Source organism: Vulpes vulpes, chromosome 14 (assembly GCF_048418805.1).
Source record: "Vulpes vulpes isolate BD-2025 chromosome 14, VulVul3, whole genome shotgun sequence".
In the NCBI taxonomy this organism is placed as follows: domain Eukaryota; kingdom Metazoa; phylum Chordata; class Mammalia; order Carnivora; family Canidae; genus Vulpes; species Vulpes vulpes.
In genome coordinates, this window is record NC_132793.1 from 58,022,201 (window position 1) to 58,310,558 (window position 288,358).

The 288,358-nt window shown below is 34.4% G+C and overlaps 1 pseudogene; it reads left to right on the forward strand.

Moving 5' to 3' along the window:
- The first annotated feature begins 21,065 nt into the window (after positions 1-21,065).
- On the forward strand, positions 21,066-138,769 carry LOC112915568 (myotilin-like; annotated as a pseudogene).
- The last annotated feature ends 149,589 nt before the right edge of the window (positions 138,770-288,358 follow it).

A 288,358-nucleotide genomic window follows, 5' to 3' on the forward strand; every position in this document is an offset into this window, starting at 1 on the left:
ATCCACTATTGAAATTCATGTTCCTCTTAAATTCTTATTTGGTTATAGGGAATATTATTCTCTTCAGGTAGGTTCTAGTCATTTTAAATCTAGCAATGAATCTCTTCTAGTTTTTATTGATCATTTAAAAATATTAATATTGGGGATGCCTGGGTGGCTCAGTGGTTGAGCATCTGCCTTCGGCTCAGGTGGTATTCCTGGGGTCCTGGGATCAAGTCCCACATCAGGCTCCCTGCCAGGAACCTCCTTCTCCCTCCCTCTGTCTGTGTCTCTGCCTCTGTCTCTGTGTCTCTGATGAAATAAATAAAATCTTCAAAAATAAATTCTTAAAAAATAAATAAAAATATTCCTATTGTTTCACATAATTCTGTTTTATTTCACTTATTACTTATATCATTATGTTATTGGATAAAAAGAAGCACCAATTTACAAACACTGTTATAAGCATATTGATTAGTTCAAACCCATGAAGTCTAGTCAACAAAGCTAAATCACATATTAATCAAATGGTCAAGAAGTTCAGTGGGAAGATATATCTGTTAGGAACCTTCTAATGTAATAATAGTTAAATGTTAGCATAATAAATTTTTCTAAGTGTTTCTCCCACAGATGCACAATGAATTATATTTATATCTTGCTTTAAATGGTTGTTGTGTCAAAGGAGATGATTTAGATCATATTGCTATGTAAATTGCTAAATGCTATCCATCCATTCATTCATTCTAGTGAGGGAGGTAGGGAAAGGGAGGGGCAGAGGGAGAACAAGGAGAGTCTTAAGCAGGTTCCATGCCTAGGATGGGGCTGACACAGGGTTACATCTCACAGCCCTAAGATCATGACCTGAATCAGATTCAAGAGCTGTATGCTTAACTGACTAAGCCACCTAGGTGCCCTGCTAAGGGCTCTCTAAATATTACCAATCATATTATCCTTGTTATATTAGGCTACCTTTTGAAAATATTTGAATAAATGAACTGGCATGCCATTTTAGATGATTATCCTTTTCTTTGGAAATAAACCGATTCCCTTCTACTGAGGAAGAAAAGCCATGTTGACCAGACCTTGATAAAAGAAATGGATATCTCAGTTTTTTCAATGTGATGGAGACAAATTTTATACTACAGCACAACTAGAGTCTGGAGCCCCAGTAATTCTAGGTGCTTCTTATCTAATACAAATTTCTATTATTTTCCTCCTTTTATCTTTTTAATAATATTTTAGCTGCAATATTAAAATTTTCTTAATTTTAAATTATGGTTAAGAAACATAACATAAAATTTATCATCTTTTTAAAAAATAGATATATAACATTATATTAGTTTCAGGTATTCAACATGATTTAGGATTTGTATATATTGCAAAATGATCACCATATCTATTTATCATCCATCCACCCTACATTGTTAGAAAATTTTATATTCCCTTTTAACAGATACATTATTTTTTATCATGTTAGGGTATCATACTTTAATTTACCAGCCTCTTGTTGATAGACATTCAGGCTGTTTCCTGTCCTTTACCACAATAAACAGTGATGCAACAAGTAACATTCCACATATATCATTTTGCACACATGCAAGTATATCTATGGGCCAATTTCCTAAACTGAAATTGCTCAAAGGCATGCGCCCTTGAATAGTTATAAAAAGTATCTCACTACCCTTCATCAGTATTCTATTTGGGGATTTTATCTTTTACAATGTGAGAAATGCTATTTCAGGGTAAACTTAATTGACATTTCAGATATGACTGAAGTCAGCCTTACTTTTATGTTAAGATTCATATATGCTTCATTTTATGTGACTTCTCTTAATATTCTTGGCCTCTTTTCTATTGGCTTTTGATCTTTGTCTTGCCATTTTGTGGAAGCATTATATTTATTGTAGATTTTAAACTTTTGCTTTCAAAAAGTTACTTTTTTTTGCCTTATTTTGTTACTTGCTTCTAATTTCTGGTTATAGTGGTTTATTGTCAGGTAGACTTTCTATTTATTTATAATTTTGATGTAGTTATTGCTAGGAATTAAATGAATGTAATTATTCTGTGTGTTCCTTTAGTACATATTACAGTCCTCTTAAAAATTTTCAGAATTCAGTGAAAAGAAAGACAAACCCAACAAAATGATAAAAACAAAGTGATGTATAATAAGGTGGAGATAAGTAAAAGGTATTATATAAATATAGCTGTACTCTACCTATGAAATCTGACGTAATCAATAATGCTATACACTTTGCACCTATAAAATTATATTATTATACACTTTACACCCAAAATTTTCACTTAGCTAATAAAAATTCTCTCCAGTTGATTTTTTCTTCCTTATATAATCTAATCTTCTCAAGCATACACAGAGACTGTTTTACTTGATGTCTTCAGAGAGAAGATATATTTTTAACATTCAATAAATGTGTTAATTAATGTAATACTTGGGAATCTGTTTCCCTTTTAGTCCCTGGAATTTTTTTTTTATTAAATTAATGGTATAACTTGGATCAGTACCTAGATTTTCTAAATCAGAGTTCTGTGTGGTGCAAGAATTTATGGTAGCATTAGTTCAATTGCTCTGAAAAAGAAACATGTGCCAAAGGAAGAAGGTAGGCCTGTAGAAGATATATCTGTTGATGTGAACTCAGTGTAAGCTACTGAATTTACAAGGTGGAATGGTAGCCCTGAAACCTATATTTTTGCCGTATATAGCATCGAGTTCTTCAACCACCAACGTAGCCTATATACATTTCTGATTTGTCTATTCAGGTATCTTAAAATGCGACCTGTATTTCCAACTGAGACATATAATTAGGGTAAACTCATGCATAAACAATAATTATTATTTAAAAAGTAACAGATTTAAAGTGGTTACCACTTACTAAGCAAATATTTTGTGCCGAGTTCTTTATCTCTAATTTCACAAAAATCTTAAAAGTTCTTCAAATAATAAAATTGAGCTGGAAATAGCAAATTGCTTGTTTAATTTAATATTAACCTATAATATAACTAGGGTTAAAATCTATGCTGTTATGATCCTAAAACCATTTTTCATATTACCACAAGCTCCTCAGAATTGTTTCACTAAGCAAGACTTAATAGATACAGTCAGGTTTTATGATAGTAAAGTAAGAAAATGTGTGATTGTATGTAATTTCTACATTTTAAGCAATAGTAATGAAAAACATTAATTATATTTTTGCTGCTACTTGTAGAATAATAAAATAGATTATTACTTTCATGAGTTATTTGCTACAAAATTTTTTTTAAGTTTTTGTATCAAGTAGGATTTGGCATAAAATAGAACCTATTCAGATAATTTAAATAATCGTACTTTAAAGATGGGTTAAAGATGTAGCAGCATTAAGAAAATAAAATGTCTTATTTGCTGCAGTAACAAAATACCATAGACTGGGTTTTGGGGGTTTGGGGTTTTTTACAGGTTTTTTTTTCTATTCACCACTTTTATTTAACATTGTGTTAGAGGTCTTAGCTAGTGCAGTAAGATTTAAAAAAAAGGCACAAGGATAGAAAGAATTAAAACACATAAACAAAACATATTTCCTGATGACATGATCATGCATGTAGAAAACCCTGAAGAATCCACAAAAAAGCTACCAAAAGTAATAAATATAGCCAAATTACAGGACAAAATAGCAATATACATAAATCAACTGCATTTCTATATATCAGCAACAATTGGGATAAAAATTGTAAAAACAGCTCCATTTAAAATAGAATCAAAACCCACAAATGCTGAGGAATACATTTAATAAAAGAAATGCAAGGCCTATACACTGAAAATTTAAAAACTGTAAAGGGGGAATTAAAGACTTGCTAAATAAATGTGGAAATATACCATGTTTGTGGCTTGGAAGACCCAATTATTATTATTATTATTATTATTATTATTATTATTAATTTCTCACATTTTGAAAGCAGAGAAGTTGAAGATCAAATTACTGGCAGATTTGGTGTCTGGTGAAAGCTGACTTTGTGGTTCTAGACAGCAGTCTTCTCTTTGACTTTTCAGATGGTGGAAGAGACAGGGATCTTTCTGGGGTTTCTTTTTTTTAAGATTTTATTTACTTATTAATGAGAGACAGAGACAGAGAGAGAGAAAGAGAAAGAGAGGCAGAGACACAGGCAGAGGAAGAAGCAGGCTCCATGCAGGGAGCTCGATGTGGGACTCGATCCTGGGACTCCATCCTGGAACTCGATCCCGGGATCACGCCTTGGGCCAAAGGCAGGCGCCAAGCCACTGAGCCACCCAGGGATCCCCTCTCTAGGGTTTCTTTTGTAATGATACTAATTTCATTAATGAGGGCCTCACCCTCACCTAATCACCTACCAAAGGTTCCATGTCCAGATAACATCACATTGGACGTTGGGTTTCAATATTTGAATTTTGGGGATATACATTCAGTCTATGGCAAAAAGAATATTGAGACATCCAGAGATATGTGACTAAGAAAGATATAACCCTGCCTTTTCAGAATCAAAAAGTAAAGAAGAAGTGGTATGAGCTAGAGCAACATGAGGGTCTATGTAATGGGAAGTAAACTCATGGCATGAGGTAGCTTCAGCCAGAGAGATAGTTCTAATAAAGCAGAGAAGAAACTGGAAATCACAAATTCTCCCCTTTTTTCCTAACTGACCCTCATTGGTGACCCTACCTATAACCTGTCTGATTGGGGAGCCCATTTGAACTAATCCCTAGATGTTGGCCTCCTATGCATACAGCAGGGCAAAGATGGGTAAAGAACAGAGTGGGACAATGTATGGGTCATGAAGGGAGTTAAATGAAGAATAACCAGCCCAAGCTTTAACACTAATGACAAGACATGTCTAAATATATTTCCCTGTTTGCATTAGCTAGTAAGAAATGTACAGATTAAATTATTTATCTAACTATAATAAATTACTCAGTTGTTAAAAAAAAAAAAAAAGTTATTTCAGATGTTTCCTAACATAGATTCTTCTTATTTTGCTTGTGGGTGGGTATTTTTTCCTTTCTAGATAAAACTTTTCATGTTACATTAATTTTAAAAGTGTTATAAGTGTCTGAGTATTTTTAGTAAATCTTGTTGAAATAAAACCACTAGATGACAACATGTTAAGTTGTCCATATTTGATGGGCTCTGAAAAAAAGAGATGGAAAAGGAAGCTATAGACCACTAAAGATGAAGGAGTAACGCTACTTGTTTTTTACTACTGAGTAAATTGAGGCCAAGAGATCCCAGATCTCTTGATGATTATCCTGCTCCTTTGCCTTAAGCCCAAGAAATTTCTCCTATGTGAAGAGCATTTCCTAACTGGCTCCACATAAAGAATTCAAACAAGGGCCCAACAAGGTTAGGGGACATCTGAAATTTGAGTACTGTGGCAGGAGCTCGTATTACTTGTAGATAATTTTCAAGAGTCAAGGCTACAGCAGGTATTTAAATCATAATAAAGTGTTTGGTCTTATCCTAAAGGCAATGGGTAGCCTTTAGTTGGTTCTAAATCATGTAATCATGATCAGTTTTGTATTTTAGAATATCCCTTTTAGCTACTATATGAAGAATCGGTTTGAAGAAGCAAGTCTGTGGAGGTGAGGAGTTCAGATGGAGAAAATAGTGTTTATTATGTTGATAAAAGGATAAAAGAACAGGTCATATGTGAGAATAATTACATAGAATCAATATGACTTGTTAACTGATTGGGGGATTCAACTAAAAGAAAATGGGTAAAGTATAATTCTCATGCTTCTGGATTATAAAACTAGGTGGATGGTAGTGGTCATCCACTGAGATTGGACCTGAACTGGTATATGTAGATGTGAACCAAAGATAAATCCATTCACAGCCTGCCAAAATGAAGTGTCTGTGTGTTATCTATTTAGGCATTGATTTTAAGATAAAATAAATAATTTCTAGCCATTCACATATGACTCTGAAGTCTTTGAGCCCATGAATGGGTTTAGATAATCCTTGAGCAACTTGAAATGGTAAGCAGTACATAATGTATATGTACATTCACAGAATGGCAGAAATTAAGTACACATTTACTGAGATTATTTTGGGTGTTAGACAATGTGTTCATCACTAGCAATGGTGAACATGATGCCATTCATAGAATTTGTGATCTAATAGGAGATACATAGAGGTAAACAAGTAATTTTAATGTTGTTTCCAGTGTTATATCATTAAGTCATGAAGGGTTCTAGGAGTATTTATACAAAACATATTTCATATACTCTTTGGGGTTTCTGAGAGAAACAAATATCTAAGTATATAGACTTTAATATATTTGTGCAACCATTGAATAGTTTTAAGGAAAGGAGAGAGATAATCACATGTGTACTTTGGAAAGATTAGTAGCATGTCAACAATTCTTGTAACATTAGTACTACGGTTCATAGCCATGTTCAGTCCTGAAGTGCCAATGTTGAAACCTGCCCAGCAAAGAGGGTGTTGTGAGGGGAAGGCAGTCATTCTTAGCCTCTAGGTGTGTGAGGTCAATACTAGGAAGAATTCAGATTCTGTTAACATTGCTACCCAGAATTTCATTTAGGATTACATTTACTGACATATCTAGTGTGACTGTATGTTCTGGTTTTTCTGGAACAGCTGTCTGCACTCAAGGTGTTGTTTACACTCAAAATATGTGGTCACCTTTAGAAAAATCCCTAAATTAGATTAAACTAATCTAAGCTCCATTCTGAATCTGGTCGGAAAACAGAAACCATACATTTTAACATGAGAGAATTTAATATAAAAACCGTTTTAATCAACATATCACAGAGATAGCAATTGCAGGTGGCAACTACCATCCTTAGAGTTGGGTAATCAAAAGGAGGCGATTGGAATTACTGCAATTTAGTAGCTTGGGGAAGGGATCCCAGGAACTTGAAAATCAGATACATGAGGAGGAGCACTGGTCAGTCGGTGCTCTTGTCTCTGAGAGCCTGTGATGGGGCTAATTTAGGAAGTGGTAAGAAAAATGCAAAGTAGATTTAATTACCAGAGCCACTAGAACAAATTGTCTGTCAAATGTCAAAAAGCTAGGCTGAGGTGAAGCTGACAGGAACAGGAAGTAGGCAGAAAGCTCAAAGGAAGCAAACAGCTTCCAGCCCTGCAGACTCCCTGTTGCCAGAGCCTCACGGTCAATGCAGATTGGCAAAGCATACATGGGTTTGCAGGCCCAGCCACAAAAGTGCATGCTCATTTTACTGTTCATTTACTGGCACACTGAAAAATAGGGATTATGTTTGATGTGGTGTTAAGATTTGTGCCTGTGTAGTTGATGTTATCGGCGTATCACAACCATTAACTGTTGTTAACATCAAAATCCTTCTTAAATTACATTACTTTAAAAGGAATATATATATTGAGTTTTGGTTTAGATGTTATAGTGCAAGTAAATACTATCTATATGAGCCTCTGAAGGCATTTCTTTCACTAATTTATTTAATATATTTTTCTGTATGTGAAATAATTTGGCTTAAGTGTAGTCAGCATGTCTAAGTAAGCATTCTGTTGTTGCAAAATAACATTTGCTTTGCTCTGTTTCTATTGAAGATAAACATATACACACACATAGCCATGCCTTGAGGTATAAGTAACACATTAGTAAAGCTGATTGAATTTCACCTTCTTTGCAAGCATGGCCATGTTTCTTACTTTGCATGTCCTTCAGGCCTCATCAGAGCACAAAGTTCCAAGTGACTTCAAAGGGTTTTCTGTACTCAGATCAGCTCTATGGGGCATGTAGGAAGATGCGAAATGAACCGACACCGGAGGTGCAATGAAAGGTAAAAATCCTAGCATCACCACAGCTCTTGAGCTAAGCTGCAGGCTAAATTACTGCACCTGGATATAGGAATCTCATGGGTTCACAAAGGGAGAGATGGTAAACATTTAAGGCAGGAAATAAATCTGAGTTTTTTCACTGGATTCGGGAAAAGCTTTCCTCACCAAGTGACATAGGTAGCATCTCATTATTATAGCAACCTGTCAACTTTCTTGCTTAGAAAAGAAAAATAACAGATAAATGTAAATGATCAAAAATAAAAACAAAATAGTGCCTACCTATAGTACAATGGGCATTCCACGTATGCTATTTGGATTAAAATAGGTCTTTCGAAGTCCGGTATATATTTTTCAGTCTTTATACTTATGGTGGTATGAGTTCTAGGGATATTGAGGAGTTAAAGACAGATTCAGAAACATATAGAAGAAATCCAGTGTAACCATTTATACCAGCTTCTGTCCTCTCTGAAAGACTGACCTGGGAAAAGGGAAGAGTAGGTACAAAATGAAGATTAAATTCAGATTCTATGTCCTCTGACACAAACACTTGAAATAACTCCTTTTAAATGAGCAATTATTAAATTTAACAGTGCTTATATACGTGTAGATGTTTATTTATTTTTATGCATGTAGATATTTAAACAAAATGCAATATCACAAAGTGAAGTGGTTTGTATTTTTAGGTACATTGTACATATACTTGATAAAAATTGTGAGGTCTTGAATTTTTGAGAATTTAATTTTTTGAATAATTCTGATATGATATTGATCAATCTGAAATTCCTTTTCTGGAATTAGGATTTTTATTCCTCTAACACTATCAACATTTGAGCCTGTGGATTTTTAAACATTTTATCTCTTCGCTTGAGGGTTCTTCTCACAAATATTACTTTGAGGGTTCATATGGCTTATATTGATACTACTTAACAGTTAATTGATAATGTCATGAGATTAGGAATCATCAAAGACTTTTGGAAAGCTACTACAAGCAGGAACAAGATTCTCTTCTTTTTAGCTGAATACAAAGAATAGCTGTTGAAAATAAATATTTAAGCATAGCCATACCTCATTTTTTTGCCTATCATTGATCAAGATTCCTACTGGAAAATCATTACTTTTGGAATGTGCCTTAGACTATTGACAATAAATATTGAATAAGATATATATAAGGCTCAACAAAATACATTAAAGTTATGAATTCTTCAGCCATGTCTAAACTTATTGCTTATTTAAAAAAATACATGGACATATCGTCTCAGAACCAACCATGTTCCATCAAGCTTTTTCTCATTATTAAAATATTTTTCTATAATTTTGTGACAATTACTCTGTCCAGTTTGTGTATCCTCTACCCTCCTTCCCTTTCTGTTATCAAGATTCACTTGTACTGGAGATTTAGGGGTATTGCTAGTCACTGGAGATGAAGTTATGTGATTAGAAGAAGGGAATTACGAAAATTAGCAATAGATTTCCTTCTCTACAATGTTAAGGTTTTTTTCTTTATTTCTGGGATTTGGCCTCTGGGCACCACCTGAAATTTACAGTGTTGTCTACCTCTGGCAATTTTCCAGATGCCTGGCAGCTCAACAGGGGCTTTTTTTTTTTTTTTAATAATAAATTTATTTTTATTGGTGTTGCTATTGCCACTCTCCTCTTTTTTTCAGAACTATCCACTCCTTACACGGGTATTTCAAGTAAGTTTCTGTTCCACATGAGCAATATGAATAATAGAAGCAAACTGAAGAACATATTACTAAAGGATTCTTTGTTTAACCAAATAATTCACAATAGGGGGTTCTTTGAAAGAAAAAAAATACATTCCTGCTATGTTTAAATTTACCTTAAAATTTTACTTAACAGGTCCAGGAACAATTTCTTAAAATGAGATCTACTCACTTAGTAAATCTTTTTCTCAAAACATGTATTCTTTAAATTGCCTACCAAATTTTTGAAAAATAAAAAAATGCACCCCTTCTCTCCTTTACTAAGATATACTACTCTACTGCTATTACAAGCTAGACATCAACAACTCTAGGCTGAAGATAATTGTAGGCTAAGTATATGTGACTCTTACTTAAACACATACTGATTTTTCTCACTGATTAAATTAGAGAAAGGTGAAATGACTATTTCCAACATAAACAGGATGGTTAATCAGCTTTCCCAGTTACTGTTGAGCAAGTATACTTTATTTCTAATTTACAAAATCTTTCTAAAAATACCCATAGTTGAAACTAATTGTGAAGAGACTTCTAAGTAATTATTATTGAATTTAAGAATTTAATCCAGTTTTTATATTTTAGTACTATTGTGATCCTTTTTTTTAATAAATTTATTTTTTATTGGTGTTCAATTTGTCAACATACAGAATAACACCCAGTGCTCATCCCGTAAAGTGCCCCCCTCAGTGCCCGTCACCCATTCACCCCCACCCCCCACCCTCCTCCCCTTCCACCACCCCTAGTTCGTTTCCCAGAGTTAGGAGTTTTTATGTTCTGTCTCCCTTCCTGATATTTCCCACACATTTCTTCTCCCTTCCCTTATATTCCCTTTCACTATTATTTATATTCCCCAAATGAATGAGAACATACACTGTTTGTCCTTCTCCGATTGACTTACTTCACTCAGCATAATACCCTCCAGTTCCATCCACGTTGAAGCAAATGGTGGGTATTTGTCGTTTCTAATTGCTGAGTAATATTCCATTGTATACATAGACCACATCTTCTTTATCCATTCATCTTTCGATGGACACCGAGGCTCCCTCCACAGTTTGGCTATTGTGAACATTGCTGCTATAAACATCAAGGTGCAGGTGTCCCGGCGTTTCATTGCATCTGAATCTTTGGGGTAAATCCCCAACAGTGCAATTGCTGGGTCGTAGGGCGGGTCTATTTTTAACTCTTTGAGGAACCTCCACACAGTTTTCCAGAGTGGCTGCACCAGTTCACATTCCCACCAACAGTGTAAGAGGGTTCCCTTTTCTCCGCATCCTCTCCAACATTTGTTGTTTCCTACCTTGTTAATTTCCCATTCTCACTGGTGTGAGGTGGTATCTCATTGTGGTTTGGATTTGTATTTCCCTGATGGCAAGTGATGCGGAGCATTTTCTCATGTGCTTCTCGGCCATGTCTATGTCTTCCTCTGTGAGATTTCTGTTCATATCTTTTGCCCATTTCATGATTGGATTGTTTGTTTCTTTGGTGTTGAGTTTAATAAGTTCTTTATAGATCTTGGAAACTAGCCCTTTATCTGATACGTCATTTGCAAATATCTTCTCCCATTCTGTAGGTTGTCTTTTAGTTTTGTTGACTGTATCCTTTGCTGTGCAAAAGCTTCTTATCTTGATGAAGTCCCAATAGTTCATTTTTGCTTTTGTTTCTTTTGCCTTCGTGGATGTATCTTGCAAGAAGTTACCCAGGGCAATTTACACGTTTAATGCAATCCCTATCAAAATATCATGGACTTTCTTCAGAGAGCTATAACAAATTATTTTAAGATTTGTGTGGAATCAGAAAAGATCCCGAATAGCCAGGTGAATTTTAAAAAAGAAAACCATAGCTGGGGGCATCACAATGCCAGATTTCAGGTTGTACTACAAAGCTGTGGTCATCAAGACAGTGTGTGGTACTGGCACAAAAACAGACGCATAGATCAATGGAACAGAATAGAGAATCCAGAAGTGGACCCTCAACTTTATGGTCAACTAATATTCGATAAAGGAGGAAAGACTATCCACTGGAAGAAAGACAGTCTCTTTAATAAATGGTGCTAGGAAAATTGGACATCCACATGCAGAAGAATGAAACTAGACCACTCTCTTTTACCGTACACAAAGATAAACTCAAAATGGATGAAAGATCTAAATGTGAGACAAGATTCCATCAAAGTCCTAGAGGAGAACACAGGTAACACCCTTTTTGAACTCGGCCACAGTAACTTCTAACAGGGGCTTTTTGTAGCCACGGATCCACCAAGTTCTCCAGCCTTTATTTCTTGAAAAATTCTCCTTCCTAGTTTCATATGGTTTGGAAAAGAATATCTGCTTTTTGCCACTCACCATTCAACTCTAAAACCCATGTCTTCAGTTCTGATCTCTCCAATTTATGCTCCATTATTTCTGCTTGAGTAATCTCTCACCATAAATTTAGTTTATGAAACTTTGAAGGAGCGGTGCTAAAGCTGACCTATGAGGTCCAAGGACAGTATTTAAAGAGTTACTTAAATTCTAAATAACATGAAAGAGTTATTTAAAGTCAAAAACACTAAGATCATTTCCCAGTTTAGTTTCTATGGATTTATTACTTATATACTAGTAGACCTAAGAAAGTCCAAATAAGAAAGGAGGATCTTCTAACTAGAGGGGACATAGAAAAGACAGGGCATCAACTGTGTTGGTGCCAACAACCTCAGAAACAACAGGGCACAGGCCCATCTCTGCTGGCCTCCAGTTTCAGACATCACTTAGTAGCACAGTCATTGACAGCATTAACAGTGCTCGCAATTCCTTCAGAACCTATTAGTAAAAACAGCCCCTTCAACAGATAGTGACAAGAATTTCAAGGATTCACTTCAGAGGGCTTGGTCATTCTTTAAAGTTGGCAGGAACTAGAGGAAATGATAGCTGTCATGCAGTTTACACCTAAGAGGACTAGATTTGAGCACAAGTAAAAGAGCCTCTAGGAACTTGCAAAACTGGGAGGAAATTGATAGGCATGATTGAAGTTCCTGTAAAATGTGTAGAAATGGAAAGAAAATACCACCATAGCATAACATTTATTGTGGCCCCATATTTACTTCTCCACTGTGCCTTGTGAGATGCAAGCCCCACACAATTCTTTTCCTTATAGTTTGTTATTCTTGATTTTCTTGCTGTGATGGTAAATGGATGCCCAGCAGGGTTTCATTTCTCTGGGAAAATGCAAACAAGTGTCTCAAGTTGCTAATTTATTCATCCAAACGCCTCACAGTAGGTAATCTTTGCTTCATGCTGTAATGGTTAATATTAGACACTCCCTCATAGTCTTAATCTAAAATTGCTTTTATTATCAGACATTTCTCCTTAATTTCCCCAAATGTATTTGGCATGAGCAATCATCCTCTCAATATTATAGGCAAAACTTTTAGAGTAACCGTTGACTATACATTATTGTGACCCTAGATTTCACATATATTAAACTTGAGTACATTATAATATCACAAATCACTGTCACACATCTCGTAACTCTCACTAGAACATTAATTAAGGGATTAGTTGTTTTCATTCTTGGATCATAATAATAGCTTTTACTGGTCTCTTTACCTGTATTTTCCCTTTCTTTAATTCTTTACTCCTATTACTCCTAGCTTAATCTTCCTCAAACTAATTTTATCTTGACATGCAATAGAAGAAAAAGATTGTTGTCTGCTCAAAATCCTTTAATACCTTTATGTTGTCTATCATAGTAATTTTTTTTAGATTTTATTTATTCATTCATGTGAGACAGAGAGAGAGAGAGAGAGAGAGAGAGGCAGAGACATAGGCAGAGGGAGAAGCAGGCCCCCTGAGGGGAGCCCTAGGCAGGACTCCATGCTAGGATCCGGGGATCATACCCTGAGCTGAAGTCACATGCTCAACCATTAGGCCACCTGGTGCCTCATAGTAAATTTAAATACTTGTCTGATTTATGTAATTTTTACATAATCTGGTCTTAGATTTTTTTTTTTCAGTTTAGCACATTACTGAGTCAGGAAATCTTTTAGTGATTAATAGATATAGTAAATATATACTACTGGTAAATCCTGCTTTCCGAATAAGAATGTAACCTTCATGAGCACAAGGATAATGACAATTACTTCTCTTTATATTTCACAGAAAATACCATAGTTATATTAAAAAAAAAAAAGCATCCACAGCTTTAAAATGATGACAGATTTATAAATTGACTTTGGAAAAAAAAGTCAATTTGTAAATGTCACTGAAATCTATTTCAAATCAATTAAAATCATATGAAGTGAAGGAAATAAACATTTAAGGCAAGGACTTTGTATGGCTCGAGAATTAAGTTATGTAATCTATATCTTAACATTCTTTTTCTATAAATGAAGAAATTAGTTCACTATGTTTTCAAAAAGAGAAATACTTTAAATAATAAATTTAGAGATTTCTTTTCAAAGCTCTATCTGCTGTCATTAAATAGGAAAATTGCTTTCTGTTTCACAATAGTTGTGGAAATTTTAATGCACAGTTTATAAAGTCTTTGATAATTGCATACTGCATTGTCACTGCATTTGTCAAGCAGTCTTACAAAGTTGAATCCATTTAGAATTTATGGCAGTTCAAATGCTGGTAGTATTGATTATTTATAAACAAATTTTCAATCTACTTTTTAAAATATATTTTTCTTAATGAAAAGCAGCTTAAGCTTACCTGAGAATCATCTAACACTTCATTTCTTAATGTTGTAATATTGTTAACTACTTTTGAAATTAATCAGCTTTCCAGTTTTTGTTTTTTATTGTATAATAAGTTAATTCATCCCAAAGACCGTGTCAAATAGTAAATCCATTGCTTTTAACACATTGAGATGCATTTGTTTTCTTCCCTTCATTGCCTTCAAACAAATGCTATTCTGTTGACACCTAATACTTAATATGTCAAAGACCAAATTCATTATTTTCACCCAACAAATTTTTTTGTTTCTCAATACCCCAAATTTCTCAATGGTGATCTCCCTCTTTCTCCTTCAGATAATTTGATAATTGTCTTCTCTGAGTATCTTAAAAGGGATATATATATATCATATCTAATACATATTTACATATTATGAAGCATTACATATATGTGTATCCAACTGTTCTGTGTTTTTATTGAATTAACTAGTTGAGAGGTATCAACTAAATGGTTAGTAAATGGGCATAGAATCTGTGTCAGTAGAAATCGGGAAACCTGGGGTATCCTCCAACCCTACTAAGTGGTAACGGAAGTAAGTACTTTAATCTCTTTGGTCCTCTATCCTTCATTTGTATAATTAGGTTATTGAAGTATCTCTCAGTGGTCCTTTTAATATAATTTTTTAAAGATTTTATTTATTTATTCATGAGAGACAGAGAGAGAGAGAGACAGAGGGAGAGAGAGAGAGAGGCAGAGACACAGGCAGAGGGAGAAGCAGGCTCCATGCAGGGAGCCCGGTGCCGGACTCAATCCCAGGTCTCCAGGATCACGCCCTGTGCTGAAGGCAGGCCCCAAACCTCTGAGACACCCAGGGATCCCTCAGGGGTCCTTTTAACATTGAAACCGGTCATAATTAATTCAGTGAGTGATGGAAAGCCTATGAGGTGCCTCCTCATGGCTGAATAATTGTGGTTAAGCCATGTTGGAATTCCCACTAACAATACTGCCCACAATTTTGGGTTTGTCTCAGATAATCACCTGCCACCTTGCATATAAATTTTGTCTTGCTGGACAGTACTAGAAAACTATATAGCAAACGAATATTAATATAGCAGAAACTATTCAAAAATTGTCTTTTGGTTTTAGAGAACTGGACTTGTAGCAATGGGAAAATTAACCCCTTCAAATGATGTGTCTTAGGCCATAGTCTCTTAGGTCTTGCTTCTTCTATAAGCATGATTTCTGTTTTCACGGAGTTAAACCAACCAGCTTGTATTTGAATTTAGAATATTACTAGAAATGTGTGGTGCTGATAATATACCTCAAAGTACTTTAAATTTTGTCTGGAATGACTTCATATACAAATTCAAGTATGGTAAGGTGATAAGAATAAGGAAGCCCCATTAAAAGATTTCATGAATATTTAAAGTAACCAAAACCATCTATTTTGTTTTGTTTTGTTTTTATTTCATGTAAGTGCATACTAAATATTTTTTACTATTTAAAAAAGCATTTCCCAAACTGATATTTTTGAAAACTCTTGTTTGATTTGTATAGGATTTTCACCCAGTGGCTCCTTTGATTTTCTCCTGGTTATAAATAACCCAACTATAGTTGGTAGATCTCTGTTCTTTTCCATTTGCCTTCCTAGGCTAAAACACTCTAATGTGTATGCCTAAACATTTTATGAGAATAGGAGAGTCCAAATGTTAGCTCTTCAATTAGAATTTCAGCTGTTAAACTGCTACAAATAATTAAAAACTTCCTAGCCCTTGACAATGATAAATACACTATCCTTTCATGCTGTGGCATATGCACATATAAGGAGAGCAAACTACTCTGTTCCAAGGATTTTATTTCATTTCCATTAAAAGAATACATTTTTCGTCCTAAAAAAAAAATTTGTCTTGCTAAATTAAAAGAATAACTGCTTTTAATCATAGTTCTCTGAGGCCTATTTATGATACTTATCATATAAATATGGGTGATTATAATTAGCATTTCTCCTCATAAGCATTTGAATTTCTTGAATTCAGTCTCCTTTATATTAGTATGGAATAGGAGAGATCCATTTCATCTGCTGAAAATGGAATGAGTCTAGAAATGGGGAAAGAAACTATGTTCCTTTGGTAAGATCCCCTGGGCTAAGATGCCACCTTCATTTTTCTTCATTGTTCAGTGTTGATTTGGTTCAGCTCTGTTTGCAGCCAGTGCAGTGTCCTTTGAAATTCAGAAAACAAGAAAAAATTACCATCCTAGTAATTCAGTATGTTTAACCCTTGAAAAATTCTAGACTTCTGAAGGTTTATTTATTTTTATTTATTATATATTCATTAGGTAAAAAATTAGATAATATCGAACATATTTCTATAACATCTTCCACATATTAAATATTATACCTATTTGACAAAGTCAGTTGCCTCAGAAATTCACAGCCATCATATTTTATCTTATATGGAATTTTGAAAAATATGGAAAATCTACCAATTTGCCTAAACAGAAGAAATGACTCTATTTTTATAATGCTCTATTGAAATTAAAATGTATAAATACATAATTATTGTAAAATGGATTTATAATTGATTTTATGGAGTGCATAGAAAAGGAGATACTGTTAGTAAAATTATGTTCTGCATGAAACTGTTTGATGTGAAAAGAAAAGTTATTATAGTGGTGTTTCCACTAATGATCTGTTTGGTTTACTGCCATACAAGAATACAAGTCTATTTTGGGCTTTTATTTCAGTTGCATTAAATTTCCATCAGAGTTAGATTTGTTTAAAATAAGTTTCTGGAATAATAAGTCTTTTTGAGGAAACAGTATTATTTAAATACATTTGGAAATAGGAAAGATCAGGAAAATAGGAAAAGAAGGCAAATTGAACACTTTGCCTTGCTGTCTTTATCCTGATTGCCACCAAACAACTTTATCTCTCTCATGTGGTACATGTTAAACTGAAGCATAGAGGCTGGGAGCAAGGCCTCAGGCTTAACTGGAATCCTAAAGCACAGGGTCAGTACTACTAGTCTCTCACTAGTCTTGGTATCACTTTAGGTAAGTAGAGGGAAATTGAGGGTGAGGAAGTGTAGATGGATTCCAGAGAGAACGTGGCCTGAAGATGAATCCCATTCCCCAGAAGGGGAAAGACTGCATATTGACTCATGGCAGACCAGCTCTTGCTCTGCAAGGGAGCTGTGGGATTGTGACCTTGGCATGTTATGTTTTCTGTCCTTGGGGAAAATTAGAGTGGCATGGAGCTGACAATTTGTTGCCTCTTCTAAGACCAGGAATATAGTGTTCTCTTCCTCTCTTCAGATTGCTGCCCCCTCGCTTCAGTATTTGTACTGAGCCTTAATGAGCAAGCAAGAGAATATTGTGTTAAGGGACTCCAGCAGATAGAAAGAAGAGAGAGAGAGAGAGAGAGAGAGAGAGAGAGAGAGAGAAAGGCCGTTTAATGAATTAATACTGCTCTTAGGAGGAAAGTATTTTTTTTTAATTTTTTATTTATTTATGATAGTCACAGATTGAGAGAGAGAGAGAGAGAGAGAGAGGCAGAAACACAGGCAGAGGGAGAAGCAGGCTCCATGCACCGGGAGCCCGACGTGGGATTCGATCCCGGGTTTCCAGGATCACACCCTGGGCCAAAAAGGCAGGCGCCAAACCGCTGCACCACCCAGGGATCCCAGGAGGAAAGTGTTTTAAACAAAAGCAATGGCTTTAATTTAACTTAAACACCATTTTAATTACACAAGCATTTAAAATTTGTGGCTTGATTATTTTGATATGATTTGACAATTCCATGGCCATCATTTTTTCAGAATTTTCCAAGATTTTCTACTTTTATAGATCCCATCTCAGTTTTCTGATAAGATTTCTGTTTCCCCCTCTTCTCTTAACGTATTAATCACAGTAATTTATTTTTTATAATACTTTATTTTTAAGTAATCTCTACACCCAATGTGGAGTTCGAACTCACAACCCAGAGATCAAGCATTGCATGATCCACCAACTCAGCCAGCCAAGAACCCCTTAATTGCAGTAATTTAAAAATGCTACCTGAAACTCTAATCTCTGTCATTTCTGGGTCTGTTTCATTTTCTTAATTTTTTTTCTCTTGAATTTGTGTTATTTCTATGTAATCTTCTGACAATCCTGGAAATTATTTATTTAATGCCAGCATTTTATTTGAAAAAAAAACTGTAGAGGTTGAGCAAGAGGCTATATTCCTCTATAGTCTATTTATCTTAATTCTAGAATGCAGCTAGGAATAGGAACAGATTGGAGTGGGATAATTCATTCTTTATGAGGGTTAATCAATTTTGTCTTGGCCTTTATTTAGGGCAATCCTAATTTATGCCTGTTTTTTGACCTGAAGTATCAAGCAACTCCCTTTTACAATCAAAAGTGAATAAAGAGCAAGGGTCAACAAACTTTTTCTGTGAGCAGTCAAATAGCAAATATTTCAGGCTTTTCAGCTTCTAGGGTCTCTGACTTAACTACTAAATTTGACATTGAGACACAAAAACATCCATAGAGGACACATAATCAAATGAGTATGTCTTTTTTCCAACAAAACATTATTATTTTTTAAAAATTTTGTTTAAAGATTTATTTATTCATGAGAGGCACAAGAAGAGAGAGGTGGAGACATAGGCAGAAGGAGAAGCCAGGCTCCCTGCAGGGAACCTGATGCAGGACTGATCCCAGGACCCTGGGGTCATGACGTGAGCTGAAGGCAGACGCTCAACCGCTCTACTGCTGAACCAACCAGGCGTCTCTCAACAAAACATTATCCACAAAACAGATGTTGAGCTGAGTAGCTTGTGGCTTGTCGATTGCTGGTATCTATTTTAGACTATAAATATATTTTCCCTCAATTTTTTAGCCTGAGTTTTGTCAGTATTTTTGTCTTCTCTCTAGGATCTTTGTCTTGAAAAATTCTGGCTTTTCTAAGTGTATTCTATTAGGCTCTTGAAAGAGCTGTTTTTGGTATTTCTTTCAGCTTTTATATTTGTAGGGACAAGTTGGTCTAATATAAGCTAGTCTATCATAGTGGGAAGTAGAAGTCCCCAAAGGGAAAATAAAAGAAAGCAATTTGTAGCCTTTGAACGAACCAGCAAAATATAGAAGAGGAAAACCGTGATAACAATGAAATGATAAAAAAGCAAACATTGAATAAGGAAGAAGAATGAAGGTCAAGTATATCAAGTATTACACTACATACAGAAAACTTCTCAATCTTACTCAGCGGTATAGTGAATCTGAATAATCGAATGCCATGCTTTTGACACAAAGATTAATACAATTAAATTATCAATTCTTTCTGAATTATATTGTAAATTTAATGTAACTTCCAAATAAACCACAACAGAGTTTTTTTTTTTTATAAGTTGGGTAAAATGATCTCAGATTATTTTTGAAAAATAAATGTCTAAAAGCAGCCAGATAATTATAACAAAGAAGAATGGTTATAGATTAACCTCATAAGATACTGAAACAATATAAAATCACCAGACTAAAAAAAAAAATTGTTATTTGTATAAGAATAGAAAATGAAAGAATGGAATAAAATGAAGAACAAGTAAATTTCAATGTATACATAATTGAAATTTTATGTTTGACACTGGTGTATTTTAATTTCGTGGACTAAAGTCAGTACCCATAGTCTATTTTTTAATTAAGTATATATAAGTATGCATAGAAGTGTCTACAAGTATACCTAGAAATATATATCAAGTTCTGATTTTTAAAAATCTATATAATAGTACATTTTAGAGAAAACAATCACATTAAATAAATATAAAAATAACTGACAGATTTTGGTGGGATGCACAGTAGTTAATTATTGTATAGAAACACAGCACTTACCTATCAGACTCTCAATTCTCTCAACTACAAAATGGAATTTTAATAAATAGAACCAGTTTCATTGGACTGTCACCATAACCAAAAATGTGTACAAAAATAATTTAAGTAATGAAAACTTTATATAAATATATAGACAGTGGTATTTTCATTGGGGCTTTTATTAAATGCATAAAATGTATATATATCTTTTAGTTTGTTTTTTTTTTAATACTTGGCTGTTTTTCAAATCAAAATTTCCTGAGAATCATGGAGGCATTTTAGTCAATCAAGAAAACCAAAGACATACAATATTACATACTGGTGCATTGGCACATAGTTACAGAATCATTAACTTGGAGACTCTGTCTCCCACATTTTATAACTTACATTGATACTGCTTTTTAAAAACATTTTGTAATTTTAATTATTTATAAGTGTATGAATATTAAATAAATTATATGCAATTATAAGCTGGATTATTTCAACAGAAATAACGTATCTGGAAGACAAAGTAATATAATATGTGACTTTTATGGGCATCAACAAAAATAGAAGAAATCATATTTCAAAATCTAAAATCCTTTTAGTAACAAATGAAATAATTTATAATTTTTAAACAGCTAACAATAATGATATTCTCATTGTAAAAATCTTTTTCCTGTGTGAAGGTTCTTTTCTCCTTTGTCTTTCTTATATGAGTCTTCTCATTTCATTGTAGTTGACATCAAACGTTTTACATCTTAAGTTAAAAAATCTTCAAAAATTGATCGCAATAATTTAATAGACCCCAAAAGGGTGCAAGAAAGCTCTCAGCAATTTACAAAGTTTGAGTTTATCACATAAATAGCAATCCTAGAAGCTGCTGTGAGACTGATCAAGGAAGGAGCAAAAAGAATAAACAATAATAACCAAATAATGAACAGAATTGGAATACATATTAATTTTAAAAAGTATGTCAAGAAATGAGGAAAACTGGACTTGCAGCAGAGATTTACCTAGAAATGTCTAGAAAGGAGAAGGAACAGAATCTATTCAATATTTCTGGACCAGTAAAATAAGACGGCAACATGAAGGAACAGAGTGGTAAAATTTTTGAGAATACTAGACTTCTGAAAACACTAGAAGATAGGGTGCAGGTGCAGAACGAACATGAGGGCAGAACTGGTATCTACAATAAGTAGGCGATATAACAGGAAATATAAGGAATTGTGAAGCACAAACCTAAAAACCTTTTATTCAGTCTGAGTTAAAAATAAATATCTTATCCCTTAATAAACTTAATAAACATTGCAAAATTAGAATCCTACTTACATAAAGTACTAGAGTTACTTTTTGCAATACAAAGCCTTTTTTCACACATGGTCTACATATTTTACAAGAATTATCCAGTACCAGATATCAGTTCTACCTACAAACCAGTAGGGCAGAGCCAGTAGAGAAAAGGGGAGAACTTTTTTTCCACTTAAAGATATTGTCCAGAACTTAGTTATACATACCACTGTCAAAAACATTTCCTTGGCTGGAACTTAATCACATGCAAGATGATGCTCTAAGACAGACTGCTACATACAGTCTTTATTTTGGGTACTCATGCCCCTAGCTAATATCAGGGGTTTTATTGTCATAAAAAAGGGAGAACAGATACTGGGCTGAATCTAGCAAAGTAATTATTAGGGAAGAGAATCTAAATCTCAACAAGCGAAGAAAGTAATGTCTAAATAAGTCTGTTGTCTTATAGCCCTATTAAAGAAAAGTAGAATCAACACTAAACCCAAAATTAGTTGCCCTGTTGCTAGTTCTATTCCCCATACATTAAACTCAGTGCTAAATAGTTTTAAGGACCAGATTTAGAATTGCAATATCAAAAAAAAATTTTTTTCTATTCTGATGATTGGTGTAACATTTGAGGTTTGTGAGATAGCCAGTTTATATGTTTTGCTCTACAAACACTGAGAAGAGACTGCTGGATACAGCAGTCTTTCATTCGTTGAAATTAGTGGTTAAAAGGACAGACCAAAAAAAAAATTAAAATAAAAAAATAAAAAATAAAATAAATAAATAAAAGGACAGACCAAGCTGCCCCATCCCATGCTCACGGTGATATGGTGAGGGCAGTACACGAAAGCAAGGGCTGTGAATGAAAATGAACCTTACCCTGGCACTTGAGGTTTGAGCCAGACACGATAATTCACAGTGAGTTTTGGTAGACAGCCAATGTAGGTCTTCTCACTACCCTCTTCAACCACTAGGTTCTATCCAGAAATCAAGAAAAATATTTAGGAGGCTGCCGAAGACTCAGGTATTTTATATTGTTAATTTGGACTTGAAGGACATACAAAGTTTTATAGGAAGTGTGTAAAAACACTTCGAAAAATGAAATGTATTCTATAAAACAAACTACTTCCAGTACCATATTTGAAACACATCTATTCTATTAAATGCAAACACCGTGAAAGCAGGTTTTCTTAGTTTTGTTTATTGCCACAGTCTAATCCTAGATTATTGCCTGACATTAAGCAGATACTTAATAATAACTGTAAATATTTTTTCAGCATTAAATTGTTCACTTTACATGTCAGAAAGCACGGATGTACCTCTTTTCTTAAGCTGTGTGTGATTAAAATCACCTTAAAAATGAAAAAAAATGGAGGGAGTTTAGTTTTTACAGAATATGTGCAAATAGTTTTTAAGTAAAGAGTATTTTGTGAAGAAAATAATTCAATTTATTTCTGCATTTTTTGCCTAACATTGGATTTTAACATAGCCTTTTAAGTGAACCTTTGCACTTTTCTTTTTTCTCTCTGAAGACTTATGTTTCTGCCATAGTTAACTGGGCAGAAATTTAAGAACTTTATCAGAAAATAACTACAAAAATGAATGCTTTTCAGGGAAACTGGGCTGTGTTTCTTCTTTGGAGCCAAGCCAAGATTTGTTAACACCAAGAAAATGAGACAATATTTCTGTTGTTCACACATAACCACATTTGCCACAAGCGGTAAAGCTCCACGTTGGCAATGACGGAATTTGGCCTGACATTTTCAGCCCCAGTGCTCTCAGCTGCATGGTACAGCCCCAAAAGAAATGAGCAGCTATTGTTGTCTCTTGCCAAGACCAGAATTTTGAACTGTAACCAGGAAGAAGTATTTTCCCCATTTATATGCACACTGATAATTAGGCTCAAGGAAATGAAGTGCATAGAATGGAAATTGAGATTATGTTTTTTAATGTGAACTTGTGTGATACCAGCTTCCACTCTTCTGACAGATGGATTCTTTTTGGCAGATGATTATGCAAACTGCTCCTTTCGTGCCTGTCTACATGAAGTGTATTCTATAAACACATTGAGGCGTCGTGTTCCTCCGAGTCCTCAGTGCTTGGGAATGTATTAGCACCATGATGATTTGGATGACAGGATTCAAAAGTGTCTGAGAGTAGAAGCTGGAGGAAACTAGTGTGATTGCTTTGGTTCTATCAAGGGCCCTGGAAGATAATAACGTGGTTCCCTTGAAATTTTTCATCGAGCATTTTTATGTCAAAAGAAAAGAAATGAACTCACAGATAATAGAGGAAAATCCAAACAAGCAAATTGTAAATTGTTTTTAATAAGTGTTGTAACAGATACCAGAAAGCTAACACTTTGGAAGGCAGTGCTCAGATAAATTTGAAATGCATATCAGGTACTCATAAGGATTATTCTGCCTCTCGTGATCTAATTATCAGGGTCATATTTCCTCATGATTTAACAGTTTTGTAATGATTGCTCTAATATTTCAGTGACAAAGAGACCTTCCTCTTTGTGTTTCTGCAATCAAGGAGGTAAGACCTGAATCAGTAATATTTTTGCAACTCAAATTTTAGTGGGAATTTTCTTGAGTAGCTAACAGTACACACACACACACACACACACACACACACACACACACACACACACAGACATACACACATGCACATATACACGTGCATAAATCCACATTTTAGGAAAGAAAGCCAGATACCCAGAATACCAATGGATAACATGGGCAGTATAGGAATGTTATATCATGTATTCAGTGGGTCAATGGGATACTAACTCAAGGTCTGGTCTGCCACTGTAACTAAGATCCTGAATGTTAGTCCCCTTGAGGGCATTATAATAACTTTAATATTTCTTTGTTATTAACTGTTTTTTTTTTAAATCAGATTTTGTAGAGGACAAGGGAGAAGGGTATGAAGACAAAAGAGTTCCTGATGTCCATTCAGTAAGGGTTTGGTAAAGACACATAGGGCAAGTAGAGTGAGTAAAGGGGAAGTAAAGTGAGCACAGAACTATGTCCTCTGGATTCCACATGCATGATTTACTGTCTGAAAGCTAGAGTTTTTCTCCTTGAAATAGAATATTACCTTTTATCTTCCACTAATGAAAACCATACATCACAAAAGGATGACACATGGTTATAGATGCTTCTGAGCAAGTGTGATGGTGACAGCAACAATGCTTTAAATTACGTGGAAAAGAGAGGAAGTGTGTGTGTGTGTTTGTGTGTGTGTGTGTGTGTGTGTGTGTGTGTGTGTAGCTCAAAATGTGTGAAACCACCTTTCATGCAAAGCAGAGAGGCAGCCAATCCGTGAGAGATGCTTGAAACTCGACTCTAGACACTCGTGGACACCTTCTTATGATTGAATTGGAGAGTTTGATGTTGTTGTTTGCAATTAATCACTACACATTGAAGCAGGCCAATTCAAATTACATTGGTCTGTAACAAACTCAGCTGACATTACAGCTGTCTGGACATTTGGACTGTAAATATAAAATGTCACTGTGATTGACCATTTATTGAAATATGATTCATTTAGGATCTAGTTTCTTAATTTGGTGGCTCAATATTTGAGAAACAGTGAGAATAGCATTTGAGGATACAGAGCATGAACGTACAAGCTTCTAATATTCTCTACCTCCACCACCATGTAATCAGATCCTCTTCAATCGTAATAAGCTAATGGAACAGAATTATTAATTTATGCAATAAGTGTTGAATGTTAGGAATGTATATTGAGGGATTGCTGTAGGTAAAAGAGATATAGCGAAGAACAAGGCAAACATTTCCTTATTTTATGTAGCTTACATTCTAATTTAGGTGAGAGTAGATATAAATGGATAATAAACAACACAATGAAGGAACAATGTGTTGGGTTTGAGAGTGTAAAGATACCTAAGACCAGGAATGCATTTAAGTGCGTACTTAATGCTGAACAGAAACTAATCCTACAAAGATTTGTGTGAAGAGAATTCCACCTGGAGGGAACAGAAACATGTTTCTCAGAATACTCTGGGGTTTCAATTGTCTATGCTGTGTCACAAGTAATACCAAAACTCAGTGGTTTGGAACGTGAACTTCATTTGCTCATGACTTTGTGGATGAAGAATATATGATGGGTTCTGTAGGGTGTACATCTCTGCTCTATGTACTATCAGCTATGGTGACTCAATTGAGCTGGGAGATCTACTCGGATCTCAGATAAATTTGTGCTGGCTGATAGCTAGGAACATAACAGGGTTATTGGCTTGGGGCCTCACTCTTCCTCATGTGAATCTCTCCAAGGGTTTGCTTTAGCTTCCTCCCCGCACGGTAGCTGTCATCTGAGAGTTAGAGTTCCAAGAGACAGGAAGTGAAGTTTCCAGTCTTATAATGTGTCACTTCTTCCATACTTTAAGGGAGTCACAGAGAATCACAGATGCGAGGAAAGTGGGTATGGATTACAATTGGTAATAGGCAGCGTGTGAAGAACTTATGGCCATCTTTAACCTGTCACAGTTAGTCTTCTGTCCAAAAATTACTTTTGTTATTCTCACATGCAAACTACATTCACCCGTTCCCCTAAGTCCAAATTTTCATCCCAAAGCAACATCAGGTTCAAGATCAGGATCCAAGATTTAATAATCTAAATCAGGTTTAGGTATTGAGGAAGCTCCTCACATGGAATAGCAAGTTGGTGCTGACTGCTGGCTCGGAGCTCAGCCAGGCTAGTCCTCTCCATGAGGCAGCTTTGGCTTTCTCACAGCATGGTGGCTGACTTCCAAGAGTAAGTGTTCCAAGAAACATGAAGTGGAAGCTGCCAGTCTCTACAGGCCTGGAGCCAGAGCAGGCATAGCAAAACTTCTAATATATTCTATTAGTCAAAACAGTCACAAAGCCCACCTACTTGATGGGAGGAGCACGAAGGAATGTGTGGCTTTCTTTAATTTGTGCAGCTGGTGTTTTCAAAGGGCAGAAAGATGAATACTTAGGCAATATCCCATACTGCTTTTTGTGTGCTTCTAATTTAAAATCAAATCCTTTTAAGAACTCAGAAAATATGGATAGTGCTCTAAATGGTATCTTTGAATACATACTAAATAGGTACCTCTGCAAGCTACAAAATCACTTTAAGACTATGATAAATCAATCTGAGTGTCAGCCAGACTAATGGGCACAGGGGTCTTACTTCTAGAGTACAAAAAGGAAAGGCAAGTGCATTAACCCCAAGTAGTCAGGAGCAGAAGAGGTAGTGAACAGAGAGGTGCAATTAGAAGGAGTCAGCTTAAAAGTCCATTGGATGGACAATGAGGAATAGGTCACAAATTGAACTAAAAATTGCATGTTGCAGGTTAGGTTCAACTGGGACATAGCAGGAGGTGAGAACAAGGGGAGAAGAAAAGTAAGAGAACTATTGTTCATTGTTATATGCAGATACCAGCTTCCTAATATTGCTTCTTAGTTCCACTATGAATGCTTAGTTAGACCTATTTTTAAAGTTTTAGTTATGGAAGATATAACAAGGAATGATTTTCTAACTCTGGGCTCAAAGCTGGATAATTATATATTGCTTGCAATAAAATATCATATGGAAAAGGTAGACTACCAAACTCCAGAATATGTACCTGTACTTTCTGGTATCCAGTGGGGAAACAATTTGTTAGTTTGGTGGATACTCCTTATTTTTTTATTTTAGGATTTTATTTATTTATTCATGAGAGATACAGAGAGGAAGGCAAAGACACAGGCAGAGGGTGAATCAGGCTCCTCACAGGGAGCCCAATGCGGGACCCCATCCTGGACCCCAGGATCATGCCCTGAGCCAAAGGCAGATGCTCAACTGCTGAGCCACCCAGGCGTCCCAGTGGATACTCTCTAAACTTCGCTTGTGGGATCTCCTGATGATTGTTTTCTTGCACGTGGGAGTATAAGACAGAAGGAAGAAACAAACACCAATCACAATGAACAGAACAATTTATTTTTGTAAATGGGTATGGCCTACAATCATTATAATTTATTTCCTTTTCAAGCTCAGGAAAGGATCTACTTGCTTCTAATGCCTATCCATCCTTAAAGACAACTGCTTTTTTCTTTTGTTTTAAAACTTTCCTCAATTTTTCCCCATTTCTTCTAATATGAGTTTCTGTGTTCTTTTAGTCACCCTATGTCTAATATTATACCTTTCTTTTTTTTTTTTAAAGATTTTATTATATTTACTCATGAGAGGCACAGAGAGAGAGAGAGAGAGAGAGAGAGAGAGGGAGGCAGAGGGAGAAGCAGGCTCCATGCAGGGAGCCCGACGTGGGACTCGATCCCGGGTCTCCAGGATCGCGCCCTGGGCTGCAGGCGGCGCTAAACCGCTGAGCCACCCGGGCTGCCCATATTATACCTTTCATACTAAAGTGTTATACTCGTTTTCTCCTAACACTGTGAAAATGTCAATACAGTGTAATTGTTTCTTACTGTCATAGAAATACTTTGTTCAATATGATAGCTTTAAGACACAACTGGCTATTATTTAGATTTAAATATAAAGTGTTTAAAATTATATTAAATTAAAATTCGATCACTCAGGTGTACCAGCTGCATCTCTGATGCACAATAGGCACATGTCGCCAGTGGCTACCACATTGGAAGGCACAGATATAGAAATGCCCATTTTTCTCAACAATTATATTGGACAGTGTTGCTCAAGATTTTTAATAATTTTTATGACCTAAAAGAAAAATATCTATGACTCAACATTATTATAGCCATTTGACTTCGTGTAGGAAATTGTGTAAATAAACGTATTTTATATATATTAAACTTCATTTTTCTTGGCATGGTTTTAGTAGCTATTCATGAAATATAAATTAAAACTTGGTCATGCTAAAAAGAAGCATTTTACTTCACAGAAATAGGTAATGACCATATATAGCTATAAATTCTACTAATTCTGAAAAATAGTTTGCCTTGGTTAGCCTCTGAGATAAAATCTTGAACTGTGTAACGGCCCATATTGAGGATCTATACTAAGGAAATTGGATTAAGAAGGTGGATCTGTAGGGACACCTGGGTGGCTCAATGGTTTAAGCGTCTGCCTTTGCTCAGGGTGTGATTCCAGGGTCCTGGGATCAAGTTCCGTATCAGGCTCCATGAGGGGGCCTTCCTCTCCCTCTGCCTGTGTCTCTGCCTCTTTCTCTGTGTCTCTCATGAAGAAATCAATAAAGTCTTAAAAGAAAAGAAGGCAGATCTGTATAAATCATCATGCCAAAACTGAATTTAAGTCAAACTGAAAGGTGTCTGACTGTTAATTTAAATCTATTATAACAATTAGCTTGAGATACAAAATGTTTTACAGAAACAATTAGAGACAATGATACACTGAAAACTGCTTAGAGTTAAAAAAGTTCTTTTCAGACACAAAAAATTCTAAGTCATTTTAAACAGATATGACTCAAAAAATAAGGTAAAGGAATTTTCTAATGGTCTCATTTTTAGCTATTTGGAAAATTACAGAAATGATCTCATAAGTTGTTGTTCTCTTCATTGACCCTCCTAAAAAAGACAGTAATGATAAAACAGTTGAAGGAATGTGCTCATTAGTCCTCACTGGGACCTGTGCTCCTGCTTAGTGACTGTCCAGATTTATACATTTTGCTTATTCAATTGGAAAAAACACACCAGAACCTCAATTCTATATGAAGGGTAGAGAGAAAATCCCAGTGCTTTGGAAAATATGAGAGAAAGAAAATTAAATATTGACTAAAAAGGAACATTTCTAATTAGATGGGAAAAGTTAATTCATGTGGAATGAAAAATGAGACCATATCTCCAAATGGTCACAGATACATGAGCACTTACTAGTCGTATTTTTCCATTGTGGATTGCCATGGATGGCATGGTACAGTTTCTTAGCTGTTCTGATGTTGAATGCTTTCTAATCTCCACTATTTTTCTATAAATAGATTAAAGAGAGCATATTCCTGGTTAAATATATACAAATCAACTGTCTGTAATTGTAATAATTATGCAAGCAGAATTTATTGCTTTTACTTTCACTTAACTGAAATTCATATATTCAAATCTTTATTTTACATTATATATGCTTAATCCTTGTTGTCTTTTAATTCCATGTGTCATAATCTGCCTTCTTACCCCAAAATCTTTCATATATATCCTTCTTGACTATATATCCATCTTGATCTACAAATTAGTCGTTAGTCATATTGAAGTTTTTACTCCTTCCTTAACTGATTTGATTTGGGTGCTGGAATAAAAATCTGAAGATCTACCTATAACTATCTAAGTATCTATCTCCATGCATATAGATTATCCTAACATAAAATCCAAGTGCTGTCCTTTGGGAAAAACAATATGTATAATGGGAATAAAGACAGGAACTTTTTTTCCCCGTTCTTTGTAGAAAGATTATTATATATTAAAACTTCATATGTTAAAATTTTTGATCTAAGCATTATTAAGATATTTAATTTGTGATTACTTTTACTCAATTTGCATGATTACTTGTATAATATACTGTATTATTAGGTACAGAATTCTGAAATGCAACCTGATTTGGTTCTTTCCTACTTACTGCTCTAGACAGAATCAGATTTTGCATTTATCATAGATGTCATAAAATTTTTAATTGGTTTTAGCCATCAAATCTGATTTTGAAAATAGATGGAATGAGTCTACCATAAACACTCTTGGCTGTAACAGTAGATTTCCTCTACATGCTGGCCTCATCAAAAATTTTTCAAGGTCACTTTCTATTACAGCAAATTTGGAAGCCCAGGTAATTGAACATTTGGATGGTGAACAGTTCCTTTTTAAATACGGGATACCTTTTTACTGGAGGAGGATCCTATGAAGTTTTCAATATTGAGGAGAGAAAAGTAGCTCTTTCAATCTGTTTTCAAATTACAATTTCAGTGATCTTCTGAAACACAAAATATGAGTATATCCCTACTCCAATTAACCATGTTCTTGGATTCCTTGCACTCCTAGCATAAAGTTCAAGTTCTACAGCATGGCTTGCAAGTTTAAAAGGTGTTTTATTATTTCTCTAGTCATATCTCCCACTATTCTCTGCTGCTCATTCCATAATAAACAACTGATAGTTCTCTAAGACACTATACTCTTTAATTTTTAGGCCTCTGCATGTGTGCATTTCCCACTGCCTTAACAAGGTCAATCACTAACTCATTCTTCCATTGTCAGGTATATACCTAGCTTCTAATCTTTTGTTTGGATTTTCAAATATCTCCTCAGTCTTTTTTCCCCTCTCAGGGAGCAACTTTTTGTCTACCCTCTCCTACATATACAACTAAGTAACTACAATTGCCCCATCATGAACTTGGAATGGTAGAGAGGGAGGAAAAAGGTAATTTTCATCAAAATATAAAATTAAAGTCTGTTATTATTGTATCCTCATAATTTATGATTCCTGCCAAATGGTTGATCATGGGATATCTAGGAGGTACTTCAAAAAATCTCTTCAAATATTTCATGTTTTCTGCTAGAGAAGCTGCTGTCACATTATATTTGAGGTAGATGCAGAGTTGTATTGCTCATATCCTTGAAAGAAGAGCTTGTTTTCAGTCCTCAGGGAGTATGGTCAGCATGTGGCTACCATTTACGAGCTTCTTCAAGATATGCCTACCCTGGAGAAAGTCATCTTGCCTGAGGTCACATCTTTTCCTGGGGCAGCTTGTCTGATGACTGATTGAAGTATGCTATATAGTCCAGCCATTTATTCAGATAACTGAGCCAAGGAAAGGAAGCTATCCAACTTAGGAGACTGAGGACAAGAAGCTATGCAATAGAGCCTTGTGAATGGATCTATGAGAATGGACACAATGTGAGATTTTTGTATTACATGTTCGTGACCACCAGAAAGCATCTACCACAGAAGAGACTCTGAACATTCAAGTGGACAAAATGGATCAGTTAGATGACATCAGTTTGTGTCTATCACCTGATATCCCAGCATAATGAACATTTGAACAATTGCTACAGTGGTGTGAAACAAATGGCAACCACTCCACTAAGCTTGATCTATCAGGCATCAGCATCACATAATACCCTTGCTGATTTCTTGAGAAGGACCATTTCTAGAGGAGATAAACCAGGCACTAGGTGTCAACAACATTGTTCCCCTAACATCCTGGAAGGGCCAGTGGCTCATCAGAAGAATAGACAATATTCTAAGCATGGGTTTTCCTTTCTTAACCACAAGAAATAAGGGAGCACTATTATTTAGGGGCTTACAGAGTGTTTTAATGACTGGCACTGGAACACCTATAATGTTATGTCAGAATAGGTAACCCATGTTATACAAAGGAAAGCAGACACAGGTCTGTCATTTCCGTATCACCGAAGCTTCCAGCATGATAGAGTATTAAAAAGATTTACTAAAAACACAGCTGCAAGGGCAGCCTGGGGGCAACGTACTTCAGTGACAGGATTTCATATGTCAGGATGCAGTAAATGCATTGAATTAAAGAATTTTATCTGGCTCTGCACTGCAATAAGAATTGGGGATGAAAATAAGAATGGCCCCTTACCTTTACTCCCAGTAATTCACCGAATGCATTTATGATGGAGTATGGTGCATGTGGAGGCACGCAGTACACATCCCCCTTTAATCAAAGACTTGTGGTCCAGACACTGGGAGTACCTTCAGAGACCTCAGATCCTCAAGGGTTGCCTGGTCGCAGACTGCACCCTTGTCCAAGGTTACATGCTTTCTTATTGAGCCTGCATCTGGTGACTGAATGATGCTGAAGTACACAGGTCTGGTTTTATCATTTCTAGGCAGGACACTTTGATGTCAGTACTTGCTTCAAAGCTCTTCACTGATTTGGCTACGATTTTTGTTTTGTTTTAAAAAGATTTTACTCATTTATTCATGAGAGACACAGAGAAAGAGGCAGAGACACAGAGGGAGAAGCAAGCTCCTTGCAGGGAGCCTGATGTGGGACTCGATCCCAAGACTAAGATCACGCCCTGAGCCAACCGCAGACATTCAACTGCTGAGCCACCCAGGTGTGGCTTTGATTGTCCTTATTATACAGTTCGACTTTCTCCACTGCCCAAACCTGTTACCCACCTACCCTTCATTTCACAGATGTTGACCCCTGATAAACATCTTGTACCCCAAATCTGTCTTACCATCTGCATCTGGAGAACCCAACTTATGACAATAACTATATCAGTTTTTTACCTTTTGTAGAAGAGGGGCCGTTGTGAAGCTGGTGTTGTGTCTTTACCGTTTTATCTACAGAAACTATCAGAATGTTGGGCACATCATATGTTCTTAGCAAATATTGAAAAAATGAAAGAAAAATAAACATTAAAGTTAGGAAACATGCATTATACAGAATAATGCTTAAATTAAGATTCCAAGAAAATGACATTATATTGATTCAAATAGAAAATAGCTTTTTAAAAAAGATTTATTTATTTATTCATGATAGAGAGAGAGAGAAAGAGAGAGAGAGAGAGAGAGAGAGAGAGAGAGAGGTAGAGACACAGGCAGAGGGAGAAGCAGGCTCCATGCCAGGAACCCGATGTAGGTAGGACTCGATCCCAGGATCACACCCCGGGCTGAAGGCAGGCGCTAAACCTCTGAGACACCCAGGGATCCCCGCAAATAACTTTTAAAATGACAACATAACATATCACATAATTTATTTTGTATGTAGATGCGGCTTACCCCATAATTTTCTTGAATCCAAAATATAATTGGATAAACAAGATATAGCTTAATATAGCAAAATTTCCCCATAGTAAGGAAAGGCAGGTTCTGTGATACTTTGATAATTTATGATAAATTTCCGATAAGACTAGTGATTCATACACATATTTCCCCAACACAATTTCTTGAAAATAATTTTATGAACAAGTGCAAGCAATATTCATTATTGAAATATCCTACTGTGTTTAAAAAATAGAAGATGTGGGATGTCTGGGTTACTCCATTAGTTAAGCATCTGACTCTTGGTTTTGGTTCAGCTCATGATCTCAGGGTCCTGAGATGAAGTTCCAATTCAGGCTCCCTGTTCAGCGGGGTGTCTGTTTCCCTTCTCACTCTCCCTCTACCCTTCCGCCTGCTAGTGCACTCTCTCTCTCTCTCTCTCAAATAAATTAATTAATTTAAAAAAATAGAAGAAGCCCTCATTTGATTTCATGAGTGGACAGTTATATTATTCATATATTATAATTTTTAATAAAAGTTTTTGTTTTGGAATAACTCATCAATTAATATTATAATAAATAATATTCTGGCATTATATAATGTATACAATATATTATGGTTAATATAATAAATGTAATTAAATTTATATTTGATCATTTGATTACAATTGCTTGTATAAGACATAGATTTTTAAACTGTAATATCAATAGCAAAATGCTAATGTGAAAAAAATGACCAAAAATGTGACATAATAATGAATACATCAGGTTAAAGTTATAGGATAAGATAATATCTTAATTCATTATAGATTTTATAGTACAAAATAAAATGTTTCTTTAAAGCTTATATTATGTGTTTACGTTATGGGAATATTTTAGAAGTAGAAGACATAATTTCTAACATATGAACACTATAGTTTGGCATGGTTTCATAATGTAGTAGAAGGAATATTTTTGGAGTCAGAAATACTAGAGATGGAATCTTGGCTCAGACAAGACAAGATTTTGTGCAAGTTGTGTTTTTCTGAGGCTCAGAGTCTTCACCTAAAAAAAATTCAGGATAATATTACTTTTTTCAGGATTGTTGTATTTCTTCTTAGACTCTTTTATAGGTTTTTCTGTGTTGACCTATAATCCAAACAAAAGAGTTTATTTCTTAAATGTCTATTTGTGGTCAATCTTTTTATTTATCTTTACATTTGTGCTGGATGAGACCCTCCACTTGATGTTTAACTGGGCCCTTGGGCCCTTCAAGTGATAGAAATTGAAAAGAGGCCGAACAAGAATGTCAGACAAGGCTTTAGTAGGACTTAACACTAGAGCACAAGGTAAGCTACAAAAAGGAAACAATCTTAGGACGACTTCCCGAGGAAAGGTCAAGGAGAAGGAGAAATTTTTAAAAGAAGTGAGATGGGAAAAAGATGACCTCTAAGCATGTAGAGGAGGGATTTATTAGCAACTACACACTTAAAGATCATCCTTCTCCATGTGTCATATATCTAATTAGAATGTTAAGTCTCCACACCTAAGCATGAATTTTACTGTTATAATGAGAGAAAAAGTCATGAAAGTTCAGCACTGGGGTTCACCTTGGTGCAGACTGGTTCTATCTGGTCTTTGCCAGTATTTGTAGTAAGCACCCTTCTTCATTCCTGCATTATATGCTACTCAAGAAACAGAGTTTTAGCATTTTTCTTTCTTTATTTTTAGGAAGGCAGCTAAAAAGCACTGGGTTCTGCATTCAGGGTAGAGAGGACCCGAATTTAGTCCCTGCCCAGTCTCATACTTAAAGTGCTTACTTTTCTTCATAATAACCAATAAATTCTAAGGTTAAGTTACCAGGCTAGAGGTCTCCTCTGATTTGGAAACTTCTTTCCCACTGGACATATTCACTTGGTTGATCTCATACCCATCTAACAGTGAATCTGCAGAGTTCAGTTCCTCATTTCTGTTATAATTCATTTCTCAATTTTTTCTCTATATTATCAACACCTTCATTATCACTTTACTAGGAAAATCTCTCCAAATCATATTTTAACCCTGACGGTTTTAGTACCCTGAATTCCTCCTTTACTCTTTCCATCCAGCTTGCTTCCATGGAACGTACAAATGCCATCCACCAGTATAGTCGTCCATGTGAGCTAGAACTCAGACTGTCACACTCCAGGTTGAGACTTCCACAATGTCTTGGTTCCCTGAGTATTCTTATAATCATTTACTCTGGCATGTAAGACCTTGTATGAGCTGGCCCCTACTTATATCAACAGTTCTAGACACTTCTTCTTCTCCCTTCTATAATCTGGATACATCAAGTTTATAGAATTACTTTGCTTCTTATCACAAGCCAGAGCTTTTTGTACCTATACATGTGCCTGTGCTTTTTCTTTTACTTGGGATGTCTTTTTGAGGATTCTTTAACTAAGCCTTTGGGATTCAATTAAAGCATACACTCATTCAGAAGCCTTTCTCTGAATCACCATGTTAAACTTAACTCTCCTCTTTTTAGCACCTATTACATTTTAATGAAATTATTCACCTACATACCTACTCTCACCAACACCTCCATACATGGTTAAGATGTTTGAAGGGCAATGGTCTGTCGCTTTTGTTTTATGTTCACTCAGCATCTAGTAAGCTGCCCAACAGTAATTGGTAGCACTAGGATGCTCAGTAATTGGGACCTCTGGGACTCTAAGAAATAAGAGAATGAGAAGTGACTGGATTTTGGGGATTTATTTTACACTATCTCCATGCTTTTCTCTCAAAAATCACCCCAATCTATATATAAACTGAGTATAAAGAGTTGTTTACTAGACAATATAGATTATAGAGAAATCCCTTAGTCTTCAACTTTCAGCCAGAATGTTATCCACTCTCTTTGGATATAGAAATTGTGGAGATACCATTGGATATTGATAATGTTAATTAAAATAAAATGAAAATGCTTTAGTAATATTTTTTTAGAAAAAGATTAACTACCTTTACTGTAATTATATAAGGATCATAATAAGATTTATCATTATTTCCAAATTATTTCTACTTAACAAACTTTTGAAGGCAGAGGAACAGACACTATAAAAACAGTGAGAATTTTTCCACTCACAACACTTATCTATTACAGAACAACTATTTCTGAAGATATTTTCTCTTTGTTATTTAAATAATGCTCCACTACCATCAAAATGCTATATTTACTTATAAGTTAATAAGATCAAAATGGAAGAAAAATGAATAGATTGCCAGCCTTACAACTCTGAACTTAAATTATTTTCTGCTAATTTTGCTATTTAATTAATTAATTAATTCATTCATTCATATTTTATGCAATTAAACTTCATTCTAGGAAAAATAATAAACATCTGCTCTTACTTAAATAAAATGTTTATATTCATAATATTTGAATTGAAATGTAGTTTGGTTCAAAATAGCAGGCTATAAATAAGAATAAAAATAGTCTCTAGTTTTTTTTTTTAGTTTGTTTTTCATGTGTCATCAAAGAAAACTTTTCAAAGCCCCAATACTTTCTAATAGAGGTTATTTACTCTGCTAAGTAACGGTATCTTTACAATTTGTTCTGCAATTTTTAAAATAGTCCAAAATGGACTCAAAACTTCCACTAAGCCCATCTTCACTATTGTTAGGGAGATATCTATTTGCAGGACGACAGGGCTCCACCAAGAATGCAATTCATGCACCTCAAGACTCCAGTTATAAGGAGATGTCAAATAGAATTGCCAAACCAATTACTCAGAAAAAAGGAACAGAATAATTTTGACAGCAGGAAAGAAAAAAGGAGGAAGTAATTATTATGGTTCCATAGTACTTATCTTGATTGTAAAGAACAATTTGTTACTTAGCTGATATGAAACCATATGCCTTGTTTACCTCACTCTTAATGGGAACATGGTAGTATACCTGAATTGTTTGCCAAAGAACCTGATCCTCGTAATACTGAAACAAATTATTATTTATTGACATTAATGATTATATTGGAGGCATAATTATTTTATTTCAACAAAAAATCATTAGGGTTGGTCAGAAAAAATCATAATCAGAGTGCTTATTTATATAGGTAGCTAATTTTGATAATTTCTTATTGAAAATATTAGTTACTAAAAACTTTTGATATAACATTCAGTAGTTAGGCTTTTGAAAATGTAGGATTATTTGTTTTAAGATTCTTTTATTTATTTGAGAGAGAGAGATCGGGGGAGAGGCAGAGGGAGAGAATCTTCAAACAGACTCCTTGCTGAGTGTTCAGCTTAGTACTTGATGCCATGACCCATGAGTTAATGAGACCCATGACATCATTTCCTGAGCAGAAACCAAGAGTCAGGTGCTTAACTGACTGAGCCACCCAGGCACCCTGAAAATGTAGACTTATATAAAAAATGAGAATGAGACCATTTGTTAAAAAAACAACAAAAAAACAAGACAGTCTATTATATACCATAGAGAGATTTCAAATTTACTTCATTTCTGAAAGATGAAAACGGGTGATTTAATATGTCAGTCTTCAGATATATGAACAAGCTTTCCATAATCCATCATCCAGAATAAATATATTATTTAGGAACTTTGTAAAGACAGACAAGCTAAAAATGTGTTTCATAAATGAAAGGGTTTACACTAAAGTGTTAATCTATCATGAACTCAAAATGATTTTTAAAGATGTATATGTGGGCTGTTGCTTCTTTTTTAGTGCTACCAAAGTGGCTTCATATTTTCAAACTCTCCTCCTGCGGCTTACTTTGGTTTCCATTATAATCAGCTGGCCAGGTAAGTAAAATTGATGTGAATCTGTATAAACTATATTGAAATAGGAGAAAAAAAGTTACTAAGCAGTATACACAGGGTTATCCTATGTGGAGGATTGTGGCAAGCATATTTATATATGTTTTTAATATATGTATATATATATATATATATATATATATATATATATATATATATAACTAGAGTAAAGGAGACTTTCAGTTTTATGTTACACATGTCCATAGTGTTTGATTTTTTTTTTTTTGGGGGGGGGGGGGAATCAACCTAAATTACTTTTAAAATTGGGAGGAAAATATTTTTTAAAAACAAACTGTATATATGTAAATACTAAAATTCACTATTTCTCAGGGATCTTTTCTTGATACTTTTTCTAAAATTCAGTTTCCACATATCCCTACTTCCTTGCTTCATGTTTTTCTCCTTAGCCCTATGCATTACCTGAAATGCCTTTTTATTGTGTTTTCTAGCTTCTCATTAAGAATAACTCCAAAAAGGTAGAGATTTTTACCTGCTTATTCAGTACTGAATCTCTAGTGCCAAAACACTGACATATAATAGTGGGTGCTTAGGGAATGAGCGTGTATAGTTTTATTCATTAATTTATTCAAAATATGTATATATGGGGACACCTGGGTTGCTCAGTGGTGAGCGCCTGCCTTTGGCTCGGGTTGTGATTCTGGGGTCCTGGGATCAAGTCCTGCATCATGCTCCCCACAGGAAGCCTGCTTCTCCCTCTGCCAGATCTCTCCCTCTCCTTGTGTCTCTCATGAATAAGTAAATAAAATCTTAAAAAACAAAATATGTTTATATGTATACTGAATGTATATATTATATATAATCTCTATATAATAATATATAGTTATACAGTAATATATAGTTCTACATATATGTGCATGTGTGTGTATATATTACACAGAAAGAGTCATGGCCTCATATTTTTGTCTAAGCCCCTGCCTTTTAAAGAAATGGAAAAAGACATATAAAACCAAGAAACTTCCAAACCTCATGAAGAACGCTGTTTGTGTAAATAACTGCTATTTTTAGGACATAAGACCAAGTTGAAAGAATGCTTTTATGAGAACATTTGAAAAGTAATCTTTTCACACCACAAGAACAAATGAAGCATTTGATATATTTATGATTGTAGACATAATTGTTACTGCCAAGTATGCATATATCTGAGTTTTCAAAATTCATTTTATTCCTATTACAGTCTTTGAAAATAAAGCAATTTTCCATGATGCACTGTTTGCATCCTGCTGAGAATGAATGTGCATTGAGAATGAAAAACATGCCAAACATCAGGAAAGTTGCCCTTTGTCAGAATCTTGAGCCTTTGAAATTAAACTATGGAATTAGTTGATTCACAAATACTCCTTATGTGCCAACAGAATTAAAAGGTTGTGATGAATTTCTTGAAGTCAGAATCACATACTCACTTTATATATGTCTATGAAGAAGATGCTACCTGCTTATCCTTCCTTGCTAGAGCATATAATTTGAATAGTTAATGAAAACTTATTAAAATAGAACCAACTATATGCACTCCTATGTTTACTGCAGTATTATTTGAAGCAGCCAAGATGTAGAAGCACCCCGTGTCCATCAGTAGACTAATGGATAAGAAGAATGTAGTGTAGACACACACACACACACACACATACACACACACACACAGGAATATTATACAGCCTTTAAAAGGGATGAGATTTTGCCATTTGCAACAATATGGATGGACCTAGAGGATATTATGCTACAGTACAGTAGCATAATAAGTACAGTAATTCAGACTGAGAAAGACAAGCACCATATGATTTCACTCATATGTGGAATCTAAAAAACAAAACATATAAGCAAATGAACAAAAAGCAGAATCAGAGCTATAAATATAGAGAATTAAACTGAAAGTTGACAAAGGGGAAGGGGATGGGAAAAGTAGATGAAGTGGAATAGGAGATACAAGATTCCAGTTATGGAATAAATAAGTCACAGGAATAAAGGGCACAGCGTATGGATATGGTCAGTGATACTGTAATAGCATTGTATGGTGACTGATGAAAGCTACAGTTGTGATAGACACAAATGTATAGAGAAGTTGAGCCATTATGTTTTAGACTTGAGACTAGCGTGTATCATTAGTTGTGTGTCAATTATACTAAAAAAAAATTAAGACCTAAATGAAATATTCTGTTAGGTGATTGTTAAATAATGCCAATAAAACCGCTAAATAATACATGGGGGGAAAAAGAAGAATCAAATACATTTAGAGACACCATGATAAATCCTAGAGAGGAATAAATCCTAGAGAGGCATACACAGATGAGTGCCATATAATCTTTTCCCAATTATACCATCACCCCTATCCAAGCAGCTGCCATTTATTGAGTACCTCCCATATACCAGACACTATATGAAGCATGTTTTCTACACGTGATGACTGTTTTTGAAATATTCCTTTTGTACAGTGTATTGTAACCGTCATTTCACATAAGGAATTGAGATTCAAAGAGGTTAAGTAATTTGTTTCAGAATTTACCTGATATTAGTCACCTCAAGGATAATGTGCCTATTTTTATGAGAACTACTTCATCACCCATAACAGATATGAGTTATGCTTGCCAAGTTCGTAATTACGCAGTCCTTTCTCAAGTACAGTTTGTTAGATCAGGAATAGGCACTGGAATCCATCTAGACTATTAATATTCTCTTAGGAATTTGAAATTGGGATTGAGGGATTGCAGTTCATTTGCCCAGAATAATTAAAATCACCTGAAATAAAGTCAGGATCTGTTGGATGACACTGCATCGGTAAGCAGAGCAGAAAGAACTAATCTATAAGAGGAATGAAGTAAGCATGTAAAGCAAGGGAGATGTGAGCTTCCTTATGAGAGTATTTTAATTTCCTTTTACAGGGTAAGGTACATTTGATTACTTGGGTACTTTTGTATTTTGAGAAAGATCCAAGGAAACTATTGTGCAGTTCAAAAACCATCAACGATGTGGTAGTAATTTACTAGAATATAAACCAAACTTCCAGTCTAGTGTGCTATTGCTGTTATATCTAATTACTGATAATTTTAATAAGGAATTAAATCATTTAGCAAGATCACTAATTTTTCTCTATGTTGATACATATTCATCATGACTGCTAGTTTTTGTTTATTTTTAAGTAGGCTCCACCTCCAGTGTGGAGCCCAATGTGAGACCTGAACTCATCAGCCTGAGATCAAGACTCGAGCTGAAATTAAGAGTTGGATACTCAACTGACTGAGCCACCTAGGTGCCCCACTAGTTTTCTGTTTTTAAATTTACCACGTGAAGGAATTCATGGACACTAGATCAGATCATTGTATATCAAATTTGGATCCTTCTTCTAACATAAGATTTTAATATTATGTTATCTTTAATTCAACAGTGTCATATGTCTAACCTACTTGTTCTCTTCTGAAATAAATCATTTCTTTTTATAATGCTGAACCTAAGCATCTATTAGAAATTAGTGGCTAATATACTGAGAATGGTAGGTTTGGAAAGGAGTAGGTAGCCAAGTATTTCTGTTAACTGGAAAATTTAACATGTAACAAATATGTTTTTAAATTACCCTTCTATTGGGGATATATTCTCACAACAGATATGGAGGAAAGTGATACAGTTGAAGTATAACCACCAGGACATAGTGCTTACTGCTGCTACTACTACTGATACAGCTACTGCTGCTGAAACTATTACCACCACCACCACTGCTACTGCTACTACCACAACCAATATAACCACCACCAAAAGCACTACTCCTGCTGTGGCTAACATTTATTTACCAAAAAATATTCGCCGTGTGTCAGCACTGTTAAAAAAAAAAATAAACTCAGAGCTCTGGATATAAAACCAGATATCATTAGTTCATGTAGCTCATATTTGGAGTTTATGCTGTATTATCTTTGATTTGGGAAAGCCACTGAAATTATTTGAGAACAATCTTCCTAATCAGTATAATTTCAGAAGTTTTATAACAATTACATGAAGCGCGTGAAAATGCTTTCTGAACTATACAACATTATACACATTTAGTTATTTATACTATGTTGTTAATAAATGCCTGCCATTGGGGATATTAATTTTAATTAATAGTATAGAAAGTTACACTCATGATAATTGTGAAGTAGCACTGTAATCATATAAGTTATCCTCTAGTAATCAATTATGAATATCTCCACTGTCTCTATCTTCTGATATATTTATTTTTTATTCACAAAAGACATCAGGCAATCATGCTGGCCATATTTTGAATAATTACTATTATTTTACTATCTATTTGAATCCCTATTCTACCAATATACTCAACATTGACATTTGGTGGAATGGATCCCTGAGTTCCTTCAATATGTTTCACATCTATCTGCATGAAATGAGAAGCTCTGTTCCATAATGAATGATGCAATATACTCCTTTTAAATAAGGATTTTATCAGCCTATATAACTAATGACAGAGTCACCTAAATGACCAGTTGGCATCATTAAATTTACCAACTACTGTGCTATCATCAATTCCAATTAAATCCTAAGCATGTCTTTCACCAACATGTAAACACATTTTCTAATTGGGAAGTACTATCATGAGTAAATTTAATGGTGCCAAATTGGCCATTTAAGCGATTTAATAGTTTAGTGGGAAATCATTTGGCTTTGAAGGTATTCCTTTTTTTATCCCTCATATTTGTTGCAGCTGGGAATATCCATGTGACAAAGATTGCTAGAAAAATTGATACTAGTCTCATATAAAGTAAGTTTATTACATTTAGCAGTGATCATAGGTATTTTCTGGGAGGTCACATTAGCCCAGCAGCTGAATTGAAGTTATGAAACCCTGAAGAGAGATACTAGATAGCCAATAGGAATATTTGGGACAAGTAAAATTATCAGGAGTTTGACTTGCAGATAATGCTGAGGAAATTGTTTTTACCCATGAAGTATCAAAAAAAAAAAGAAAGGAAATGAAAGAAAGTTTGGACAGGTATCTGGCTTCTGTTACTTGCTTGTTTATCCTCAGCACCTAGAATACTGTCAAATAGATGAACTGCAGAAATAGCTCAGTGATGGTATGATTTTCTGTGTTTGAGCATCTAAGTAAAGGACTGTCAATAAAAATAATAGTATCTAATATTTATTGAGCTAATTACATTCTGAGGACTGGGAGATGAAGGTTTTACATGTTCTATATACTTCGATGTTCACAATAACCAAGAATAGCGTCAGCCAGGATTTTGGACAGAAAGCAGAACCATTCTAGATATTTGTAGTAAAACGGAGTTAGGAATTATGTTTTCAAAGCATTATGGGTGTTGAGATGTGGACTCCAGGAATGATACCAAGCCTGTAGCAGAACAGGACTACTAGTTGCCATCCTGCCATTGCTGCCTTCAACAGACTTAACACAGACATCTCCACATCTTTACTTGCCAACAGAAAACAGCCAAAGCAGCTGGAAGCTAGCCTCTGCTACATTTATGCTTTCCAAATCTCAGAGAAGTGTAGTTCATTTACAGTGAGTCATGTTTTTTTTCATTCAGAGCTTCAGCTGGATGGAAGAAAAATTGTTTTTAGCCTTTTAGCCTTTTCTATATAGGAAAGAATGAGGGTAGGTAAAACAAGATTAATAGAGCCACCAAATGTATTTATTGCAGACTTTCCTATTCTCCTATCTGGATATGGAAATTATAAGTCAAGTAGTTTAGGTAATTTGCTCATGATCCCAGAACTAGCTATGCAGTGAAGCAGGGATTCAAAATCAGATGTATTGGTTAGCATGCGCTAAGCTGGAGAAAGAGCAACAGGAACCTTTCACAATTTCAGAGGCTTATATTAACAATGTCCATTGTTTTCCTCACTCTGAAATGGCCACGGCTGTAGGATTTAGGTCATAGAAACAGAAGAAAAGAAAATGTGATGAACATAATAGTGTCTCTTAAGCTTCTGCCCAGAAGTGACACACATTATTTTCTCATATTTCATTGACCAAACCAAATCTCAAGGCCACATCTCAGTTCACTAGCGTAGGGTTGAGGGTATATAACTCAAACCAAATGTTTATGGACAAAATAGTCTATCATGCAGATCTGTCTGATTATAAATTCTGTGCTCTTATCTATTGGAAGTCTTTTCTTATTCCCTAAGACATTATGAAAAAGACTCAGACAAGTGGAAGTATGGGCTTCATGGAGAGAGACCCAGGTTGCTATTTGCTACTCCATTTTTGGCTTAGATTCTACAGTGAGGTGCTGTGAGCAGCTAAATTCTTTCCTCCTGGGGCCAGATTTTTTTTTTTTTCTCATAAGTCTCTCTTGGGACAATCAGGGCAATCTTTTGATGGTTTTAGTTAAGACTGCTGGATTCAGAGAAATGAAGGGTCTCATCTTCTGATGACTTACATTTCCTATCCTTTTGGATAATTACCTGTGATGAACTGAGGGGTCACTAGCACAGCCATTCTAAAACTCTTTCACATATTTAATTGTCATAACTTACAAGGTAGGTACTATTGTCAATCTTGTTGAGAGATAAGAAAACTGAGGAACAGGAAATTAGACATCTTGCCTAAAGTCACCCAAGGCAGAGACAGCATGTGTGTTTTATGTGTTATTGCTTTTTGTTTTGCCAGACCTTGCTGCACGTGAGGGTTCTGGGACCCAATGATGGTCAAACAAACATGGCCTATGGCCTCATAGAACTAGTCTAGAAAGGAAGATATGTGTGTTTATACATGTAAGCTGCATACATATGTATGTATATAGGTATATATGTTGCAGAATCACAAGATCATGTAATTACCAACTTGTGCTTTGAAGGAAAAATATTGAGTATCTGAGAATATAAAACATAAGAGATAGGACTTAAAACTTTGTATGAGTCACAAAAGTCTTCTCTGTGAAGGTAAAATTTGAATTGACAAGTTTACTAAGTAAAGAATGTCTGAAAAAGAATATTTCACCAGTAGAAACAGCAGTTGCAAAGGCCCAGAAACTGGGGAAAATGATAAATTTTAGATAGTAAACAAAGACTAACATCAATGGGACGGATAGGAGAGGAAGCTAGAAATAGGACACGGTCCATATTATCTTGAGGGGGCCTATAGGGAAAATCAATGATTTTGATCTCTATGTTAGGAGTAACAGAAATCTGTTGAAGGACTTTGAACTGGGAATGCCATTTTAGATTGCATTTCAGGTTTTTATGATTTTTTAAAACACTGATTTATTGACCTGCCTCATTTTCATGTGTGTCCGAACTGACAAAAACATCTTTACCCAGAATTTTAAGCTATATCAGGAGAAATTACTGTGTGGGTATGAGTGGTGAGGAAGAGTATGGCATATTGAAAGTATAACATCACAACATAGAAGGCTGCTGAAAAATTATGCAGACACTTGCAGATCAAGAAGCAGTGAACATGTATAAGGGCCACTGTGTCACAGAGACAATTACAAGAAAGGATTTCACATTAAACCTGACGTAGCTATCCTGGAATTGTAAATAGAGCAGTGAGGGAAATAGAAAAGTGAAACTGTGGTTTGACTTAACCAATAGGAACTTTACCAAAGCAGGAATTATTTTTTCTAGAGTAACACAAATAAGAAAGAAACTATTTGGTGGGGAGGAATCAAGGTCAAAATTTTTGGCTAAAAATGGAGACATATGTCTTCTTCACGGAAAGAAATATCAGGTGACTGTCAGAATCAGGCCTCGAATGTTACGTTAGGATTAGAGATTATCCTACTTTGACATTTGTGAACTCATCCAGCACATTTTTTGCCTTAGTTCTCAGCGGAAACTCTGAATTTTGGTTGCCAATAAAATAGAATAACTTTTGTTTTATGTTTTTAGATGAAGAAAAAATGTAAAGTTATTAGAAAAGAGAATTTAAGGAATAATTATGAAGTTAAGACTCTCAAAAGGCATGAAAAGACTTAAGTCTTGGGAACACCTGGAAGCTAGGAATCAACCGCCACCAGGATTTAGCGGCCTCTTCTTTTTATTTATTTTTTTAAATCCCCCTCTCTCTGCTCTCCTGACTGGTTTTCTTAATCTGGCAGAAAATATGGTCAACAATTATTATGTTTATTATAGTATAGTATATTACATTATATTACGTGTTTCCATATAGTTCCAACCACTGGAAAGATACTTTCTTTCACTGCTTTTTTATGGCAAATCTCAAAATTTGGGGGAAGAGATTCATAAAAGTTTGGGTCAGGCACTATCCAGAGTGATGACAGGATCACACTCACAGAGATCATGATATGAGCCACAAATGCCCATATAATGGTACTTTTGGTGAGGGATACCTCACCAAAGGAAAAGGAGGTGCTCCTGGTAGAAAAATATGTGATTTTCCATTTGACAAGGTTAACTATTTTTCATCCTTCATAAATTTGCTAAGACATGTTATTTCTTGACCATCAAGATGAGAATGACATGTTTTTTCTATTGTTCCTGTAGTTATCCCTATCATGATCAACCCCAAAATATATTTGACTTGTTTGTTTCTTCATCTGTTCCCCTTACAAAATGTTAAGTTCTTTGAGGACAGAGACATCACTTTGATAATATAATATCACAAAGACTGGCACATAATGTAGTGATAATAGAAATTGATCCTTATTTTAATTGGGTACATTTTTGGAGGCACCATGCTGATAAATTTTATGTGGATTATCACATCTATTCCTGATGATAACCCTATAAATCAGTTACCATTATTATCTCCATTTTACATAGAAGAATATTTAGACTTTGAGAGGCATGAAGCTTAAGGTCATGACTAAAGTGTGTTAGAGCTGGCATTTAAATCCAAGCAGTACGGCATTAGAGTGCTTATTTTTAATCATGATGCTAAAACCATTCTTTCAGTTATAAGAAACAGGAAAATTATGTTACATAAACCTGAAACATTTCATTTTGTTTTATGAAGCTTTAATCATGAACATTTATTACTTATTTAAAGAAGAAAACTTGATTAGCTCTAAAAATGATGAATATAGCATCTGTGTAGACAAAGTGAAGAAAGAAAACAATTGTTTGCATAATATAGGAAAAAAAACAAAATAATATAGAAGGCAGGTTGCTGTTGTTTTTTCAAAGTTTAACTGTCAGTAACTATGCTAGGAATTTAAGCATATTATTTTTCCTGATTTTCCCAATAAAACTGTTGAACAAATGATTGCTAAATTGATGTTGAGATAGACATTATAATGAGTCTAAAAGAACAGAGCTTTTAAAAGATAGCATTGGGATTATATCCACATTTGCTGTATGACAATGATAATTCATAATTACTTGAGTATAACATACTAACTATGGAAGTATAAGATACATTTACATGAAGAGTTCAGATGGACTAGCTAATTTTACTTGGTAAACAGAATGTCACATAAAAAATGTATGCATAAGTCTTACTTCATTTTGGCCAAAAGGTTTTATAGATAATATCTATATCTCCAGAATCATGTATTTAAAAGCTATATTAATTATAGAATTAGAGAGATACATTTGCAGCACCAATCATCATTCATCTTAATGAACAGGCACAACAAGTCTTAACATTTTTAAATCACTTAAATAAATCGCAAATATATAAGATAGTTATCTTAGTATAGTATTGATACAAGTAACCCTTATGTTATAACAATGCAAACCAAAAGCTATATTTTTAAGCATAAAGATATTAAGTTACCCAAATATAATAATCTAGGTAGCAGGAGGACACAATAATTTGGATTAATAACCTGCACATCATGAAATACACCAACACTCATTTTGGTTCATAAATAAATTTCTCTCTTGAATGTTCTGTAGCATTGCTATAAATTTATAACTTCTTCTGAATTCACAATTATCAGGTAATGAACTCTAACTAAGTGGATATTTGGATTATACTGATAGCATTTTACCACAGCGATGTCAAATATTTGTAGAAGCTTTTTAATTTGATTTAGTTGGAGATACTAAAATTAGAATTGTGGTTTTGTTAAGATATATGGAAAAAGAAATATAGAAATATTTGTGTTGTTTTAAAAAACATGCATCTAGCACACAATTCTAGAATTAAAAAGGGAGATAAATTGTGTTTCTACTAAAAATACTATGAACAGATATATTGGTCATATTTAGATCCAGGGTATACATTGATCATTCACATGCAATATGTTTATTCAGATGTCTTGTGGCTAATTTGAAAATTAAAAAAGGGGATCCCTGGGTTGCTCAGTTGTTTAGCACCTGCTTTCAGCCCAGGGCATGATCCTGGGGTCCCGGGATCGAGTCCTGCCTTGGGTTCCCTGCATAGAGCCTGCTTCTCCCTCTGCCTGTGTCTCTGCCTCTCTCTCTCTGTGTCTCTCATGAATAAATTTTTTTAAAAATCTTTAAAAAAAAGAAAAGAAAATTGAACAGGTATTTATTCTCTTAGTCTAAAAAAATTCAGAATATTTTGAAGCTTATCTGGTAGGATCATCAGAAGCTTTCTATAGCTTTTGACTTTAAAATGTCATGAATTTTATACTTTAATACATGTCCTATTTATATCTACAAACTGTCTGATTATTGGCATAACACAAAATATATTACTAGCTACTTCTTGGCAAGTGCTAAGCCTGAGAAATATTTTTCTACCCATTGAATCACAAGGCAATATACACTCAAAGTTCCATTCAGACCAAATATTGTCCCTGTTCTATTTTATAAAAATAATAGATAGTGCCAAGTACTAACAACTATTTTTAGGATTAAGCTCTTTTCATAATAATGTAACACTACAATGTTTAGTCTTAAAAGTGGCTGTCATAGATATAGAAAACTCTGTGCCTTCCTTTCTAAATAGATTCTGGGTGACTAATGGGCTAACTTGGTTTATATAGATTATTATATTTAGTTAGGCTTTCGAAATTTGCTTTTTCTTAATTCATGGTATATTGAGTCAAACAAAAAACAACATAGAGAAAGAAAGAGGGGAAAAGAGACAAATAAGGAAAGAATACAAGAGACTGAAGTAAAGCATAGATATAAGGAATGAGAATTGAGAATACCTCACATCATTTTATTGAGCTAATACTTATTGAGAACCTATTCTTTATAAGCAATTTGTTAAAAAAAAATAAAGCAATTTGTTAGGCATGATTAAATCTTGTCCTGTAGGATTCCCAGGTGTGGAATGACTATAGTCGAAGTTACAGAATAAACATTTAAGCAATAATAAATACCTTAGCATGGTAATGTGTTTTAAAGAAAAGGTTCTTTAGTGTGGGTCGAGCTCTTAGATTATGTATTACAGCTATGTATTTCTATGGAAAGGAAAACATAGATAATCCTGCATTAACAGGAGTAAAAATGTATTATACTACCACAAAGAAAAACGTACTAGTGGACACTACTAAATAAAACTATTAGCAACTATTCCATGGACCCAAAATGTTCTTTCCATAAATGCCTTATCATGGAAGTTGATTCTATACTCATTTTTCCAGACCTATAAAAAGAGCATAAAATCCCTAAAATTATATATATATATATACTGAATTTTTTTCTTCATGAATTTATATTTGATAAATATACATGGCATTAAAAATAATGTGCAGTATCAATATTTAATACCAGAGTCTCCTTTATTGATAATGTGTCAAAGATATGTGAACAGTGTATACCTTGTGACTACTATAAGGTAATCTGGTTTTGGCCTAATATTTCACTGCCATGTGAGGTATTAAAACAGTTTGGGGATATAGAAACAAACAGTCTTGAAATTTTAAAAACACAGTTGAAATTTTGTATTTATAAAACTCCCGTTTTATAGGTTTAGCAGTAATTGGATGTTGTTAGGACTAGAATGTTAATACAGCATTTATTAGAATTAGATTTGAGTACATTACCCTTCCATGTTATTAAAAGATGAAGCATAATTCAGAAATGGATTTTTTTTTTAGTTTCTTGCCAGTTTTTTTCCTCAGTTTCTTTTTTTTTTCAGTTTCTTTCCAAGTCTTGACATATGATCAATTGCTTTATGTGGCTATTTGAAAAATAGTATAACGTTATCAACTTCTCAACACGTATTACCTCTGGGATCATAAAGCAAGCACACATACATATTTCAAAGTGCATTGGCTATTAAGTTGAACATATTTTTTTACTAGTCAGATATAAACCAATATCAAGCATCCTTGCTAGAGTATATATGTTTATCAGGCTATATATATTGCTGTTTCAATACATGTGCTGTGAAGCTTGGGACAGAGTTAGCAGTTGTAGAACCCACAAGAGTGTGGTCTACAAAGTTTTTACTCACGTATTTCTATCATTAAATTGTTTGAGTATACCCACGAGCATGCATATTGATTATATACATCTACCACTATATCATTATGTAAATTACATGTACCTACCACTATATAAAATGGGCATTGTTAAACATATATAAAGTTAGAAATTAATTATTAAGCCATACATGAAATAAAAATTTCTTGAATTAATTTAATTATTGTAAAAAATTATTTCTTTATCTGATTTTAGTGGCTGTCATAACTAAAAAGAACACTACAAAAATTAAAAATCCAAATGAAAGAAACGTATAGTAGCTTGTGCATACTCAATCACAGCACTCATTTTTTAATTTTGTACTTAGGTTTTGCAAAATTTTTTGTCAAAATTCAGTTAGGACTTCTTCTTGAAACTAAATTATAATCTAAATTAATCTACTTTGAAGGTAATGAATTTAACATTTAAAGTTTAAAACTGGGCATCCCGGCGGGGGGGGTGGGTGGGGTGGGGCTCAGCGGTTTAATTCCACCCTCAGCCCAGGGTGTGATCCTGGAGACTCAGGATCGAGTCCCACATCAGGCTCCCTGCATGGAGCCTACTTCTCCCTCTGCCTGTGTCTCTGTTTCTCTCTCTGTGTGTCTCTCTCATGAATAAATAAATAAAATCTTAAAAAGAAATAAAGTTTAAAACTTACTGACCCTCATCCTTTTAAAACTTGTATAATTTGAGAATTGTAGAGTTGAGACCTTTTGGAGAGTGGTAGAGCTTTTGGAATTAATACAAATTATTTTCAAGAATTAAATAATTGTGTAATAACTGAAATACATTTAAGTAATTTTTTCTCGATATTTTCCTATTATCTCTTGCTTAGTACAATTGAAACCCATGGGTATTACATGTAAAATAAATTTAAGTTTTGTTTGGTCTGGCTGGGGGCCTCAATACTGAGAAACAATACAATAGAGCAGAAGTAGCTGTATAGTTAGCAGACAAAGTAGACTTCAGAGCGAAGAAAATAATGGGAGCCAGAGTGAGACATGATAACCCAGATAACCCACCAAGAAGACACAGCAATCTAAATGTGTGAGTTCCAAACAACAGAGATGAAAAATATGTGATGCGGAAATGATGGAAATGAAAAATAAAATAGACAAACCACAAGTACAGCTGGAGGCTTCAACACCCCTTTCACAACAAATCATAGAATAATTAGAAAACCATCTATATAAAACTCATTAACGCCATCAAATGAATAAGATCCAATGGATGTTTGTAGAACACTCCAACCAACAACACAAGAATAAGTTATTTTTGCTGTTGTTGTTTCTAGTTTTCATTTAAATTCCAGTTAGCTAAGATATATTGTAGAATTTAGAGATTCATCACTTACATATAACACCCAGCGCTCATCACAGCAAATGCCCTCCTTAACCCCATTACCTATTTAAGCCTTCTCCTCACCCACCTACCTCCAGCAACCCTGTTTGTTCTCTGTGGTTAAGAGCCTGTTTTATGGTTTGCCTCTCTCTTTTACTCCCCTATGTGTATCTGTTTCATTTCTTAAATTCCACATATGAGTGAAATCATATGGTATTTTTCTTTCTTTGATTTGACTTAGCATAATACACTCTAGCTCCACTCAGGTCATTGCAAATGACACGATCTCATTCCTTTTGAGGTTTTCATTTATTTTTTTAAAAAAAGATTTTATTTATTCATGAGAGAAAGAGAGAGAGAGAGAGAGGTAGGGACACAGGCAGAGGGAGAAGCAGGCTCCCTGCAAGGAGCCCAACACGAGACTTGATCCAGCATTCTGGGATCAGGCCCTGGGCCAGAGGCAAAGATGTTCAACTGCTGAGCCACCCAGGCATCCCTGATGTTTTCTTTTTTAATCCATTCATCCATTGATGAACATTTGGGCTCTTTCCATAATTTGGCTATTGAAGATGATGCTCCTATAAACATCAGCATGCATGTGCCCCCTCAAAGCTGTATTTTTGTCTCCTTTGGGTAAATACCTGGTAGTGCAACTGCTGGGTCATAGGGGAGTTCTATTTTTAACTTTTTGAGGAATCTCCATACAATTTTTCCAAAGTGTCTGCACCAGTTTGCAATCCCACTGACAGTACAAGAGGGCTCTCTTTTCTGTGCCTCCCGACAATACCTGTTGTTTCCTGGTTTGTTAATTTTAGCCATTCTGACAAGTGTGAGATAGTATCTCATCATGGTTTTGATTTGCAGTTCCCTGATAATGAGTGATGTTTAGCATCTTTTCATGTATCTGTTGGCCATCTGATGTCCTCTTTGGAAAAATGTCTTCTGTGGATTTCTTAACTGGATTATTTGATTATTTGAGTGTTGATTTTGATAAATTCTTTATAGTGGATACTAACCCTTTATCAGATATGTCATTTGCAAATACCTTCTCGCATTCCAAAGGTTACCTTTTAGACTTCTTGATTGCCTCCTTCATTTTGCAGAAGCTTTTCATCTTGATGAAGTCTGAATAGTTCATTTTTGCTTTTGTTTTCCTTGCCTCTGGTGACATGTCTAATAAGCTGCTACAGCAGAGGTCAGATAGGTTGCTGCCTGTGTTTTCCTCCAGAATTTTTATTGTTTCCTGTCTCACATTTAGATCTTTCATCTATTTTGAGTTTATTTTTGTATATGATGTAAGAAAATGGTTCAGTTTCATTCTTCTGCACATTGCTGCCTAGTTTCCCCAACACTATTTATTGAAGAAACTTTTTCCCATTGGATATTCTTTCCTGCTTTGTTGAAGATTAGTTGACTATATAGTCATGGGTCCATTCCTGGGTTTTCTGTTCTGTTTCATTGATCTATCCTATCCTTTCCATGAATTTTCATGTATCTGAAGACTACTTTCTTACCATTTTCAATTAGTTTATTTTGTGTCATGTCTCTGTATCTATATTTAAGTGTACTTTTTAAATGCAAAACTTCCTCAGAGGGGCTGGTCAATTATATATTTTTTAAAGGAAACCACTTAAAACCATCTGTTTTTAAAATTTTTATTATTTGCTTATTTATAAGATAATTCTATGTGTAGCCTGAATTATTTTTATCATTAAATCAAAATATTCAATTAAAGTATCAGTTAAATATTCATGGTGAAGAATTCAGTTACACACATTACCCTTACTATTATTACAAATTGTCTTTATTAATAAATCCAATTAAGATAGCCCAATGAAACCCAGATAAAGAGCAATTTATTTTAACTCAATTATATGCAGTATTTAATGGTCTGTTTATTATGCTGAGCAATAAGCTAAATCATGTCTAGTGTAAAAGGAATCATTACAAAACCTCAGAGTCATCATTATTTAGGCTAGTATCTTTAATTTGAGCAAAGATATTCATACTATAAATAAATTGTATGTTAATATAATCATTTGTGGAAGACATGGGTTACTTATATGATTGTGATCATATCTGTTGATATGGAACACATTATCAAAGGAAGAATGGTGGGCTGTTTGTCCAGAAAGTTCATTTCAGTCACGACCCTAGAAGTAAATCAATGTTTGATCTTGGACGAGGGTGACTCTTGACTCAGTTTCTTCATATATAAAGTAGATGTCTCCTCTATCTACTTGCAGATTGATTGTTGTAAAATAACAATTCATAGTTTCAGTCAGGATCCTTGACTTCAATATGAAGTATTTACTTCTTATAAGATCTTTCTAAAGTATTAAGGGCTAGGCAGTTCTCTTCTGAATCAATATGCACTTGGTTTTCTCAGAACTTGGGAATAAGTATTTACACTTTGTATTAAATACTTTTTCAGGTTAGATACTCGCTTAACTTGTACTCTGGCTACCAGCTCTCACTTAGCTCAATATCTAGTATCAACAGAGTGATAAATCCAATCACATGGGGTGACAAAACAAATAATCAATCTAATTATTGGACTTAACTTTATCCTCATATTTAAACATGAGCATTTATTTTTTTTTAATCTTATAGAAGTAGGGGAAAATCGTAGAATCTAGAATATCTTTTCCCACCAGCTCCAGATTAGATACTAAGACCATCTCTAAAAACTTAAAATGTAATAGAATAAGTTTAAAAAATTAGTTTTGTTTTATATTTATGGCATTGAAAAAAAACCTTTATGGTTAAGCAGAGTAATTATATAAAAATATCTTTTGGGTTTATTAAATCCTTTCTGAAATACGTGTGGTTTTTTTAGAATTATCTTGATATATTGTTTGTGTATGTTTGGTTATTCTCATTTTGGTATTTTATTTGCTTTCTATCATTCCCCTTTCAATATAAATATCTAATATTACAAATTTATTTTGACAAATTGTTTTTCATATGATAAAATAGAATATATTAAAAAATTAAGTATTAATTTAAGAAATGTTTTTGTTTATCCTCTTTATACTTTTTTATTTATAAATTTTTTATGTAAAAATATTTCTACTTAAGAAATGTCCCTCCTCAATTACCTTTTTTTTATGTAAAAATATTTCTACTTAAGAAATGTCCCTCCTCAATTACCTTTTCCCAACTATTAGAAGAAACCATTAAGATTTATATAATCTTGGGATACCTGGGTGGCTCAGCAGTTAAGCGCCTGCCTTTGGCTCAGGGCATGATCCTGGAGTCCCAGGATCAAATCCCAGGATTGAGTCCCACGTCAGCCTCCCTGCGTGGAGCCTGCTTCTCCCTCTGCCTATGTCTCTGCCTCTTTCTCTGTGTGTCTCTCATGAATAAATAAAATCTTAAAAAAAAAAGATTTATACAATCTTATGGTTCAGTATGTCATCATTTTGTTAACTACTATTTATTGATCCTATTCAGTTAGATGATTATTTTCCTCAAATTTTGTTGGCAATTTTTTAAAATTTATTTTATTGTGACAGATACATTAGAAAGGTAAAAAATAATTTGGCATATAACATTATTGAAAGATAGATTGATCATTTGAATGAGTTAATCATTTTGAAGCCTTGATGTAATGTGGCTAATACAATAAAATCAAAGATGAAAGAATATGATACAGTGAAAAATGATAATATGTTGGGAATTTTAAAAGACACTAGGAAGTAACAAGATTTCTCCAAAGTTTGAGCTCTAGCAGTGTATAAGCTTTATTTGGTATATTTAAAATGTATCACTACTATTCTGATATAAAGGCCTGCTATTTACTTTAAGACGGCTTTTTAAGAGTCAGAAGCATAAGGTTGACATCTAATAACCATCCATCAAATTCTAATGTGACTATCATTAAAATAGACTTACTTTTTGGTATATGTAGGTTAATGATTCAATTAGTTTCAATTACCAAAGCCTGTCAGGCAACTAATCAAACATGTGGAAAGGACATTTTTATTTTATCTCTAACAATTTTGCCTGGGAGTCAGAGTTGAAAGGGAGAGATTTTCTTTTTCAGATCCTAAGTAAGCAAAACTGCCACAATACATTTATAAACACTAAAGAGAGCATAACTTCTTATCATTATTTGGTATATTTGATAAGGTACTAGTAGATTACTTACCATAATGCAAGACTGATGCTTTCAAAATACTGGCAAGAGTTGAAAGACCATTGATATAATGGAAATGAGAGTAGAGCCAGAAAACAGAAGAATGCAATTTCAGTCTCAGCTCTGCTTAACTGTGTAGCAAGGACAAGTCCATTTAGGACAAGTCCACTTACCTCTCTGGAGATTTTGTTTAACTCAAAGAGAGATACAGATTGAAAGAGAGAGGGAGGGAAGGAGAGGGATAGAGAATGTGTGGGTAGTATATAATGTACTGGCTTTGTTATTGTTTGGATGAAGATCCTGAAGAGTCTGATGAAAATCTATAGGTTATCTGGTTAATGCATCTATATTGACATGCATCTTTTGCCTAAAACTTTAGAAGTTCAAGGATACCCAGGAGGTAACTGTCATGGTTTCCAAATTAAAAAAAAAAAAAAATCCCTGAGCCAATCATTTCCAATTGGAGACTCATAGTTCTTCTTAGTCAAGTTTTGATGTAGATTAATTAATGACAACTCACAGACAATTTCGGTCAGATATGTCAGATCCAGGAGTGACCTGAATCTATTCCATATACAGCAAACTTTAATTACTGATTTGACCTATCATTATAATTCCATCACAGAGCTAGTAATACTGAGATTCTTCTCTCAGGACCTAAGAATGACATTTGAAAGAGTAAGTTATAGAAAGTTATGTAGATTGGCTTCCTTTTTAAAAATATTTTATTTATTTATTCATAAGAGACACACACAGAGAGAGAGGCAGAGACATAGGCAGAGGGAGAAACAGGCTCCCTGCAGGAGCCCAATGCCGGACTCAATCCCGAGACTCCAGGATCACTCCCTTAGCTGAAGCAGATGCTCAACCACTGAGCTACCCAGGCATTCCTGTAGATTGGCTTCCAATGAAAAAGTATTGACATTAAAAGTATTTGGTGGAATCTGTACCTGTTGAGAATTACTAAAAGCTCAATGCATTTCAAGTGTTAGACTTTTTAAAGCGATCAATCCCATTTATAATGATAATACTCAGTTTACACAAGGTCAGCAAGTGACTTGTTGGCCTCCTCTCTAAAATTTCTGGAGCATTATTAAAACACTATAGTATTATTAAAATTTTACTAAAGCCTCCAAACTTTTTATCAATAGCTTTCAAAATATAAATGTTTAATATATTATCATTATTCTGAAAATGTTAGTGCAGGCAATTGGTAAAATTCTTCAGTAGTTGCCAAATAGCAAAATGTTGTCTAGAGACAATGTGTCCCTGAATAATGTTGGAGAAAGGATGCAAAGACTTTATGTTTCCATATGTAAAAATAGCAGCCATCTCATTCCAAATCATCTTTATGCCACTTATCCAATAATGGATATAGAAGACCAGTTAAAGGTGTTATATGCAACTGATGAATAACTGAACTCTACATTTGAAAGTAATGATATGCTATATATTGATTAATTTGGTCTAAATTAAAAAAAAAAAAGAGGGGCCTGGGTGGCTGTCACTTAAGCAGCTGCCTTCTGCTAGGTCATGATCCTAGAGTCCTGTGTTCGAGCCCCCTGCCAGGCTCCCTCCTCAGCTCAGCTCCCTCTATCTCTCCCCTTGCTTCTCTTCTCTCACTCACACACTGTCTCTCTCAAATGAATAAATAAAATATTCAAAAAAAAAAAAAAAGAAATAGTAAACAATCACATAAAAACTTAAAATTTTTTTTAAAAAGACCAGTTAATATATATTTATATTGATCTAGGCAATTACTAAAGGAGGGATTACTAAAGCCAGAAGCAGGTAGAAATAACACAAAGGAAATATATTATATTTCAGAAAATCATTAATAATCAAATGTCTTTTTTACATGTGTATACTTCCCAAATAAGCTGGAATAGGATGAAAAGCCCTGCATCATATTAAACAGTGTTTTAAAATATACTTTTATCTATTAATTAGGAAAGGAAATGAGCTACAGGTTAGGGAGTAAAAACTTTCATCAAGCAACTACTATACTGTTGTTATTTTTGTTTTATGAAATTCGTGTAGAAAAATCCTCAGTTCATTTTCCACATTGGCCCATGCACAATTATTATTGCTGTATTTTATCTCTCCTCTCTACCACACTCAATTCAATTTTTATAACCCATTCTTCCTGACTCTGAATAAACTATTAATTAGAAATTGATAGTGCTATTTTTATGCCTATTTTACACTGATCATGTTGGCTGTAGGTCTCTTCTTGTTTTTTTTTTTGGCCTAAAATTATGCTTTTGCAAATTATTCATATTGCTTTATGTAGATAGATTCATTTCCTTTTACCACTGCAGAGTAATCTGTCATCACATATGCCATATTTCAGTTAAGAATTCTTCTAACAGTTACAATAGTTTCTTATCTCAAGCTTCCAAGAAGCAGAGTTTGGGATGGAAATTTTTGTTTAAGTCATTTATCGAGGGACTGCTCCTAGGATAAACTTGTAAGGGAGTGAGGAAAGCAGTTAAAGAAGTAGTTTCAGGACTCATCTAGCCTCAGCCTGATCCAAGGGACTCTTGAGTATGACCAACACTTCAGAGGTTGCCCCCACCCAAAGGCAAAGTCTGGGTTATTTATTTCCACATCAATCAGCCATCTGTAGGCTAACGGATGGCTTTTGAGACAGACCTAAATAGAGAAAAAGGAGTAGAAAGGTGGGTTTGGAAAACTATAGACGCCTCCTGAATTGGAAGCTTCTATCAAACAAGGTTGAGTCTCTGGAGAAAAGTGCAGGTGTGAACTATTTAGTGACCCACACTCAGGTAGTTGTGGAACAGGCACACAAAAAGCCCTATAAAGGGGAGATGGTCAAGGCCCGAATAGCATCTGCTGCAATTAGGTTGCTTATATCTCTTTATTATCAAAACAATAAAAGGATGAATATTCTTGTTCATATTCCATTTTACACTGTTGCAAGCATTTTCCTGGATCACAAAACAATCTAGAAGTGAAATTGCAGCACTGCATTTCACTGACATCTGCTAAGTAACACATTGATTATTCAATCATTTACACTACTACCAACAATGGAAGAAAATTCCTCCATTTTCCTATATATTTGCCTGCACTTCATGTTATTCTGAATATGAGAGAAATATAATGGGTGTTAAGTTTTATTTCATCATGGTTTTAATTTTTTAAATTACTCCTGAGTTTGAGTATCACTTCATATAGATGTTGGGTTGCCTTTCTATTAATTGTGTATTCATATTTTGACCATTTTAAATTTTCTTCTTCATTTGTAGGAATTCTTTGCACATATTTCAGATATTGAAGACAAGGTAGGAAGTATCTAATTATTGTGTCTTTGCTCAAATATTTACATGGCCATCGATCAACATAAACTATTTAAAAAACAATATCAGCACCATGGTTGATTTCCTTTAACTTCCTTTTTATGGGATTTATATTGCTATTTTTCAAAGTAGAAACTGTATCTTAGTATCCCAGATTGAACTTGGATTGTATCTTTTCATTTCAAAAGACTGTATCCATTTTGTTGATAGAAATTAAAAAAAGATGAATGACCCATATTCCTTTGGTGACAACAGCAGCTTGTAATAATATAGAGAAACTCAGTCTAGAAATGACAGTCTTTGGTCAAAAAATATTTGAGATCTTTATAAGAGTATGGACCAAGAATTTAAAATATATTTGTTGACAGTGCAGCAAAATTTAGTTCTTTTAAGAATTACTTGATGGATAACTAATTTTTACATCAACCACTAGGTTGAAACATGGTATTCTTGGATTTCTTAAAAAACAGCAAAAGAGCAAAATGCTTTCTCTCCAAAGCCTTCACTAATCCTTGATGTAAGGTACTATTTGCATATAAATGGAGTATAAAAGTATACTGCAAGGTATTTTTATTCTATTTTACATAGAGAGAACTAAGGCTTAGAAAGGTAAAATCAGGTATTTAAGATCAAAGCTGGCATTCAACCCTTATTGTGTCTGGTTCCAAAGACTATCTTTAACCACTACACTGTCCTGCTGTTCTTTCAGAGGACTGAGATGCATGTATCTGGGCTGGGGGAAAGCATGGTTCAAGAATGTGATTACAGGGAAAAAATATCCAGCTCATCACTATATGCCCTTTGGGTTTCATACTACTGAATCTTTATTGCTTGAGCAAAGATTCTTTGCCCAGAGAGCCTAAGAGTTGAATTTTTATTTTATACCTTTTAAGGCACCACTTTTCCTTGTCATGGATTCTCTGCCAAAACGAAAAAGTATGAATGCTTTGTTCTTTCCAGGATATTTGCATAACTCTGAGCCAAAATCTGAAAAAAAAAGTTAAATATATTGATCTATAATAATCTTAATATTTAAAAAATGATCATCCTTAATTTACAGAAATTTTGAGACTAATATACTATGGTCGAATAGAATGCAAGAATAGGCCTATATAAAGAAATGTTAATAAATTTCATGTCATCTTTATATATATCAAAAACTGTTTCCAAAATTCTAAAGTATCAGAATAGAAAAAAAAATCTCACAGTATACTAAAAATTAAAAATGTTACATGAAAAGTAGTATGTATATAGAAAAATAATAAAAATATTGCTTATTTTTGAACACTACAGGCATCTCTATTAAACTCCACAAAAAAGCAATGCCTGGGTGGGTCAGCAGTTGACCGTCTGCCTTTGGCTCAGGAAGTGATCCAGGTCCTGGACTGAGACCCACATTGGGCTTCCCGGACTCCCTGCAGGACTCCTGCTTCTCCCACTGCTTTTGTCTCTTCTTATGTCTCTGATTCTTTCTCTGTGTCTGTCATGAACAAATAAAATATTTTAAAAAATAATTTTAAGAAAACCTCCACAAGAAAGAGTCCCTTACTAACAGTATCTTAAATATTCCAAAATTTGTAAACAATAAAGTATGAAGAGATCTGGAAATGCTGACATGAGTTTAGCTAAAACGTATACAAGAGAAATTTCAGTTCAATTCATATTAATATTCTTTAAAGAAAGAGTACATCGTTCTGTTCATGGAGTAGCAATGATTGCTTTTCTAAAATGATAAAATTTGCGATTTGCAATGAAGCGGCTGGAGTAGAGAGTATTATGGTAAGTAGAATGTCAGAGAAAAACAAATACCATATGATTTCACTCATTAGTGGAGTTTAGGAAACAAAAGAAATGAGCAAAGGGAAAAAAGAGAGAATGGCAACCCAAGAAACAGACTCTTAACTACATAGAAGGAACCAATGGTGACCAGCAGGGAGGGTTTGGAGGGATGGATAAAATAGGCAATGGGGTTTAAGGATGACACTTGTGATAAGCACCAGGTGTTGTACGGAGGTGTTGAATCACTATATTATACACCTGAAACTAATATTCCACTATATGTTAACTAACTAAAATTTAAATAAAAACTTAAAAAATAAACTACAAGATCTCATAACAAAATTTTGAAAATGATAACATTCTTCTCAATTTATTTTTTAAAATTTTTAAAAGATTTTTGTCTATTTATTTATTCACGAGAGACAGAGAGAGAGAGAGAGAGAGAGAGAGAGAGAGAGGCAGAGACACAGGCAGAGGGAGAAGCAGCCTCCATGCAGGGAGCCTGATGAGGGACTGGATCCTGGGACTCCAGGATCAAACCCTGGGCCAGAGGCAGATGCTCAACCACTGAGCCACCCAGGCTGCCCACATTCTTCTCAATGTATACAAAATATATTTTAGATGTATTTATTCTTCAAACAGAAAAGAATAAAATAATTGCAATACAGTTGAATGATTCTTATCTTTGAACGGGAACATTATCTCTAAGAATAAATATAAACAAAATTACAATGCAAGTGGTAGCCTTGCCTCTAGTTCTGCAAGAGTTCCCATTGACTTGAGTACTTTGGCTAGCAAACCAGGCCTGAGAGGCATTCCACAAAGCAACACAGGCAAGGTGAAGGGCCAGATTTGTTCTGAGACAATTGCTTTTGACATTACTAATGCAGTTGCTCTCAAAATGTAATGTTCACCATTCCCATAGTGAATGAGTACCTTCTGTTACCCAAAAGCCAAAATTCTTAAAAAGAAAAAAGTCAATGACCAGATGTCTGTCCTGCTAACTGGAGAATCAGATCAACTAAGAGCTACAATTCCCCAATCCACCTTTCAAAATTCCCATTGAAATGGCTCTGCCTAGAAATGCAATGTAGAAAGTAAAATTTATTTCCTTACCAAATATACTGAATTCTACTCTCTGATTTTAATAAAAAACTAAGTCCAAAACATGTTAAAAAATCCCCAAATTGTTGAGTCTGAAAAACATCTGAAGGATCTGACAGCAGGAGCATATGTTAAATCTGTACAAAGTCAAGTGCAAAAACAAAGTGAGACAGATATCCAAAATTACGTCACCAAAATCTTTTTTTTTTTTTTTAAAGATTTTATTTGTTTATTTGAGAGAGAGAGAGAGAGAGAAAATGAGTGCAAGTGAGCACAAGCAGGTTAGGGGCAGAGGAAGAGGAAGAAGAAGCCTGACATAATATTTCATCCCAAAACCCTGAGATCATGACCTGAGTTGAAGGCAGACACTTAACCAATTGAACCACCCAAGTCTTAATACATTAAATGCAGCTTAGAACGTACGAAGACCTAAAACTGTGTCTTGGAAAGAAAAATTATAAAACGTGTCTTTTAGATTAAAAAACAGGAAAGGGATATAAAAGGAGAAATAAGTTTCCACTTTGGTTCATTAAATGTAAAAGGCCATAACTGATTAGATGATGTGAAAAATCCTATATTTCTCTACTATCTATGTATTGGAAGAAAGCTCCGGATTCTAATGTAAGTTTGTAAGAATTGTTTCAGCGTCTCTAATTTAACATTAATATACTCTAGACAAGTTTTAGTATCTTAAGGGTTCTCTGTTCTGGAACCTGAAATTCTCTAAGGTTTTGAATTTGACATTTCATTTCACTTGCAGTATAATAACTGACCTGTGCAACAACAGTGATTGATTGGAATCTTCCACAAATTCAAGTATAATTAATAAATCTGGCATAAACACTATAATGTCAAAAGGGAGACAATTTCCATCTAATGAAAACATGTTGGATTCATTGAGCTACTATGTTTAATCTAACTCTGAGAATTTAATCTGACTCAAATTAACTCCAAATGCTGCTTTTTAAAAGTCCAGCATATGTAGCATAATTGTAGTAATTTAAAGATGGTCCATTTGAAGGTATATTTGAATTTCTTAAAAGAAGGCAATAACTGGGGAAGCCAAATTAGGCAGAACTTTACAAATTAGATTGCCTACAATTGGAAGATTTACTCTATTAGTCAATCTTTTTTAGATACTTAAAACTAAAAATGTAGACTAAAATCAGGTGGATTCTAGAAAGTAAACCTCACATATACTTCTAAGCACAGGAAACTTAAAAACTACTTCTTTTATGAAGACATTGGTTCATGGAGTTTCAAGTTGATGTTCACATGTTTAAATGGTCTATGTGTTCAGACTGATTTTAAATTCCCAAAGAAAGGAGGTATTTTCCATCCATAAATCCAATCCAGGGCACCTGGGTGGCTCAGTGGTTAAGCATCTGCCTGTGGGTCAGGTCGCAATCCCAGAGCCCTGGGATGGAGTGCTGCATCAGGCTCCCTGTAAGGAGCCTGCTTCTCTCTCTGCCTGTGTCTCTGCCTTTCCCCCTGTGTCTCTCATGAATAAATAAAATCTTAAAAAAAAAAAAAATCCAATCCAGAAGTAAGTCAATCAAATAAGTTTCAAGTTCTTGTTTATAAGGAACATTGTTTTATGCTTTATAATTTGTGCACTTTATCTGTTTTGAATTATACATTATATTTATCTACTCTAAATGTTCACATTAGATAATTTATTTGCATTAATCACAATATATATATATTTTTTAATTTATTTTTTCAAGTAGGCTCCATGCCTAGCATGGAGCCCAAAGCAGTACTTGAACTCATGACCTTGAGATCAAGACCTGAACTGAGATCAAGAGTTGGACATTTAACTGACTGAGCCACACACAGACATTTTTTTTTTCATTTGTTCCTTTTAATTATATATATATAATTTTAAAAAGGAACAAATGAAAAAAAAATGACATATTGGAATAAATTTGCTATCTATTTTATAGGTAAATATTTTCAGTATTAAAAATACTTATAAAAATTGAAATAAGAACAACTGAATACCTGAATTGGGAAGCAGGCCAAAATCACAGATGGGAAATTCAAAAATAAATATTAATGTCAAAGAGATTTTTGAAAAATTATTCCATTTTACTAGACAACAAAGAAATTCAAATGAGATCAGGTTTTTATCCATCATGTTAGAAAATATTCAAACTCAATGATTGTATAGTATGTGCAAAAGTGCTATCAAATTGGCATTTTCATATATTGTTGGTGAAAGTATGAAAAGACATAACTTTTCTTGAGTAAATTTAGATATATACATCAAAAACCATAATGTTATTATCCTTTCATTAAATTATTTCACTCTTAGTAATTTTCCTAGGAAATTAAAATAAAGATATATGATACAGTTTTGAAAAATGTGTTTATTAAAAATGTCCTTTTATTAATAAAAGGAAACTTTGGAAATGTAGCAGGGAATTAAATAAGAGTACTTCTACCACTTTGTATTGAATAAAGTTAAGGTTTTGTATTTTGTCTTAAGGAGTTGTTATTCAAATTTGAATTTAAAATTTCAATTGCAGAGTACTTCATTGTGGATATAATATACTTCATTCCTCAGTTCTCTGTTGAGTGCAATTCAGTTGCTTCCAGCCTTTAATATTCAAAATAATGCTGCACTGAGTATTTTTATGCAAGAGCCAATTGGTAATTTTGCAATTTGGTGAAAATTCCTGATTTAGAGAGAGAAAATACACTGCTTATTTTTAGGTATTGTATGGTCCCCTCCTTCTGAGTTGTACCATTTTGAATTCCCACCAGAAAAATAATGATCATTCTTGTTTCCTTACAGCTTTGCCAAAAAACATGTTTTCAAACTTTTATATATTTCTGAATAAAACAAAATTTTTCGGTTTTTTTCTGTATTATTGTTTCCTTGCTTATTATGAGCAAGATTGGGCATTTTAAAATATGATTTTAAAATCCATTTGCATTTGTTGTTCTGTGATTTATTTGTTCATGTATTTCCCCCATATTTTTATGACCTCTCTATGTATTAGGGATAGCAACATTTTGTCTCTGAGAAAAGTTACAAATGTTTTTCTCATTTTGTCATTTGCTTTGCCTAGCCAAAGATTTCTCTTATTTTTTCTTTTTTCCATTACTCTGGACCTAACTACTAATTATTATTATTTTTTATTTCTTCTGAATTACGAGTCACAGGAAGATTTTTCTCTAACTCTTGGTTAAAAGGAATTTACCTACTTCTATACATCTCTAGTTTTACATTTTTACTTTTTTTTAAGATTTCATTTATTAAAAAAAAAAAGATTTCATTTATTTATTTGACAGAGAGAGGACAAGTAGGGGGAGTGGCAGGCAGGGGGAGCGGCAGGCAGAGGGAGAGGGAGAAGCAGGCTCCCCACCTAGCAGAAGCCTAATGTGAGGCTGAGTCCCAGCACCTGGAGATCATGAGCTGAGCTGAAGGCAGACACAACTGCCTGAGCCACCCAGCGCCTCATTCTTTTCAATTAAAAATCTATTTTGAATTTATGCTGATTTTTGATGTGAGGAATGGGCCAAAGTTTAATTGTATCTATCAAGATATGAAATTGTTACAATATTTATATAAAAGTCTACCTTTTCCTTCCTGGTTTGAAATGCACCTTTACCATATATATATATTTTTTCTTTTCTGGGATCTGCTTTTGTATGTTTTTATTCTGCTTCATGCTAATTATCCATGTTCCAAAACAATGTTCCTTTAGCTAGAGGTAGGACTAGTTCTGTTCTCATTGCTCTAATTTAAAAATTGCTTGACAATTTTTGTTTACTGGTTTTTCATATAAACTTTATGATCAACCTAACTAGCTCTAGGAAGAAAATTTTAAGAACCTGATATTAAATTTATAAAAAGTCATCTTTATGAGGCTGAGTCTTTGTATATAAGAAAATAGGATGATCTTTTATTTGTTCAAATCTCCTCTTGTGTCTTTTAGAAATATAGGATAGTTTTCCTTATACAGACATTTCCTAATATACACGTTTATGCCTTTTCCCTCCTTTTGCATATATATTTTTCTGACATTAATCTAATTGGTCATCTGCCTATCTGGAGGTTATTGATAACCAGTATAAGGCATTTTAAGGTATATTTCCACTATGAAATATGAAAAGTATTTGGTTGTGGTATCATTCTATAATGTTGCAAGATGCTACCATTGGATAACTGGATAGGGTACATGTTAGCTATTACTTCTTACAGTTACATGTGAATCTACAATTATCTCAAAATTAAAAAAATATAATTAAAAAATAAAGATAGTCAAGACACCAGGGTGGCTCAGTTGGTTAAGTGTCTGACTCTTGATTTTGGCTCAGGTCATGATGTCAGAGTCATGAGATCAAGCCCCGTGTTGGGCTCCATACTGAGCTTGCAGTCTGCTTGGGATTCTCTCTCCCTCTCCCTCTGCCTTCCAACCCAGCCTCTGACTCTCTCTCTCTAATAAGGAAAGAAAGAAAAGAAAAGAAAAGAAAAGAAAAGAAAAGAAAAGAAAAGAAAAGAAAAGAAAAGAAAAGAAAAGAAAAGAAAAGAAAAAAAGAAAGAAAGAAAGAAAGAAAGAAAGAAGGAAGGAAGGAAAGAAAGAAAAAAGAAGAAAGAAAGAAAGAAAAAGAAAGAAAGAAAGAAGAAAGAAAAAGAAAGAAAGAAGAAAGAAATATTATAGCAACTGGTTATATACTTGTCATCAGGAGTAATTTAGGTAATGCATGTTTAAGTAATTTCAACATACAAAATATTATAGAGAATAAAATTATTATTACATATTATGTTTTTCTAACAGTCAGAAATCTACAACTTAATGAAAGACCTTCATTTTACCCATAAATGTAGGCTGTTCCAAACTTGTTTTCTCTTAGATATTCTTTGGGCATATATGAAATTAATGGAGCAGAAATGCTTTCTGGTGCAGTTTTGATACCTAAGATGACAATATAGTGATTGAGAAAATCAAGTATACATAAATATTAAAGCTATAAGTATTTTGTTGTGGAAATAACATTTGTGAGCAAGATGAAATTCCTAGAATCTGTAAAAAAAAACAATAAAGAAGTTATTAGAAAACTGAGGTGGACACTTGACGGGATGAGCACTGGGTGTTTTTCTGTATGTTGGTAAATTGAACACCAATAAAAATTAATTAAAAAAATAAATAAATAAAAAAGAAAATTGGATGCAAAAGTTACCACAAGGCAAAACAAACAAACAAACAAACAAACAAAACCTGAAATGGTAATATAAAATACAAAATGGAAGGAAATTTTCACTTTAACTGATAGGCTTAATATAACCAGGGTTTGAGCAAATTATAAATAGAAAAAAAAAAAAAACAACTAAGAGTCAAAAAGAAACTATGGAAAGGACATGATCTGTGTTAAAAAGAAGAGGATGTATTGCTTTTCTTTTACATTTTTAAAGTCCAATGTTTGATCAGATAGCATTATAGGATATAGGAAAACAATTCCCATTGCTGTAAATGTAAATTAGTCTGACAGATTTGAGAGCAATTTGGCAATATATATCAAAAGATACAATCACAATACCCTTGGATTTAGCAATTTGAATTTTAGTTTTTATCATATAAAATAAACCTATATATGTTCTTGAAAATACATAAGAAGTTCTTTATTGCTGCCGTGTTTGTCATATCAAAAGACACAAAATATTAAATGCCCTGCCATAGGGGATTGGCTATACTCACACCAGGAATTACCATAGAGACATTAAAAATTGAGATAATCTCTAGTACTGATATCAAAAAATTGGTAAATATATCCTTGAGTGAAGAAAGCATGCTGCAAAATAATCTATGGTACATTAAACATGTTATTTATACTCATTTGTGGGTATCTATACCATGTGGTATATATATATCACAAGAAACTGTGAAGTGTGTTTATGTGGGGAAGATGTGTGGGATGGAGAGAAAACATTTTTGGTATATATTCTTAATATTGGAATTATTACCTATATTATTTCTCTAAAATATAACATTGAAATGGGAAGTTTCATGATACTTTTGGCCTGAAGTCCAAGAAAATCCCAACATGAGATGCATGATTTATAAATCATAAAACCTGCATAGAGATAACTGGGAGCTGATTTTAAAAACCCAAATATAGACAAGAGAGGAACTCCATATTAGAAAAATAATTTCTTTAAAGACTATTGTAAATGTGTAAGAGAGGTGGGAAGAATCATTCTGTCAATTTCACGTCAGTGAAGGAGGGTTTCAGTGAGTCTTCTTAGAGTTTGTCCTCTTTGTTTTGTTTTGTTTTGTTTTGTTTTCCTCTTTGGTTTGTAAGATACAGTGGGATCAGGTCTGATTTATATTGAAGAAATGGAAGACCAGAGGCTGTGGCTCTGATGACAAAACAAGAGGTAGTTCTGATTGCTCTTAGAATATGCTGGAATGACTAGTGAGACCTCAGCAAAAAAAGTCTGAATGAGGTTGTATCAAATGGCCAACAGAGGAGGGAAAAAAATGTAAGTAATTTTCTGTTGATGATGATTACCCAAGATCAAAATGACTGCTGGTGAATGTCTCCCAGTATTGAGTGTAAGGAAGTAGAGGAGTCTTCAAAATTACTAAGAAATCCCAAAACTTGATAAAGCATCAGCCTGAAAAACTTGATAAATGTTCACAAATATATATATAGTCATGTAACCACTACTATAATTAAGATACAGAAACTTTCTGTCATCCTCAAATTTTTTTCCTTGCCCTTTGCAATCAATCCTTCCCACACTTTGGCCTTGATCTGCTAAAAATCTGGCTTCTCTAACCATAGATTGTGCCTATTTTAAAATGTCAGGCACTAAAAGCCAGGTACACACTTAGCCAAATAAAATTAAATGGGTAGTAAATCATTGCCTCAAAGACTTGAGAGTTATATGTGAAAAATGAAAGAACAAAGATTGAATTAGTCCACGCTTTGTCAGAGAACGAACTATAAATGCGTGCAAATCATTTATACATAATGACTTGCCAGGAATATTGATTCACAACAGCCCCAAAATACTGAGCAGAAGATATGTTTTATTTTTATTTTTTTTAGAAGATATGTTTTAACATTGTAGTTAAATACATGGCCTTTTACCTACTTGTTAGTCACAGAAGATTAAAAATATCCATTTTCTGGACTTCTTTCTGAAGTTCACCTCCCAGTTGCACTCCTATAAAAATACTACATTTGCATTAAGCATGATCTAATTAGCTGATTAGTTTCAACAAAGGTTATTATATAGTACACTATAAAAAGATTAAAATACAAGGGTCGAAATTCATTTTTATATATTGAGATATGAGTCCTTGGTTAGATATAAGGTTGCAAGTATTTTCACCAAGTTTACCTTATCTTCTCATCTCTTCTTTTTCCTTACAGAAAATAAAAAGTTTTTAAGTTTGATGAAGTGCAATTATTGATTTTTTTTCTTTTATGGATCATTTCTTTGGTGTATTGTCTAGGAACTCTTCATCAAGCACCAGAGCTAGGAAATTTTCTCGTACTTTTACTAGTTCAATGTTACTTGAATCTATGATGTATTTTGAAGTACATTTATTTATTTATATTGTCTATGGATCTCTCATTCTTCTACCATCATTTGTTGAAAGGATTTTTTTGTTCCATTAAATTGCTTATATATCTTTATCAAAAATTAACTGACTATACTTATGTGGGACTATTTCTAGGTTCTCTGGTCTGTTCTATTGATCTATGGGTCTATTCATCTGTCCGTATAATAGCCTTGGTTATTGTGGATGTACAATAAGTCGAGATCAAGTAGGATAATATTCCTAATTTATACCTTTTTTTCCCCAAAATTGTTTTGATGTTGTAGTTCCCTTACCTTTCCATGTGAACTTTAGAATCATCTTGTCTATATCTACAAAAGAACTTGATGGAATTTTGATAAGAATTTCATTAAAACTGTATAAAGTGAGAATTTTTTCACACTCTGTTGAGTCTTTCAATGCATTTATAGTGTTTCAATTTATTTAGATCTTATTTCCTTACAATTTTATCATTTTCAAAATGCAAGTCCTGTGTGCATGTTTTGTTGAATTTACACAAAACTACTCGTATTTTTTGTTACTGTACTCTCTTGGTTGCCTGGGAAGGGAACTGAGATATTAGCATGGCCAAGATTGCTCAGCTCCACTTGGTGAAAGGTTTCCACCTGGCTGTCCAGGTGAGGCCTCCTTCAGACTCTGGCCATTGAAGTCTTGTGATCAGGTGTGGGATCTGCAGCTCCCTGGCACTGGAGCACCTCCTGGTCAGGTGCAGGCTCTCTCAGAGCATCCACCAGGCGCTGAAGGTGGGAAGCATCTCTGGGAAGCAGCCTTCTGGAACGTTTGGTGAGCAAATAATCTACCTTCTATGCTGATAATGCCTCAGTTTGCTCCTTTTTCGCCCTCCTTGCACCTAGCAACAATGGTATTTTGATTTCAGGTTCTAAGCATTCATTTTTGAGATGTAGAAGTTCAACAGGTTTTTCTATCTTAATCTTGTTTACTGTGACTTTGCTGAATCAATTTATTTGTTCTGGAAGCTTGTGTATAGGTTCTTTTTTTCAGAATTTGCTACACAGACTACATATCATCAAGAGGGATTTATTTCAGCTTCTCTAATGTGTGTCCATTTGATTCCTTTTTCTTGCCTTACTGTATGGATGAGAACGTGGAGAACATCTTGAAGAGCAGTGATGACTGTGGCACCCTTGCCTTGTTCCTGACCTGTGGTGGAAAAATTTCTTTCACAAATAGGATGATTATTTGTCTTATGCTTTTTTGTAGATAGTAGTGGTTTTTTTTTTTTTTTTGACTTGTGGAGGTCTCTCCATATTCCTATTTTTCTGTTTTTTTTTAATCACAAATAGTTGTTGATTGTCTCTAAATGTTTTGTCTGCCTCTACTGATAATATTCTTTTTTTTATCTGTTGATATAATGGATTACATTAATTTTCCTTTTTTTAAGATTTTACTTATTTATTCATGAAAGACACAGGGAGAGAGAGAGAGAGAGAGAGGCAGAGACACAGGCGGAGGGAGAAGCAGGCTTCATGCAGGGAGCCTGATGTGGGACTCGATCCCAGGTCTCCAGGATCAGGCCCTGGGCTGAAGGCAGCGCTAAACCACTGAGCCACCCAGGCTGCCCTAATTTTCCAATTTTGAGCTAGCTTTGTATTACTAGAATAAACACCACTTGGTCATAATATGTATTTTTTAAATTCATTGTGAATTATGTTTACTATATTTTAAGAACTTTTAGATCCAGAATCATGAGGGATATAGTCTGTTTTCTCTGGTTTTGATAAACGATATGGACTTCATAAAATCAGTAGGAAAATGTGCCCTCTAACTTCTGGAAGAGATTGTGCAGAATTAATGTTAATTTTTCTTTCAGTATCTGATGGACTTTGTGAGTGAAATCATCTGGGCCTGGAGATTACTTTTTAAAGCATCTTTAAATTAAAATTTCGAGACACTTGAGTGGCTCAGGTGGTGCTCCCAGACTCCTGGGATTACATTGCACATCAGGTTCCCCACAGGGAACCTGCTTCTCTCCCTATCTATCTCTTTGCCTCTCTCTGTGTGTCTCTCAGGAATAAATAAATAAAATCTCTTAAAAAATTAATTAATTAAAATTTCAAATTCCTAAATAGTATGGTGCTATTCAAATGATCTATTTCAAATTTGGTACATTGTGGCAGTTTGTACTTTTCCAGGAATTGGTCCATAACATCTGAGTTGTCAAATGTGAGTAGTTGCTTGTAATATTACCTTTTGTGCTTTGGTCATGTTGGTGTAGGGTCTGTAGTGGTATCCTTTGTTTTATTGATTTTCTTTATTGCCCTTTACAGTTCCACTGCTTTTTGTTCTTACTGTTATTATTTCCTTCTTTCTGATTGCTTTGTAGGCTTAATTTATTCTTTTTCTAGTTCATTAAGTGGCTTGAATTTTTTGAGATTGTCCTCTTTTCTAATGCAAACATTTGATGTTCTGTGTTGCCCTCTGGGAATTACTTTAGCTGCCTCCAACAGTTATTGATATATTTTCTTCTTTATTCAGTTCCATGTGTTTTTGAAAAAATTTTCTTTAGACTTCATCCTTGATCCCTGGTTTATGTAAGAGAGTGTTGTTTAGTTTTCAAGCGATTGGAGATTTTACCTGTTTGTATTACTGATTTCTAATTTGATTCTTTTGTGAACAAAGAACACACTCTATATGATTTTAATTGTTTAAAAATTTGGCCCAGCATATCTCGGTATTTGTTTATTGTAAAGAAGACTGTTGGTTTGAGCATTCTGTGATTGTGATTAGATCCTATTTGTTGCTAGTATTATTGACTTGTTCTATATCCTTGCTGATTACCTATCTGTCTAAATTTTCTATCAATTGTTGAGATAAGAGTTTTTAAGTTTCTAAATATAACTGGAATTGTTTATTTCTCCTTTATTTATGTCATATTTTGCTTCATATATTTTTCAATACTGTCATCTGGTGCATACACATTTAGGGCTGCTATGTATGGATTAGTCCTTTTACCTTTATGAGATATCCCATTCTGTCCCAATAACTTTGTCTGGAAATCTACTTTATTTGATAAAAACATACACATTCTTGCTTTATTTAGTTGTTTGTATGATATAGTTTCTTTTTCCACCCTGTATTTTTAGCCAACTCCTATCATTGTATTTGAAGAGAACTTTTTGTAGACCTCATATTGTTGGATCCTTTTAAAAAATCAGGGTTGCCAAAATCTTTTACATGGTTTATTTTTGTGTAATTTTTGACAAGTTAAGGCTTAAATCTGCCACTTTATTTTCTCTTTGTTCTTTCTGGGGGTAGGGTTTTTGTTTATATTTTACTACATACATGCTGGTTAGTGAACATTTGTTAAGAATCCATTTTGATTTTTTTCATTTTGATCCATAGGAATTTATGTATGTCTCTCTCGTTTTCTCTACATGTTTTTTTTCATGGTTTCTCTTGATATTATACTTTATATTAAAAACATATCACATTTTAATGGAGTCAACATTTTAAAAGTTCAGTTAAGTATTGAACCTTACCTTCCTTTTGTCCTTTTGTCTACCTCCGCCTATAATTGTCTTAAATATTTTCATTGAATTATATGTTAGAGACTATTGTAATCTTTACTTCAATCATCAAGCATTTCAGAAAACTCAAAAGGAAGAGAAATTTTGTAATTTCCCATATTTTGCTCTTTTCCTTACGCTTGTTTTTTATTGCTCTAAGTTTCCTACTTTTTCCTTTCTGTTCAGAGGATTTCTTTTAGGCATTCTTTTAGGATATATCTACCAGAGAACATTTCTCTTAGGTTTCCTTCACCTGAGAATGTCTTATATTTACCCTTTTTTGTTTGTCTACATGACGGTTTTTACCAACCTCTCCCTCTCTCCAATCCCCAGCCCCTGATAACCACCATTCTGTTTCCACGAGTTTGACTTTGTAGATTCCATATATTAATGATATACAGTATTTGTCCAACTTATTTCACTTGATTGACATAATGCCCTCAAGATCCATCCATGCTGTTGTGAATGATACGATTTCCTTCTTTCTCGTGACCAAATAATGTTCCAATATGTATATACACATATCACATTTTCTTCATTTGTCTGTTTATGGATTCTTACGTTTTTTCTATATCTTGGCTATTGTAAATAATGCTTCAATGAACATGGGGATTCTAGTATCTCTTTTGGATCCTGATTTCATTTCCATTGACTCTATACCCAGAATGGGACTGCTGCCTCACACCATGGCTCTATTTGTTAATCTTTTTAGGATCCTCCATTCTGTTTTCCCCCCTTTACTTCTGAAGTATATATTCAGTTAATAGAGAATTCCTGTTTGACAGTTTCTTTTCTCAAAACTTTTTTCCCCTTCAGCACTTTATTTCTGAAATATATTGCCACTTGATACAGAATTCTTGTTTGACAGGTTTTTTTTTTTCTTTTCTTTTTTCCCCTCAGCACTTGAAAAATATGCCACTTCTTTCTGGCTTCAGTGAATTCTCATGAGAAACCCTCTGTTATTCAAATATTTTATTCAAATTCCTTTCCCCCTCTAGGTAGAAAGGTTCTTTTTTTTCCTTTTTCCTTTCCTCTTTTTACTTTTCTGACTGCTTTCAAGAGATTTTCCTGATCTTTACTTTTTAGAAGTGTGCCTGATGTAAAATGGCTTGCACTTATTTTGTATAATCCTGTTCAGGGTTCTCTCAACTGTTGAATTTGAGCTTTATGTCATTTGCCAAATATGGGAAATATTTAGCCATTATTTCTTCAAATTATTTTTCAGACCCAATATCTGTCTTCTACCCTCCAAGAACCAATAACATTAACGTTAGATCTTTTGTTATATTCCCACATGTCCCTGAATCTCTCTTCATCACTCTTTTTTTTTCCTTCAGTCCATTTTCTTTCATATTCAGATTGGGTTTTTTTTTTTTTTTGTACCATCTTAAGGTCACTGTTTCTTTTGTCTTCTCCATTGTGCTGCTGAACATACTCACCGAGTTTTTAGAATTTTGACATCCGGGGTTAAACAAAACAAAGACTCCTCACAGCTGGGCAGGTGGCTGGATAGGCTGCTGTACTGCTTTACTAGTTCATGTTTCCTACTAGGCCTCTGTTGCTAGTGCATTTGTGAGAGGAGGAGATCACCATATTACTGTTAGCAGTGGCGGAAATCCTGATTTTTCCCTAGGACTCCTTTGAAACTATCCCTTTGGAGAGAGGAGGGATGCATCAGTGGCATGTGGGAAGAAAAGTATAGGCTTTCCCATGTGATCACTATGATATCACATTAGGGGCTACTGCCACTCATTTTGGATGAAAATCTTAGTTGTATACTCTGACAACACCCTGATGGGAAGAAAAGTATAGGCTTTCCCATGTGATCACTATGATATCACATTAGGGGCTACTGCCACTCATTTTGGATGAAAATCTTAGTTGTATACTCTGAAAACACCCTGATGGACATTCTGATTAATATGAACATCTAGGCTTTCCCCTGAAGAAGAATGCTGGTAGTGGGGATGCGATTTTTTCTTTGATGCTTGCCTTAAGTAGAGTGGTTATTGGTGAAAATTTTCTTTCTTGCTAAACTGAACTTCTGGTTGTTTTACTAGAAAGTTCTTTTCTTTTTTTTCTCTTTTCTTTTCTCTTTTCTTTTCTTTTCTTTTCTTTTTCTCTTCTCTTCTGTACCCATTGACATTTCTTTTTTTTTTTTTCCAGGTTGACATTGTCTTTATTTTTTTTTTTAATTAATTTTTATTGGTGTTCAATTTACCAACATACAGAAAAACACCCAGTGCTCATCCCGTCAAGTGTCCACCTCAGTGCCCGTCACCCATTCCCCTCCAACACCCGCCCTCCTCCCCCCTTCCACCACCCCTAGTTCGTTTCCCCGAGTTAGGAGTCTTTATGTTCTGTCTCCCTTCCTGATATTTCCCAACATTTCTTCTCCCTTCCTTTATATTCCCTTTCACTATTATTTATATTCCCCAAATGAATGAGAACATACACTGCTTGTCCTTCTCCGATTGACTTATTTCACTCAGCATAATACCCTCCAGTTCCATCCACGTTGAAGCAAATGGTGGGTATTTGTCGTTTCTAATCGCTGAGTAATATTCCATTGTATACATAAACCACATCTTCTTTATCCATTCATCTTTCGATGGACACCGAGGCTCCTTCCACAGTTTGGCTATTGTGGCCATTGCTGATAGAAACATCAGGGTGCAGGTGTCCCGACGTTTCGTTGCATCTGAATCTTTGGGGTAAATCCCCAACAGTGCAATTGCTGGGTCGTAGGGCAGGTCTATTTTTAACTCTTTGAGGAACCTCCACACAGTTTTCCAGAGTGGCTGCACCAGTTGACATTCCCACCAACAGTGTAAGAGGGTTCCCTTTTCTCCGCATCCTCTCCAACATTTGTTGTTTCCTGCCTTGTTAATTTTCCCCATTCTCACTGGTGTGAGGTGGTATCTCATTGTGGTTTTGATTTGTATTTCCCTGATGGCAAGTGATGCAGAGCATTTTCTCATGTGCATGTTGGCCATGTCCATGTCTTCCTCTGTGAGATTTCTCTTCATGTCTTTTGCCCATTTCATGATTGGATTGTTTGTTTCTTTGGTGTTGAGTTTAATAAGTTCTTTATAGATTTTGGAAACTAGCCCTTTATCTGATATGTCGTTTGCAAATATCCTCTCCCATTCTGTAGGTTGTCTTTTAGTTTTTTTGACTGTATCCTTTGCTGTGCAAAAGCTTCTTATCTTGATGAAGTCCCAATAGTTCATTTTTGCTTTTGTTTCTTTTGCCTTTGTGGATGTATCTTGCAAGAAGTTACTGTGGCCGAGTTCAAAAAGGGTGTTGCCTGTGTTCTCCTCTAGGATTTTGATGGACTCTTGTCTCACATTTAGATCTTTCATCCATTTTGAGTTTATCTTTGTGTATGGCGAAAGAGAGTGGTCCAGTTTCATTCTTCTGCATGTGGATGTCCAATTTTCCCAACACCATTTATTGAAGAGACTGTCTTTCTTCCAATGGATAGTCTTTCCTCCTTTATCGAATATTAGATGACCATATATTTCAGGGTCCACTTCTGGGTTCTCTATTCTGTTCCATTGATCTATGTGTCTATTTTTGTGCCAGTACCACACTGTCTTGATGACCACAGCTTTGTAGTACAACCTGAAATCTGGCATTGTGATGCCCCCAGCTATGGTTTTCTTTTTTAAAATTCCCCTGGCTATTCGGGGTCTTTTCTGATTCCACACAAATCTTAAAATAATTTGTTCTAACTCTCTGAAGAAAGTCCATGGTATTTTGATAGGGATTGCATTAAACGTGTAAATTGCCCTGGGTAACATTGACATTTTCACAATATTAATTCTGCCAATCCATGAGCATGGAATATTTTTCCATCTCTTTGTGTCTTCCTCAATTTCTTTCAGAAGTGTTCTATAGTTTTTAGGGTATAGATCCTTCACCTCTTTGGTAAGGTTTATTCCTAGCTATCTTATGCTTTTGGGTGCAATTGTAAATGGGATTGACTCCTTAATTTCTCTTTCTTCAGTCTCATTGTTAGTGTATAGAAATGCCATTGATTTCTGGGCATTGATTTTGTATCCTGCCACGCTACCAAATTGCTATATGAGTTCTAGCAATCTTGGGGTGGAGGCTTTTGGGTTTTCTATGTAGAGTATCATGTCATCGGCAAAGAGGGAGAGTTTGACTTCTTCTTTGCCAATTTGAATGCCTTTAATGTCTTTTTGTTGTCTGATTGCTGAGGCGAGGACTTCCAGAACTATGTTGAACAGCAGTGGTGAGAGTGGACATCCCTGTCTTGTTCCTGATCTTAGGGGAAAGGCTCCCAGTGCTTCCCCATTGAGAATGATATTTGCTGTGGGCTTTTCGTAAATGGCTTTTAAGATGTCGAGGAAAGTTCCCTCTATCCCAACACTCTGAAGGGTTTTGATCAGGAATGGATGCTGTATTTTGTCAAATGCTTTCTCTGCATCTAATGAGAGGATCATATGGTTCTTGGTTTTTCTCTTGCTGATATGATGAATCACGTTGATGGTTTTACGAGTGTTGAACCAGCCTTGTGTCCCAGGGATAAATCCTACTTGGTCATGGTGAATAATTTTCTTAATGTGTTGTTGGATCCTATTGGCTAGTATCTTGTTGAGAATTTTTGCATCCATGTTCATCAGGGATATTGGTCTGTAATTCTCCTTTTTGGTGGGGTCTTTGTCTGGTTTCGGAATTAAGGTGATGCTGGCCTCATAGAACGAATTTGGCAGTACTCCATCTCTTTCTATCTTTCCAAACAGCTTTAGTAGAATAGGTATGATTTCTTCTTTAAACGTTTGATAGAATTCCCCTGGGAAGCCATCTGGCCCTGGAGTCTTGTGTCTCGGGAGGTTTTTGATGACTGCTTCAATTTCCTCCCTGGTTATTGGCCTGTTCAGGTTTTCTATTTCTTCCTGCTCCAGTTTTGGTAGTTTGTGGCTTTCCAGGAATGCATCCATTTCTTCTAGATTTCCTAATTTATTGGCATACAGCTGTTCATAATATGTTTTTAGAATTGTTTGTATTTCCTTGGTGTTGGTAGTGATCTCTCCTTTCTCATTCATGATTTTATTAATTTGAGTCTTCTCTCTCTTCTTTTTAATAAGGTTCGCTAATGGTTTATCTATCTTATTAATTCTTTCAAAGAACCAACTCCTGGTTCTGTTGATCTGTTCCACAGTTCTTTTGGTCTCGATATCGTTTAGTTCTGCTCGAATTTTAATTAACTGTCTTCTTCTGCTGGGGGTGGGGTCCATTTGTTGCTTTTTCTCTAGTTCCTTTATGTGTAAGGTGAGCTTTTGAATTTGAGTTCTTTCCAGTTTTTGAATGGATGCTTGTATTGCGATGTATTTCCCCCTCAGGACTGCTTTTGCTGCGTCCCAAAGATTTTGAACGGTTGTATCTTCATTCTCATTAGTTTCCATGAATCTTCTCAATTCTTCCTTAATTTCCTGGTTGACCTTTTCATTTTTTAGCAGGATGGTCCTTAACCTCCATGTGTTTGTGGTCCTTCCAAACTTCTTGTTGTGATTAAGTTCTAATTTCAAGGCATTATGGTCTGAGAATATACAGGGGACTATCCCGATCTTTTGGTATCGGTTCAGACCCGATTTGTGACCCAGTATGTGGTCTATTCTGGAGAAAGTTCCATGTGCACTTGAGAAGAATGTGTATTCCGTTGAGTTTGGATGTAAAGTTCTGTAGATATCTGTGAAATCCATCTGGTCCAGTGTATCATTTAAAGCTCTCGTTTCTTTGGATATGTTGTGCTTAGAAGACCTATCTAGTATAGAAAGAGCTAGATTGAAATCACCAAGTATAAGTGTATTATTATCAAAGTATTTCTTCAGTTTGGTTATTAATTGGTTTAAATATTTGGCAGCTCCCACATTTGGGGCATATATATTGAGAATTGTTAAGTCTTCTTGTTGGATAGATCCTTTGAGTATGAGATAGTGTCCCTCTTCATCTCTCACTATAGTCTTCAGGGTAAATTTTAATTTATCTGATATAAGGATGGCTACCCCTGCTTTCTTTTGAGGACCATTTGAATGGTAAATGGTTCTCCAACCTTTTATTTTCAGGTTGTAGGTGTCCTTCTGTCTAAAATGAGTCTCTTGTAGACAGCAAATAGATGGGTCCTGCTTTTTAATCCAGTCTGAAACCCTGTGCCTTTTGATGGGGTCATTAAGCCCATTCACGTTCAGAGTTACTATTGATAGATATGAGTTTAGTGTCATCATATCTATTCAGTCCTTGTTTTTGTGGATTGTTCCACTGAACTTCTTCTTAAAGGGGAGTTTTAAGAGTCCCCCTTAAAATTTCTTGCAGAGCTGGTTTGGAGGTTACATATTCTTTCAGTTCCTGCCTGTCTTGGAAGCTCTTTATCTCTCCTTCCATTTTGAATGAAAGCCTTGCTGGATAGAGTATTCTTGGTTGCATGTTCTTCTCATTTAGGACCCTGAATATATCCTGCCAGCCCTTTCTGGCCTGCCAGGTCTCTGTGGAGAGGTCTGCTGTTACCCTAATATTCCTCCCCATAAAAGTCAGGGACTTTTTTTCTCTTGCTGCTTTAAGGATCTTCTCCTTATCTTTGGGATTTGCAAGCTTCACTATTAAATGTCGAGGTGTTGATCGGGTTTTGTTGATTTTAGGGGGGGATCTCTCTATTTCCTGGATCTGAATGCCTGTTTCCCTTCCCAGATTCGGAAAGTTTTCAGCTAGGATTTGTTCAAATACATATTCTGGCCCTCTGTCCCTTTCGGCGCCCTCGGGAACCCCAATTAAACGTAGGTTTTTCTTCCTCAGGCTGTCATTTATTTCCCTTAATCTATCCTCATGGTCTTTTAATTGCCTGTCTCTTTTTTCCTCAGTTTCCCTCTTTGCCATCAGCTTGTCTTCTATGTCACTCACTCGTTCTTCCACCTCGTCAAGCCTCGTCGTTAGGACTTCTAGCTTGGATTGCATCTCATTTAATTGATTTTTAATTTCTGCCTGATTGGATCTCAATTCTGCAGTCATGAAGTCTCTTGAGTCCTTTATGGTTTTTTCTAGAGCCACCAGTAGCTGTATAATAGTGCTTCTGAATTGGCTTTCTGACATTGAATTGTAATCCATATTTTGTAACTCTGTGGGAGAGTGGGCTGTTTCTGATTCTTTTTTTTGAGGTGAGGTTTTCCTTCTAGTCATTTTGCTCAGTGCAGAGTGGCCAAAAACAAGTTGTATTGGGAAAAGGAGAAAAAGAGAGAGAAGGAAAGAAAAGAGAAAAAGAAAAAAGAGAAAGCAGAAAAAAAAGGGGGGAAAAGAGAAGAAAAAGAAAGAAAGGAGAAAAAAGAAAAAAAAAGGGGGGGTGGGGGACGCAATCAGAAATCAAGAAGAAAGAGAGAAAAGAAAAAAAAAAAGCACAAAACAAAACAAAACAAAACAAAACAAAACAAAAACACAAAACAAAACAAAAAAAACACGGGGGAGTATCTTCCGATTCTGTGTTCTTTAAGTCCCTTGACTTCCCTTGGAACTTGTCCCTCTAGCTGGTCTTCTGGGGGAGGGGCCTGCTGTGCTGATTCTCAGGTGTTAGCACTTGGGGGAGCTGCTCTGCCCCTGCCTGGTGCAGGGCTCAGTGGGGGTTGTTCACCCCGTGAGGCCCCGGGAGGAAGCCACAGTGGCGGGGGCAGCTCTGGGACCCTGAAGTCAGCCCCCGCAGTAACTCCGGGGCTCTCCGTCTGCAGGGCCTGGGGGCTCCCAGGCGGGGCCGCTGATCTGCTCAGTTCCAGGCGGGAGCGTCCTCGCTGTCCTGGGCCCTCCCGGCCTCTGCCTGTCCCGGGGGGAGGCCGGATCCTGGGCTGTGTCCCGGCGCCCTGTGCCCCGGGGCCTGCGCTGTTGGGTTCGCGCTCCCGCCCGCAGCCCCCTCCGCGGAGCCGCCGCCCGAGCCCCTCCGAGCTGTTCCTGGAGTCGCGCCGCCCCCTCCGGGCTGAGCTTCTTCCTCCGCCCGAGCCGCCGCTGCCGAGCTGTTCCCGGAGCCGCGCCGCCCCGTCCGCGGAGCCGCCGCCCGAGCCCCTCCGAGCTGTTCCCGGAGCTGCGCCGCCCCCTCCGCGGAGCTTCTTCCTCCGCCCGAGCCGCTGCCGCCGAGCTGTTCCCGGAGCCGCGCAGCCCCCTCCGCGGAGCCGCCGCCCGAGCCCCTCCGAGCTGTTCCTGGAGTCGCGCCGTCCCCTCCGGGCTGAGCTTCTTCCTCCGCCCGAGCCCCTCCGAGCTGTTCCCGGAGCTGCGCCGCCCCCTCCGCGGAGCTTCTTCCTCTGCCCGAGCCGCCGCCGCTGAGCTGTTCCCGGAGCCGCGCAGCCCCCTCCGCGGAGCCGCCGCCCGAGCCCCTCCGAGCTGCTCCGGGTCCCGCCGAGCGCTGCAGCCCTTAGGGAGCTCGGCGCACTCTCCCGGGGCGCAGTTCCTCTGTCACTGTCCCAGGGAGCCCGAGGGCATCCCCGCCTTTCTGGGGATCCTGCTCCAATTCCCCGGGAGGCCTTTCCGCGGGGAAGGTCGGTGCAGCTCCTGCTCCTCCGGGACGGGGCTCTCCTGTCCTGGGGACACTCGCCCCAGCCTCAGCCCGGCTCCTCGCGGGCCCCTCCCCCTTGGAGGCCTTTTGTGTCTTTATTTCTTTTTCCCCGTCTTCCTACCTTGATAGAAGCGCGAACTCTTCTCACTGTAGCGTTCCAGCTGGTCTCTCTTTAAATCTCAGGCTGAATTCGTAGATTTTCAGGATGATTGGATGGTTTTCTAGGTAATTTGTTGAGGACAGGTGACTTGGAGACCCTGCTCTGCCGCCAGCTTGCCCCTCCCTCTCCTGCCCCTCCCTCTCCCCATTGACATTTCTAGGTGGGTGCCTTTGCCAGTACTCATCCATTCAGTCTGAGATATATGAGGCCAAAAAACAAAACAAAACAAAACAAAACAAAACAAAAAACAGAGAAATCACCCCCCTGTTTGAGTCCTCGGGACCTGATCCATGCTTTTCTCTCTACCTTTGTTCTTTGACTTTTAAGGAACAAACAAAATACACACACACACACACACACACACACACACACACACAAACATAAACCCAAGTCATTTCTATTAGATAATGGGCAAAGAGCATAAAGAGATATTACTGAAGAACATATACAGATGGAAAGTAAGCACATGGAAGGATGTTCAACCTTGCTATTATGGAATTGTAGATCACACATCTATTACATCAACAGAAAGAAATATCCATAAAATGGTATGATCACTTTGAAAAATAATCTGTCAATTTCTTTTATAAAATGAGTAAACAAACACTTATGACACAACAATCAGACTCCTGGACACTTATTTTTGAGAAATTAAAGCTCATCAAAATCTGTCTGTGAATGTTCATAGCAGCTCTATTTATAATAGCTAAACCCTGGAAGCATTCAAAATGTTCCTGGAGAGAGGAATGATTAAACAGTCTCTGCTGCAACTACCCTGTGGAATACTACTCCATGATAAAAGGGATGAACTATTGACATATGCAGCAACTTAGATGGATCTCAAGGGTGTTATTCTGCGTGAAGGAGCCATTTCAAAAGTTCACATACTGTTTGATTCCATTTATATAACATTCTCTAAACGATAAATTTATAGAGATAGAGAACATATTATTAGCAATCAGGATTTAAGAATGTTTATTTAGTTTCCTAGGGCTCCTGTAACGAAGTATAGGTTTTCCTGCTATCCATATGAAACTGTTTGTATACCCAAATGATGGAAAGTGAAGAAGCAATTACCAATAATACATACGGGGATCTTTTTGAACATTTCCAAACCCCTGCAGAAAACCTCTCTCAGGTTTTTCTAATACCTTAGGACACATGTTACTAATGTATGCACAAATCAGTCAAGATAAAGCACAAATGCTCACAAACACAGTTTACAGCTGTGGTAGCTTGATGCTGAGTGTAGTGACCAGGGAAAGAGGTTGGAGACACTCTTGCTGCTCAGGTGTATGCGGCTTCTATAAGTGCTCCATGCAAAACAAATACTGAATGCTATTCCCCCTCCCCCCCCCTTTTTTTGTTTGTAAAACAGAAAACTCTCTTTGGATTTCTTTCAGTTAGCAAACATAGGTACTAATGTAGATCCTTTAGAAAAGCATACAGAGAGGAGGTGAGTAGGGGGATGAGTGAAATAGGTGAAGGGGATTATGAGTACACTTACCATGATGAACCCTGAGTATTGTATAGAATTGTTGAATCATTATATTGTATACCTAAAACTAATAAACACTGTATATTAACTATACTGGAATTGAAAAATAGATAAAATAAAGACAGAGTCAAAAACTGAACTTTCAAAAAGCAGGGGATATCTGTACTACAAAGTAGGCAGCTTAAAACAACAGAAATGTATCCACACAGTTTGGGAGGCCAAGTGTCATCCCCATTCCCTCTGGAGTCACTGAGGAAGAAATGTTTCCATGCCTCTCCTAGGTTCTGGTGGCTGTTGACAATCCTTGGTGTTCTTGGCTTGCCATTGTGTAATTCTAATCTCAGTTTGGCTTCAGATGACTTTATTCCCTGTGTTTCTGTGTATCCTCTCCTCTTTTCATAAGGGCACAAATCATTGGATTTAGGTTCCATCCTAAATATAGCATTTTTTATTCTAAAAATCATTAACAAATTCTTTCCCTAAAAACCCTGTATCAATAAAAGGACACATTCTTTAGGTTCTGAGAGGAAATGAATTTTTGAGATATGTGATTCAACCCATTATAGATGGTGAGGGGGAATGGAGTCCAGGTGCCTATAAAAGGGTACAATGCGGAAGATCTTTGTGGTGACAAAATAGAGCTATATCTTGATGGTATTAAGGGTAACATGAGGGGATCCCTGGGTGGCTCACCTGTTTAGCACCTGCCTTCTGGCCCAGGGCATGATCTTGGAGTCCCAGGATCGAGTCCCACATCGGGCTTCCTGCATGGAAGGCTTCCTCTGCCTGTGTCTCTGCCTCTCTCTCTGTCTCTCTCTGTCTCTATCTGTCTCTCATGAATAAATAAATAAAAAATATTTCAAGAAAAGGGTTACATGAGCCTACACATATGATAACTTTTTAAACATTCATTGTGTGATTACTTAATTTTCTGGTTTTAATATTCTGTTATAACTGTGGAAGAAATAACCTTGGGGAAAAAATGGTAAAGGGTGCATAGGACCTATATGTACTGTCTTTGTAACTTCTTGTTATTTCAAAATAAAATTTACAAAAGAAGGCCTCGTAGTTTTCTTATGGATGACAACCTTCCTGTAATTATGTATGAATATTCTTTGCTTTCTTCTGTGTTTAAGGAGGAGATGATCTCTGTCTCTTGAGGTAAGGAAAAAACACATTGATAATTGCTAGAGTGTATCATGAGTTATGTGTTCAATACTATAATAGATTGCTTATATTGTCAGAGAGTTTATACATTTGCTCAGAGTGCTGTAGGGATTGAGATCCAATAATTGCCGTACTGGCTGTTCCTGAATTGAATATAAGGCCTAGAGTGTCATTGTGTATATAATGAAGCTAAATTAAAACCCAAATTAACTGTAAAGTATCATAATGCATCTTATGTAGTCAAAACTCTTTTCTACCCTCACAGTGATTTATTTAAATTTAATGGGTTTAGTTGAAAAGAGGATGATAGAACAATTACAGATTTTTAAAAGCACAGAAGTTTCTCCCTAAAGGTAAAAGGAGAACATATGCAATCTCTGTATTTGCATAAGCCTTTTACAAAATAGCTGAAATAGAATGTTGTCTGGGGAAAATTATTAGCACTGGAAATGTATTAAAAAAAAAGAAAGAAAGAAAGAAAGAAAGAAAGAAAGAAAGAAAGAAAGAAAGAAAAGAAGGAAAACCTTCAGTGGTAGGTATGTCATTTAAAGGGATTTAAATGTTATTACTGAAAGAATTATTTGAAAGCCATTTTTCTTACTAAAGTTTCTTGAATTTCTAAAATACACAGAAAGACTCTCTGTGGCTTAAAACCACAGCATATAGCTATATTTAGGTAACTGATTGCCAGGTATCTGTTCTGTTAAAATGAGATTCATCCTCTGTCCACCTCAAATTTAACACAAAATATGTTACCAAGGGGAATTTAGAACTGATTAGGATTGACAGTTCTTTTCACAGGAAACTTCCATAGGTAGAATCAAAATGTCATGTGGGAAAAAAAGCTTTAACAAAACAGAACTGCAAGGAGGGGGAAAGAGTCACAACTGAGGTTATGGATCATTTGTGAGAATGATGATGCCTTTTTCTAATTTGATTTGACTTTCAAATTTTGTATTTATAGACAGAAATGAGCCATGAATTATTATTTTGAACTATCATTCTTAATCTCCATGATAACAGGCTTACAATGAATTTTTTAATTATATTTTTCCCACTTAATATCATGGCATAAATACTAATATCAAGAAAGTACGCTACAGTTATCTAGTGTTTTCAATGACAAAACATCAAAAGGTATTTTCCAGATTAGGTGCCTCACCTTTGTGATAGAAATCACTAGAAATTTAAAAGCGGTTGCAGTACATGGCAAACTGAGATGAAGTGTATAATTTATTTTTCGAAATCAAATTGAGTTAAAATGGCCAAGATAAAATAATTAAATAAGGAAAAGCATTAAATATATTTTGTGGATAAATATTGAACCATAGATTAAAACCATGGCATTAGAAAAGCCATTTCAAATTTCTAGAATGTTATTTAGGGTCCAAATGTTTTAACACGCTTATTATACCAGTTTATTGACTGTTATTCACCTCCGATCGCTGCAATCAAATACCATATACTGGTTTGTGGCTTAGGCAACAGACATTTGTTTCTTACAGTTCTGTAAGAACAGGATGCTAACAAATTCAGTCCTTCGTAAGGACACTTTTTGTAGCTTGTAGGGAGCCACATTCTTGCTGTGTGCTCATATAAACTTTATTCGGTGCTTGCTTATAGAGAGAGATCTCTGCTTTCCTTTTCTCAAAAGGGCGCTAATCCTTGCATGACGTTCCCATTCTCATGACCTAATCTAAACCTAATCCCATCTCCAAATACCATCACATTGGGGCTTAGGTCTTCAACATATATATTTGGGGGAAACATAAACGTTTAGTCTATAATATTGCCTACTACAGAGTCTAATGTAACAGTGAATGGTGAATTAGGAACGAGATCTTGCAGTGCCTAAGCTTTTGAATGCTGTGTTTTCCTTTGTGATTTACGTTGTAATGCAATAAACTAGCAGGGCAAGTTCTTCTTCTTCTTCTTCTTTCTTTTTTTTTAAATGTGCATGTTAACTTAAATTCCAGGCTGCTCTGAGCCCTAGAGCTAATGACAGACCCAGAATATATTAAAACCAAATTCTTTCCATTGTGTCATCTTGGTCCCCTTGTTAGTTACCTCTACTTTATCCCTAACCCCCAGCCCAACGTGTTGCCTGTCTCAAGTCTTTGACTTTCCACGTCAAGATAAGTCTCTTAATTCATTGTGTTCTGCTTTACATTTATTTTATAGTAAAATTATTTAAGTGTTGGTCTCCATCACTAGTCAGCTCCTTAAAACTGAAAACTGAATTATTCATATCCATTCTCCCAACTGTCTAGTGTAATGTCTGGTGCATCTGACAGCCTTTTGTTCCAGACTGCCTCCTCAAAGATATTTTTATAGCAAACAGCTTTGGAAAATAAAGATAGTGTCTTCTTCCAGAGCAAGGGCATATTTTTTGTACTGTCCAGGATAATAAAGATAATGTCTACCTCCCAGGCAAAGGACAGATTTGCTTGCAGTCCATTATAAAAGATTTAACTCCCCTAAATGCAGGGTTCCCCAGCAATGATTCAAAGACACTGCATGCTCAGTATCTACCTGGACCACTTCGTGCCTTCCCAATGCAATTTAGGTTGAAAAAAATTGATGCAAATTTGTAGTTTATGGACTTCTCTGTGCCCATGTGTAATAAAGTCTTTTGACTCTGTCCTAGGAATCCCAAGTCACATCAGCATTCATAAAACTATGGCAGGTTAACTTATCAGCATTCAAGTAGAGTAAAATCTTAGACCCTTCACATTTATTGATGTTAGGTACTCAGTAGTTATATATTAAATGTGTTTTATTGAATTATGGATGGCAAAAAGAAAAAAAAAAAGCCTACTCAGTCATGAAGTCCACATTTCCTTTCACTCACATAACAGATGGGGAATCTGATGTTCAGAAAAGTTAAATTTTTTTTGACTCCTCTGACAGGATGACTAAAACATTTGTGAGATTATTTAATTCATGGGTAATTCTTAAATTTAGTCATTTTTGTCCTATTCAAAATACTTAATGAATTTTGTGATCATGTGGAAAATAACTAAAATGCATTTGCCATGTTGATGTCAGTTCTGATCTTTATTACTTGCATTTACAATCACATTGGCACTGTGACATACACTTTTAATTGTTCAGGATAATGAGAAATGAAAAAAGATTCAATATACACATGATGAATTCATGATGAGGCCAAGATTTTTAGTAGTTTAATGAGAAAAAAAGGTGAAATAATTTTTCAAATGGTTTATGATAGGATAAGCATATACATTTTCATGATCTGTATTAATACATTAAATTAATGTTATTGATTTAAACTTTATTAATTTTTAAATTATAGTTATATTCCACTGGTATTTTTGTTTTGTTTTCTTAAATTTGTCTGAGGTATGGACATGAGATATCTATATTTTTAAATGTAGGAAATATTATATTCCAAGAATCTAAATTAATAGGAAACATTCGTAAGAAAGTTGTCTCAAAAAATCTGTATATGAACATTAACTCACATTTCAGAAACTGCTCCAAGCCAGAAAGCTGAAGCCATAACAAAGATTTTTTAAATCAAAGACTTTCCAATATCTTTCCATTGTGTCACTTTGCTTCCTTTATTATTTACTATTTCTAGAATAATAGAAAAATATAGAAGGATAAAAAAAATCCCCATTGTCTATTAAACATTGATGTAGTGAAACTTAATTTCAGAATCTAAAGCTATATAGTTCTAAAAACTAGTAAATGGTCTGGTGATAGTGATTCAGATGTCTGAAGTTCTACCGACAAAAGGATGGGGCAATAAGAAGTCACTGCTTTATTATTATTGATTCTGTATTGCAATGTTCTCGAGTAAACATTCAACATATAAATAAATTTTATACAATCCCTTTATTTTCCCATAAGATCATAATCACATAATTAATATTCTCCCCTCTTCTCAAACATTCAAATTATTTAAAGGTGAAAGTGGTAGTTTTGGATATAATCCCACCTTCTAGTAATATTAGTACATACTTTCTTTATTTATTAAAATTATTGTTTATCACATAGAGCATTTGTTACTCCATTCTCCTCCTTTGTGATACCAGTTTTTATCCCCAGACTTCTTCCCACCTCATTGTTGTACTCTTCTTTTTATTCTTACTATAATTATGAAATGGCAGAATGAATTAAAACATCCTTAGGACTGAGTCTTACTTTACATAAAAATGGATACATGTGTATTTTCAAGTTCTGGTATTTTAAATTGATTTTACATTTTGGGACTTAATCCACAACTTCAGTTAATATGACTTACCCCACAACAGTGATGACTCTTCTCAGTGGCAAAGCCAGAAAGAATTGACTTTTTTAGTCAAATGTTATAGTTTAAGATTTATTTTCTTTAAAAAGGACATTTCATCACTAGTGATTGAAATGCTGTTACCTTTTAAATAGTATACACCTTAACAACAGAACCCTGTCGAGGAAGCCTACGTTGGCTTAAGGTTGTGTGGAAAATTTCCAACACTTCTTTTTTTTTTTAAGATTTTATTTATTTATTCATGAGACACACACACACACACACACACACACACACACACACACACACACAGAAGCAGAGACACAGGCAGGGGGACAAGCAGGCTCCATGCAAGGAGCCCAACATGGGACTTGATCCCGGGTTTCCAGGATCAGGCCCTGGGCTGAAGGCAGCGCTAAACCAATGAGCCACCTGGGCTGCCCTCCAACACTTCTTATATTGAACTCAAGCTGGTTTCTTAAGCCAGATTCTTTGTATTGAAAAGAATCAGAAGTCATTTAAGAGGAAACAAAAAGCTCAACTATATCTTTGTTTGAAAAATAATATAATATTATTATTATTATTATTATTATTATTATTATATAATAAATTAGCAGCCATGGATTCTAATATTGAGGATATTACAATCTATCAGAATCTATCGATTGGTTAGTGATTGTAGAAATCCCTACAACTTAATGTCAACAAAAATGATAGAAATAATATTTAACTATCCTTAAGTCCTGAGAGGTGGCTGGCTGAGGAAAGGTCTGAATGGCCTTGTGATTCATTTTCTTATTCATTTTTAGAGTTTAGAGAACTTGCTTAGCAGATCTGTTTAGTTCAAGAGAATAGAGATGCTGGCAGCTGTGCTCTAGAGGCTGACCCATTCTCAACAGGCCACTTCCTTGACAGGAAAACTTTCCTTGTCACAATTCACATAGGTTTCCCTCTTCCTCCTTGTTCCTATAAATATGTAAAGCAATATAGAGACAGTGTTCTTTTCCACTGGGGCATTGGCCATGATGTAAGTGGATTATTTTTTGCCTAGCATAAGGAGATAATTGGATTTCCTAGATATATACTATACACTTCTCTACTGTTTAATAAAACTCACACATGTATCAGACACACACACTACCACCACCAACAAAAACAATGACAAATAATAATTGATGTCAGAATAGGAAAAAGCTATAAATGTAATCTTAATGTATATGAATAAAATTATATATTGGTGAGATTGTTCATGGAGAAATCATGAGGTTTAATCCTTTAACCTACTAATCAGACTTCCAGATTGTATTAATCAGTGGGAATATTTCTTTTTCCTTGGAATTCTTTTTGTGGAGTATGTGTAGGTTGCTCATGCTAAATAAGTTTTGAATTAATTTTTGGAGCACGGTATACTGGACAATGTCAAGTGTCTATTCAATGTCAAAAAATTCTAATTTTTTTAGGTAAAAAGTATTAATCCTTAATTATTGAAATAGCTCTCTTTGTGTAATCGATGCCCTGTTATGCATTTTAAAGTCCTCAGATATTGTGTCTCGATCTATCCTTATGCTCTAAGGAAGGATCTGATAGTTCTAAGTTTCTGCATGCTTTGCCTGTGCCTCATGAGTTTCTATATCCTCATTTTTAGTCAACTTTGATACCAGAAATGATATCTGACTCTTGTGAGTATTGTTTGACAGTCTGACCCTTTGCATTATTTCAGTTACATTTTGAAAGAAGCTATCTTTCAAAGCAGAATTGTTCTTTGTTCAGAGAAATGATTAATGTTGGTATTCTAGCTACTAAGGTAGCCTAAGGGGAAGACTTCCTAAGGGGAAGTGTGTTTAATATAGAGGGATTGCAGTTGCTAGGTATGATCCTGGTGTCTTAAAAATCTTCCAACTTGCCAAAAGAATGTATGTACAGTTTATTGAATCTTTACTGAATACATGGTATAGGCCAAATCTTTTGCCCACATAATGCCACTTGTTCATAATAACGAACATGAGAGTTTACTATCTCCTTTTGACATTTAAGAAAACCGAAGCTCAGAGAGGCAAGCAAAATTTTATTGGGGAGTATGTTGTTTGTTGTCAATGGATGTGTGATCCTCCTATTCGCTGAAATTTAATATTATGTGTCAACCCAACTGAGTCATGGTATGCTCAGGTATTTGGTAAGGTGTTATTTTGGGATGTGTCTATGAGGGTATTTCTGGATTAGATTAGCATTTGACTCAGCAGACTGAGTAGAGCATGTTGCCCTCCCTGATGTCGCTAGGCACCATCCAGTCTGAATAGAACAAAAAGGTGGAATAAGGGAGAATTTGCTCTCCGAATGATAGTTTAAACTGGGAAATTTGTCTTGTGTCCTTGAACTGGACCTATACGTGTTCTTAGTCCTTAGGTACTCAGATTGAAATTACACCACTGAACTTCTTGGGTTTCTAGCCTGCAGTTTGCAGGTTGTGGAACTTCTCAGCATCTATAATCATATGAACTCTTTATAAATCTCTTAGATATCATTATAAATCTATGTCAGTATATATCCTTTTGGTTTTGTTTTTCTGGAGATTTTGACAGAGTGCTTCTGGAGAGCAGAATTCTAAGGATGGGTTTTATAAATTGTTTTTTGGGCTTTCTGGAATTGTTTTTTTTTTTTTTTAATCTGATTAGATTTAAATACCTTAATGACTGTCTCTAATGGTAGGATACTTCTGGTAGTCTGTTACATGAACTGGTAATAGAGACACATAAAATGTCTCTATTGGATACTTCTAATCGACCATTTATAAGCAAGGAGTTGATTAACTGTGTGTATGTTACCTTCAAACATTTGTGGAAAACTACTGAACATAAGATCAGGTTGTTACTCCTAATATCCGTAGACAAGGTGGGGAAAGCAAAGGATGAGCGCAGGAATTTGAATTTCTAGCTCAAGTACCACATAAATTACCTAAACACTTCTACTGTTTCTTGAGGAGACCCTTATCTCCTATATTCAAGGCTCTGATTGCTAAAAATCGAATGCAGAATTTCATTCAGCACCGGCTAACATACAACACATGTTGAACTCACAGTCTCGGGTGTCTACTGGTAAATTGATGGCATAGATTAGGAAAGAATGGGATCCGGTAAGCAGTGATAGGGTTGTAGAGAAAGGCCTTGATGAAGTTACAGATGTTGAACCTCTAACTTCTGATGAATTTTCTTTGCCAGTGGAAGAGGCTTCCTAATCACCAGTGATGACAGCCTTTTCATCCCTGTCATCTGAGCCTGGGGTCGTTAACATTACATTTTCTGAAGGAACTGTAATGGCTTCCCCTGAAGCAGTTGCTAAGCAAGACTCCCACCACCCTTTTTTGCTTCTAGACCTATTACTAGATTCAAGTCCTAGCAGGCCCTCAAGGGTAAGGTACAAAGTATGACCTGTGAGAAGGTTCATTGAAGTCTGAAACAACTACTTGTGTTTTCTAATTTATACAGACAGAAATTAAGGGAACATATATGGGAACGGACACTAAAGGTGAGAGACAATGGTAAGAGAACCTAAAGATGGCTCAGGCCAAATTTATTGATATGGGCTCAGTAAGCAGGGATTCTGCATTTATATTATAACCTGGGGGGTTAGGAAGGGCTTTGAGGTTTGTTTGGTTAATTGGCTGAAACATGGGCCAGTAGGTGGCCCACAATGAGTAAACTGGAAATGTGATCTGTTTTGGCTTAATGTAAAGGAAGGGATTAAAAAACTTAGTGTTACTGGATATTAGAGTAGATTTGTCATTTAAGACCTATTCATCCATACTGAGAGTGTCCAGAAAACATACCTTTTACTAATATCGGAGAAATAAATTTATGAGGTGATTCCTGGCATCCTTGAACAGCTCTGTGATTGTTTTTCTCTGTAAGCCAGACCTCACAGTTGGAACTGCAGCCACTGAGTTAGGAAACCTAAATGTAATGGAAATAATTGGATCCCAGAGTGATGGGGGTCAAAAGGGGGCACTTAATTGCCCAGGGGAAGTGTAGTTAGCATAATGGAGAGCAGAGTCAAAGCCACAATGGGAATAGTCTGGCTCATGCAGTTCAGTTCTGTTGTGTTGCTAGTTGATGGTAGTGTTCCTAGAAGTAAAATAGAGAAGAAATCTGCCAAATTCTTACTTGATCTGTATAAGCAGAAAAAGTTTAGAATAAGTGAACAAAAGTCTAACCTGAATCATAAAAATGGAGAGTCATGCCCCCTTAATCAATTCCCAGACTTGATCCAGGTTGCAGACCCAGAATCCTTTGAATGAAGGGGAGACTGGGTTTTCTTGAGAATGCACCTTTGTAAACTATCAAACATTTATTTTGTTAGTCTTTCTCCTAGTCCCCTTTGGAGACTACTGGAAACTTGATCTAAACTGACTAATTCTAGGTTACATCCAAGATATAACTGTGGCCCATAGTCAGAGGAGGAGCTTGTGCAAGTCAAGTAACCAATGGAGTTTTAGCTCACTTTCCTCTCCCATTGGACATGTTACTCATCTTGTAGTTATTTCTCCAGTCCCAGAATGCATACTTGGAACAGATACACTTTGCAGGTGGCAAAATCTACATACTTGGTTCCCTGATCTGTGCAGCAAGGAACTCTTATGGTGGGAGGGACTAAGAGGAAGCCACTTAACTGTCTCTACTTAGAAAAATAGAAAATCAAAAATGTAATACTACATTTGTGGAGGGATTACACAGATCAGTGCCACTAAAAGTACTCAAAGGATGCTTGGTGGTGATTCCCATTACATCCCATTCAATTTGGCCTGTACAGAAGACCAAAAGTTCTTGAAGAATAATAGTAGATTATCATGAGTTTTATCAGGTGATGTTTCCAGTTGCAACCACCATACCAAATGTGATTTCATTGTTGATGAAATAAATACATACCCTGGTAACTGGTATGCAACTATTGATTTTTGCTCCTTTTCCTTTACCTTTACAAATAGTGCTTCTCTTCTGACACTAAGTGCATGGAGATTTTGCCTCACAGAAAGCATTTCTCTGTGACACCAGATAGGTGTCTTATAATTTATCTCCATTCCAACAGTATCTGGAGAAAGCATCAGATCCCCACTTCAGATACCAGTGGCAGCTAGTATGTCTCCAGGTGACCCACAACTGATTTGTCTACACATCTGAGGCTCCTCAAGATCAATTAATTTGCTAGAGCTGCTTACAGAATTTGGGGAAATATTTACATTTTCTAGTTTAGTAAATAATATGATAAAGCATAGAGATGAGCTTCCAATGAAGAGATACAGTGTAGTGAGATCTGAGAGTGTCCCAAGCACAGGAGCTTCTGTCCCCATGGAGTTTGGATGTGTCACTTTCCTGCTGTGGATGTGTTTACCAACATGAAAGCTCTCCAAACCCAAGTACTTTTGGGATTTCATGGAGGTTTCATAATGTAGGCATGATCGACCACTAACTCCATTTTCAGACCTTCCCCTTCTGAAGGGAATGGAGAGCAGGGCTGAAAATTCCAAGCTTCTGATTACGGTTTGGTCTTTCCAATGATTAGCCCTCATCCGGGAGCCATTCTGGAGCCCACCCAGTGCTGCTTCATTAGCACAAAAGATACTCCTGTTACCTAGGATATTACAAAGGTTTCAGGAGCCCTTTGTCAGAACTGGGTCAAAATCCAAATGTTTGAACAAAAGATGCTTCTAGTGCTCTTATCGCTTAGGGAATTACAAGAGTTTTAGGAGCTCTGTGCCTGGATCTGGTGGCAGTGACCAATATATATTTTTTCTATTATTTTACACTTCTTGAGATATCTGCCTGGATAAAACTGGTCCTATTAGCCTTTGAGGATGCATAACATTTATTGCTATGGACTTGGGGGGGTGTGCCTCTTTTCTAGTCATTAATGTCCCACCCTTGACAGCTGCTCTGCCACATTATTGGTGCATGAGTTTCTTGGACTTTCAACTCTTCTCCTCCATGGAGGGCATTTCTCTTTGACATATCTTCTTTATTTCTTGGGGCAGTATTCCTTGATCAACATTAAATAGTTGGTGGGGGAAATACAGAAATCAAGTTTACTGATTAAAAGCAAAGCAAATACACTGGGAGGTATTTAGAAATATTACCTTTACCTGTAAAAAAATAGTTTCATAGAGTGTGGACTTGATTTCTAACATAAATTTTAGCCTTAGAAGTTACTATTATTGTAATTTCCTATTCCCTCTCTTTTGCATAATTATGTCTAACTTGGATAAAGTAGCAATTTATAGTTATTGTTCACACAATTCCAATCAATACCAAAATCCTACATGGAAAGAGAGGAAACAATTTTTTTTTGAAGGATAAAATGCAATCATGACACAGCATTACTAGGAAACCAATAAAAAATTCCCACTGTAAATTATATTGAAACTTTTTATTTATAACTACTACAAGCAGGATGGTCATAAATTTTGTGGAACTGGAAAGCTATAAATGATTCATCTGGCCAAGAATGTCAAATGCTTTAACACTTCTTTCTAAAATTAAAAAAAAAAAAAAAAAACAACTGACAACATAGAGTTTCAAATGGTTTCTTTTCAAATTCTGCTAAAAATGAAATATTTGAATTTTAGCTATTATTTTTTCCTTTGTCTAATAAAGGAGTTTAATTTCAATCATTAATTTCAGGCTCCCCCTTCAAAGGGTGAGGCAAATACTGTTGAATGTAGGGAAGAATCACTAACAGTCTGAAGAAACCATGAGAAATACGTGTTTTCTTCTCTCTTGAAAAGCAAAATCTCAGTAGCTTTCGTAGCTGTTACTTTAAAACAAACTGTATGTAGTCTGGGAAAACAGGGAACTGCATCATTAGCCATGCATAAGGAGTAGTGTGCTTGTTATTGTAGGAAAGGTAAGCCTCAAAAACAACAGAAAAATTGGTGTATTATCAAGCAATTCTTAGGAAACTGAAACATATTTTGGAATTAATTACCTGAGGGAAAAAAAGCCCCTGGAAGTTAATTTAATTGGTCTTGGGTATGATCTAGGCATAGGATATACAAAGGCCTTACTGGTTAATCTACTCTGCATCCAAGGTTATGAGCACCACTGAAGCCATGTGTAATTTTGATTATTTCAATTTCAGTGGAAAAATTTTAGATGAAAGATAAGTAGTTATAATTGTAAATAGAACATACCTCATTTTCATATGTGATTTGGTTTCAACTTGGACCTAATAATGATTAAAAATGAAGCCCAAAATCAACGTATAGTGTCATGCCTGTTTAAATAAAAATGTATTTAATATAATTTCACAGATTCCCCAAATTTTCAAATACTAATTTATACATAAAAATAAATGTGATCCTATTTGAGATTATTGTTTCCTAAGTGTTGAATATTGATGGTTATTAATTCATAATTCTTTCTTCAGGTTGAAAGATGTTTCTGGACACAGTAGATAAAAGAGAATATGGGGCATGTGGGTGGCTCAGTAGGTTAAGTAGCTGCCTTCAGCCTGGTCATGATCCCAGGGTCCTGAGATTGAGCCCCTGCTTCTCTCTTTCTCTCTGCCTGCTGCTCTGCCTGCTTGTGCTTTCTCTTTCTCTCTCTCATTCTCTGTCAAATAAATAAATAAAATTAAAAAAAAAAAAGAAAAAAGAATATAAAACAAAAGAAAAAAACAAGGTTAAATTGGTATTGCTAAGAATGTGCAGAGGAGAAATTCTTTGTAGTTTTGTTTAAGGGAGTGAAGCTTAAGCCTTCTGTCAGAGACTGGTAAAATGCAATGCATTTTAATTTTGAATTTATTAAAATAAATTGGTATATTTTCTTAGAGTTTTCTCTCTGTGCATAGACTATTTTACATGATTGCCATTATACTCCACATACAATTTGCAGCCTGATAATATATATTATACAGTGCCATTAACAATGGCACTCTCCAGAGAAATACAGCAACTTTTTGAATTAATTGAACAGTTTGGGTCATAATTGTATATGTAATCGATTTAGTTATAATTTACTTTTGGTTGGACTTCTTGTAGATAATTTTAAATATAAAATGATTTTAAGGATGTTTTGAAAAGTTCTTTCTCTATTGCTTTTCATGTGTTTGCTATCATTTTCTATATCTTTGGAGCAGAAGTAAGAGGTCAACAGAAAAGAAATACAGAGAAGTTATGGAAATTATAAATATCTTTAGTCATTAATGATCCATGAGCCATACCAAGTGACTTGGGTATTCATATTATGAATGTGTTTTCCATGAAGATGACCTTTCTACCACCTCTCCTCTGGTAGAAATGAAAAAGATAAATGTATGAGTAAATGAGTATATATTTTGATTTTTGTATCTTGTCTTAAAATGTGAGTAACATTATATAGAGATAATTTGTTGATGCAAGTGACACAATTTTTAAAAAATAGGTTGTGAAGGAAAAGGAACCCTTATGTACTGTTGGTGGGAATGCAAACTGGTACAGGCCACTGTGGAAAACAGTATGGAGGTTCCACAAGAATTAAAAATAGAACTACTCTACAATCCAGTAATCACACTACTGGGTATTTACTCAAAGAATACAAAAACACCAGTTTGAAGGGATATATGTAGCCCTGTATTTATTGCAGCATTATTTACAGTAGATAAACTACAGAAGCAGCCTGTATCCATTGATAGATGAATGGATAAAGAAAATGCACACACACACACACACACACAGCAATATTATTCATCATAAAGAGAATGAAATCTTGCCATTTGTAATACCGTGGATGCAGCTAGAGATTATAATGCTCAGCAAAATAAGCCAGTCAGAGAGAGACAAAAATCATCTGATCTTACTCATATGTGAAAACAAATGAACAAAGAAAAATAAGGGAGACAAACCAAAAATAGACTCTTAACTATAGAGAGCAAATAGGTAGTTACCAGAGGGGGAGGTTGGTGGGGACCTATAAACAAATAGGATATAGCAATAAACGTACTGCCACAATGACTTCACTCTTCATTCTTTGGATATATAAAAGATGTATTTTCTTAATATTGCAAAGCACAATGATTAAGTAATTAAATTATTAACACTACATAATAATCAAAATTTCAAACATAATTTAAGAATTTGTTACTCTCACCTCCTTCAGTTCAAAAGTGTTTGAATTAAGAAGCCTTCATTTTGGAAAAAAAAATTGGCATTTGGTTTTTAATTTCATATTCTTCTTGTCTTGGGGATCCTAGCGTTATTTTGCATGTACAATGTTTTAAAAATAAACCTAGTAGACCTTTGTTGTGCACAGATAATTAAAGGATATTGACTGAGTCTCAGATATCCATCTTTCAACCTACCTATCTGTTCATCTCTATATCAGTTTATCTATTTATATGTCTGTCTATATGTTTATTTATTCATTTATCCAAGGGGGAAGGGTGGGGGGAGATGGAGAGAGACAATCTTAAGCAGGGTCCACCTCCAGTGTGTAGCCTGAGGAGAGGCTCAATCTCACAAGCCTGAGATCCTGACCTGAACCAAAATCAAGAGACACTTAACCAACTGAGCCACCCAGGTGCCCTGAGACTTGGAATATTTTTTAAAAAAATATTTGTTCCTGCTTAAAGTTTTCATTAGTATTGTATTACTTTTTCTTTATTTTGCTACTGCCGATCTAGATTTCAGCATACTTTGTCCATTTTCCTTTTGTCCTTTATTTTTCCAGGGCTATCTTCATTCTCCTTTAATAGTGTTTTGAGCGTTAACAATTTATTAAGAAATCACTGGGTGTATTTTCAGGACACTACTGGGCTTCACATTCCTACCTCCTCAGCCTATGACTAGCTTGTAGAATTTGTTTGGTAGAGATGCAAATATATTCTTTTCAGGGGGAGAAACAACCCTATAGATTACATTGTGCCTGGTTGGATGTTAACTAGTTTTTTATCTTAGTAATTTTATCCAACACTATCTATACATACCTAGTTTAAAGCTATTATAATATCTTACGGGTTCTTTATTAATGAGTTAATGAAATGAAGTATTTGATATTTTAATGCTTGTTTGGATGAGAGTCATGATTTTTCACAATGAATATTGTGCTTTAAAACTGAAAAATTAAAAAAAATTAGCTAATGTTCATTTATGAGGCCTTAGAGGATAAAATTCCCTCAGGCGTTGTTTGCTTCTCCTAATCAAATCATCTGTTTCCATTTCATGGCCACTGAATTAAATATTTCAATGACAACTCTGTTTTATTAACTCGAAAAACCCAATGCAAAATATTGAGCAGCTCGTCCTTGGGCATGTTGAAAATTTCTCGTGCATTTACTCGGAGGTACTAAAATTTCTTTCTTATTCATACATTCATTCATTAATAATCAGATGACCTCTCAAATAACTGCCTTTATTTTATCTTGACAACTGGTTATTTATCCTAATTAATAAGAATTATGATAGTAGATTTCAGTTCAGGACATAATCTCCGGATCATGAGATTGAGTTTCACATTGAGTTTTGCTCTGGATGTGGAGCCTGCTTAAGATTCTCTCTCTCCCTCTTGCATTGCTCCTACCCCCCAGTTCTCTCTCTCCGTCTCTCATTCCCTCTTTCTAAAAGAAAAAAAAAATCAAAATCTCTTTCTTTTAGTTGAAAATTGCTTTATGTGTAAACGTTCCTGTATTTATTATAGGTCATTGAAATAAACTGTGCTTGTGACTCTTATAGAGGAGTTTATTTAATTAAGGGCGCTTGAAATAAAATTTTTCTCATGCATAAAATAATTTTCCTTCTGAAATGAGGAAATGCATATTTAAAAATTCAGATTTTTTTTAGTTAACAAATTAAAATCCCTTAAGTAATTTTGAAAGCTCTAATCCCTAATTATATTTGGCTTGTTATTCTCAGAATTCTGTATCTGTGATTGATCTTCAGTTAAAAGTACTTACACGTATATCACAGGGAACTAATAAACTCACCAATAATTGTAAATGAAGTGCATAAAGAAAGATATGAAATGGGAGCTATCAAAATACGATTTGTGTAAAAACCCAAGGAATGATGTTTTTATTAAATGCTTGTGACATGTCTCAGTGTCAATCATAATTTACACGACAAAATTCTAGGATTGAAAAGATCATTGGAAATTATCTGGTTGGGCATTTTAAATAGTGAACCATTTAGAAGAAGTTATCTTTACATGTCTTCTTGAATACATCCAGTCTTTGGAAATTTGCTACTTTATGAGATGTCTTTGAAATAATTTTCTCAAATTGAAATGAAATCTCCTATTTCTACCATATCTACTCATAGATTTTATTTATTCTCTAAGCCAAAGTAAATAATTTGTCTTCAATATGACTTTCAAATTTTGAGTTTGGTTATCATATTATCATGACTTGCCTTAATGTTTTGTTTTTTGGGCAAAACATACCTAACATTTTCAATTGTTTTCATATGAGTTGGTTCTCAATGTCTACTTCTGTTTGTTCCCATAGCTTTGATCTGGCTCAAGTCCATCTATAGCTTTCTTAAAATGTATAGTTCAAATCAGATAACATTATTGCAGTCAGAGATTCCCAGTTAATGCGATAACATACATATTTAAAATGTTGGCAATAGTCTTTCCATTATTGGTGGATGGAGTAATTGATTGTAGTCTACATTTCAACTCAGAAGAACTAGAAAAGCTAGATGAATTTCTTAAATAGAAAACTGAGAAGGCAGCAGGATTACAGTGACTGAAGTTTGAGACATGAGGTGTTCTCAGATGCGTTTACCCTGTGGAGGAATTAGTTAATTCTGGGCATGGAACGATCTCTGAAAATTTGGACTTCACAAGGAAAAGGACTGGACAAAGAATCCATTTGAACTTTTAAACATTATGAGGGGCTGACATGACAAAATCAGAAACTTGAAGGGCCTTAAATACACAGCCAGGTTCTTCCTTGAGCCATTTATTGAATTCTGTAGCTGAAAGGGCATGAAGGGTGAATACCTGAGCAAAAACAATTCTGAAAAGCAGATTAGAAATTCCGAAGTCTCTTGTTCCTGAGGAAAAAGAGATATTCCAAGATTGTCACTGAAAGCTCTGGAGACAATGTTTTAAAAACAAGGATGAATCAGGAGTAGTCTGATATTACCAAAAGGATAACCTGCCTCAGTGCCACACTGGATAATGTTATCAGTGTTCCCACTTCCCTATCAGAGGAATGGAGAAACCATTTTTGGCACAAGATATAATGTATTCTGGATATTTTTTTGTATTTTCACAAATTCACAATGTCTGACATTTAATCAAAATTAATAAATGATTAAAAAGACCAGAAAGGCCATATGACTTCTAACCAGGAGGAAAAAAAAAAAAAAACAAAAAACAGAAGCAAACTAAGACAATATAAGGGTATTAGCATTAGTAGACAAACATTATAAATTAACTATAATACACTCAAAAAAGGAGAAAATGGCAAAAAAGTGAAAATAATTTCTTTTTTTAAAAGATTTTATTTATTTATTCATTGAGAATCACAGAAAGAGAGAGAGCCAGAGATACAGGCAGGCTCCATGTACGGAACCCGATGTCCCGGGACTCCAGGATCATGCCCTGTACTAAAGGCAAACCACTCAACCACTGAGCCACGCAGGCGTCCCAAGGAAAATATTTTCAAAGAATTGGAATCTGTATATAAAGAATTATATGGGTATTTTAAACTTGAAAATCACCATATTTAAATTTAAAAACTTTTTGGATGGGAAAGCAAATCGAATACAATAAAAGACAGATAAATAAACAGGAAGACTGTCAATAGAAAAATTCCTGATACTAACAAATGAAAAAAGATGGAAGGAATACAAAAGAATTCAAGAGACCTGTTCAGGTCAAAATTTGTAGCATTTGTGTAAGTGAAATTCCAGTTGGAGAAGAGAGGAAAAAAAAAAGAAAAAGAAGCAATGTTTAAACAGATAATAGATAGGAAGTATTTAAAAGAGATGAAAGATATCAGCTCACAGATTCAATAAGCTTATTGAAATCAGAGAATAAATACAAAGAAAACTAAACTACTAAGTTATACTAAAAGTATACTAAAAGTATACTTTTAAAAGTATAAAAGCATACTAAAAGTATAAAAGTATACTAAAAGTATACTACTTAGTTATTACTAAGTTATAGTAAAACTCCTGAAAATCCAAAACAAAATGATAAAACAATCAGAAAAGATATCAACTTTGGGACTAATAACAACTTTATCAATTATAACAGTGGGATAATTTTTCTAAAGCAATGAAAAAAAAAACAACTGCCAACTAAGAACATTTATACTGGTAAAATTATTATTCAAAATGATATTGAAATGAAAACATGTTGACAAAAAACAAAACAAAACACAGGATTAAGCCAATAATGTTGCATTAAGTGAAATAACAAAGGCAGTTTTTCAAACAGAAGAAAATTTATTCTTAGTGAAGAAAGTGATGAAATGCAGGATGTAAGGCAGAAGAGTATTAGAAAGGTAAACAAATGTATAGTGTAAATGAATATTGGCTGTACAAAACACTGCTAATAATATTTTATGAAATATAAAGTAGATGCATAATCAAAAGCTTAACTATTAATGAAAAGAGCAGGAAGCTTAAATGGTATTATATATTCTAATGTAAATATTCTAATAGAATTATATATTCTAATGTAAATATTCTAAAGAAAATATAACTTAAAATACTAAAAACAAGAAAAAGAAATAAGAGCAAGGTGCTTATAATTGGTTGGGAATTTGGCATGTGTTTATGTGCCTGTGTGATTTATAGATTGATGTGTATTACAGTGGAACATTATTCTGGAAAAATATATTTATGGAAATCTTTTTATTTTTTTCAGTGGTGACTTATTTTTTCCAGAGAAAAATCCTCCAAACTTCTTAGAGAAGGAGGATGACAAGATGGAAAATAGAAAGTAAATATTTGCCTCCCGACATTATAAGAACAAGTTAGTAATAGGAGTGGAGACTCCCCCAATTCAATATGCAACACTTTTAATTTTACTCTTCTTAACCCTAACCATAAAAATTTATCTGCCTGGTGTTCCTAAGTTGAAGTTCTTCTAGTTCAAACTCTCCAGATAAAAGCCTCTATTCTTGTAGAAGATGAGGTGTGGTGCAGTTGTCTGGTCATTTGAGAGTGAGAATGGTGACCTAGGTCTTCCAAGATTTTTTCACAGACTTTTAAACTGCCTTATTATTTTTTAGCTTCATGGCTTATCCTCATCCTCTAAGATATTCAATGCCTCAGTTTTCATCTTTAGGTAATTTAGTTTGACATAATTGTGTTATCCCATGTGTTTCCCCAACATAAACAAATTTAGTTTCTCTTCAGTTATTTTGTGTCTTTAAAAATATGTATTTTTCAAGGGCACCTGGGTGGCTCAGTTGGTTGTGTCCAACTCTTAGTTTTAGCTCAGGTCATGATCTAAGGGTTGTGGGATAGAGTCGTGCCTGGGGCTACACACTCAGCACTGAGTCTGCTTGAGATTCTTTCTCTTCCTCTCCCTCTGTCCCTCCTCCCACTCACACACATACATGAGCGCACACTTTCTCTCTCTCTCTCTCTCTCTCTCATAAACAAAAATAAATCTTAAAAAATGAAAGAAAAATGAAAAATATGTTTTTTACAAAAGGTGTGTATAAGTATATACATGTACAAATACATATATGTTTATATAAACTATATATTACTAGATAAATTCCTATATATACATATATTTAATACCTATATATTAATGTATAATGTATGTGACATATAAATATGTGCATATATTAACTTGTAGGTATTAAATATGTTATAATTTATGCATATGTATTATCAACAGGAGGCATATTATTTATATACACATTGGTATGTATTTTGTGTAGCTTAGTGCCAGGAGAAGAGATGTAGATGCTGTATTAAGGGACCACAAGGAGATTTAAAGAAACAAGTCTGGAGGAATAGAGTAGAAGAAGAGAACACATTAAAGGAAGACTATGTGGAGAATAAAAGAAACCAAGAAATTCATGTGTTGCAAATGACATTGGTTCACTGAGATGCTCCAGATCATCTGATTTTGAAACGAAGCCATATCCTATTCTGAGATAAATAATAAATTTATTTATTATTAAAATATATAAATAAATCTTCAGAGGTCATGATATTTTGTCACCAACTTTGGATCTTAAAGCAGTGGCAGCCACTTATATATCCATGACCACAGATCAGACACTTCCCAGATATTTCTGCCATTTATCTTGTCTGCAAACACACCGATGTGTGTTATATGATGCTTGTGAAAAATACGTGTTATGGTAAGGTATCTTATATCAGTTTCTGTTGTAGACAGTAAATAAGAGGGTATGATAAATTTATTAATATTTATTTTAAAATTGGCTAAACTACAAATGGCAATGTGAGATTACAATGTTAATGAAAAATAACAGAAATCGTAAAATATAATCATAAAATATAAGGCAGAGCAAACTTTATCTATGTTTTGTACAGCTTATAATTTAATTTTATTCAATCAAATCTTTCAGCTGAATATTACAACAAAGTATTTCCATAATTGGTAGATCCTGTATGCTGTTCAAATGTATTTAATAATAGATACAATATGTGCAAAGCAGTTATTCATATTACTGATACAATTCTCAGACACTAAAGAAGCAAAGGTATAATTTTTTATGGAATAATTTGCATTTTTTTACTTAAGCTTGATTTCTGTCATAATATTCTGATTTTCAGGCAGTTTTTAGATAAAATACACATGAAATATTCAAAAACAATTTAACCAGAAAGTATATTTTTTGCCTACTATGTGCCTAGGACTATGGCCTTTATATTGACTTTTAATTTCTTTGAAAGAGCATTACAGCAGCTTCCCTTAACATCTATTTAAAGATCAATAAAATGTAAGAGCATTAAATAATTTAAAAAGAAATCATCCCATGTTTGTTAACTCTGAGATGAAAATGATTATATATGTGTTTTTATCTGGATATAAATGCTTTTCTCTCTGTGATTTCATCATTAGTATGAAATGCTGTTTTATCCACATTATAGTGAGAGTCTTTATAAATGTCTCTGTATTTATAAAGACATATTGGATTATACTCCAGAGCTGTGCTTCACAACCTATACAAAATGTCAAAAAAGGCTCCATACTGTTGGAAGGATGTAATTTCAACTTTATAAACTTTATGGGAATTAAAAATTAAGTAGGAGGCATATTTTTTTTAATTGCAAAAAAAATTAGTAGGCAAATGCTTTTGGATTAAATAAAATTCAAGTAAAGAAATCATTAGAGAATTTTCCACTCAGCTTTCATTTTTTTTCTTGTATTTTTTTAAGTACACACCTTCTTATTTTTATTTATCATTTTTCCAAAGATCAAAAAGTAATAGAAAGTATAAATTCCTAAAGAAACAGGCATTCTTGTGTACTGCTGATGGATATGTGTGTGTATAATATGTATATATGTGTATATATATGTATACATATGTGTGTGTATATATACATATATACAATTTGACATCTTAATTAAAATTAAATCTGTACAGTCTTTTATCCAGCAATTTAATCTCTAAGAATTTATCCTATAGATGCTGTTGGTCATATACATATAAGAATTTTTTTGAATCTCCTTTAAAAGACTAATCAAATTAATTAAGATACACCCATGTGGTTTTTATACTATTCAAAAGAATGAATTTTTTTCTTTTTTTATGATTTATTTATCCTTGGAGATTAGAGAGCACAAGCAAGGGGGGAGGGGCATAGGAAGAAGAGAACCTTTCCAGCAGACTCCCTGCTGAGTGAGAAGCCTGACTCAGGGCTTGACCTTAGGACCCCAAGATCATGACCTGAGCTAAAGCCAAAAATCAGCTGCTCAACCCACTGAGCTACCCAGGGGCCTTAAGATGTTCTCTTTTTATTGAAGTACAGTTAATACACAATGTTACATTATTTTTAGTGTATAGCATAGTGATTAGAGAAGTCTATAGGTTGTAAAAACAAGGGACTAGAATTCATGAGATATGGATTCTAAATCTGAAATTTCAGCTACTGACCACTAAAAGGACATTTCTATGAGCAAAGATTTTTATTGCAATTTTAAATTTAGGAAGTCATTTTCCTCATGGTAATGTGAAAGAATTTACAATGACTTAAATGTTCTCTACTATCTATTTTAGGTGTATTCCAACTATTTCATGTCCTTGTTACCAATATGCTAATTATTTAAACTATTATTTTATAGTTTATATATATATTCATTCAGTTATTAAAGTACATTTAAGGGCAAATTGGTAACTGACAAAATTTAAATTTTTTTTTTTAATTTTTCATTTATTTATGATAGTCACCGAGAGAGAGAGAGAGGCAGAGACACAGGCGGAGGGAGAAGCAGGCTCCATGCACCGGGAGCCTGATGTGGGACTCGATCCCAGGTCTCCAGGATCGCGCCCTGGGCCAAAGGCAGGCGCCAAACCGCTGCGCCACCCAGGGATCCCGATAACTGACAAAATTTAAATGTGAAGACCTGTTGTTAATGAATAGGTTAGAGTTTCACATGAATATATTTGTGTCACAAATTCTTTATCCTTTATCATTTGAATAGTCATAATCATTTGAATAATCTTAACTATAAAACTCCCTCACATGAGCCCTGATCCATCCTGATTTTTATAAAACTGCCTTTGAGAGAATTACTTAATCTCATTTCCACAAACTGTTAAATATATCAAGACTGATGACTTACTTTAGATCTAAACTGGTGATCTTGAGCTAAAAGGTTTAACATCCCATTATAAACCAACCCCCTGAGAGCTTTTTCTTCCTGTTTGTGTTTTGTTGTTTAAGCAATTATGGACATGCCTGAGTACTGTTATTTAAAGATACATTAGTGCTCTTAAGCATACACCACTAAGTAACTCTAGTTGTTCTCTTGTTTTCAGAAGAATATATATTAAATATTTACTATCAGAATAAAGAAAAACTACTTGCCCTATTATTGTAATTCTTCTAAAATAAATTTTATTATATAAAGGTACTAACTTATTTGTCAGTTTCACAAGTAGGTCTTTATCTCCAGATTAAAAATGCAAATGTTCCAATTGCAGCAATATGGAATATTATTTCATTCAGAGAATAATATTTTGTCATTCTTTAGCTAAGCTGGCAAGGAACATTCTGCATATGTTTGTTTTCCTAAGAGTAAAATTAGAGTATATATAATTTTCTTCTTGAAAGATCCATCCATTTGTTAGTCCATTATCCATCTTTCCATCATTTGTCCGTCTATCCATCCATGCAAGAAGTATTTGTTGAAATCTCCCATGTCCCAGATACAATTCTAGGTGCAGGAACAAAACAAAACCTCTACTCATGTAAGAACATTACATTTCCTATAAATTTCATACTTGATTGATTAGACAGAGTGTCCACTATATAGAATGCTGTTTGACACACAGGAATATTGGACATTCTAGATTTATTTGACTTTTTATTTCTGTCTCCTCTCTTCTCTCTCCATATACCAAATCACACCTTTTTATCCTCTTCCTTCTATTTGTGTTACCTAACCTACCTCCTATTACACTCATTTATTTTACTAGTCATATCCTCTACCATTTTTTTTTAACTTGGAATAATTATGTTTCTCTTGCCAGGCAAAATTTTTCTTATCTCAAATATTTTTCACTGTGATTTTCTTCCATTTTGTTCAAAGTGTAAGTACTCTTATTGAAGTGCATTTATTTTAATACACTCATATAAAAGTGTGATTAATACTTTTATAAAAATTCTCTTTTTATAAATTATTTGTTTTGCCTTCACTATAATGTAATTGCTCTATTTCCCTAGGTGTCTATTTTTCAGTTGCTGATTCTTTTTATTTGTTGATTTTAATTTGTTTGAATTGCCTGGTTCTGTTTATGTGTCATTACATGTACTTTCTGATATTGGTAACAAGTACAGTCTCTCCAGAGCAAATATTTTTTGTTCAAATTTGATTTTCCCTGGTAAGTCATGGTCACCCTCATTCCTTACACAGGGGCCAGAGAAATATTGTTGAGCACCTTCTCGAGGTCAGTAGAAGTTTGCTCTTCTTGTTAGGTGGGTTGAGGCAGAATGACTTTAAAGAGCCTACTCTTCAGCTCAACTGGAGGCTTCAGGATTTGATAGACAAGCAAAACTTTCATTCATCTTCCTCTGATAACAGGAAGGTGGTTCCTCTGTCAAAATTATTTTTGACATTTATGGTGACTATCTCTCCAAGTACATTAATTGGAGTAAAAGGCAATAAGCCTCCTTAGTATAAGGAAGTAGATACAGAGATTTCATGCAACAAAGCATATTCCTTCATAACTTTCTCATAAACACCTCTTAAATTTCTTGGTGGGACTAATATTTCCCTTTCCCATTAGCTACACTTAGGAAAAGTGGGGTAAGAGAAAAATTCATATGCTTAATCACCTCCTCTGTTCTTTCTTACTGTTTCAGGTGTGTTTAAAGCACTTTTAATGAATAAAAAAGATGTGACATATATATCTCACATCTTCTTTATATACATATATATGATGGAATGTTACTCAGCCATCAAAAAGAATGAAATCTTGCCATTTGCAACACATGGATGGAATTAGAGAGTATTATGCTAAGTGAAATAAGTCAGTCAGAGAAAGACAAATATCATATGATTTCCCTTATATTTAAGAAGCAAAACATGAAAATAGAAGAAAGGAAGGAAAAATAAAATGAAAACAGAGAAGGAAGCAAACCATAAGAGACTCTAAAACTATGCAACAAACTGAGGCTTGCTAGAGGGAGGTAGGTAGGGGGATGGAGTAAATGGGTAATGGGCATTATAAGGCGGGCACTTGAAGAAATGAGCACTGGGAGTTATATACAACTAAGAATCACTAAATTCTACCTTTATTGAATTTAAATTAAAAAAAATAAAGTACTGTATAATGCATGCTTTACTATTTCTTCATCTAACTTAAAGCTAAGCCAGAAATATTTAAGTAGATTTTTGAAATTATGAGGCTCTTAACAGCATGAGTTATAGTTTTCAAGCTATATCTTACCTATGTTAGTAAAAACTTTTACCGACAAATACTCAGAATGATCTTTTTGAAGCCAATGCCACTCTTAACAAAGCCAGAAATGGCCAGTATTATAAAGGCAAGATTATTTTATATGTCTTCCTGGTTCTTTAATGATATGACAAAGCATGTCTTTTGCCAACCAGAACTTTTGGCAGGCAGTGATTAGGCTTGCCATAGAGAAGTTTTTCAGTCCTAAAACTATGACATGGACAATTCTCTTTTAATGCCTTGTGAATCTTTCTGAAGAGCGTAGGTCATTACACTGCAGCATACATGGAAGCTACCATGACAAGGTATGTAAATATGACTTGGAACCAGAAGCAAAAAACTAATCCTGAATGAGAATAATGATATAGAAACCTGACAAAGGAGCTACTCATACTTCCTGTATCATGTGCGATGGATTACTTCTGACTGTGGCTGTAGAATGTCCTTTATTACAAATTTTAGTTTCCCTTGCTGTGCAATGTGTTACAAAGTGGTAGGTTGATGATCTAGATGATTCTCGTATAAACCTGTGGGAATATGTGTTAAAAGTAATTAAAGTACACCAAAGCTTTGAGAGACCTTTTATCTTGCCTACAATTTATAGTGAATTCTTTAAAACTTTTGCTGTCTCAAACTGCTTAACATAATAGTAAGTAAAAATAGTATGCATTTCTTGTGGATAGAGGAACAAGTACCTAGAATAATTTGTGAATTTGTATTAATTTTTTGCATAGTTAATACTAAGTGATAAGCTTTTAACATACTATAATAGTGACACCTTAAATCTGTAATAACTTTATTATTTTTACATAATTTTCACTCTAACAAAATTAACTACCTAGTAATCATAAGTGTACCATTATCAATCTTTAAAGAGTCAGATTGTGGCAGAGATTCACTATTTATATGCCTCTCCAGTAGTTTTTATTTGTAGGTATGTTTCATGGAGAATGCCAGAAAGAGTAATTCTTATTACTATCTGTGTAATTGTGTTTCTGATCTTGCTTCCTGTATCACAGAGATCTTAGGAAGATACAGGAAGCAAGATTAAAATGTAATTTATGAAATTGAAAACAAAAAGAAAAAATAAAAGGAAGAAAGCTGTGATAACCACATTGCTATTCTCCTTTGAGAGGTGGTTTTGGGGCCTGTGTCTCTGATAATAGGTTTTAATATTTGTTTGTGATGCTTTGTAATCAGGGTAATTGTCAAGAGAGAAGAAATGATCTCAAGCATAGTTCTCTTTAGGTTTTACGAGCACTGCCTCGATACCAATGACTCTTTCACCACTTGCTTTATATTGTATTAGTGAAGAGTCTCCTGGCTGCTGTCACCTTGTGAAATGGATGCACAATCTGTTTGCTTTGCCACATAAGCCATCCTTGAAACTTGGTCAGAGTTCATTATGCTACTTGTACCTCATTTAGGCCGAGGCATGGAGGAACATAAAACTAAAAACTTTAGCTTAGGGCAAAGATGGAATGGATTTCAGTTTTGTAGGGAATTAGAAATTGCTTTAGGATAGATGGATTTTATAGTTAGAAAATAAATGTCCTCGAAGAAAAACTAGCCAATAGAGGGAAAGAATATAAAGTACAAAGACTGTGCTGGGACAAGGGACAAGCACACAGGAGAATGAAAATGACAAAGAGGTGTGTATGAAAATCCGTTAAGAAGAGCTGATATGGAATAATCTGAAACTGTGCATACTAAAAGAGCAAATGAAGCCCTAGCCAACTGAAGAAAAATAATGCTCATATTATCTGGCCACAAGTGCAAAAAGGAAATAAATTTGAGAAAATAGAGATTATTGGACATGTATGCAAAACAACAAAAAGTCATAAAATATTTAAGACTTGGAATTCCATGTACTTCATTGCAAGTGTGAGATTGTGACAGTAACAGAAACTTGACAGAAACTGTACAGAAAACTGTACTATAAATATTAACAAAATATAAGCTGCTTTGGAAATAGAGGATTAGCGAGAAGATAGAACTCAAAGAAACACACACTCTTCTGTTGGCTCTTCCTTTCATATAAGAAAGTATATTACACATAAGTTTTTTTTTTTTTTACACATAAGTTTTATACTCAACTGATTGCCTTACTGAATAAAAACAACTTAAATCAGTTAAATATTAGTCCAGGTTAGATGGTAAAAGGAATCAATACCCAAAGCATACTTTTAATAGTGGTGAATTTTTAGGGCTTCCTATATGCATACCGTAACTTTTTCTCCCTCTGATTTATAGGTCTTTTCCTCCCTCCCTTCCTCCTTCCCTCCCTTGCTTCTTTCCTTCTTTTCCTTATTTCTCATTTTCCTGTGACCAGTTTGGCCTGTGTGATTTCATAATCACTGCCACTTTTTAGTAGCACTCAGTTGTTTTTTGTCTGCCATCTGTCTGCATATCTGTTCATCAACGTATTGTTTTTCTAACTCAAATTCTACTCATCATTTTTTTCTAATTCTGTATTCTCACACCATGTGTATACAGACATAGATATTTATTATTTCGAAAGTCTGTTTATTCTGGGGCAAACTGAGAGTCTTTTAAGCTCTTTCTGTGAGGAGTTTAAGGACACAATTTGAGAAGATTCTGGGTTCCTTGAAGTTAGCTTGTGAATAAGATCTTCCTTTAATTTACCACTTTCTCTGTAGTATCTGTCCAAAAAATGGATAAACTTTTGTTTAGAGGACTGGCAAGTAGGTAGATGGGTTTTTCTAGACATGCTGTACTTTCTAATTTTTGGATATTAGAACTTTAAAAATCATCCAAAGAAACCTGTATGGAATGTTTTCTTCAAGTAAGAAAGTGGAAAACTATATATATTTAGTCTTACATAGTAAAATCTTGTTTTACAGTTTCTAAGTTACCATTTGTAGTTCTTTCTTTTTTTCTTTCTTTCTTTCTTTTTCTTTTTTTTTTTATTAGAGACAGAGAGGGAGGGAGGAGCAAAGCAAGAAGGAGAGAGAAACTTAAATAGGCTCCACACCCAGCATAGAACCCAATGCAGGGCTTGATCTCATGACCCTGAGATCATGACGTGAGCAAAAATCAAGAGCTGGATGCTTAACCTACCGATCCACCCAGGCACACCACCATTTTTAGTTTTCCAAATGAGGCAAGTAACTCCATTTCTCTGAGCCTCTGATTTCTTCGTATGTAAAATAAAACATATAATAAAGGCTGTCTTGAAGTGTTCTTTTTTTAAAAAGATTTTATTCATTTGAGAGAGAGAGAGAAAGAACACAAGTGGGGAGGGAGAAGCAGAGGGAAAAAGAAAAGCAGACTCCCCACTGAGCTGGAAGTCCAATTTGGGGCTCCATTCCAGACCCTAAAGATCATTACCTGAGTTGAAGGCAGATGCTTAACCACTGGAGCCACCCAGGTGCCCGGGGAGGGTTCTTTCTAATAAAATAATAAATGTAAGCGTTTAGTAAAGTGCAAGATGTGTAAAAAGTCCTCAATGAAAATTACCTATTATTATTGTTATTATTATAAGCTAATGATCTACCTCTATATAATTGTATACATGTATAATGTATAAAAAAGACATAATAAATTGTGAAGTGGTTCATACTAAAATTCCAGAACTTTTCATGTAGCATAGGAGTGAGGGACAAATCGAGATGGTTTGCAGACACTGGCGGAAGCCTGACAGAAGGGTATTTGGAATCTATATAGTTGTAGCAGAATGAGGAAGGCGTTATTATCTGAAGTACAAGGTGGATAGTCCACAGAGGTTGAATTTAATTAACATGCTGTGATTAAAGAAGAATTAATATGTAGGGTGGTTTGGTTTTGTAACTTACTTGATTGCCTTGATAAGTTTTGGGTACAGTGATGATATTCTGAAAATCTTGAATTTTTATTTGGGCCCAGTTGGAATGCCTTATAGTATATTTGATAATGTACTTTTCCCTGAAAGACAGATCCAACATCCTCCAAGTGTTGCAGCAGTGAGATTTTTCTTTTCTTTAATAATTTTCAGTCCTGCAATATATCCAAAAACACATTAATTATCTTTGCGCTATTGCTTGTCTCCAAAATTTCTTTTAAAACAGTCTCATTTAAGATTTTGGCTTTTCATCACTTTTTCCCTTTTTATTGAAACTCTCCCAAGACACGTCCTGGGGTTTTATTGAAATTCACTATATTGTGAAAGGTTATCTTTGTCAGAAGTGAGAATCAAGACTGTGACATTGTATATTGGCAAATTCTTGGATATTTATAATCCCATCAGAGATGATAGGTGCTGTTGAGGAAAGATGTAACTAACGTTTCAGCGACCACTGTGGAAATTCCTGTTTCTTTTGCGATGTGAAAACACTTTCTTGTGTCTTAGTGCTGTCGATAGCATGTACCCCTTCTCTAAACATTCCGAATTTTAAAACTTTAGAAGTTTGTTTCTTTTTGGTTTGCACTCTTGTGTTGCATTAGTTGCAAAAGCCCTGAAATTGAAAACAAATTGAGAAATAACAACTGTATCGTGCATCTTTGTTATAAAGCAGTACTTTCTTTGAGCCAATGCACTTTTTAAAACAAGTTTGAAGCAACTCTTTACAGAGATGTCATGGACTGTTTTTCTCAAAATGTGCATAACTGTAATATACTGAATAGATTACTAATGTTTAAATAGAGTACTTAAAATATTTGTTAGCCGTTTGTATTTTCTCTTTAAAGTAAAAGCGCTTTGTACAATGTGTGATGACCAGCTGCCACAGTTTGCCTAAAACAGAGATTTCTTGGATCAGGCTTCTAGTGTTCAAACCGTAGTCTTCAGAAAACCTGGATGGTTGGCTACTCTAAATGTATCACACAGCAAAAGAAAAAGTATATACAAAAGAGATGAACAACTCCTATACTTTCTGCATCTGCCACATAAGTACATTTTAAATTCAATCAATAGTAAATTAGTTTAGATTCTTAGATAGGATTAAGTATATTCTTTCTTTATGAATATATTTCTGTATAGAGCAACTACTATTGGAGTATCTGTGGTCATTTTTAAATAAAATATATATGTGCCAGGAAATCACCATTTAGCATTAATGATAATGTTCATGAAGTTCTTGCTATTTTAATTAAGGTGAGATCGTAATTGAATTTTGAGTCAGATTGAAAGGGAAAACAGATAAATGTGATATGAAGCTGAGCAGATGGTGGTCACAGATACTAAAGGAAGAGAGAAGTAATAAGGACAAATGTACAGTTAAAATCTACTTGTCTCTGTTTAGTTCTAAACTCCCATTTCATTTCCAGAGTCCATTAAAATTTAAGGTAGCAATTTAGGAAAAACCAAGACAATCAGATGCTAATCTAGGATAATTTGTTTCAGCTGGAGTATTGATTGAACCATACAATATTTGTAGTCAAATACTTTACATTATTTATGAGCATTTGCTAATAAGCCTTGTATGCATTGCTTCAACTGTATTAATAAAAACAACACTGACAACAGTAAACAGACGCTTAGGAAGTCCTCTGAAAGGCATTTGGGAAACTTTTTTATGTCCAAAAAATTTAAATCTCCCCTTGACATCAATTAAATATCCAGATATTCTTCCATTTCTTTGCTTTTCCATAATAGCAGAACTTCATATATGTATGGGTTCATGCTTTCAGCTCTCCCATCACATAGCATATTCCTGCATATACACTTACTTATGTTTCTAGCAGTGATTTTTACAGTGTGCTCAAATACATAACGAAATGCCCATTAACATCTTAGCTTTTTCAAAAAAACAAAGATTTTTAATTTATTTATTCATGAGAGACACAGAGACAGAGGCAGAAACATAGGCAGAGGGAAAAGCAGGCTCCCTGTGGGGAGCCCGATGAGGGACTTGATCCCAGGACCCCAGGGTCACTCCCTGAGCTGAAGGCATTAGGTTTTTTACTTTGTTGTCAAGCAGGTGTCTCAAGCATCATAATAAGGCAATGTATTTCTGTCCCCTTCTTCCTCAGTCAGGTAGCATGAACCATCAACCACCTATTAGCTGAACTCAGAATCCAAGAGACATAGTTGATCCCTCTTGCCCTCTTCCTAGAATGTTAAACGGTACTTAGTCTGAGTTCAACAATTATTTGTTTTATCTCTTAATAAATATTTAATTACGTTTAGAAAACCATAAAATTAAATAAAAATCTTAAAAAAAAGGGGCAGCCCCAGTGGCACAGGGGTTTACCACCGCCTGCAGCCCAGGGCATGATCCTGGAGACCCTGGATCAAGTCCCACGTCAGGCTCCCTGCATGAAGCCTGCGTCTCCCTCTGCCTGTGTCTCTCTCTCTCTCTCTCTCTCTCTCTCTCTCTCTCTCTCTCCATCTCTATGAATAAATAAATAAATAAAAATCTTAAAAAAAAGAAAAAGAAAAACATAAAATTGAAGTTGGAAACTAATCTGTATCAAGCAGCTTCTCTGGGTGCTTATATCTTTGACTCACATGTTTCTTTAATGACAAGAAACATTTAATTATCATTACAGTTTATGAAGCACCTTTGCAAAATATATTTGCTCATTTGCTCATAACCATCTCAGGAAGATACTGAAGACTGCTTGAAAGTAAAAACCATGCCTTCTTCATTCCTTTATTCTCAGCTTGGGACATTGTAGATTTTTTTTAAAATTTTATTTATATATTTATTTTAGAGAGAAGGAGTGTGTGTGCAAGTAGTGGGAGGGGCAGAGGAAGGAAGGAAGGAAGAGAAAGAAAGAAAGAAAAGAAAGAAAGAAAGAAAGAAATAAAGAAAGAAAGAAAGAAGAAAGAAAGAAAGAAAGAAAAGGAAAGAAAGAAAGAAAGAAAAGAAAGAAAGAAGAAAAGAAAAAAAGAAAAGAAAAGAAAAGAAAAGAAAGAAAAGAAAAGAAAAGAAAAGAAAAGAAAAGAAAAGAAAAGAAAAGAAAAGAAAAGAAATCTTGAGCAGACTCCACTTTGGACAAGGAGCCCAAACTGGGCTTGATCTTAACAACCCAACCTTGAGATCATGACCAGAGCTGAAACCGAGAAAAAGTCAGATGCTTAACCAATGAGCCCCCAGTTGCCCCAGGGCATAGTGAATATTTAATGTAAGTTTTTCAATAAACAGAATGACTTAAAAGAATCTCCCAACTGAGTAAAGAGTAGAGCCAATACACACATTTCTCATCCTATGACTTTTATATATCTTGAAACATTAACAATATTCATGCACAAAAAAATAGAAGTTGTGTTTAAGACAAATAGTTAATATTGAAAAAAAGTTCATGAATTCCCCTTCTGTTCTGTTTTGTTTTTAATTGAACAGTCGTCAGTTTTCTTGTGGCTTATTGTCCCAGTTGACTATATCCTATTCAGTGTGATGAAAGAACACTGAACCTGGCTACTTGTCCTAGATAAGACCGTAGAGGTTAGTAATTAGTGTCCCCAGGCCCTTGACCTATCTTGTCTTGTTTCTTCATAGGCCTGAGAAGTTTAGGCTCAAAGATCTTAAAGGTGCAGGGGCCAGAATTTCAGTTTAATTTCTGTGGCAGTTGATATTATCTTTTTATTGTTTGAAATTAAAAGCTGTACCCTCATTATATGTTCCCTATTATTTTCACTCAAGCCATTGATCTGAGCCTGTGCTGTAGAATGTAATAAATCCTTTCAAATATTTCCTTGCTAATGAAAATAATTCAATTCCTAATTTATTTTTTACATTCTTTGTGATTACAGACAAGTATAATGCCCATATATAAAAAACAAATATAACAGATAAGCCATTCAAGTTCAACTAACATGTAATTTCCATAGGACTACCTTCCCTGGCAACCTTGTTAAAGTCACCAGTCCCTGTGTCATCCTGTCATTCTCTCGCACATTATGCAGTTTCACTTTCTTCATAATATTATCTCAAGTAAATCTACCTCAGTGATTAAAATGCTTATTTTCTGCCATTCCTCCACTCCAGCCCTTACTGGAATGTCAGCTGTCACAGGGATCTCATCTAGAATGCACACCAATATAACCCCAGAAACTATAAAAGTGCTTGTCATCTAATAGATGTTTAATGGATATTTGAAACAAAGAACAAATGAACATTCTGAATATTGATGAAGGTTATGAAGAAAATTGAAAAGAAAACAATATACATAGAACAAGTAAATTTTTTGTTGGATAAGTTTGAACAACTTTCCTACATAAGTAAAATGAAACCAAGCCAAAATGAAACAATAAACAATCTACTTTCAGAATGTGAGACCAATCAGAATGTGGCTTTCAGTTCTGATGTTATATTCTTACGTCTCATCATTCAACTTTTATTTTTCCAGGTAAAGTTGAGAATAGTTTTATATCACAGTGGTTTTTCTCTGAAATGCTTTATACTCCAAATTATACAGCCCTTAATTGGCCAAGCAACATAATGACATTTTTAAAAATAATTTACTCCCTCATTAAGGTTATTACAACTGATGGAATCTCTCTCACCATAAATAATAGAAAAAATTATGCCAAGGTTTGAATGTACCCTCACAAAGTTCATGTGTTGAAAACATGACCCCCCGAAAGTTGGGTCCTTGGGAGGTGATTAGGTGGCTCTTCCCTCAAGGATGTGATTATTGCCCTTATAAAAGAGGTTAAAGAAATCTCCATTTCCCTCTCTGCCATCTGAAGACATAAAAAGTGTGAAATCTGAAAAAGGGCCCTCACTGGACCATGCTGGTGCTCTGATATCGAACTTTCAGACTCCAGAATTGTGAGAAATAAACCCACACTTATATGGTCAATTAATCTGTGACAAAGCAGGCAAGGATATATGATAAGGGAAAGACAGTCTTTTCAATAAATAATGGGAAAACTGGATAGCAACATGCAAAAGAATGAAACTTGACCACTCTCTTTCACCATACACAATTATAAGCTCAAAATGAATTAAGGACCTAAATGTGAGACCTGAAACCATCAAAAGGCAGTAATTTCTCTGACATTGGCGGTAGCAGCATCTTTCTAGATATGTCTCTTAAAGCAAGGGAAATCGAAGCAAAAATACACTATTGGGGCTTCAACAAAATAAAAAACTTATAGAGTGAAGAAAAACATTCATAAAACAAAAAGGCAACCTACTGAACAGGAGATGTTTGCTAATGATATATGTGTTAATAGGTTAGTATCCAAAATATATAAAATACACAAAAGAGCAAACAATCCTATTTAAAAAAATGGGTAGAGAACCTGAAGAAATATTTTCCAAGGATAACATACTGATGGCCAACAAACACATGACAAGGGATCTTTTTCTAACATCAGGCTGGTGCCCAGTGTATTTTCAGAATGAATGACTTTTTTTTTAATGTGAGATAAGAAGGAAACAGAGTGGAAGGGATGAAAGGAGAAAGAGTAATAAAAAACATGCTCATGAAAACCAAAGACTATTTTTTTTTTAACCAAAGACTATTCTTAAAAATTTTATGTCCAGTCCTGCAGTGATCTACTGTGGCTCTTTTAGGGTGACATTGGCTGTCTCTACCTCTTGTTTCTTTAATCTTCTGGTTTTTTTTTTTAGCTAAATTCTTAAAGACGTAGGAGCAGAATGTGTAAATATCACACGTGCAAAAGCTTTTGCTTCGCATATTTATTTAAATTAAAAATAAACTATTAGGAGTCATTAATTTTAAAAGCATAATTGAAATATTTTGTGACAGTACTAATTCATTCTGTCAGTGGTTTGACTATTAGTCTTCCTCCATTCTAATCTCATGAAGTTTTATTAAAAAATCATAACCGATAGCAATTATTTATTTGCATATTTAAATTATTCCAAAAAATGTTATGCGTTTGTTTAGTGAAGATTATATTTTTCTATTGTTTTGACTACAGTGCACTTCCCTGCAGAATTTAACTGTAATAAATTGCAAAGGGCATGCCAGATACCCTTTTCGATCACCATCAACCAGTCAAAATGAAACCTTCAACTTAGATCCTTTTACTCATTTGATTAAATTCTTCAGTTTTCTTTTGGTTGTAAAATATCACTCCTTTCTTACTAGTTGAGTCCTTCTGACTAACACTTTCCCTTCCTTCAAAGGCAGTTTCGTTAAAAGGCAGACAGTGTCTCTACTTTTTCACCTTATCTTTCCTCATTAGTCATCTTACAACTTTTATATCCCCAGTAATAACAATTTTTCACAATTTCAATTTAAATATTTTGTAATCTGTCATAAAGTCCAGTGGAACTTTGTGTCTTTCATTTGTTCATTATTGCTGGCCATTACTGTGGAACTTGTTTTGAAATCACATAAATCACATTTTTTTCCTTTTATCTGTGTCATTTCCTGGTTTACTCCTTGAGTCCTTTTTTTTTTTTTACTCCTTGAGTCTTAAAGAGAGCAGTGTCTGCTTCCAAGACCTCTTCTCTCAGGTTTCTTTTAATTTATTTTTATTTTATGCCACCTTTTTGAAATGCCATATACATCCTTCTACTAAATATTGAACTAATGGACAAACTAGACTCACTACTATTTACCCCCAGACTAATTTACATGGTAAGCTGCCCTGAATTTTTCTTAGAGCACCCAAGTTGTTATCCAGCGCTTACTTCAGATTTCTTCTCCCATCCAATCTGCAAATTAAGGTTTCTTTTATTTTTTCCCCTAAGAACCTAAAGTATATTACCTTACAAATACTCATATTTCACTTGGAAGCTATAATCTCCTAACTGTTCCCTCTGCCTACACAATTTAATCCTTCTTTTCAACTCTCTAAAAAGCAATTCTTATTTCACTACCTTTGTTAAAAATCCTAAAAATGCTCCCTCTAATTTTAAACATAAAAATAATAAATTTTTCACAATAAGGGAGATGCATACAACACATTTTCCCTCAACAGCCTCAGGAGGGGCCAACCATGAAAACACGTTGATTTTGAACTTCTAGTGTCTGAGATAACTTATTTTGCTTAAGCCATTCAGTTTGTGTACTCTAAAGCAGATACAGCAAACTAATACAATAATCAATAGCTCTCATATACAAAACTAATAAGAAGTTAGAGGTCATTATACTGAAACGATCTCCATTAACAATGGCAATGAAGATGAATAAACTTAAGAAGAAATGTTCAAAGATTTATGGGGAATTTCTAAAATACTCCTGAAAGATATAAAAATAGACTGAGAAAATGGGAAGACATTACTGGTTCATAGTATAAGTCAACATTGTAAGATTCTCTCTATATTAACTTCTAAATTAAATATAATCCTCAAAAATGTACCTAATTTTTTATGGGGTTGAACAAGATGATATTAAATTTCATATAAGAGAACAAGCATGAAAGAATAGGAAGCAATAAGAAAAACAAGAAAGAACTAGATCTATAAGATATTAAAACATGCTACAAAGTCTCTACAATTGAAAATTAAATGGTGATATAAAGAAAGGAGATAAGTTATTAGATTTAAGTAAAAAGCCTACAAATAGAGTAAAATATATGGAGATTTTGGATATCATATAGGTGAAATCTCATATCGTTAGAGCAAAAAACATATTGTTCAATGAATTATTTGTGATCCATATCTCATACCACACTATGGATAAACTGCAAATGGATTACAGACCTAAAGTAAAAAATTTAAACCATGCAGGTCCAACAATCATGGGTAGTTTCTTATGTCTTAACATTAGTGTAGGTAATGGATTTTGAGCTCTTACTCAATATTCAAGAACAATAAAAGATTGATATATTTTACTACTTTAAATAAATTGCACTGCAAATAATGCCAAAAACAAAATTAAAAACTGAAAAATGGAGGAAAATAGAATATTAACTGGAAGTCTCATACCTCTACTATATAATAAAATCTTAAAAACTCATAGGCATGGGGACAAAAATCCAAAAAAAAGGAAAATGGGGAAAAAAGACATGAAGCAGGAAATTCATATATACACATAAAAAGATGCAGAAATGTTCCTTAAAAGGAAAAATCTCAACTGTCTCACCTATCAGGTTGGTAAAAATTCAAAACTGTGACGTTTATGAGATTGTAGGGAAACAAGATTACTCATAGATTGCTGGTAGGAATGTGATTTGATACAGCTCCTCTGGAGGGAAACTTAGTATTACTAAAGAAAGCATATATATTACTTAATAAATTAGGTATTACTAAACAAAATATATATATTACTTAATATTATATATTAATATATTATTTTGTACTTATAGGAACTACATATGAAGCTTACATAAATCCTGCTTGCATAATAATTGTTAGAGCCATGCTCATGTTTCCCATATCCTCCTACCCTCCATGTATAAATAATTAAAATCAACAAGGTTGAGGAAAAGGATTGATCCAGAATTGAACACAAACAGTAACAAAGGAACTTAATTGTACTACAAGTGAATGACAAAATATAATGAAGAGGTTTGGGAAGAATTAACCTATATAATTTTGGAAAACAGTACTTTGTATACTTTAATGTTTAAGATTAAACAAAATATAACCAGATAATTTACTCTTGTTAATGCATTTGTTTTTTTACAGGGGAATGTGTGATTCTGAAACACCTTCATGTGTGTACATGTTTGTTTATGTATATTATTGCAATAAGTAAGTATATTGTGCTTAATGATAACCGAGTTTAACAATATCAGAGGAGAATTAAAAATAAGGAAAGGAGGAAGGGTAAAATGATCCCTGTGGTGATTGTGATTAGAGCTATCAATTACACACACATACACACACACACACAGAGAAATGGATAGATAGGAGTATATAAAGTATGTATATTGGTATGAAGGACTTAGTATCTAGCACCAGTGAGCAGACATACTGTCTAAACCTTGGTTTCTGGGCATCTAGGCTCAGTGGTTGAGCATCTGCCTTTGGATCAGGTCATGATCCTCTGGTCCTGGGATTGAGTCCCACATCGGGCTCCCCGCAGGGAGCCTGCTTCTCCCTTTGCCTGTGTCTCTGCCTCTCCCTCTGTGTCTCTCACAAATAAATAAGATCTAAAAAAATAAACCTTGGACTCTAAATACTATTTGCCAATTAAAGAAACAATTTTAGGCTCCTTGGAAAAAATGTTCATTTCAGAGTGAAGTTAGGGAAAGTGAAAGCTGAGCCTAGAACAGCTGATGATGCTAAATAATGAAATAGTCAAAAATATGTAGTCATTAAAGAAAAGACACAAGCACCAACATGAAGCAGCAGCCAAACCTGAGACAATTTGAGCAACAAAATAAATAATAATGTTAATTTATGGATAATTTATGAAAAATTATGGATATGTAAATTCTGGATAAGCTGTGGGCTAATTTGAATATTCACACTCTTTCTTTTAGAAATGAATAATTAAAAATTAAATAAACGGAGAAGAGCAGGTCTTTCTTTAAACAGAATGTGGAAGGGATAGGGGAAAAGAACAACCATCATTAGGCAAGCACCTAAAGAGAAATCAATATTGCAGCCAAGATTTATCAGTAATGCTAAAATTAGTGTGAGAAAGTATGAAAAGAAAGATTGTTTAAATCTTATTATATTCAAGGATACTGAAAAATTTGTTGAGGAAAGAATTAACAAGGTTTACATTTAAGTAGACTGCATTGTTACCATGATCATGGTGAAAAATTTTCAATGACATAATACCATACTAGTGTAATTAGGGATGTATATTTGAAATTCTTTAAGTAGAAAAATGGAAACTCTGCTATCGACCTAAAGATAGATACCTTTGGGTGCATGGGGTTAGACAAGAAAGATCAGTCACTCTCAGATGTCAGAGGGTGAAAAAATATGAATATTGGATGTCTGACCATAGATTTTCTTAGGTTAACGTGTTTTTGATACATCGTGAGGTGATAAATGTAAGGAAATTGTGAAATCAGTTGTTTACCCTCTGCTTTACTCTCCTTTGTCTTTGTGTATTTTGTTTTAGTTTTCCATGCAATTTATTTTTGTATGACAATATCTTTCTCTTACCTTAGCTATTTAAACATTTTAATTAAAAAAATCAATGTCTATAGGTAATTGTCCTCCTTTTCATCAAAACTATCTGAAAGATAAATGCATTGTAATAAAATTTAAGCATATCTGAGAGTTAAAACACATAGTAAACATTTCTTTAGAATACAAACAGATAACTGTATATGCAAGAAAGAAAGGAAAACTGAAAATGTAGCTAATATTAATGAACTTATCTCATTATCTCCAGAGAAGTAAAAATGAAAATGATTATAGGGAATTTGTTAAAATGGATAGATTTTGTCTTTATAAAAAATACATACAATGAGTTAAGCCCAAAATAAACCATGTTTTAATCTAGGACAGAGGAAATCTAGAGCAGTATGTCAAAAGACTTGAAGGAGTATGCCATATATGAGACCTTCGATATTAAAATATGTAACCCATATATAAGAGACCATCGATATTAAAATATGTAACCCAGTTTCCAGAAGGGAAGTCCAATGCCTAGACATCCTACTGAGTGTGTAAAAAGAAAAGAAAAAAACAAAACTGTGGAATGAAAATAAATTGCAAGTCCTACTAGAAGAGAATAAAAATGAGAAGAAATGTAAACTAAGCACATAAATAAAATGTTGAAGAATTAAGTCTAAACAAAATACCAAATAAATACATTAAGTTACAAAATAACACTGATGACATTTTTCCTTAATATAGAATATTCGTATTTCACATAAATTATTACATGCAATATATGCATTCAGTCAACCTTCTACAACAAAAATAAGCTAAAACACAGATTTGATGTTACTACTTCCCTAGTGGAAAAATTGTAGAAGCGTCATCTTGTCCTGAACAGGCATGGTCAAAAGGTTTCAACTCTTGGGTTCAATCCATTGTTTGCTTAGAGACCGTTGTGGCTCGTTGTGAAAGTGTGCTCAGATCAGTGACAAGATAGTTATGGCTCTTTGGTTTTTTTGAGAAGGCAGTGCTAGTCTGATACAAATGTGTGTGTCATCTTCCTTCAGGTGTGGATTTTTAGCGCCTTCCCAAGGTACCATGTTGTGATATGGGCCTGTGTGGCCTCCCAGCTTCATCTCCAGGATGCCCTGTCCTGAACTCTATCACCTGCAGCTCTCCCCGCCCACCCTGCTTCTCAGCTTAGCTTCTGATCTTCACTCAGCATGACATAACCTTGTCCCAAATATGATACCTCATCTTTCTTTCACTTAAACCTTGCCCTCCCAGTAGATGTTTTTATTCGGCTAATTTAACTTATCTTTTGATCACAACTTAGATGTCCTATGACCTGCAATTTATTCAATAGAGTGCCTCCTGTGGGCTAAATACTATGCTGGACTCTAGTAATAAAGCTGTTAAGACTTTTTTCTGTCCTCGTACACCTTCCAATCTAGAAATAGTAAACTTATCCATGTAATTATATATTTAAATACTCGGGATAGGTTTTATTGAGAAAGGTCATTTAAAATAGTAATTTAAAGGTCATTTAAAAGATAATTTAAAATAATCCTGAAATTTTCCAAGTATGCTAAGAGTCAATAGTCCCTCTTCAATGCTGACATGTTTCTCTGTTTTCTCACTAGAATATAATCTTTTGGGGGGTAGGTACAATGTACTGAGCCCAAGGCTTCATTCCTAGCAGATGTTTGATCAGTGCCTGTTTAACTTAAATATGTACAATGATCATCTTTAAAACAACAGTAAACAATGTCCTTGCTATCTTGTTAATATATACACCTCAGGAAAAAAAATCTTTGTAGATGACCCATTCATTTTCATAAATTTTAGTGATTTTTACTGTTCACTGAGACCTTGACAGAAAGGAATTGCCACTTCTCTCCTATGCTATTTTCTCCCTAAAATGAAACTTTCTGACTATCAAAGTCCAGCTTACAAAATTCTCAGGATATGAACACCTGGAGCATTTTTGAAACAAAAAAGCATGTCAGGACAGAGCAATATCTGGAAAGGCTTTTTTAAAGTTTTATTTAAATGTGATTTAGTTTATTGCCTGAGGCATTAGAAACAGATATCTGAAAAAAAAAAACATTGATGAACTCTGAACATTTATTGAGTTTTTCTCACTAATCCATTAGTTAGAAGATACCACAAAACCAGCTCCACTTAAATTATGAAGTCTGTTTACACAGAAAATAAACATCATTACATACATTTCTAAAAAGAAAAAAATCAGCCCTAACCTTTACTATGACCAAGTTTACAAAGCCATGCAGGCAATTCAACAAAAGAATGGAACAAAATCAATTTAAGTTATTAACATGGTTCAGAATATGGTCAAGTATTTGCCTGATATTTTATTGATTCTTGCTTAAATCTCCATATTTGAAAGAGGTCATAGACCAAGAGGTAGATGTTGTCCCTCAGATACAATATTAGGCAAAAACTACACCTACAGGCATTGGCACATTTTCCACTATTATAGGACAGATTTTCTGTGGTGTTTCCATTTCAGTGTAAAGTTGAATTCTTAGGGCACACCAAAATTTGGTACTGCAAACAATACAGATGCTAATATTGCTGGAAAACGTAAGCTATCCAATATAGCTATGATTTCAGAAATTTTAAGTGCATTGGCTATTAGGTGAAAATATTGTATGATAAGTATATTCCAGTTATAGGTAGCAGGTCATGCATTTAGATACTATATTGAAATTTATTGCAGTAATTTAATTTAAAAGGACAAACAGTATATATCTGAACAATATACCAGGAGAATACCTGTTCACATTATGATAATTTTTGTAGTTGGTTAAGATATTAATTTTTTACTCTGACATATGTTGGAATATTTAAAATGATTAATATAGCTTTCATAATAGTTTGAAACAAATCTTAAGGTACTAATGCATTAGAAAAAGCTAATTTTAGATTAATTTTTTAATAATACTTCCAGAAAGATCTCTTAAAATAATACATACATATATGGAAAACATTTACGTATCTTTTCTGGCCCTACCTTGAGTTTCCATGTTGTAAATTTCATGTAAACTTTATATATGTCATGCAATAAATCTGAGCCTTACATTTTTGTTCTCTCCTTTGCTTCATGAATTTTTTCTTTAATCTACTGTGAATAATATTATTTGGTCATTTTTCTCACCCATGTTCTACTTGGCAGGCCCATTAAAATTGAACTTCACTTTCATTGCTTCAATAAATAAAATTTTAATTCATAAAAATTAAAAAGCTAAATAATCAAATATCAACTGAGTGCTTGTTATGTACTAGTCAATTATATAATTTGGGGAAACAGTTGGGGAACCATGGAGGTGTAAGATGATATCCTATCCATGCAGGACATCATTTAGGCATACACACTGCATTCTTTATTGTACATATGCAGCTCACATCAGAGTCTTTCTCTCAGTGCCCCTCAACAAGGATTGTACATCAGAACTGCCTTTAGAGCTTTTTAAAAGCATGAATTCTTGAGGATCTAGGTCAGAGTTACTTAATGATAGCCTCTGAGGATGAATTCCAATCATACTTTCATTAAAGAATACTAATTATTTTGTGGAACTGTTCTCATATATATTACCTGAATAGTTAAGTTTTAATTATGGAATGTAATACAACATTTATTTTTTGGAACTAAAGTACGTGGTGTTACATTGCTGTAGAATTGCTTCATGTGTGTTACAGGAGAGACTAGTTGGTGTCTTGCAAGAGAGAAAATGGTCTATGCCACTGAAATCTCTAATGGAAGTTTTAGCTCTATTTTCTCTTAATAATGCTTCTTGACTTACTGATACACTCTTCTTAATAATGAATTATATTCACCCTCCCATTCCCCTATCTAGTTTCTCTCCCACTTGACACTTACAAGTAAAGATTAGAGCTCTAGAGAGCAAGAATGTACTACTAAGGTAATTAGTGCAATTCTAGGCAGAATCAGGGGGAAGAGAGCCATACCTATTGATCATGACTCAGGATGTCTGTATGGTAGATACCCAGAGTATTTGGAGGTCCTGCACTGAGAAAACAAAACTATGATTCCATCGCTGTGATTTAAGTATAATTGATAAGAATCTATTTTTTTAAAAAGATTTTATTTATTTATTTATTTATTTATTTATTTATTTATTTTTTAATTAATTTTTATTGGTGTTCAATTTACCAACATACAGAAAAACACCCAGTGCTCATCCCGTCAAGTGTCCACCTCAGTGCCCGTCACCCATTCCCCTCCAACACCCGCCCTCCTCCCCCTCCACCACCCCTAGTTCGTTTCCCCGAGTTAGGAGTCTTTATGTTCTGTCTCCCTTCCTGATATTTCCCAACATTTCTTCTCCCTTCCTTTATATTCCCTTTCACTATTATTCATATTCCCCAAATGAATGAGAACATACACTGTTTGTCCTTCTCCGACTGACTTAATCACGAGAGACACACAGAGAGAGGCAGAGACATAGAGGGAGGAGCAGGCTTCCTGCGGGGAGCCCATGTGGGACTCGATCCCACGACCCCGGGATCACAACCTGGGCTGAAGGCAGATGCACAACCAAAAAGCTGTTTTTGATGGCAGTTGAGTACAGAAGAAATATATCCAAGCTCCAAAGTATTTTTAAGATTGTGAAGAGTTCTCTTTCCATGAATGATCAGGAAGGCATGTCTGCCCCAGAGGGGTTTGCAGATCCTCATTCCTTTATGTGTATTATTACAAAATCACTTTCAATAATAAACAACATAAATATTAAGTTCAACTATTTAATAGTATATCACAGACCAGGGCTTGTGCTAAGTGCTCTTAATGCACTCTCACATTTGTTCTGACAATATGAGGTAGGTACTGTTACAGTTTTTGTATTATGAGTATTTACTTACATGTAATATTGACATGAATTGATGAGTGTAATTGCCGTAAAACATAGATTCCCTGAACTCATTCAACAAATATTTATTGAGACCTTTAGTAAGTAATATATGGAAATAATAATTATAAGGACAAGGAAACCTGAAATACCTTTATCTCAGCAGTCAGACACTGTAACAGCCACAAAACTGTGCTCACAAAAGAAAGGCAGATGGTAATAAATGTTGGTAGATTTGCCTCATTTCCTTTGCTTCAGTCATTTCAGAAAACAATGAGAAGAACTCCGAATTGGCATAATAGCATAAAATGAATCAATTTAAAAATTTACAGATCAAATGATAGGATATGCGAATATTTATTAAAGTAATCTGGGTCGGGTGGTTGGAGTATTTGTGTGGGCGTTTAGGTAAAACAGTATTGGCCACAACTTATTAATAATCGAAGCTTGATTCTTGGTATATTTATATATTTTTATAATAATATATTAAAAATTAGAAAAAAGATCAATATGCAATTTAAAACTCTGATGAGTTCACAAGCAACCAAATAGTTGTTTCATTTTAATATTATAGTTCAGCAAGTGCATGAATTTCTCTTCCTCAACCAAAATGCAATTAACATCCATGAAATTATACAATTTTCTATTTGCCTTTGCCCACCTATAATAATTGTGGCTAACGGCCATCTAAATTATTCATTTTATATGGTGAACAAGTGATTATTCTTAAAACAGATCCTGTGCTCTTTTAAATTGCTTTTCTTCATTCTCCAGTTGGCCCAGACCATTACTGAGTTAAATGTTTCTTAATGAAGAATACTGCCTCACTGAACTTTGCTTTGTCTGCGAATCACAGGAATAATTTGAAATTCCAAAAGTCCAGAACTGCATCTCAAAATAAGATGGCAAATGCTAAAATTCTATATCTCCACACTATGGTCTTTTTCTGAAATGTATTTTTTTTCTTTTTCCTTTAGAAACAATATACTGTCAGAGGAGTTTAAGATTTTGAAGAGTCTTAAATCTCTAAACCTGGATACAAATAGTCTGTGTGCTGATTATTCTAGGAAGTTGCTTTTATCAATGAAGACCTAAACAGAGCCTGTAATAAAATGAGTAGGAACATGCTGTAGGAGGGGAGAGGGTCAAAAGTGAGGCTTTGACTAGTGTTTCTGCTTTGAACCTGCTTTCTCTACTGGTGCTTCCTGCGGAGAAGAGAAGCTGCTGATCAAATTGCCTTGGTCCAAGGCATTGATAGAGTTACACTTTTTAAAAGGTGAGCTCAAACTGTGCTGGAGCCATTGTGCTTTTTCCATTCCTCTTTATTTTCCACTTCCTTTGTGTGCCATCCACTTCCATGTGGTGTGGTCAATGCTGAAGTTGGCTGTACGTATCTAATGATGTCACTTGCCCTTTCGCTTTGATTCTTATCAGGAGGCAGATAGAGAAGATAAAGCCAGTAGTTAAGAAATAGGGGAAGTAAAGGTTTCCTTTACACTGTGAGGTATAGCACAGCCTTTACCAGACCCTATGTCACAGTGTGGGTTTGGCTTGTATGCTAATAATCTGGAATTTTCCTTTGCATACCATTTCTTTCATATATTCTCTCCGTGAGGTGTATGTGTGTTCATGCTTGTTCAAGCAAGGGCCATGAGAGGCATCTAGTGAAGTCTTCCTGGTGGGTAGAGTGGGTTAAAATTACATAAAGCTACTACCAGAAAAACATAATTCTCCACTCTGTACGTGCACACTTAGCAGCAGCATTATTTGAACAGTGTATATATATTTTTTTGTTTAATGGGCTAAAGACTTAGTTTATTTTATGAAATTCTTTTGGTGAGCAAATAAGTAATCTTAAATTTGTGGGCCTGACTCAGTGGCTTTGTAAACAAGTGGTGCAAACATACTGAATTGGAACTTGAAAGTCACAAAATCCAGAAACATTTACCTTTATTTTACCCATGTTTGCTTGAGCTTCTGGTTGACACAGCACATCTCTAAGATATGGAAATCCCTTATCCTGCTTTACTTCCTTCAGGTGCTAGGAATTGATTTTGCAGTCAGCAGGAGCATCGTGCCCAGCTGTGTCCTTTTTCGTTTTTGCCTTTCCTCTGACTTTACCTTCTAGTTAGTCAGAAAGCAATCACAAAACCCCAACAGTGTTGAAATTGTAGTATTCTAAATGTCTCAGCTAGGCATCTCCGAACTTCCCAAACCTCCTGACTTTTCTTGTGATCAAGGACCAATGTAAGCCTAATCAAGTGCCTTCATACAGAGACGCTCATTTGGCTAAATTATTATGTGTTGTAATAAAAAAGTAATCATTTTAATGTAAAACTTTTCACTATGGTGATAAAATAAATATTCATGCAATATTTAAATATGAAATAGCAAAATTAAACACAGACACATTTTATTATAACTGATGAATGTAATAAATTAGCATTCTGTGAGTATGCGATTTTTAAATTAGAGTCCCCCCCCCTCTACTTTGGTTATACAGGAAACAAATTTAAACTTTCTTTCAAGTAATAAGTATGAAAACATAATCAAAAGTAAAGTTTGGCTTCTATACTTATATCTCTTTTATCCACATTTGTTCCCACTTATTATAAACCAGAGCAAATGCCCAGGAAAATGGACCTGAAATAAACTTTATTAACTCATATGGATAATAGTACTGAAAAGTCTATGGTGGCCAAATAGATTGGGCTGTTTAGGGTATCTCGTAGATTTGTATGGGGTGGGATATATTTTAGGAATGCAGATACAAGAAGTTTCATAAATCAGATTTCATGCCTCTCAGAGATACTGAGGCCATGGATAAGTAAAATATTCTGGTGGAAAGTATTAAACACAGGGCCAAGGGAGCCACAGTTGGTAATTTCATCGCCTCCAAATATCAAGTAAGGCTTCATCTCTAAACCTACTATGCTTGCTGGGTAGGAATTCATGCTATCTATTTACATATCTTTTGATTTAAAAGATTAAAAAAACAGAAGTCTGAGCTTGATAATTGTGATATACCCAACTTTGTAAATGTTGGCATTTTTTTTTTTTTTTTTGTCAGACCTTTACATAGGCCAAACCTACCCAGGCAAAATTAAGCTTATCTTTCTGAGCAATTCCATCTGGAAATGATATGTAGACACTGGAGTGTTTTTATAAATTATTTATTTATTAATTTTCCACTTAAAAATCCTTTAAAGCTCTTCTACAGTCTATCAATTAAATACTGACTTCTCAGCAGGCCACTTCCTTTCTTCCACAATATAGATCCAACTTCACTTACCTTCTTATATATATTTTTTCCCCCATGCTGGTTATTACCTTTCTTCATACTATTTCCATATATTCCACACTTCCATTTTTGTTTCACTGCTCATCTTGAACACTGAGAAAGTTTTTTTTTCTCTCTCTTTCACTCCATAATTGGATTTGTACTTTACTTTTCCTGAAGCACCCAGGGACATTTAGTTTCTCCATTGATAATTAAGGCAGTTCCTTCTGTGATTATACAGTTGCTTGGGTATTTCATAAACAAAAGTACTCAAACCAAGGGGAACCTTTTAGCCTCAGAACATGCCTAACTTTGTTTAGAATATCAGGGTGTTTTCAGTGTTAGGTATAATGGGGAGTAAGAGGACCGATGTGTACTGAGTACATATACAAGTCTGGGCACTTGGTTTTATTACTGGGACAACTTCAAGTTGCTTTTGATCCTGCCAATGCTCCATCACGTTAATTAAAATAACTGGCATATTTGCGCTGTAAGAACTGATGTATTTGCCAGGAACTTGGAGTCAGAGAAACTTGATATATGCACCCCATATCCATTCATTTACATACCACCATGCCCAGGGAATAGCTGAGAAACCTGTTGCAATGGTGCACTTACAGTGTTAAACAAAAGGAAAACTGTTGGCTGTAATTTGAAAAAAAAAAAAAAAAAACTAAAATGGGTTCTTCTTGGTTATTTTTCTAACAATACTGAAAATATTTTAGACCTAATTTGCTTATGCAAGGGGTACTATCTCAGAGAATTATCAATTATTTTATGCCATAAATGATGCTAGCTCCAACTGTTTCCATTCCATCAAACCATTTGCTTCTGTCTAACATGCTTCCATTTACTCCATGCATAGAGTCCAGAATTATTTTTATAAAATACATATTGATCATGCTACTTCTCTGCTCAAATCCCCCTCATGGCTTATTATGTATGACTTTTAGAATCGATTCCATATTCTTACCGAGGTATTAAAGAATCCCTATAAGTTGATTCTAATCTCTCTCTCAGTTATTATCTTCTAAAATACTACTCTATTGGACAAATTCTTCACCTTATGAAAACTATTTGAAGCTGTATCAATCAGAATATAAAACAAGAGATAGAAAGCTCTGTAGGTACTTTAACAAGAAAGAAATTCAATACAGGAAATTAAGTGACTAAAAACTGGTGGAAATGCTGAAGACGAAAACTGGATTCTCACTCAGGGTCCAAGAACAATTCCCACAGCAATGAAGAATTGATTCACTAGGGTGGCCACTTCCTCTGAAGCCAACATAGGAGCTAATGTCAATCAGAAAACCCCTACCAGAGCTGACACCTCACTATCAGAATACTTTGGAAAATAGGCTTAGAACAGAGCTGTATAAAAACTACCACCAAAATTGGACTGAAATTGGTCTCCAATTCATTTCCTCCTTTCAGTTATCATTTTTATCATTGTTTTGGGGAAAATCAACTTCCACCTTTGGGAGAGAACAAGAGTCTCCGGTGGTTGTCCTTCTAGACACCTTTATGTTTCATTTTAAAGTGAGTTTCTTTTCTGATATATCAGCATTTGAGTGAGGTCCTTAGATGTTTATCATACAATCTCATTTAGAAGGAGAGAAAGTGTTCTTTTGTAGAGTAAATAATTTAAAAACCAGAGAAAGATAATTTAAGAGAGTGGAAGACAGAAACAATTCAAAGATCTGAAAATCTTAATTTATGTTGATAGATTTTATTTCAGTTTCCTAATGATTGAGCATCATAAGAAAGATTATTTTGTGGCCTGGCCACTTTATACATGCTATCTATTAATCTTTCAACCACTTTTCATCTACCATCTTGGTAGGTATCCTTAATTTAACAGAAGAAGAAAATTAATCTCAGGGGAATAGATTTTTCCCATGCTTAAAAAGAAAATGTTAACATTAAAAGGTAATTTGGATTGCTAATAATCCTCTTTCTTATGTAAAATAACAGTCATTTTTTACGTTCAAAATTTATGCCAGTAGAAAACATTAAAAACATTATTTTGTTATTGACTTTGCATTGTTTAAAACTGTGGAAGGAAGGTAAACAGAAATAAACATCTTTCAGTTAAACTCAATAAAAAGGTAAATTATTGTGAAAGAACAATTTACATTACTTAAATGGTGTATAGAGGATTATTTGGCAACAACTCAAGCTACTCACTGGGGTAAAGCAATAGTATTTCATGGTGTGGACAATTATTGGTACAATGTGTACTTTTTTCCCTTTAATAATGGCATGTTCCCTTTTGTCACAACTGCACAAGACAGAATAATTAAAGTACATTAGCTACACTGTGGAAGGGACATTTGGTTTTAATTAACATTGGACCATAAGAAAGGCAATTTGCTTTATATTACCATTCATTCTTTGATGCACACATACAGACATATACACAGAATCTGTGCACTGAAAGGCAACTATGTGAAATGCTACGAAGCTTCTCAATCAGGAGTTACACTAAAGCCTAACTAAAATGTAGAAAATGTTTTATGTATTAGGAATCCTTTCTTCTCTTTGATATTTTAGACAGTTGTGTGGCATCCTAATGTAACATGACTTAAAACGAGAAGTCAGTTTTGTAGTGATTATTCCAGAAGCGGAATAGACAATCGACAAAGCCACCTGCCATTCATATGGCAGGAACAGAAAGCTAGAACTCACTAGAGAGTAAAATTGCAATGCATATTCATTTTAAGTTAGAACTTTAAGAAATGAGACTGACACCTCTGATTTGTCTAATTCAATTCAGTGAGAAAGTTTAACTTGTAGTTGGGTAGAGTGTCAATGAAACCTATTTCCTATAGGTTTGGAATGCAGGAATGCATATAGATTCCCTGCATGATAAACTAATGTTACCCTATTCCCCCACCAGAAGGATATTGACCGTGTATCAGTTAGCTTTTGTTGCATAACAAACCACTTCAAACGTTACAGATTTAAAATAGTGACCAGTTATTTAATTCATGAATTCTGTGATTTGGCAGTGGGCCTTATTTGGGTAATTCTTGTTTCAGGGTCTCAGTTTTATGTCTGAGCTCAACAGTATGGTCAGCTTGGAAGTGTTAATGTGGAATGACTGCAGCTGGAAGAATGTCTCCTCTCCCCATGGTCTCTCACGCTTCAGTAGGCCAGCTGAAACTTGGTTACATGACAACTGGGCAGGATTCCAAGAGAGTAGAAGTGACTCTGGATTCCTGAGCTCCAGAGAATTGGCATGATGTCACTTATACTACATTATATTGGCCAACCAAGTCCTTCAGCCAGCCCATATTCAAGACCTGGAAAGCAAAATCCCACTTTTAAATGGAAAGAGATTCTAAGCTACATTGAAAGGATGTGAACATAAGGAGGACTGAAAAGTTGTGGCCAGTTTTTCAATCTACTGTACCACATCGGGAAATATATTTTATTGGTGACAGAGTTCTCTTGATAATGAATTGCATGATAATGAAACCTACAAACAAAAATAGGCTTCAGAGGAGGGATGGAGATATATCTATCTATCGATCTATTGATAGATAGATATAGTTCTTTCAGTCTTCCCATAATTTTTTTAATGTCACCTCTGGTTCAGCATAAATAATCTTCTGTGACTCCTAAGTGAGATTCATTCCAAGTACCTCAGACTGCTCTCCAGCAGTTCTACACTTATACCAGTTTAACTTATTTTAACATCCAAATCTTCAACATTTCTGAATATGTCCTTTCTGGCCCCCAAAAATTGATACCCAGAGAATCTCTTAAAAAACTCAGATTATTTTGTTTTCATGTAGTTTCTTACATCTGTATCACTATTCTCAAATTTACTTCACACTTTTAGGTGTGTTCTCTACAGCTTAGGTCTTCCTTGCATAAGACTCATTGCCTTGAAAATGTGTTTTTACACATAATTTTTACCTTCAGTTGAGTTCATTTAAAAATTATATCTCATGTTTTAAGTATTTGTTGATAGGAATGCTTTTGTTATCTATTTCCATTATAATACCTTGTAGGCAGGGATAATTTTGTCTCCTTTGTAGCATTTACTCAATCTACACTTCTGGGTATTAATTATTATTAGTGCTAAATTATCATCTGTCATCTCTCTATTATACACACATATACATATGCAGATATATATATGCATACACAGATATATCTATACATGTGTGTATAAATGAGTATAGATAGAAGGATACATAAATAGATAAGTGATAAAATAGTTATTGACACTTAAATTACTCATTTGAATGTCAGATGTAATAGCAAAATATTAAAATTTCAATACATACATGGACACAGATAAGACATTTTATTTTTTTCACACTTTGATATGTTCCTGATTAACAATAATCATCTACAAGTATGTGCATAATAGTGCCCATAGAGAAATTTTAAACATTATTTTTAACTCTTAATTGTAGAGAATGATGTGATTATTACCAGAGGGGAGGGCTGTGGGGGATGGGTGAAATAGGTGATGGGGTTTAAGGAATGTGCTTGTTGAGATGAGCACTGCATGATGTATGGAAGTGTTGAATCACTATATTGTATACATGAAACTAATATAACACTGTATGTTAACTAACTGGAATTAAAATAAAAACTTAAGTAAAAGGTTATTTTTGACAAGAATGAAAATAAACTGTACAGTCTGAATAAGGAATTAATAAAGTACAAAGAAATATGAAATGAAAGAAGACTCATGAACATCAATGTGCTGCTTTAAGTTTTTTTTTTTTTAATTTTTATTTATTTATGATAGTCACACACAGAGAGAGAGAGAGAGAGGCAGAGACACAGGCAGAGGGAGAAGCAGGCTCCATGCACCGGGAGCCTGACGTGGGATTCGATCCCGGGTCTCCAGGATCGCGCCCTGGGCCAAAGGCAGGTGCTAAACCGCTGCGCCACCCAGGGATCCCAGTTTTTTTTTTTAAAATCCTCAGTACCTAAATGAAAATGAGAATTAAAGTCATATCCTCTTAGGTTTTTCTATAAAAATGTCTTTGGATAATTCTGAATCTTTATAACAATAGTATATAAGTATTATAATAGTCATGGTTTTATTATACTTGAAGGCAATAGGAGTCAAAATTCTAAGTTCTTTCAGATATCAGAGATATTCACTTAAGATTGGAGAGGTACCCCATTTTTATTTTGATGACTTGTAGTTGGACGTCTCTCATCACACTTGAGCTGTAACCTTTGCAACCTTGAGAGATACTAATAGACTCATTAGGAGCTGAAACTCTTGTGTCACGTGATCCTGGGGTTAAATCTCTGTTCTGCTATTGAAATGTTTTTAGTAATAAGTTACTTAAAAGCCCCTTAGTGCCCAATTTTCTCATCTGTGAAATATAAGAATCACACCTGTCTTTCGGGTTATCATTAAATGAAAAAAATATATGCATTATAAAACTGGTGAGGCGCTTGTATTCAGTTCAAGATGATGATACAAATATCAGATGAAGTCCTTTAACTTTCCTCATGACCAGTATGTTTGTTATTCTTAGATTTTCTTTGCTTATTAAAAATGGGAATTAAAAATAAATACTTCATGGTATTATACATATACATGAATAAAGTAATATGCATACATGCACTTAGAATGATTTCTAGTAAATGACATTCAATAAAAGTTAGCTTTCTTTCAAAAAATTGGGGATCCCTGGGTGGCGCAGCGGTTTAGCACCTGCCTTTGGCCCAGGGCGTGATCCTGGAGACCCGGGATCGAATCCCACGTCGGGCTCCCGGTGCATGGAGCCTGCTTCTCCCTCTGCCTGTGTCTCTGCCTCTCTTTCTCTCTCTCTGTGTGACTATCATAAATAAATAAAAATTTTAAAAAAAATCTTGAGACCAAATTGTAGTGATAGACTGTGTTAGCAGGATGCGTGTTGATGACTCTGAAAATCCAGATGACTGTGAAAAGTCTGTGGCATGCGCTGTAAATATTTGTTGTGACACAAGGATCATGAGAGTCACAACATGGTATAATTGGCCCAAACCATACATATGAATAATAACACTAATAGGTATGCATTCTAGCATTTAAAAAATGAAATCAAAGTCTACAAAGCTTAACATGCCTAAAGGCATTCAATTAGGTGTTCCAGTTTGGTCTTCTGATTCCAAAACTCGTTATTTTTTTTCCTCACTACATTACTCTTTCATTCATTTCTCACACACACATACACACACACACACACACACTCACACACACACACACACTGCAACTAAAACTTTTTTGAAACAAGAGACTTAAAAACAAAACTTTTGGTTTAAATTAACTTCTTCTGACTACTGCTCTCTACCTGCTATCATTGATCTGCTTTCACCTATCAGCATATGACAAAATAAATAATCGGAATGGTCTTAAAATAAGCATATTTCAAGGAGGCCTTAGGCACTTATAAATTAAAACGTCCATCATGATATTTACAAACTCAAATAAATTGGAAACTACTATCACTTCCAAATTAGGCCCATTTGCAAAGCAAAGAATCTATGAGATTTTATGGGGCATTTCTACATACTCAAGTCATTATTTTAAATTACATTTTTAAAAATTTTATTTATTCATGAGAGACACACACACAGAGAGGCAGAGACACAGGCAGGGGGAGAAGCAGGCTCCACGCAGGGAGCCCCACGTGGGAACATGAAGGTGGTGCTAAACCGCTGAGCCACCCAGGCTGCCCCCCCCTTTTTAAATTACACTTTAACAATAAGCCCAGTAAGCACTCAAGTCCAAGCCTTATCTGAAAGATCATTGTTCTTATTTTTACTAATTTGGCTTTAATTTTTTAATAATTAATATTGGATTTTGCAGGAAATGTAATGCATATAAAAACATGTTTTGTTGAAACCTCCAGCTCTTTTAGCCAGACCAAACAGTCTTCCATGATCCAGCCTAACTCATGCACAGAGCAAAGATGCTCTGACCCTTCAACAGTGAATTCTCACATTACCATGTCCCCTTCTGCTTTTCCTGCTTCTCTCCAGCAACTTTCGGGTTCCAACCAGAGCCAAAGGGTTATAACCACCTATAACCAGTCCTCAGCAAGCTCCCTAGGTTCCATATTGCTATCACAGTCTGATTACAGCAGCAGTAAATCCCTTCCACTGTGGACTCCAATTATTGTCAACCCTAAGGTGGCCAACTTATAAATGTTAAACCATCCCAAACTGCAAATTGCACATCAAACTGCAAATCAGGGAGTTCCAACCATGAAATACAAGTATCCAAAAAGAAACTTAATGTCAAGCACTGGAAAGAGAGCTGAAAGGTGAGGACAGCCTTCATCGTAATGGAAATCAATGGCTAACATCTGAGGAGAAGATGGGTTGCAGATTGCTAGGATCGCAAAATGTAGAGGCTGTGTTTCGAGCTCAAAATTACAGAGAGGTACAAGATTTACCAATGCACAGTTCTGAACATGCCCCACTGTACGTTCCAACATTACAAGTATGAAGTAGACCATTTTCAAAGGGAGATGTGAATGGTCACACCACATCCCATTCAAGTGCCAGAGAACATGTTGATTGAACTAGAAGACAGATTCTGCAGTATAAACTTCATAGTGAGCGGATAACCAGCCCTTTATATGTTATGCTGTGTAAGTAGCAGCCCAGTTAATTAGACAACTTTCAAAAAACAATGATATCTGACAAATTTTCACTCATTCATCTTTGAAGTGGAGACAGCTTCAGATGCAGGGTTTTTGCATGTGTTGCCATGAGCAAAACAAGAGAAGCTACGTACACTGTGCTGCTGAGCATCCTTGTAAAAAGAGAAGAGTGCCAGTGTTTATCTTTAGACAACAAAACAAAAACTTTGAGGGAGACTTGGTGAAACTAGAATACCAGATCTCAGTAGTACCTCCACCAAAGCTTTTCTAGAAAAAAATAATGAAATGGTGCAATTCAATACCGATTAAAGAAGCTTATAGCATGATAACTATAGACTAATTCTTTTACTAATAAAAGATGTCAACAAGAAAGGTTCTGGTATTTGTAGTTAATAAAGCTAAGTTAATGAGTCACCACACGTAACAGATTAGATGTTACATATAATCCAAACCAAACTCTTCCAATTCCTAAACTGTTACGTGTTCAACCAAACTATTAATAGCCATACTATTAATAATATATTTGATTAAATTTTTGAAATAAATCCATATCTCTTAACAGAATATGACTTTATTAGGTAATATAACTGATAATATATATGTAGTTTATACTTATATGTTATACACATGCATATAATATATATGTATACATATAGATGTATATTATTTATCCCTTAACTCTTAAATATTCTAGCTGCTTATACAGTATGTGAAGCCTACAGAAAATCTGAGTTTATAATAGAGAAGACTATCTAAAATGTGGAATTTTAAGCTTTAAGTTATATACATTTGACAATTGCAGGTTATGAGTTAATACAAACTTTTTAAACACATTTAATGCTTGCAATAAGGTTTATTGGTACTGCTTTCTAAATACTGCTTAACCTGTTTTCTCTTATACTTACTAAAATGGTAGAGATTATCAGTGTTCCATAGTTTTATGTCAAAAGAATAAAATTTTGAATATTTAAAACACATTTTTCTCATGCTAAAATAGGTATTATTTAAGTGATTTTTTAAGGAAAAGCAAACAGAAGGTAATTATGATTAATTTTTCTTTCCTCTCAATCTTTTGACTCCTTTAAAATTCCTAATTTTCCTACTACTTTATTTTCCATTAGATTTATTTTTTAACAAGATTTTTTTTTTTAGAGAGCTTTATTAATTGTGGTAACCTTCAAGTTCAGAAAATTAAGAGTGAAGCCTAGGAATAGAAAAGGTGGAATTACACAGTCATCAAGGCATCATCTGAGTCTTAGATTTGCTGATTTTTTTAGAGTATTCATATAAAGATTCTAGCTTTTTCCTTTTTGCAAAGGATGATATATACTTGATTTGTTGAAATCAATGTATATGCTTTTATTTAATTTCTAATTATTAATTCAAAATGATGCATAACAAACATACCTACTTAGATTTCAGCTGCCAGAAGAGAAGGTGAATAACATTTTAATATTTAACAGATCAGGCATTATAATTTATGTTTATTATCTTATTTGATTCTATCCAAAAAACCTTGCGGGGGCACCTGGGTGGCTTAGTGGTTGAGTGTCTGCCTTTGGCTCAGGTTGTGATCTAGGCGTCTTTGTTTTTTTTGTTGTTGTTGTTGTTGAGTTTCTCCTCCATTTTATAACATAAACTGGGGCCTAAAAATGCATAGCTCTTCTTAAGTCTTATGGTACTCTCAAAAATATCTAAGAAAATGGGAGTATCTAATGCAGATGACAATAGGATTTCTCCTCAATACAATATTTGCACCATTTTATTTTCAAGTGCACCATAGTTGTAAAAATTGTGAATAAAAGCTCTTAATAAATCAATTTACTAATAAGCTATTACTATTAAAGTTCTGAGTAAATCAATTTACTAATAACTTATTACTATTAAAGTGAAAATACATTCACCATTCTCAGAAATCCTATTTCCTTATTTTAACTAAACATTTTTGTGGTATATACATTTCAAATGTATTGGTGGTTAGCTCAATTTTTCTCAAGTCTTTCAAAGGATGTGGTAAAATAAAAGCTTAACCAATGTTACTTTATTTTTTGCTCACTATAGCTATTACTTCCTTATGTAGTTGGTCTCTAAGAGCATTATTTGAGAAAAAGAAATCCAGTACATGTGGTTAAAAATCATGTGATAATTGGCTTTTATGTCATGTTAGGGAAAATATTAAGCAGGTATGTTAATTTATTATTTTTGATTCCTTTCAAAACCTTTCTTTTACTCTCCTTTCTTCTTTATGTCTTTGAGATGGATAAACAGATGTAAGGATAGTTCTGGAATGGTAATTGTAGTCACTAATTTCTGTTTAACTTACGATGCCGATGGCAATACCTAAAAAGTCTTTCGGTAATAAAACTGACAAAGTAATAGTTGAAGCTGATTGCAGTCACACAACACTGTGAAGAATTTTGTTCTGTTGCTTTCCGTGTATTCATACTTGAATGCATTAATGATGGGATTTGATTTCAGGGATGTCAATTTGGGATGTAGGGCATAAAATGGTGGAATATTGAAAAGGTGAAAAGAAAGCCAGAGAGTTCATATGCCCATTGATATCATTCAGTGTTATATGGTTTTCAATATGAAAGTTGACTTACTCGATTAACCAAGTTCACAACCCCTGATCATCTGCTAGCCTTCTGCTATAATTTTCTCCATGGGGTTGTCATTTTTAGGACTGTGGTAATATTATATGCTTTTTCAGAAATATTTTCAAATTATAATTATGACAAACTAGTTGTGGGACATAGGAGACTATGCAATTTAATGGATCAGTGAACACTGAACATATAATATATTTTTTGAAATTACCCTCTTGAAGTTTCTTTTAAAAAGTTTATAAAACCATGTCTACATACATCTGTTAGAAAAATGAATGGCTTCTGTCAATTACATTCTGCAAAACCTTGACCCTTTAAATTTTTTTTTTTACACTCTTTGATCCTATATGACCTTACTTTATGTGAGCTTTCCACATTCCAGTGAGAACAAAATGTTTTTATCACAATAGAATATTATAGATACTTCTATTTGTACTTCTATCGCTATGCTGTCATTATTTGTGTATGTTTTTTCATCACTTGTTTCAGGCTTAACTTGTTAAGGGCACAGGTATTATGTCATTATTCTTTTTTCATGTATTTCTTTCCTTTACGAGCTGGACAGTACCTGAAGCAATGAACATTCTTCAAGGAAATTTCCCAAAGTGTTTTTGAACCATAATAATAGCTCAACTAGTATTTGAACTACCGTGCCTTAGAGAAGCATGGTATGAATTAGAGAGCCATTGCTACAATGGCTACGAGCATTTAATAGGAAACAGCTTTTCTCTAAGGGTGCACTTTCTCCTAGCCTATCTCTCAAGATACCAACTCACCTACTCTTCTTTTCCTTGGAGTTTTGAGTCCCTTTATTTTTGCCAGACAATTTTTTGCATTTATGATGTTTATTTTCTTCTTTTTTGTTAACATTAACCCATTTACTGGTGGGGGGGCAGCAATGTGTCTAGATCAGCTTCCTGACCTCCCAACTCTTCTTACAACTAGAGGTGGCCCATGATGCATCATTGCTAATAGGATGTAAGCTGGAGTTGTTAGAGGTCAAGAAATCGTTTTAAAGAAGATAAAATCAGCTGGTTTGGGTTTGCAGTTCTTGTAGTTAAGGATACTTGAGTAGCAAGATGAAAGTTTGTATTATAAAGCTGCCATATCCCTCCTGGACTGATCTCAATACTTCCAACTGGATTAAAACATGTTTCTACTTCATAAAAGTAAACCTGAAAAAAATGTTGTAGTCAATAGTGCATTTATTATAATGAGAAATAGCAAAATATATTTTAAGGTTTTCAAAAAAATCATAGTTCTAAATGATTTCAGCTAAAGATAGTGTTAATTAGAGAGAAATGTTTCATTATATGTTTATATTTGACAATAAGAAGTGTCTTTCTCTTATATTCTTGAGAACACTACTCATAATATTCAATAATAGCACTTGAAAGTAGCATAGGATGTGTATCAGAAAATACTTAAAATGAATATATAGATATTTAATTTCTTGAAATAATCCAGCATTTAGAACTAACTTCAAAAGGATAAAAGTTAGTGACTTTATTTGTTTAACAAAAAAGACCAATAAAGCACTAATCACTATGATAAAATTAAATTGTGCAACGTTACTTACCAATGGAGAAGCTATTCCAACAGCAGTAGGAGACTGAAACTATTATAACACAAAAGAGGAAATTGTGGACAACTAAGGGAAGAACCCATGCCGGTATCATATTATACACCATCTGAAACAAGGATGATGAGGTGAATCTCTAAAACTTCCAAGAGATACTGTGCTATCATAAAAGGTCTCCTGTGATGAGAGTTTCACAGCCTCTGTCTGAAGCCTAGCCAACACTTAAAAATAATAGGAGTCTATTAGTCTGTCTGTTCCAGCAGAATATTCTTCATATTATTTGAACCCATTGTCCTATAGGAAATATGAACAACCAGTCTTTGTTCTAAGAATAAACCATTTTGAAAATCATAGACAATTATATGGTGTCTTGATTATATCTTTTCAAAATTATATAAATCTGAATTAATTTTCTATAAAAAGACTTTTAAATGAGTCTACTTATTGCCAGTGTTCACTCCAAACAACTTTTTAAACATGAGACTATGAAAGGACTATAAAACTTTAACAGAATATTATAATTCTAGGTTTAAAAATAACATGAAGTGTCATTTAAAATTGACCATTATGCTCTCACTAAGAAATCATCAATAAGTAGTCTCTAGCTTGTGCATGGATTGTTTAATAGAGGATAATGTACTGTTCTCATTCTAAATGAATCAAATAAACTTTTCGCCACTTGGTTCCTAGATCCTGCTTTTACTCTCTTCTGCACATGACAACCCAGCACCACCTGTGTAGGGTTGTCATGCTTCCTCTGAAGATTTCTTTCTGTTATCCAGGCTAATTTCAAACAACTACCTCAACTATCTCTAAAATGAAGAGTACTTTGAATTTTTTAAATAAAAAGTGGCCTTTTTTGAACAATATATGTAGTCAAAATTTTTTAAAATTTCCCTCCACCCCTAAGACTAGAAAGTACTTATGCTTAGGGTTGATTGATTGAACACAAATGTGATGCTTCCCATGAATCGCTTTTTTTTTTTTTTGAGAATTCTTAATCCTTACTCCTGCCAGCATATAGAAAGCTTTCAGTAAACATTGCCAAGCAGGGAACTGAATGGGCAAAGGAATTAAAAAATAAATTAGTTTAGTATGACCACCTCCAGATAAAACAAAGTTGGCTTTCCTTCATATTTGCAACCCTCTTAAAACAGAGGACTATTTTAAATTATCCATTACAGAATTCTCAAGGATAATGGGAATCTCAAAATTTGTATTTTGGAGAACACAATTTGTTTTAATCAGGATCGTCTTCATTTCCAGTCTTCCTTTTTTTGCTCTCATTCTCTGTTGTCCTCTTTGTTCACTGCCATCAGTTCAGGCATCTTATCTCTTCATCATATTAATGTGAAAATACAATTTGCTCAAATCAAAGTATTTTTTAAAATCTTTCATTTATTTATTAGAGAGAGAGAGAGAGAGAGAATGCACAAGTGGGGGAAGGGGCAAGGGGAGGGGGAGAGGCAGACTCCTTGATGACCAGGCAGCCTGGACCAGGGTGGTCCCTGGGGCTTGAAGTGGGGCTGGGTTCGACCTGGGCTTGAAGTGAAGCTTGATCCTAGGACCCTGAGACTGTGACCTGAACCAAAAGCAGACACATAACCGACTGAGCCTCCCAGGCGCCCTAACTCAAGCCAAAGTATTTAAATCCATGTGTCTTTTTTTTCTGAAGAGTATCTGTTCTTCTTTAACATACAAGCTCCACCAAATGCCACTTGTTATCTCCTTTGCAGCTATTCTTTGGACAGAATGCTCAGAAATGAAAGAGAGCTAAGGAGTCCATATATTTTCTCAGAGTCCATATATTTTCTCTGTCATTTTCTGTTATAGCATTGATCCCAACCTGCAGGCGGATGAATTCTTTATGTTTCTGCTTTTTAGATGGGTAGCTCATGGCACGTTTCAGCTTAACAGTTAATTTTCTCTCTTTTTTTCAAGATTTATTTATTTAGAGCAGGGGGAGGGGCTGACAGAAAGGGAGAGAAATCCCAAGCAGATTCTGTGCTGAGTGCAATGTCATTTGTGGGGCTCTATTTCAGAACCCGGAAATCATGACCTGAGTCAAAATCAAGAGTCTGACGCTTAATGAACCTGAGCCACCCAGGCACCCCACAGTTAGTTTTCTTGTATGCTAATTAAAATAGTCTAACTTGCATCTGAGACTCACCATATCTTTCTGTGTCTGTTCAAATTGCCCAACATTGATGTAACGCTATCACAGGTTTTTCATCAATAGCAGAAATATAGCACATAGTCCTTCCAGCTTAGTCCTTTATTGTGATTTTATTTCTCTTTCTTTCTCCTCTTATTTCAACTCCAATGATCTTCAATGTATCTCCAAACTGCTGTTTTTGAGGTGTCAACATGTCTTATCATAAGTCAGTTTTATTTAGCATATTACTTTCCCTTTCCTTTATTTTTTGTCTTCAATCTCTTCTGACCTTTCTGATTTTCATTTGGAATATTTCTTATTAAGTATATATCTTCAGGTTTGCAAATATATATATACATATTCAGTGACTGATCAGATGGATTTATTTATATTATTTTATTAATTTAATAATCTTGATTGAACACCAACTATGTGAAAATATTTCACAAAATCAGAGATGCAAAACTGAAATAGAAAAAAATTCCTGATTTCAGTTGTCTATTAAAGAAGATATAAAATTTGACCAAGTGTAATATGTATGCTGCTCTCTTTTAAGAGATTCTTTTCTTTCAATTTTAGAGCTTACTCTTACTTTTCTGACCTGGCTCAGTTTTAGTATAAACTCCTAAAATCATTCTTCTCCCAGGCTGAGTTTGATGATCAGTCTCTGGTTTGATAGCATAATATAGCTAAGCTACTTATCATGAAATATCATAATATTTGGCTTGCTTATCTATCACCCTTAGGGACACTGAGCTCCTGGAGTGTATATATACATATATATACATATACGTGTGTGTGTGTGCGTGTGTGCATGTGTATAGAGTGCAGAGTAGATAATACATTGCTTTTGAGTACTCGAATGACTATATTCTATATTAAAGATTTGAAAATTTGAAATATACAACAATGGGAAGATGGATGGATTATCTTCCTTTGCACAATGTTTTTTTATTTACCATTTAGTACAATGAGTTATTCATTTAGCTGATGATTATACTTGTATTCATCCATATAAAATCTAAAAAAATATTCTCTACATTTGTGGAGTAGAGATTTGTAGATTATTTATATTCTACTTCTGGAGTGTAACATGCTTTAGTTGAATCAATCCTGAAATATTTTGTTATTCAACCAAATTATGATTCAACTTTGGTTCCTATGTTAATAATTATATCAGCCTTTTTTTGAAACTGCTTCTATTGATTAGGTGGGTCTCATGACTATCAGTTAAAGATGAATGGAAATCTCATACTAACATCATCATATTAATTTCCATTTTAAAAGAATTTTCTAGCAATTCTCATAATAAACCCTTCAGATAAACACCAGGGTTTATCTTACTTGTTCTGAAGTGTATAAATGACCTCCCCTCCTCCATTTTATATCCCACTTATAGCATCATTAAGTTGCTGGCTCAAATTTAACATGTCACTATTCATTTTTATTAATGGCTCTTGTGAAATGTGCTTTTGTAATTTACTGTCAGTGAGGGTGCCTGAGATACTGGAGGGGAGGCTCCAAAGAAGCAAAACTGTCTACACGGTCTGCTGTGAGCTCCAGAATGAAAAGCTGCTGGATGAACAACTTACCTTCTTGTGAATATAAAATTTAAGAAATACATTTTAATTCTTAAGACTTAATTTTATCCACTTACTGTAAGTAATGAAGTAAAATGATTCTGATTGATCCTAAAGCTGAATTGTGACCTCAAATTTAAAAAAAACAAACACTATATTTACAAATCAGTGGGATTTTTTTTTTGTATCTAACCTCTTCAAATATCTAGGTCAAATATCTGAATATTGTTGTTTGTGAAATAAAGCATTTGGATATCCTGAAGCCGTGAATGAATTCACCTAGTTTCTGCCTTGCTACATTTGAAAATCAATAGTTAAGTGGAGACTGTGGGGGAAGATGGCGCTGCCATCTCCAGCCCCTGAAGAAAGTCAATAGTATTTTAAGAGAGAAGCTGCAAGCCTTAAATTACACATTAGATGAAGAAGAGCTAATGCAAATAGATTGTTTACATGTCTGACTTCTTCCCCAGCTCTGAGCACAGTGTTCTCTCCAGCAGGTACGGGAGATCAAGTTTGAGGATAATTAAACATTTTCTGCTGCCAGACGACATGATCAATTGAAGGGATAAAGTGCCACAGAGTATGTTCCTCACTTGAGATTTTCCCAGATGTAAGAGACACAATAAATTGGGGCAGAATTTTCTACACTGTCTTTTAATTAAAAATAAACATTGGTATCATTATCCCTCGTGCACTACTGCCTGGAATATAACAGTAATATTGATAATACCACTACTAACAAAAATAATTTAATTACACTGTAGAGCCCTTACGTGTTTCATCGCTTTTATGGCAGAATCACATGAAGGCATATTTTTGGCTTATGACATTTTGCTTGATAAACTTGCAAGTGCAGCCATTTTTATTCACATCCTAAATTTCAGCAATCATATCTATTATATGTTTTAATTTTTAGAATAATACTGATAACTTTCTCCATTTTTTTCTTCTAATATGGGATGTATTTTAAGACATTGAAGCAGCTTGGGGAAAAAAGACTATCTTAATTGAGTTAAAATAATGGTTTTTTTATCAACAAGCACTCATAAACACTTTCCATCTCATCTTCTGTAAGTACTAACAAGCCGTTGTTGAACATTCCTGATCTTTTTCCTAGATATTATTTCACTTCTGCTGATTTCCCTTAAATCCTGAGCTGACATAGCAAAGGCACATGCATGTACATATAAAGACAAAATCCTTTAGGATAAAAAGGGTAATGTTTTAATTAAACTTTATGAAAAATCATATCTCATTTTCTATTTGCCTAAAGAATATATTCACATTTTCAAGTATATCACATGACAATTATTGGCAAGTGATGAATCCAGTATATTATTTATTTTGAAAATATTTTAAAATGTCCATCATAAAAAACCCCGAAACAAAAATAAAGAAGTAAAGTCTGTCAAATTAACAAGTTTAAAATTTTTTCTCACACCTATTTTTGATTGAATGGTATACAGCTGCCAGAATTTGATAACTTTTGACTTACAAAAATGGCACATTTACTTCATTGAAAGTAAATACAAACATTTATATTTAAGTAAAATAATAAATTTGGTATTTCCCATTATAATAAAACCCTCATAATTATGACTTAAAAGTGATTTCTTTTACCATTTTTTATAAAGTGTAACATATACTTCATGCATTGCAATGGGAAATATATTGCATAACCTCCTTTGCCCTGAAAGTTTCCAACTTTTGAATGGAAAGTTCTTCCATCTAAAGAAAACTGTCAGTTACCATTTTCAGAGAATTTGCAGATTGGTACAGAAGAATTTCATCAGTGGAGTCAGGGAAGACTGGTTAGGGTGCTGCTGTTGTGCATTCTTTGTCCTCCAAAGTCTTGACCTGTATGAATCTCATTATCTCTATTATTTGTTTAAAGGACACCAGAGCCTTCCTCTGGGATTAAAATGTATAACAAATATACAATGCCCAGTCCCAAGGCCAAGACAGTGTGGACACTCCCTCCCACTGACTAATTTGTATGCACTTAATGGGACCTCAATGTAGGCCACACCTTCTATCTTACTTTGGGTAAACTAGAAATGCTCTGGATTTGGCTTTCATTGACTGCATTCTTTACAATAAAATGTAGCTATCATTTTCTCATGTGGCATTTGTTTTCTAATTTCTTCTTTATTAAGAGTGATGGATATAGGGGATCCCTGGGTGGCTCAGCGGCTTAGCTCCTGCCTTCGGCCCGGGTCGTGATCCTGGACACCAGGATAGAGTCCCACATCGGGCTCCCTGCATGGAGCCTGCTTCTCCCTCTGCCTGTGTCTCTGCCTCTCTCTCTCTCTCTTTCTTTCTCTCTCTCTTTCTCTATCTCTCATGAATAAATAAATAAAAATCTTTTAAAAAAAGTGATGGATATAGGACAAAGAAAGACTAAAGTGGCAGTGCTACAAATGACAGAAGGAGCATTACATTGCAAATGCAGACCTGGAGATGAATGGGGGTGAATCCCGCAAGTTTCAGACCTCTGAGAGGGAGATCTGGAACCTTTTGTGCTGAGGTTTTGGGGGAATCTGTCTTTCTCTACCTATAGTCATAAACTGTGAAGACTATTTTAGTTTTTTGAAGATTTATTTATTTTTTAGAGGGGGAAGGAAGGACGGGGGGGAGGGAGAAACAGAATTTGGAACAGAATCCCATCTGAGCATGGAGCCAGACATGGGGACTTGATCCAATGACCCTGAGATAATGACCTAGCCCATATCAAGAGTCGGATGCTTAACCAACTGAGCCACCCAGGTGCCCCATGAAGAGTATTTTAAATGACAATTTTTCTGTCATCTTATTACTCCTACAACAACTAATAACAGATAATATGAAATGATTACTATCTGCTAATTCTATATTAAGATATTATCTAATCTCTGGGATGATAATAAACATCTACATTACAAGAGTGCATGGGCAGAGACAGCTGAGAAGAGTAGCAATTCTAATCAATAGATAATACCATGTGGCTTCTCCCCTTTTTGTAACCCCCACATTTGGTAAGGACCACAGTAACCCACTTTTATACACAAAGAAACTGAAGATCTGAGATCATAGTCTTTGCCTATGGTCAGTGCTAGACAGCAAAGGAGGCAGGATTTAAAGCCAAGTCTTCAAGACTCTAAAGCTCACATCCCTTCATGACTGAGCAGGATAGTGTACAGTACAGAGAAGAGCTTAATATGTTAAGAGGTATTGTTTAATGCTGAGAACAAAGGCTGCATTCCTCACAGAGGAGTCGGAAAGAATATCCCTTTTGGGGAGACTGAAGTCTCTATCAGGGCTGAAGGCAAGCACGGAAACCTTTACATTCCTTGCCTGAAAGGTTACGGCTCAGGGAAAAAGTTTAAAAATATAAAATTGGGGCAATGGCTACCTAAATCTCCATGTAATTTGTTTGTAGTAATCACTTTTAAATTAAATTTAATTTTTTAAGCTTTAGTATAATAATCAGATCTTTTGGTAGAGTGTGTATTATTTAGAAACTAAATAAAATCAGGGCCCCAGAGTGGCTCAGTTGGTTAAATGCATCCAACTCTTTTTCTTTTAAGATTTTATTTATTTATTTGAGAGGCATAGAGTGAGTGAGAGAGAGAGAGAGCATGAGAAGGGGAAGGGTCAGAAGGAGAAGCAGACTCCCTGCTGAGCTAGGAGCCCTCTGTGGGGCTTGATCTTGGGACAACAGGATCATGACCTGAGCCAAAAGGTAGACGCTCAGTTGACTGAGTCACTCAGGTGCCCAATAAACACGTCTGACTATGATTTCAGCTCAGGTCAGGATCTCAGGATCAAGCCCCACATCTGGCTTTCCACTTGTTTTCAAACCCTGACCCCTGTAATGTCGAACTTCTAGAACTTAATAGCCCTGTGCCTTCTGGATGTCATGAACCTTTATAGATAACTAAAACTCATAAGAGTTTTGGCTCTTCCCTAAACATAGTTTTTGGTTTTTTTTTCCTTCTGCCCTCCTTATGTCAACTGTTTTTGTTACTGCTTTGTTTCCCCACATCCCTAAAACCCTTGGGTAAGAGACCTCTTAATTCTTCATGATGCCTCAAAGCCATACTCTATCTCTTCTCTCTTGAAAACATACCAAAGCCATCCAACTTTGAATCACATGTCATTAGCTATAAATTTACCGTGCACTTCAGGATCACTTACCCTTCTTTCGAGCTCGATCACTGTTGCTCTCTTCAACACTAGTCCTGTTGTGAGTCTTGATGATTTTAAAGTCCTGGTATGTATGTATCTGATTCTTTCTCTGGTTTCTCCCTTCCTGAAATGTTTTCAACTTCCATGTTACTTTAGCCATCCATTCCCACAGGGCAGGTTTTCTACTCTTGATGTAAAATTGAATCATCTGGTATCACTTAAAAAGTACAGAAGCTCAGGACTCACACTGGAGTTTTGGGATCTGCTTTAATTTGTTACAGTTTACAAAAGCATCAAGAATCACTGTTATTCACATTATCATGATCAATTATTGCTACTCCAGTAAGTTCACATTCAAGAATCCTATTCTCCAACCTCTTTATTCTAGCCTAGTTCCTCTACTGCTCTGATTTAAGCAATCTTTTGACTTCTACGTTTCATTAATACTGCCAATTTTTATTGTCCTTCACAGATCTGATGTCTTCACTGCATTCCATACCAACTAAAACTCCATGGTTCATGATTGAAAACAATTTTTTTCAGTCTAACATCAATGTCCTTACCTTTGTTTCATCTCATATCAATATCTGCAAAATCTCAACTCTAGTTACCTTCTCTTCCCTCTACTTTGTGAATGAAACTGCCCAACAGAACATGCTGGTGAAAATCACAGTTGTCTCATTTAAAATTCATGATCATTAATCTAAGTTCCCTAAGACCAGAAATCTCTTTTGTTTGCTGTTGTATCATAAGAGCTTAGAGGAGCACTTAGAATCTAGAAGGAACACAATAAATATTTGTTATATAAACACCTAAGTGTCAAATTGTCCTTTAGCAAACTTAATAACCCTGTGCCTTCTGGATGTCATGAACTTTTATAGATAACTAAAACTCATAAGAGTTTTGGCTCTTCCCTAAACATAGACATTGGTTGTTTGTTTGTTTGTTTGTTTGTTTGTTTTTTTCCTGGCCTCCTTATGTCAACTGTTTTTTTTACTGCTTTGTTTCCCCACATCCCTCAAACCCTTGGGTAAGAGAAATGGAATGGAAACCTAGTGTTTCCATTATCTCTTCCCCTAGCCTTATCATTTTTCCTCAAAACACTGATTGTTTCCACCCTGACTTTCATCTAATAACTTTGCTTATTATTTCATTAAGAAAAATAGGACAACTATCAGAGAACATAAGTCTCACTATTTCTACCCACCTAAATGCAATGATGGTTAAAAAAGAATGTGCTGGAAACTCTATAAGAAAACCTGATGGCATTAACAACATAGAACTTTTAAAATGGGGGGAAATATTTTAAATAATGAATAAAAACAAAATGAAAACTTGGGAAATACATTTGCAATATATATAAAAATATTACATAAACTTATACAAAAGCCTTGTAAGATCATTGTGCACAGTTGAAATAATAAAAAAATGTAGTTGAAAAATGCATGTTAAAAAGAATTCAAGATGATCAAGTTATTTAATGTCATTAATAATCAATGTAAGTTTAAGTATTTCTCTCCATCATACTGATAATGACTAAAAATGAAGAAAATGCTGTTTTTACAGCCAATCATTCTGTGAACATGCCCAGACTAGACAATATTTAACATGCTCAAGGCATGAAAACAGGTCAGAATTTCTGAAATATACTAAAGAAAGGAGACAAGTCTTTTAGGCCGTTGTAGGTTATGGGATAGAGTGTGGATTTATTTAGAAGTGAAATGGGAATTTCTTTGAAGTAGAAACAGGCAAGTGACAGACTTTAAGTCTTTTAAAGGTCACTATAGTTGTGATGAGGGGACCCTGTGAGGGCAGCAGAAGCACAGTGACTCAGTGGTATCAACGTTGTTGTAAATGAAAGATCATGATGTTCTGGACCAGCATGGTGGCTGCAAATATAAAAGAGAATGATTAAGAACCATTTAGGAAGGAAATTTTCACAAATTGCTCTTGGTATATTGTAAAGCATGATTGATAAAGAGAACAAGCAATTTGTTCAAGAGAATATTTTAGAAATGACAGAGCTGTGATTTGTACTTGGCTTTGCCTAATTCAGTGCCCTATGTACTTTCACAGAGGTAGATATAATGGGTGTGAAAGAAACATGAACATCAGTGCCCTTCAGTTACTCAGGTCCCTTCAAATGCACTCAGGTGGCCCTAGCAGTGTGTTCTCATGGCAATGCTTTTACAAAAACATTTTAACTATGGTTCAGTCCACTCTTGTTCTGCTCGAACTCCTCTCTCCCAATTCTCCTAATGTTGGGTGTGACCAAGATGGCCTCAAACTTCTCCTGAGCTTGACTAAACAGACAGGCTTCTTCCGGGCTCGAGGCATTGAACTCCCTTTCCCTATGGGTATGCTTCATAACATCTGTAATTGTAAATTTTTTTCTCTTCCCCCCCCTTTTTTTAAAGTAAATCTCTTTAAAAGCCTCTTGCCAGTTTTAAAACCCAGGAATATTTTTTCTCAAGGGCATGGGGTCCAGTTCTTTATAAAATGAGATCATCAAGGAAGATAGCACACCTATCCCCTGATCTTTGTAGAATTGGAGCCCAATTTTATAGGTAGGAGCCTAATTTTGATGGGTATCTTGCTGTAAGTTGTAAAACTACCTCTTGTCATGAAGATATGAAAAAAATCACTTTGTCTTTGAATATGACCAGTTACCAAGCAAAGATGGCATATGAGTCTTCCCATCTCAACTCTTAAAAGCTCCTCCACCTTTTGTTTCAATAGCACTGAATTCAAATTGCATTTTATTATCTCTCATTTATTGCAATAGCCTTGAATAAAGTCTTCCTATCCTGTTTAGCTTTTCCTGGTGCAATTTTTGTTTTGACAGATTCCTTTGAGTAACTAAAGTCTTTTGGGAACCCAATTAAAGAAACATTAAATTGGGGATACAAGCTAGGTTTGGCGTGTATGTATGAGAGAGAGACAGAAACAGAGATAGACAGAGAGGGAGGGAGAGATTGCAAGTACTTCTGTGGTTACTTCAGTCATTGCTAAGTTTTCATAAGCTAACAAGGACAGCACTAAGATTAAATCTTAAACTGTCTGATATAAATGCTAATGACCTTAATGATATATAATATAATCTGCCTCAGGTCTTATTTTAGGGCATTCTGGTCGATCCCTAGTCACTTCTAAAATTTGGCATTCTGACCCATCTCCTTATCTGGCTCTACCTATATTTTCCACTTTTGCCCACTTATGTCCCATCCATGCCCTCTACTCCACCTCACTCTTTGCCTCTACTTGACTGTGCCTTTATTATATTCTTGCTTCTGCCTAAAATGACTCACTCAATTACAAGCTTACAGATTCATTTGAATTTCTAGCTGAATAACATAAAATATTAAAAATTATAACTATAAAACAAACCAAAAAATTAAAAACTAGGATTTAACCAACAAGTAGTGGTTACTTCAAAAGATATTTAAGACTAGGCATTGTTTAAAAAACCAAAAGCAAAAAAAAAAAAAAAAAATGGCCTGAAATCTTAGTTTATACATTAGAGAAGCTCAACAGAGATTTTGACAAAATTGGAACAAACTTAGAATTTATATGATATTTCCAATAATGAGTTTGAAACCAATATAAGCTTTTCTAAATAATAATTTTAAAAAGTCTCATCAACTATGTTAGAAGAAGAAGAAAGACTGGAATTTATTTTTTCTTTCTACATTGACAATGATCTTACAAGATTGTTTTCATTTGACGAGATGATCAGTAATAATAAATCAAAGTGTAAAAAAGAAATATTATAGAAGTAATAAGACAGTTATTTGGTAAAAATATAGTTTTCTGGATTTTTGTAATCTAGCAATGTTTGTAATTTTCTGCAGTGTGCTATTTGTTGTGATTTATATAGTCATTTTGAGATTTAATTTAAGAGTTGTAATTATGCTTTCATTTTCTTGCAGAGGACACATCAAACTTTCTAAGTTTCAAAACCTAGAAATGCTTCTGATTTTTCCTCTAAAATTGTCGGTCTTAGTATGTCAGGCAGCACTTCATAAATGTGTTTCATTAGAGAAACAGGCAGCTTATAAAAAAATGGAGGGGGTTTCTGACATTTCAGTAGGACATAATGTTAACATTTTAATCTGATGAAGCTGTTCAGAGAGGAGAGATGCTTTTAGGATCAATGAAAATGGTTCTGAAGAATAACATCATGGCAGGATTGCAAGAGGATGTTAAGCACTGAGGACCGTATAGCACAGCAACCTGAGGCTGCTGTATAAAATGAGTCATGAAAGCTGGTCTCCACATCTAGGATGAAGGATTAAGAGTCCATAATAGGGACAGCCTGGGAAGATGGGAGAAAAAAACCCACATGTATATTAAATTATTTATTACTTGGGTCTGTATAATGGTTGAGTGCTGGCATTGGATAGGGTAATATTGCATATAACGATCCCTTTGTAAATTGTGAGAAAACAAACCCGATTTCAATGTGGATAAATGAGGACTTCCCAGAAGTTCATGTAAAAACAAACAAACAAAAAAGCAGTCTGTGATGGTCAAAGCAGTGAAAGCAGGGTGTGTAGTAGGACAAACTTGCAAACAGAAGCATCATGTTCAGAAACCATATCAATCTTTAAATTTCAATCTTTTCCCAACTTAAATATTTCCCTGTAGCCCATTTTACTTCCATTCTGGGACAGTGCTAGGTATAATAACAAGGGGCTCAAAAGGAATATCATTCTGGACATTTATTGACCATCATTCTGTTGTATCATGAGGAAAACTAACACAACTTTTGTAATATAGTAATAATAATCACAGCAAGAGAAAGAAGACTGGGGAGAAAATTAAATGATTCTGAGAAAGCTCATTATAATTATATTTAAAGAAGATTAAACTTCCACAAGTTAAATTGTTTATAGAGTAGAATTTATTGTTTTCACTCTCCCTGGTACCATGGTGGCAAATAGTTATCCTCAATTTTTACCATATATTAAATTTAAAAGCAAGTACCATTCATATCATGCTTCATTTCATGTACAAATCATCTCCATATCTATTAAATGGTTATTTAGGTATTTATGCTTTGGTAATTTAGATATTTTATATTAATTTTAAAGAGAACCATCAGGTTTTTGTTTTTTGTTTTTAAAGAAATATTTATTTTAGTGAGAGAGAACAAGTGAGTGAGGGGAGGGGCAGAGGGAGAGAGAATCTGAAGCAGACTCCCTGCTGAGCTAGACATGGGGCTAGATCTCACAACCCTGAGAGCATGACCTGAGCCAAAATCAAGAGGTGGCCACTTAATCTACTGAGCCACCAAGGTGCCCCAAAGAAACTTAATCTTCTAATAAATAGCACTAAGAATTTTAAATAGCATTTTAATGTATGGGTTTATATTGATTTATTTACTTATATATATGGATGTATGGGTTTATTTTCCTTATTACCACATGTTTTTATTAATTGAAGTTTATTAATTGAATCAGTTTTTATTAATTGAAGAAAGTCTTATTTTATCTGAAGATCATAAATTTTTCTCAAACTGTCCCAGAATGGAAGTCAAATGGGCTACAGGGAAATACTTAAGTTGGGAAAAGATTGAAATTTAAAGATTGATATGGTTTCTGAACATGATGCTTCAGTTTGCAAGTTTGTCCTACTACATACACTGCTTTCACTGCTTTCACCATCTCAAACTAATATGGAGATAAGTTTCTCAAACTCATAAATTTTTCTCAAACTCATTGCATTCTTTGGAGCATCTTAGCCAATCTTATATTGTATAGTGAATATAACATTTGCATTATTATTTATTTATGTAAATTACTTTTGGAATATAAATTAATATGTCCATATGCAAGGTTGGAGATTAATATCTATCTCTATCTGTATTCTGTAATAAAATGGTTGCAAGCCACTGTACCAAATTCTTAAAGGTACTAGCAAGAAATTTATATGTGAGAAGTGGTCAGGATTCTAGAAAAATCAAGCAGCCCTCTCAGTCTATTTTTTCACTTTTAATAAAGGTATGGGTAAGAAACTTAACTGTTGAATTGTGCTCTCCACTCAGAGTTTGGTGTTTGTCAGTCCCAAACACCCCATACCTTAGAATACCTTTATTTGGATATAGAATCATTGAAGGTGTAATTAGTTGAGATGCAGTCATACTGGAGTAGAGTAGATCCCTAATCCAACACCTTGATTTTGGACTTCTAGCTTCCAGAACCGTGTAACAATACATTTCTGTGTTTTAAGCCACTCAGCTTGTGGTATTTTGTTACAGTATACCTAAAACAAAAACGAAACAAAAAAAAATAATAGAGATTATGGTATCAAGAAGAGTAGTGCTGCTGTAAGAAATACATAAAAATGCGGAAGTGGTTTGTTATTGGGACACAGGCAGAGGCTAGAATAATTTTTAGTTATGTGATAGAAAGAAGCCTACATTACCTTGAAGAGACTGTTGGTAGAAATATAGATGTTAAGGGTGATTCTGCTGAAAGATTATATAAAAATGAAGAAGGTGTTCTTGGAAACTGGAGGAAAAGTGATTCTTTGTTTTATAAAGTGGCAGAAAATCTGTAAGAAGTGGACTTGGATATTTAGCTGAGGGACTTTCCAGGCAAAATTTTGAAGACACAACCCGGATTTTTCTTGCCTCAAGAGATAAAATGCAAGAAGAAAGAGATATTGAAGAAGGAACTGCTAAGCAAAAATAAACCAGCCTTTGATAATTTGGGAAATTCTCAGCCTTTCCAGATAATGTGCTCTGGAAACAGTGCAGAGTGGGGCTAAGCAGCAGTGTCCTAAAGGGATTAGGTATGTGATGTATGGATCCAATCAACCATCTCAGCAGGAGCCAGTGATAGAGCTGTGGTTATCTAGGAAAGACCTGTGGAAGTCTCTCTTGTCAGATGGCTTGGAATACCATAAATTCTGCAGGAGGTTGACAAAAAATCTCTAGAATTTTGTGCCAGCAGAAACACTGCCAGCCTGGACTGAAAGAACAGAGATGGGATGAAATGCAGGAGGAATAAAACCCAAGGCAGAGTCACCTACACAGAGGCCTGGGTTGATAGATCCTTCTTGGTTCTAAAAGATCAGCTGCTGCCCAGGGCAAGGGGCAAGGCCACCCCTGAAGGCTCAAAGAAGGGAGAATCCAGCCACAGATAATTATTCTTCAGCCTTACAACCTAATAGAATAGACCCTGCCCTGTTGCCAACTTGCTTTAGACCAGTGATCTGTACCCCACCCCTTTTCCTTCTAATTTCTCCCTTTTGGAATGGAAATGTCTATTATATGGAGATAACCTGTTTTCTGGTTTCACATGTTCACAGATGGAATGGGATTTTGCCCTGGGATGAAGCATAGGAGCATACAATACATCTCACCCATACCTGATTTAGATGATATTTAGATAAAACTTTAGAGCTGATGTCGGTTTGGGTTAGGACTTTTGGGAATGTTGGGATTGGGTGAATATATTTTGCACGTGGAGAAGATATGAATTTTGGGAGGCCAAAGGGCAGTCTCTTGAATTGTGTGCCTCCCCCCAAAAAAGATTGGAGAAGTCCAAACCCAGAATACCTCAAAATATGCCCTTATTTTGAAATAAGACAGTTGCAGATATAATTAGTTAAGATTAGATCATATGGGAGTAGGATGGGGCCCTAACCCAATATGGCTAGTGTCCTTGTAAGATGATGGGCCGTGTAAGGAGAGTCACATAGGGAGAACATTATATAATAAAGGTTGGAGTTATGTAGCTACAAACCGAGGAATGTCAAAAATTGCCACCCACCAGAAGCAAGGAAGGATTCCTTCATAGGTGTTAGAGGAACATGGCCCCTCTAATACCTTGATTTATAGAGTTCTAGCTTTCAGAATTGTGAAGCCATGCATTTCTCTGTTAAGCTACCCAATTTGTTGTACTTTGTTACAGCAGCCCTTGGAAACTAATACAACATCTATGCTCTTCTGTTACATATATTTTAAAAAACCTCAAAAAAAATTAGCACAAGAAAAATGATACATGCCAATAAACAGTAGGAACTGATAGATGTAGACTGTAGAAACCAGAAGAGCAAGTGTCCTGTCTACAGGATGAAACCCTTATTAATCTTCTCCCACACGGAGATTTGGGTGTTGACTTTAATTTGTCGAGAAAAATTTAAAAATTGAAATTTTAAAAATATTTCTTTAATTATAAGTTATCTGTTTAAAAAACCACCCAGGAGTTTAAGCAAAATAAGACTCAGAGAGTATCTAGGTCAGAGACCATTGATTGGCAACCTATAAAACTGGTGTTTAAGGAGTAGAATATTAAAGTAATTATAGATTATGCCTGTGGTTATACAATTATGATAATTTTTTCCGACCATTTAAGTGTACCAAATAAGACTTCTGCCATTTTCATCTTCAACCAGTGCGACCCAAAGAAATAGAAAGAAATAATTTTGCTGCACCTTGCCTTTAAGTTGTGCTACCTGTCTCCATGATTTCATACTAACGTAATTCTTATGCCTTTGGTTGTTAAAATGCTTTTATCATCATAATTTTACTAGCCTGCTCAGCTGATGGAAGCAAGATATATGAAATAGTAACAACTTATTAATTAGCAAAGAGACCTCTGGATGATAAATTCAGCACTTAATTGTTCTTCTTTAAAAAAAGGCTCTTGATATTTTTTTTCTGAGCAATGATGCCTAAATCAGGGCTTACACAATTAGACACACTATCTAGGTTTCAGTAATTTTGACATTGTTTCTTTTCCTAACTGTACTCTTATAGTTCATTTAATTTTCCAAATTATCTCTGAATCACAACTCTAGAAATAAATATTAAAAGCCCCGCACTGGTCATAACAGTATGATTGTATAATGGCTTCCTATGAACACGACCTGGTCTCTAATGAACCCTCATTCACAATCATCATGGCAGGTGATTTCCAATTAGAAATTACTTGATGCATCTTTGACTGTAGAGGGTAAACTTTTTTTTTTCCCTAACAAGAAAAAAAAGAAACATAATGGTTGGCAATGTGATTTTCAGCAATGGGGTAAGGTTTATAAAGAGCAAATTTGTAGCTCTTCAAACAATTAACATTCAAACTGACTGTAGAAATGAAAGCTTAAATATTCAATTTTCTTATTTTGATTGTTAAGGGAAAACCCTTTTACAGCAGCAGCATTCCATTTGTTTTGGTTTCAAATCCATTATTCTAATAAATCAGCTTTTATTCATGCGAATATTGATTTGGCTTTGTTTTTTTAAAAAGAGAAAATGCACTTAATCGAGAAAACCAAAGAATTTACAACCCCTAGAAAAGGAGAGAAAATAAATGAAGAGAATATAAAACCTAGTTCTAGTGCAAAAGCCATTTATACTGTAGTTGAAAAATACTTTGTAAATGAAAACATACTATTTATAACACCTGTAAAAAGAGAACAACATTTGTAGAAACTGTTGGCCATGCCTTAATACTTACTGGGGAAGGAAAGTTTATGGATTTTTCTCAGAGAGGGCTAGCTCTTCTCTGTCCTGTTATAAACTTTTGCTAATTAATAAGCTGTCAACAATGCCTCTAAAATTTCCATGACCATGGTTCCCAGGAGTATCACCAAATATAATTCCTCTATTTCAAAGACCCATATCCACATTGTAAAAAAGGCCGTGTTTACCCGCCTACATGCTGGTCTCTGATTATCAGCACTTCTAGAATTATTTTTGGAATATAATTAACAACTACTCTTTTGATTTTGATGCAAAAGCATATCCATGGAAATAATATTTTTCAAAAATTCATTTTTATGTATACTGTGGATTCATGTGGATTTATGCTTATGATAAAGCATGAATGTTTTACACACACAATAAAAATAATTTTTGTCAGAATTCAATATATCTACCTTCCATATTGAGTTTTCCCAACCCACCTCAAAGTAGAGCTATCCTCTAGAGAATAGCTGCAAACCTAAAATGAAGTGTCTCCAGGGACTGACTACTAGCATCCACTAGTGCCGATCACAGGGGAATTCTAGGGGGTCATTTTGGGCTGCCTAGCCTCTCAATCTAACAGATCCTACGGGTCAGACTTTTGACAGTATCTCTGAGTGAGGCCCAATTCTGCATGTGTGCTTAGGTTTGCATGTCATTATATAAACATTAAATAGATCACAATATAGATAATGCTATTAGATAGACTTCAAAAGAGAAGTGCAGAAAGTAAGGGAAGGAGGAAGGAAGAATGGAAGGAGATAGCCCAGACCATTTTGACCTCTTTGAGGTCCAGACCTTTTTATTAATCCTTCTTTGGATATTTTGTTTGAAATAAATGTTTGGTTTTTATCTCTTTGGTTTCATACCCACAGACCCTGCTTTCCCAACCACTTTGGATTGGTGTGTATGTCTCTAGATGGTCTACCTGAGTTCTTAGAGGAGTTATTTCCGAAGATATTGCCTCTCAGGAATGCCATCTGGTTTGTTAATTCAAAGCAGCTTCTCATGAACATATGTCAGGCTCTTCTCTTGTATTCTAAATTGGCTTCCAAGAAATTGCACATGTCCAGGAGCATTTTCTTCCTCATACCGGGATGGAGAGCTGACACTCCTTAAGTAACAATAAGGATAAAAGTGTAAATAAAATTTCGGTTTTGAGAACTATCATTCTATCTGAAAACAATAAAGCAGGAAAAATAATTGAAATGTCATCAATTCTTGAATGAGGAAGAAAATTAAAAGTGATTTATGCTGTGAAAGCACAGAAAAATTTTGTTCCATCAAGTTAGAGCTTTTCTTCAAGGGTTTAAGATATAAATGTGGGGAAACAAACAGTGGAGCCATGGTATGTATGTAACCCTCATCATGTTGCATTACTGATCTGTTTCAAAGTGTCAGTTATTCAGGAAGCTGTGGAAATACCTGATTGGGTAGGTTCACAAGGCAAATATGTGTAGAGGTTATAAGTTAAATAACTAAGGTCAATTAACATCTGTCTGTAAGTTAATTAGTAACTCTTCTACTTTCATTGCATTTTATAAATAGGGGCTATAATGCAAAGTAGTGAACAACCTGTGATATGATAAGGCCATTTAAAAAAACAAATAATTATTAAGCAATGGGATATAACTCAAAATGTGAACATAATGGTATAATTATATCCTAGGACATTTTCAAGGCTTGTATGCACTAAAATGCTTCTGGATCCTAGGAGGGTTATTAATATGTTTTACACTATAACCTTATCCCCCAAAGTTGCCTCATTTCAAAGATAAGGAATGCAATTATTAGAAGTAAATATTATACCCAGAGATAAAGAAGATAGTTAGGAATTATGGAGGACTGCACAAGAATTTCGGAAGAACTTTAGTGTAGGATTGTTTAGCATGGATTTAATTGATTTGCTGTTAGAGGATGCATCTTCCCATTACATTGAACTGTGACTCACATCCATAACAAAGTAAAAATCCTGCAGAAATCATTTAATTAACAGCTTAGAATTCTACCTTTAAGAACTTACTCTCCCTCACCTCCCACCATAATGTCATACTACCATATACAGTTGTCTCAGGTTTTAGGCACCTTAATGTCATACAATCATATACAGTTGTCTCAGGTTTTAGGGTCTGCTAGCCAAAAATTTGTAAATCTCCTCCAGTTTCCTTATTACAAATCATTCCATTTTATTTAGGGCATTGCTCATGCCTCCAGGCTTAAAGGACTCTTGGGGGAGGGATAGAACACCATATGAAACATGTTTTTATAAAACAGAAGTCCTTGAAGTTTTGTAAGCAATTTTCCTACCTGTTTGTGCAGACTCACCTTTTATTATTACTAAGGAATATAATTCACAAAGAAATAAAATAAAGTGATTAAGTTCCTTTAGTACATTTTATGCTTGTCCATCCACAAAGCATGTCTCCATTTCTACTGCCCTATGTAATTCTGTAAACATTAAATAATAACTGTGATTAAAGAGTATATCCTCAAATGAATTGTACCCAGGGATTTTGTGAACCAAGAATAAAAGAAGTCACATAGTTGCTTTGTTAGAGAAAGGATAAATTGTTAACAAACTACTTTCTAAGGCTGCTTCAAATATGTACATTTTGAATAGATATCTTGCATAACTAAAATATTACACCCTTTGAAAAATTCATTTCCCCTACCTTAATCTCTGGCAACTATCATTCTATTCTGTGCTTCTATGAGTTTGACTACTTTAGATGCCTCATCTAAGTGGGTTCATGCAGAATTTGTCCTGTTAGTTGGCTTATTTCACATAGCATAATGTTCTTCAGGCTTACCCATGTTGTCATGTAAGGCAAGATCTCCTCTTTTTTTAAGACTGAATGATACCTTATTAAATGTATATATGACATTTTCTTTATCCATTCATTTGCAATGGACGTTTAAGTTGTTTCCACAACTTGATTATTGTGAATAATGCTGCAGTATACATGGGAGTGCAGTTATCTCTTGGAATCTGTAGTTAATAATACTGTATTGTACCTTTAAAATTTTTGTTACGAGGATAGGTCTCAAGTCAAGTGTTCTCACCACAAAGCAAGCAGGCAAACAAAAAAACAAGCACAGAGGGGCAAGAGGAAATTTTTGGTGGTGATGGGTAAGTCTATTACCATGATTGTCGTCATGGATTTGGGGTGTATGCACATGTTCACACCTAACAAATTGTATACACTTAAAATGCATGTTTTGTGTAAATGTAGACCTCAATAAAGCTGATAAAATAGATACATTTAACACAACATGTAACTATTGCTTGTATAATGGGAAACTCTAAAATTGTTTTGAAGTTTTTCAGCAACTCATCCTTTACGTGGTCCTTGGGAACAAACTGATGGTTACTACAATGGAGGTGGGTGAGGGGATAAGTTAAATAGGTGATTGGGATTAAGGAGAGCACTAGTGACTAGCACCAGGTGTTGTATGGAAATGTTGAATCACTATTTGCACACCTGAAAGTAACATCACACTGTATGTTAACTAACTAGAATTTAAATAAAGACCTTTGAAGAAAAACTTGGTAAGAAGAAAATAAAGGAAAAAAGAAAGAAGAAATAAAAACTTTAATAAAAGATTTATTAGGTTTCAGAAGTGACAAATAGATAGGAAATACAGGAATCCATTTAGGAGAGAGTGGATTAGGATCAGATCTAATTGTAAACACAAGATCCATGATGAAGTAATGGATAAATTGGACTTCATTAAAATTCAGAACTTTCGCTGTATGAAAGACACCTTCAAGAGAATGAGAAGTTATAGACTAGAAGAAGATATTGCAAAAACACATCTGACAAAAGACTATTATCCCAAGTATAAAAAAATCTCTTAAAACTCGACAATAAGAAAATGAACAACCCAGGGATCCCTGGGTGGCGCAGTGGTTTGGCGCCTGCCTTTGGCCCAGGGCGCGATCCTGGAGACCCAGGATCAAATCCCACGTCAGGCTCCCGGTGCATGGAGCCTGCTTCTCCCTCTGCCTGTGTCTCTGCCTCTCTCTCTATCTCTCTGTGACTATCATAAATAAATAAAAATTAAAAAAAAAATTAAAAAAAAAATAAAAAAAAAAAAAGAAAATGAACAACCCACTTAAAAAAGTAAAGACTCCTCACCAAAGAATATACATGGGTAGTATATAAACGTATGAGAAGATGTTCAATATTACATGTTATTAGATAAAGGTAAATTAAAACAATGAGATACCACTACATTCCTATTAGAATGGCAAAATTGCAAGATACTGACTACACTAAATACTAGCGAAGGTGTAGAGCAACAGAAACTCTCATTCACTGTCGTTTGGGAATGCAAAATGGTAGAACCACTTTGGAAGATAGTTTGGCAATTTCATACAAAACTAAACATATTATAAAGATCCAACAATCTTGCTCCTGGGCATTTATCCAAAACCCAGGTAAATCACTATTTTGTACACTTGAAACTAATACAACTCTGTATGCTAACTATACTAGAATTAAATTAAATTAAAAAAAAAAAACCCTGAAAAAAAAAACCCTGTTGAAAAGTTATGTCACCTGGAAAATCTGCAGACAGATGTTTATTTCAGCTTTATTCATAATTGCCAAACCTTGGAAACAACCGAGATGTCCTTCAGTAGGTAAATGAACAAACTAGTACATCCAGACTATGAAACACTATTCAGCACCAGAAGGAAATGAGCTATCAACCCATGGAAAATGATGGAAGAACTGTTAAGTACACATGATTATTATTCAGAAAAAAAAATCAGTTCATAGGTAAAGAAAAGACACAGAGGAGCCTTAAATACATGTTTCAAAGTGAATTAAGGCAGTCTGAAAAGGCTGCATGCTTTATGACAATTCTGGAAAAGATAAAATTTGTAGAGTCAGTTAAACAATCAGTGGTCACCAGAGATTGTGAGAAGGGAGTAGTGGATATCCAGAGGGTTTTTAGAGCAGGGAAAGATTCTGTATGTTACCATAACAATGGATGCATATCATGGCGTGTTCATCCAGACATAGAATGTACAACACCAACAGGGAACTGTAGTGTAGACTATGGGCTTTGGGTGATTCTGTTTTTTTTTTTTTTTTTTTTTTTTGCGAAGGCAGGTCATAGATCCTAACAATTGTACCACTCTGGTGGAGATGTTCCTCGTGGAGTGAACTATGCATGTGTGGGGTCAGATGTATAGGAAATCTTTATGCCCTTTCCCCAATTTCATTGTGAATCTAAAACTGCTCTAAAAAAAATCTCAAAATGATTCCTGCTTCCACAGAGTTTATATGAGTTGGGTTGGGGGAGGGGAGGAGAAAGTGAATACATGCAACAAGGAGATAATTTTTGTACTAGTTTAAATCAAGGGAAACACCTGGGAGGAGATAACACCTGAGCTCAGACACGAAGACCAAGGAAAATCCAGCCCTGAAACCATTTAGAGAATATTACTGCAGTCAGAGAAATTAGGAGTTGCAAAGGTCCTAGTGGGAATGAGTAGATATAAGGATTCATGAGCAAAAAGCTAAGGACATCTGGTTTTTAAGTACAGTCCTTTATCTGAAAAATGAAACTTCTGCAGCTTATGCTGTTTTTGATAACAGTTTCCAAGTAGTAACATAATAGACATTACTTTAAGAGTAAACTATTGTGGAAGCAATTCAATTTATTGGTTCACTTCCTTTGGTGATATTGGCAAGCTCCGTTATTGTAATTGCTAAGGGAAGATTAAGAGAGGAATATTATCTGACTCACTGGAGATCAAATTAAGTTATATGGCAAATTGGTGCAAAAAGAGAAGATAAGTGGTTGTTTTGTTTGTTTTTGTTTGTTTTAGCTTATTCAATTCTATCAAAATATGTTTTAGATGAAACGTAGGAGTTAATGAATGAAGTTTTACAGACCCGAATATTCTATAATCGAGTTGGGCTATATTCAGAATTTTCTGAGGCGGATTTTTGGGTTCACTGCTTTCTGAAATGAGCTACAGAGCTGTCTTGAATCTCAGGCAAGATACTTGCAGCCAGCACACTTGAGAAATACATAGATGACAGCAGGTATTTACTACCTGAGTAGTTAAATAGATATTTGTAGACCAATTTTCTTTTCACTGTGCTTCACCAACAGTAATTTATAAGGTGTAGCCATTGATTAATTCAAATTGCACATGTCAGGTTGAGCAAAATATTATTTCATCAGCTTCTTACACTGACATCTAAAATGTAGAACTGTCTCTTAAAGAAGCTCAAGTGGATTGTGAGGATATTTTAAGGTATTTTAAATAGGAAAGAACTTCTTTAAAATCAGAATCTTCTTTTAAAGACGTTTTCACATTTTTTTGCAATTTTAAATAGACTTTTTAAATATATTAACAAATTATATTAAATGTGTAGTCTGATTATACCCATTTATCTTTTTAATGTATTAATTGGCAGCCTATTATACATATATAACTCATAACCATCTATTTAAATTACATTTTATGGATACGTTTTAAATGTGATTATTTTTAAATCATATTTCTATATATTTTTAAATCTGAGAAGTTGGAAAGGCTGCTACTGACCATGTATTAATTATTCTACTAGAAATTATTTAGTATTGAATTCTGAATGAGTACCAAAATAATATATTCCTAGAATAAAAACTGAATTGTTTTTGTATTTTTGATTACTATGTATAACTAGAACACAAATTCTGCAATGTGTATAAGATCCATAATTTTTTACCATAATTATTATAGGCCATATAATTTTGATAATCTTTGTTATTTTCATTTTATGGGTATTAAAGTTTTCCTAATATTTGCTATTATAAAGTAATATGAGTAATAAAGATTAACACGTAGGAACTTAAACACATCATTTCAATATATGAAAATGATAATTAAAATGTCACTTAGTTGTATAGTAAGTTTGATGAATTTCATAAGGTCAACAATTTTATTTTATTTATTTTTTAAGGTCAACTATTTTAATTACTGTTTCTTATTTTTAGTAGTCAGTGATTGAGAAATTGTTTTCTGTTTAGTAATTCATGTGCAAGAATAGTTTGTAAAATGGGAAAACACATGGATAAGGATGTTGAGAAAATATTGATATGCCTAAGCGATTTGTTAAAATAAATTATCCTATTACAAATCATTTCACTACAAACACGAAGAATAGTTCAATAAATAAATTGCAAGGAACTAATTAACTTGTCACAATTTCTGATTTTTATTCAGATTAAATCTCAGCACTGCTAGTGCAAGTTGTGAAAGTTTTGGGTCCTTTGTATGGAAGATACGCTAGTGGACATTGCCTCTGCTCATTGACTTTCCATTAGTGCCAGTTTAGAGGTCATAGATGGTGTGCCAGACTCAGAGCCACTAGCTGTGGCTACACTTCTTGTGGCAGTTTACTGGATCATTTTGGGATTAACTCATCAACAATAATTTACTTTGTTCAACCCTGTTAAATACAGGGCCCAAAAATCATGTTAATAAGCATTTATTCCTGAATTTAGGCATGATTTTTCAAGGCCTTGATTATAGAAATAATCTTGATTGATTTGCCCTTCTTGATAACCTACTAATATTGTAAGGAACTAGAAAATTGTATTTAGTAAAATAACAGTTATTTTTATAAGGAATAGGTGATAATTTGTATACAGAGAACTAATAACTATTTCACTCTCTTCATGAAGGCCTTTAATTCAATTAAATTAATATTTTTATAGCCACATTCTGAGAAGCTAACTAAATTTTGTGCAATTCATCCAAAATAACACAGAACAAACTTTATCTTACAACAAATGGCTATTGACCTTTGGCATAAAAATTACTACTCTGAGAAGAGTAAATGTGACAGAAAATAGACATATGAGACTTTCAGAAGCATTTATCCAAGTATTATACTTTTAAATCACAGATGTGATAGCAAATTTTATCACATTGTTAGAAATCTTTAATTTCCTCTTTATAATTTCAAAGTATAAATAAAATTGAAACTCACTCAAATTTTATTTTAATGATACTAATATATTTTTAGAAATTGTTTCACAAAATGGCTAAAGATAAGCAAAGTTGAGGAAAAAACCCCCAAAATTCAAGAAATGAATTTTTTCATGCAAAGACATAGATCATTCCTGCTTACTTCTTTAGATAATAATATTTTTTTTTAAAAAAAGAAGCTTACTATATTTTTTTCCCTAGGTCTTCCAAAACAAATTACCACAAATTGGGTGGTTTAAAGCAATGGAAATTATTCTCTCACCTTCCCAGGGGCTGTCATTAGGGCCAGTGCTCCCTCTGAAGGTTCTAGGGAAGAATCTTTCTTTGCTTCATCCTAGCTTCGGGATGTTGTAGGCTATCATTGATGTTCCTTGGATTGTAGGACCATCGCTCCAAGGTCTGCTTCTGGCTTCACAGAGCTGTCCATCTTGTACATTTTCTGTCGTTTTGACATCAGCCATCAGGACCCATCCTAATCCAGTATGACTTCATCTCACTTTTATTGGATCAACAAGGACTCTATTTCCAAATGACATTACATTCATACGTACCAGAGTTGAGGACTTCAACTCTTTTTTGGAGACACAAACCCCCAACAAATACCATGAGCTTAACTTTCACATTAATATTTAACATAAACAATGCTTAACATACCCTAAAGTGTAACATATATAAAACGAAGTAATTGAATTTTTGGAAATCTTAGCATTCATGATTAAGATAGGATAATATTCCTCCTGTGAGAGGGTTTCAACTGGTAGACTAGCATTACACTTTCTGCAAAGTCATCCTGGGTTAGTCAACATTTATGTTTCAGCAAAAGAAAAACATATGCCCCAAGGAAACTACTACTTTTTCTCATCCTATTTATTTATTTTCTGCTTATGGCTACAACTTCAGTAGCATTAAGTGTCATTCCTTGTCTTATTTGAAAAAAAAAATAGGATACTGAGTACTTGATGTTTTGAGAGTTCTACATTCACCAACACTTGTGTATGCAAATGAATCACTCCTTGCTCTCCAAATTTTCTAATTGAATCTCCCAAAGTAACCGTGCTCCAAATTCTAGGGTTCTTTTTAAAAGTTTATCAATTTTTCAGTCCTCATCAGAAAAGTTTTCACAACCTCTAGCATCCAAGTGCTAGAGAGTATACACTGCCAATTCCTTCTCAGAGTGTATCTTCTTCTTCCTGATTGGAATGTGTTAGAATTGTACTACAGAGACTATTCCAGCGATGCACATACTACCTAACAAAAAGAATCCCTTTTTACCACTTTTGGAAGAAAACCTCTTAATAGATAACATTTTTTCCCTCCTTTCATGATATTTTTGTAATTTTCTAAAGTGGGAAATTCTCTTGAGCACACATCAGTACTTCTGTTGCAAAAAGAAATGATTGCAGCAGGATACATTTTAAGTATAATCAGCAAATTTTCTCTAGTATTTATAATAATAATTCTGTATGTATTCCATTTTATCCACAAAGCTAAAGCATTATATAATAAACACTATCTAAACTGACAATTTTAAGTACAGTATTTAAATAGAGCTTAGATGAGATTATTTATGCTTAGGAAATACTACATGTGCTTATAAGCAACTAGGAATATGACAATTTATATTTCTCAGTAAATACCACTAATTCGAGGAAGAGAATATGTTTATTGCCCCAGAATTTTTCACTTGCCAGGCAATTTTGTTTCAACCTTACTTCCCAAGATCTAACTTCTTTGTGATTTTTAGTATTATTGATTAGATTTGTCTGTTTTTGCCTTTCATTTAAATGGATAATAAAGTATACCTTCCTTATCTATTTGACTGTTTTCTCCTTAATATGTTTTTGAGATTCTTAATGTAATGTTCTTTGAGTTTACTGTTGTATCAATAATTCATTTCTCATTATTGACCAGTATTTTTTGATTATATCATAATTTTTAACCATTCTCTTATTGTTTCTTTTGTTTTCATTTTTTTGTTATGAATAATGATAACATGAGTATTCTTATATCTTTATAAACATGTATTTCTACTGAGTAAATACACCCAGATGAAAAGTTGGTGGGTAATAGAGTAGATCCATTTTTTAAGTTTTTATTTAAATTCCAGTTAGTTAATATACAGTGTAATATTAGTTTCAGGTGTACAATTTAGTGATTCAACACTTCCATGCAATGCCTGGTGCTCATCATGAGTGCCGTCTTAATCACCATTACCTATTTAACCCATCCCTCCTCTGCCCCTCCATCATTGGTTTGTTCCCTAGAGTTAAGTCTGTTTCTTGGTTTGTGTCTCTCTCTTTTCTTTCCTTCTATGCTCATTTGTTTTGTTTCTTAAATTCCACATATGAGTGAAATGATATGATATCTGACTTTCTCTAACTTATTTCACTTAGCATAATACTCTCTAGCTCCATCCACATCATTACAAATGGTAAAATATCATTTATTTTTATGCTGAGTAATACTCCATTGTATATATATATATATATATATATATATATATACCACTCTTTATCCATTCATCAATCAATGAACAATTGGGCCGTTTCCATAGTATGGCTATTATAGATGATTCTTCTGTAAACATCCGGGTGCATGTATCCTTTGAATTAGTATTTTTGTATCCTTTAGGTAAATACCTAGGAGTGCAATTGCTAGATTGTAGGGTAGTTCAGTTTTCAATTTTTTTGAGGAACTTCCCTACTATTTTCCAGAGTGACTGCACCAGTTTGCATTTTCAGAAGCGTTCCCCTTACTCCACATCTTTGTCAACACCTGTTGTTTTTTGGGTTGTTGATTTTAGCCATTGTCACAGGTGTGAGATGTTATCTCATTGTGGTTTTGATTTGTAGTTTCCTGATTATGAGTGATGTTGAGCATCTTTTTGTGTATCTGTTGGCCACCTGGATGTCTTTGGAAGAATGTCTATTCATGTCTTCTGCCTATTTTTTAATTCGATTTTCATTTTTTGGGGACGTTGAGTTTTAGGTCTCTATAGATTTTGTAAACTAACCCTCTATTGGATATGTCATTCGCAAATATCTCCTCCCATTCAAGAGGTTGCCTTTTGGTTTTGTTGATTGTTTCCTTCATTGTGCAGAAGCTTTTCATGTTGATGACGTCCAGCGGTTTATTTTTGTTTGTTTCCTTTGCCTTAAGAGACATACCTAGTAAGAACTTGAACAGCCGATGTTAAAGAGGTTACTGCCTGTGTTCTCCTCTAGAATTTTAGTGGTTTTATGTCTTCACTTAGGTCTTAAATCCATTTTGAATTTATTTTTGTGTGTGGTGTAAGAAAGTGGTCCAGTTTCATTTTTTAGCATGTTGCTGTCCAGTTTACTCAACACCATTTGTTGAAGAGACTGTCTCTTTCCTATTGAATGTTCTTTCCTGCTTTGTCAAAGATTAATTGACCATGCAGTTTTGGGTTTATTTCTGGTTTTTCTATTCTGTTACGTTGCTCTGTGCATCAATTTTTTGTGCCAGTATCATACTGTTTTGATCACTACAGCTTTATAATATAACGTGAAGTCTGTAATTGTGATGCTTCCAACTTCTCCTCCCCCCCGGCCCCAAATTGCCTTGGCTACTTGGGATCTTTTGCGGTTCCATGCTTTTTTGAGGATTGTTTGTTCTAGCTCTGTGAAAACTTCTGGTGGTATTTTTATAGGGATTACATTTAAAGTGTAGTTGCTTTGGGTTGTCTGGACATTTTGACAATGTTTGATCTTCTGATCCCTGAGCATGAAATTTCTTTCCCTTTCTTTTTTGTCATCTTCAGTTTCTTTCACTAGTGTTTTATAGTTTTGAGAGTACAGGTCTTTTACACCCTTGGTTAGGCTTATATTGCTAGGTGTCTTACTGTTTCTGGTGCTGTTGTAAATGGAAATGATTCCTTAATTTCTCTTTCTGCCACTTTATTATTGGTGTACAGAAATGCAGCAGATTTCTGTACATATGATTTTATATCCTAAGACTTTACTGAACTTGTGTATCAGTTATAGCAGTAATCTTTTTCCCCTTTGGGTTTTACAACTAATCACGTTTCTTTGAATATTCAACTCTTCACATAGTAAACTAATCCCAGCATAGTGTCACTCTAACATTGTTAAGCCACTTATATATTCATTCACATTTGCAGTATATGACTAAATATGATAAAGCTTTGATTTTGTCCTTTCTGTATAATCTGTTATTTTTTATAGCAGATAACAAAAAGAGGAAAATATCTAGCAAAGCACTCTTTGGGCTTATTTTAAATGAAATCTACAGTATGAAAATATGCATTTTCCAGGTGAGTATGAGAAATTGAAAGATAACAATGGTCAGAGCCTTAGAAGAAGAAAGTACAGAAGCGATTTCTTGGAAACTGGTTGAAGACAGTAGAAAAATAGAGTTTGCAGTTTCTGACTTCCTGGTAACATCAGAAAACCAAGCTCAAAGACGCTCTCCCAAGCCTAATTTGATCAAGAGACTGGTTGTGGGTTTTGGTTTTTAGCACACGATAGCATCTCCTTCCCCTAACGACTTCATCATTCAGAGTCTAAGTTCTCTCTTAGAGCAGGTTTCTCTACTTTAGTGGAATGTATGTATGTATATATATATATATATATATATATATATATATATATATATATATATATCTTAGCTCTCTCTCTGTGTTTCAATCTTTATTTTTCCATTGTTGGTGAATCATAATACCGATAGGTATATAATGCAGGAAATTAAACTTTCATCTATTAAAAAAACAAATTTGTAAGAAATTCTCATATAAACAGCCTTATACATGACTGGTTCTAAAGTTTGGAATGGGGGATCCCTGGGTGGCGCAGCGGTTTGGCGCCTGCCTTTGGCTCAGGGCGCGATCCTGGAGACCCGGGATCGAATCCCACGTCGGGCTCCCGGTGCACGGAGCCTGCTTCTCCCTCTGCCTGTGTCTCTGCCTCTCTCTCTCTCTCTTTCTCTCTCTCTGTGACTATCGTAAATAAATAATAAAAAAAATTTTAAAAAAATAAAGTTTGGAATGTTATAGCAAAAAGTGACTGTAATAATTTCATTTTTCCCATTACTCTCATCGTTTACTATCTGCTATTTCTTCTGAACCTGAAGTATTTTAGCTTTCATTTCATAGAAAATAATTAATATGGACAAGGAAAGAATTAGTATTATTTATAAAGGATTTTTAAGTTATTAGAAACTGTATAAAAAATGAAGGAGCCAAATACATTTTGAAAAGAAGCAAAATATTGATATAATATGGACTTTTTAAAAAGCATAAATTACTTTTGTTTTATAACCAATATTCTTTTTTACCTTAACCTGAAGGATTACAGCTTGTATAGATTTACATGGCTATTTAAAACATTAATAGGGACTGAGTAAGATAATCTTCTATGATTATGCCAAACATTCAGATGACTATTAAACATTTTAATCACTTATTCATATATTTTAAAGCAGAAACAATTGTTTCTTTTTTTTTACATTTTTAATTTTTTTTATTTTTTTAAATTAATTTTTATTGGTGTTCAATTTACCAACATACAGAAAAACACCCAGTGCTCATCCCGTCAAGTGTCCGCCTCAGTGCCCGTCACCCATTCACCCCCACCCCCCACCCTCCTTCCCTTCCACCACCCCTAGTTGGTTTCCCAGAGTTAGGAGTCTCTATGTTCTGTCTCCCTTCCTGATATTTCCCAACATTTCTTTTCCCTTCCTTTATATTCCCTTTCACTATTATTTATATTCCCCAAATGAATGAGAACATACACTGTTTGTCCTTCTCTGATTGACTTATTTCACTCAGCATAATACCCTCCAGTTCCATCCATGTTGAAGCCAATGGTGGGTATTTGTCGTTTCTAATGGCTGAGTAATATTCCATTGTTTACATAAACCACATCTTCTTTATCCATTCATCTTTCGATGGACACCGAGGCTCCTTCCACAGTTTGGCTATTGTGAACATTGCTGCTAGAAACATCGGGGTGCAGGTGTCCCGACGTTTCATTGCATCTGAATCTTTGGGGTAAATCCCCAACAGTGCAATTGCTGGGTCGTAGGGCAGGTCTATTTTTAACTCTTTGAGGAACCTCCACACAGTTTTCCAGAGTGGCTGCACCAGTTCCCATTCCCACCAACAGTGTAAGAGGGTTCCCTTTTCTCCGCATCCTCTCCAACATTTGTTGTTTCCTGCCTTGTTAATTTTCCCCATTCTCACTGGTGTGAGGTGGTATCTCATTGTGGTTTTGATTTGTATTTCCCTGATGGCAAGTGATGCAGAGCATTTTCTCATGTGCTTGTTGGCCATGTCCATGTCTTCCTCTGTGAGATTTCTCTTCATGTCTTTTGTCCATTTCATGATTGGATTGTTTGTTTCTTTGGTGTTGAGTTTAATAAGTTCTTTATAGATTTTGGAAACAAGCCCTTTATCTGATATGTCATTTGCAAATATCTTCTCCCATTCTGTAGGTTGTCTTTTAGTTTTGTTGACTGTATCCTTTGCTGTGCAAAAGCTTCTTATCCTGATGAAGTCCCAATAGTTCATTTTTGCTTTTGTTTCTTTTGCCTTTGTGGATGTATCTTGCAAGAAGTTATTGTGGCCAAGTTAAAAAAGGGTGTTGCCTGTGTTCTCTTCTATGATTTTGATGGACTCTTGTCTCACATTTAGATCTCTCATCCATTTTGAGTTTATCTTTGTGTATGGTGAAAGAGAGTGGTCCAGTTTCATTCTTCTGCATGTGGATGTCCAATTTTCCCAGCACCATTTATTGAAGAGACTTTCTTCCAATGGATAGTCTTTCCTCCTTTATCGAATATTAGTTGACCATATATTTCAGGGTCCACTTCTGGGTTCTCTATTCTGTTCCATTGATCTATGTGTCTGTTTTTGTGCCAGTACCACACTGTCATGATGACCACAGCTTTGTAGTACAACCTGAAATCTGGCATTGTGATGCCCCCAGCTATGGTTTTCTTTTTTAAAATTCCCCTGGCTATTCAGGGTCTTTTCTGATTCCACACAAATCTTAAAATAATTTGTTCTAACTCTCTGAAGAAAGTCCATGGTATTTTGATAGGGATTGCATTAAACGTGTAAATTGCCGTGGGTAACATTAATTATGTTTCATATCAACATATTCAGTTGACTGATGATATGTCTTACTTTTCAGATATTTAAAGATGGTTGGTCTATACTAATGGACTAACAAAGTACTTTCTTTTAAAGATTCTTTCACTAAAAATGGAAAATAAATATGTACAAATATATTTTGAAGGGTTATGAAAGCCTACAGGGTTGCTGATTAAAATCAGAAATTAAAATGGATAAAACAATTATAATGAATTTAAAACCATTTAGAAAACATTTAAAAATTAACTTGTTAAAAGTATTAAAATGTTCTCTGTTATGAAAATTAATATATTTAAAGAGAAATCAGTAATTTAGTATGCTTCTTATCAGAACAAATCACATACTATAAAACAGTATTTTGTTAATGTAGGTTATTGAAGTGATCTGGAGGGAACCAAGTGAAATTTGGCAAAAATCCAAGATTAAACATAATATCCACAGATCTCTAATTTTACTCAGATGTTACAGCAGTTGTCTTTAATTTGATCCTTTTATAAAGGACAGTCAAATACAAAGTCATCTTTATTTGGGCATAGTTGAAGAATTAAATCTTATTTAACAAAGAGAGTTGGAAAATGATTGGATGACTGCTGTTCCACAAGAATGCAAAAGCAAAAATAACTTGATTTTCTTTTGACATATTCATATTAAATTATCCAAAATCCTTTGGAAAATGTTAAATTAGAAAGTGATTTTAGTGACTAAACTTAGCAAAATATGAATTCCATCAGCACTGGAGAATGTACCTCACTCAAAAAACAAACAAACAAGCCCTCCATAACAGGAGATAAAGGAATTTCTAACATAGAAGTTGCAGTCATTATGTGTTTTGCCATGACAGGTGTTCCTACCACCCAACCATTCATGATTCTTAAATGGGAAATGATGTTAGTGTGACAAGAGAGTTGTGTTGGTTGATCAATGTGTTGACTTTTGCATAATAGGAGATCTATTTCCTTGACAATGAAGGGAAAACCTCAACTCTGCACATAGACAGGAGCCCTCTTAGTTAGAATGGGACCATTAAAATAGAAAATTTTGAGGTCTATTTTTGTAAAATTAAAGATAGGTGTTTGATATATCCCGTTCCAGCTAGGATGTGAGATGGTGCTCCCCATACAACTAGAAATCAGTGGATAAATAAACAAAACAACACTTTGCTTTAAAGCCATCTGAGTATATTGAATGTAACAATGTCTAAAGAGCCCAGTTCAAAAGAGAGTCTTTCATAAATGAGAAAGGGGGCTACAAGTTAAGCAAGGATAAAGGAGGAGGCATGCCATAGGAGAGAATTCTCTGAGAGGAGAAGAAGCAAGCAAATATTTTAATGAAAGCTTGGGCTGGTATGGCTGTTTGGAATCTGGAAGAGCCCAAGCATGAACTTAAATCTCTTGACCAGACAGTTACAACCCATAAGAATTTGCAAAGTAAGCATCTGTGGGAATAGCATGGAAAACAGAGCCATTGCGGAGTTATCAGAAGTTAGGCACAAGGACCCTGATGGAATTCAATTCAGAATTGAATTGAAATTAAATAAATCTTCAACCTAATCCAGCTCAATTTGTGATTAGCTTTGTCCTAACCCTCTGCATGAGGAAGGATAAGCTTAAATGGGAAAACCAAAACAGAGTAAGACACACATATTAAACAGCTCAATTTTTATTTCACATTTATAAAAAAGTTGAGCCTATCAAAAATTAAAATGTATGTAAAGACATAAGAAAATGTGAACCTGTGATGAAAATAAAATAGTAACCAACAGAGTGATTCTCAGCCTCGGTTTAGGATATATAAAGCTGGAAATAGTACTACTCTTATCTGTCTATCATGGGGGAAAAGAAGGAAAATGTCATAATTCCCAGTCATTAAAGATGCCTACTTACTTGGAGAAGAGTCAGATGACTAGAACACCCCCTTTGAAAACCAAGAACGCAGTGCCTCCCCACACCTGAGATGAACAACAATAGAGTATGCCCTGCCTCTTAGCCCACTGCAGCCAGGCTGGCAATAATTGAGTAACAACCCCAGTAATTTCTCTGGGGTTGGTGTAAGAGCATGGAGAGAGACCTCTCTGAAGCACAAGTATAAAGGGAAGTCTTGTTGATCAGAGACAGACATGGAAAATTCTCCCAGAGGACCAGCCCATGTCCCAAGCTCAAGGTGATATAAGAAAAATATGAAACCTGTGGTGCAGCGAGGGTGAATGTAACAGCAGAACCAAAACACAGCTCAATTTCTGACTACATTGACTAAACTCACCAAACCAAAGGAAAATTCTAGAACTTTGAAAAAGACAATATCTGAGTTGAAGAATTCATCAGGCACACTTAACAGCACACAGGACACAGCATTTTTTGTGTCCTGGCCATTGAATGGAAGGACAGGTCAGAAACTGAAGCATAGAAACAAAGGGAGTAATAACCATAACTAAACAGATGTAGCAACAAGAGGAAAATACCACATGCAGGTAGAGTTCCAGAAGAAGAAAGAGACCAAGAAGGGAGGAATATGTGAAGTACTATTGGAGAAATTGTTCCAAATATAATGAACCGACAAAAAAATATAAAATATAATAAAATTCAGAGTACCTCAGGCAGGTTAAAAAAATACATACCTAGGCCCATGATTTTCATGCAGCTTAAATGCCTTAAAAAGAAAAGAAGAGAAAAGAAAAAGAAAAAAAAAGAAAAGAAAAGAAAAGAAAAGAAAAAGAAAAAAGAAAAGAAACAAAGAATTCTGTAAAGCTAACAGAGTAAAAGGCAATTTATATTCAGGAAACTAACGATATCTACTTCTTATAAACAGAGGATGACAAAGTAAAAGATGACTTATTTTGGTGATGCAGTAATATCAACCTATAGGTCCAGTTTATTCCAAACCCTTACCAACAATTAACATGATCATGTTCTAAATTTCTAACAAAGTGGTGGGTATGAAATGATATCTTAAGATTTTTGTGTGTGTATGTATGACTTTTCTGGTTGTCAGGCTGAGCATATTCTTTCACTTAGTCACTTATATTTTCTCTTCTATGCAGCAAGTTTTTAAGACATTTACTTTTTTCTATTAAATGTATTTTTGTACTACTATTAGTGTTTGTGGCCATCCTTATTTTGAAGAATACAAATCCATTGAGAGTATTACAAGGGCCTTCCTCATTTTCATCTTGCCATTTCACTGACTTGATTGTGTGCTTCAAAGAATAGATGTTTTCAGAGTTTTACATTTTTGTCTTCCTCATATAAGTTGGGTAATGCTGGAAAGGATTTTTGTGTGTGTATGTGTTTGGCTTCCAATTTTTCCTAAATATCTGTGAGTTATTCATTAAATATTCAAAACTTTGTCCATCAAACCACAATGCTAGTTGTGCCAGAAAGTTTCCATTAAGTTCTATTGATCCTTAATCTATTCTCATTCTAACATTGTACTTTCTAAATTATGATAGTTCATATTAATTTTACACAAATTGCCTTGTTTTCACATATTGTTCTCTCTGGTGCCTTGATTATTCCTTAATCTTATTTCTCCATAACATTTTAGATTATGTTATTGAAGTTTTAGTTACGTGCACACGCACACACACACACACACACACACACACACCTACACCAGTACTCGCTAATATTTTATTTGTTTTCATTGAATCTGTAGGTTAGTTTGGATAGAGATGACGACTTTAGGTATTGGGACTTCATGAATGTTTATTTTTTGGCTTTCTTTATTATATGAAAATTTTTTGAGTTGGACTGGATTCTGATAATGTGTAAGTTTATGCCAAAATATCTCTGAAAGTATTTGTTTTGAAGGAAGAAATGAGAAAAATACAATGAAATCATCAGATCCCTTCTCAGTGATTTTGAAAACTAAGGACCATGGAGAAGGATCTAGAGCCACAGCTGCACTCAACAACCAGCAGTGATGCTTTGTGCCCTTGCACAAATATAGGATAGAACAGCTCCCCATCGTGGCCAATCCTCTGCTTGCTGAGACTTTCTACCAGGAACAAAGTCCAAGGCCTTCCCACAGAGCTGCTGCTGCAGCAGTACTATTCATAGACTGAGATGAGAGAGCAAGGGCTGGGCTTCCCAAGAAGTTCTAATAACCTCCTTCCTGAGTCTCCGGACAGCACTGACCTCACAATTTTGACTTGAGGTTTTAGTAGACATTTTTTTTCTACTAGCCTTTTTGGATCCATGACCCTATTTTATGAAATTCTTTAAAAAGTTTTATGGTTTCCCATAAGGATGTCCCATATCCTTTGTTAGATTTCTTTTTTAGTTTTCAGTTTTGAGATTTTTGTAAATGGCAACATTTTAACACTTATATTAGCATCAAAATGTGAAATAGAGATAAATCTGACAAAATATATGTAAAACCCAAATACTAAAAACTATATACGCCGCTAGGAGAAATTAATGAATAAAATAATGTCTAAATAAATGGAAATACATACTTTGGTTCATGGGTCAGAAAACTCATTAAGATGTTGATTCTCCATAAATTGTTTTGTGAGTCTTCTATCCGTTAAAGGAATTATAGCCAGAGTTTATAAATAATTCTAAAAAGTCAATAAGGAAATGATTTAATTTAAAAAAGCAAAGAAATTGAGCAGTCACTTCACTATTACACATAGCAAGTAAACACATGCGGAGATGTTCACCATCATTAGTCATTGTGGTCATGTAAGTTAATTCCACAATGAGATACTACCACGTATATATTAGAGCAGGTAAAATTTGAAGACTGACTGACCATACCCAGCACTGCCAAGGATGTGGAAGGTCTTATGTCTTGTAATAATTACATGATGGTGAAAATACTTTCAACTACTCCTTTTTAAATGTTCTTACCATGGTACAATTTTCATCCAAAATAATTCCACTCATTTTTAGAACAGTGATTTTTATTTCATGGTATAGACTAATTATATGTGTATTATTTTTTTCCCCTTAAGTAGATGCCTGGCACCATTTACTGACTGTTACTTTGCATCACACACTAGGTCAGCAATTTCAAATAACTGTTTTGAATGGAATACTGAACAGACAGGTGTGCAGTGCAACTATTTTGTGGTTCTGTCCTCATTTCATGGAAAGTATTTTTACAATTATATTCCATTTTTTAAAGATTTCATTTATTTACATTAGAGAGAGAGAACGGGGGGGGGGGGGAGAGAGAATGAGAGAGAGAGTGAGAAAATTTCCAGGAGGCTCCAAGCTGAACACAGAGCCAGATGTAGGGCTCGATCCCATGACCCTGAGATCATGACCTGAACTTAAAACAAGAGTCAGACACTAAACCCACTGAGCCACTCAGGTGCCCCTGTATTCCATTTTAATGCCTGAGTATATAGAATCACCTTGATAAAAATGTATAATATATTGAGAATACTGACAATGTCTTAGAAGCATTATTTCACTTCTGAATCATTTATTGAATGACTGGAAGTACAAATTCAACAAATTTATCACTGAGTCATTATAATGACAATCAAATCAACTAGTATATCAGTGGTTATATTTTCCTAGTTTTTTCATGAAGCAGCCAATTTTTAAAAAAAATAATTTATCGTTGACTATATATCCTTTATGAATTATTATTCTTCTAGCAACTCCTAAAAAATATAGTTTTGGAGTTATTTTACTTTTAAAATAGACTCTAGAAATTTCCATCATTTTCCTGATGTTTGTCACTTTTATGTCTCAATATTTGCTAGGAGAGTAATGCACTTTAGTTTATTCCCATATTGTTTCTGTATATCATTTTACCCTTTTTGTATAGTTTGAATGGAAAATATTTGCTCAATGGTATGTGGTTACTAGGTTATAAATGACAAAGGGTTTTCAAATATGTAGTTTTTAAGTATGAAGTTTTCAAATATTGTTAAATTTAGGGAAATTTGTAAAATATTTGCATAGGAATTGTATTTCTTTAAGTATTACTGAAATAAATGAAATAATTTCAGTAAAACTGAAATAAATGTCAGACATCTGGCTTCATATTCAAGTTGCTAACCACTAGGACATATCTCAAAGCATGATATATTATTAGGATAAAATGATTTATTAATGATAGTGGGTTGAAATAATTATTTCAAATTGTCACTACTTTGATTTAAAATACTTTTGCTGACTTTTGTCATAATTGATTTGATTATCATTATTTTGACATCTTAATGTGACTTGTGGTATACTCTTGATAGGATTAAGATAAGAAAAATATCGGGTCTGCCATTTTTTATTCTCCAAAATATTTAGTATTAGTAATATTTTAATATATTTTAAAGACATATTTTAAAACTATTTTCTATTTTGAGTATTAGTTTAATTGAATAATATAAAATAATTATAAATAAAATATAAAGTTAAAATATATTGTATAAAATATAATAAATAGAAATCATATTTATTATTACAATAATATTTATATATTACATAAAATATAATTACAATTCCATCTATATGTCTAATATATACCTATACTATATATATATTTATAAATTCAAATATATATAATCCATTTATGTAGATATACAAATGTAAACATATTTTTAACTTCAATTATTTTGGAACAGGTACACTATAATATATTGCAACTGTATAACCCTGAAGATAAATATTAGCACCATTTTCATATTATGGAACTAACACTCTTCCATCATGGTACCATATCAAGTAATTATTCCTTTGTTTAATAACTTTTTTTAGGACTCACTTTATGCTAAATACAACAAAAGTAGTGAGTTTTGGCAATGTCTCTTCCCTGATGAAGATTACATTTTGGAAGGAGTACATAGACAATGAACAAATAAGAATATCATATCATATATCATATAGTATATCAGATAGTGATAGGCAATAGGAAGTAAAAGAAAGCAAATAATGAACATAGAATGAAATATGAGCCAGGTATATTTAAATAGGTTAGGTCAGGGAGATGACATTTTAGCAGACATTTGAATAAAATGTGAATTGGTGCCATACCAATGTCTGAGAGAAGAGTAGAAGAAAGAGCAAGCTCGAAACTCTGAAACAGGCATTTGTTTGGTGCAAAGAATTGTAGAATTGTAAGGAATGCAGTCTTGACTGAAATGACAAGAATAAGGGAAATAAAAGTAAGAACCCAGGGGGTGTCTTTGGGTACAAGTTCATATGGTGAGGTAGCTATTACAAGCTTGTCATATATTTTCCTATGTGCTACAGAAAATTTTTGGAAAAGTTCATCGGAAAAGTGATAAGATTGACATATCCAAGAAGTCATTCAAAGTCTGTGAAGATGGAGATTATAGCTAGGAAAACTGAGTGGGAACAAGGAGGTAATTTGGTTATATCAGTATAAAGGGTATTGACTAGAACTTGTGACTGAAAAGCAAGAGAATCTACTGATTCTTTGATATGAGACAAAGATCATTCAAGGATGCCACGAAGTTTTTTGGTTAGGCATTTGGATAAGTGGAGGTGTCATGTAGGGAATCACAGATTTGGAGGTAGAAATGTGTATTTTAGCTCTGTCCACTTACTCTTTGGATACTTATGAGGCATTTAGATGGAGGCGTCTAGCAGGTACTTGGATATATGGTTCAAGATTTCAGGAGAGCAATCAGAACTGAATAAAAATAAAAAGTTACCAAGGTATGGCTGGTATTTAGACATAGAGGAATGTATGAGATCACCTAGGAGAAAATGTAAAGAGAGAAGTTACTGAGAACAGAGAAAAAAGGCGCAGCAACAATTAGAAACTGGAAAGGAGAGGCTCTAGTACAGGAGACAAAAGGAGCAAAGGTGTGATGGAAAACTAAGGTAATAAGGGGCCTGGAGAGAAAGTGCAGAAAGGTGTAGTAATTACCACTGAGAATTTGAATATCCTGAAGAATGAGAATTGACCTGTGGAATCTGGCACTGTCATAGTTGTCAGTGATTTTGTCAAGAGTTGTTTCAGAGTTGGAGAGATAAAAGCTTGGACTATTTCTTAGCTAAGAATAGAATTTAAAAGCTACAGTTTCTTCCTACATGACAAGGGATCATTTTGTGCCTTCCTCAAAAATACAGTCTCTTGAACTCACTAGGATGTTTCCTTCATGTAAACACCATCTGTATCTAATGGCATCACTACGATCGCTCTATTTCTTAGAAAATTGCCTGTTACACAGATGTTTGTTGAATGAAGTTCTGAAGAACATCAATGGAAGTTTCTTAATTTCCTTTATTAATTGAGAAATTAGAACGTAGGAAAGTTGGTAAGATCAAATTAAGCTGAAGTTGGAACTATTTTATTTTAACTCAATACCTCATTATATAGGAAATTATACAATTCTCATGCCCATTTCTTGATTATCTTCTGAGACCTAAGAGTGATTTGTCTTTCTTCTGAGTTAATAATAAGAATGTAAGTAATATATATAGCTTCTCATGCCGCTGTGCTAATAGAGATACCAAAAAGCTTGAATTTAGAGCTCTGATTTCATGACAAATTTGCAATTTTCAAAATGAGATGTCAAAAGTGCATTTGTTTTTATAGAAAGTAAGAAGTGATTGACTAGACTTCAGTCAATGCTCTCATGTCAGTTTTACAGGCACATGTGACGTCCATTATATTACTGCTTGGATTGTTTTTAATTTTTTTCTTTAATTAAAGTGTAATTGACACATAACCTCTTGGACTCTTATGATTGCTGTGAAACCATACAGAAAAGACATTCAGACCTAAAAATAAAAATCCCTTTAACTTCTACAAATTTTTCTGAAGAGCATCTGCTTTGATTCTATTCCCCTCTAATTTTACTTTGTTTCTACATTGGTCATCTCTGTTGCCTAGATTTTCCTGACATCATGAATATATTTGACAGATTTTGGATTGTTTGTATAAAGAATTCAAGTTTTCTTCCATTAATATTTGTCAACCATTTTTTTTTTTAATTCAAGCTGAGAGAGAAAAGTTTATTGTGTTATTTAAAATATTTTTACGAGGCAGGCAGGGTGGTTCAGCAGTTTAGCGCCACCTTCAGCCCAGGGCCTGATCCTGGAGACCTGGGATCGAGTCCCACGTTGGGTTCCTTGCATGGAGCTTGCTTCTCCCTCTGCCTGTGTCTCTCTGCCAATCTCTCTCTCTGTGTGTCTCATGAATAAATAAACAAAATCTTTAAAATATATATATATTTTTACATTCATGTCTAGGTGGTGTATTTTGATATCTACATTAAATTTCCTTTTCTATGATCTGCACATTGAAAAAAGATGGATCATAGAATAGCAACAAGAAACAACTTTAGTGTTCTTTCCCACTGACATTTAAAATTCATTTAGTAGAGAAAGCTTTTATTGTGAAGGTGCATGAAAATTATAAAAATTATGAGTGTTTTTCATGACTAGTTTTCTTTTTTTGTTGAGATATAATTGACATGTAGGATATTAGGCTCAGTTTACAACCTAGCAATTCAGTATTTGTGGATATGAAAGATCACATTAAGTCTAATATCAATCACCACACATACTTACAATTCTTTTCTTGTAATGCGAACTTTTAAGACTTATATCCGTAATGACTTTCAAATACACAATACAGTTATTAGCTACAATCGCCGTTCTGTACTGAATCATGACTTTTATGATTATTGTCAAGTGAGAGAAACAAGTTGCAATTATTGCAATTAAGTAATTAACATCCTTAGTATTATTAAGTAATCATAACCAAAATGTTGATTTAGAGCTACATCTTCCTCTTCCCAATGGCTCATATTTATGTAGAACTTATTTTCTGCTAAAATAGGATACAATAAAGACTGGACAGTTACCCCTTCCACTGGTATGCTTATCATGAATTTTGACCCCCACTAGGGTTCAGAGTATGGGTATAAAATAGGGAAAAGTAGAGACTTATTACTTTATAGTAATTTTAAATTACCTCAAGGCAAGGGTTTAAACCTAATTCTCATGTAGGACATTTTATGGGTTTGTAGAGACTCCATACGGTTTCCTTCCACCTGCAACTTTCATTTCACAGACAATAAAGACTATTAAACTCTAGCTGCTGTTCCATACACAGCTCCTTAGGAGTTTCCTCATTCTTTTCTGTCCTGTAAAGATCTTTGAGGATTGGGTATAAATAAAATCTGTCTTGTATGACTCATCTCAGTCTATGGCAAATACATTAGCCATGCTGTTGATAATGCTCCTGCCGAAAATATCTTTTCTCTTTTCTCTTTTCTTCTTTCTCTCTTTCCCTCCTTTCCTCCTTCCTTCTCTTCCTCCTTCTCTAACTTCCTCTCTTTCTTTCTGCCTGCCTCCTTCCATACTACCACATGCCAACAGTGATAGAATCTAGTCTTAGATTCTTCAGGTATATGTATCAGGTAGAAGTCCTAAGGGTCCCATTGAATGTGGAAGGCAAGCATTACTATTTTTCAGTTGTGTCACTGTTGCCTTCTTATTAAGTTTAAAATGAGGTGTACAGTCATCTCTCTTCTTGTGAATATTGAAACTCAAGATGAAAACTCTTCTTACAAATACATTTTCCAATAATTTTCTCCCACAAAATCTCTTCTAATACTTTGTATATGCTAAAGTTAATGAGAGAATTCAAGAATCATCTAAATAGTTCTAATTTGGATATATTAAAAAAAACTGAACATTTTTTTCAAAAATTCAAAAAAAATTTAAATAGGATATATTAAAAATAAATAGTTCTGATTTATTTTCTTTATTAATCTGCATATTAGCTCACCTCCATCTTACTTTGGTATATTATATATAACCTATCTCCATCACCAAATGAAATTATCAGTTTAGCATGAGTTTATCATGATCATTCCTATGTTTATGATGTTCTAATCCAATCATTTGAATTTATAGAAAATTACTGTGCTGTGCTTGCTTGCATAGTCACACAACTCATGCTTGTGCAATTCATGTTATCTTTCTTACGTGTCTTGTATTAGATTTTATTTTTTTGTATTACATTTTAAAGTAAAACATCTTTAATTTTATTTTTATAAATTTCAATCATTTAAACATCTTGCTGTACTTATGGACATTTTAGGTCATTAAGCCACTAGGAATTACTGATACTAGGGATATCAGCAAAGAACATAAATGTGATAGTCCAAGAAATGATTATAATTTTACTTCATTATTTCCAGTATTATTAATCATATATATGACACATTATGCATTGAAGTGCTAAGCAGGAGAGCATGACTCTTTTCCAGGAAGGTTTTCTCCATGATGCTATCAATGCTAGACCACTTTGAAAATATAAGACTAATGTGTTGCAATGGAAAAAGATAGTTCTGTGATGCTTTCATTATTTTGTGAACATTGCTTAAGGTATACAAATCTGAATAGAATCTCTAAAGTGAAGGGAATAAAAGTCCAAGGGGAATATTAAGTATTTTCCATTTTTATGTGAATATTATTCATTCTTGAAAAATTGTCATTTCTGGGAGGCTGTGTATTTGATAATAAACTCATCTTACTTGAGATAAGAACAAGTTTGGGCATTGCCCTTGGATAAGGTTAATCAGCCTGTTTGTCATTGTTACTGCTTTGTTTTTTTGGGTTTTGTTTTCATCTTTCAAACAAAATAGTTTCTATTTTCCTAAAAATATTTTATGGGTGAAGACATCTCTAGCAAACTATAGCTATACTTTGCTGGAAAAGAATTCCCTAGATTACAAAATGCATTATTTCCTTTTTGGCATGGAAATAATGGAGATCTGCTCCCAATTAGGAGGTATGGACACTCCAAACAGAAGGATTTTTTGCAGAAGACAGTATTTATCAGTCTAGTTTGTTTAATACAAAAATTTGACTAAAATCTTGATGCAATTAGGACATTTTGACATTCTGACCATTTGTACATATTAAAAATAAACAATGTAAGCAATCAATTTGTTGGTGGGAGGGGTTCTTTAAAGCAATTGCAAATTTATTAAGCAATGACATATGGCATATATGAATATTTAATGATTGGTGAAAGTAAATTGGGGTATTCTTTAATGAATATTAGAGTTACACTCACTTTAGATGATAAAGAAGAAAAATGAAGTAGTACCTGAATTTGGAATGGTGTCTAAAATGATGCTTTTAACAAGATTAGAAAATTACTGAATTATGAAACACATATGGCAATAGTCACTAATCTTAAAGTTCCATCAATCTTTGACCAAGTGAGTCACTGAAGAAATGTAAATTCTTTGCTTTTTATAAAAGGATCATTTAACTTATATATGCTTTAGCAACCTGAGGCACTTTTCAGAAATTTAAATATAAAAGGCAATTATTTTGTAACTGATTAGATTCTTACAGAGTCTATCATTCTTACAGAATACGAATCATATTAAAAAATGATATTGATTGTGAAATATAAAACTTATTTTTTGCTAATTTCAACTTTGTTCTAAAAGAAAAATTATAAATGATGAACTTTTCTCCCTGGTAATAGCTTCAATTTATCAATTACCATTTTTCCCTACTGTTAGTTGCCAAATACATTTTAATCAGTAGTTAATGAGTCAATAGTTTAGCTGTTCTACATATTGAAAATATAAAAAAGTAAGTAAGTAGTTTTCATTAATGAGGGCAAACCACTTAACCACCGAGTTCTCAATCAAAGTTACTGTTAGGTCAATGGACATAATGTATTTGGTGCTATAGATGCCAAGGCCAGGAAATGCAAACACTTCTTTGGGTACTCTTTCTTTCTAGAAGACTTTACACCCTTTCTAATTTTATATAATTGTTAACTTCTTTTCTCTTATATCAAATATTCTGATATTTATAATAGATTTGTAGTGAATAGCAAGTATTGATACCTTATTATTTTAAAGGAAATATGAGATTCATGCAAGGAAATTCATGAAAAATGTACCTTTTCTTTCAAAGAAATTTAAGACAGTAGTCTGATATTCAGAGTTATCAATTTCAGCAATTTCACATGCAGCTGTAGTCAAGGAGATGAATCACTTTATTACTGCACAAGATAACTTATTCCTTTTTCAAATTTGTCGGGAATTTCAGAGTAGAGCTCTAAAATCCAACCTCGCATATAATGATCCTATACACATTGTTAGCACTTAGTCTCAAGACTCCTTCAAGTTCTTGTAAATTGTCCTTCAGGTAAAAAATGAATCCTGATTCTTCATGCATGTAGGCATTATAATTATCTTCTTCATATGTTTTAGTTTTATAAATACTTTCAGTTGTTCCCAATAGTCACATATCTCTAGATGCCCAGTTAAATTGCTAAAGGGATTTACATACAGAAGCCCTTGGTATAACTATGCTCTAAAACTTACTCTGATTTATATTTCAGTCTGGAATAAATTATTTCCTTTTCAATACACAGGCAGCTTCAAGGTATAAAAGCGTTGAAAGAAGAGTGAAGGGGGACATTTTCTCTATATTGCCCTTTCTTGTGGCAGACAAAACTTAATTCTTTTTGTCTGTTTGTTTGGTCTGAAATATTAAGTGGCAGCTGAGTTTAATTTAATTTAATTTAATTTAATTTTAGGGATCCCTGGGTGGCGCAGTGGTTTGGCGCCTGCCTTTGGCCCAGGGCGCGATCCTGGAGACCCGGGATCGAATCCCACATCGGGCTCCCAGTGCATGGAGCCTGCTTCTCCCTCTGCCTGTGTCTCTGCCTCTCTCTATCTCTCTGTGACTATCATAAATAAAAAAAAAAAAAAAAAAAAAAATTAATTTAATTTTATATTAACTTTTCAAGTGCATTTTAAACTTCTCTTAATATGTATAAAGTAGAAAACAGTGTACAAAAAAGATAAATTAATTATCTAGAATCTTCACAGGAATAGCCTGCTTCAAAGGTATATTATGGTATAATTCACGGAAGTCTAATTTATAGAATGTTCTGGGGAGAAGTTTTGAAGGGTTGCAAGCTCCTTCTATCAAGATCATCCTTGATGAACCTAAATAAATGAGAGAAAATCATACAAGAGATAATTAGCAAAAATATTAGAAACCTTTGGAGAAGTGCAAGTTCTTACAAACTGGTGTGTGTGTGTGTGTGTGTGTGTGTGTGTGTGTGATGGGAGAGAGTGTTCATGACTGCCACCTTGGGTGAAACACATTTGGGAGCAGCAGTGAGAGTATTCAGTAAAAGGTATCCTTGGATATTGGTTCTGCCTATTTCCCTACACCATAATTATCTTTTAAAAATAATTTCCTGTCTTTTCAAAGAAAATGGAAATAGTTATGGGCCTTCCATAAAGCTATTCTGGCCTTCCATATGGAGTATCTATTCAGACCTTCCAAATAGTTATTCAAGCCTTCATATACCGAAATATAATCAAAATAAGTTTTACAGCATAGCTCTACCAAGAGCTGTCAGGCAGGGTAAACCCTGCTGGGATGAACAGTTTGAAAACATTTGAACACTGATCAGACTGATTTGAGTTCTTCTTCTATGGGTATATTATCCTTCCTTCACCTTCAGAGATACGAGTTTACAACCTAAGGTGACTGTTTCCTTCCACTTCTTCCTAATTTTAAGAATTTAATAATTAATACTTTAACAGGGAAATAGTCTATTAGAGTAAAACTAAAGGACTGCGATCCTCCCTTGTTCTGGATCATTATCCTAAAACTGTTTGTCTCCCCTCTACAACTGAAAGGATAAGATTGTGCATAGCTTTATTCTTTCCTCAGAATATTCTATATGTTAGAGTAGCTGATGTGGTAGTGTGCTAGAGTCAGTTTGTACCTACCCCTGATAGCCAACTGTGAACCTCTCTTTCTAATTATGAATTCAGTGATGACGCTTTGGTTGCTGGATATCGGCCATGGTGGGAGTATTTGACAGCACAAATAGACACCCCAAATCACACTTTTTGTGTGTGTTTTTAGAGATTGCTGGTTTATCAGAATTCTGCATTTGATAATGAACTTAAAAGTAAATGCAAAAATTAATTGAGGAATGCTGATATAATAAAATAGAAACAGTAATCTGCACTCATACCAATAAAATAAAGTTAACTCATTAATTTTTAATGAATACAACAAAGGAATAAGGAAAGTGCAAGCAACAAGTTGTGTATAAAAGACAGGCCTTCAGAGATAAAGAACAGATAGACTTAAAAATGTAAGATATGTGCCTATAGGAGGCAGAGAGACAATAGATTAATATTTTAAAATATGGAAGGAAACCATAAAAGCAAACAATTTGAAATATTTTGAACCTGAAATTTTGTATCTAGTCAAACTATTATTAAAATTCCAGAGCAGAAAAAAAAAAACTTCCAGAGCAGTATAAGAATATACTCAGACAAGACTTTAGAATGCTTGTCAGAGAAATGCATTTTGAAAATAATCTTAGAGGAGATATTCATTAAGAGAAATCCAAGAAGAGTGTAGCAGAAATTAAGAAAGTAAAGATAATCATATATGTTATGTATACTTAGTAGAAGTATTTATTGCATTTTGTTGATGAAAATAGATCTAATAAAAAAGAAGAAAAAAAATTCCCTAAGAACTCACTGTCAAGATTTCTACAAGAAAAGAGGGAAAAAGGAGGTACAGTGATTAGAAAGGTAGAGGTCATTTTTTAAATTATTTTTAAGTCTTAAAATCAACTATGTGAAAAAAAACCATAAAATTTATAGAAAAACCTACGTGAAATCATTATTTAATTCAAGAATATTGACAAATACATCATCAACTTAAAATGGCATTTTCATATGTCAGCCAAACCTAAAACATAAGTCATTTGATAGTTTACAATAGGAACAGAAGATTTAAGATATAATTGAAGTCTGTATGTTAACAACACACAAAACTTCCACAGAGAGCAGTTATAAATGAATAAATAATACATGTAATCCCTACTATGCTCTGGATAATTGGAGAGATATAGTCTTAAAAGGAATTGCAAGTAGACTAAAAATCAACTAGGATATTAGAAGACTTGAATAATACTATCACTAACTATTGCCTCTGGTAGGACATTCTTTCCAAAAATAACAGAACACACATTCTTTTCAGGTGCACATGGGATGCCTTACCAGAAAAGCTACATTCTGGAAATCAAAGAAGATTCAGTAATTAAAAAAAAAATGCAAGTCACATAAAGTATGTCCTGTGGTCACAATAGGACATTAGAAATCAATAATAGTAAGAACCCAAAAGGGATATTAGAATGCATATTAATCCAAATAAAAATGGAAACACAACTTAGCAGAATGTTGGGATGCTGCTAAGACAGTACTTAGGAGAAAATTTTTATAGCACCGTATGCCTATATTTCAAGACAGCACAATTTGAAATTACCTCAATTTTCCATCTTAAGAATTTGGAGAAAGAAAAGGGAGCCTGGGTGGTGCAGTTGGTTAATCAGCTCACCCTTTTTTCCTGCTCAGGTCATGATCTCAGGGTCTGTGATTGAACCTTGAGTGGGGCTCTGCACCCAGCATGCAGTCTGCTTGAGCATCTCTTTCTCTCCCTCTCCTCCCCCACTGTTCATGCTCTCTCTCATTTTTTCCCTCTAAAATAAATGAATAAATCTTTTAAAAAATTGGAAAAGAAATATAAATGAAATCCAAATTAAGGAAAACAATTAAGATCAAAGTTTGGAAATCACTGAAATAGAAATCAGGAACAATAGAGAAACCAAATGAAAGTAAAAAGTCAGTTATTTGAAAAGATCACTAAAATTGATAAACTTCAAGCCAGATATGCTATTCCTCCAAATAATGACAATACACTTCATAACATAGTTGAATTGAACTTATTCTTTAAAAGAAATATACTGCCAAAACTCACTCTAGAAGACACAAATAGGGATCCCTGGGTGGCGCAGCGGTTTAGCGCCTGCCTTTGGCCCAGGGCGTGATCCTGGAGACCCGGGATCGAATCCCACGTCGGGCTCCCGGTGCATGGAGCCTGCTTCTCCCTCTGCCTGTGTCTCTGCCTCTCTCTCTCTCTCTCTCTGTGTGTGTGTGTGTGTGTGTGACTATCATAAAAAAAAAAAGACACAAATAGCTAAGTAACCTATATTACAGAGGAGTTGAAATTATAGTTAAAAGCCCCCCCCCCCCAAAAAAAATAAATAAAAGCCCTTTCCCCGAGAAAACTCAGGATCATGTCTTCAGTTAAGCATTCTACCAGTATTTATGGACAAAACCATAATAAAACCCTACACCGAAGTGTTAAAGAAAAGAACACTAAAACTTAGTATCACTTATAAACATAGATGCAAATATTATTTTTAAAAAATAATAAAATCCTATGGTTTATACACAGGACAATAGATCATGATTTATTGGCCTTTATCCCAGAAATGCAAGGTTGGTTAACATCAAAAGATCAAGTAATATAATTCACCATATTTGCAAACTTAAAAACAATAATCATAATATCATATAAATCACAAATACAGAAAAAGCATTGATAAAATCCAACATCCATTCCTTATAAAGTCTTAGTAAACAAGAAAGTGAAGAGAATTTCTTCAAACTGGTACAAGGCATCTGAAAACTTTCTAAGATCAGGAACAATGAAAGAATGCCGGCACTCATCTCTTCTATGCACCATAGCAGCGAAGCGTCTAACCATTGTAATAAGTGGAAGAAACAAACAAGCAAACAGCCAGATCAAAGGAAATGGAAAAATTGTAAAAGCAAAATGAAGAAAAATTTAAGTGAAATGGATATTTCTACTACCTTGATTGTGGTGATCATTTTACATGTCAAAACCTATTAAGATATACAATTGTATATTGTTTCTTTTATGTCAATTACATGCCAATAAAACTGCTAAGAAAATATTGATAAATCAATTAATGTCAGTTACACTGACAAAAATTTAGAAAGCTAGGTAATATGAACTTCTGTTTCAGAACTAGGGACACAGAAACTCTCACACACTGTTTTTTAATATTTTATTTATTTATTCATGAGAGATACATAAAGGCAGAGACATAGGGAGAGGGAGAAGCAGGCTCCCTGCGAGGAGCCTGATGTGGGACTTGATCCCAAGACCCCGGGATCACGCCCTGAGCCAAAGACAGACGCTCAACCACTGAGCCACCCAGGTGCCCTCCGCCCACACTGCTTTATATGCTGAAGCAAAATTTGGTAGTTTTTCCATTAAATAAAATGCACAAATAAATCGTTTATACACTTAAAAATAAAAAATAAAATAAAATAAAATAAAATAAATAAAATAAAATGCACATACTGTCTGTAACTCAGCAACTCTTCTGCTAGACATATATGCCAAATAAATTCTCACATATAGAAGGGTATAAAAATCATAGGAGGGTATGAACAAAAATGTATCTAATGCACACAGTTGAATACCACTTGGCAGCTGGAAGCAGCCCACTGAATGAATGTATTAACAATCACGGGACTGAAACAAAGAACACCCAAAACAACAGACTGGATGGACTTAGAAATATAGTATGGAATGAAACAAACAAACCGAAAAGATATTGCAAATTATTATGCAGAACCATTCTTGTTGGCAAACATTTTATTAAACTAAAAGAAGGACGTGTAGTTTAGCCCAACACATACTATCAGAAGTATGTACATCAAGCCCATTACCGTGATTGCCTTACTGTGGTGGTTAGAAGTCAGGGGAGAGTAAATGGAGAGCAAAGTGCCTGAATAAATAAATAAATGAAATTGAAAAGACAATAATTACATAGGTCTTAAACAAATTAATGATTATAATATTCCCTGAACTCTAAAATTAACTCAATTCTTTAATGTGTACATTGCAAAATAATAATTAAAACAAAATAAAATATTGACTGCTCTCACATATTCAGCAACTGCTGAGGTATTACAGACCTGGTCATAGCTGGTAAAAATTAACTATCTATGGATCGGACTTATTTCACTGATTCTGTTTGATGCCATTTTCTAGTTGTTTGGAAATTCCAGATTTGGCAGGCAGGGCAGGTGAGTTCACAGCTTGGTGTAGTAAGTAGAGGAGTATCGAGTAGTCCTTTAGGGGACTTACTATAATAGCTCATTGGGCTCTCTGTTAGGGAAATATGCTGGGAACCAGACATGGTATTGTAAAGATACCATTAATGAGATTAATATTCCATGCTGAACTTCTCAAAATGTTCCTATGCCCAATGCAATACACATTTCCTTTTTTTTCTTTTCAAATTTTTATTTAAATTCTAGTTAGTTATCATACAGTGTAATATTAGTTTCAGGAGTAGAGTTCAGTGATTCATCACTTACCTACAACCACCCAGTCCTCATCATAATAAATGCCCTCCTAATACCCATCACCCATCTAGTCCATACCTCGCTCATCGCTCTCCATGAACCTTCAATGTGTTCTCTATCTTTAGGAGTCTCTTATGGTTTGTTTCTCTCTCTCTTTTTTTCTCCCCCTCATTTGTTCATCTTTTTTGTTTCTAAATTCCACATGTAAATGACGTCATATGGTATTTGTCTCTCTATAACATTTTTTTTTTTTTTTTAGAGAGAGACAGGGATAAAATTTCCATTTATCCATTCATCAGTCAATGGGCATTTGGGCTCTTTTTATAGGTCAGTTATTGTTGATAATGTTACTTTAACAATGCTGCATGTACCCTTTCAAATCTGTACGTTTTTATCCTTTGGATAAATACCTAGAACTGCAATTGCCAGATAATAGGGTAGCTCTATTTTTAACTTTTTGAGGAACCTCCACATGGCTATCCAGAGTAGCCGCATCAGTTTGCATGCCCACCAACAATGCAAGAGGGCTCCCCTTTATCGTCATCCCCGCCAACATCTGTTGTTTCCTGTGTTGTTAATTTTAGCCTTTCTAACTGGTGTGAGGTGATATCTCATTGTGGTTTTGGTTCGTATCTCCCTGATGATGAAAATGTGTGCATCTTATCATGTGTCTGTTAGCCGCCTGGATGTCTTTGGAAAAATGTCTATTCATGTCTTCTACCTATTTCTTAACTGGATTATTATTATTATTATTATTATTATTATTATTATTATTTTTCAGGGGTGTTGAGTTTGGTAAATTCTCTACAGATTTTGGCTACTAGCCCCATATCAGATATGCCATTTGCAAATATCTTCTCCCATTCTATAGGCTGCGTTTTAGTTTTGTTGACTGTTTCTTTCCCCATGCAGAAGCTTTTTATCTTGAAGAAGTCCCAATGGTTCATTTTTGCTTTTGTTTCTCTTGCCTCTGGTGATGTGTCTAGAGAGAAGTTGCTCCAGCTGAGGTCAGAAAGGTTACTGCCTGCTTCATCCTCCAGGATTTTGATGTTTTCTTGTCTCACACTTAGGTCTTTCATACATTTTGAATTTATTTTTGTGTATGGTCTAGTGGTCTAGTTTCATTCTTCTGCATATGGTTCAGTTTTTGGAATACAGTTTTTGAAGAAATTGCCTTTTTTCCATTCTTGTTTTGTCAAGGTTGACTGTATAGTTGTGGGTTCATTTCTAGGTTTTCTGCTCTGTTCCACTGATCTGTGTATCTGTTTTTGTGTCAGTACCAAACTTTCTTGTAATAGAGTTTGGAGTACAAAATTGTGGTGTCTCCAGGATTGCTTTTCTTTTTCAAGATTGCTTTGGCTATTTGAGGTCTTTTGTAGTTCCATACTAAATTTTAGGATTGTTTTTTTCTAGTTCTGTGAAAAATGCTAGTCGTATTTTCATCAGGATTGCATTAAATGTGTAGATTGCTTAGTATAGACATTTTAACAGTGTTTGTTCTTCCATTTCATGAGCACAAGATATTCCTCGATTTTTTGGTGTTCTCTTCATTTTCTTTCAGAAGTGCTAAGAAATTGAATCAAATAGTATATTAAAATAATTATTCATAATAATCAAGGGGGAGTTATTTCTAGGCTGCAAGAGTGGTTCAATATTCGCAAATCGATCAGTGTACTATGCCACACTAATAAAAGAAAGATGAGAACTGTATGATCTTCTCAATAGATGCAGAATAAGCATTTGATGACAAAGTTTAGCATCTATTCTTGATAAAAACCCTCAACAAAGTAGGGATAGAAGGAATATACCTCAACACTCAACATCAAAAAGGCCATATATGAAAGACCCACAACTAATATCATCCTCGATGAGGAAAAACCTAGAGCTTTTTCCCTATATTCAAGAACAAGACAGTGATGTCCAGTCTCACTAGTACTACTTAACATACTACTGGAAGTCTTAGCCTCAGCAATCAAACAACAAAAAGAAATAAAAGGCATTCAAATCAGCAAGGGAGAAGTCAAATTTTTGCTATTTGCAGACAACATGATACTCTATTTAGAAAACCTGAAAGTCATCAGGTTTGGACTGCCCCCGCCCTGCCAGCAGTCCAAAAAATTGCTCGAACTAATACATGAGTTCATTAAAGTTTCAGGATATAAAATCAATATCCAAATCTCTGTCACATTTCTCTACAATAATTCAGCAGCAAGAAAAGAAATCAAGGAATTATCCCATTTTCAGTTGCACCAAAAACCATAAGATACCTAGAAATAAAGCTAACCAAAGGGTAAGACCTGTACTCTGAGAACTATAATACTAATTTCTTTTATTAAAACTCCAGATGCAAGGTAGGAAACATTGGTGTAAATAAATGCTTCAAATAGTAATTGTCCCTAGAAGAAAGAGGTACAAATCAAGAAAGTTGGGGAATCCAGAATGGATGGTCTTTCTGTAATTTCCCTGTTGTTGACTTCCAAGGCAATGGGAAGATTAGAGCTAGGTAAGTCTTCTAACTCAGCTGAGGTGTGCCAAGCTCACAGAAAGGCCTGAAGAAACAGAAAGGGTAAGAGGTTTTTTGTCTTTTTTCTATTGGCTTCTTGAACTTGAGCTATATGAAAACTCTGACAATTGGGTCTAGATTTTTGTGTTATTGTGTAACCGCTACCTTTGAATATTCTCAGTTGAATCCCAGGGGCCATAACTGAGCTATACAGGAGCAATGATGGTCAGCAGCCCTGGTTATTCAGAATGTCTGTGAATGTTCTTCTTTTACCTCTTTTGCTACCTCCATAGCCTCCTTGGTAAAGAGGATAATCAGCCAGCCTCTTCACAAAAGGCTCTCTCCTTTAAGAATTTTGGAAAAAGTAAAATATTGTATATTGTCTTGGATAAGATGTCTACAAAAACAAAGTATGTGGAATAGATGGCAAAGGCTTTAGAAATAGTAGAAGAATGGTAGTGGAAGAGGATGATAGTAGAATTAAGGGGAGATAAAGCTGTCTTTCCTTAGTTTCCCTGAAAAACTAGCTAAAATATAAGGTGAAATATATGGAAAATCATTAAAAGGGATAGAATACAGAGTGTTGGGAATGTCTCACTCAAGTTTTGTGGGTGTTTTTTTTTTATTTGTTTATTTGTTCATGAGAGACAGAGAAAGAGAAAGAGAAAGAGAAAGAGAAAGAGAAAGAGAAAGAGAAAGAGAAAGGCAGAGACACAGGCAGTGGGAGAAGCAGGCTCCCCGTAAGAGCCTGATGTGGGACTCCATCCCGGACCCCGGGATCACACCCTGACCCAAAGGCAGATGCTCAACCTCTGAGCCATCCCCCACTCAAGTATTTAAATAGTGAGTAAATATGCTTTTAACTGCATGCACAAAATTTCTTTCCTTGCAAGCAACAGTATCCTAAAGATTTCAAAGGGTCTAATAGTTGAAGGAGCTGATTTGTTTAAAGTTATTCAGAAAGGTCAGAGAATACAGTACTTAGTTGTGAACAAGCCTTAGTAACACAAAATTCCTTTTGGAAAAATTAAGGAAATTCCCCCATAAATATTTTCTTAAAACATATAATGGGGCATGGTAAATCAAGTAGGGTATCTGATTAAAAATGTGATAAATCTAAAAACTTTAACTTACTTATCATTTCCAGGTTGTTTATTGCAATATAATAAAATGGTCTTGGAAAAATTGAATCCTATTGTTATACATATTAGGCTGCTCTAAGTCACTTACTTTTGTTTTGTTGTTTTTGTTTTACAACCATCCCATCTTTCTTGATTATACGTGCTGAGGGAAAAGCAGGGACCCAATGTGGGACTCGATCCTACAACCCTGGGATCAAGCCCTGGGCCAAAGGCAGATACTCACCCACTGAGCCACCAAGGCACCCGAGTCTTCTCTTTTTAAGACTCAGGCTACTTTTCCAGGCTCAATAGCTTTTATTCAAACTTGCACCCCTCTCTGGAGTTTAGGTTTGCTGACTGCTTCTTCTTCCCTGAACAACTGCTTCCTCTCCCCTTTGGCTATTCGCACTGTTGTCTCTTCCCAAAACATCATTCTTTGTCTTGTTATTTTATATTCCCACATTCAGCTAATGCCACACTTTCTCTATGATGCCTTTTTGAAGTAAACCCTGACTTGTCTGACTTCATCAAGTGTCTTCTCATCCCTGCTCCCAGGACTCCCCTGTGTATATATCAAAAGACACTTATGTGTTGCTGCGTAACTTTACCTTACTAATCCGTTGCATTTATTAGAACTTGATGTTCTGATAGGAGTGAATTCCTTCGCATCTGTATTAAAGGCCTCGGCACATAGGTGTTCTAGAACTTATGCAGGCCCCGAATGACTAATGAACATATCCGAAGTATCTTAAACCACCCTTCCTTTTTCAGTGAAATTAATCATGGTTAGTAGAAACAATACAATATTGATGTATGTGGGCTTACGTTTGTCTGGGTTGGTTGTATTGAATATGCTGTTGCATGTTCACATTTATATTACATGTATATAACTTAAACCAATAAATCATGCTTATTTCAACTTTTCATATATTTAAATACTTACACATAAATATTACTCTCGTACAGTCCTAAATTCAGAAAGGACAAATAAAGGACAAACTACAATTTCTCTGGTTTATCTTATTTTTTTAGTTCTTTCTTCTATCCATCTTATCTCTAAATTAACTTGTAGGGTCTAAATCAATATCTTTCCAGGGCTTTTGTTACCTTATCTTGATTTGGTGTTTCTGAACTAATGATGAAAATGCAGTTTATGTTAAGATTTACTCTTCAATTCGAACCTACTGAAGTACAAACATATTTCTTCAGACTACCGCTTGCTTTTCATTTTAAAATAATCATTTTCTGTTTTAATCACAGCAATATTGTTGCTGTTGTTATTATCACTCAGAACTTCAATTATTATTTAAGTCATTCTTTCCAGTTTTACTACTGCTCTTTCCAGATTCTCCTTGCAGGAAATTTAGATATTCAAAAGAAATCATTCTCCAATGATTATATATATACATATATACATACATGTATATATATATATATATATATATATGTTAATCAGCATGATTTTCTGTGGTGACTGGCATCAGACTCACTGAGAATAGTGAAATTCCTTCTCTGCAAAGTCACACATTCCTTATAAAATAATATGCAATTATCTATAAAATGTGATTACATTATTTATAAAAGAATATCATTCTGCCTTCAGGAAAATATTAATTGTTATAATAATTTAATAGAATTGTAATAATATTATATGATCATTATAATGAGTTTTTTCATTAGAAGAATAGATATTTTGGATTTGAGAGGATTTTGTGTTCCATCTAACTACTTTTTAGACTCAATATTCATCTCTTTTCAGCTGTTCTTCATACGTGAGTTAATCTAGATCCTATCTATCTGGGTCGAATTTTCTGTTCACAGTCATTCTCACCTAGGTTAATACTGAAGGCAGCATGCAGAACAGAACACCAATGTTCCAGCAATTTGATTGTGCAGACTTGCAATGGGACTTCCATAATTTAGGTTTATGCTAATACAGCCTAAAATCACTTTAGTTTTCAAGCAAATTGTGTTGGAATATAGGATTTGTCTGCCCATCAGAACCTGTAGAAATGAAATAGTTCATTTTCAAACGCTGATATTTTCTATCAGTATTCTTCACCCTTCTCTGGCTCCTGTGTTCCATCATTTCTTTGTAAGTCTCTTCCATGCTTCTTCCACAATATTTATACTTTTTTCTTTGTAAGTATTTGGAATTGTCTTTAATGCACATTGTCTTTGTGACGTGTGCTTTTAGGGTTTTGTTGTTGTTGTTTTTCTTCAGTTTTTACTGAAGTTTGTGAAAGATCTCACCTGGTCCATCATGTTTATCCCCAGATACACAAACAAATACATGCTTGATGCATTTAAATCAAGGGCTATTTTATCAATTTTTTTGGTATTAGATCAATTCCAGGCATATAATAGATGATCAATTCATTTTTTATAATCGTTCATGTTAAAATAAAATTAAAAAGAAGGAAATATCACTTTACCAACTGCAAGCCAAACATTAAAAATTAAAAATTGGATGAAACATAAATACCCCAAATTTTCAGAATTGAAAGAGCAAAAAAAATTGTAATGCTCAACCTAATTAAACAAAAATATATAAATCACTCTAAATACCAGTTTTTAGATGATGTTATTAGCGTACATAATGAAAAAATTCAAATCCTATATTACATTTGAAAAGCAAGATAAAAATGTGTTTTGAGGTAGATTAGAGCTACAAATACAGCAATTCAGATGAATAGTTTCAAATCTCATTAACTCATACCTTTGGGGTTCTTTTCAAAGCCATAGCTCCAAAAAATAAACAGTTTACAATCTTAGAAGTTCTTGGACACCTTGAGTGCTTTAGGAAAAAAAAAAAACAAACCAAAAACACCTTATATTAAATAAATGTTTCATTTGTAAAAATTTTAAGAAGTACTAATTAACTGAAGTAAATACACTGATATTAAAGAGCCATGGTAATTTGTTGAGGAACTGATGAACATTTCCTAACGTTTTGCTGTAGGTCTATTTTAAACTTTATTTAATTAGGAAATGCTTTTTAAAAACCCTCAATAGCAACTTATTTGCAAGTATATGAAAAAACAGGGCTTTAAAAATAAATAATAAAAAATTTTAACATTAGTACAGTGATAGTTATGTATCAATTAACTTTAAGATACAGCAGTACAATAAATGGCATTAATGAAAAATAAAAGGAATATCGGGGTCCTGGGTGGCTCAGTGGTTGAGCATCTGCCTTCAGCTCAGGTCCTATCCTGGGGTACGGGGATTGAGTCCTGAATCAGGCTCCCTGCCTATGTCTCTGCTTAATGTACTAGATCTCTGTGTCTCTCATTAATGAATGAATAAAATAAGTAAAATCTTAAAAAAATAGTAAAGTGAATATCTTGCCATTTGCAACAATATGGGTAAGGCTAGAGGATATTATGCTAAGTGAAATAAGTCATATCAAGAAAAAATATTAAATATTTTTCTTATGATTTTACTTCTATATGGATTCCAGAAAAAAAAAAAAACATGAATACAAAAACAAACAGAAAGCAGAAACAGACTCTATAAATACAAACATGGTTGCTGGAGTGGGAGAGGAGGAGATGAGCAAAATAAATGGAGAGTGGGAGTACAGGCTTCCAGTTATGAAGTGGGTAAATTGTGAAAAGATATATCAAAAGGAATATAGTTATTGGTATTGTAATAGCACTGGATGGTGATAGATGGTAACCACACTCGGGGTGAGCAGGGCATTACGTATGGACTTGTCAAATCATTCTGTCTACACCTGAAACTAATATAACACTGTATGTCAACTATACTTCCATAAGTTTTTGGGTTTTTTAAAAAAGTACTCAGTGGCTATGTGAGATAGTATGATACACTTACCTGAATGATGAAAATAAAGATTACCACTGTCAAGTAGAGTGATTAAAAAACCAATGTTATACTTAGGCAATGAGATTATATACATTAATGAGAACGAATGAACAAAGTTTTTCCACAGTCAATGAGTGACATAGATGAATCTCACAAATACAAGTTTAATTGAAATCAGTCAGACAGATAAATAATGTAAAACTGGTAAGTGTAAACAACGGTGATAGAAGTGATGATATTTGAGTCCTTTAGGGAAGAGCTATGACTGGAAGGCACAAGAAGAGGCGTCTGGGTGCATCCATTATCTATTTATTCCCAGGCTCGTGGGTCCAAGCTTGTGCACTCACTTTAAGAAAATCTATTGAGCTGATTTGTGTATTTTTCTGCATGTGTGTTATACTCTAGAATTTTACTTTTTAAAGAAGGGACATGTTACATAGAATAAGAAGCTATTTTCAAGTTTTGTAGGTTAGAAAAACAACCACACCTGAATCCTTGTTTAGGATGTTTAGAGAGGGATAGGTTCCGTTACTAAATAATTCCTAGAAAAGTGTCATGTTTGCTACAAAGGGAAAAGACAGGGCATAAGGTGAAAACTCACATGATGTAAATGTTGGATTCATGATTTTTGTGACTATATTTTAAATGCATGTTTAGCAATATATAACTCATTTCTAGATATATGTGGAAGGTGAATGCATTCAATTCAGAATACTTGAGAACAATAGCATATATTGAAGTTGGAGTGACATCCTCTTGGATTGGAAACATATTTGCTCATTGTCCTGGCTCATGGGCCAAAAGCATCAGAAAAGAGAACAAAGCACTGCAATGTCTTTATAATTACACTATTTTTTAAAAAAATATAATAAACTTCGAGTTTTTATTAAAAATATAATAAACTGAGTTTTTATTTATGACAAAGTAAGGGATTTGATAAATTAATGCCCTCTGGTTTATCCTAAATAAAATATCTGATTTAGGAAGTTATTTTAATCCAGATTATATTTTCATTTACATTGATCTAAAAGTCAGACACAAGTTAATGGAAAATAAGTAATTAGTTAATTAGGTCTAGCACAAAAATGGAAGTGAGTCTTTGTTGACAAAAATAGAGAAGGGGGAAAGAAAGGACATTGAATTAAAAGAAAGGATTTCGTCCAAGGCATATACTAATACTTGTTTTTGAGTTTTGTTTGCTTCTGCTTTCTTTGCTAACATACAGGCTCAGGATATAACTTAGAGTGGGCCAGAGAGTGGAGTTTTTTCTTATTTCATTCACTCTGAGGCTGATTCAGATCATGAAATTCCTGGAGAATGTGAAAGGACAAGAATACAAAATACAAGCCAGTGGAGAGGAACTGAAGATACCCAGGGGTTTCAGTAATTTAAGCAAAGTAAAAGGCATTCCTAACCCCAGATCTGGGACAGAATTCCAACTTCCTCATATCCTTTACTGGCTTTTATTCTGCTGTATGGTAAGTGCTAGCCAACATCTATTTCTACAATCTTCTAACCAGAGAATTTTCAGAAATTTTAAGAATTTCTTTATTTCAGACATCACCTACATTCTGGGTAGAGGGAAACAGAATGGACCATAGGCCACCAAAGGCAGCATTGAATACTTCTGGTTAGCTGTGGATCTCACAGAAATGAAAGCATTTGTGGTTTTGATGTGAGGTTCTAATACGTCTTACATAATCATGAATGTACAGAAAACAATGGTCAGTTTTAAGTAAATGATAGTAGGCAGCAATTTCATGCTGATGCTAGGCAATTGACTTTTTCAAATAAATTTGAATCCAATTAATTCTGGTTTTTTTTTTGTTTGTTTTTTTGTTTTTTTTTTTTTGTAGTACGACTTTGGTACAACTGTCCACAGCTCATGAAAGGCAATAAGTTCATTATATACTGACCGTTAACAAAAATATGTGTGACAGAAAATGCTAGCAGTTGTTAAACACACACACACACACACACACACACACACACAAACTGGCTAATACAGAGAATATATATTATATACAGTTGTTTCTAAATTGGCAAAACAGAATTACCTGTGTAATAAAATAATGTTCTTCAGGGGCCTGACAGTACATTTCTTCTGTCCTGCTGTGCTCCCAGATTCTAGAAACATGCTCTCTACCCATCTGAGACATTTGGCCTTTAAAGTACATTCTCCTCTGTCCATGACCTCTAAACTCAGTCACGATGAGAGGCAAAATAAATTTTGGGGGAACACAATGTAATTCATAACCAACTGCATTTGTTCCTGATCTAGAAATCCAGATGTGGTATTTGGCACTCAACAGAAGCAACAGCACAGCAGTGTGACAGAGACTCTGAACTCCACAGCTAAATGGCCAGATTCCAAACCCCCAGCTCCTCTGTCACCAGCTGTCACCCTGGGCAAATCACTCAACCCGTCCACCCCTCAGTTTTCTCATTGTAAAATAGGGGTGCTAATAATAATCCTACCTCATAGGGTTATATGAAAATGAAATGGATTCTTAGTTGTAAAGTGCTTAGAATCACATCTGGCCCAGTTAAGAGTATCATATTCATAAGTTTAAGACATTAAACATGACTCTAATCCCCACTTTCTTCATTTCAATACATCCCAGGCCAAAATCACTGCCTTGGTGACTGCCTACTTTCTTGAGAGCTGCAATTATTATCCTTTAAATCCAAATGGAGAGGCCAGGCTCCACTGTGGTGCTCATGACATGCACAATTGCTCACTAAATGTTTCTTGGGTCTCTATTACACTCTGTCATCATGTTCTTCCTGTCTTTTAGGAATTCTATTACCCCTTTCTGATTCTCCCATATGTTTTCTGATTTGCATGATTGACTGATCTATTATGTATTTTATGCTGCCAAGTAAATCTATCGATCTATCTATAGTCATTTTTTGAGCACTCTCTCCAAGACAACTACTGTGCTAAGTGCTTTTCTCTCTTATTTAATCCTCCAATAGGGTTTAGAGGGTAGGACCTATCATTATCCCTATTTTGCAACTGAGAAAACTAAGACTCACAGAAGTTAAAAAATGTGGCCAAAGTTATAGACCACAGGCTAGGCATAGCCCACATATGAACACATTTGGAGACTATATGATGTCAAGTGTTCCCTGGAAGAGGCAAAGGGGTAAATCTGAAACAGAGACTGGTACCTTCATGGTCTCTGTGATTCTCCTTAGAGAAAAGCTGTCCTCTCCTGCTTTATGTGTTAATTTCTCTTTCTCCTTATTTCACCATGGATAGCTCAGCAATCTTGGGTTGGAGAAAACTAAACCACTGCCTCTCATTTTGTGATCATCAAACTTAACTTTTCTATTCCTGTAACTATGTTGATGGATGTTAGCAGATATACATGGTTAAATAATTGATTCAGCCTCCATTAATATAACATATTATTGAACACCAGGAATTGTTTAAAAGAGAAATGAATAAAACAAGAACAATAAAAAGTCCAATATATTTATAATAAAATAGACTATATATTGATATAGATATAGATTCATATTATACATACTATAATTTCAGCTAAATGCATTATATTCTTTTAAAAACTCTCTTACATAGTAATTGACAGTTTTATATACTTTTTAAGTATCGTTGCCATGATGATATGTAAATAATTGCAAGGTAATTACAGTACACTTTGAAGCTTCAAAACATTGCTCATGATGGAGTGGCTCTATTTTATATCTAGACACAAGAGATAATCTTATCAGAATCACTATATAGAGATGGTCAGATGTCATCATAATCTTAATCCGCAGAGAAATTTCTTAGTTACTTCAAGTACGAAAATGTATTAAATAGGAACAGAAGAAGAAAAAGTAATGAATTAGTTGCAGATCTCAATTATGCTGATGTCTTACCTGGTGGCACAAAAGTCACCTAGCCAAAATAATTAATGTGCTATATATAACTGTTTATAAATTGGAAGAATTTACCATTCCATTTCTGGGGCAAAATGACAGGAGCAGCTTGAATAATTCCAAGGAAATATTAGAAAAAAAAATTATTGTCATAAGTATATTCAGGATCCTTGAATTGTCCTTTATATATAGATTTTTGTTGTATCCTAGACCTATTAATTCAAAATATTGATCCAACTCTTAGCTAAAGATGTAGGCTAACACCCAAGATTAGCAATTCGCTTTGTTTTCCTAATACTCATAACATAAATTCCTAAAAATGTATAACCAGACCTACAACTTAACCATAACTGTCTTTCTAGCATAAAGAATATTTTCTTAAAAACATTTATTTTTATTTGACCCATTAAATGTTTTTAATTATTGTTGATTAAATAATGGTTCTGTATGGATATAGATATTTCAAGTTCATCTTAGCTCATGTGACAAAGAGAAGTAATATTTATAGATGTAGACTACAACACATTATTCAGAAAACTGAAATAATCTGTATGTCAGGGTGAAGAGGAGGCAATGCAATCCAAATGCACAAAAAGAAAGAGAATGAAAAGAAAATAGATGAAGTATCAATATGTTATCAAAGATATAGGAAAAGAGAATAAAAAAGAATTCTTAACCTTCTTAAATCTGAAAATAAGTTAAAAATATGTCACAAATTCAATGTTCTGCATTCATGCTCAGAAAGGAAATTACATTAAGTTAAATATATCCAGGTAAAACAGCCCAAGAGCAGAGGAGGAATTTGTCCAATTTATCACATCAACTCAGAATTTATAGCCTTAAATCAAAGTGAATTGACATTACTTAATAATAATTATTAATATAAAGCTGTTAATATCAAAACATCAATACTGATGCTATTAATATCAAAATATTAATCCCCATAACCTGAATTTTGGATAAATATTCATAGAAATTCACTCTACTCTGCATATTCAAGTAATCATTGATACTCCCACTAATCTCAGCCCTGATCACTTAGATCTGTTCCTTTAAAAAAAAAAATATTTATTTATTTATTTATTTATTTATTTATTTATTTATTTATTTAAGAGAGAGAGAGAACATAAGGGAGAAAGGAAGAGGAAGAGAGAGGATCTCAAACAGACTCCCCACTGATCGATGAAGGGCTTGATCTCAGGACCTTGATACTATAACCTTAGCCCAAATCAAGAATCAGATGCTTAACTGACTGAGCCACCTAGGAGGCCCTAGATCTGTTATGTCTAATCAAGAAAGATGGGATGGTTGTAAAACAAATACAACAAAACAAAAGTAAGTGACTTAGAGCAGCCTAATATGTATAACAATAGGATTCAGTTTTTCCAAGACCATTTTATTATATTGCAATAAACAACCTGGAAATGATATAAATTAAAGTTTTTAGATTTATCACATTTTTAATCAGATACCCTACTTGATTTACCATGCCCCATTATATGTTTTAAGAGAATGTTTATGGGGGAATTTCCTTAATTTTTCCAAAAGGAATTTTGTGTTACTAGGGCTTGTTCACAACTAAGTACTGTATTCTCTGACCTCTCTGAATGATAACTTTAAACAAATCAGCTCCTTCAACTATTAGACCCTTTGAAATCTTTAGGATACTGTTGCTTGCAAGGAAAGAGTTTTTGTGCATGCAGTTAAAAGCATATTTACTCACTATTTAAATACTTGAGTGGGGGATGGCTCAGAGGTTGAGCAGGTGGCTCAGAGGTTGAGCATCTGCCTTTGGGTCAGGGTGTAATCCTGGGGTCCGGGATCGATGGGTGTTGGCCACAGCCAACACCTAAATGTACAGGCAGCTCAGAAACTCACTCATTTTAGCCAGTGCAGGACATCCTGGCCGGTCATTTCAGCCTCAGGAACCACTTTCTGGTCTGTTGAAATGGTTTGGACTAAAGCACAGCTGGATGTCTCCCCCTGCCCATCCTTATTTCTCTTTCCCTTTCTGATAGTATTGATGCCATTGTCATCTCTCATAAACATCTGGAACAGCAAACTGGCCCAAGGTCCGCTTTTCATAGAATCCGATTCACAATACTCTCATAAGTCAGCCCTTAAATATTTCAGCACTATCGCTACTTATGTAAGAAATGCATCCAGGGTTATAACCTCTATTGACTCTACCTCATTTTTCCAAGCGGCCAGAGAGACTTCCTCACTGAGATCCCCTTCCTATGGCACACCCCTCAAGCACACACCCTGCACACCTTAGAAAGAGCTACAATGCAAAATAGATTGTCTCTCACCTTATTCCCTTGGTGGCCACCCAACAAGTAAAGATCTTAATCTTCTTAAAATTGCATGCCAATTCTCCTTTTTTCCCCTTTTTTAAATGATTTTATTTATTTATTATTGGGAGACACTGAGAGAGAGGCAGTGACATTTCAGTTGTTGTCACAGCAGATGTACAGGAGAAAAATACCTGAGGCTCATTGCAAACTTTACAGTTTGAGGGAAGGTTTCTGGGAAGATTCAGTACCAGAGACTTGCAGAAAGAATGACAGTGTATTGATGGGAAATTGTGTCTGGCTAGAGAATTCAGTTGCAGCCCTATGGAATCGGACTGGATATTTTTAAGTTAAAGAGTTATAGTATTGGGGGATCCCTGGGTGGCTCAGTGGTTTAGCACCTGCCTTTGGCCCAGGGCGTGACCCTGAAGACCCGGGATCGAATCCCACGTCGGGCTCCCTGCATGGAGCCTGCTCTTCCCTCTGCCTGTGTCTCTGCCTCTCTCTCTCTCTCTCTCTCTCTCTCTCTGTGTGTGTGTGTGTCTCATGAATAAAATAAATTAAAAATCTTAAAAAAAGAGTTCTAGTATTTTTAATGCCTTTGCCACGAGCCACATCTCTGCATATGCCAGTAAGTTTAATTTGGTCAAGCAAATCTCAGTTGTCACCCAAAATAAAGAAATCTGTGTAGTAATGCAGTAAGGTCAAGGAAAGCGACAAAAACTGAAAAGCATCTCTTTTATTGGAAAAGACATAGCTAAGTACATGTCCTATTTAGGAAAGAATCAACATCTTCCTTAATAAAAAAAATAAAATAAAAATAACAGGTTATGGCACCTGGTGTCTGACTCTTGGTTTTGCTGGATTGTGATCTCTGGTTTGTGAGATGCAGCCCTGAGACGGCTCTGCCCTCGACAGGGAGTCTGCTTCTTTCCCTCCCCACCTCCCCACTTTAGTTTTCTCAATCTCGCTCTCTTTCTCTCAAATGAATAAATCTTAAAAAAAAAAAAAAAACCCAACAGGTTACTTTCCATAAATGGTTACACATTATAGGAAGTCTTTCAAATGCATCTTAATCTAAAAATAGAAAATATTAAATGTCCTTTAGTAAGGAATTAAGAAAAATGAAATTATTCAATAAAAGTTGTTTGGGTTTTTTGCATGTGTTATTTTGTTTTTCCTAAAAATAGCTGTAGTTTATTGGGGGATTTTATGCTATAGCTATTTATAAGGAGTTCCATGCAAAAAGTGATCATTTTTTAGTACTGTATCATGACATTTCAGGAGATTTGGCATGATACCTTATAATAACTTCATTTTCTTCACAGAAAAAGAAATGAGGCTACTGCACAGTAAGAATTTGCAGTAAATCTTACAAGAACTCAGTAGCTTGGCATTTATTGCCCATCGCTTCCTTTTGATTTAGCAGGTCTGCCCTTCAATATTTCTTTTCTCCAAATACTTGCCCAACTCTGTTTTTAAAACAATTTATACTGGTGGCACATTTTACAGCCTTTGGTAGTTTGTGGCATATGTTATTGTGTCAGAATGATCCCACTCTAGTATATTTAGAGAAACTTCTGGACATCTTTGGTAAAACTCAATTATTTTAAGGGTCTATCTCTCCAAGAAAGAAGGGCATGGTACCATCCAGTGCTATTCCATGGGGAGAGTTTTTCTTTAAATGTTGCAATATATTTCACTTTTGGTTTGAAGGGAAATATCTGGAAGTGGTCTTGTTGAAATTTTTGTTGTTTTTGACTTGTTGGAGAGTATGAATGTTAAACTAGGAGGGTGTGCATTATAAACATAAAATGTCTTACAGTTTTTTTTAAGAAAGTATCTTTTTTAAGATTTTATTTATTTATTCATGAGAGACACACACAGAGAAAGGCAGAGACACAGGTAGAGGGAGAAGCAGGCTCCCTGCAGGGAGCCCGATGTGGGACTCGATCCCGGGACCCCAGGATCACGCCCTGAGCCAAAGGCAGACGCTAAACCAATGAGCCACCCAGGTGTCCCTGTCTTACAGTTTTTACCATAGGTTTGACTTGCAACATTCATAATAGTGTTAAGACCACTACATATTGAACTCAGACTTACTTTCGAGAGTCGCTATTTTCTCTGATGGGGGACGTTGATGGAAAAGGCTATGCATGTGCGTGGGCAGGAGATATATATGCCTCCCCATCAGGTTTGTTATGAACCTAAAACAGCAATCAAAAATTTATCTTAATAAAACGAACAAATGGACCGATTCCTGTTTCCATAGAGTTTACATGGGAAAAAAGGTAAATAAATACAACAAAGAGATATTTTAGCCACTGAGAAGTGTTATGAAGATTGTACTAGTTTAAATCAAAGAAAACATGTGTGAGGAGATGACATCTGACCTAAGACGTGAAGCAAGGACAATCCAGCCCTGACACGTTTAGAGAGTATCACTAAAGCAGGGAAATGAGGAATTGCAAAGTTCTAGTGGGCATGAGTAGAAGTAATGATCCTTTTGCATAATGGATATCCAGGGATTATCAAGAACAGCATTACAGGGGAGGAAATATTTAAACAAGGGCTTTAAGGAGTTCACCTAGAGAGGAAGGGAGATGGCCACTCTGTGTCAGAACTGGAGCAAACTCATGTGGGTACCTGAAATATTCTGGGGCAGGAGGCAGACAACAAAGCTCAATATTGCCATGTGTGAGGAGCTATGCATTGAAAACCTACGACATCTGTAAATTTTGCAGAAAGGAAACTGGGGCTATGCATTGAAAACCTACAAAATCTGTGACTAAGCCAGTGAATGATTTGAAGGGACCGATATGAACAGGAATGCGCTTTTGCAATGTTAGTCTGGCGGCAACAGTGGTTAATGTTTGGGTGTGTGGAAGGCAGGATGGAAAAGAAGCATAACAGAAGGATATTGAATTAGTCTGTGGAAAGATGATGAGTTCCCTTTTCTGGAGCACTGACAATAGAAATGAAAAGGAGAGAAGACTTTTAAAGATTTTCCTAACCCTTAAAGGAAGAATTAAATACAACTGGGCATGAGAGTTGGGTCTGATTTTAGAAGATAGCACAGACCAAGCTGTTAGATCACAACAAAGCAAAACAAGCAAGAAAACCAAGGGTGGTCAAGGTTGAGATACCCTATCGAGTAGTCTAAGGGCAGAAAAGAAGGTGGTGCTTTTGTCAATTAGGAGGTTAGTGTTAATCTCTAAGGCAGAAAACATAATTGTTTGCTACAAGAGGACTGGGATTATGTGGAGAGGAAAATATGAAAGGATATTATTGATTGGTAATTGTTCCCCTTAGCCAGTGATTATGTTGCACAAAAATTGCGGAACATGTGGGGGAAATGCATAGAAAAAACATAGAGGTCACTCACTGTAAACCAGAGAGCAGGTGCTTCAGCTGCTTTCATAATAGTAGTAACAGCTCTTTGTGGTGGGACAGAGCAAATGATTATAAAATATAAAAAAAAAAAATCTTGAAGGTTATGTAAAATCTAGATCTGTGGCATTAACTGTGCATGTTAATGTTCAAGAAATTTAAAGTAGCTTCCTTTGAGATGGAGTTAAAGATGTATGCCACTCTGTGGGGAGAGACTGTCTGAAATCTACTGCGTTCTCATAATAGTGATATTAAACTTAATAATATAAATAAGCTTGAACTTTATTTTTTAGGTTGAATTTTGATATTTAGTTTCATTTATTTATGTATTTTCTCAGTAAAAAATAAAAAATGGAAAATGAGTGGAAATAAGATAAATATTATATTTCCTTAGAATGATATAAAATCAATACTGTGTTATAATATTTCTTTTCAATCTTCTCTCTATATATAATTTTTAAAATAGTTGTCTTTCTTATATACACCCCATAGTCATTATATGACTGATACTGAACACAGGAGCGTGTATATGTACGTACCTAACAAACTTCCAAACCTGGAAGGCTCCACTTGCCGTGGGGTTGGCAGGTTGATCAAACAACAAAAATTGAATTTGGAGTCATCTTTCTTTCCCTGCCCCAGCATGCACCGTCTTATGGTTTGCTTCCCAAGATAGGAACTGGAGATGGAGATGTGTGGACAGTGAGTTTATTGAGAACCAACAACATGTGTAAGGGAGAGATCAAAGCAAGACTGGGGAAAAACAGACACTCGGCTTTGATGGAACTGAAACAAAGACTTCAGCTGATTTGGGGAGATGTCAAACAGGGACAGTCCTGCAGTTTTGGGACAGTGGAGGCAAGGCAGCGGCCCCTCTGGAGTCCTGTAATACCTGTCATGGGACATAGGCCGCCCCAGGGCGAAGGATGTCAAAGCAATCCCTTCTGGCCCAGGGCAGTTCCTACAGCAGCCCCAAACCCTTGGCAATTAGCAGGCAGCAGTCCTGCCAGAAAAAAGGACCTAGGTCCCAAAAGGAAGGCATCTAGGTACATTATACCATTTACTCTTTTCTCTGCCTTTCAGAACCTAGTTGCCACGATGACAGAAATCTTGGTCTTTTTGAAGGTTCGATAATGTATCTTGAACACTTAGAAAAATTGCGTATCACATAGCAGACATCGAGTGTTTGTTAAACAGGTTTTTCCTGTAGACTTAAAGCATACAAAGATGTTTACATGTAGGCTTCCTTCACTGGCAGAAGAAATTTCTCGAGATCACTTAGAAAATTCAGTGATAATTTAAAATCAGGAATCTCAATTTCATGTCACAGTTTCCACGTCAACTCCCCACCTCGTTGAATCATCTTCTCCCATTCTTCGACTGACCACCCGTGTGTCCGATGCTTAAAATCCCTGACATGGGCATTTGTCTACATCCCCTGAATCTAAAATTATTACCCTGATTTTTAGAAATTATTTTGTGTTCCATTTTTCCTCTGCCTTTGTCTTGTTTCATTCATTTCTTTTTATAAGTGTTGAGTATCCTGGTGGTTTTTGTTTTTAAAGCTTTGTAAAGTATTTAAAATAAAGTTGTTATAGCATTTCATTTGTGGTGTGTGTGAGGATTTTTCAGAATATATTATCTATCTGTGACTTCTGGCTATTTGTAATCAGGCCTGTTGGGCATCTAACAACTGTTTTGGTCTTCTTAAATTGGCTAGAATATGAAAATATCACTGTTCTGTGCAGATTATACTAACTCATTCTTTTCCAAATTTATTAAAGTCATTTTTTAAAGTTTTATGTAAGTAATGACATGCACATTACCTCTTTTACTGTTTCCTAATGGCCCATTTATTTATTTTTATCTGATAGCACAAAATCAGTAGATTGAATCCTCATTTTCATGAACAGATTGATCTTTGCTTCCTGGTGAGAACAACTTTGAGTAAAAAGCTATCAGATTGTAAAAGTGATCCAATCAAATTCTGTCAACTAGTTTTCAGAATGCCATTGGAAACAAACACAAACACCACCTTCTTGCGTCACTGTCCTTTTTGCCACTACCACCCCCTGCCTACCACCACCACACACACTTTCCACTCCTGCCTACCCTTAGAACCACAACACGAGTGGTTCCTCCTTCCTGACTCAGGCCAAATATCTTCTCTGTGTGGTATCTGTAGACCAATGAAATTTGTATCTCATTGTATGATGATGCTATGCCCATTATATTTTTTATTTGATTTATCTCCTTCACTAGAATAAGAGCCCCTAAAAAGAAGCAAATAGGTCTAATTAATGCTTTTAAAGAAAACACTTACCCCACCAAAAAACCCCACAAACACACCTAGTATAGTTGCTTTACCTAGTAGATATTCCTGTTGAATATTGAACAACTGATCAATCCTTCATTTTTGGGGGGATGCTTTCAGTGTGTGTGTATATATATATATGTGTGTGCGTGTGCATGTGCTGTTTAATATATATTTATATTTATAAATTGGAATATATATAATGTATATTTATGTATATATGTATGTGTGTGTGTGTATATATATATATATATATATATATATATATATATATTAAACAGCAGACAATTTGACTTTGTTGGGTTTTTTTGTTTGCTTGCTTTTGTTTTATTTTTGCTTGCCAATGAATGTCACCACAACGTGGATGACAGAAGCAGACTTTGGAGTGATACAGCTACAAACTAAGAAATGCCAAGAATGAATGGCTACCACAGAAAGCTCCAAAGAGGTGAAGAGTGAGAGTCTCACAGTGAGCATAGATCTGCTGACATGTCGAGTTTGGACTTCTGGCCTGTAGAACTGTGAGAGAATAAATGTCTGGTGTTTGAGGTGAACAGTTGGTTACAGTAGCCCTAGGGGCCTATATTTCATCTCTACAGCCAAACAAAACCAGATAAATGTATCATACAAATACTGTGTTCTGGAGAGTAAATATATCATGATACACTTATTTACAGAAAGGTTTCTTGGGCCTAACAAGTGCATATTATATCTCTCTTCCATAGATTATGACGGTTAATTTTCTCTCTTAACTTGACCGGACCATGGGTGTGCAGATTACTCGGCCAAACATTACTCTGGGAGTTTCTGCAAGGGTGTTTTTGGAATAGGGTAATTGCGATGAACATTTTACTCGGTAATGTAAAGCAGATTGCCCCTCATGATGTGAGTGGGCCTCATCCAATAAGCCGAAAGCCTGAGTAGAACAAAAAAAAAAAAAAATGAGCCTTTCCCCAAGTTAAGAGGGAATCTGCAGCTGGCTGCCTTTAGATTTCATCTGCACCCTTGGCTCTTCTGGGTCTCGAGCCTGCCAGACCGCACTGAACATGTGAGTTTGCTAATCTCCACAACCGTGTGAGCCAATCCCTTACAACAAATGAGTCTCTCTCTCTCTCTCTCTCTCTCTCTCTCGCTCTCTGTATATTTATAATATATATACAGTGTATGCATGTGTGTATCACAAAAAAAAAACCCTCATGTTATATCTTTCTGCAGAACTCTGATACAGATTTAAAGTTATTTTCATGTATTGACTCTTAACAGTTCCATGGAAAATTTACTTGTATAACTTTGTCCCACCTTTTTTGAAATTTGATTACTAAAATATTATTCACTGAATTCCTGTAACATCACATAAATCCAGTGTGCTATGACTTTTACTTGGGACATAATATACATAGAATCAAAACCTATAATAGTATAGCTATAAGAATTTTTTGAAGCAGTGTTGTATAACCAGTTAACTTCTTATGTCATTTTTTTTTTAAGATTTTACTATTTACTTGAGAAAAAGAGAGCATGCTGGAGAGAGAGAGAGAGAGAGAGAGAGAGAGAGAAACACAAGCACAAGCTCAGGGGAAGGGCAGAGGGAAAAAGAAAGGCAAACTCCCCACTTCTGAGATGCAAGCAGATGCCTAATCAACTAAGCCATCCTGCGGCCCCTCCTGGTATCATCCATGATGCTTATACCTTCTTCGTTGCTACTCAAAAGCCACAACTGCCTGACCATAATGTTACGGCTCTTCGAATGAAGGATTTCTATGGGTCCTGACCAATCCATGCTGCATTGATCTATCCTTTCTGACTGATTAGTTATTCTCAGACATTAAGAATTATGACCTCCAAAGAACAATCAGACCAAGCCAAAAGGTCTAACTTAATGGAGGTGATAGGTAAACACACCCATTCTCGTTATTGTAACATAGTTAACAGTCAGAAACTAAGTAATTATACACAAAGTTGTTGTATGAATGCAAATGACATGAAAAATACTATGTTACTACTCATACAAATGGTCATGCTAAGTAGTATGTACAGAATGACTGGATTTTAGTGGTTCCACAAAAACATATTTAGTTAATGGAAATGAGGGTTTTATAGATTTAATCAAATCAGATAGGTTCTCTATGCTGTCTTTTGAAGCATGAAACCAATTCATAATTATTCTATTGTTAACTGGGCTTTTATTTTAATTGATTCACTGCTTTTGTTAGATTATTCTATATTTAATGAAGATTGACTTGTACTACATTTTTATGAATAGACTTAGTAAAGTACCATAAAAACATGTTTGCACAGTATTATAGGATTAACTATTATGCTTCCTTGAGAAAAATGTTTTTTTTTTAACAAGGAGAAGATATACTGTTTTTTGAAGTATAATTGACATACAATATCCTATTAGTTTCAGGTATGCATCTTGGTGATTTGATGTTTTCATAAATTATGAAATGTTTCTCACATTAAGTCTAAATACCATCTGTCTCCATACAAAGTTACTACTATAATATTATTAACTATATCACCTATTCTGTACATTAAGTTGCTATTATTTATTTTATAATGGTAAGTTTGTACCTCTTAATTCTCTTTGCCTATTCTCTTTCCTGTCCCTCCAACCTCTCCCCACTCTAGTTAACAATTTTTTTTCTTCTATATGAGTCTGATTCTGTTTTGTTTTGTTTGTTCATCTATTATCATTTGGTTTCTGCCTTTCTCTGACTTATTTCACTTAGAATAATACCTTCTGGGTCCATCTATGTTGTCACAAATGGCAAGATTTCATTCTTTTTTGTGGCTAAGTGATATTCTATTGTATAGCTACCATGGAGATGATGTTATTTTTTATAATTAGCTTTGATTATTCATTGTAAGTGCATTCCTCTTTCTTAGGGCAGATTGCTGGTTTGATTTATTTTTGTTTTGGGATATATGTCTTTCTACTATCACTTTAACCTTTGTAATTCAAGAGCTTAAGGAGAAGAATAGCTCCTCTGACCTAGGAACACCAAGAATGGAGTAGTTTGGCATTATACACTCAACCAAGACACCAACAGGTCATCTCAATGGTTTTAATTGTCCAAAAGGCTACATGTGTAAATCATGAGAAGGAAGTAAGCTTATGTACTTAACAGAATGATAAGATTAAAGAGCACATCAGAGGAAGATGGGAAGCTGTCTAGCTGAGACAAGCCATTAAGAAAAATTAGAGGGAGAAACTTGAAGATATGAACAAATCATATAATTAAAGTTTGGTTCTACGTACTGTTCTCTCTGATTCTGATGTTAAGATTTGAATTGGACAATTAGTTTTGATTTTGTTGATTCTTACCAGTGTGTTTCTAAAATGTCCAAAAGGATAGACTTGTTTTCTACATTATTTTCAATGACTAGAAATTGATTAATTTGGTATTAAGGACTTTTTTGTGATCTTTATTGTTGCAAAAATAAAGTTAATAATTTTATAAATCTGTACTTTCTAAATGTAAGTCACTGCATATTGAAGAATTAAATGACTAGATGCTTAAACTCTTAAATGCCAGAAGGGAAATACTCAGTGAGTTATAAATTGCCTGCTATTGCTATTACTTCAAGGTAATATTCAATATAGGAGCCGAAAAGTTTTAATGTATGATGACAAAAAAACTTTGTGTTTACTAAGTAATTGCAAAGAAACTATATATATAATAAATATTATATATATTATACAACTATATGGTGCAAATATATTTAGGTAATAATTAAAAAAAATAGTGCTTTAGTATCTTTTCAAATTTTATTATTGTCAGTGAGAATATAGCAGAAAGTTCCTTTCTCCATTGAATGTTAAGTATCTAAGGGAAAAAGTCTAGCCAGAGGAAAATTCCTTTTCAATTATAATGGTTAAGTAGAAGTATCTGGATATGTTGTACTTCTTAGAAAAAAAAAAAAGACATGAAAGCTTAGGTAACTGAAGGGATGTTTATAAGAATTTTCATTTGAGAGACCAGTTATTTGCTTGACAATAGTCATGTATTGTTTGAAGAATTTTAATTATAAGACAACACAATACATAAGAATCAACACAGCAGAAGAAAGCAATATTAGTCTATTATCATCCTATTCTTTGACAATGATATCAAATATTGAATAGTCACCTACTGTTTTTCTAAATTCCGTCAGAGTTTATCTTCCATTTAGAGACAATTTAAGTCTTTCACACAATCCAAATGTAATTCTGAGTTTTAAAAAATTCTATTTTAATGGAGAATAACTGACGTTTCCCATAGGGGAAGTGGGGAGATGGGTGAAATGGGTGAAATAGATGAAAGGAGATTAAAAAGTACACTTATCATGATGAGCACTGAATAATAAACAGAATTGTTGAATCAGTATACCATACACCTTGAACCAATAATAAGCAGCAAATATGTGCACAAAGTTTTATGTATCCTAACTATAAAAAAAAGAAAATTCAATAAAAAATTCTATTTTAAATGGAGTCTTTGGTTATCTTCTATCTCTGACAAAGAAATCAACAATCTACTTTGTGTCTCCATACACTGGCCTCTTCTGGACATTTTCTATAAATGAAATCATGCTATATATGGTCTTTGTGACTGGCTTATTTCACTCAGCATAACGTCTACAGGGTTGATCCATATTGTAGTATATATACATATTCATTCCTGTGTAGTAACAAATACTTTTCCATTATATGGATATACCACACTTTATCTACTGATGAACAGATGATGTTCATGTCAGATGTTTTTATGTTTTGGATGTTCTGAATAAAGTTACCATGAGCATTCATTTACAAGGTTTTATGTGAACATATATTTTCATTTTTCTTGGATATGTACTATATATGTATTACTGAGTCATATGATTTGTCCTTTTTCAGGAATTGCCAATGGTTTTCCAAAGTGGTTGCACCTTTGTACATTCCCTCTGGCAGTATATGAAGATTCCAATTTCTCTATTCCTCGTCAACATTTTTATTGTCTGCCTTCTGGCCCTTAGGGTTATGGCCTTTTTTAGATTTGAATCATCCTAGTGGGGTAAAATGCTATCCCACTGTAATTTTGATTTACATTTCTTTATCTGGTTGATGGAATTCCCTTCATTCTCGGGTTTTGGGTAACATATTAATGATTACAGTAATATAAATGGTTTAAATTCACCAAACAGAAGAAAGAGATCGGCAGAGTGGATAATAAAACACAACCCAAGTGTGTGCTGTTTAGAATAAACTCACTTCAGTTTCAGTGAGATAGGCAAGCTGAAAGTAAAAGATAAAAGAGGTATAAATGCAAACCTTAATACAAAAAAAAAGCAGGAGTTTCTCTATTAATATCTGGTTAATTAGGTTCCCAGCAGATAAAATTACTAGAGACAGAAAGATACATTAAATATATATTTTTTAAAAGGATCAATCGAGAAGGGAAGTGTAATGATCTCAAATGTACACATACCAAACAACTGTATCAAAATATGTGAAACAAAAACTGGTACCACAGAAAGGAAAAACAGCACACCAGTAATTTTAGTTGGGGACTTTAACACCTGCCTTTCAGCAAATGATAGAACTTGTAGTCTGAAATCAGCAAAGATACAGACAAGGGGACCAACATAGTCAACTAGTAGAATCTAATTGTCACATACAGAACATTCCAACTAACAACAGCAAAATAAACACTTTTCTAAAACTATATTTTAACCAAAATAGTTCATATTTTGGATCATAAATCATAATTTAACAAATTTAAAATAATTAAAAGTATGTAGTGTGTTATCTGACCATTAAGGAATCAAATAGACAACAGGAAAATCTGTAATCACATTGAATGATTTTAAAATTGTAACTAGAAAATGAGCAAATGACAAGAATAGTCATTTTCCTGATGAAGTTATACAGATGGAATATAAGTACCTGAAAAAAACACTCAACATTATTAGACAATAAGGAATTAAGAATTAAAACAACAATGAGCTACTACTATGCACCTATAAAAATCACTAAAATACAAAAGAATGTAAATACTAAATGGTAGGAAGGATGTGGAAAAACTGAATCACTTACATTTCTGTTGAGAATGTAAAATGGCACAGCCACTTAAAAAAATCCTTTGGCAGTTTCCCATAAAACCAAAGCTGTAATTACAATACAACTTAGCAATTAATTAGCATTATTGGTCATTTATTCCAGAGAGATAAAAACTTATGTTGACACAAATATTTGTATAAGAGTCCTCAGACCCACCAAAAATGGAATAGTTCATATATTTTTTAACAGTTAAATAGTAAAAGAATAATAGTTCATACAGAATACTGTTTAGCAATAACCAAGAACAAACTTAATATACACAATGACTTGGATGCATCTTCAGGAAATTACACTGAGTGAAAGCCAATCTTGAAAAGTTACATAATATGAGATTCTATTTATGTAACATTTTTTAAAAAAATATTTATTTTTATTTTTAATTTATTCATGAGAGACAGAGAGGCAGAGACACAGGCAGAGGGAGAAGTAGGCTCCATGCAGGGAGCCTGACGTGGGACTCGATCCTGGGACCCGATCCTGGGACTCCAGGATCACTTCCTGGGCCAAAGGCAGACGCCAAACTGCTAAGCCACCCAGGGATCCCCAAAAGAATTTTAGAAATAGAGAATGTAGTACTGCTTAGGAAGGTATAGGTATAAAAGGGCATCCTGGAGATCCTTGTGGTAAAGGGACTGTTTAGGATCTTGACTGTGTGGTTAATACAGGAACCTACACAGGTGATAAAATTGTACAAAACTAAGTGTGCACATGTGTGCACATACACACACGAGGACAACTATAACTGCAGTTCTGAATAAGTTTGGTGGATTGTGTCCCTGTCAGTATCCTCTTGTGATATTGTACTAGTTTTTCAAAATATTACCAATGGGGGAAACTAGGTAAAGGATACAGAAGATTTCTATGTATTTTTCTTAAGATTGCACATGAATTTCAAATTAACTCAAGGAAAATGTCAATAAAACATCTATGATGAGATACTTAATGTTTCAACATTATTTTAGGTAGTATAAAGTTAGAGTCACAGAGATCTACCTACCATATGAATCTAAATATACTATTCATCTTTTCACAACTTAATCAGACTCTAGGAAGACGTCTCATATTTTTCTCATGATGTTAGGAAGTTCTCATATCTGTCTGCTTCTCTAGCTTTATTGCTGTCATTCCATGCTTCATATTTATGATGTTCTGGGCATTTACATTCCTCACACTAGGACTTTTTTGGATACATGGAATTTGCTTGAATGCCTTTCCACCAACTTTTCATCTGCCAAACTCCTTTTTAACCATTTCGATTAATTTTAAACTGAAAAAAATATCAGTTTATCTTCAACTCTGGCTTGGGTTCCCCTTATTCCCTATCTCCTTGTCTAATACCCTTTCCACACCTCTCATTGCACTTACTTCATTGTGCTCTGAGTGATCTATTTCAGGAATCTATTTTTGTCCTCTTACTCTACCTCATAGGAACAGAGGTTAGAAATCTCCAGAACTAAATATAAAAAAAAATTCAATAAATATATATTAAAAAATGGGAATTTTATATTAAATTTTAAAACACCTCATCTAGGGATCCCTGAGTGGTGCAGTGGTTTGGCGCCTGCCTTTGGCCCAGGGTGCGATCCTGGAGACTCGGGATCGAGACCCACATCGGGCTCCCGGTGCATGGAGCCTGCTTCTCCCTCTGCCTGTGTCTCTGCCTCTCTCTCTCTGTGTGACTATCATAAATAAATAAATAAATAATTTTTAAAAATTAAAAAAAAAAACACCTCATCTACAATTTCAGTGTTGTGAGACATGCAAATTTTGTGTTGCAACTTTGCATACAACTATTTCTGCATTGTTTCTATTCTTAAGGCAACTTAAATGAAGATTCATATTCTACATCTCTTTCCTGATGGGATGGCCTGATAATTACATTCACATTAACAGCTTACAGTAGCTAATAATTGCTAGGGTTGTGTTCCTCTCATGAAAGTATATCCAAACATCCCTAAGGAAGAAGAGCCTTTGAAAATGAGATATTCTAAAATTAACATTAAGTTTACTTTTATAGATCCATCAACTCTTTGTGCTAATCTCTCATACATGTATGGCAATTATTTTCAGTGTGTTCATGTATATCTATAGTTACCACAGTATTTTTAAGTGTACATAAGAAAGTGTGATATAATAAAAAAAAATCACCTGAATTGGAGTCAGTAAATTTGTGTTCAAATCCAGAAGCAGATTAATAACTGTGTGACCTTGAGAAAATCAATACTTTGAACCCACTGTTTCATTAGAAAATTTATGCCATACGTCTATGTATTCTTTGAGGATGTACCAACTTGAGGATATGAAAACTTGTGCTACTTGATAGAAAAATAGTAAATATAAGAATTTCTATGGATTTCACATTTGGGGTTTTGTAACATACAGTGTTATCTATGTACGATTTTGTATAAATTCACTGATACGTTGTATATGTGGATACCTAAATATTGCAGCTCTGTAGTGCACTCAAAATAAATGGTTAACCCCTGTAAAGCATAAAAATAATTAGAATGTATACATGATACAACTATTTTAAATACAACTCTTTAATCTCATAGAGAATCCAGAGTGTTTTAATTTATTCTGTTATATGTACACTTTGTATTTTTTGACAGTCCCTTTTTACAAATTAGTCATTCTGCTATTGCTCTGTTGTTAGCGGCCTTCAAATTAAGGATTGTTTTGTCTTCTTAAGAATTTTGCTTTTTATCATTATATATGTCCCTCTTTACATAATGCCCCTGATAATTTTTTTTTAATATCTGGGAAGGTGTTTCTAGAAGAGACTAGCATTTAAATCAGCAGACTCAGTAAAGAAGATTGTTTTCCACAATATCAATAAGCGTCATCCAATCTATTGAGGACCAGAGTAGAACAAAAAGGTGGAGGAATGGTGAATTTGCTCTCTGCTTGAGCTGATACATCCATCCTCTCCTGTCCTTGGAATCAACCCCTGGTTCTTTGTCCTTCACACTCAGAATGAGACTTACATCATCAGTCCCCCAGAACTTAGACCAGTAAAATTGGACTGGAATTAGACCACTGGTTTTCCTGGCCCTCTGGCTTACAGATAGTAGATCATAGACCTTCTCAGTCTCCATAATCACATGAACCAATCTCTCATAGTAAATTTCTTTCTATGTCTGTCTATCTATCTATCTATCTATCTATCATCTATCTATCATCTATCTATCTACCTATCTATGCTCTTGGTTCTGTTTTTCTGGAGGACCTTAAATAAGGCTGTGGTTGACAGGGACTGGTGAGTGGGGGAAATGAAATAATGCCAATAGGTACAAGGTTTCCTTTTGGAGTGATGAAAATGGTCTGGCATAGTAATTGTGCACAATTGTATAAATATACTAAAATTCACTGAATTGTATAGCTTAGAATTGTGAATATTATATTTTGTAAACTATATCTCAATAAATTAGATAGAATTGAACACCAATAAAAAATAAATTTATTTAAAAATAAATTAGATAGATGATAGATAATTAGAATATTATTTGGCAAACTGATAGCTCCAGAGGGAAGGTGGGTGGGGGGATGGGTTAAATAGATGATAGGAATTAAGGAGTTCGCTGGTGTTAAGCACTGGGTGTTGTATGGAAGTGCTAAATCTCTACATTGTATACTTGAAACTAATACTACACTGTGCGTTAACTGGAATTCAAATGAAAACCTTTAAAAAAAACACCCCCCCCCAAAAAAAAATATTATTTGGCTCCAGATACAAATTTTGCATCAGAGTAGTAATGCTATAGGACACTTAACTTGCATGGGCCCATCTAAAGACTTACCAGGAGATGCTGGTAACATATAGTCATGAAGTGTTTTTTTAATATGGCAAAAGTGAGATATTTTAACCACAGTTGGTTAAGGCCAGTGTTTCTTTCCATGCCAACTCCACCCCACCTCCTCAACTACTTTCCTTCCTGTTGGTTGGCATTGGCACAGCTGTGGGGATTTGAAAACTACAGTTAAGAAGAAGTTTAACTAATCAATCTAATTGCTTAATCTAGAGACTGCCATTGTTCTGAAATCCAGAAAAGAATGTTATGGTAAGTTTTAGGTAAGATACTTCTAGCCTTTTAGTGTTTAAAAGGCTTCCAGGAATACTCCTGTTGCAAACTGCCTGATTTACACTGTGTCATGACCCAAAGTACAGGGCCAGAGATTGATTGCAAAATAGACCTGTCTTATAACAGTTGATGCTAAGAAGGAAGTGGTTAATAGAGAAAAAAACAAGATGTACAGGGCCAGAAGTTTGTCTGTGGAAAATTCTTAAAAATCTTATACCTCATATGTGAAAGGAAGTTGATAGAGGCTTTCCCTTAAGGATTTATATCATGTAACTATAATGATTTTGTTATAAGAAATTTTTCTAAACTGTCAGTAATATAAAAAAATAACAAATTTGAATCAATTGCCCTAGAAGAAAAACAGAATTATCCTATTTTCTCTGCAGAAAGTGATAGTACATTGTTCAGTGAAAGGGGCCCTCAAAATTGCAGCCAAAATACATTTAAAGTATTATGGTCCCTTTTTATAAATTAGTCATTCTGCTGATGCTCTCTTGTTAGGTACACAGACATTAAGGATTGTTCCATCTACTGGAGAATTATCCAAAAAGGTTGGACGAATTGAGGACTTCCTATACCAATTAGAGGACAGTTTCTTAAAAACTAAAAAACTGAGAACTGCTCGAAGGCAAAAAACAAAACTGAAGCGGCTTCAGACAGTGCAGCCAAGCTAGTCCCTGGGGGCCGGGCTGCCACCCCGAGGTCCCAGAGGAAGGGGCAGTGGCCGCCCGCAGCCTCAGGTGACAATCCAGGAGCAAAGGCCCTGGGCTCCGTGTTACAAAGGGCTTGCACACTTCACTCATCTTGACTGGCAGCAATAAATGTTCTCAACAAGTTTGACTTAAAAAAAAAAAAAAAAAAAAAAAGTAAGTATACCTCTCTTCCTGTAACGCCCCTGATAACTTCCCTTATTTTGAATTCTGCTTTGTTTGAAATTTATATAGCTACTCTCACTTTTTAAATTTAAATTTTTTATTTATTTATTTATTTATTTATTTATTTTAGTTTAGATTCAATTAGCCAACACAGAGTACATGATTAGTTTCAGATTTGGGGTTCAGATGTAGTTTTCAGTATTCATCAGTTGCATATGATATCTCTTTCTTTTGATAAGTGTTATCACAATATATTTTCCTCTATCCACTTAATCTATATTTGTTTATACTTAAAGTAGGTGTCTTGTAGACAACATATAGTTGGATCTATTGTTTGATCCACTCACAATTCCTGTCCTAATTGGTACATTTGGACCATTGGCATTAAGAGTTACTATTTACATAGTTGGCTTAATATCTACCATTACTGTTTCCTATTTCTTGTCCTTGTTCTTTATTCTATTTTGTCTTGCACTCTTTTTCTGCCTTTTGTGGTTTCAGTTGACCATTTTATATTGTTCCTTTTTTTCTTCTTTCTTATATTTTAAATACTCTTTTTACTAATAGCCCTATGGTCTGTATACACATTTCCAAATGATTCAATTCCACTTTCAAGTAACACTATACTGCTTTCATGGGTAGTGCAAATTAAATACCTTATACTGACAAAATCATCTTAATTCCTCCTTTTTCTTTATATCATTATTGTCATACATTTCACTCATACATAAGCATGAAAAGGTTTACATATCAAACATTGATATGTTGACATATCAAATGTTGTAACACTATTGCTATTTTCATGTTCAACAAACTGTTACCTGTTTATTGGGTTGGTTCCAGTTTATTGATGGTGTTGTTCTCAGCTAGGAATGCTTGACGCACTTGCCTGAACCCATATTACTCATAGGGAGCTGAAAACACATGTTCCCCATGGGCACCAATATGGTGGATGAATCTGGTCTTCTGGCTCCTATTATGGTCAGAGAGAATGCACTTCAGCAAAAATATCAGGGAACTTTGAGGAACAAGAATTATACTCACAGGTTATGAAGGGTGCATGGCAAGCTCAAGTGAAGGCATGAAGAAGGCACACAGTGAGACTGTGGGACAAAGGCAGACAGAAGAGAGAGTGAGGAGGACCCTAGACTTTGCCTTTATTAGGGTCTCATGGTGGATTATCTGGGGTTTTGCGGCATTACTTATAATTGGTCAATTTATAGCAGAACAGTGGGAATTTCCCTTCCTCCATGTGGAAGGCTATGACCAGCTGGGTTTGAGTATTTGCCTTTCTCCACCTAGAAGGCCAGAAGCAGCTGGTTGGGATATTTCCCTCCCCCATGTGAACTAAACTCTGACAAACCCCGAGAGTTTAGGCTTAGGTTAAGTACTTTCTCCTGAGAGCAGGCCTTATTAAGAAGAACAGAATGTTCTGGTGTCTATCAAAATGGTTCTCTTCCCCACCCTGCCTGAAACACAGGGAATTTTTACTCAGTAAGCACTGTCAGAATCTGGTAGGTCTCTAGGAGTGAGACTTACAAAAGTGTGGGGGCTTCTAGGGTGACTGTGTTGCCCTGTAGAATTTATCTCATAGACTCCTCCACATTGAGCCTCCAGCAACTTCTCAATTTTACTTCAGGTTTCCTTACCTAGGCACTGGTTCCCATGCAGATTTCTCTCCTGGTAATTTATGATTTTTTTAAGTTTGCTTATTAGTCTAATTTTGGAGGTATTATGACTACATTTCTCTTATGAAGTTAAGAGTTGTTGATTTTTTTAGTTTGTTCAACTTTTATTTGGTGCGAGGACAGTGGCCACTTCCAAATTTCTTAAATGCTGGACTAGAAACCCTTTTTCTTTTTCAGTAGTTCACATGCTTTGTCGTTATCTGGTAATATTTAGCGGTACTAGAGCCTTCGATGTACAATCTGTAAATTTCTTAGATTTATTGTACTGTGTGAAATTGAGTATTAATAGATTGTGGATTTGAAAGAAATATTGAAGTTTGATCCAAACTAGTATCCCTGAAGAAATTGTCTACAGTGAAGCTTTTTTCTCCAGATCCCTGTGACTTAAGATTGGTAAATTATCATTTCCTTAGGTACTGAAGTTATGGTAATGATTAAAAGGTATCTAAGCTAGTTCCCAGAACTTGGAGGACACAAACATTAATAAAGTAAAACAACAACAACAAAAAAAGTATGCTTTATCGGCAAAATGATCTCCAATTTATTTTGTATGTAAACATGAGCAGGATAGTCAATGAGTCTAAAATTTGGTTTCTCCACTTTCAAAATGGAGTTATCTAAATTACAGTATCTTTTTTTTGAAGGTTAAAGTATTTATAATTTAAAAAGCACCTTGTACTTAATATATATTGTATTTCCCTTTCTGTCTTACATTAATATAGTGTTTCCCCAGATTTCCTAATGATCAAAAGTACAAACAAAAGTTTGTTAAAATTTAGATTTCTGGCTTCTACCTAGTGTACTAAATCAGAATCCTCAGTAAATCTGCACTGAGACCCAGCATACATGTGTTCTTTATAAAAGTCATTGACGAAATGTGCTCTATTAAAGTTTCAGCTGAGGACAATCTAGCTTGTCCAATACAAAGATGTAGAATATGTTAGCAATTGGGGAAACTCCTTGGAAGCTAGATATGGTGAAAGATTTGAGATTCCGTTGGCTTTTCAATATATTGGTTGTCATAAGAGTTTTTGTCATAAGAGTTTTTATGTAGCTTAAGTTTCCTTGATGGGGTTTTGTTTAAAGAAAACCCAGGTAAAAGTTCAGGCCATCTGGATATTTTCTGGAATAAAATATGGGAAATGATTATACTGAAGTGTCTTCTGTGTGTGTATATAAGTATTGCTTATCTACATCCTATTCCATATGAATCAATGACTGATAGTTATTCAAATAATAGATATTTTGAAATATAGACAATGGTTTATTTTAAAAATATTCACACAACTCTCTTCTGTTATTTCACCTGAAGGAGTTCCTATCTCACACATACACAAACACACTTGTACTTTCAAAAACCCCAGCTCTGATGCTTGCTAATTATTTAACCTCTTAAAATATAAAGTGTAATATGTCAGATATGGAAATCACAATAATTGTATTAAAAATTATTTTGAGGGGTGTTGGGTGCCTCAGTCGAATAAGAGTCCGACTCTTGCTTTCTGCTCAGCTCATGATCTCAGGTTGTGACACTCAACCCATGGCTGTCTCCCTCTCCCCCTATCACCTGTGCACTCTCTCCCTTTCTAAAACAAAAGATAAAACATAAGATAAATATTTTGAGCACTAGATCACTTATATTCTTATGTATCTGGTTTATCACAGATAAGGTTTTTGCTCCTAGATTTCAAACTAGCCCAAATGCTTGAGGATAGTTTTGCATGGAATTTTCCTGCAGTTCGATGACGGGTAACTTCAAGTCCATAGCTATAAACCTTTTGTGCAAGTCTTTTGTACATAGAGGATGTACTTTGAGGTACATCAAATGTACATCAGAATGTTTAAGGTCCTCTGCTAATCAGATTTGAAAGACATCAAGTTCTGTTATATTTACATAGAAGCTGTTAACTCCACAAATTTGTTCATCTTGTGTCTGCAAGATAATTCAGAATAGGAGTTTAAAATAACAAAATAGAATTGACAACTAAACATATAAAGATAATAGATAAAATGGGTAAATCTGAAAATTCTGTTTTTTAAAAAAAAATCATAACTATATGGTTCATTGAAAGTAAACTTGTTTTTTTAAAATTTTTACTTATTCATGAGAGATACAGAAATAGAGAAAATTATAGGGAAATAGAATAAAAATAGAATAGAAATAGAGAAAATTATAATAAAAGAGAGAGAGAGAGAGGGAGAGAGGAAGGGACAGAAACATAGGCAGAGGGAGAAGCAGGCTCCATGCAGGGAACCCAACATGGGACTCGATCCTGGGTCTCCAGGGTCACACCCTGGACTGAAGATGGTGCTAAACCACTGACCCACCCAGGTTGCCTGAAAGTTAGTAAACTTAAAGCTAGTAAGCATATTCAAAGGCAGGAAAAAATGTCCTAAACAATTGAAATAGCAGAGACTATTTTATATGTGTTGCTAAAGGGAAAACTGAACCAGTGTTCTCATTACAAATTTATAAATAATATAAATACATGTAAAGGTCTAGATAGTACATAAATGTGAAGGGTATAAATATAAAGAATATACAAAAAAAAGCACAAAAGTCTATGTACAGCCAATTGCTAATTATTAAATACCATGAAGAGTTTAATATAAATTTTAATTTTATTATATATGCATATATATGTGTGTATATCTACGTGTATGTGTGTATATATATCTCTAATCTTAATACAATATAAAATGCAGTATTAGGATAAAAATTCACACTGGTCTGTGATTATACTGCTTTAACCTGTTCATCATTATTTCCTGGCCAAAACTCATAATGTATAGAGTAGCCAAATCACCTTTAATAGTTACATATCATTTCATTTACTAGAAGTAACACACTTTAATTTTCTAAAACAAATGCCTGTATTTGTGTATAGAGGTTGATTTCAAACTTGCTGTTTTAGGAACAGTGAAGCAATGATGATGCCTGTGGTGCACATTTTGCACACTTGTTGTATCGCTTCCAAAACACATTCCTAATAGCCAAATAGTTATTTGTATTTGTTTAAATAGATACTGCAGATAATTTTTAAAAAATGAGTAACCTTAAGGTAGTCACAATTCAGAATGATGAAGTATATGTAGAATTCTGTGTTTGAGTGTGCAGTTGTATTATAAAGAGAAATGTGGGAAAGATCATCACCCATATGTGGATTATCCACTCTGGGTGACAGGGCTTCAGGGGATCTTTTCTTGCAGGACATATTTATTAAATTAAACAAGTATTTTGTATTTATAAAATCACACATAAAAGCATACATAATTTGCAGAATTAGATAAAGGAAAACTGAAACACAAATCAGTGGAATACATGTATGCAAAAATGAAAAAAAAAAGTTTCATTCTAAAACTGATACACTAAAAGATGCCCAAACTTTTCAATACAATAGACTTTTGTATATTTTCAATAGTTGAATACATATTTATTTTAAAATACCTATCACCAGGCTTTTCCCCCTCATTTTTAATTTACATTTGTGCCAAAATAGTATGAGTAAATTTTTCTCTTACTTGGATGTTGTTAGCCCACCTAGACTCTCCTTTTTTGTGAGGTGATTTTTTTTGTCTCTCAGAATAGCCCAAACATAACCCTGGGGATTAAAAGAATAAACTATGGTATTTGGCCCAGTAGATGAGTATTTGGTCTCAAATGCACCAAATAGGTTTATACAAATGTGATGATATAGGTGAATCTTGGCAGTATGAAACAAATAAAAAAGCTATTACATGAAACATCCTGCCCTTTTCATAAAGTTAAAAGCAATAACACATTTATACTAATGGAATGCATTTTAACTTAAGTAAGAGCTAGCTGAATACAGAATTTTTTATTTATTTTTAAAATTTTTTAAAGATTTTATTTATTCATGAGAGACACAGAGAGAGAGAGAGAGAGAGAGAGAGAGAGGCAGAGACACAGGCAGAGGGAGAAGCAGGCTCCACGCAGGGAGCCCGTCGTGGGACTTGATCCCGAGTCTCCAGGATCAGGCTCTGGGCTGAAGGCAGATGCTAAACCACTGAGCTACCCGGGCTGCCCAAATACAGGATTTTTAAAAAAGATTGTGTTTATTTGGCAGAGAGAGGGAACACACATACAAGGCAGGCAGGGGGAGAAGCAGGCTCCCCTCTGAGCAGGGAGCCCAGTGTGGGGCTCTGTCCCAGGACTCTGGGATCATGACCTGAGACAAAAGCAGATTCTTAATTGACTGGGCCACCCAGGTGCCCCTGAATACAGGATTTCTGAACAGCTTTCCTTTTGTCCAGAGAAGGCCAGCGTATGGGATGGGATGGTGTCACAAGGTCCCGAATGGCCAGATGGTGGATAGGAGTTATTTTCAGATGTGGCTTTGACTTTTGCATTCAAATTTTCATTGTCACCTATAGTAAATAACTAAAAGTGTGCCATTTATGGACAAGTTATAAATAGGTGACAAGAGCCAAGGATTGTGATTAATGTCCAAAAGAGAACAATCCTATTTTATGATTTTTAATTTGTGTTTCAAGGATTGCTATTGAGTTTCATATCTTTTCAAATGCCATGTGACCCCTTTCATTCTCTTTTTGTCTTTTGTTTCTCTGTTGTCCTTTATCAGTGTTTCTTTTCTGGTTTTATTAATTCAACTTTTTAAATGAAGGGTCATTTCCTACTGTTGTTTAAGCACAGCATTAAAAATTGTTTTTAAAGATTTATTTATTTATTCATGAGAGAGAGACACACACACACACACACAGAGACACAGAGAGAGGCAGAGACACAGGCAGAGGGAGAAGCAGGCTCCACGTAGGGAGCCCGACGGGGGACTCGATCCTGGGACTCCAAGATCACACCCTAGACCGAAGGCAGGCGCTTAAACTGCTGAGCCACCCAGGCTGCCCTAAAAAATTTTTTTTTGATCATTTTGGCAAAACTAGTGAGATGGACACTGCATTATAATTTTAAAATCATTGATGTGAACATGGTTGCTTCTCTACTAAGGTTACATAGCTATGCTGTGCTTTTAGAGGTGAAACAGTTTTAGTTACTTCAAATATTTTTGTTAAATTAAAAAATATTTAGACACTTGTTCCAATCTGTCTCTGACTTTTGAATGTGGGGTAGACGTTTTGCCTCATTTATAAAACTATCCCTGCATCTTCAAAAGTCTTGGAAAATGTTGGAATATTTTATATCTCTGTCTAGCCATAAGATATCAGTAGAATTTAAACTCCATTAACTGCATTAGCAAATAGTAAAAAAAGAATGTTGGCTTTGGACTACCTAAAACTATTTGTACCACAGTGGTTTCAATTTGTAACATAAGCAGTAATATATGTTTCCAAAGATAGAAATCTACAGAGAAAATAAGATAGGGCATTTACTGAAATTAGAATATTTATCAAAAACAAATTGCATTTCCTTATGTATTCACTGAACCTAAATGTTAATGAAATTCTCTCTTTCAAATTATATCCGCAAGGCAAATATTAGATAAGACCATGTTATTCAAGGATTAAAAAAATGATTGAATGCTAGTTTTACACTTAATAATCTGGAACAGAGATGTAGGTCAATGAGGAAAAAAGAGTATTTTAAGAGATTACTGTTGCTTAGACAAAGTGATAGTTCATTCAAAAAAATAATCAACATTGTGCACACTTGGGGGGGGAAAAGTGATTTCTTTTCATCCCAAATGTCAACTGAACTTTAAAGGGTGACATTTTGAATAAAGGAAAGTAAGGATAAAAATGCTTACAAAAATGCTCATCAAATTGCACCCTTCCAATGCTTAGACGAAGCTTTTAGAATTTTGACTTTTTATATATTCAAATATTCTGGTTATTTTCATTCAAAATATCTAAATATTTTTAAATAGAATTAACCATTTTTGCATAAGTGTTCTTGTTATAAAGCCTCGGTAAAATGAAAGAATGGAAACTTCTACGACCAAACACTATTCTGATGCAAATACCATTCTGCACATTTTTGACATGAGTTATGGCAAAATTCTAGTCTAGACAAATTTGTTTCCCTAGCAGAGAGGAAAGTTCAAACAGTGACAGTGTATATTTTTACATGTGGCTCTTTTGCAAAATGTTCTTTATTTTTTAAATTCGTATAAATGAAGATCAAGGAAATAAAGTAACATATCATCAAAGAAATGGTGTACATGAAAATAGAGAATTATCAAAGCAGAAATTCTACTTTATTCCATGTGTAACTCCTGGGATTTATATCAGTTCATTCATAGCCAGATATAAAGCCTATTCCTTTGATTTTAATTAAAATACACTTTGCCTGGAATCATTTATTGTAATTTGTTGTTATCAATATTAAAGATGTATCTATTAATGTATGCATCGAAACCTAGTTATTGTTTTAATCCAAAGTAACTGAGATAGAACACTGTTCTACCGATAATAAATAATTGATAGATAAAAAGACCTATAGAATGACAGAAGAGAATACAAACGCATAGATGTTATTCAGACTAAAATACTAGAAGTGTTTTTATTGACAACCGCTTTTTGGTTTCCCAAGTGTCATTCTGATCCATAAGGATTCCTTCAAACAGATGGAGTCTGACCCAATCAGCTGTCGGATAGTGTTATCATCCATTGTAGGCAATATTGTTATCTCATTATGAATATTTATATAACTTAGTTGATTAGAATCCCCTATAATTTGTAAGCAAATTGTATATGCATATTATTCAGGATCCAATCAAGAAAATAGAAATGTAAGTATTTAAATGGAAGGCGTATAGTATAGCAATGTAGTATAGATAGTATAGACGTGAGCATTGATTGCACAGATAATAGGATTGTTGAAAAGGCAAACAAGGGGCAGTCCACCACCCCAGGAAATAGTAAGCTGCTGCAGGAACAAAGGGAGGCAGCATTCACTGAAGCTCAGGTCTAGAATTGGTGGAAGCTCTAAATACAGTAGTCTGTCTGGCTAGAGAAAAAGCCATAACTGAGATGTCGTTGGAAGCAGAGAGGGGAGAGACACTGTATCTTATCCTTAATTCTACTTTCCAGTATCTTGCCAGTGTTTCCGATTGTCAGGAAAGCTTGAAGCCAGCTGACCTGGATGCCTAGGAAAGGGAATGTCTCAGCCACCTGCTGGTCTCAGGCTTCAACAACTTCCTTAGACCTTCTAAACCAGCTTGAGTCTGATATTTTATGAAATGCCTCCATTTTATTCAAGTTTTTTATAAACAGTATTATGTCTTGGTATGTCAGATGACATCAAATAATTCTCATAAATGGTTCAGTTCACATTGTTTAGGTGTATCTTGGTCAAGCATTAATTTTCTAGTAGGGCTGAATAGCTACAAAGTACTGGTTAACAGCTGAAGGCATGGCTTTACCTTGAAACCCTAGGGATCTTTGGTATAATTCTCTTTTGGAATTTGCAAATGCACATATTTACCCCAGTCATTTTAAGCATCATAAGTTCCACTGGTTCCTAAAATCTGAGTGTCTTGAAATTTTGTATAATAGCCTAGGATTACTTTAAAGTAATAGCCTCCCCTATTTCTCAGTCCCTCTCATAAGTAGAAACATTATGGGTTCCCTGCTAAATGGGACCAGAGGGAAATATATAAATCCCAAGAGGTCTCATAATCAATACAAAAATATAATCTTCATTTTATTTATTTATTTTTTTTTTTTTGATTTGCCACTGGTATAATCTTCATTTTAAAGGAGACATTCTGACAATACCCAGAACAGAGGTGTAGGAAGTTCACTGTTGGGATAATCACTTGAGATTTCACAGGTTTTATCTGATACATATTTGTCTTACTCCAGCTGCTACTACTTATTCACCAAGTCTAAACAGATTCTGTATCATTTGTACTATTGGATTCAATTCAAGAGTGAAGATCAAGGAACAATCTGATTGCTGACTGGTCCTTTACTAAAATTCCATACTGTGTATTTGGATCATTTCAACTTTCTTTGTATAGTAAAGGGCAGTTGTAAAAAGTCCCCAAGGAGAACAAATACATTGAAAAAATATTCTAACACTTTTAGGAGTAATAGTCATAAAGTGAGTGTCTTAAAACATTAAACTGTAAGATATTTTCTCTTAAGGGAAGAAAATGTACCTATTCCAAATAGGAGAAAGGATTGACTTATGATGAGAGATCAGTTCAGCTATGATCAGGAGGTTGAAAGACTGTGCGCACGAGACTGCCTTTCCCAGCACAGATTTTGTAGGTTTACATATTGTTGTAGAATTGAGACTTTCTTTGTTTCTTAACTCTAGTCTTTGATTTAAAGGTTTCGTGTGACTAGGTCAACCCACCTACATAATCTCTTTTGATTAACCTAAAAACAACCAATTAGTACCCATAATTACTTCTACAAAATATTTTGTCATATAATGTGTAATATTATATGGATTTCACCCATGCCAAGATAAGAGTCAGTAGAGCTTATAGAAGGAAAAGGGCAGTAGGGTCATTTAAATATTCTAGCTACCACAGTTTCATTCCCTTTCATGATTTTAAGGTAATATTACACATTTTCTCCTTTATATGTCTTTGAAAAGACTCACTATGTAATAACTTGTACTCTCCTATTACTGTGTGCTTTTCACCATTTCCACTTGGCAAATGCAAACTAGCTGCTAGGATGGTCATCTGGATGTCTGAATGACACAGTTCCATGACATTTCAAGAAGGTCACTTCTGCCCAGGATCATGGATGACATGACTTCAAATGTTCAGAAGGAGGTTTCCCCAAATAAGATTTTTTTTTTAATTTTTCAAACTGATTTATCTAGTCTCTCCCGATTGGCTACTTCTGGTACTGTTTAAGAAGTAGCCAGAAATGAAACAAGGTTTTTAAGAGTTGCATAGAAGTAAGGTTCTTTTGAAAGAGATAGAAACAAGGGACAACAATATATACTTTTGAAAATAGCTTGTGGTTGGACATTTTTCAATCTCTTGTATGTCACCACTTGGCGGCCTCACAAGTTCAAAGCTTCCTAAGCAGCTAGAAACCCAGCAACTATTTTTTAAAGAACACCCCAAAAACAAATAATCCAGTCAAAAATGGGCAGAAGACATGAACAGACATTTCTCCAAAGAAAACATACAAATGGCCAATAGATACATGAAAAAATGCTCCACATCATCTGGCATCAGGGAAATACAAATCAAAACCACAATGGGATACCACCTCACATCAGTCAGAATGGCTAAAATTAATGAGTCAGGAAACAACAGATGTTGGAGAGGATGTGGAGAAAGAGGAACCCTCTTGCACTCTTGGTGGGAATTCAAGGTGGTGCAGCTAATCTGGAAAACAGTATGGAGGTTCCTCAAGAAGTTAAAAATAGAACTACCCTATGACCCAGCAATCGCACTACTGGGGATTACCCCAAAGATACACATGTGATGATCTGAAGAGGTACATGCACCCCAAAGTTTATAGCAGCGATGTCCGCAATAGCCAAATTATGGAAAGAGCCCAGATGTCCATCAACAGGTGAATGGATAAAGAAGATGTGGCATATATATATTTGTATACACACAAACGCACACAATGGAATATTATTCAGCCATCAAAAAGGATGAACACTTAACATTTCCACTGACATAGATGGAGGATATTATGAGTGAAAACATGAAAGACAATTATACGGTTTCTCTTAAATGTGGAATATAAGAAACGTCTAAGAGGATCATAGGGGAAGGGAAGGAAAACTGAATGGGAAGTCATCAGAGACGGAGAAAATCCATGGGAGACACTTAAGTATAGGAGACTAACTGAGGGCTGCTGGAGGGGAGGTTGGTGGGGGGTGAGGTAGTTGGGTGATGTGATGAGCACTGGGTGTTATATGCAACTGATGAATTTTTGAATTCTACATTTGACAATGATGTACTATATATTGGCTAATGGAATATTAATTTTTTTAAAAAAAGATTCCTTGGAGTGCCAGAAATCCACTCACTGTAAAAAAGGAAAATCCTGACACGGATACCAAAATATTTTCATAAACTTTCAGGTAATAGTTTCCTTATGCTAAAATAACTTCTGTGCCTTTTAACTAAGAATATCCTTTTCTTACCCTGGGGACATGAGGCCTTGGCAAAGACTTAAAAGCACTCAGTGCCTTGGTGTATTGAGAATGGAGTTTAAAAAGAGAAGGGCCTAGAAGTACTTAAAAAATACATAAAAGGACCTAGAAGAGTAAAGATGAAGGGAACAAAGAAAATTTGAAAAAAACTTGCATTTTCTTAGGCAGGTGCTCAATTATTGGTTGAGCATCTCAAACATGAAGTTTAAAACAAGACAGTTCCATGTCCGAGTCTCAGCTGTCATCAAAGGAAGAAGATGTGCCATTATTACTGGAGTTTGTATTATTTATTTAGCTAGCTAGCTAGCTACTGGAGGTCTTAAAAGAAATCTCATCCTACAATAGTCATATGATCAATGGCCGTCATGTTATTCTAAATTTTCAGAAGTTGCAGTGGAGTAGCCTTAAAATTGGGCACACATAATCAAGACGTTAGGTAATGGGTTTATGCTATTATAACTAATATTTTATTATAACTAATATTTATATGTTATAACTAATAATTTGATTAGAATAATGTGTACATTCCCCTTACACTTAAACATAGGGAAACTCATAGCCATATAGTCTGACTGAACACACAGACTTTTCCCAGTTAGACCCTTAGGAGTGTTTTTTTTTTTTTTCCAAAGCTTGCATGAAATCACTTAAAATAAAACCTTACTAGTTATTCACTAACACTGTCAAATTTGCTCCCAGATTTTACTTTGAATATGTTCTTTTACTTCTCTGGCTGGCAAAACCAAACGTGGTGCAGGATTTTCAAAAAAAAAACAAAAAACAAAAAAACAAAAACAAACAAAAAAACAAAGAGTCAGATGCTTATTCATTGAACAACCAAGCAAAGCAGGCTGGATAAGCAGAAATATGTCGCAGAGCAATCTGTAGTCAAGCAGAAGTGAGACAAAGCAGCCAGGTACAGCAGAGCTCCCACTGAGGTGGTCCTATTTTGAGCAAATCCCAGAGCTGCTGAATAGAGTCCATTATTTCTTCCTCTTTTAATTCAATAAAAACAAAACAGTTTCCAATTCCATCATCACATTAGGTAGAGCTGAGCTGGTTGGATTTTACACGGGCCAATGGAGTCTCTGAGAGAGGGTGATAGAGAGCAAGAGGGCCGAATCATTTTTCAATTTTATTTTAATTTCCTTCTTGGTTAAAATAAATTTCAAAGTATCCAAGACAAATGAATTAGACATTCCAAGATCAATTTGAAATTTGGCAAAAGTACATTAAGCAAAAGTTCAAATCCTACAATCAGCCCAGAACAACGTAGTTTTACAAAATCGTTTAGACTGTCAAGATTCTAGCTCCTCATATGTGGTATAGCAGTTCTGAACAGTGTGTCACAAATATTTTGTTTTGCAAATCCTGTTTTACTTCACAAATAATTATTACAGAATATTTTTATTAAAAGACTAGGTGCCATCCTAAATCAGTGCTTATGTCTTTGTGTGTAGTTTTTGTAACTTTTTCTGGGTCTTTCCCTATAGGTGTAATAGAGCTTTAGGTTGTTTCTTTTTTTCCCCTAAAGTTAACCTTAGCATGTGTTTACATCTCTAAAAGTTGATATCATTTTAATGTAATTGCAATCTTAATTTTTTTCTATCATTTAAATGAAAGAAAGGTTGAATAGGGGCGCCTGGGTGGCTCAGTGAGTTAGCCATCTGCCTTCAGCTCAGGTCATGATCTCAGGGTCCTGGGATCATTCTTGTTTATGGCTGAATAATACTCCATCGTGTGTGTGTGTGTGTGTGTGTGTGTGTGTGTGTGTGTGTATCATGCTGCTTTATCCATTCATCTGTTGATGAGCTATTTCCATAATTTGTAAATAATGCTGCCAATAAACATAAGGGTGCATGTATCTTTTGAATTGGCATTTTTGTATCTTGGGGGTAAACACCCTGTAGCTCCATTAGTGGATCATATGGTAGCTCTGTTTTTAACTTTTTGAAGAACCTTCATACTGTTTTCCACAGCGACCGCCCCAGTTTGCATTCCCACTAGCAGGCAAGAGGGCTCCCCTTTCTCCACAGCCTCACTAACACCTTTTGTTTCTCGTCTTGTTGGTCTAAGCCATTTTGACAAATGTGAGGTGATGCTTGTAGTTTTGATTTGCATTTCCTGATAGTGAGTGATGTTAAACATCTTTACATATATTTTTCAGCCATCTGGATGTCTTCTTAAGATAAATGTCTGCATGTCTTCTGCCCATTTTTTAATGGATTATTTGTTTTTTGGGTGTTAATTTTTACCAGTTCTAAATACGTTTTGGGTATTGACCTTTTATGAGATATGATATTACCAAATATCTTCTCCCATTCAAGAGGTTGCCTTTTATTTTTGTTGATTGCTTCCTTCACTGCGTGGTAGCTTTTTATTTTGATGTAGTCCTAATAGTTTATTTCCCTTGCCTCAGGAAACATAACTAGAAAAATATTTCTACAGCTGATGAAAGAGACATTACTGCTTGTGCTTTCTTGTAGAATTTGTACGGCTTTAATCTATTTTGAATTTATGTTTGTGTACGGTGTAAGAAAGTGGTCCAGTTTCATTCTTTTGCATGTAGCTGCCCAGTGTTCCTGACACCATTTGTTGAAGAGCCTTTTCCTGTTGTATATTCTTTATTGCTTTGTTGAGGATTAACTGACCATATAATTATGGGTCTCTTTCTGTGTTTTAGATTCTGTTCCAGTGACCTATGTGCCTGTTTTGGTGCCACCACCATACTATGTTGATTCCTACAGTTTTGTAATATAACTTGAAGTCTAGAATTATGATGCCTTCAACTTTGCTTTAATTTTTCAAAATTGCTTTGGCAGTTCAAAGTCTTTTGAAGATTGTATTTATTTATTCATGTGAGACACGCAGAGGGAGAAGCAGGCTTAATCCCAGGACCCCAGGATCTCCACCTGAGCCAAAGGCAGACACTCAAGCGATGAGCCGTCCAGGCATCGCAGTTCAAGGTCTTTTGTAAAACCCTAAAGACTACAGCAAATAACTACTAGAACTGATAAATGAACTCACTAAAGTTATATAATACGAAATTAATGTGCAGAAACATGTTGTATTTTTAAGATTGAAGCAATAGAAAGAGAAATTACGTAATCAATCCCATTTGCAATTGCAACCAGAATAATAAAATACTTAGGAATAAACCTAACCAAAGAGGTGAAAGACCTATGCTCTGTAAACCATGAAACATTAATGAAGGGAATTGAAGATGACACAAAAAAAGGGAAAGATATTCCACGCTCTCAGATTGGAACAAACACTATTAACTATTAACAGAACAAATACTGTTAAAATGTCTGTACAATCCAAAGCAATCTACACATTTAATGCAATCCATACCAAAATACCAACAACATTTTTCACAGAACTGGAACAAAAAAAATCTTAAAATTTATATGGGACCATAAAAGTTTGGATACTTTCTTAGAACTCTGGGCTTTATATCCCATTTCCCTTGAGGGGGCATCTCAGGCATCACCTGAAATATGCAGAATGAGAGAATCTTCAAACTAACTTTAAGTGGCCCAGGGCCCTGAGCACTAGTCCTGGTTAGTGGCCTATACATCCATTCCTTTCTCACTCACTCCTTATTGCCAAAAGTTGAAAGGTTGGCCATAGTCTCGTGGTTCAAAGAACATTTGTATAAACAACAAACATAGACATAAAACCAGAAAAAGTGTTATTAGTTTCATTGTATTTTATTATTGGGATCCTAAGATAATAAAACATAAAATCAATGCCTGAATAATGATTTGCACAATGTTGAGTGGAAAGATTTTTAAAAGGTATCTTGGTTAAGTCAGTAGCAAAGCCATTGGATTTGGGATTAATTTTGAACACTTGGTTCATTTGCTTCTCACTCTCCTGCACACTAGGTGTCCTTGAAAGGATAACAGTAAGTATAATGGGCTTCATATGATACAAAGTGCAGTAAGGCTGATTTATGGAGAATGATTCAAAAAGGGTAATATTTTACAGAGAGCAGTCTGTGACTACTTCACTAAAAACGTGACATTGGGCAAAGAGTTGATGAAACGTGAAGCCAGCAGAAAGTCTTTAAATGTTTGGAAGGCACAGTTGCCAGAAAAGGCAAGAGCAAGTTCAAGCACCCAGAACTAAAATACACTTGGTAAAATGAAAAACCACTCACCGTAGGTTGTTAGTGCTAACAATGGCATGAGAAGAATGGTACATTTGGTTAAAAGTAGACCATTAACATGTGAGAAATATTTTTATATTAATATTTTCTTGCTAGTACCATCGTCTCAATTTAAGTTTAAAGCTCTCAACACTTGGGGGGAAATGGGAATAATAAGTTCTAGAATATCTAACGTGGAATGTTAGGATAGGTCTCCTTATAAAAATTATACATAAACCCCTGGAATCAATGTACACCACTGAAAAAAATTTACAAGTCTAGATGAGATTTTTCTTCTGTTTCCTCATTTAAAAAAAAATCCAATATCCTTTCATTCTTCTTGTAAACCTCCTTATGAGGTAACTAACTTAGATCATGATACTTTGATCATTCTTTAACAAACTATCTTTAATGTGATTTGGAGCAGATTATGCAGTTTTTCAACTTTACACCACAAATTTGTAAGTTGTTTTGTGTGTGTGTGTGTGTGTGTGTGTGTGTGTGTGTGTGAGAAAATGATAAACTATGTTCAGTGGTAGCATTATTAGAGGAAAGAAATATTTGAAAAAGGCTTTGAGGCTTTATTATTTTTACTTACATATTTTGATCTGTAATTTTGAGATTATTTCTAAAAAGTAGAGTTACAAGACTAGTACACAAAATTCCATTTAGTCTTTACTCTGCCTTCCTGAATGTTAAGATATTACCGTATATTACTTTGTGTGTGTTTGTGTGTTTCTATAACATCATGACCCATATGGGAGTAAGTGGCAGACACAATGCCTTTTATTTTTAAATACCTTGTTGCAGACTTCCTATAAAAAGGATGTTTTATTCATAAGCACAACAATGATCAATTGTACACAACAATCACCTGTCTTGAGACCAGGGCAATCACTTAAAGGAATGTTTTTTTTAACTAGGGTTTCTCTGATGTTTCCTCATTATTTGATGCATGTGGTACATTTCACAAGGATGTCACAAAAGTGTTTCTGGGTTTCTCTTGGCAGACTACAATCTAGCAACACACAATTTTTAATTTTGCCCATACAGTGAGGTTAATTTGGCTTAAGTTTGTGTGGCTAAGTTGTTTCAACTATAGTTTGCTACTGTTCCTCTTTGCTTTAGAGGAGAGATATTTTGAGACTCCACAGGTAAACTGTTTATTGTCAATCTTTCACCCATTCATTTTCATATCTATTGATGATTCTTGCCTGGACTAAGTATCACCAGTACATTTGCAATATAGTGATGGAAAAACATCTTCTTATCTTTTATACTTAATTAGCACTCTAATGAAGAGCTTTTCTTTTCTCCTATTAATTAACTAACATTACTTTGGAATGAAGGATTCTTCTTGTATTCAATAAGTTATAAATTATTATTTATTTCAATACTGAAATATCTCAGATTTGGTCGGTGAAAGCCCCTCCAAGCCTCCTGTGTGTCCTTCTGACATATCTAGATCATTGTTTGAGCATTTCCTTACTTTTTAGTTTAATCTACTACTCTTAGTTTATTCTTTAGTAGAAGCTTGTACAGCATGTCTTTATTTTCTCTGTCGTATTCTCGGGAAATAGGTTTCCTAAAGAAGCCCAGATTCCTTTCCATGAAATACTGAGTAGAAACCCAGATACTGGCCTTAGGTGTACTGATGGCTACTAAGGTTTTATTGTTCCTAAACCTTCTCTTCAGACATAGCTAAGGGAAAGCCATATGCATATACATATGAATGCCTGGGTATGTCCACATATGTATGTATATCTCTCTGTGCGTATCCATCTACCTGTCTATCAAATAAATTGTGAATTTACAAAGACACCTCCAAATCCAATGCAACATCAGAGAATTCATTCTGACTTTGTACTTTTCCATATATGTAACTTTCTTCTCTGTAAGAAACCTGACTCTCATTATATTCAGAATACATTAAAACAAACAAAAACTACTGCAAATAAACATTCCAAAATAGAGTTAGATATTGGCTGACAAATTTCTTTTAAGGATGTACATCTAAAACTTTTCATTCAAATGCTAGTTGGATCAGTTTCCTTCTTCCTTTCAACGTGCTTATGTTAATTATAAAAATACAATTGCATTGTTTCCTGACTATATTCAAATTTAGAATTTTTATTGCATTCTCTATTTTTCAGGTATTAGTTTAAAAGTCAAAATTATGTTGAAAATGAAGAACAGGGGCACTGCCTGGGTGGCTCGGTGGTTGAGCATCTGCCTTAGGCTCAAGACATGATCCTGGGATCCTGGGATCGAGTCCTACATCAAGCTCCCCACAGGGAGCCTGCTTCTCCCTCTGCCTGTGTCTCTGCCTCTCTGTGTGTGTGTCTCAAGAATAAATTAATAAAATCTTTTAAAAAAAAAAAAGAAAATGAAGGAACAGGGAGCAGGTTAATCTTCATTTACTAAATAAGGAGAACTAGACACAATATACAAAAGAGTAGTTTCCAGACATTGAAAACCAGCACAGGGCAGTAACATCTGAGGGGAAAAAAGAGATAATTGAAGTGATCTCAATGATTGCCCTAGTTTAATTCCAGGATACAGTGCAAACAGGGTTTAGTAGTCTCACTGCATTTAGGAGATAACTTGAAGTTTGAGAAATCCAAAGCAGTTAGAATTTATGGGACAAAATAAGAGAGAGACAGTTCCCAGAGAGGTCAGCACAAACTGTTTCCTGATTTTTATCTTACTGAGTGCTGACTGTGTTGGCATTCCTATACACATACTGAAGCTATGTTCTGGGAAGCATTACTTGAAAATAGTTAAAACTTCCAGGTCTTGCTTTTGAGATTGACCAAGTGGGGCCAGTCTGTCACTAAGTATTCTCCATATCCGGGGGAGGCATGCTGTAAATATTTAACTTAGTGCCCCCATGAATTGTGAGACTTTTTGAGACTTTTTCAGCCTGGCTGGTGGGATAGACTCTCTTTCTGGCCCTGTGTAAGCATGAGGCACTATTACCTCTTGTCCTTTTGGGTGGTTCTTTCCCCAGTGTCCAGTGGTTGCCTCACAGGACTGCAGTGATTAGCATCGCAAATACTCAAATGACATTCTGCAAACGCCTGTGGTTCATTGCCTACATGACACTGTTTTCTCCAACATTCTGTCCAAGAGCTCTGGCTCCCTTTGTTTCCCCAGGTTTTCAGCTCTGTCCTTCCAGCCCAGGAGGTTCCTGCCAGGCTCCTGCTCTCTGCACTGTACCTGGAAACTCTATATACACTGAGTCAAGACTGTAGTATGCACTTCATTTCTTCCCATCTCTAACATATCACTTGTTGCCTGATGGCCAGCATCTTAATGTAGTATCATTTATTTTGTCCACTTTTTGGTTGTTTCAGAAAACAGAGTGTATCTGGTCTCTGTTCTTCATTGCCTTATATGCTATCAAGGATCAAGCATCATTTGCCTCCAGGAATCCAATGCTTTGGATTTGGTGGCTCTGTGCAGTGCCTTGTCTCTCTCTAGATTTTAGGCTATTTGGTTGCCCCGTGACTTCAGATTGCTTCCTTAAAGGGAAATATTGACTGAAATGTTCCCAGTGGAAAATACCCTTTTTTTTCAGCTTTGCACATATCCTAACTGAAACCAGATTGTAATAGTTGTTTCAGTATTTGTATTTAAAGAAAAAAAATACTTTTTAAGAAAGAGAAAGTATAATGGATACCCAAAGAAAACGAATGAATCTTAGGTCCTTGGTGATTAACAGAGGATCTTACAAGGGCTAAGTCCATCCTCTTGCTCTCACATCTTTAGAAAGCTTCTGTAGAGCTAGTAGAAATTCAGGAAGAGTGAGTTGTACCAATAAATTGTGCAAATTGCTTAATTAGTACCCACTGTAAATAACTTAGAGTGACACACCCTTTCTATAGTGTAATCGTATTAGCCTTAGATAAAGATATTTACCTTTTGATTTAATGAGCTCCTGGAGTATATTAACCTTGGCAATATGCCAGTTTATTTCCTTTAATTGAATAATTTATAAGTATGTTAATTAGAATAATATAAACAATAGAAACACTAAGTACTGTTTTAAAAATGTAATGGTGGCACAAGTATTTTATGGCCAATAAAGAAGACAGGGGTTAATCCATTCATGGGTTGGAAAACAGGAGTATTTGTTATGTACTTGTCTCCTACTCTTTCTAATTAAATTTCCAGGAAAGTAAAGGAAAACATAAAAGTGGATTTGTAGCATCTTTGGAAATTTAATAGGACACCACATGAAAATATGGGGAAAAAATTATTTAACACCAGTGCTCATGTGTTTGGGTTAATATATATAATCTCTAAATGCTGTTATTGAATAATATCAGATGCATGTTTGGATCATTTAATAGTAACTGAGAAAAAATAATATATCCAAGTGAAACTTTCACTTGGCCCTTTTATTATTATGATTTTTTAAATATTTTATTTATTCATGAGAGACACAGAGAGAGGCAGAGACATAGGCAGAGGGAGAAACAGGCTCCTTGCAGGAAGCCCGATGTGGGACTCCATCCCAGGACCATGGGATCACACACTGAGCCAAAGGCGTATAGTTGCTCAACCCCTGAGTCACCCAGGTTCCCTTTTAATTTGCTTTTATGCATTCAAATTCAAAATAAAAACTGATAAATACTTAGTGTCACAAAATCAGTGCAAGTGAATAGCTTTCTTCCTGTATAACAATTTTGTGAATCATAAAAATATATCTGATATGTAATTAAATGTATTATATGTGTCTAAATGCTTTATTTTAACTGTATGCTCCTTGTAGGCTCAGTAGTACTAAATTCTGTTCTTTTGTTTTAATTCATTTTTTATGTTTCTTTAGTTTTTTTTTTTAGCATAAGTCGTATCTTGTAGTTTTAATTATAATCAACTGTTTTGCAATGATAATTCATCTTGCTCATTTTTAAATGAAAAGTGTTGCTACGTGCTAATTTCTTAGACATTTACATAGATAATTCACAACCACCATTCGTTTCTCTTTACCAATTGCATAGTGTGTGTCCACCGCAGTTATGAAGGTGAACCAGTGTTACTGAGGTAGAGAGTAATTAATAAGATGAAGCAACAAAGGCTGACAGATCTTCCAAATGGTATTTTCAACACCTGTGAAAAAATTTGAACAATATGATTAGGCTTTGAATGGCAAATGCCATATTTCACCAGCTTCCCATTTTAATATTTACACATGTGATGGGATTTTCTTTCGTCAAGTGTTCTTATTATAGTCTTTTTTTGTGATTTCTTTCCCCCCACTTTTTAAAATCGATTTATGCAGATTCTAAATTCTGGTAAATAAAAGTGCAAAAAAAGAGTCCTTGATAATCACATAGCATCACCTAGGTGTTTAGTCAGTTAAATGTCTACCTTTGGCTCAGGTCAAGATCTCAACGTCCTGGGGTCCAGCTCAGAGTTGGGTTCCCTTCTCAACAGGGAGTTTGCTTCTCCCTCTGCCCACTCCCCCTGCTCCTGCACTTGTTCTCTCATTCTCTCTCAAATAAATAAAAATCTTGGGAAAAAAAAAATCACATAGACTCTAGCGCGAGGAGGGATCATTTCTGAGCTGATAGTTACTCTGCAAGAAAAGAAAAATCTTAAAAGTAAATTGATTAGAATCTGGAAATCTGGATTATATGTCAAATTATTATTAGATGTAAGACTTTCAATGAAATGGATAGTGTCTTTGCTATTTCCTTGCCCCTCTCCATAGAAATTTTCACTGGCTAGTTATTGGAATTAATTCTTTTGTGTCTAATATTGGACGCTTTTCTATTAAATGGCCGTTTTCATGAAAGTGCTTGTGTCATTGTCTAGTTCTAACTTAGAATCCTGATTATAAGCTGTGGGCTAGGAGAGTTACCTAGAACATGTGAACTTACTTACAGGAAACTTAGTTGCCTTAGATGACACATTCAGATTATGAAATTCATTTCTAACGATTAGGTAAGTAAATTAGAGTATTTTAGGAGTCAGCATGATACTTTGAATGTCACAGTTCTCAATTAGAGTTAACTGGTTCTCCTCCTTCCCAAACTTGGCTCTATGGTTTATGCATACTGTGAAAATCCAACCTCATTCTACTCATAAGGAGGAAAGAAGCCAGGTTCATTCCTCGCCTTCTCAAGCCTCAATTGATTCAATCTTTTCAAGATTATCCTTTACAAAGCCTTTGTTTAGCCTGCACACTTTCTCTTCAATCAAATCTATCTCTGTTTCCAAGTTCATATTTCTTCCATGAATTACTTGTAGTGCCTTGAAATGTCTATCAGCAAATTCAGACCTCACTGCAGCATGGCTTTTAAATGTGTAACTCATTTTGCTTTGTATCTTACTACAGTAATTATTTTTTTTAAATCTTTCTATCTTGATATTAAAGATCGCATATCAACCACAAAATTCATTCAAAGTGTAGTTAAGTGATGGCATTATTTTAATACTCAGAAGTGTATACCCCCATTAGATACTAAGTGGATAAGGCTTTTATTGCTCATTAGAAAACCATTTATTTATCTCCTATATTATAGGATGCTTTCATTCCTTAAGAGCAATAATTTGAGTTATAGTCCTAGTTTGTCATCAAATGCAAAATACATTTCTTAGAAGGGATTTAAGGGGATATGCAGTCAGTCCTCCCTCTGCTCTGGTCAAAGTAGAACAACAAGAAACCACCTCTATGCACCCTGTCCTCAGAAAACTACAAAGCATATGATGCTTGGCAAGAAGTATGGTGTAACATGACATGGCATAGTTAACTGGGGAGCATTCACAGCTTGTTTCCTGTGTGTGTTCACTAATGTGCAAGTGAATTCAGGTCACTTCATATTGAGTTTAGTATTATATGGAGCTTTTTAATCAATAGAATGAATTTGGTTATTCATCCATTTACCACATTTTGAAAATCTATAGCAATGCCTTTATCTTGGTAAGATAATCTGGCTCTGTTTTTCATCTATCCCAGTACTACATGAAAATAATCTTTTAGATCTGTGAAAGAGATGGTGAGCAAATAGAATAGCTATCATGAAAGGTTTATATTTTTTTGTTTCTTTTTCCACTTTCTCTTATACACTTGTTTCCTATCCCTTTGGGGCTCCTAAAGACTGCTCTGTACATTGAGGTTTTGGTATCTCTCTGTAGGACAACACTTAATTTCAGTTCATTATTCATTTATTCATCTTTAATTTTTCAGTAAATAATATCTTGGGTTAGGCTGCCCAGATGTAGACTTTGAGGTAGAGTTTGAGTAAAAAAAAAAAAAAAAAAAAAAATATATATATATATATATGTATATATTTTTTTTAATTTTCTTTTTGGTGGGGAGTGATTCTAGAAAACATCAATAAGGTAGTGGGGAAAGAATAGCAACAAAGAAAGAAGACAACATGGGGTAATTGAAGTGCATCCAGCTAGGGAACTCTGGGATATAGTAAAACAATCTCAGAGTTCTATCAGTTAAGGCGGAGGAAACTAATATGTTTATCCACACTCTCTCCCATTAGTCATTAGTCAAGTCTTACTTGACTTATTGACTTGAGTCAACAAGTCTAACACTTTTGGCTTGCCCTGATTGAAAATAAATGTGCTCCTTTAGCACGGAAAAAAAAAGTCAAACCGTCTCTTAGAAAATGGATAGGTTTTCTATAGAGGTGTTCTTCATTGTAAAGATATGAATATGGATGGGGATATGGGCAAGGGCAACAGTATCTGCTACAATGTTGACTTAATATTTAGTGATTATGTGAGGTACCCAAAATTATCAAATTGTTTAGGTTTTAACATAAATCATTAATGATTTTCTTAAAGAATACATCAATGAGAATAAAATTAAAAGTACAGATTAATCATTTAAGTTAAAAAATGAGACAATTCTAGATGGGAAACAAAAGGAATAAAAATAAGAAAATGCAGGCTAACTTCTGAATAAAGTTGAGGTAGGTCAAATTATCTCAGTCTGCACAATATTATCATTTGGCCCTGGATAACTTGGAGGAGGGGATATCGAGTGGCTAGTAAGATAATGAATAGCATCTCTAGCATTAATCCATTCTTCATCCTACTGGGTTTGAAGAAAATACCCTGAGTTTTGCTCTAAGCTAGGAGTATGTGAAATAGTAAGCAACTATATGGAAAGAAAGAGTTGTCTGAGCAATTTACATTTTCTTAACAAACATAAGTGAAACTGCAAACTCGAATACTTGGGGGGGAAATGATTGGACATAAAAGGGATATGGGCTCATGGGGTCATGCTCAGAATGATTTACAGTATAAATGTATACTGAATCTGTTTTCTAGATAATAGGATTCTATATAGATGGAGCATCCCTTAGCACTGTCAATCATTACAGAAGATAACTTCATCACTTCTGTGATGCACTAGATACTTACAGGTTTGTGGGCTAGAGGAGTAAATACTAAGCTAAGGTTAGGTCATTTAAGAATATTTTAGATTGAAGAATACCTCCTGAACTAGTAGTCATAATGAAAATTATATTTTGAGCATTTCATTTGTATTTGCTTTTTTGTGACTTGGCACAGATGTTCAAACCCAAAATTATTATAAGAAGGATAATTTTCTGCTTCAGTATAATTAGGGGCTCCATGGAAAAGAAATTACTAAAACTAAATATGATTCTAACAAAGAACAACTGCTTTTATGTGAATTTAAACATTAGTTTTTGAAATGTTTGAAAACAATGAAGTTATTGTCATCATTTGGTAATCAACTATCAAACCTAGTACCCTCAAGAATAGAGGGGGAAACAAAAACTTAGAGATAAAAAGTAATATTTAGGAGTGTGTGTAATACTTTTGTCCTGAAATATGAGATTGTTATATATATCTACTTTTAATATAATAAAATTATCAAGTTCTAAAAAGTTTATTTTTAAATATTTATTATTTACCTTTTTTTTTACTTAGAGAAAACTGTTAAGTCCATGAAACTAAAAAAAAAAAAATTCAGAAAAGGAAATTCTACAAAAGGAAATCTGAAATGAAAGTTTTTACTATTTGAAAAATAATTTAACCTTTATATTTTTTCACAATTACAAAAAATCATCGTAGTCTCATTTGAAATTCCAAAGTGAAATAAAGTCTTCAGAGGAATTCACTTCAATTTGTTAGTGTTTTAAATGAGGGGACTGAAGTTTTAAATACTTGCTCCCAGTATCAGATAGATAATTGATAGCACATTCGTGACTAGCAGTCATGGCTTCTGACTCAACATCCCATAGCCCTGCCTTCTGTTCTTTCCTTTCCAAGTAGCTCATCTTGGTGCCCAGAAAAACTAATGTTTAGGAAAATTATTATTGTGTGGGATCTAGAAGGAGTCAAATAAGCAGAGATAGAGAAATTTATTAGAGACTTTTCTATGGATTTTGTCCCCCAACAATGAAACTTTTTAATGGTTTCCATCTCTTTTCTTGCTTGGAGTTTTCAAGCTAGTTGTGACTTAAATCAGAGGTAATTCAGTCTTTATTTTAGAATAGACACCAAAAAATGGTTCATTAAATTTATCTCTGGGGAAAAAAGTTTCTTGTATTTTTTTTTTTGTATTTTATAGAACTTTTAAATGCTAAGTTTTCAAGAGATTGATTCAATAGCCCTTTCACTAAGTCTTTTATTTAATCCACTATTAGGTTTAGAAATATGGTCACAGGCCTTTATTTTTGTTACTCATACGTGTTAATATCATCTATTTTTTTAAAATTTAACTGTATTTGTTTTTTTTAAGATTTTATTTATTTATTCATAAGAGACAGAGAGAGAGAGAGAGAGAGAGAGAGAGAAAGAGGCAGAGACACAGGCAGAGGGAGAAGCAGGCTCCACGTAGGGAGCTTGACGTGGGACTTGATCCCGGGTCTCCAGGATCATGCCCCAGGCTGAACATGGCACTAAACCGCTGAGCCACCCGGGCTGCCCTAAATTTAACTTTAATTCCAGTATAGTTAACACAGTGTCACATTCGTGTCAGGTGTACAATATAGTGATTCAACAGTTCCATATATCACCCAGTCAGTGCTCATCACAAGTGCCCTCCTTAATCCCCATTACCTCATTTTACTCATTTCCCACCCACTTCCCCTCTGGTAACCATCAGTTTATTCTTTGTAGTTAAGAGTCTGTTTATTTGTCTTACTCTCTTTTTTTTCCTTTGCTTGTTTATTTATTAAATTCCACATATGAGTAGATCATATGGCATTTGTCTTTTTCTGTCTCTTAGCTTTCTAGCTCCATCCATGTTGTTGCAAATGGCAAGATTTCTTTCGTTTTTATACCTGAGTAAAGTTGATATAGATATATACAGACAAACACCACTCATCTTTACCATTCGTCATCTATCAAAGGACACTTCGGCTGCTTCCATTTTTTGGCTATTGTAAATAATGTTGCTGTAAACATAGGGGTGCATGTATCCCTCTGAATTAGTGTTTTTGTATTTTTGGAGTAAATATCTAGTTGTGCCCCTGCTGGATCCTAGCATAGTTCTATTTTTAACTTTTTGAGGAACCTCCATACTGTTTTCCAGAATGGTTGCACCAGTTTGCATTCCCACCAATTCATGAGTATTCCTTTTTCTTCATACCCTCACCAACATCTGCTGTTTCTCATGTTTTTTATTTTAACCATTCTGATAGGTCTGAGGTGATACTGGGTTTTGATTTGCATTTCCTGATGAGCAGTAATATTGAGCATCTTTACATATGTCTCTTGGCCATCTGGAAGACTTCTTTGGAGTAATGTTTCTTCATATCTTCTGCTAATTTTTTAAATGGATTGTCTCTTGGTATTGAGTATAAATTCTTTATGTATTTTGATACTCTTAATCAGATAAGTCATTTGCAAATATCTTCTCACATTCAGTAGGTTGCCTTTTAGTTTTGTTGATTGTTTTTCAATATCACCTAATTTTGTCTAAAAATCTTTTCTGCTTTTTTTTCATTCATCCTTCCATATTTTCTTTAAAGATGTATTGATATAAGAATGGACAGGAGAAAAAAGAGTGTCATATAAAATGTATGAGGTATGCCTGGGTGGCTCAGTAGCTGAGCGTCTGCCTTCAGCTCAGGGGGTGATCCCAGGATTCTGGGATCAATTCCCACATGGGGTTCCCTGCATGGAGCCTGCTTCCCCTTCTGCTTATGTCTCTACCTGTCTTTCTCTCTTCTCTCATGAAGTAAATAAAATATTAAAATAAATAAATAAAATGTGTGAAAGATGATACTAGTGAAAAATATTTAGTTATTCATAATAGCTTTCATAGTGTTTTAGCATTCATAATATCATGAATCTCCTCAGTAACAATTTGGCTATCTGCTAATAATGTACTCATCACTAAATGTCTTAGCTGTTTTAGTTTTCTCTGGGTTTGGTTTAGTTTCTCTAGGTTAGGAACATATGAGTACTAAGAGAAAATTTTTCTAAGAACATGGCTTCAGAGATAATTCTGTGCAATACCCCATTGTCAACCAGAGATCTTAGATTTTAATAAAATATTACAGTTGTCATCTACTTTTAAAACACTTTATTTTTAAATTTACACACAATAAAATTTATTTTTTCATGTACAATTTTATGATTTTGGACAAATGCCATAATCAAGACACAAAGTAGCTGGATAACCTCAAAAAAATTCTCTTCACTATAATAAAATTCTCCCTGAGGCCCTTAATCCCTGGTAACCTATTAAAAATAAAGCATTTGAAGAAGAAATTCTTGTGTTGATACTGATGAGAGATTTTTAGAAGTATGTAACAGTGATTTATACATGTTACTACAAATCTAAGAAAAAGTGTTGATAGGTGTTTCATCATATACCCTGCCATATTTTAATTGCAAATTGGTTTTAATTTGTTATTTTCTAAACTAAATACAAATTACTCATTTACATAAAATCTCAGAATCACCAATGTTACTGACTTGAGAAAAAAATATTTGATTCTGAAATTGATTTGCGTATTAGCAATTACTACTTTACTCTTCCAATTTGGAAAGAGATAGTTCACGGGTTAATGAAAAATAGAGAAGGGTAATCAGACCCTGTTTTAGGACATTATTTTATCAAGAGGAATATCTCACTGATTATTCTGTGCTTATGTTTACCAGGAAATCCACAGAATCCATATGTACTTGTGGAAACTTAAAAAGTGCTAGGCTATAGCAGGGTAATAAAGCATATAAATGATAAATAGATTTCATTTAGTTAAAGTACATGTTTTGACCAATGTTGTGGAAAACAGATGGCAATTTAACCTTTGCTGCTATGATTATCACCTGGGGTCAAATATATCAAGAAGCTCTTTCTAATCAAGAATAAATATTAAATAGCTTCACTTTTTTTTTAATAGCTTCACTTTTAATGGAACTTAATTCTTTCAGAAAATGAGTTAATTGATGTTCTTATTCATAAAGAGAAATTCTCATGGCCTAAAACATTACTAAACAGTAATACAGAGATAATCAAGTTATTTTAACTCACATAGATCCTTTTTTCTTGGGGACATGATGCAAGTAAATGCATCTTGAATCATGTATTGTGAGGAGTTAATCGAAAATTTTTTTGGGTGAAGTGTTGTTCCCATATGTGACATACCATACCATTTTCAAGAACGGACCGAAAAATCATTTTTACATACTTAAAAAATGAAAATTTCAAAACAGAATGGCCAGAATTATGCTAAAAATACTTGAAATCATTCTTCCCTTCTGCTGTTTTCTTTCCATATGTATGGCTTAGAAGTCTGTTTATCATTAGATGAATCCCTCTGAAAATTTAGAAAACTGCAAAAGCCATATGCCCATGTAATTTTAAAAAATATTTGTAAATTTCCTTTTGTCGTAGTTTAAGTTGGTAAGTTAAAAGAGTAATATAGAGGGGCACCTGGGTGGCTCAGAGGTTGAGCATTTGCCTTTGGCACAGGTCGTGACCCTGGGGTCCTGGAATCGAGTTTCGCATTGGGCTTCTCTTGGGGAGCCTGCGTCTCCCTCTGCCTGTTTCTCTGCCTCTCTCTGTGTGTCTCTCATGAAGAAATAAAATCTTTAAAGAAAAGAGTAATGCAGAGATATCGTAACTATTATTTCAAAGCCCTTATGACTTTTTATGAGTAGGGCTTGGCTCAAACTAAGCACATAAACACATCAAAGACTTTTAAAATTTAGCTCTGTGCTTCTGGACATGCATTTCAGAATCTGTGGCCCTTGGAGAGTATGGAGGTACCTTGAAAGAAGTCAGAGAACGTCTGGCTGGAAGGTTTTAGAAGATTCTCTTGGCATTTAGAAAATTTAGAAGAGTCTTCAGGCATTTATAAAACTCCTTTGATATCATGATGTCTAATGAGAGTTAAGGCTATGAATATCCTCAATCCTAGCTCCCTAGTGGACATAATAAGCAGGGCTTTCAGGAGGAAAAAAGGCATATCTGTATTGCAATTACATTTCAGTCTTCTACCCAAAACCATAAACCCTTATCACTTAACATAATTGGGGCAAATATATTTGAGAAAATTAGCTTGCACCTATATCATATACCTTACCTTGGAAATGTTTGTTAATTAACTCTACATTTTTGAACCAGACTCCCTCCCAAATATCAAGCATCGAGAAATCATACAGTTGCCCACAATTATAATCTAGATTAAATTTAAAAAAGGAGGGGGGCAAATTGGTACAAAGGCAAAATGGTAACAGATGAACAAGTAACGATGGGGAAATCCATGATTAAGTTAAGATGACAGTTGTTGGAATGCCTAGCTGACTCAGTCAGTAGTGCATGCAACTCATGATTTTAGGGTTGTGAGTTTGAGCCCCATGTTGGGTGTAGAGGTTACTTAATATAAAAGCTTTAAAAAAATCAGTTGTCATGTATAGATTGAACCATGTGATTTTGCTTATATCAGCCATGTTTGGCTGAGAAGCCACAATCTTCTGCCTGTATTAGTGTTTTATTATTGCTGTAAACAAATTATCACAAATTGTAATGGCTTAAAACTATACAAACTTATTATATTACAGTTTCTGAGGTCAGAAACCTGAAATGGGTCTCCCTGGCTAAAAGCAAAATGTTAGCAGGGCTGCATTCCTTTTAGAAGCTCTAGAGAGGGACCCATTTCCTTGCCTTTTCCAGCTTTCAAAGGTCATTTGCATTCCTTGATTCATGACCACTTCTTCCATCTTCAAAGGTAACAGCATAGAATCTTTAAATCTCTTTTGACCCTCTGCAGACTCATCTTTCCACTCACAAGAACCCTTGCGATCACATTGAGCCCACTTCAATAATCTAGGATAATCTCCCCAACTGAAAGCCAGTTGATTAGTAACCTTAGTGCTATCTGTAGCCTTTATCAGTGAAACAAGATGATTTGGGTCTTAGCTTTTGGTGTATTTCGTTGACTAGGTTCCTGTGGCTTTCCATTACTTTGTACCCCTGGAATAGTAAAGTGGTAGTGTTGATTTTTCACTTCAATCTAACCATTGCTGTATTTGCTGGAGGAGGTATTTTTCTGAATAAGCAGAGCCCTTAAGTGAAGAATATTGAACTCAAAGTATTGCACTTAGGACTTGAGATTTTTTTCTAGCACTTAGGTGTCATCTGAACCTATATTCTGGCTATAAATGAAAGAGCATTATATATCAACTACCAGATGAAAGCATATAAAATAGTATATAGGACAGCAGGAGAGCACCCACCTTTGTAAAGTGTTGTCTCCCCACTGACACAGTTATTAGATCTTCAGCAGGTCATTCCATCATTCTCTCAGACAACTGCTTTGGGTGATATTAATATCAAGAAATCCAATTTGAATGATTCCTTTGCCTTACTTACTTGCTATGAAACGAATTCCCTAATATGAGGTGCGTATTGCTGAGGTCCAGTGATTGCTCAGGTCTATACATAAATAAGTATATCAACTAATTTATGTTTTCTCCCTACTGTGATTTTATGTGAGATTTGTGTAGAATGGTTAATTTCATAATTTTTCTATCATTCTTTTTCATGTATCGGGACTTTCCAGCTCAGAGACTTGAATCTAAGGTTAAACTACTAAAAGAAGAACACCTTGTAACCCCTGTTTTCTGGCTCTCAGTGCATTTTTCTGTGTGATACCAGAGTTGATACCAAGAGAATGGCTTACATGTTAATAATAATCGCAATGTATTACCACATTGTGGGCTAATAGAGCAAAATTGTATATTTTCATTGTGTATAGGGATAGTTATCTGCGAGCTTTGGATATTTTTTAGAAGTCAAATGAAAACCTAAGATGTGATGTCACAGAAAATAATTTACTATTCTACATGGAAAAGGTGTCTTGAATTTCCCATCAGTTTCAAAAGCTTAAATTATCATCTATTTTGGGAAATTACACTGGGAGAATTTATCCCTACCAGTTAATCTACTTGAGCAAAAGTTAGGATGTATTAAATAAAAAGAGATCATTCTAATGAGATACAGTAACTGAAAATAAATAGTAATATTTAAGTAAAATTTCAATGCTGAAGTATTTGTCCTAAAATATGACTTAACAATTTTTACTCTAAATGAGATGGATCAAAATGTACAAAGAATTGAGATTCTCTTTTCCATATAGAGAACATATCAATATCCAGAAATGAAAAATTAAACAATGAAAACAAAGTTAAAAGAAAAAAGAAAAACTCTGCATCTATACAAATCAATTGATGGATTGAGTCAAATTTTTTTCCTTAAAATTTATATGAAATTTACACTGGCTAAATGTGATGTAGTAGCCTGTACTGAATCCTGGACTAGAAAAAAAGGAAAGGGAATAGGAAAACTGGGAAAATTTGACTAGCATCAGTAATTTAGTTAACTGTATGACACTGATGTTAATTTATCAGCATTGAAAAAATCTACCATGCTTATATAAGATGATAACATTAGAGGAACTTGATTACATTTACAACTCATTTATAAATCCAAAGTTATTTCAAGTTAAAAAATCAATCTTCATCCTAATTTATTTATGTTTGATGTAAATGGGCCAAATTCTTTAACTCATACAGATAATTTTCCATTTATTTTCAGCTAGAAATAGAGTTTCATACTGTATATAAGAACAACAATGCTAAATCTTTTAAAATTGAATGTCTCCTATCAAGAATAATTAAGGTGACAAGTAAATTTAGATAAACTTAAAAAAATAGCTTTGTGTTTTGTGATTTATTGAATATGTGTACTATTTATAGTGATAGTGTTGATTTTGATTGTAAAATTATCATCTCCTCCAGGAAGGTCATCTAAGTATAGATGTTATAGAGAATGCCCATTAGATGCGTATATCTAAGATACTTCATTTGATTGTAAACTTCACGGGCACCTGAGTGGTCAGAGGTCCTGCCTTCAGCTCAGGTCATGATCTCAGGGTTCTGGGATCGAGCCCAGCATTTAGCTTTAGAGGGAAAGAGTCCTTCCCCTCTCTCTCTGCCTCTCCCCTGGCTCATGCACTCTCTCCACCCCTCTTTCTCTCAAATAAATAATAGATATATATTTAAATATATATATATATATAATCCTCACTTTATATGAGTGTCTCAGCACTGAGAATATTTGATCTGTCAAAACATGTGATACAAATTTAAACCAAATAGTGATAATTTGGGCATATTCAGTTGACAATAATAACATGATAAAAATTCTTCAGAGTTACAGGAAAATTGTATGCTTCCATGGGATTCAAAATCAGGACTCTAACAACAGGATTTACAACCTTGGCTGCCTTATTAGAATCACTTAGAAAAAGAATAAATGATAAAAACCATTTAAATGACTATTTCACTATGTTAAGAGGTAGCCAGGGCAGGAGTTGTGATACTTAAATGGAAATCTATGGAAAAGAAAGACTTACACCTTCTTTAAGACCACAACACAAAGCTTCAAAGCTCAGTTAGTTGTCAGAAAACCTTGCAAAAAGAACAAAAGAAAACCTCTTTAAAACCTGACAACTCAAATGTGGTAATCACATGTCATATGACGAGATAGACACTTATAAGTGTTCACATATGCACTGAAACCAGCCAGTACTGTATGTGAACCATTTCACATGCAAATCACATGCCAAAACAAGGCACTTTACTACAGAGGCGAACTACAGAGCCCTCACTGAGGGAAGGGGCACTGGGCACTTGTTCAGATACCTGCCCCTAAGTGTCAGTCACTATCAAAATTTTATGTGTAGAAAAGAACCTCTGGTTTATGGGGAAGAGTCCTGAGGCACTGTAAAGTCGCCGTTCTATTAAGAACAGTATTCTACGATACTGTTTCATATTTGAATTTTTATGGGAGCTTAAATTTTGTGATTCAACCTCAAAACATCTTTCCAGTAAAAATGCCACCTCTGCTTTCTCATCTGAAAAAAAAAAAAAAAAGAATTGCCCCAAGGTAATTCATAAACATATGTATGAAGGCATACACTGTTGTTTTTTTTTTTTTTAATTCATTTTGGGTTATGTCATCCATGTCGTTGGTAAAGGTAACTTAAAGGTGCTAAAAGCAAGACCACTTTCAAGGAACGTATATTCAAACATATTTTCTCATTTTATTTTCACAACCACTTAGATAGGTAGACAGGTCTTGCTTTCAACACATTAGAATGAATAAAAAGAGGGGTCAGGAACACTTGGGTATGAAGCTAAAGGTCTTACTATTAGTAAGTGGCTGAACTAGAAGAAGAACTGAACTCCTGGCACCCATACCATTGTTTGCACTTTAGCATCCTGCTCTGTTTGCTCTTTGTCAGCTGTGAGCATGAACTTCACTGGACCTTTTTGCATAACTTTGTTTTGGCACAGAAATGCAAACTGTTGGCCACTTGACACAATTAGCCAGTAGCAGAAATCTTCGACAACCCAGTTTTAATTTATAAGGAAGCAAGTCACTGATAATAAGAGGATCAAAAACAGTTTCACGTTGCTCTCTTTCTTTGGTGGTTCCTGTTGATTGTCGTCTGTGCCATTAGGGATGTAGACAATCTGTGCTTAGAGCCACTTGGGATAGTGATCTTCTATGTGGTAAACCCACCACTGAAACACAGTTAGGTTTGTTTGCTTTATTTAACTATTGATTTTTGGAGATTGCTTTTTAAATTTAATTTGTTTTATAATTGTATAAAATAGTTACAGGAAACCAAAGTCATATTTTCAAACCAAGGTAAAATAAAATTTTAACTCTTTTACATGTCACTTTTATCTATTTCCTACTAAGCCTTATAATTTTTTAAATTGTGCTTTTGGGGATCCCTGGGTGGCGCAGCGGTTTGGCGCCTGCCTTTGGCCCAGGGCGCGATCCTGGAGACCCGGGATCGAATCCCACGTCAGGCTCCCGGTGCATGGAGCCTGCTTCTCCCTCTGCTTGTGTCTCTGCCTCTCTCTCTCTCTCTCTGTGACTATCATAAATAAATAAAAAAAAAAAAAATTGTGCTTTTGTTTTCCACAGTTAATTTAATGAAAGTCAATATGTTTATAAATCTGCATAGTGTCCCCTGTCAACTTTATTGTTGACATATATAATATAAAAATAAAATATATTTTATGATACATACTACAATATAAAAATAGCTTAATATACACCTTTCTTCCATCTTGCTTAATGATTTAATAAGTATCCTTGTGATCTACTCCAAAATAATACATAGAAGTGTTCCTTATTAAATTTTATGGCTGAATAACTTACACGGCTAGAGATAACCTAATTTAACATTCAGTTTTTCTAGTATATTGTCATCATAAAAAATGTTTAGCACATAGCCTTAACGTAAAACATTTTCGTATTTTTCCAGTTTAGTAAAAGTTAGTGGACATATTATTACTAGTTGAAAGTGTTAAATGCATAAGTACTTTTGCTAGATACTGGTAAATTTCTCTCTAAAAGAATGTCCTGTCAAACATTCCACAGCCGTAGCAACAGAACATGTTATCAAAATTTTAGATTCTGCTATTTTTATTAGGAAATATTTGATATTTTAACATTGCTAATTTTTTATCTTATTTTACAAGAAAATTGATAATGTTTGGGTATAAAAGGTATTTGCATTTCTTTTTCCTAAATAATTTTCTTGAATTTTCTAGTTAATTTCCTAATAGTTGTTGGCCCATTTATTTTCTAGTTTTAGAAGATATTAACTACTAGGTGGAAATATAAATTATAAATATTATTTTTTCTATTAGTCATTTTTTAAATATGATTTTTACTTAAAACATTTTGGTTTTTTCCACGTTTTTAAATAAATTTGTCAATTTTTCCTTTGTTTCTGGATCCTTAACTGTAATTAAAGATTTTGTTAGTTCTAGTTATGGAGTCATTTATGCATATGTTTCCATATATATCTATGTCTATCTCTCTCTATATATAGTTATTTTAACATTTAAACCTCTGATACATTTGGACTCTTAATGTTTACCAAATAATGTTTCCAAAAGACAGTTTTCTTGATTTTTTTCTATCACTAGTCCTTCCAAAACTTTTATTAAAAAGTGAACATATTTTCCAACTTATTTTAGATATACATTTCATTTACTAAATATCCATTTTTTTCAAATTTCAGATTTGATATCCTTTTACAATAACTTACTTGACTAGATAGTACCAGACTTCTATAAATGCAAATGCTCTCTTTTCCCCACCAGCCAACTTCTCTCTTGAGGTTTTCCTAGCTACTCTTGTTTTTGTGTGTATTTTTTTTTCTTTTTCAAATACAGTACTTTATCATTTTGACCAGCTACAGGAAAAGGGCAAACAAACAATCAGTGGCCTTTTTATTGAGATTGCTGTCTTAATAAGAATTGATATCTCTAAGTTGTTGACTCTGCCCATCCCTGAATATTGGATTTATTTCCTTTTAATCAATTCTCTCTTTATGTCTTTTAGGAGCATTGTGTAGTTTTCCTGGATAGGTTTTGTATCTTTTTGCTAAGTTTACATATATTTTTCTTGTCTTGTTTTCCCTGCCTTTTCTCTCTCTTTCTCCTTTGTATTTTATTGAAATCTGTCCTTAGGTTAATTTGGATTATTTTAACCAAAACAGAATAATAGGATGAATCATGTCTAGTAAATAAGAAGGCTTTGAAAATGAATATGAAATCCTTTGCTTTTTTTCACTTTTGGAAAATAATGCCCTCAAAGCCTTACAAGGAGACATGTATAGTTTAAGGAAGATTTTAAACTTAATTATTTTCTAATGTTTTATTCAAATGTAAAATTACTGTAAGAACCTAGTTTTCCCCTTGGTATACAGAAATTTCTTCCTAGGTACTTTTTCAAACGTCAGCATATTTATCTGAAGTGTTCACTTGCAGTGAAAAGGTACACCTTTTTACCTTGATAGTCCCCTGAAGACTATCAGATTTTAAAAATAAAGTGCTGCTTCTTTATACTTAAAAAGAACTCTTAGTACAGTAAGAACATTTTAAAGGGGATTTCAGTCTACACTTCTAACTCTAAAACCCTTCTTCAACCTAAAATTTGTAGCTTCCTATTTATTTAGCTCTTTCAGGAGCTCAATCTGACAAGTACAAACTTCCGTGGAGTGTGTGTAAAAATCAACCTTCTCTAGGACCCTTCTTGTACCTGTACATGACTGTGTTCTCCCACATTTAATGGAAGTTTTGTGAATAATATGTTATTTATTTGATCATTGTGTGATATGAATTTGATTTCCATCTAGGAGAACAGACTAGTTTATAACTAAAATGTTGCTTGACTGTGTAAGTTAGATACTAAGAAAAAAATTCTTTGTTAGAATTGACAAAATCTTACAGAATCATAATAAAAGTGGAGGAAAAACCCACTAGGATTAAGTAATACTTATTTTTCAGTGGATTGATTTAGTCAACAGAATGATAATATATATATTTTTTCCAATTATAAGTGAGTAAAGGAAAAATTAAATACATTAAAATTTACTTTTACATGATCAAATGATTGGTTTATATATATATATTTTTAACTATAAACAAAACAAGACTGTCAGTAATCTGGTGACATGGGAGTCTCTATTGGCTTCTAGTATTATAGCCTGTGTACAGCTTACTAATGGAAGGAAGAGGGCGTGAATTAATTATTGGATAACATTACTGTTTGTGAACTACCCAATTTAGAACTGTATGTTGAAGTCCTAAAACAATGAGATTAGATGCTGCCTTTGCAATTTCTGATTAGCGCAAGCATTCCCGGCATTTCATCATTTACTTTACCTTGTGCAGTTACCACTTTGCTTGGTACACAGTTTGTCTCTTAATATGCTTTTAAAATCCATCTACCTTCTAAAAGCTAGTCAAGCCTAGGTGCTCTCTAAAGCATGAATCTTCTTTTGATCTATGGCCCCATGTGCCAGGGACATTTGTTTATATGCCACGCAAACTTCTCTGAGATATTAACAGTGAGAACCAAACCTCTATCTTGGCTGTCAAAAAGGTGGAGTGGGGCTTTGGGATAGTTGTTGAGAATAAAGTTTGGAAGAAAAAGCTTACGATTAAGCTAAAACATCTTTACGTTGTTCCTCCTTGATTCCATGTGCCTTTACTAACAAAAGCCAATTCATATCCTTTCCATTCTTCTCGGTTAGTCTACTTTCCCCTCTCCCCTTCTGTTCCTCTCAGAAAATGTTTCACTCTTAACCTTAGCATAAACATCCCTCTCCAGTGATTCAAAACCAACTTGATAACTGGCTTCATTCATACTTCCTTTTGTCCTAGTGAGAGAAAGCTGTATTAATGTTTCTTTTTCAGACTCAACATAAAGGCCAAGGATTTTATAAAGTTGATGATGCCGAAGGTTTCGTCAAAATTTAAACATAAATACAATTATTCTAATAAATAAGTTATTGTCCCAGGCAGACGCCATAAAGCAAAGCACACAGGGAGTGTTGATTTTTGTTGTATTCTTTTTGATTAAAATAAGTCATCAGCAACTTTTTCTGTTGAAAAAAAAAACCAATTATTTTTAAAAGAATAACAATATTTTCTCTTGTGGCCAGATTTTCAGAAAGGATTCTCTCTTTCCTATCCCACAGTACAAACTTAGAAGATGATTTTGCATTGTGTTTTGAACTACCTTTTGATTGAATTTGATATATTACATACAGAGCAGATAATTGGTCTATCTGCTATGAATCCCAGGATCTCAATACATACTTAGGTTAAATGCAAACATTTAAATTTATCCTACTATTTCACACACATAAGTGTATCTTTTAAATCTTTTGCAGTCTGTACCTCATGAGTCTCTTCTGAGATATACTTCATACCTGATAAATAAACAAAGAAGTGTTTGTTGAATGAATATGTACATCTAAGTATCAATTCCAAGGATTTCAATAGAAACCAGGTTTAGTTATTTGTAAATGATAGTCATTACCATGTAGGGCAAAAATAAGTTATCCTACATTCTTTTTGGCCTTGCAATTGAATTTACAAAATTTTAAGAGAAATACACGTTTAACAAATTACAAAGCTTCCATGGTAATTAGATTTTTTAAAATTTTCCTCATTCTTTGTCTACTACATTTCTCCTTAAAATGACTTAAAAAGTCAAATGTATCCAAATGCATTTGAATAAATATTTTACAAGAGTCTGTACTAGAAAAAAAAATTGAGAGGGTTTCCTTAAAAACAACAGTGTTCATACCAACCTTTTCTTAACTCTGATGCTGTCAAAAATGACTTAGCTTCAATTAACATTGCACTTTTGACTCAGAACTTGTCAAACAATTCATTTTGTCATCTCTAAACTTGCCCCTAGACAGAGACAGGAAAAAAAAAAAAGGCAGCAATAACCATCAAACATGAAAAGCAACACATTTCCCTGTAAATAGCAGAATGGCATCGGGAAATGTAAGTAAGTGGGTAAATATATTGACAGTTTGCTTTTAACAAATCAACACTCTTCAACATTTGCGAGCAGGAACCAGGCAGTGTGACAGGAGAACACACTGGCAGATGGATCTCTCTTCCCTTATATAAACCAAAATAAAATTGAATGAATAGAGAGAGAAATATGTATGGAGTATAAAAGGCACATACTCGACCTTAGAGACTAAATGGATCATGTTTAGTATTTAGGAGAAAGGATTTTTGCAAGAGGAAAACGCACTGCCTTGGATAATATTAAAACAGGAATCTGAACCCTAAAGATCTCCTTACAAGATTTTGACTATATAAATCAGCAGCCTCAAGGCTCCTTGTTCTAACATAAATAGGTCTTACCGTTTCCATCATGGGAAGACTTCTTCACTTTTGGCTTGTTGACACTCAGGTTCGTGTGTTTTGTGTTCTGACTTGAGGCTTACAAAATAAACTATAACTCAGACTCTGAGATAGAGAATCTATCCCACTTGCATTTTGATACTTGCTAGCTGAGATGTCTGAGGAACTTGAGCCCCTGTATTACACTTTTATATTAAAATTTTAAAAACTAGCTATTTCAGTCAAAATGTATAAACCTTTTGTGAGCACTGATATAACCTTAGCTACATAAGCTAACAATTTATTAAACTAATGATATCCACAGTGTATTATTTAATAAAACAGAAGGTAAATATGTGTGAACAGGTCATTACTGACCAAAGCTTTCAAAACGTCTTGTGTGTCTAAAGTTAAAATCCTACCTAACTCATCATATTTCTTTTAAAAAAAATTTCCCATACTGGACTCTGGTACTAAATTCATTTAGAACTTTATATGCAAATTATAAGCATTTTTCATTCAGATAAATTAACTATAGCATTAACTTTGACTTTAACAACAACAACAAAATAAGTTGGCTTACTGAGTAATGAATTTGCTTTTGTTGTTTAAAATTTAGGTAAGATGTATCTCTAGAGCATTAGGCTGTATTACTCACATTAAACTTAGTCACTAAGCCTCACTCTACTAAGGATGCACAATGCACTCAAAAGGATTTTACCAGCAACGATGACTATAATATGTAAGGATTCCAGGTTAGAGCTATTTGAAAAATTGAGAATTGCTTCATACAGTCTCATACTTCTCAGACAAACTAATGAGGTTTACCACTCACAGATTCACCCAGGAATTCACATTCATTTTGGGATCTTCAGTTTATTTACAAGCTATTTCTGAACAGTTCACATAGGCACAAATTACGTGTTTGAAAGATCTTTCCTAAATAGAATCCATTAATAGTGTATTTCCATTGACTTTAAGAGCTCAGAAGTAGAATGGTCATAATCTTTAATAAACAACTTTCCAGTATATTTGCTGCATACATAATGGTTTTTATTTTACTGAATGATTTTACAATGTTGAAAACTATACGGTGCATGTCCACAGCGATCTTACCTGTCATTCAAACTAGGAATTAAAAATCATACCCAAAACTACTGTCTATTGACTCCTCAGCTTTTATTGACTGACTGATTCCTCTGATAGCACTTTCCTGAATCTTCTATCATTACCTACTTTGAATCAATTACCTGTACATATATAATATAAAATATACAGGTAAGTATATATATTTACTATATATGGTGTGTAAATATGTTTTATCATATGTAGTATATACTAAGATATTTTGTGATATAAGACTCATATCACACACATATAAGTATATAATGAAAATATGTATGATATAGCATGTTACTGATGCATAAATTGATATAAATGTGTTTTATTATGTGCATATTTAATAGTACATATTCTAATAAACATATATGCCATATATAAATGTATGTAAGTGCCTTATATAGAACTATAAACATGGGATCCCTGGATGGCTCAGCGGTTTAGCACCTGCCCTTGGTCCAGGGTGTGATCCTGGAGTCCTGGAATTGAGTCCCACGTCGGCACGCTGCATGGAGCCTGCTTCTCCCTCTGCCTATGTCTCTGCCTTTCTCTCTCTCTGTGGGTCTCTCATGAATGAATGAATAAATAAATAAATAAATAAATAATCTTTAAAAAAAAAAACTATAAACATGTAATATGTTGGCTTCATTTGTTTTGAATTTATAAAGAGGCTATCATATTGAAAATAGTGTTCTGGAACTTGGTCTTTTGAAATTATTCACAAATATTCAACACAATTTTCCATATGTTTTTGGTTTTAAATTACTTTTCATTCTTTGAATTTTTAGTTGTGCTGATACTAGAGTCATTGTATTGCCTGGGTCTTCTCTCATTTCTCTTTGTCAATTTTCTTAGAGGTATATCTCTCCTGTTCTTAAATAATTTTGCTTTCATTAATCTTTATTTTCTTTGGTTTCCTGATCCTTCCTTTATTTTTTCATTTGCATTATTTTTTTATCAATTTATTCTATTTTTTTCTTAACCTTTTAAATTGGAAACTGAGCATGTTTTTTACCTGTGAGACTTTCATAGTGTATACATTAAGGGCTATAATTCAAATAATGTCTTTAATTATACAGAAATTTTTATATAATGCATTTATAAGTCATTAATAGCTAATTTGGAATCACATTATAAGCTCATCTTTAATTCATAAATTAGGGTATTTTTATTTCCAAATATATATTTTAAATTACATTTTGTCATAAACTCCTAATTTAATTTTATTGTCCTTGGAGGATATTATCTGTATAATGCTACTCATTTGAATTTCAGATTTGGTAACTAAAAATTAATCAATTGATATAAAATTTCCATGTGTGCTCTAAATTGCCATGTTCAGCTCATGAACTCTCTTCAGATCTTCATCTTGGTTTTTTCTTATCCTTCTGCCTTCCCTCTCTATGACTTTCTGCTACTTCACCTCCATAACTGAGAAATACGTGTAAAAATCCTCCACTACTTTCTTGGCAGATTCAGTACTTCCTCTCATTAGTCCCAGTTTTGCCTTTTGTGATTATGTATTGGTATTTGGTATTTATGATATTTATCTTTCAGGTGAATTTCACTTTATCATTAGATAGCCGTTGATATAGGCATACCAATTATTTGCTTAAAAAAATGCTTCCCAATGTTTTTGTTCTTAGCAGTTTTATGTTCTTGGAATTAAATTGTGTGACTCGCAGATGGGATTTTTATTGAGCTCATTGGAGTATGAATATGTAGTGGTATTTATGCAATTGCAGTATTAACCACATACACAGTATCATTCAACTGCTGGATCCTGGATCTTACTCCTGTACTCTTATCATTCCATACCTTTCTTTAATTATATTCCCATCATCTTAATTGAGACTTGATATTGTGAGGAGTCATGCTTGATGCAAGATCGAAGAAGGAATTATAGTGGTGATAAAATCATGCAGGGTCTTGTAAAATACATTTAGGAATTGTGCATTAGTTTTAAGAGTTATGGGAAGATGTTGACCTGTGATAGGCAAAATGTTAACTAATGAGACTAACAATTTTGAAAGTATCATTTTATAGGTCTGTATTCAATACAAACATATGGACGGAGTTGTATATGTTTATATCACATAAACATACTGCTGTGAGTGGTGTAGAACCATTAGGGAGGCTGTTGTAATAGTACAGATGGGAGCTGATAGTAGCTGATCTAATGGGCTGCTGGCTAACAAGGAACAAAGGGGACCTATTAAAGAGTATTTTAAAAATTAAAATTGAAAAGTTAGAAATATATTTAGTAAGACCTTACTCAAAATGCAGGTGATAATACTCGTAGTTTTCTGGTTGAAGCAATGGGCGTATACTGCCATTTACTTATTTAGGAAAAATTATAATTTACTGGATTTAGAAGAAAAGAAAATAAATTCCTACACAAGATGGAATCTAAATTGATCTTGAAATTTTTAATCTCATGAGGTGCCTTGGTGGCTCAGTTGGTTGAGCTCATGACTCTTGATTTTGCCTCAGGTCATGACCTCAGGTTAATGAGATCGAGCCCCATGTTGGACTCTGTGCTCAGTGTGGAATCTGATTGAGATTCTCTCCTTCTTCCCCTCCCCCTTGTGCTCTCCCTCTCTGTCTCTCTCTAGCTCTCTCTCTCTCTCTGTGTTTCTCAAATTAATCTTAAAACAAAGAAAACTTGTGTAGGATCCTGGTTGGATTTAGACCTCAGAAAAAATGTCAGGACCAGAGACACAAATATGATTAACTAGAAGTGAAAATTAAACACATTTTGTGGTTCCAGATACTGTACTTTTTACTGTATGTGTGTGTGTGTGTGTGTGCTTTGCAAAATCAAGTTACGAATAAAACTGATATCCTTGAAGAAATGCAGAATAATTCTGAAACTCTAAATCAAATAAGAGTTATTAACTTTGCTGAAGGTGTTGAGTTAAGGGTCCTGTGATCAGGGAAGTGTTGGAAAAAACCACTCAGGTTGTCCCAGAACACCACAGCTTATATATTTAACATGTTAAACTGGATTCTGTGCATTTCAGATGAAAATTTTTCCCTACAGGCTAAAGCAAACCAAAGACAGTCTAAGGGAAAAAACAAAATGAGTGCACATTCTGTTAACATCACTACTTTCTTAGATGCTTGGGCAGTTTATTTTTGCTCTTCCAAATAAAAGATTTTCCCATATTCCTTGTGATTGGCTTTAAGATCAGGTCTGTCTTGGTCCTTGCAAACAGGACCATACTTTTTATTAAGTTCAGAATTCTCAATAAGAGGTGCATAAGCCTTCACTTTTGGTGTGCCTTTCTGACTCCTTTAGATATGGAAAAATTTGTTCCATTTACTGAAGTTGGTTTTATTTTGAGTTCTCTCTTAGAATGTGTGTTTGTTGGTATACATACACAAAGTTCTGTTTGTGGATTTTTTTTTTAAAGAAATTTGTGTATCTTAATGAATGTCTCACTGTTTTGGTTGTGATGACATATCTTAACTTCCAGGGGTAAATACACCTGGTATGTCTGCACATAACTACCTCTGTGATTCCTGACATATTTTATTCTTTAAGTTGGAGGCCTGGTGACACTGCTTCCAATATTTTGTTTATCCCTCAACCTGAACCCCTATCTGAACAGTGATTTTCCCCTGCATCAATGTTCTCACTCTACACTGGCTCTCTTGAACCTGACTTAATCACTATTTATGATCTACCAACTCAGAGATTTCAGATGCTACAGCAACTGTTTTTTTCTCAAAGGTTATGGTTCCCTTATTTTTAGGTAGTAGTCAACATTTTAAGTATTTAGTATTAAAATGTTGGAGTTTTTAAAAGTGCTTGTCTTGGAGTAACTTTGAGATTAGGATTCTTGTTTTTCCATTCTTTCTTGTGTTACCTAGGTAAATTGATGAGCCTTTCTGGCCTTTATTTATTCATGACAGACACAGAGAGAGAGAGAGGCAGAGACACAGGCAGACGGAGAAGCAGGCTCCATGCAGGGAGCCTGACATGGGACTCGATCCCAGGACTCCAGAATCACACCCCAGGCCAAAGGTGGCGCTAAACCGCTGGGCCACCAGGGCTGCCCCAGGATGGATTTTTCAAATCTACATATGATGAAGAACTGAGACTAGGTTTTAGTTAATAAATTGATCATTTGAAAATATATATTTTGTAACCCAAATAGTATGTAAGTGTACCAAATATTTTACTATTCAAAAATATTGATGCTCTCACATTTTTAAAGAAAACATAAAACTCTGATTATTTTATATAAATTTCTTGACATAAGCAAATGATATTTACATAGAAGCCTCAATTAGGCATTCAGCCCAGTAAGTTTTCTTATCCACTTGACTATAAGACTAGTACAATATCTGATATCCTTGAGTTCTCTATTTGAGCCTGTGGATTTCCATGAAATCATTTGAGCTATACTTGGGTCCATTCTTTTTAAGGGTAGGTACTAGACTCCTGTATTTGTCTATTTAGCCCTGTAAGAATCCCAAAACCCCTGCATTGCTTTTCAGTGACTTTCTGATTATTTGATTATGCACTTGACATCCAGAGCTTCAAGAATTGAGTTCATTATCCAGTGGGAAACCAGAATCTCATTTCTTGTGTTTGTTTCTCCTACCCCTGGAATATTGTACCTTCTAATCAGGTCTTGGGTAGCTCTGAACTTCGTTTTGTAACTAGAGCAACCCAAAGCCGGCCAGAACATCCATGGCCTCTCTGCTTCTTGGTTAAGACTCCTTACTTGGATTTTGAGTCTCTAGCCCCTGAACCTCTTAGACTAATGCCTTCAGGAAAGCGGTGGCTTCCTTCTCTTAGACTTATTTTTCCCTGGGATCTTAACCCATAGGCTAAATCATGGGGCTTGAAGCCTTAGCTTTCATAAACACACACCCATGCTTTCATTAATAGGTTATTCGTATATGATCTAGTTTACCTCACTTATTTTCATAAGAGGGGCCAGTCATCCCAGGTAATTCCATCTTATCCAGGAGACCAGCATAGTTTTCCTTTGCTATTCTCATCTTACTTCATTTATCCCCTACTTTCTCCATTCCCCATTTGGTAAGCATACAGTATGGAACAAGAGTATAAGAGATGTAAATTAACACAAATATCTAGCAATTCCTGAATGTTTCTGGGGGTGTTCTGGCCTTAAAATTAATTAGATTTCCCCATTTACAGTGCTGTCTTCCACATATTTTGAAATTGATAATGGAGATTTCATTGCTTTGGTAATCTACCTGATTCCACATGGTCCTTCAGCTTTCACTCTTCTCTCTACATATGCTTTTTATACAAGTCCACATAGACAACAGAAGTGTGAAAGCATTTTAAAACTTTTCCTACCCAGGAATCCATCCAAATTTAGTATAAACCTACTTTTCCTCATCTTGTCAATTTTTTTTCAAAAGAAATTTCTTAGTACACCTTTCTGAGTTAAAATTGTATATGAAGGTTAAGATTCAAACAAATTAAAATATTTGGTAGCAGTCCCAGACTCCTAAAGTATGTACATAAAGGAAATGCTGCCGTACAAATTCTTAACTCTATGCATGTAAGCAAAAAATAATCATGGTAATTTTAGCATCAGTCCTGTCATGTTTCATATATGTCAAAAGAATTCACAAAAGAATATCTACTTTTATGTAAAACACAAACAGCAAAAATAAAACAAAAAAAGCCAAAAAACTATTACTTTGAGAGATAATAATAACTGATTCTGGAAGTCACACATATAGCAATTGCTAAATTTGCCTTCTGATTTGGGAGTATTATTTTATGGAATGAGATTTAAAAATGAAAAAAAAAAAGATTTAAAAATGAACTACTTGAACTAAAAGAAGTGTGAACTAGGGATCTCTGGGTGGTGCAGCGGTTTAGCGCCTGCCTTTGGCCCAGGGCGCGATCCTGGAGACCCGGGATGGAATCCCACGTCGGGCTCCCGGTGCATGGAGCCTGCTTCTCCCTCTGCCTGTGTCTCTGCCTCTCTCTCTCAATCTGTGACTATCATAAATAAATAAAAATTTAAAAAATGTGAACTAAAAATGTCTTTGAAATTGATTCATAGTTCAGCCATGTGTAAAATGTTTCTGATATTCTATGGGATTATATATGAGACTAACCATAAAATAACTATTATCATATAAAAATATCAAAAGTGCTTTGACATTTCAGGGTACAAGTGGAGGAATAAATTTATAAATTTAAAAGATTTATAAGTAAAGTATTTTCCTTTACTAAATTTCAGTGGCATATTTGTCATGTATTAGGTGACTATGTATGTATGTATATATATATATATATACATATATATATATATATGTATATATATATATATATAATGGTGAGTTCATTACCTCTATATTTGATACCAAGGGTTCATCGGTATGGCATTTCATCAGTACCACACTGTCTAAATTACCAGAGCTTTGTTAAAAAAAAAAATCTGATATCTGATACTGAAAGTCTTCCAGCATGTTATTTTTTCTTTCTTTTTTTTTTTTAAGAATTTTATTTATTCATGAAAGACAGAGAGGCAGAGATATGCTAAGCTACCCAGGCATCCCATGTTTTTTTTTTTTCCTATTTTAAGATTATTTTGATTATTTTAATTCATTCGTATTTCATGTTAGTGTTTTAAATCAGCTTGTCAGTCTTCAACAAGTCCTGGGATTTTGAATGAGACATTGAATCTTTTAATCAATTTAGAAGTGGCATTTTTTCCAATGTTGTTTATCCCAAAAAATGAAGGCTAAGGATGTACCTTCATCTTTGAAATATTTTCCAAATTTCTTTAGTGATTTTTTTAAAAAGTTAATTATAGAAGTTGTATATTTTGTTAGATTTATTCCTTTTTATTATGTATTTCAACTCTTCTTGAATTTCAGTTGTATATGGATGTACAAATTTTATATTAAGATTTTATCTAGTATCCATCAGTGATAATAATTACCGATTCTAATAATTTTGTATACTTCTGGATTTTCCACCTACATAACACTTCCACATCTGCAATTAATATCATTTATGATTACTGGCAGTTTAATTTTTTATTTACTATCTTTAAACTTTTATTTTTTACAGTAGATCTCACAGTATTACTAACATAGGTGCATAAAGATATATAGAGATACATATTGATGTTAGATATTGCATATAAATCATCCTAGATTCATTCCATACAGCTTCAGTTTTGAGAGGTTGAAAGATTGGAAATGTTATTTCAGTGACTTCAATCCTACTGTTGCTGTGGAGGCACTCATAAGAGATTTCCCATTTATGGTGGCAACAGCATCAATAGTGCAGTTTAATGACTTGATTTTCTAATCCCTGAAATAAAGTGTTAAGATTCTGTATACTAACTTTATATTTGTTGGTAGAGGGGAACCTGGGTGGCTCAGTGGTTGAGTGTCTCCCTTTGGCTCAGGGCATGATCCTGGGGTCCTGGGATCAAGTCCCACATTGGACTCCTCACAGGGAGTCTGCTTCTCCCTCTGCCTGTGTCTCTGCCTCTCTCTCTGTGTCATAAATAAATAAATAAATAAATAAATATAAATAAATAAATAAAATCTTTTAAAAAATTGTTGGCAGAGATGGCAGCAGTGTCAGCAGCAGTAACAATGTTGATAACACAGGGTTATTGAATTTGACATCATTTTAATTCTTTTCTCACTAGTAGTTGCTTCTGCAGTGGGTCAGTTCTTCATTATTTTGGATCAACATCAATAATTTCAGTTGAGAAACCTTTTTAACACTTTTCATTTATTTCCCTCATACTTATTTTTGCATGTTTATTATTTTTCATTAAGCATCCTAGAGTAGTTTATTCTTTGTACTCATCCCTGATTGATAATGTTTCATTTAAGAATCCCTTAAATAATTAATCTAGGGTTGGTGTGATTATGGTTGAAATTAATGACTGACCCCTGAATCATCATAATTTAAATTATACTAGCAATTCTTATTGTCCCTGTCGGGACAGAATTTTTCTAAAGTTTGACTTGTGGGGCATTTGCCTGCCATAGTAGACTATTACTGGAATGAGAAATACAGAAACTTTGAAGTGGGTACATAGATTGAATGTGTTTGTTTCCTCAGAATTCATATATTGAAATCCTAACCTGCAAGATGATAGTTTCAGGAGGGGAGTCCTTTGGGAGATAATTAGGTCTTGATAGTGAAGCCCTCATGAATGATCATGCACAATTTTCCATTGAAGAACAAAAAAGCCTAACCTACTCTGGCGACCTTGTGACATGTCAAGGGGGGTGGTGAAGAGAGAGAGAGAGAGAGGAAGAGAAAAAGAGATAGACTAATCAGAGGGAAAAACAAAGAAACCAGACATGGAAATGAATGAACCATCTTGGCATATCTAGCCCAGTCTAGACTCGGTTGACTGTAGCATTCATTGCATGTGAGAGCCCATGAAACTAAGTTCAGTAAAGCTGCAGAAGCACAGGCTTTTTTTTTTTTTTTTTTTTCAAAGCCAAGGTTTTTTTTTTTTTTTTTTTTTTTTTTTTTTAGTGGTTTGTAACAGTGTGATAGCAGAATGAAATTTGTTAGGGACAATGGGGTATTGTCAAACAGAAATCTGTAAGATGTGGCTTTGGTTTTGGAACAGGGTAGCAGGAAGTGGCCAGGAGACTTTGGAGGAAACTCATGAAGGAAGCTAGAAAGATGATGAGGAGATTACTACTGGTGTCTGGATGTAAAGCAGCCTGTATTAAGGAGTATTTGAAAGTATAGTAAAAGTGTCTGCAGTTATAACTGGAAAACAAAATATTTATCGAAAGTATTTAATGAACTGGTGAATTTGGCTACAGATTCTTCAGGAAGAATGTTAAATTTGCCACTGATGTTTTTCAGCTGTATTTGACAAGAAACATATATAGAGAGATGACTTAAGGAAACATTCAATTTTTGAGCAGTATTTATAGGAAATACCGGGTAGCCTGTATATCTTTCTAGACAAAGTGTTTTCAGACTAAAAAAAAAAATGGTTTCAGAGTAAAGATCAAGGTCAGGGCACTTCCCATACAATGCGTCCTCCCGGGAAGTCTAGATTAAGGATGTTGCTCTAAAATCCTTTAGAGACATTGGGAAGATTTAAGGTTACATTCCTTAGATAGACAAAAATGACTCTTGAAGATCTTAAGAACATACTTTCTAGACTTTATCTGCTAAGCCAAATGGCTTCTAAGAATCACTAGACTTTCGTGCAACAACAATTTCCCACTCAGCTTACAGATATCATTCAGACGGACTCACACCTCTGAGAATAGTCTGTCTTGAAGTAATTTGTGGGTATGAGTTTGGCTGAATAGTAAAAACACTAGATTCATAGAACAGGGCACCTGGGTGGCACAGTCAGTTGGATATCTGACTCTTGGTTTCTGCTCAGGTGTGATCTCAGAGGCATGAGCTTGAGCCCCACATGGGCTCCAGGGTGTTCAGCCTGGAATCTGCTTGTGATTCACTCTCCCTCTTCCTCTGCTCCTTCTGCTTGTGATCTCTCTCTAAAATAAATTGTAAAAATCTTAAAAAAAAAAAAAAAGATTGGGGAACCTGGGTGGCTCAGTGGTTGAGTGATGGCCTTTGACTCAGAGCATGATCCCGAGGTCCTAGAAATGAGTCCCACATTGAGCTCCCCATGGGGAGCCTGCTTTTCCCTCTGCCTATGTCTCTGCCTCTCTCTGTGTGTCTCTTAAGAATAAATAAATAAAATCTTTAAAAAAGATTAGTAGAACCATTACAAAGATTTAAAAAAAATTGGGTCAGCAAAAGCACCATAGGCTTAATAGAAAATATGCAGAGACAGATCAAAATGAAAGTCTCCAGGGCTCCCAACCGTCAAGCGTCAAGAGGCAGGTTATGAAAGCTAATCAGCTATAAATATGAACCACTTCTATCAGAAAGACAGCTGATCAGAGTGCGGAATTAAAATAAAAGGAAAATCAATTCCCAAGAGCAGGAATGATCCTCATGAGGGAACTTGTGAGATGTGCCCAGGCAGCTTCAAGAATTTCTCTAAGAAGTTTTCTTTGCTTCCGTGTTGTCTGCTTCTGCTTCACTCCTCAATTGTGCATGAATTTGGAGGTAGATAACTTGGCTCTTTAGTTGATAGATCATCAAATAATCCTCAATTGGAGTTCTTATTGCCTAATTTAGTTGAAAATGTTATCCATAAGCCTCTCTTTCATTCAACATTTTAAAAAATCGGTGTATTTATGGAAGTTTAAAAACAACTATCCATCTTTCCTACATACTTACTACTAATACTAGTGTATGTTGCTTAAAATAAAAGTTCCAGGGAACTCTGTGATACTCAATTTGATTTTTTAGATAACTTTTTCTCTTTTAATAATTGTTGATTCATTTGTTTGTAATCAGAGCTTTAGACGTCTTTATACTACATATGTGAGAGCTTCATGAAATAGAGGTGTCAAATGTTTATGATCTTTCTAACGTCAAAGAATTTTGGCACACAATTTTGATCTAAGGTTTGCCCTGAAGCTACAATCTGCTAGAAATGTCCTGGATTTGATCTTTGCCCTAAGGCGATTTCTTAGTTGCAGAACATTTTATTGGCTGAAAATAGTATTCAGATGACCATAACTATAGATTTCTAAAACTTTATCTTTTATTAAGTTATTTTTTTGATATTTTCCTTAAATACAGAAATCACACATCGCTAAATGTAACGTCAGTTTTGATGCAAATACAGGCTCCAAACTTCATTTTCTTCTCCAAGATATTATCATAACTTTTCAGGTGGTTATTCCTAAATGGTCAGTTAAACTGAAAACAATATTTCCCAACGTGGATGACTCCTTAAATCATATGGGGGAGATACACTTTTAACGGAAGCATATCAGACCTTCCATTTCAAGTCTACTTTTGGAAGTCCATCATAGAATATATGATAAAATGGAATTTATAAACTTCTGAATAAGATAGATTTAATTGTTAGGTACATGAATTTGGGGAATGTAGTTAATAATTCAAAGTCCATCACTATATTGGAACAATTTAAATACAAATGTTTTTCTTTAATTTTATTTAATTTTTAAGATTAAAGTTATAATGCATGTAGAATGGGCAACAGAACTTAGGTCATAGAAGAGGGTTTATGAATAGTTTTCCATTTCTCTGTTCCATTTTTAAAGTTTTTTTTTAAAGTTTCTTTTTTAAGATTATTTATTTATTTATTCATGAAAGACAGAGAGAGAGAGAGAGAGGGAGAGAGAGAGGCAGAGACACAGGCAGAGGGAGAAGCAGGCTCCATGCAGAGAGCTTGATGTGGGACTCGACCCCGGGTCTCCAGGATCAGGCCCTGGGCAGGTGCCAAACAACTGAGCCACCCAGGGATCCCCCATTTTTAAAGTTTTGATTAGGAAGGCATTATCTGTGCATGATATTTAATTGAAAGACCTGTAGTGTATTCCCACAATATTCCAATTATCATTCATAAGTTTTCACTATATTTTTAACTCTGAAATCCCCCCTACAAATTATGCCCCATCCACATAAAATACTATTAAATACTCTATTCTTGATTTGTCAGGTGAAAGCCTGGATTCTAAGCCAAATGCCAAGGTTTAAACTCATTTTGCCTTACCCGTTGAAAATTCCAATATATATATTGGAATATTGGATATATTTGTTTTTCTTACCTTTATATTTGGAATGCTCCTTTTTGATTATTTACTTTTTTTTTTTTTTTTTAAGTAGATGTACAGTGTGTGCTCAGGGCAGAAATACAGCCCATGCTTTGAGGCTTTTGGAATCATTTTGACCTTGGTAAATGTTAACGTATAGCTTCTCTTGGAGCTCAGGAGCAAGGCCCACAGATGTTAAAAGTTGAAAATTTTCCTTATCACCTGATACATTCTCAAGCTTTTGGATGAAAGAAACTAATACATGCATCTTTAATCTGAAAAAAAGTAACATCACAATATAAAAAACATTAGTAGATGAAAAGAAAGCAATTGTGATTCATAAATTAATAAGATACTGTTGGCAAAAGTACGAATTTGAGATCCTGAGATATGGCTCACTTAATCAAACTAATAGTTTAGTATTATTTTGGGAAAACACTGCAGCACTGCACTAGAAGACATGAACATGTATTAAAAATTGTATAATTTTAAATAATTGGATAAGTCAAAAAATATAAATTCTATAATACATACTTAATATTCCAAGTCCTTAAAAATTTCATTTTTTCCTAATTTATATAACATCCAGCCAGGTTTCCTCTTCTTTTTCTTTAGGTTCTTTCCTTTACATACTAGGAAGCCAAGAAGAGAGTAATTCCTGATGAAATATATTGTGTTAAAGGAACTGTATTGCTAATGGAGAGAATGTATTAAGTAGAGTTCCACCTGTAACCTCTGGTAAAAGATTAACCTTTAAAGAAATGAATTCCCATATGCTCTTAGTATTTTTACAGTTTAATTGAATCGTATTCTGAGGATCAAATTTTAGCTCAGGAAAGTTTTCATTAACACAAACTTCAGTCATTTACTACTAAGGCCTTTTGTTTTTTCTTAATATGAACACAAAAGATACCTTAGCTTTCCAACCTCTGAAAATGTTGGTCTTAGTGTTTTCTTGAAAAAGGATGTATGGTCAAATTGCCGTTATTATTCCTTTGGGCAGGACAATCTGTGAATTGTGGCAAATGCTGTTATGTTTCTCCTATAACTTCAAGATTTGGATTTAGCAATTGCCTCATAGAAGCTGCTTTAAATCAAAAGGGGTAGTTGTTTGGCAACACTGTCTGACCAATAAGTTTGTTCTGGTTCTTCTGTCACTAAGCTACTTTAATAAGTGCTTCTAATTTCCTAATCAAAAACTAAAAAGACAAATAAATTAGGTCTAAAAGTCTAAAAAGTACCATTGGAATCAACAGAATGAGTGTATAAACCCAGAATAATTAAGAGAAAGATCATGGTTTTGCTACTCCAGCTTATTTCACTTTAATGAAAAAGATAGATAGACAATAAACCATTAACCAGCTTTTGATCTATAAAGAATATCTTATAACTTAGGATAATAGAGATAAAACATGTATGTATAAAACAAATCGGGATTTAATAACTTAACTAAAAGAGACATAAAGTGCCAGTGGTCACAGAAAAAAAAAAAAAAAAAACCTTTAGTTATCGTGGAAAGCTTCAAGAAGAATAAGTTATTTGTGGAAGTAATTGATAGGATTGACTCATTTGTAATACCAAATGAAAAATAGGTCAGAGGGCTTCAAAAAGATCAAGTCTGATGATAGCCACAATCTTGTTAATTTAATGCCTTTTATTTTTCTTCATTTCTGTACCAGTGATTACTACATAACTAATGATCTATAATCCATGCTGTGTATATGATGTTCTCTATTCCTGCATCTATAAGCAAAAATAAAGTGTACACCAAAAATGTGATGTAGAAATGCAATTACTTTTTGGAAAAATACCTAATATTTAGGTAACGCTATCTTTTTTGAATCAGATTGACTTGCCAGTGAATTTACTGTATGCAATCTCCAATATATAAAAGAGAATTTTCTTGTGAAACCGAGGAGTGGCAAAGTGATGCTCTTTGGAAAATCACCTCTTCTCTCATAACAAGACAGAAATCTTTCTCATTGTGTTCTTTAGCGCTAATTTTAGCTTAAAAAAATGAACAAATAACATATTTTAATACAATATACTGTTAGCATATCAGTTATTGGTAAAGGCAAGGAGGATTGAAGTTGTAGATAATGAATAAATTCCACATTGGGGTGCCTACACCTTTTTAAGATTTTAACAGTCTCATTTGGCATGCAGGTGGGTAATTCTGGGAGAGATTTAACAGTTTCTCCCTAATTTAGTTGAAGCTTTGAACTTGCTTCAGAAGCATTGTTTTTCCGGGAATGTTTATCTTCATAATTATTTCACGAATCATGAAGCACAATTCTGCGCATTTCTGAGTTATCAGGTGAAGCAACATGTGACCACTGACACGAGAATCAGTCACAGTTATGGAAAAGAGGCTGTCACAAAGACTCAGACTTCAAGGCATCCTCAGCTGTCCTGTGGGTGTCAGCCACATTCATTAGCAATTAGTTACCCTATCTAGACACGGCAGATGGCAAATTGTCCTTCAAACAGCAAATAGAAAAATAATTTTGAAAGTCAGTGCACATTAATAGGAATAGAAACCGTCTTTAGAAAAGTTTTCCAAATCAACTGAATGAGTTTTTGATTCTGAGAGTTCCCCATTTCATGCAGACCAGAATAATGAGAGTCCTATACACCCCCAACAAACAGTGTTCTGTTGAATGGTGTTGTGGAGCGTGGACTTTGCCTTTTTGGGTATTATTCTAACAAGTTGGCACAAGCAGTGAAGTTGATGAGTTATAAACTTGGTTTGCTGACAGGAAGGAAATGACATTGATTAATGCCGTAAGAGAGGAGTGTTAATTCCAAATGGTATTTGTTTAATTGCATAGGCAATATACTGTTTCTTAATAATTAGAAAAATAGTACATAGCATATTAGGAAGCTACTACATCTAGAAAAATTAGAAAAAAATATTTGGAAAGGAATTAACTACAGTCAAGTGACTCGCTCTTATCTGGTTGTTTATCACAAAACAATTAAAAACATGCATGTGTTAGGGGTACCTGGGTGGCAAAGTCATTTAAGCGTCAGACTCTTGGTTTTCCGCTCAGGTCATGATCTCCAGGTCATGAGATCAAGCTCAGAGTAGGCTTTGTGCTCAGTGGGGAGTCTTCTGATATTCTTTCTCCCTCTCCCTCTGCCCCTTCTGTTCATGCTCTCTCTCTCTCAAATAAAACAAAAATCTTGAAAAAAAGTATGCTTTATCAGAAACCGTTGTTTTCTACAAATAGTAACTCTCCAATAACGAACGATTTTAAAATAGTGGATCTACTTTAGTCTCACACAACATTATTACAAATAATGAAGGAAATAATCCTCATGTTGTAATAAACCTCTTGTGGGATTTTTGTCATGGAGCACATCCAAACCTAAGTTAGTCTTCATAAAGGTATACAGAATCTTGAAAAGCTAAGGCTTATTTTGTTTTCATTTTTGTTTCTACTAAAAAGCTTAGCAGAGGAATAGGTTAAGGAAGGGTCTAGAAAAATGTATAAACAGTTTTTCAGTTCAGAGAAATAAATCACTGAAAATAACAATTTGGAGGTGAGACCAGACAATGAGCCTTGTGAAACTACATCTCATAAATGTGACTCTTGCTACAGGGGCATTATTTCCTTTAAAATAATTGTAGAGCAATAGATAGAAGGGAAGCAGCACAGGAAAGATAGATGTTAGTTCTATGAAGTGGTGCATAAAAATTAGGCCACAAGAAGATGTCCTGGGCTGTCTGAAGAACATCTTTAGTAGAGGGTGACAGCCCCTTGGCACTGCACCTCCCAATTGTAGAAACTCCATGAAGGCCCTTTTGTACCTCTCCTGTAGCAGTTGGTATTGTGATTCCTGAGCTGAGGTGCTCGCTTCTGTGAGAGGCCCACTCCCATATCATTAAGTGTCCTTGTCTGTACTTTATCACAAATCCTGAAAATCAAAGACCACAGTCATGCAGCAGCATCGTAGAACCCTTCATGCTCTGGGTTGGAGCCACACACGGTACCAGTTAGGTGTGAGTCCCACCTTTTGAAAATTGGGAATGAGGGACAACTCACTTTGTTTCTCCAGACCTAAGTTATTTCATTGGTAAAGGAATATTTTAATAAGCCATGATAGTGAATATTTGTAAGAATCAAATGAAATAAATAATATAAAGCATTTAGCAGAGCATACACCAAATGAATGAAAAATGACAGTTTTCAATGTAAATATTTCTGAATTGAGTTCTGTGTTGACTATCTGATATACAATAAAATTTTAGGAGAACTATTTTAGACACTGAAATACTAACATGATTTAGATGTGTTCTTAGATATAAGCTTAGATATAATTTCCTTAAATATTATAAATAGAACTAGATGTATTTTAAATACACTCTTCACTTCTTTGTAACCTATTTGTACACGACAAACTCTAAAGTTTGTGAGACTTTATTTTCTCCTTGATAACTCATTAATGCCAGAGAAGGGCCTCTCTTTTAGTATAAACCAAACTTATTTTCTTCCATACTCTGGTCATCCTCTTTCCAATGCTATCTTTTGTTCTTGGCTTAAACTTCAGAATCAGTTCTGAATTAATCCCCTTTTTTAGATCCTTGTTTCTAGCTTGGATTTTTTTTTGTACTTTCTTATGAGTTCATTGAATAGCTTTTATTAATTATGATATCAAAGAATATCTCCCACCGTCCATATTTGGTAAAATTCTGGCTACTTGCTTGATAGTTCTCACTGTAACTGAAATATACCTTCCTTTTCCTAGTCTAGGAAGTGCATTTCCTAGATGTGTGTGTGTGTAACACAGAGTCTTTCCTTATTACCTTATCATGAGACTAATATTCTTTTATTATGATCAAATAAATTTATTTTTCCCATTAGATGATTATGCTTATATTAAAATGGTATATCAGAAACTAAAAGTGTCACTGGCAATGTGATGATAGTTGAATTTTTAACTATTTAATGTTTAATATAATTTAGAGAGCAAAAATTGGAGTTTAAAAGGACAATTTTTTTTAAAAGGACAATTTTTTATAGCACTTGGATACTACTGATTATGATCACTATTTTGTTCTTGAGTAATTCTAATACACATTTATGATCACATTATCAGTTATCACAGTAAATATAGGAAAATTCAATGTTAATTGTAAATATTAAGTCTGTGTAACATGAATGGAGAAATAGAACTTGAAGAATTATTGAGACACATTAAAATAAGCTATCTTTGAAACTAAAGTGGAAAAAAAAGAAAAAAGAAACTAAAGTGGATTAAGACACTATTACTAAAAATATTTACTTTCTTCTCTTTGCACATTTGTTTTCCTTTTTGCTAAACTTAATATTATATTTCTTCTGCGTTACAATTGAAAAATAGCAATTTAATTAGGAGGAGAAAAGTAATGTCACTTAGACATAATACATTTATCATCAGAATTGCCATGTAACAGAAAAACTCTCAAAATCAATTGTGGATGGCACATTAAAACATACTTCTCTGATTAATTAAGTCTATTACCAATGGAAATTTCTGAGCTGTCCACTCAATTGAGTATGAAGAAAATTCTAAATAGTTCATATAGGTAAAATGAGGTTTTAAATCTGTACTCTAAGTACAGAGCTGCTGTAGAGTCATCTCAACACATTGTAATCTGTAAAAAAAGTATCCAGGAAATATTTTAAACAAAGAAAGATGTAGTAAATATAAAATTATATTGTATAGATGCATTATCTACTGAAATATAATGAGTAATATAGTAATTTTAATGATGCATATGTCTATTTACCTACACTCAAATAAATGTAGTTCCTGTCATAATTTCAAATACATATGCATGTATATAATATACACTCATTGAAATCAGGGAGGGTTATTAAGATTATGTCAACTGCATCTTTGAGGAATGGCAACACAAAGGGACCAAATGATTTGTTCATAATATTTTAACAGTCAGAGGTACAGTGGGGACACAGATTTCAGTGTCCCCTTTCTCTAAATCTTATATTCCTCCATCATGGAATGGCACCTGTGTAATTGAATCAAAGACCTTGAAAGGTTCCTTTGAGATCATCTAACATAGACTTGTGCCTTCATGCAAATCTCACGATTCATAACTGATAATTTTAAGAAGGTATCTGTGACCTTCCTTATGCTGCTTCTTCCCGCAGAAATCTCCTTTCCTTCAGTTCCAATTCATTTACTTATCTATGACTCCCAGTGGTGATGATGAACAATGAGAGAAGGAGAGAGGGCAAACACTCCTAAGTGTATCCTCTCTAATTGGCTTCGTTCCCTTTGTTCATTTCCCAGGGTCTAACTATTTTAAAGAGGAGGCAAAATGTTAAAAATACTGGTTTGAAAAAATATATATTGGTTTGTTGTTTTTTTTTCCAGATCTTTGGCTATTACGCTTTTGATTTTTAAAATTATGTAAATTCTTAGAGCTATTTTTGCCAAATATAATCAAATATAATTTCTAGCTCACAGATTGTCTTATTCAGTTACTTGGCCTTGTTATACCCTTCTCATCATGAGTAAGCATTATTAATTCCTTTTTCATGAGATTATCAGTTATATCTTCTCTGATTACTTTCTGTTCTGTAGAATACTAATTTTCTAGTTTGTCTTCCCAAATATTTGGCTTTTTTTGGTCATTGAAATAACATAAATTAGTATGAATAGTTCTCAGGAAAAAATTGCTTTGAGATACTAATCAATACCTTTTTTTTTTTAAGTATCAGAAATATAGGTGAGGTGATCTAAGTGGTCTTTCAACCAATATTTTAAGTGTTTTTATATCATTGGCATTTTTAATGAATATATTTAATAGAAAAACTGTTAGATTTTGCTGAAATATGACATTAATTTTTCCTTCCCTGATTATCCAAGAGTTAACAGACAGGATTTGAGAGATTTTTTTTTTTTGCATATTCACATGCACTTCTTCAGACACTCAAAGTTACATTTTGTATTTCTGACTAAATTGTTTTTTTCCTATTAATTAATTGCTAATTGCGGAGGAAAATAACATCATGGTTGTCTTAATCAACTGTGTGAATGCACTTGGCCCTCTTAATTATGGGACACCTTATATTATTCACCCCTGTTATGATGAAAATAAAGTACATAGACATGTATGATTTATTTTTTTTTTAAAAAATCCAGATTAACTTCTAGATTGCAGGAAATGCAAAGGATAGAGCAACAAAGTAAATTATGAGAGAAGAATACCCTCAGGCAACACTATGGAGCACTTTAACTGATAGCTGGTATGGGCACTTCAAAAAGTTCATTTTATTACCACTTGGCTCCCCTAGAAAAATTGGTGGCCACATTTCATGAATTGCAAATATCAACAAGGCAACAATATAACATCACCCACTCCCCATGCTTTCTGCACAGTTGAAGTACAGAGAATATCATGAACTTTAAAGTACATGTAGTGAATGGGCAAAGAAACCAGAGTGTAAATTTCTAGACTTAACCCCTTTCAAAGAATTAGTTTAGAACTGTATATGATAGAGACTCTATTAAGGTCCTTGTAGAGAAAACTCACACATCGTATCAACTAGGGTTTACACTGAAAGGAGAAAGTCCCATCTGAGTTAGGAATTATTGGGAACAGGTCTGAACTCTGAAGGATCACAGCAGTGGCTTTGGGAGAGACAAAATAAAAGGACTTAAAAATGTGTGGAAACAAATGCAGCAGTCTGAGGTATATCCTCTCTGGGGAACCTAAAGGCACACTGAGTGAGGAACTGTTCTTTGGATGACTGGTAGTGACAGAAAGAGAGTAATCCCTATAGGATCTTGGCAAGTGTCCGAGAAAAAGGAGGTATTGCAAACTAACCTCCTAAAGTCTTCATCTATGTAGAAATATAATGGAAAAATAAATAGCTAATGAGAGTTTAAGCTATGAAACAAGGTAGACAATGGCGTGTTAACAGATCTAAGGCAACAACAACCACACAAAGTTAAATTGGGTAGAGACATTTTTGACTTTTGCCTCCCGATCTGCTTTTCTAACTATATTGCACGTTTTATGTTATGCACTGACAACTGACCAAAAAAAAAAAAAAAAAAAAAAAAAAAAATCCAGAAATTTGAATTCTTTTTTTGGTGTCTTTTTCATCAATAAAAAATAACTAAAACATCTTCCTATAAATTGTTTTTTTCCCCCAACAATTCTCCCAGGCTTGTTATATAAATGCTTTAAGATTCAAGCCTCTTTTTTGGAGGGGAAACTTCCTGACACAGAATAGTGGATAAGCAGACATAAGTCAAAAGTGTCTTTACGCATTTTTGAATTGATTACCATCTTCAGGAAGTTTTTTGGCATGCCTTCCTTATTTCCTTCCATTAAATTTTGTGTTGGGGGATATGTGTAGCCCCTTAACTATGGTGATTATGAGGAGGCTGTGTGCATATGTTCAGACACACCAAGATGTATACACCTAATGTGTGTGCCCTTTTATATATATTGATTATACCTTAATAAAGTCTTAAATAACAACCATTCTGTACTGTAATTTAGGATTGGCATTCTGCTGAATGTCACGATAGACCACGAACCTCTTGATAAGAAGAAGAATCTTCATTCTTTAAAACTCTTCAGGGCAATTTTTAAGTATACTGTGGAAGACGGCAACTCCTGGTATTCTTACAAATTGTTTTGTAAGAACTATTTTTGGAGAAAAGGACAGGACCACAACAGAGCTTTTAATTCTTTAAAATAACATTATTTTGGGATGCTGGTAGTTTTTGTGAATATAAAACAATTTATGCTGAGTTTTTGTGCAGCTGAACATGCATTAATTATTCTTTGTGCTTCATCAGAATGAAATGATTATGGGCTCTTAAAATAATTCTAGAAGATTATTTTTAAAAGAGCTAAGATTTTATGCCAAAATCTTATTTAAAGAGATTTATAATCAGTATTTAAATTAGTGCTTATCAATTTTTAAAATGTCAGAATTTTATAACGTTTAATGTTCTTTGTAACTATTCTAAAGTGTAATGAACGTTACCTTATGGTACCTTCATTAGAAAATGTGGTTGTTAATATATAATCACAGATAAATTTCAGATTTGTAAAGCTTTGTTTTATTACTTCATCTGTGTTAACGATTAACTCAGTAAACCTTATTCGGGCCCTAAGATTATCATTCCTACATTATGCTAAGCATGTTTTTTGGATAACTGTATTGTGAATTTCTGAAATCAAGTATTTGAAATGCGAAAAATATTTCAGATTATTTAATTCTGTATTGAAACTTTTACAAAGTTTGGGAACTAACTGGGAAAAAATGCTGTCTATTCCATAAAAAAAAAAAAAAAGAATTGGGAGAATTTTGGTGATTTCTAAAAGAAACATTATAAAGTCCCTGTGAAATTTATTTGCATTGATTGGGATGCGGAGGCAGCAAACCTATTTAGGAATCTCCATGTCTTTCTGACTTACTGATTTATGCTGAATATAAAAGCACAATTTTAGGCAATGAATTAAGCCTCATAGCATTTTTATTTATTCTTGAAAGCATTTAAGAATCATGGTTCCTTTTTTCTCTACAGAACACTATTTTTCTGGGGGTTTTGCATGTATGCATCTGTATAGGTGTGCACAGCAACATGTTTCATGTTTACTTTTTCTGTGCGCATCGTTCTTCCTTGTGTCTTAGATCCTTGATGATTTTCCTTCCCTTTTAAAGTATACTTTAACTGTTGCTCACTAGGAGCCATTTAATTTAGAATCTAGATATTTGCTTTTGCAAAGTCTTATTCTTTCTTGAGAGGTATTTTTGAAGCAGTCATTTCTGCCATGTTACTATTCAGAGCTTCCCTCAATCTTCAATATTTCAACATTTCACAATGATGTGTCTAGATTTGGATTTGTTGTGTTTTACAGCATGATTGGGATATGCTGTGTTGTCTCTTCTATGTATAAATACTATCTCTTCTCAGAAGTCAAACATGCCTTAAGACATCTCATTTTATCTTGTCTCATAACCTCACTTTCAAATTTTGTATCTTCTTTGTCTCTCTCTTACATCCAACAAAACAATCTTCCAGTGGGTTAATTTTCTTTTCTTCTGAATCTAGTCACTGTTCAACACATTGATTGAGCATCTAACTATTTTCCCTCTTTTGTTTCTTTGGAAGTTTTAAGTGTTCTTTCTTTATATCCCGTAATTACTAACCTTAGTATCTCTTGAGTTGTTGGTTCTGATTTTGAAATTTATTTATATTTTAGCTGATTCTGGCTCTTGGCCATTTGTTTCCCTGAATTTATGTTGGTTTGTATGAGATAAAGGAGGAAAAGGGAGAGGATAAGGATTTATGTTTTTGCATTTCACAGGAATATAATGAGGCCTGAATTGAAAGTCACTCCTCAACAGATAATTTGCATTTGTTTCCACAAATACCTGAGGAAGATTAGTTTAAGTGGTTGGCTTGCTCTAGGGGAGGGAAGAGTTTAGCATCACAGGGATTTTAGGAATTCTGGGCGCGTGGCCATTTGAAGGCTAGCTTCTGATGATAGATGCTGAGGACAGTCTCTGGTATTGCCATCCTGCAGGTATGATGACCAAAATAGGCATATTTTCCTCACTTTTCTTACTCTTTTGGTGGGTTTTCTTCTAGTGTATGTATTGCTGGAATCAATTTTCTGGGGGGACCCAGATTCTCATGGTTTCCATTTCTCAGTTTGATTGGCCCAGAGAAAAGAAGAGTCTTGCTTCCCTCTTTTCTATGTTTTATCACAAAGGAAAATCTAGGGAAGTGGAATTTAATACAGGTTGCCTGGGCAGCCACCAGTTAGACTTGCTCAATTTCTTCTCTATTTGCATGTGATTTTTGGCTTCTGGATATTTCTCTAAATTGTTGTTGTACGGGAGCACTACATGGCAGGTTGCCAAAAACTGAAGTCTCCATTGTTATTTTACATTTATATTATGCTAGGATACAAGTTCAGCTAAAATGGGTGAACAAAACATATAGCAATTATTATAGCATCTGATTAAATATTTATGTTCTTTAACTTAATAGCTGAAATAATTTTTGTCATCTCTCTAAGCTATTAAAACTGCGAAAGAATATAACTTTAATTTTGTTTTTTAAATCGAAAGTTACTGCCATCATTGAAAGTTAAGCACAAAGAAATGATAAACTTCAATTTCTACCTTATTTAAGTTTCCTTCCTTGATCATTTAAAAAGAAACACTTTAGAGTGAAATGGAACTAAGCTTTGACTATAGTCATTTACTTGGTGTTGATCACATAATGTACAGCTTTTTGAACTGTTTCCTGAAATTGCAAAAATAAAAGCAGTTTTCTGTTGAGGTTTAGCCTGCATAATCTTGCATATTTTATCTTACACAAACAGATGAATAAATTTAAATGTTTGAAAAAAAAGTTTGGCTACAAAATACTTCTTATAGAAGAAACTGTATTTTCACTTGGGGAATAAAATTGCTAGTTTAATAAGGTCTTTTTCTATATTTAACTTTCATATTAACAAAAGACCCCTGAAAGGACTCCTAAAATTTTCCAATTCTCATACACAGCTTTGTTTATGTGAGTATATTTACCTAATATTTATTTATTTACTGAGAGTGAGTGAGGGCGGGGAGGGGCAGAAGGAGAGCAAGAATCTTAAGAAGGCTTCATACCCAAGAGGGAGCTCGATGCAGGGGGAATCTTACAACCCTGAGATCATGACTTGAGCTGAAATCAAGAGTTGGATCCTCAGCCACCACTTTTAATTAGATTCCCCTTTACTTAATTTTTAAGAATAAAATTGCAAGTCAGTTTAATGGTTTGGGGTTCACCTCATATTTCAATAGTGTCCCATTTTCAAAGCATTCAGTTAATATTTAAACTGAGGCTTCTTGCATTAATCGGGAAAAAAATTCTGTAATCTCTA